Source organism: Centroberyx affinis, unplaced genomic scaffold, assembly GCF_046629955.1.
Source record: "Centroberyx affinis isolate AG114_WGS23_722 - 3 ecotype Tasmania unplaced genomic scaffold, CSIRO-AGI_Caff_v1 ptg002536l_1, whole genome shotgun sequence".
Classification (NCBI taxonomy): domain Eukaryota; kingdom Metazoa; phylum Chordata; class Actinopteri; order Beryciformes; family Berycidae; genus Centroberyx; species Centroberyx affinis.
Genome location: NW_027280754.1, coordinates 1 through 226,131, shown reverse-complemented (window position 1 = coordinate 226,131; position 226,131 = coordinate 1). Strand labels below are relative to the sequence as shown.

The 226,131-nt window shown below is 41.3% G+C and overlaps 8 protein-coding genes and 1 non-coding gene across 12 annotated transcripts; 4 read left to right on the top strand and 5 right to left on the bottom strand.

Moving 5' to 3' along the window:
- Positions 1-980: 980 nt before the first annotated feature.
- crybgx (crystallin beta gamma X) lies at positions 981-4,057 on the bottom strand. The gene is made up of 5 exons (XM_071534408.1): positions 4,014-4,057; positions 3,426-3,474; positions 2,599-2,720; positions 1,751-1,886; positions 981-1,124 (listed from the first exon to the last, which is right to left on the bottom strand). The coding sequence occupies exons 1-5, from the start codon at positions 4,055-4,057 to the stop codon at positions 981-983; spliced, it is 495 nt and encodes a 164-aa protein (XP_071390509.1).
- A 2,384-nt stretch (positions 4,058-6,441) lies between these two features.
- On the top strand, positions 6,442-12,151 carry LOC139656778 (lactase-like protein). Its single transcript, XM_071534400.1, has 13 exons — positions 6,442-6,568; positions 6,696-6,856; positions 7,313-7,400; positions 7,539-7,648; positions 7,764-7,892; positions 8,002-8,097; positions 8,186-8,240; positions 8,371-8,532; positions 9,130-9,404; positions 10,182-10,308; positions 11,001-11,200; positions 11,315-11,378; positions 12,036-12,151. The coding sequence occupies exons 1-13, from the start codon at positions 6,442-6,444 to the stop codon at positions 12,149-12,151; spliced, it is 1,710 nt and encodes a 569-aa protein (XP_071390501.1).
- Positions 12,152-19,353: 7,202 nt separating this feature from the next.
- Positions 19,354-19,426, bottom strand: trnar-acg (transfer RNA arginine (anticodon ACG)). The gene has a single exon. It is a non-coding gene; the product is annotated as a tRNA-Arg (tRNA).
- A 4,364-nt stretch (positions 19,427-23,790) lies between these two features.
- tipin (timeless interacting protein) lies at positions 23,791-29,241 on the top strand. The gene is made up of 8 exons (XM_071534406.1): positions 23,791-23,896; positions 25,559-25,708; positions 25,880-25,973; positions 26,179-26,254; positions 26,371-26,493; positions 26,597-26,660; positions 27,443-27,655; positions 28,406-29,241. The coding sequence occupies exons 2-8, from the start codon at positions 25,573-25,575 to the stop codon at positions 28,669-28,671; spliced, it is 972 nt and encodes a 323-aa protein (XP_071390507.1). The 5' UTR covers positions 23,791-23,896; positions 25,559-25,572; the 3' UTR covers positions 28,672-29,241.
- Positions 29,242-29,325: 84 nt separating this feature from the next.
- dis3l (DIS3 like exosome 3'-5' exoribonuclease) lies at positions 29,326-47,680 on the bottom strand. Of its 2 annotated transcripts, XM_071534402.1 has the most exons (19): positions 47,467-47,680; positions 47,335-47,337; positions 46,125-46,278; positions 44,526-44,654; positions 44,188-44,323; positions 40,415-40,582; positions 39,689-39,767; positions 39,193-39,372; positions 38,612-38,781; positions 37,405-37,566; positions 36,211-36,461; positions 35,676-35,768; positions 35,127-35,415; positions 34,289-34,524; positions 33,126-33,280; positions 32,633-32,811; positions 31,956-32,101; positions 31,564-31,735; positions 29,326-30,966 (listed from the first exon to the last, which is right to left on the bottom strand). In XM_071534402.1, exons 1-19 carry the CDS (start codon positions 47,594-47,596, stop codon positions 30,619-30,621), a joined length of 3,180 nt encoding a protein of 1,059 aa, XP_071390503.1. In that variant the 5' UTR covers positions 47,597-47,680; the 3' UTR covers positions 29,326-30,618. The 2 variants fall into 2 exon arrangements, with proteins under 2 accessions (XP_071390503.1, XP_071390502.1); XM_071534401.1 differs by lacking the exon at positions 47,335-47,337.
- A 28,137-nt stretch (positions 47,681-75,817) lies between these two features.
- Positions 75,818-171,741, top strand: LOC139656776 (multiple epidermal growth factor-like domains protein 11). 2 transcript variants are annotated; one of them, XM_071534398.1, is made up of 25 exons: positions 75,818-75,912; positions 76,914-77,015; positions 78,870-78,970; positions 91,734-91,826; positions 129,118-129,364; positions 130,472-130,592; positions 132,543-132,679; positions 135,925-136,137; positions 136,982-137,156; positions 142,651-142,771; positions 145,551-145,714; positions 146,433-146,535; positions 152,319-152,465; positions 154,563-154,697; positions 160,405-160,533; positions 161,094-161,222; positions 161,842-161,970; positions 162,587-162,715; positions 164,590-164,823; positions 165,351-165,502; positions 166,078-166,147; positions 166,991-167,044; positions 170,144-170,371; positions 171,524-171,656; positions 171,696-171,741. In XM_071534398.1, the coding sequence occupies exons 3-25, from the start codon at positions 78,910-78,912 to the stop codon at positions 171,739-171,741; spliced, it is 3,150 nt and encodes a 1,049-aa protein (XP_071390499.1). In that variant the 5' UTR covers positions 75,818-75,912; positions 76,914-77,015; positions 78,870-78,909. The 2 variants fall into 2 exon arrangements, with proteins under 2 accessions (XP_071390499.1, XP_071390498.1); XM_071534397.1 differs by having other exon boundaries at positions 164,590-164,859; positions 165,348-165,502; positions 171,524-171,741.
- Positions 171,742-173,916: 2,175 nt separating this feature from the next.
- rab11a (RAB11a, member RAS oncogene family) lies at positions 173,917-186,600 on the bottom strand. 2 transcript variants are annotated; one of them, XM_071534405.1, is made up of 6 exons: positions 186,592-186,600; positions 182,597-182,639; positions 181,575-181,770; positions 179,772-179,965; positions 178,714-178,794; positions 173,917-176,789 (listed from the first exon to the last, which is right to left on the bottom strand). In XM_071534405.1, exons 2-6 carry the CDS (start codon positions 182,634-182,636, stop codon positions 176,653-176,655), a joined length of 648 nt encoding a protein of 215 aa, XP_071390506.1. In that variant the 5' UTR covers positions 182,637-182,639; positions 186,592-186,600; the 3' UTR covers positions 173,917-176,652. The 2 variants fall into 2 exon arrangements, with proteins under 2 accessions (XP_071390506.1, XP_071390505.1); XM_071534404.1 differs by lacking the exon at positions 186,592-186,600 and having other exon boundaries at positions 182,597-182,732.
- Positions 185,790-191,684, bottom strand: LOC139656777 (SH2 domain-containing protein 7-like). The gene is made up of 6 exons (XM_071534399.1): positions 191,533-191,684; positions 190,335-190,424; positions 190,028-190,193; positions 188,930-189,184; positions 186,918-187,613; positions 185,790-186,235 (listed from the first exon to the last, which is right to left on the bottom strand). Exons 1-6 carry the CDS (start codon positions 191,682-191,684, stop codon positions 186,191-186,193), a joined length of 1,404 nt encoding a protein of 467 aa, XP_071390500.1. The 3' UTR covers positions 185,790-186,190.
- Positions 191,685-194,554: 2,870 nt separating this feature from the next.
- Positions 194,555-202,172, top strand: dapk2a (death-associated protein kinase 2a). Its single transcript, XM_071534403.1, has 8 exons — positions 194,555-194,637; positions 197,627-197,848; positions 198,694-198,832; positions 200,028-200,157; positions 200,258-200,333; positions 200,451-200,603; positions 200,763-200,808; positions 201,510-202,172. Exons 1-8 carry the CDS (start codon positions 194,576-194,578, stop codon positions 202,170-202,172), a joined length of 1,491 nt encoding a protein of 496 aa, XP_071390504.1. The 5' UTR covers positions 194,555-194,575.
- The last annotated feature ends 23,959 nt before the right edge of the window (positions 202,173-226,131 follow it).

Sequence of the window (226,131 nt, the reverse complement as noted above, 5' to 3'; positions counted from 1 at the left end):
GTCACTGGTCTGCGCACTTAACAAGAGTTCAGTTTGGGGAGACAGAGTGGAAAGTTCATGGAGGAGACCCATAAACCGAATTTGAATGAGTGCTGTTTGAATGGCCAACAATGTAGAGAATCCCTTGGAATGTAGTAATATTGGTATAAAAATATACTCATAAGGTAAATAAGCATATTATGAGCAATCACCAACTATTTTCCATTGCTCATTCACTCTCATAACCTTTATCAACACAGATCTGCAAAGATGAAATCTAGATATATGGACATAAATTAGTAAGGTTGGTTCAATATGGTAAATTTGTAAAGAAAAATGTTGCTATGACATTACACGACTTAATGTGAATTGGTGAATAAACACATCAAATTTTGACCAAACTATTTATTTATTTATTTTATCGTTTATTGTATCTTTTAATTTTATTTATTTTATTTTTTGTATTTCACCTACGATTCTTGTCACATTGACTTTATTTATATGTACATGTAATTGTTTGTGAAATCTATTCCATTTGATTACTAAATGGTACAATAGGGATGGGGCTCTGTTGGAGCAGAAACATGGGGGGGGGGGGTATATTGTGTTTATCCAACTGTATCTGTTATTTATTGCATTTTGTATGACTTTAAATACCAATAAAAAGACCTCGAACCGAAAAAATAAAAAATCTTGACCAAACTAATGTTTTTTTGACAGCTTACTGGGAATTAGCGCTGCATGTTCTGTAGCTTAATAGTTCTGAATTTTAACTGTAGCTGTAGTACGCTGCTAAGTTATCATTTCTGCCCTTTCAGACCTGTAACTTGGTTGGTTCTAACCAGATCCAAGCTCTCCTGTGATCCCAAGCTGGATTCTAAGAAATGCTCATTTTCCACATCCTCCTGTTTTCCCGTGTTCCTCTGTCCCACCTGTTCCTCTGAAACAGGTGGATTGACACAAGACAGAAGGAGAGAAAGTGGGAGAGTGACGCGGTGCACTTACGCTCCTCCCAGGACGCGGATGGAGGCGGCTCTGTTGAGGCTGTAGCGGTTCATCAGGTTGGGGATGTCGTCCTGGATCTCCATCTTCTTACCAGAGAAGCCGGCTCTCTCGAACAGCTGGGCTCTGGGGGGGTTGTTGTCCTACAGGCGGCATCATATAGAGATACACTGAGTGGGTGTGTTTGTGTACATGACGTTTTCCCTTTCAAAACTGGTCATTCTTTGTAATCAGAGACCTCCAGCAGGATTGGTGTCACTGCACACACATCAGACTGTCTCAAGGGTTTATGGCGAAAAGGGCTTAAGGGACCTCTTTGTTATAGCAGAGCAAAACTTTAAATGATTGCATCTTTCACCATCAAAACATAAAAACTGTCCCTACTTTTATGTGAGTTTAATATTCAGAAAATTGCTATTCTACATAAAGCTATTAACTGCTGTTACTCCCTTTTTCCACCAAATCTAATCTAGGGTTTTCGCTAGATTCTTTTGGATTTGTCCTCCGTTTATTTTCATTTTGATCTTGTTTACAAATGTTTTCTTTTGACCATCAGATGAAGCTCAACACGAGCTTTCCAATGAAATATAACACACATTTTACACCCTTTTGCACCAAACTCTTGATCTGATTGTCTCTTATGAACCAAGGACAAAAGAAATTATGCTCACATCCAGTCCAATCAATTTGTCTCTTGATTGATGCATATTTGTGAGTTTCTGAGCGCCTGATGTGACCTGATGTGTGTGTGTGTGTGTGTGTGCCTCACCTGCTTGACAGCACGGACGGAGGAGACATGGTCCATCTGGGCGCACCACTTGTCGTAGCAGTTGTACTCTCCTCTGTCGGCCATGTCCCACAGGTACTGACGTCCCCGGAAGTTGTCATGCTCGTAACCGATCCATCTGCAAGGGACAGAAGGAGGAGAGAGGAGAGAGGAGAGTCAATGAGAAACACAGAGGAGCAGGGGAAACTAGAAAGCACCTGGAGAGCGCAAACCTACGCCAGTGCTGGACAATTCTCTAACTTGATGTTACACCCCAAAACATCTTTCCTATCACTTCAAATTGAAAGTTAAATTGATTTCTTGATCCTGCAAACATACTCTAAGGATTTGGAATCAAGACTCTATCCCTGTGAGTCTCATAGTTAGGGCTAAAAAGCGATAATCATCCAGTGGTGGAAATCCCAGATCTGGATCACCACAAAAATGTTCTTGACCCAAGGCCGATCTGTCCACCAATTTTCATGGAATCCATTCATAGGTTTTTGAGATATTCTGCTGAAAGACGGATAAACAAACTAACTATCAGATGAAAACATAACCTCCTGGGCAGAGGTAATAGCAGGGTAGATACTTGTGGATTCTCATCCTATCAAGGTGTTTTTAGATGGTTGGCCTACGGTATCTATGTCCACTTTTATACACTTGGAGCTCTCTTCTGTGACCGGGTGAAACAAGTGAAAGGCTTAGTGTGATGAAAGAATGACGTAATTGTGCTGAAGTCCACTGAAAGGTCATGTCAAGAGAACTTCAATAGGCCTCTACTTTTCATGTGAGTGAGAGTGTGTGTTGCAGTGACATGTAGTGTGCTTTAGGTGGTGGTGTGTACTTACGCTCCACTCTCCACTTGCACAGAGTTGCATCTCTCAGGGAAACTCTTGTCACTGAGTTTCTGGCAGTCTGAACTCAGGTCCAGCCGTCTTCCGGCGAAGTTCCTCTGCTCGAAAAGGGTCACCTGAGAGAGACACGAGAGGGAAACTGTAAAGACTCCCTGCTCTCATTTTACTGTCACACATCCCAGTGGTTCTCAACATTTTTGGCTTGTGACCCCTTAAAATGAAGCGATCTTTGCTCACAACCCCCCAACACAGGCTTCATATGCAGAGTGGTGAACAGTTCAACCACAGAATGATTTTCCCTTCTCAGGTTCTTTCATCTGATTAATTATCAGAGGAGGCCGAGAGGCTGAAAACTATTCAGTATTCCACAAGAAGCAAGCTAAATTTAGGAAACATCAGAAAAAATAGACATGATAATGAATTTGTATAGTAGAAATATGCTTTTTTCCTATCCTATAAAACATCTTGCACCCCCAAAATTATCTTCCCCCAGGTTGAGAACCACTGACAAACTTTAACACTCAAATGTCTCAAATAAAAGAACATCACTTTACATTTATTTGCCTTATACCTCTTATGAAAAACAACTATAATCACACAATACAAAATACAAATATATGTCCCTAGAAGTCCCTATAGGATTGGAGCGATAAGAGTGATAACACAGGAGATAAAAAGTACCATAAAGTACAATAAAGTTACTATAAACACACTATTCAGTACCACAGATACACAATAAGTGCCTACAGGGACACTGTAGCAATTTTTCATTAGGGACCCCATCCTTTGTCTAAATAATCCCACACAGTCATATGACTCACCCTCCCACTGGACCCGTAGAAGGCACGTTGGAGCACAGACCCCAGCTTGCTGTGGACACAGAAACATCTTTCATGAGGAATTATATCCTACACACGTCATTCAATATGAAGGAAGAAGATATGTCAGACAGTCAGAGAAACTTTTGAAGCGAACACTAGAGTTGTTGATAGTTTTCATGAGGAACTGTGGAAGTGTTTGCATATCAGATCTGAGTCCCTGAGAATTGCAATATTGGTGGAATTTTGTCAATGAATTTGAATTTTCAACTGAAATTTCAATTTCAATTTCCAGTTCTGTTATAGATTATGAATGTTAGTTTTCCCCAGTAGGAAGTGTTGCCGTGTTTTAGTCTGTTTTAGTTTCAGTCGTGTTTTAGTCGGATTGCACCTCAGATGTATGTGTGTACATCTCCACTGCCATCATCAAAACTGTAATGATTTGGGCAACTGGTGTTGGAGGCGTCAGAGAGAGAAGAGTGTGAAAACGAGCTGGAGGTGGGATGTCCAACCATGACCCCAGCCCCCCCCTCCCTCCACCACACACACCTCAGCTCGGGGCCCGGCTGCTGCACGGCGCTCTCAACATACCTGGTTTGTTGGGCTAATCCTGGGACCTTAGTAAAGATGTTCATGTCAGCTCTGCGAGGCCAGAAGAAAGCCCCTTAAATACAGCAAGGTGAGCTGGCCCAACAGGTACTAGAAAGCTCATAGTGGTTCTGCAACAGTCGCCGGGGCCCTGGAAGGCATTGATATGCTAAACACAGTCCCACGCTCATGTTGTCTTCTCTCTGCAAAACCTGAACACACACACACACACACAAATGAACTACAAACACCCGCACACAGAATAGCACGTGCGCACAAAAAACACTCCCACACATGGCAAGCAATAGAAATACATGTGTGCACACAAATATACAAACACAGAAAGTACACAGGCAGCGAGTACACAAGCATTATGTTTCTGTACACACACACACACACACACACAAACACTACACACTTACATGTAAACGTGTGGACAGGGAGTGCAGTGCCAACAGTTTTGGCTTTGAACAATTCAGCGTTTTCTGCAACAATGCTTTGCCCCTGATGATAATAGTTGTATTCATGCTTTGTGCAGGGCCAGCTCTAACACACTGTATTGACTGAATAGGCTGGTGACCCTGAAGGCTGTACTGATGGTGGAGGTCTCTGCCATGAAAATGTATGGCTATGTCACCTCTATGAAAATCAACGCATAGTTTAGAGTTTACTGCACCAACTGTTCAAAACCAAAACCTGTTCCATCGCTGGACAGTTGGGAAATCGGCATTTGACCGCTGAAAGTTCATGTCTAGTTTAAATTACAATCTTGTAATTTATGTAGAGATCTTCGTTGACATATCTGACATATTGTGTATTGAAAAAGGTAGAGAGTAGAATTTCTGCCTAATAAAGGATTTATAAAACTGATTTTATGAACTGAACAATGTTTACATCCATGGCTCTATAGCTTGTGGTATTTTCTGTTATTTCTGTAGTGTGAGTATAATTTCTATTTATATCTAGGCTTATGTTTAGACTATATTTTCTCTTCCCCCCCCCAAATGAATTCAGTGTAGCATACATTGTTTTTTTGATTAACATTTAGTCTAACAAGGGATTGACGGGATCAATAATTTGGTGTTGTGTTTTTCACATTTTTTTAATCAGAATAATCTAATATAAGGTAGATATGTATGCAGTTTGCACAGATGTGGAGGGTGTCATTTCATTTGACAAAAATATAGGGGGACGAGGGAATTGGCTATGAGCAGTGAAAGATTTATGCACTATTTTCTAGAGTGGTTCCTGTTGTAGCTTTCTACTTGACTAATTAGCCGTATATACCATCAAGCTCTCAGTGAGAATATATATTTTGCTACACTAAATATGAATGTGCTGAATGAAAGCCTTGCAAAAAGCTGCAAATGGATCAGACTCTCTAACATTAACTTTGCTTACAGTGTCAAAATCCCTCCTTGTTCCAAAAGATCTGTTTGCCCCAGCAAATTACGCTCACACTCCATTGACTTCAAATGGCGGGGTATTTGGGGGAAGGGGAGGGGGGAGGGGGGGGGGCATGGTTTTGCGCTATGTGGGCCACTGAATAGCGGAAAATGTACTGGATGCTTCACTGTGTTTTGTTTTGGTGACATTGGCTCTGAACCCACCGGTGACATTTGTGAGCATTAACGAGGTCCAGAAGCTTGGGGACGTTTCTTGCATTTTGGAGTTGTTTCCAGTGGAGACAAATGCAGGACGTGCTACAGGTAGACATCTATATGTGGTTCTGAGTGAGGCGGCTGGCTGAGAAACAGACTGGGCAAGGGGACAGACACAGGGATAGACGTGGGGAGAGAAGCAGCATAGGCTTTGGCAGGAGGCAACTTTACATTTTTACCCACTTTTTTTCAAAGGAAGAAGAATTTGGTTATCTTTTGCACCACTAAAGATATAGACTGGTTTGAAATGTCGCTCATCCTGACGGTGCTGGACAAGCTGGCTTATTTTCTGTCTCTTATAGCGTTTTGTGTCAGTGTGTCTTATAGCTGGCTGAAATGAAACTAGATTCTTCCAAATATCCACAAAGTCTGAAAATGGCAGAGTGGAATAAATGATCCTTAAGATTTAGGATTTGTGTTAGGATGGTTTTGCTCGAAACCTTTGGACACCTGACACCTCTGCGTAAGTTTCTTAATCTTTACCTTATCTTGACATTTCTGTATATTTCACGCGTGTGGCTGACCTGTGATCTGTCATCAACAAAATATATCTGATTTAGGGTAGACTCGACGATGGGGATTCGCTTCAGATTGAGAGGAGATGCAGCCTTGTAGCCTTTTTTTTTTTACAGGTTTTGACAGTCTGCAAATTCCTGTGTTACCATCTGAACCACCATATCTATGAAATCAGTGTTCAAACTGGGATGTGTGGGTAACTGCTCTTTGTGTAGGTGTAACCGAAGACAGAGCGCTCCTTGCCAAAGATCACTATGCTGCCACGGTGGATCCTGAGGCCGTGCCATGTGCTTGTGTTGGTGCTGTGTGTGTCAGCCAGCGAGGACTTTGACTGGACAAAGAATGAGAGATCGTCTTTCTACTATGGCACCTTCCCAACTGGTATGACTAGTAACAAAACACAAACGGTCCAAAGGCCCAACGGTGATTGAATGCCAACGCCTGTGCCAAAGTGAACTCACAAAACACCTGCAAAGCACATGACTGTTCGCTTTCTGTTCCTCTGCAGGCTTCTCATGGGGGGCTGGAAGTTCTGCATATCAGACAGAAGGAGCTTGGAACATAGACGGCAAAGGAATGAGTATCTGGGATGCATTTGCCCACAAAAAAGGCCGAATCAGCCTAAATGACACTGGAGACGCCTCGTGTGAAGGCTACTACAAATTCAAGGTGATATGCAGTAAAGTGTGTTTGATATCTGTCCAGAAAAGCCAAGGAATTACACAGATAAACTGGAACAATGCTCCGACTTGCTTTTACACCCACAGACATCATTCATGTAACTTAGATTTTAAGTTAAATTGATTTCTTCACCCAGCAAACGTAACCTTAGGATTTGGAATCAAGTCTCTATCTCTACTAGTTTCATATGGCTAAAATCGTCTAATGGTGGAAATCCCAGATCACCGCCAAAATCTAATCAATTGTCCACCAAATTCCATGGAAATCTGTTCATAAGTTTTTAACATATCCTGCTGACAGACGGACAGACAAATCAACTATCGGGGGTGAAAAAATTACTTCCTTGGAGGAACTTAAGTAAAAACGGGAATAAATTACACTGTCTGGCTTAGTCATAAATATTAAATGATCACATGTTTTTGAAATATGTTTTCTGTTTTGAAGGATGACATCTCCTTGATGAAGGACATGAAGTTGAATCATTATCGTTTCTCCATCTCCTGGCCAAGGATTTTACCCAATGGACTGAAAAGTAACCACATGCCTCCCCTTTTATCTATAATAGTATATCAGAGATTCTACAAATATTTACTTGTATGCTGATGACTGTGTTTATGCTATGATAGTGAATGCTGACGTTAATTTTAGTATTCACTGGCAACTGTTTCAGGTGAATACATCAATGAGAAAGGAATCAAATATTATGATGATCTGATTAGCATGCTGCTGGATAATAAGATCACGCCCGTTGTTACTCTGTATCACTGGGATTTACCCCAGGTGAGCACTACACTTGCTAACATTTGTTTTGAGTTTCCATTTGCTCATTGAAAGCCACACAAGTTAGATGCAGGTGAAAGCCTTTCTCTGCACTGTGCATGCTGTGACTCCCCAGGTCTTAGAGGAGAAGTATGGCGGCTGGCAGAACAGTAGCATGGTGAACTACTTCAACGACTTTGCCAACATATGCTTTGAACGATTTGGAAGCAGAGTGAAGCACTGGATCACTTTCAACAATCCATGGGTACAGTATGTCATGGCAATATCAAATTGAAATGTGAGATTGAGAAAGACTCTGTAAATACAAATGTAATGGTAGATTGTATGTCTTTCTGTCTGTATTGTGGTTTCAGTCCATTGCGGTAGAAGGCTATGAAACAGGAGAACATGCACCCGGGCTGAAGCTAAGGGGAACGGGGGCTTACAAAGCTGCCCACCATATCATCAAGGTAATAATGAAGTCATGGTTCAGTACTCTAGGCTATATACGCATACAACACACATCAAGGTAATACTGCCTTTCTTTCTTTGCAATAGGCACATGCTAAAGTCTGGCACACTTATGACACTCAGTGGCGAAGCAAACAGAAAGGTAATAGAAAAATCGATATACAGTACCTTCACTGGCATACCAATTTACCTTCAATTTTGTCTGTGAAACCGATCCTTGGCCTTTTTACTGGTTGCAAAACTGCAGTAACTGAGTGTGTCTGTCTGTCCAGGTTTGATTGGGATCTCCCTGTCTGCGGACTGGGGCGAGCCGGTGGATATCTCCAACCAGAGGGACATTGAAGCAGCAGAGAGATACGTCCAGTTCTACATGGGATGGTTTGCTACTCCCCTCTTCAACGGAGACTATCCCCAGGTTATGAAAGATTACGTTGGTACGTAAGGGTCACAAATAAACACAACGTGTTCTCATACAACCTTTTGTATGATATCTTAGGAAAAGTCATGCACCCTTGATTCATACTATACCTACACATGTTAGGGTTAAGGTTAAAGTTAAGGTTATGGTAAGCAACTAAAACAATTTGGTTAAGGTTAGGGCAGTGGATCTCAACCTGGGGGCTGGAACCCCTCAGAAATTTTGTGAAATACTCTTGGCCTCTTCTGATAATCAAATGAAACAACCTGAAAAGGGAACATCATTCTTTGGGTGAAATGTTCACTCTGGATATTGTAGCCTGCAAGAAGCTTTGTTGTAAGAGGTCACAAGCCAAAAAGGTTGAGAACCACTGCGTTAGGTTTAGGTCAAAACTTTTGCTGAATAGGAAAAATTGTCAGAAAATTAAACGAGTAGGGAATTGAACCCGGGTCGTTGGAGTTTAAGTTTACAAAGTTGGCATGTACCTGCATGCTGCGTTATTATCCACTTTTTTCTATTACAGTAAAAAGCAGCTACATCAAACCAGGAAGCCACCATCTTTATGCACTTTGTTTTTTAACTGCCTGGTCATTCCCCCCCCCCCCCCCCCCAGGCAGGAAGAGCGCCCAGCAGGGCCTGGGAGCGTCGCGGCTGCCCGTCTTCTCGCCTCAGGAGAAGAGCTACATTAAAGGCACCTGTGACTTCCTGGGCATCGGCCACTTCACCACCCGTTACATCACCCAGAAGAATTACCCATCAGGCCGAGGGAGCAGCTACTTTGCAGATCGTGACCTGGCTGAGCTGGTTGACCCCCGCTGGCCCGACCCCGGCTCAGAGTGGCTCTATTCAGTTCCATGGGGATTCCGCCGCCTGCTGAACTTTGTCAAGGTACGCAAAGGCAATTTTGAGTAAAACCTTCCAAATCTGAAGCTATATTAGATCTATTATAATGGAAGGTGAAGCTATATTGATAACTGTTAGGGAACTGGGTCGTTACAGCAGCAAAAGTAACAGGATAGCAGGTAAAAATGTTAATATAAAAATAGAACATAAACAGTGAAAACAGGGTTCCAGCAGGCATTGACAAGCCTTTGAGACAAAGGGATCCGAGTCAAATAAAATAAGGTCTTAAAAGTTTTTGAAAATGAATTGATGGCCTTGAAAGTATTTGACGTTTTATTAAAACATAGCACCCAAATTCCTCAATATGCCTCAGCTCTCTCCCTCCTCAGCATCAACACTTCACAAACCCAAGAAAAACCCTGTGATGGAGATTTGTTAAAAGAATTAAGGATTTCATCAGGATTTCTTGACTTGACAAGAGTAAAACATGAGGCTTCTATGATGTCTAATTTTGGCCAATGTCATGTCCCTAAAACATGGCAATTTTGAGTTATTCAATTTCACCAAACAAGACCTTGAAAGTCATTGAAACACGCTTGAATTTGATGTCCACGTTTTTGATGTCCAAACATTTGTGGGATATAAACCTATGCAGCTGACAATACCAACACGTTAAGTAGACTGTAAGAGTGAGAAGTATGGGAAAGCGTATGGTATTAAGCGCATTAGCATTTGTTATAGTATCAGTGAACATTATGAAAACATAAAAATATCAAAGTACACACAGTATAACATGAATGTAATGACACGTCTTCCCAACAGACTCAGTATGGAAACCCCATGATCTATGTGACAGAGAACGGCGTCTCGGAGAAGATGATGTGCACCGACCTGTGTGACGACTGGAGGATGCAGTTCTTCAGAGACTACATCAACGAAATGCTCAAAGGTCAGAAACAAAACTCCATACATCGCTAACACAGAGTCTATCGCAAATGAAAGCTTTTAGTGCTTGGGTCCAGAGGTCCCAAGTCCCAAGTCGGTCTCAAGTCTTGAGGCACAAGTTTTTCAAGTCCCAAGTCTAAATGTAGAAAACCAAGTCAAGTCAGAACAAATCAAGAGTCCAGTATCAATTTAATATCTTAAAGAAAACTAAATATCCAGGACTTTTCAATGCAACATGGTTTTAATAGGATAAAAACTTGGTAAGAGCATCATGAGTTTGATTTCTATAATCAGTTTCAACTTCAATAAATTCAATCATTCCATACAAATTCAGAAAACAGAATTTAAATTCAGTCGTCTGCTGGAACAAATCTCATCACTTTCAATCTAGTTCATTTACACAAACACAAGATCTTTTGTCGAGACTTTAGAAACCTTTTCAAGTCATCAAAGTACAAGTCAAAGTCAAGTCCCAAGTCACCAGAGCCCAAGTCAAGTCTCAAGTATTCTCTTCATGCATCAAGTCAAGTCTCAAGCAATTAAAATTGTGACTCGAGTCTGGAGACTGGTTCATGTTTGAGTCTTTTAGCTTGTTTCTAATCTCATTTTACTGAGAAACTTACATGTTACTGGCAAAAAAACAAACGTTTCCTTGTTTTTTTTTTGTTTTCTTTCTTCTCCTGGTCCATATTATAGCAATCAAGGACGGGGTGAATGTGAAGGGCTACACAGCTTGGTCACTGCTGGACAAGTTTGAGTGGGACGAAGGCTACTCCGAGAGGTTTGGACTCTACTATGTGGACTTCAGGAACAAAAACAAACCACGCTACCCAAAAGCCTCCGTTCAGTACTACAAACGCATCATCAGCTCCAACGGCTTTCCCAACCAGAGAGAGGTAAAGTCTCCTTCTAGTGAACTACAAACACATTTCACCTTAAAATAATATATTGTATGAAAATAGAAAAGTTAGATTATATGCCCACTGTAAGAGTTTGTTGTATCTTTCCAGGTGGAGAGTTGGAAGAGGAAAGCCATAGAGACTTGCTCCTCCAGCAACCAGCTCCTAGCTGCAGGTGAGTGCCACACAGCATTACAACAAGGTGTGATAAGCTAGGTGGGGCCAAACAAAGGAAAATTCTGTCTCGAGTTCCTTTTTCCAATATCTAACAGGGTTTTTCTTTGTTTTGCCCCTCCAGCTAGAAGAAAATCCCAGGAAAATAAGGAACATGCAGGGATGCCAAAGGCTTGGCCAGTGCATGATGAAGTTTAGGTACAGAGTGTCAAATGTTGCTGTGAGAGATAAGATGACGCTGCAGTCAGGGTTCCCACACTCACTTGGACATCAAATTTAAGGACTGTTCAATGAATTTCAGGCTTGCTTTGTGAAATTCAAGGCCTCAAAATTGGCCTTTTTGGGCTAAGACATGACATTGGTCAGAATTAGACACCATCGAGGCCTCATTTTGTACTCATGATCTTGTTATGTGAAGAAATCCTGTTGAAATCCATAATTTTAAACAGAAAGCTGAGGCATATTGATGAGTTTGGATACTATATTTTATTTGATTTTTTTTAAAGCCCATCCATTCATTTTCAAAAAAACATTTAAGGGCTTAATTTATTTTTCTCAAATCCACAAACCTTCAAGGATTCCCGAGGCCTGTGGGAACCCTGTCCAGAGGGTTTTTAATTAAAAATTGGATTGGAAATGTCTCTGCTGTCTGTTTCAGATCCCTTGATAGGCCACATGGAAATGGTAACAGAGATTGTGGTTCCCACTGTGTGTACGCTCTGCATTCTCCTCAGTGCAGTCTTCCTCATGTTCCTGCTGCGTGGACGCTTCTGAAACACACACACACACACACACACATACACACATACACACACGTTTTCTGTTTTCACTATGCAAGACCTCATAGCGGCCTTGAAGCTGAAGAAATCAAGCTGAGAGTGATTTCAAAGCAGTGAAGCTATTTTCTGTCAAGAGCATTTTGTTGATTTAATTGTCATTCTGTTCCATTTTGAACGAACAGACACTTTTTCAGGCTGACATTATAAAAGCCAATACATGTCATGATTCCGGATGAATGAATTCAAGCTTGGTATTTGATGTGAAATGAGCTAGGCTTTGTTTCAAGATACCTGTTTTATTTTTAACAAACTGGTCTTGTGTGGTTTTTGATAAGCAGTAAAATAATAGCTGTGTCCACTCACCACTTTTATACACATAGGCTGATTGCAGAGAGGAGATGGTTACAATGTCAATCAGTTTGTAAAATGGAGAAATAAGAGAGATGGAGAGATTCCATTATGTGTTATTGTATATTGTATATGATCTGTGGATCATGATAATTGAATTCATCTTCAATAAAGTAAAAATTTAAAAGAGTTGTGAAAATGCATGTAATTCCATTGAACTATGGGCTGAAAATAATGCTAATTATTGAGTGAGAAAACGAAGATGTGTTTTTAGAAAGTGCACAACATTAATAGATCAGGTAATGTAGGTTATAAGTCTATATTTCAATGCAATGATATTCAAATGTCACTGTGTGTGTGTGTGTGTGTGTGTGTGTGTGTGTGTGTGTGTGTGTGTGTGTGCCCAAACGGTGATACACGAGGAGCTGCGCCAAGTCAGCTGAATTTCCCAGAAACCCATTTTCCTGTTTTTGTCCTTCAAATTAAAAGCCCGGAAAATTAGCCTTGAGTAATCAGAGAGTAGCAAAACTAACGTAAATACACGTTAACATACAAATTAAAAATGGACACAAACACATGCACACACGCACACACACTGACACACATACCAAACAACATACCAAATACCTTGGAAGAACTTCCGACATTCAAGAGACATACCAACAAGTTATCACACAAGATATATGCAAATATACAGACCGTTTCAGAGATCAGCAGTTAGGCCATGTAGGGATTAAAGAATCAACAAGCACAGATCCTGTACAGACCCACAGTGCATGTGTTCAATTCTATGCACTGAAGCACTGCAACAGTTAAATGACCTAATTCCACTAACGTTACTGAAATACCTCAAGATAATACCATTACCTACCGTTAAAGTTTGTAGGGCAGCAGAAGATGAGTTACTGTTTACAAATCCCATTACCAACACAGGCAATTTTGGAGCAAATTGTTTCACTTTTGTTTTCACACCGGCAGACTGTGGATTGAGTACAATTCTGCTGGTCTGCTGTCTGTACATCTCCAAATTACAGACATGACGTGCACATCAGACATCAATTTCTACACACTGACCAACTTGATTTTCTGTCTCTGTATGGGAAACACTGCATCTCACAGTCAAAGACGCCCTCTAGAGGCCATCTGACGAAGTGCATCATTTCACTAAAGGGGGGGCGAACACCGGATGCATCTGGCGGATGACATACAATGTCCAAAAATTCAGTGTCTACAATGAAGGTGCACATGATCAAAATATACAGTCTGCATTCTTTGTCCATTTATGCCAAATGGTGTGCTACCAGTTCCACGTGAAAAAAAAACACACACACAAAAAGGGATAGAAATGCACCTGGCAGCTGCAAGCTTTTCATGGGTCATTACAGCACACCAAGCACACACGCGCACCTGATCTCCTCCTCGACATCTCCTGAGAGGTAGTTGGCTCTGGTCTGGTCACTGGAGTAGCTGCGGTTATTGTAGATCTGATCTCCATCCATAGAGAAGGCCCGGGCACAGTTCTTAGGGGGTTTCTGCCCATCATCAGTCTCCGAGCCTCTGTTCGATTCTGCACAAAAAAACAAGATTCACGTCAATGCACATGCAAAGCACATCTTCTGAACAATTACTAAATATCATGTTTTGCAATTAAGATAGTGGTTGTTATACATGGTGCCCTTCATCTGCAAATACATGACTATAATGTCCCTATTATGTTACTGAGTCCTTTCCCAGTGGAGCAATTGCTTGTTACCTTGAAGAGCAGAATGCACTCTATTCCCCTCTGATCAATCAGGCAGATGGTCACAACTGGATCCTTCTAGAGCTTGCAGCACTAAGGGGCATTCAGGATGGTTCACAGCCCTGACACAAAAACAGACACACAAAATGACACAAGACCACTTAAGGCTGGGTATTGGCAAGGACCTCACGATACGATACGTATCACGATACATGGGTCATGATGCGATTGTATCACGATACACTGTGATACGATAGATATTGCGATACATTGCAATACTCTACATAATTTACAGAAAATTTAAAAACAGAGCTGAAAATACAACTTGCTGTGTACCACCTGGGTAGTCTAATAATGTACATCACATTATATTGATAACTCAGCGGACAAATTTCCTATTTCACTGCTGTGAATATGATGATTTATTAAAACTAGGTCACCAATGTAGTAGAAATGTGCAATTATTTTTTTAAATTGGAGCCCTATAACCAGAGAAAACTGAGAAAACGGCTGTAGATTCCCCATATCGCAACCGCAATCGGAATCCTACAACAACCAGAATGCATTGCGCGTGTCACTGACAGTGTGTTCATGGCCAATGTAGCACCAAAGACAAAGTTAGCAGAGACAAAGCAGCATTATATCTCTTTACTGAGGCTTATTTTCATTTACAAAACGTTTTTCCTCATCGAGTCTGGATAAATCGCACCCGTTTTCAAAGGATCATAAAACAAAGCAGCGCGCTGGAGTCAGTTACGTTCTGTGGATCAACTCACCGAGTGCTGAACGGTGCCGCTGGATGTAGCCGCAAGTTACAGGTAAAGTTAACACAGTCGCTGTTCGCTCTTCTGTATTCAGAGTCGGCAAAGTCCGATATAATATTCTGTCAGAAAACAAAGTCAGGTTCACCAAAGCATCGTGAAGTTTGTTTCAGCGCGGAGTTTTCTGTCTGTCCCCCTGACGATCATCACCGGGCGTTCACAGGTGTTCAGCCCCCGGCTTCAGGCGCGTCTCTCTCGGCTGATGCTCTTCCAGCTCCCGTGGTCGCCCTCTCCTCCACACTCTGTTTTGTCTGATTCCACAGCTCTATATTCGGCCTCATAAGTTGTAATAGTGGCGCCACATCTCTGCTCATCTCTGCGACATTATATTGTAAAGCTAGTTGTTTTTTTGTTAGATTCAGCTCTTCTGGATGAATCACGGAGAAACTTAGCAGTTTAGCTTAGCTGCGGCTGAAACGTCGCTCCGCCGCATTTTAAATCTGTTTAAAACATGAATATTTTTTTTAATGTATCGATACAAGGGGCTGGAAAATCAATACAGTATCGTGGAAAAAAATATCGCAATACTCAGCTGTATCGATTTTTTTGCACAGCCCTAAGACCACTGTGGTATATCATATTTATCATATCATCAATATGTGATATTCAATGCATTGCAGGGCTTATTTTGAGATGAAGTGTTGTAATTGACCTTTTTGTTGTACCCACTGTCCCTAAACCTGGCTTGTCTATTTTTATGTCAGTTAGTGGTTTCCTACAACCCCCAGAGAGCCGGCCTGGAATTTCGAAAAAAAGTGAGAGTTGCTTACTCAAACCACGTCCTGTGGCTGCTGCACTGCAAGATGGACTACTGAGGCTACTGTTGGTGGAGAAATTGGTATCATACAGAGGATTTCTACCTGTATGGTTTTTGAACGTCGGTGCAAAATGATGAGAAATGCTTTCTCTTCAACTCTCAGGGACTGACACCAACACCTGACATTTACCATTGATGTTTTAGATCATTGAAAATGTTTCTCTTATTAAACTCCATTGTAGCTGTGCCGGAAATATCTCGATGTGACGTTACACTGTCTATGTTTGGCCCGTTATCCACGGGAATAAGAAAAATACATCACCAAACAATAAAACAGACCATGGAATGCAAAGTACATCAACAGCTGTTTTTAACAGGGTTCAAGTGTTTCAGCGTGGATTTTTCCTTACTTACTTAGTTACTTTCCTAACTTAAAGGAATAGTTTGGTATTTTGAACCCTGGGCCCAAATAACATGTTTTCCGTCATGATCCCTATGAGTAGAAACCATAACTACGCTAAGCTCTGTTTTTTACAATTCAGGCCAATCAGTAAGGGGTGAGACACTCATATACCTGTGTGCTATCAAATATTGTCAAGGTGTACAGCATTGAGAAAACCATTTTCTACAAACCATGTCTGTTTTTGATTGAGCTGTATGCAGTTAAGGAAGTAAAAGTTGTATTATTGTGAAAATGTAACCTCAGCTCTGAACCTTCATACCTTAGCTGCAAATTTTCCACCCAACTCCCATAATCTTTTGTTTTGCTGACAGTCAGTGTCTGATATCCTGCACCGTTTGTCCTTCTGCTCTGTCTTTATTCTCCTCCTTTTCTATCACTATTACACACACCACAGTTCCAATGTATGTACATCAAGTTTAATGCTTTTCATACATTTCTCGCCAGCGCCCAGACCCCGTTTCCCCACCTCATCTTCCTGAGCTCATCCTCAGCGCGGCTGCAGGCCTGCTCTGCTGGTGCTGGTCGATCTGCTGGTCCAGGGTGGAAACCTGGCATGTCAGATTTTCCAGCTTAGTCCGGATCTGCTCCATACGGTCTGTCATTGCCCGGCTCTCTGCTCTGGTTGTCTGACTGGTGCTGGAGGGATGAGAAAGGTGGTAGCAAAGATTGGAGGAAGGAAGAAAAACACAGGGTAGGGGATATGGATTTAAACAGAACGAATGCAGATTCTGTACAGTCCAGCGGTGCATTTGAAGTTTTGCCAGGTACATAAGATATGCATTTCCAAAATGAATTGCCGTTGAGACAGTGCCATAGGTAAAAGAAAAAAAAAAGCACAACAAATATGCAGCATACTGGACAGAGAGTAGGTAAACACAAGTGACTAATACTGAAAATAGAGAAATACTTGGATATAGAGAAAGAAAATGAAAGGTAAATATGGTAATGTAAGAGCAGATGCAAAGGGAAAGAAAGAGATGCAATGATCGCGTGTGATGCAAAACTAGAGAGAAGAATACATGCTGTTGGGCAATTCATCTTCCAAAGCATATACAATCTTTGGTTATGCTTTGACATGTCATGAATGAGGCACTTATGCAGTCTTGGTTTCCCCGGTGATTAAGGTTACATGAAGGTTCACGTGTGCATTGGCTGAATTAGCTATTAGCTGAACTATCTGGATTTTAGAGTTTGCTTCAGGCTACCTGGACATAATCAGAATCATCATACTATAAAGCAAGGAATCTCTGTCTCTGTCTGTCTGTCTGTCTGTGTGTGTGTCCGTCGCATATCTCGAGAACTGTTCGTCCGATCGACTTCACACTTGGCGGGTGTATTGCTGGGGACCCAAGGAAGTGCAGTGTCAGATTTGGTGCAATTTGGACACGCGACACGTTCAATATTAATAAACTTTGAATAAACAAGCGAACAGCGCTCTGTGCAGCAGCGGCGTGAACGGGCACTGCACTAGTTCCAATAATTCCACAAAAGTGACTGAAACTATTTCAAACAGCAGTTTGCACTTGGTCTAATGTAGTGTCTGAAATCTGACCTCGCTGGATTTAAGAAGGGCATTGCGTTTCTGGGCCTCGGCCTTCAGCTGAGTGCAATGGGGCTGGAGCTCCTGGACGCGCAGGGTGACGCCCTCCAACTGGTCCTGGATCTGCTTGTACTTGTTCTCAGCCTCCTCCACCTTGTTCTGTACAGTGACAGGAACAGATGTCATCACCAAAGACGCTAAGTGATCAGTGGGGGGTAGAGGGGAAGATTAATGATGAAGGGAGCGAAGGATAGGAGAGGGCTACACATGGACAGGTGCACAGTTTTGGTATAGCCCATCAAATAGAATGAGACTCATTTACTGTCTTGTTAATTACTGTATATCCTTTTTGCCTTTTTACCCAAACAGATAGTACTGTAACAAATACAATCATGTTACATCATTAAGTATGGGTGCTTTAACTCTATGATTTCATGATGAATACCCTAGTAGGACCATACCTTCCATTCTTCCACCTTCTCATCATATTTCTCTGTAGACTGTCTGTCTGACTGCAGTTTCTCTCGCATTGGCTGTAACTCCTTCTCCATCTCAATCACCTGTCACAGTTAAGCCATTAGTGTGCTACATTCATGCACTTTCCAGTGATAAAGCAGTGTAGGGGTCTTTCACAAGATCAAATTCCTGCATGATACTCACTAGAATCTTTCTTCTTCATAGATTTCAGTGGTCTATTCATTACACTAGAAGAGCTTGGCTTTGTGCATTTTGATTTGTATCTGCCTTCTTGTCATCTATCCTCACTCTGAAGACATGTCTTCTCAGCATACTTTGGGGCAAATTCAGCAGAAAAACAAATGAACCGTTGTTTCAAGACAGAGCATCCTCCCTGAAGTAAAAAAAATAAAATAAAATAAATAAAAAATAACGATCTAATGTACAACATTAATGTGATGTTTCAGGCCAGAGTACTACGTCTGCTCATTATTTTTTCCATGGGTCAGCTACAGCACAGGCCATGTGTTGCCTAAGGACACTTCGCCAAGAGGGTTGACTGTTCCGTGATTGATTGAATAATTAAGCAATATCACACTCGAGGTCGTGCTGTTGTACTGTATATCAGCACGGCTGTGATTCGCCGAAGATAATCACAGCCGTGCTGATATACAGTACAACAGCACGACCTTGAATGTGATATTGCTTTTATACAACAGTTGTATAAACAAGCTATTCGTCAAGTAATGGTAATTTGTCTGTTATTTGTCTCCGCCATCAAAAACAGTTCCCTCAGGATTCCACTACCAAGTGTTGCCAAGCAACAGGTAAACTGTTTCACGCAATAGCAAGCACCATATCACAAACCACTTGGCCACACGTCAGCCTGGTGTCCAGCCCTATGAATCGCAGTTTTCAGCACTCTTCGAATTTGCATGGCGATTCATTATTCGAAGAGTTGCATGGCGATCCATAATGAATCGCCATGCAACTTCGAAGAGTGCTTAAAACTGCGATGCACAGGGGCTGGACACCAGGCTAGCCACACGTCGTTTCAAAAGGAATTTTCACCGAGCTAGCCAGGAGTCGAACCTAGAATCTTCTGATCCGTAGTCAGACGCGTTATCCATTGCGCCACTAGCCCAGCTATACAAGAGCTATCCATGAAGTGTATTTTAAACCTAGTAATATCAGCATTTCATAGACATTTGAATCGTGACAATCCAACAATTTACTGCAGTGACTTATCCATTCGTCTAGCTCACGGAGTACTGTACACACAATGCAAATGGAGGAGCAAGCATCTCAAACTAGCACCTTATTCGAGCTACTTACTCGACAGACCAAATTTCTCAGTAATATACAAAATACATAGGATGGTAATAATATTCATTTTCTTTTATAATACTGATGGATTTAAACTGGTTGTATGTATCGCCATGTGCCTGATTATTTTATTGTGTTACCTGCAATTTTAAAAGATATTAACGCCATGCCACATGTTTGTTTCACTTTCATGCACAATGCGTGCACCGCCTGGTCACCGCAGACAGATTAAGGGCATGTTGGTTTACAGACCAAACATTCAGACCGCTAAAGCAAATGGTAACTTGTTCTAATTCTCCACGAAGATGTTCCTTACTCCAGTACAAAGCTCTGACAGTTGCTACAGCACTATCTCCTGTATCTAAACATGGAACCTACTCAGTACTAGACTTGATTTAAATCTTTTAGTGTCTAATTTATTCTCTCAAGCCCTCTCAGGATGAAACAAGTTCCACTTCAAGTTGTCAAACAAAACTGTACTTAAGTATTGTACATTAATAAAAAGAAAATAATATTAATAACAAAAATACGTACGTTAGGCACCCCAATATCTCGACAGGACTACGTCAAGTCTCTGTCTTATTTACGTTTGAGACTGCTTGTATGCAGCGTGCAGTCTTTAGCTAGGTAAATTAGTAACTATGTGGAAGCTAGTGTTGTCAGTCTCCATAAATTAGACAAATCTAACGTTAACTTAGCTCAGCTTTTTACGTCATTAGGACAGGGAGGCTAAACTTGCCATGACCTGTAAGTAACTGCAAATGCTTTGCATCTTCACTTGCCTTCAGAGTAATCCATGTTAAGGATCGACCACACTTCTTTGACTACCTTGCTGTCCAGTGAACTCAACCACAGATTCAATAATTCAGATTCATGGGCGGGAGATCGTGTCTTTAAGATTCTGAGTTTTTGGTATTCAGTAATTTAATAAATAAATTGAATATTGTCCTCCCTATCCGTGACGCCTATACCACCTTGTGTAAAAAATAAAAAAAAATTAAAAACCCGAACTATCCCTTATGGCTCCAACCTCACGTCTGCTTGGCTAGCCAAAAGTCTTGCATTAGCTAGCTAGTATGCTTAGCTACATTAGCATGCATTGAGTAGCCTAACCTAAACAGCCAAACCCTAAATCCATATTTCTGTATTCTTTGTATTAACAGAAAATTGTATTTGCCCATAACTATTTTGATATTTCACCATCAAAAACAAGATACGAGTTAACGTTAACTGCTAACGTTAGTAAGCCACAGAGCCTAGCTTAACAGGCAGTGTTATAGCCTCACTAAAGATCTATAACAATCTACAAAGTTTTACATCGAACTAATGTAAACTGAATAATACAACATATAGCTACAGTCTACATTTGCTATAACTTCCTGTTTAATACTAGAACATTTGCTAAACAATTTCACCACACTTACCGAAAACTTGCTGCCCTGCGAACTGCTCCGCTCCTCTGCTCAGCTCAGTCACTCAGCCACTCTCCGCACAGAAATCTGAAATTGAGCGCAGTCTCCCGCCGTTGCGTCGCGAATCTGGCCCATACATATCCTCCGACAACTCCGGTATTCATTTTAGTACAGGTGATATGTGTGCCAAATTTGAGGTGAAATGTTCACTTTTTCATAAAAACATGAAACGTGGTACACTTGTACAGTTTGGGGCCCTGAACATTTTCAGAAATGGAGCCATCGCAAAAACGCCTCGTGGCGGCCATGGCGGCCATTTTACTTTCCGCAATAACCGAATTATGTATTTTGCATCATATCTCCTGAACCACACATGATAACACGGACAAGGTGATGTCTACCCCTATGTTTTCATGGTCAAGGATTACAATGATACCATACAACATCATAAACTGTTAACGTGAATAGTTAATGGTGAATTCAGTGACGTTGTGAGAAGGAAATCACAGTATCTGAGAACCTAGGCTAGACTTTATAATATCATGTCTGTTGCATGCTTGTTGTGTAGAGTTTTAAAAGCTTAATCCATTTGTTCATTAACCCTGACAATACAGTGACTGTAAAGAGTAGAACAATATTCAATATGACCTTAGCAACTTAGCTTAAAAAGACTGTCAAACACAGAGATGTACTTGAAAAAATTTATTTCAGAAACACGTTTGTTTGATTGTTTTGTTGTTGTTGTTGAACCTATTCTTCACTGTCTCCTTCACAGTCTCCTCCACATTGACACAGAGCTGTGCACTTTAAGGAGGCTTTTTTTGCATTTGCTATGCCCCCGGCAGCCTTCCTCACAGCACTTGTTTTAGCAAGGATTTTTTTAAACAATACGATCAGAAAAAACATTGGCATTTGGATGCCAATATTTTTTCGCCAAGAAAAAGAGGAGCAGACAATCAAATTTAAGGCCTGCGAGGCAGAGAAGTGTGACCTCCGCCAAGAACTGGAGGAGCAGACGATCAAGGCCTGCGAAGCTGAGAATGAAGTTCTCCGCAAAAAAGTGGAGGAGCTCCACAGCCCCTACAAGCTGGCAAAGATGATCAAGGCCATGCACCAAGAAAAAGAGGAGCAGATGATCAAGTTTAAGGCCTGCACAGCTGAGAATGAAGTCCTCCACAAAAAAGTGGTCCTCCACCAAGAACTGGAGGAGCAGGCCGCCAAGCTTGCACCTGCGAGGCAGAAAAGGGTGACCTCCAACAAGAACTGGAGGAGCAGGCCTTCAAGCTTGATGCCTGCGAGGTCATGAAGGAGACCCTTCGTAAGGAGAAGGAGGAGCAGGCCTTCAACCTTGAGGCCTGCGTGGTCATGAAGGAGACCCTTCGTAAGGAGAAGGAGGAGCAGGCCATCAAGCTGGAGGCCTGCAACGTCATGAAGGAGGCCCTTCGTAAGGATAAGGTGGAGCAGGCCTTCAAGCTTGAGGCCTGCGAAGCAGAGAGGGGTGACCTCCGCCAAGAACTGGAGGAGCAGGCCATCAAGCTACCAATTGCTGTACATTATGTGTGCAATTGGTAGCTTGCTTGCTGAAAGTAAGTAGGAGAAGTTCTCTTGCATGTGCTTGTGTCAGAAGAAGTAGTTCTGTGTGTTTGTTTGGTGGGAGACTTGTGATTTCAGATATGGATTTACCAAGAGTAAATATACAGCTCCTGAACAGTCATCCTTCAACCAAAGACACACAGGATGTATTGTAATGAATCGCCATGCAAATTCGAAGAGTGCTGAAGACTGCGATTCATAGGGGCTGGACACCAAGCTAAATTAAGTCTAGACTACAGACACAAACATCACATAGCAGACAGGATATTTTAAATGAAGGCTTACACATTCATACACAAATAATTCGATTAGGGATTAAGATCAAGTTCATTTGGGCTCTGTTTGGGATAGAGGGGAAGGAGAGTGCTGGCACTTCATGAAGCAAGAAAGGGTGGAGATTGAGGCCCTAAGTCAGAAACTAAAGCTTTTATATTGACAGAAATGATCAAGAGATGGCAGCAGTTGGGAGTTGGGAGAGAGAAAAGAAGGGAGGGCACCTGTACAATATCCAGAGGAAGGCTGGATCCAGTAAAACAAGAGGGCAAAATACAAGGGAAGAAGTTGTAAATACAATTATGAATAGTTTAAACTCAACATTATACTGGATAGAGAAACATAATACAGGGAGATGAGGTGAATGTCAAGTTTATGTGTTATTGCATTGTAATCAGTATCAGAATCAGAGGGACTGACTGAAGGAAAATCTGAGAAAGATGGGAATTGAGCTAATTAATTTGCAGAATCTGTTAGGGGTGGGCACACTAATTAGCAGCACAGCACTTTAAACAGGATTAACTAGAAAAACAGTTCCTGGAGAAACTGTGGGCAGCTGGAAGAATACAGTAATACATACAAGTTAAGCAGGTCACTTAATTAGACAGGTCTGTTAGACAGCTTATTTAGACAGACAATTAGTATCTGAAGTAGTTTAAGTAATGTGTAGTAGTTGTAGCAGCAGCAGCAGTATTAGCAGAAATGGCACTAATAATAGCGGTAGCAGTAGTAGCACAGGTGGCAGCGTTAGGGGCAATAGCACAAGTAATAGTAAATTTAGAAGTAGGTAGTAGGTAGTTGTAGCACTTTTAGCAGCAGTAGTAGTAGTCAGTTAGTAGGACGTGTAGGTAATATACAGTGGTTGCTAGAGCCCAGTAGGTGGCGGTAATGCACCTTTCAGTTGAATGTCAACCGCCTCAAAACTAAGGAAGAAGAAGAAGAAAACAGGGATTCAGCGGCACTTTACAGAGCCCGCGTCCTCGCTGCAATCGCCCCTCAGCTCGCTACAGGTATGACACTTTAATCGTAACTACCTCATTTTAATAACAGTGTCGTGTCTTGTCAGCTACTATCATGTTGGAGACTTGTGGTTTTGAGTTGAATCTTTCGTCAAGTCTTCGTTTCAAGCCGTCACCAGCTTCTAGTTTAGCTTCAGTGTTGGCTAAACTATCTTCTGTCAGTCATCTGGTAGCAGCCTAGCTTAGCTGGAAGCCCAGTGTTTACACTTCGATAAAGTTAGTGAAGGCAAATACTCATCAGACAAAGACGTGAGCCTGCTATTCATTGTATATTGTAGCTAACGTTACTCAGCTTACCGTGGCTTCTCTGGTGCAGGTGGAATAGGAGGAATGGCTGATAGTTTTGAGCTTTCCATTTTGGCAGCAACTTTGTTGAGTTTAGCGCCTTCATGTGTTTCAAGTCTCTCGGATAACGTGGTCAGTTTTGAGATTTGAAAATAACTAACTAGTTCATTACCGAGGATGAAACCTTCTTTGTGGACCAGTTATTGGATTTCGATTCAAGAATCAATAAGAATCAACGCCAATGAATGAGAATCCTCTTTATGTAAAAGGCTTTAGGCTTTTGTTGTGATGAGGTGACAGTCACAATAGTCAGTAGGAGGGGTAAGTCCCTAAAGGTTAAATCTCTAATGGAAACAGGCCCAGATTTACTGAAACGTTTAAAGGGTACAAACACCTTTACAGTGTTCAAAGTCAGCACTAAGACTTGTGATTGGTGCAAGTCAGTTTGCTTGACCAGTCAGGAGTTATGTCTTTGGCTTTGCACTCATGAAAGGCTTCAATAAATCAGGGCCTAGGTCTCCAGTTTTTGTCCTGTGACCCCAAACCAGTGGTCACTGTATTGAATTTAATGGAAAATGGAGACATAGTTACAGTGTTGGGCAATACACCATGTTTATTGCTTGCAGTCAGTGCAGTTTGTTGAGTAGAGTTTTTGTTATTTTATTAAGTTGGCACATTTTCTGGTTGCGCAGATACTCCCACAATCTATTGCATATTGTTCAGTAAAAATAAATTGAAACAAAATAAACTTTTTCATTCACCAGCCACAGTGGCCAGCGTTTTCAAATGTCGCTTGTACTATTTTACCTGCCAAATGTAGGCTATTTAAAAAGAACCTTAAAATGTTGGTTAGTTACCTGTCAGTGTGTCTGGCAGAGAAACATACCAGCATTATTTAGACAAACTTATCAAGCATTTGGCTGGTGGGTAGAGTTTGTGTTCAGTCCTGAAAATGTGTTGGTTCTTGATATCTGTCAGTGCATAAAGTTGAGAACTTGAAAATCACATTTCTACTTTTAATTAAGTTAACATTACCACAGACCTGCTGTAGCTTCCCAGACTACTGTTCACAACTGATTAGGCTAGTTGATAACTTAACCGTTTTCAACCTGGATCTTAATTCATACTGATCAATTCTGACCAAAATCTCGTCACAGAGCTACTTAATATCTTGTTTGCCTGGGTGTGGCTTTCCAATACAGTCCTAATGGGCCAGAGGACTCTCCAGAAACCAAGCCCAAAAGCATGTCTTTTACAACATATTGGCACTCACGCTGTAATGAGACATGTATATATTTATGATGGAAAGAAAAAAGATGGGGAAAACAGGTCGAAAATGTTCAGTTTGCTGTTCCCTCTCCTCTCCAGAAGCCCTCCGCGCCATGTTCGATCCACTGGAAAACGGCCTGTTTGACATTCCTGACTACGACCAGATAGAAGATGAAACCTTCCCTCCCCTCCCACCACCTCACTCCCCGGGCCAGGGGGCAGGAGAGGAGGCCGACCCTTTTGCAAACGGTGAGGAGGATGCTGAGAATTCATTGCGTGTGTTAAACGGTTACAATACAGTGTCTCCTCTAAGTCAGTCTGTTATTGGCCTGTAGAAGGGTGTGTGTCTGGTGTCTGTCTGGTGTTAATTGTGAACAAAATGATGCTGACAGCCTGTATTATCTGGTTTGGCTGATGCAGGCGAGGAAGATGGGGAGCAGTCCAAGCTGGCTGATGTTCCCACTGCTAAAAGGAAAGGAGTGAAGAGACCACAGCCCAAGCTGGACTCTCAGAGGTACTTTGACCCTCTTTATATCATGAATCGATGCAGCTAAAAAAAGTACATTGTGCTATTTACGACTGTGAGTACATGGGATCTGCAGTAGAAGGTTGAGCCACTCCTAACTGATTTCAAGGATGTACTTTTACATTTGTGATCAGTTGATGGTCACAGAGTTACAGCTCAAACATTTGACACTGAGAGAGTCTTTTCTTTCCAGGCTAATCTCAGAAAGAGGACTTCCAGCTCTGCGCACACTGTTTGATAATGTGCGTTTTAAAGGCAAAGGGCACGAGGTAAGAGCTGACAACGGATCTCTGAGTGCAGTCAACAGAAACGGGCAACTTTTGAGTAGTTGGTTATTGTAGTTATTCTGAATGTCATGAAAATATGGCCGTCTGTGTCCAATCAGGCTGAGGACCTGCGGCTCCTGATGCAGAAGATGGAGAACTGGGCCCACAGATTGTACCCCAAGCTGCAGTTTGATGATTTCATTGACAAAATTGAGAAGTTAGGTGCCAAAAAAGAAGTCCAGGTGAGATGAAGATGCGTTTCTCTTTGTACACCTCTTGTCAATATTCAGCAGGTCAGATTTCTAACAGTGCAGTGTTTGAAATTCTTTGCCTTTCCCACCTCAGACTTGTCTCAAGCGAATACGACTGGACATGCCACTGACGCATGAGGATTTCATCGGTAAAGATGGTAAGAGATAAAAAAAAATGCTAGTAATATCCACTGTATCAAGAATCAAAATCAAAAGCAAAATACTTACTGTAGTCTTGGTCTTGGTCCTAGTCGAGTCCGTGCAAATCCTATCCAGTTAAATTTTCATGTTTCTAAGGGAGTATAGGTTGATTTCATAAGCTGTTTAATTCATCCAAACCAGAGCAAGTTTGTTTAAAATATATTTCGCAATCAAAATCGTCTGAAACGCAAAGTACATAATCTAGGTAGGGTTCTGAAATTAACACCCGCCAAATGCTAGTAAAATTTGACTATGCGGTGAAATCGAAGTGCCACCCACCACCCTGGCTGGTAATTTCTTGAGACAGTAACATGTCAATTCCTTGGTTATACACAGTCTTTGGTCTTCTCTCTGACTGCAAGCCAAGCAAATCAATGGCTCTGTATCAAAGAGGCTGTTGATTGGCTGACAAAGCGGTAGCGTCTAAACTTCTGTTTCTCTGCTGTCTTGATGATTAACTAGTCTAACATTAGTTGACACTTTAATGTTATTCCCATGTGACGACACATAGCAGATATAAGGCCAAAGTAAATAATAAAGGCTATGAGTGAGTAAACTAAAACTCTGCGCTTGTCTCTATCTCTATGTCTTCACACAGTACCTGATTTTAGACACAACATAGCATCGTAAACAGGTGTATAATTATTTTGTTCAGTGAGAATTATTCTTGTCAAGTAGTTTTTAGTTTACTAGCTCCTGGAAAGTGAGCCAAAAGGTTAATTTCAGACATTTAATCTAGGTGAGGAAGAGGCGGCTCCTGAGGCGCACATCTTCGGAGACCCAGACCCGTTTGGCGGAGGCGGTTTCCCTGAAGTCCCCGAACCTCCGGTCCACTCCACCCCGGCTCCACCCGCCCCCTCCATGTCCGAGGAGCAGAAGAAACGCATGGAGCTGAACAGACAGATGGCTCTTGAGAGGAGGCTGGCCCGCAAGCAGCAGCAGCAGCAGACAGGTTAGAAACACACTGTTCGTTCTGCTCCTCCCATAGTGATCAGGATATACAAGATGAGGTTCTGCAAGAGCACACAGCTGTGTTCAAGACTTTTTGTACATCAAAAAGGACGGAAATCTGTTAAAGAAATGGGATGACAATTGGCACACAATAAAAAAAACCGACCAAAAACAAGTAAACGGGTCGTCCCAAATGATGCAGGCACCCCTTGGACCAATCAACAAGATGCATCATCCTTTCTAGTTCGGGCCAATGGTGTAGCCGTTCCGGCCTTTTTACAGTTTGCTTCTTCTTTAATTATAGCGCCCCCATCAGGACAATCAGTGTAACTTGTTAAACACCAGAACACACCAAAACACATCATCCCTCCAAGTTTCATCAAAATTGGGCCAGTGGTGTCTGAGATATCACCTTTCAGTGTAAATAATTTTTTACCTTTCAATTTTTTTTATCATTTGTAAGGATAGCTGGATTCAAAGTTTAAGAGTTGAGGCATTTCAGAGCTAGAAATTTTGACCTTTAACTATAGTACCCCCATCAGGCCAATCAGTGTAATATTTTTAAATGCTAGAACCCAGTCATCCCTCCAAGTTTCATAAAAATCAGTGGTGTCTGAGATTTGAACGTGTGGGGGAAAGCTTGCAAATATCAGTGCATGTTCTTTAATCAAAACAAAACAAGCTTCACTGCTTGTACAACACATAACTTTTTTTGCTAACGCCACTGTGCACATCCTTTCCCCCCTTCTAGATCCATCGGACTCCCAGCCTGTCTCCTCATCCCTGTCAGAGGAACAGCCCTCTACCAGCTCCTCCTCACACCCCCTCTGCCCGTCCAAAAACCAGGAGGAGGATGAGGAGGATTTAGATCAGGCGCGAGGCAGCAGTGCGGACCAACCCAATCAGGTTCCACTCAAAGACTCTGTGTGTTCCCCGGACTCACCTCCGTGTGAGAAAGGAGAGACCAGCCTCGGCTCTGTGCCGCCACTCGGCAACGGCTGCGAGGATAGCGAGTAACGCAGATGTGCAATACACACACACAACAGTCTTCGTCAGCAGCGGTCGACTCCTTTGAGTTGAAGACCGCCAACTGTTCCCAATAAGCTTTTTGACAGTGAACCATATTCGTATGTGGACCACGTTTTTGTAGTCTTCAAAAAGCCAAACCAACTTCTTTAAATTTAAGGTTTTCTATTCTCTTCCTTTCATGGCAGCTAGCTTGTGGGTAAAGATGAAAACCTGTTCCATGGTGTTTTATAAAGGAATAGATCTCCCTGCCTTTTCTGTTGTGTTTTGGTACGCACGTGGCTTTAGACTTCAGCTGTCAGTCGACAAGTACAGGAAGTGGAGCCTGTCTTTTTGCCATGTCCCTCAGGCTGAAGGAGTGTTTCAAAATTGAGTCAGTTACTTCACGGGCCCTCAGTGAAGAGACACACAATGTAATCGTACAATTCACTACTGTTACCTGACCTTGTTCAAATTTCTGTCTCAGTGTTTTTCCATTCAGTATTTTTTTTTTTTTTTGATAAAATCTTTTTAGTCACCAATTGAAACTGTCTATAAAGGAAAAGTCTTTAATAAAATAATCCAAACATTTTCCTTGTATGTGTTGGAGATTGTGATCAGTATCCTCCGTCATACCTAACTTCAAATCAACATAAAGTTCTTCAGTCCTTAGGCTCAGGTTTGGGCCTAAAATAAAATGTTGAAGATTCAAGACTGTAAGGTGTTAAAAGCTTATGACACAGCCAAGTTTGATATTGGCCATCGTTGCTATGCATGTTTCAAAATGTTCCTTACATGTATTCCAAGGTTTTTAGTGATTGTGTAAACACATTCTGTCATAAGTCCTCATTTGATAGGCCACAAACTTTATTTGACTGTTACTTACCTAGAACATGTTCACCAAATAGTTGGCATCATGTGGCACCACAGATGGTTCAAATGTCTTTACACTCATTTATCTGTCCCTCTTGAGCATGTTTACCAAAGTTTATGACAATTAAACTAAAATGTAGTTATAACCAGATTTACTAAAGTCCAAGCCCACTTGCAAATTCATTGGGGAAAAAAACAATGTTAATCTGATTTGGGCAGGTTTAATATTTGTGTATTTTAGTCAGCAAATGCTATATCTACCCTTCTAACAAAATTAGGGATTGGTATTCAGTCATACAGTTTCAATTGCAAGCAAAACAACTGCAATGTAGATCATATTGTTCATATTCATGCACCATATTACCAAGCATGTTACAAAAATAGATTTTGTTAAAATAATACAATAATGTCATCAGTGCTTCATCTCATTTAATACCTCAGTGTCTACACTATCCTTTGATCAATTGGTTTCATCAATAGGAGTTTATTTCTTTTGGAGATCATCTGGTCACAGCATGAATGGACTAGATGAACGAATTCCATTATCACCACACCTTTATCCTTCAGTTCTTCTTTGACCATTTTCATAATAACCAAAGTCTTGGTCCTAATCCTTGGACCGGCTGCAAAAATATGTTCAGAGTGTGGAAGAGTATCACTCTCCTCTCCAGTAATGTCACTGATGTGAGCGTGTGCTTCAGTAAAGCTTCACACTCACCTGCTCCAGTGTAGTTACTCTGTGGCCAACAGTATCAGACTGTTTGTCCTGGGCCGATCCCAGGAGTCAGTATGTTTGGGTGTAGCAGGGCCATGCTGAAAAAGAGCATGCTAGCTAAAGGGTACAGATGATGATAATATTGTAAACTCGCCACCATGATTTTAAAAACGTTGCTGTAGTATTTTAAAAGGACTGGGCTTCTGTACAGGACTGCTCTAATACAAGTTAATGTGCTTGATTCTTCATGGATATTTACTGATATTTCCATGGGATTCCACAGCAGTATCCATGACACACAAAGACCAGACGGGCTTTGCTGAAGGAGCATCCTGTACTTGATCTAACCCTCAACCCATCTTGGATCCGCTCTACGCTGATGTAGCACAGACCTGCGCAGCCATCCCCAGGCCGCTCCCCCCGCAGGAGGAGAGGTCCATCAAGGCCAGCTCTCTAACTTCCTCCAGGAGCGAGTACAGATTGGGGCTTTTGCTCTGGCGAAACTCCCTCTCCTCTCTGGAGAGTTTGGGGCCGCGGGCCGCCTTCTCCTGGGCCTGCTGGGACGCCTCCTCGGCCAGCCGCACCACCTCTTGGACCAGCTGGCAGCGGCCCTGCTGCTGGGGGGGCCGGGGCTCGGCGCTCTGGTGCGGCTTGTTGCTGATCACATCCAGGTGGAGGCCGTCTGAGTGGCAGCGGGACGGCTGGACAGAAATACGAACCTGTGGAGAGCAGAGGACTCCACTGTCATGCAATACGCTTCCATGTTAGCACTGAAATTAATACGACCAGAAACATCAAAATATTTCCATCCTTAGTAAACAAAGTTTTCTGACACAGGTAATAGACCCTTTTCTTTCAATTACTTCCACTTCTTCTTAGTAGGGTATAGATATAGTGTTAAACACAATACAGATGTTGTCATTGACATATCTTTCTGTTTCTGTTGTCAGATGACTGTACGACTACAAAAAAAGTGATTTTATCAAGGGTCACAAAATGCTAACTGGCTAACAGTAATTTCTGGCCTGTTAACATATTGTGACCCTTGATCAAATCACGTTTTTATAGTGGTGCAGTGGTCTGACAACATGAAACAGAAAGATACAGTATGTCAATGACAACACCTGTATTGTGTTATAGACTACTGTATGTTGATGATCGGAGGCTTCTTAACATTACTGGCAATGATGAGAACCGATCGGAAGTACGTCAGCCATGTTTGTGAAAAGGGTCTGTTGCATGTTGCTGATAAAATAAAAGTCCCTGCTGACATGAAGGATCATGTCCATGTGTCCAGAGTGAAGTGTGTGACTCACGGTGATGTGGTCAAACAGGCTGAAGGTGGAGGTGCCGGAGCTGCAGCTGGTGCTGATGTGGTCCAGGTATCTCTGGATGGAGCCGCTCTGCCACTCACAGCTTCCGTCCTGTCCCACATTCAGCACCTGGCCCTCCCGGTTCCTCATGTACACCGCCCCCTTCAGGCCGTACCTGGGGACGACACAGGTGTGGTCAGTATTGTTAACATGCGATGCCGTACGGTACCATCATCCATAACAGTGGTTCTGTTGCAGGAGTAGAGCAGAATTTTTTATTTTTCCTTTTTCAGGCCATTTCACCCGATTCGATTTTTGATCATTACTTCTCAAACATTATGCATTTATCACAAAGAACTGCAACAGACCACAGGTCAAAGTTTTCAAATTCTTACTGCGGGACAAAGACCAACACGCCGTTGGCCCGGATGGCGTAGATGACGGCGTCAGCCACGCAGCGCTGGTCTGTCTGAGGGTCTTTTTCTTTAAAGTAGAGGCACTGAAACAACTCAGTGGATAACCGCTGGGCCTGCTGGGCCGCCTGCAAAGATCACACAGGAGGTTAGAGGTTAAAGGTTAGAACACACTGAGACTGCACCAGGGCTGCATTCAGATCCACATTACCATGTTGTGTTCCCTTGATGTCTTCCCTGTCTGTTGTAAAACAAGTAAACCCTTCTGGTTCTCAGCAAGGGAAGAAAGGCGAGGGATCAACACAAGTCAGAACTCAACAGCCCTCACTACTTTACATAAGAAGGAAGTCCTGTACATTTAGCCTCAGAAACAAAATTAAAAAAAGTTTTACTCTCATGTTTGAAACCAAATAAAACCGCAGGTAAAATAGTTTAGTCTGTTTAACCTGCTCACATTTGAATGGTGCAGTATTATGAAAAACAAACGTAGAAACTAAACCAAAGAGGAAGTTGCCAAATCAGCTTATATTTACAGGATATACTCTATTAGTTTAATTAGTTAGAATTTGGACCAAGTGTTTTCCCTGGCCATAAATTGTTGTGATAAACTGACCCATTTTATCTAATAAGAGGTGAATCACACAGCCTTCAGTACTAACCCTGTTCTTATTGTTGATATGCTGAGCCATTTCTTCCAGGTCTTTGTTACTGGCTAATGCTTTGCTAGGTCCCGCCCCCTTTTCCAGGTTGATGGCCGCGGTAAGAAGGCGGTGAACCACCATATCGGCATAGCGACGGATAGGTGAGGTGAAGTGTGTGTAGCGGTCCAGAGCCAGACCTGACAGAGAGACACAGACATCAGCACAGTGCTTCCTGTACAAATCTGGATCATACTCCTCCCTACACATTAGCAATGTATTCATCTTGGCATTCATCTTTAATCTTAATTTAGTCTGAAAATCGTATTTTTAGGAAATCAAGAGAAAAATATTTCATTTCTTTCAAAGGCAGTTTACATTTTTTAAAGAATTCTGTTGAATAGTATATCAAATCCACATCCTTCATTTGCACTAAAAATCGAAGATACATACAAATGCAATTCCACTGAATAATATGATAATAACAACAGATGATGAGGATAGTCTGGTGTACCGTAGTGGTAGTACTGGTCTTGGGCGCAGGCCCCGGTGGAGAAGTAGAGAGCGTTGGACATGGCCTGGGTGGCCATCACTCTGAGCAGCCTGTTCACCAGCGGGTCCTGAGGGTCCACTGCCCGGTCCAGAGAGTCAGCTAAAGCTTTGTTGGACCTGGTGCAAAAGAGTAACACTGTTCAAACACATGCTTCTCTGAATTACACTCTTACCAAGTGTGTGCTGACAACTACAACTCTGTCACAGGTTTACAGATCGTGATGCAGGGACTCAGCAAAGCTCCAAAAACTGAGATTATTTGACAAACACAGAGAAACAAGGTATTTCAGTTGGTAATGCAACATAGTGTAATAGCAATTGCCTCTCTGAGAGCATCTCCCTCCCTTCGTCAAAAATTTAATAACTCTATTGACTCTAGTGTTTTATCTTTCCTTTGTCACATCTTAACCTGCCATCTGAACCATTGTAGATCCACTGCTGTGAAGTTAGTTTGGTATCTCGATATTCAGTTTTTACAAGTGATCCATCAACCTATTGATCCATCCATCTTCCAATAAAAATGGGGAATGTCAAACTTATGTATTTATAATTATGGTAGGATGTAGAATAGGCTATAACCTATTACTTGAAAATTAAAAAAACAGTTTTTAAATTACAGCAGTAAAATAGCTTCCCAGTGTTTATGCTCTCTGCCACTGTGGTTCATATTCCCTGTGTAGCTCCTCATCGTCCGCACCTGGCTCTACTGCGATTAACTTTGTGTTTACTGTGATGGATTATTTAGCTTGGGCAATTTTCAGATCTGTGGAAGTCGTTTTTCAGACTGTACAAAAAATAATGGCAGCAAATGGCTTCTTCTGAAGGGAGGAAAATGAGCCCAATATCTCCAACTATGCTGACTGTGTAGAAACACCACCAAGAATAATGTAAAGAGGGGAACCTAGATGAGTGGCACAAACTTAAATAAAAATCGGTAATATCCTTTAATATCCTTTAATACATAGGAAACTCCTCTACTTAGGCCAGTTTGAGACCTTTGTTCAATCGGCCTGCATGCGTACCGTGGGAGTGGGAGATGAGAGATTATAAAAACACACAATACGATGCATCTCCTTGGTTGCCATACAAAGAACTGGTAAACTCCTGCCAGCTGCTGCCGGTCACCTGGTATCGATGCTGAAGCCCCGGGCCTTGGCGCTGTCCACCAGCTGGCAGAAGAACTCCTGGCGTGGCGGCGGGTGGTGGCGCAGCAGTGCCTGCTGGGGGAAGCTCTCCTGGATCTTGCGCGCCACCCAGTGGTTGGCGTAAATCATGCACTCAGCCACCGTCTCATGGACCTCCAGGGGCTGCCGGGGGACCAGGGCCGTGATGTTCCTCTCCTCATCCAGCTGGGCGCGCACCTAACGAGGGACGGCAACACAGTCGGATTCAGTCAGCTTTTTAAAATAATTCCTCACCAGAATTATGTAATGTTCCCTCAAAAGTAGCAAGCATTTTTAACTGCATCTAAACTGGTCTAAATTGAGCTTTCCAACTGGTAATTGCAGGGCATGAAAATCTGATGGTAAACTGGAGAAAGTGTGTTACATGACAGTCAGTGGGATTGACCTGTGTCGTTTGCACAGAAGTGATATTTGGAGTGCCTGACTGAATTATCTAATTTAGGCAAAGGATGAAGGGAACTGGATGTAAATTGGAACCTTGCGGGCTGCTTTGCCAATTATGAGTCAGTCATTATGAAACTGTAATCCGAGATCTGTGGCTGGCAATAATGGTACATGGTTTTAAATTCAAATAGATTACATAATTTGTGATAACTCAGGAATTATCACATGTATGACAACCTGTTGTTTATGAACGGATACACACTGTCTGGGCGAACATGATTCATGCCGGTTATAAAGCTGAAATCTTTCACCACGGCTGCTTCATCACAAATAAAAATCTATCTGCATTTCTGTTTTAGTTGATGTCTTTACAGACCAGGAGGAAACAACCCTACCTCCACCCCCTCCAGCTCCAGCGCTCCCCCTCGGTCCCTCTGCGCCCGGAGGTGTCTGGCGATGTGTGTCAGCGTCTCCAGAGCCTGGGTGAGCTGGGCTAGCTTAGCGTCCTTCTCCTCAGCGCCGAGCTGGGCCAGCTCCGGTACCTCGGCCTCCTCTCCATTGAGCAGGGCCTGGGCCAGCTCATAGTGGAGCTGGTAGGAGGAGCGGATGAGGGTGCGGCCGTACCACACCTTGTTGACAGCCAGGGTGCGAGCATCCAGCTCCCACAGCACACTCATGGCGTACCTGGGATTAAGATAAGATAAGATAAGATAAGGTAAGATAAGATTGCACTTTACTGATCCCCTGTGCAATAAATAAACTCCTGTGCAAGACTGGGTTCAAGATATAATCCAGAATTGAATTGATTGAATGCATATGCACACAAACAGACACGTAGATAGCATGTTTAGATGCGTGCACAAATACATGCTAATTAATGCATGACACCCTCCAAAACACATGCACACACCCACATACTGTAGAGACATGTGGAGTCCACTGACCTGTCGACTCCTCCCAGCAGAGAGCAAAGGTCGGCGCTGAGGACAGCAGGCAACATGTCGTACCTGCGGTCTGCCAGGTAGTAGGTAGTCGACCTTAGAGGATAGAGACAGAATAATATGAAGAGAGAAAAGACAGCAACGGCAAGAATGCAAGATTCCATGGAATAGCCAAGTTTTAACATGGAGTATTTGGAGAAACAAATACAATTTGGTGTCTTGAATAAAAGGAAACTGATAAATCATAATAACAAAATGCCATGGCCAGAAATCAGCACAGTGTAACTGGATGTTACGCAAAGTTTGGTTCCATGGTTTGCTTTTGTCCATCTCATCTATATCATTTTCATCACCATGCTCCTGTCTTTATTCATCCATATGGCTTCTGTGATGTATGCAAGTTGTAGATTGTCGCATTGATGTTTTTGTTTTATTGATGTGATGTACATGGCTGTGATGTTGTGTTTTAATTGGTGAGACCAAAGATGATTTTCTTGCCTTGGCTGGACAATAAAGTTGTATTCTATTCTATTCTCACCGAGCTCGTGCCTCCAAGTCGGTCAGTGAGCCCTCAGTGACAAAGTGTGTGACATCAGCGATGTGGACCCCCAGCTCCAGCACCTCGCCGCCCGGCAGGCTGCGCACCGACAGCGTGTCGTCCACATCCTCGCAGCCCCGCGGGTCGATGCTGAACACCAGGTGGCTGTTCCTGAGGTCCCGCCGCACCGCCGCCTGGCCGGGGTCCACCCTCCACGGCTTCTCAGGGGAGTTCACCGGCATCTCTCTCAGCTGAATGTGGACAGACACAGTCATGGATGCACACAGACACATGAGGTTACATTTGGGTTCAGAAGACACAATTAGATATTCTGTGCTGTGACTCCGGTCCAACTGGAGGCCATTGATTACAAAGAAAAAAGAACCAACATTTAGTGGAAAATATAAATTTGATTGGATGGATAATGTCAAATAATTCTATCAAGTCAGGAGGACAAATTAATAACCTTTTTATGGCATGTGTACAAGCTGAACTGATTTATAGCTCATTTAATTTTGTTTCATTTGAAGAAAGTAAACCAGTAAAAACTGTGCTGTGTAACTTACAGTACAAACTATTCAACCAGTCTGGTATGCTTGAGAAGGATGGAGAATAAAAAGGATCTTAAAAGTCTCATGGCCTCTCTATAATACTGCCGAGACACTGACTGTGTCCTTGAAGGCTTGAAAAATGTTCCTCTGGGTGGCAGTGTCGTCACACTATTCGGCCAAGTAGCCAAAATTAATGATATTTGGAATTACAACAAACTTACCACATAAATACATTTTCAGTCACATACATAATGTCTTTTTTAAGAACAAAATACTCAAAAGGGAGGAAATCTATGCTTTTTGTTTCTAAGTACTGTCATTCCTAGTATTTAGGAATTATGCGTGCCCTCCCCCAAGGAACAAGTAAATCTAAATCACTCAAAATCACTCATGTCTATCTCATTTGGGTTTTTTTTTTACACATTATCAGCATTATCCCTCTGTATCAACTTTATTATGTTCTGCCCACTCCAACCTGGCCATTTTGCTTTTATAATCAATGGTTTCCAGTCAGTCTTGTCTTCCAGCATGTACTTTAGTATTTCAGAAGGTGAAATAGTGAGGATGAACATCAATTAGTTTCATAGAATTCAGAACATTTTTTTTTTTTTGTATGACTAAAATCAGAAGCTTCCCCACAGACCTGGGCCTCTGAGAAGGGTGGCACGTGGATGCAGTTCTCTATGAGGATGGTCTGCACCTCCGTCTCCAGCTCCCCGGCCCGACCCAGCACCCGCACACTGTGGCCGTTTGGGTAGAGCGACGTGCTTTCCCATGAGTCAAGGCGCACCACCACTCTGTGGTCCTGGGGGAGGAAGGTAGGGGAGGGGGGCAAGATTTTGAATTAGCCAACACTGCTCAGTGCTCACTGTGATTATTCAAATAAATACAAACTAGATCTTATGACCAGGGCTAGAGGGTGCGATCACATTACTTCCTTCCTGTTCACTCTTTATTGGGTTTTGGGCTTCTAGAGACTCATAAGGCATTACATGGCCCTGCTCACTGTTTCATTTTGGTGATTTTAAACCTCATGTGCCTCCTCGTATCTTCTGCCCTCCAGAAACTGTGTATCTTGCCGGACCTACGGAGACTCATAGTTGAACTCCCTTTCTCCCATCTTTTTTTTTTATCACTTTATTTTTGTAGTTTTTGTTTTAGCGGAACACAAATACACAGGAGAACTGAACAAACAGGTCCCCTTTCTCCCATCTTAATGTCCGGAGCCTGTATGTATGGATCAATCTCCCTGTCTGCACCATGTGAAGTGAATATTTACACATTAAAAAACTCTCTACAGAGGTTTTTCTTAGTTTTGTGTTGCAGTTACATTCTAGTTGAAATAAATGTCAACAATTTTACCTAGAAATTCCAAATCTGTTGTGCCACTTTCTAAAGAATTTTTTTCATGTTGATACAATAGACATTACACTACTTAGGCCACAAAGTCTTGTTTTATGTGGTTTTTGCCCTTCAATTAGATTATCTTTATAGTTCATTGGGCTTTTCTCCATATGCTTGATCCTAATATCAAAATGATTACCAAGCTTATATTATTTATAGTTTAAGCTGTATTTTGATTTTAGGTCAGATATAATTATGCAGCTCAGAAAATGTATGACCCACTATGAGACACTGGCGCCACTGCATCATTGGCCTAAATGACAGTGACTCAACCTTAATGACAGTCCACCCAAATTATAAAATAACCAGGATATCAAGTAACAAGAGCTGCTTAACATGTTGGGAAGTCTTAAATTAATTAGTTTCCTTCAAAGTAGGTAAGTGAGTGGCTGGAAGAGTAAGCAAGTGAGTGAATAAATCAGTAGCCAGAGGAAAGTGGACCGGACCTGCAGAGCATCGGCCTGCTGAGTGCTGATTCGGATCTTGGGGATGCGCTGGTCCCAGGGCATCACCAGGATCCGCTGGGAGTTCCTGCTCTGGGACTGAGTCTCCTCCCTGGGGGGAAAGGTCACCACATAGTCCCTCCAGTTCCTCTGCAGGATCCCCACAACACGGCCTGCAGGCAGGGAACTGCTTTAGTCCCAGGGCTAATAAATACTGTTGTCATCAGATGAGAGCAAGTGAGTAATAATATAGTCTAGTGTCATGTTCTGCCATCGCCACCGGAGGGGATTTTGTCCTAAAATATCTACCCTTTAGATCTATAAAAGTACACTTTATACTACCAAAACAGTGGTATTCAGTAATATTCATTCTGACATTATAGCATCAAAAATTGTCTTAATTAACAGTCTAGGGCACTTTGGTCAATTGGAACAGGTTCCAAAACAGAGTTGTGTCTTGGGACCCATACCTAAGCGTTAATATGTTAATGTTAATATGTGTGTGTGTGTGTGTGTGTGTGTGTACAAAACCCACAGAACTGACTCCACTGGCTCAATATTTGGGTCACTGCTTACTGTCCCACCTGTAGGCATGGGCTGGCTCTGGGGGTCCTCTCCAGTCTTTTCCTCCGCCTGTCCCTCAGTCAGTGCTGTGATCTTTCCTCTCCACTCACTCTTTGGCAGCAACTCCACTACAACCACGTCTCCATGCACGGCTCTGTTACGATTCTTACTACCGCACACCAACACGTCGCTGTTCAGAGCTGAGATGAGAGGGGACAAGGGGAGAGCAAGCCAGAAGGTGGGAGAAGAAAGAGAAACAACAAAGAAAAAAGAGGGAGAGAGAGATAGAGGAGGGGAAAGAGTGGGGGTCTTGAAAGGAGAGTGGGTCAAAAAGACAGACAAACAGAAACAGCGAGTTACAAAACCAAGATGCGGTCACCAGAGCTGCGAAATTATTTAGATTTAATAATGGTTTGCAGGGCTTGATAAATGGAACGGCCTAATCTGTCTGCGGTCAGCGGTCCTTAATCATCATGAACGGTAGAAAATGTCGTGCTGGTCCCTGCTGTTTTGCACCTGTGTTCTTGTTAGTGGAACCCTCCATCCTGATGAAAGCCTCATACTGTGCCCGGTGCCTGTTGACATTCAGAGTTCCCTGATAATGGAGAGAGAAAAAAAGAATCTATTTTGATTACAGGGCCGTTAACGGGCAGGTGACATTTCCCTGTCCGGTAGGAAAACTCTGGTCAAGGGAGGAGAATGAGTATCACTGTCCTGTCCCTTTGAGCCTTTGAGGAAGCCCTTTCCACTGGGATGCCCTTAATCTGTCCCAGTGTTTTGGAGTTAAAAGCTACATTTTTTAGCTAAATCTCTTTCTTCTAACACCTCCATGACCTTAAAATGCACATATCCGACACCATTTCATTTGTTGTGCCAACAGAAGAGACAAGCTTAGCATGAGGTCCTCATTAGTTGGAAGTCTAACCAATGATCCTTTAGTGCAGAAAGAAACTGATTTTTTTCCCCCTCTCCTCCATCTCATCTCATCTCCTCTATTCTCTGGTTTTCCTCCCACTACTTACTATGCATATAAGTAAAACTGGTTTCAATTGTGACTGATTTTAGAAGTCAGAAAACTTATCTACATTAGTCTTTGCTCTTAAACTCAGTGACAAAAATGGATTTCAAGTGTGTATTTTTTCCAACATTTCAAAAAGCCTGGTTTTTTCTTCAACTTCATAACCGGCTGTGCTTCCCTAAGGAGAGCCTCACTGGACACAAACCAGATTGGTGGATTTGTACCTGAATGTATCGTCCCGACTTGATACCGGCCTCCAGGACTTCGGCAGGAAGATGTTCGGCGTACTCTCTCTCTGTGCTCTCGCTCTCCTTCTCTTGTAGCGCCTGGGAAATGGAGCCGTACAGCTCATGGGCTGCCTGCAGCTCTGGCCAGAAGTTCTGCAAATAATCCTGGCCAAAACAGGGACACACAGGCGAAGAAATGTCAGAAGCAGATAACACAAGAAGTGGGATTATGGGTCATGGGCTTAGCTTTATAGTGAGGCAGTTAAGCAGGTACCTATGCAGAATTATGCTACAAAAGCACCACAGATTTAACAGGAAAGTCGTTTTACATGCAAGGTTCAAATTTTAGGTAAATTTGAGTGGATTTAGCTTTCCTAGTTTCACTTCTGTGTTACTTTTTTACTGTATTTCAAATCAATCATAATGAATTACAAAGCCTTAATTGTAAAATGCAAGCTATTGTGGAAGCCACAGTGAAGTCCTCCATCATGCACCTGCCATCGTACTACAACAACCACTCTAGACAGTTCTTTCTTGAATGTTATATAATTGAAAATCATCTGTACATTGTAACACAATACTCAGTTCACTCAATTAATTTGCTGCTAGATCAATCCTAGTGCCTCCTCATTTCCAAATATTTCCTCTTGGATGTTGAGTAACAGTGTTAGTGTGGTGGTGCAGCAAAACTGCAGTGAAAAGTAGAACCTGACCTCTGTGATAGATACATCTGTATTAGGGCTGAACAATTAATCGAAATTTTATCGAAATAGCAATATGGCCTACTGCAATTTTCAAATCGCAGGAGGCGCAATATTTGTTAAAGGCGAAATGTGTGTCAAAATACCATTTTAAATTAAATATTGTGGTGCTGCAGAGATGTCCTGGCCAACACATCATATTCTACAGACTTAAGAAAACATCTTTGTTTGGTATAGATCCCCGCAAAAATCACACCATAATCATTTTAATAGGTTTTTCAATGAAAATGAGAATAATGATGTAAAAAATCATTCCCTGTAATATCGCAAATCATATCGCAATTGCAATATCAGTCAAAATAATTGCAATTAGATATTTTTTCAAAATCGTTCAGCCCTAATCTGTATGTATTTGTATCTATATCAATAAGGCTAGATAATAAACCTACCTAACACTATATCAGCATTCAGTAATACCATTATAATAATAGTAATACATATTTGTATAACGCTTTTCAAGATACTCAAAGACACTCTACATTAAATAGTATTTACATAAAAACATTATTCTACACTAGAGTCTCCCTCTGCTTCCTTGATCTCCCAGTATGTTTCAAGGTGTTACTGACAGCAGCTGCTGCATGTTTGCCCATCAGCTGTGTTCATTTACATGCCTACAGTATGGCTCTTTTTCAATATGTGTTCTTGTGCGTTCTTGTGTCCTCCATGATGCCTTTTATGTAACAGCTAACCGCCGAAGCACGATTCCAAAACAAAAGAACGAACGGACAGAGGACAGATAAAGATCCTGGAAGTTTCCTTGCCAGTAGAGGATGAATTGGATGGTGACTTGGCCGACGAGAACGAGTGGAAAGCCCCGAGATTCATTGAGAGAACGCATCACATCTGAACAGCACTGTAGTCTACAGCAGTGGTTCTTAACGTGGGGTCCAGGGACCACCAGGGATCCTTGAGGTGGTTCCAGGGGGTCCCCAGCAAATTGATGAATTGTTAAACTTCAGCATTATTTCATTTACAAGAAGTTAACACAATTAGAGAATGTAGAAGAATGACTGTTTTGATCATAGTTTCACTGTTTTTTCTCTACCTACAATACAGATAGTCATGGAATTCTGGACTAAATCATTTCTAACAATAAAAATATTCTCAGATTTGGGTCTGAGAGACAAAATCTCATCAAATCTAACGCTCTAACGTGGACTAGATTAGGGGTCCTTGATATGAAAAAGGTTGAGAATCACTGGTCTACAGTACAGAGCCGGTTAACAGGTGGGAAAATTAACAGCTGTGCGTCTTAATTAATTATGCGCGCGATGTGAAGCACACAGTCCATCTCAAACTGTAAGGAAGCTTCTCTGTTCACTTTCATGAGAATTTCGTTCTCTCTCAGACAACTTGAGAAGAACTTTCTCCACAAGGACACAACATCGACTTGGCAATCTTGGATTTGACAATCAGCTTATGCATCTCAGTGGTCGTGCACCATTGTGAACAGGTAGACTAGACAGATAAATTACTGCTCTCCTTTTAGAATAAATTGGTTGCAGGGTTGCAGAGTTTGTCAGGCTATGCTTTAATTTTTGGTGAATCATCATGGTTTCTCATCTGTTAAAATAACTCTCAGTGAGTCATTTTGCAGCCACTTCATCAAAACTGAGAGTAAACTTTTTTTCTGGTAAGTTTTTCCTTAACTATCTCAATAGCATATTAGTTGTCAAACAGCTCAATGCTGCGTTATGAATGGATGGAGCACATACAAGGCATGGCAATGCAAGACAATTACGTATTAACCAATCACTACGCCACTCAAAGCAATCCATGCTACTGTAGCGTGAATAAGATTTAGGATTTAGGGGGTGAACAATTATGTAAGGCCAGTTGGAGCTATACAAATTGTGACTAAATAGATTAATGATGTAAATTTATAGATGTTTTGCAATCTTTTGTACTTGCTTTGTAGAACTAAGCCTTTGATAATACCCTTTTAATATGAAAATTCGCTCTAACGTTCGTACATTTAGTAATTTAGTTTGTCCTCTGTAGTACACACGCTCTGTGATATCTTGGTGACTGTGCTTGCAAATATGCATTGCATGGGTTTGAATAAGGTAATGTTAGGCTGTTACATCCCTCTATTCACTCTGTGTTTCGTCATTGGAACTGTCACAAAAATTAATAATTAAATGCTTCTGGTGAAGGGAGAAAAAACAGTAGAGTAGATTTTTCTTACTATTGGTTTGCTTATTATTGGGTCAGAAAGCGTATTAGGTCAATACGAGAGAAGAGAAGTGATGTAGGCCAGTGATTCTCAACCTTTTTCATATCAAGGACCCCTGATTTAGTCCACATCAGAACCACGGACCCCCATTTGATGAGATTTCATCTCTAAGACCCAAATCTGAGAATATTTTTTATTGTTAGATATGATTTTGTCCAGAATTCCATGACTGTCTGTATTGTAGGTAGAGAGATAACAGTGAAACTATGATCAAAACAGTCTTTTCTTCTACATTCTCTAATTGTGTTAACTTCTTGTAAATGAAATAATGCTGAAGTTTAACAATTCATCAATTTGCTGGGGACCCCCTGGAATCCCCTCAAGGACCCCTGGTGGTCCCCGGACCCCACGTTGAGAACCACTGATCAAAAGTGGCAGTCAAAAGTACCAGTCAGTCAAAAAGACACACCTGATTGAATGTACAATGTTTTTCATTATTGCCATTTTGATCTAGAGGCTTATGCTTAAATACTTGAAATGTGTTTCTTAGACAAATATAAATAGTGAAGTTGATCCTATGTATGAATTTCTTTCCAAATCCTTTGCCGTTATATCAAGGCAAAGGGCGGCTACTAAGATAGTTTTGATTAGTTAAACACTTTTTTGGTCACTGCATAATTCCATTTGTGTTATTTCACAGTTTTGATGTCTTTACTATTATTCTAAAATGTGGAAAATAGTAAAAATAAAGAAAAATGTGGTGTGTCCAAACTTTTGACTGGTAGTGTAGAAAGATGCTTGGCATGGTTGAAGTCAAGTGTGAAATGTACCTGGATGGAGATGACGTACACTCCAGAGTTGAGGCTGCTGTACTGAGCCACCGCAGCCTGGTCCTCTGTGATCATCACTACAGGCTTCATACCTGCCAGGTGGTCATGGTACCACACTGCTGCGTAGTACACACACCTAAGGTACACACACACACACACAAACAAAGGTAATTCACAATTTACAGTTCAAGGTACATACAGACAGCTTGCCTGTTAAAGCTTGGATATTTTGTATTCAATTAGTCTTGCATATAAATTATGACTACCGACGCATAGATCTTAAAAAGGTAAACCTAAGAAAAAAGTTTGAGTGATGTTGGGGGAGAATGAGCACTGACCTGGTCTGCCACTTGTCCTGGCTCTCTCCCTTCTCACGCGGACAGTAGGAATACTCCTGGAATTCATTGGCAAACAGCACACAGTCGTGACGGGGGTCTTTCAGCAGGCTGCGCAGACGGTTGTACTGCCTATCCAGAAATACACACATCCATTAAAAGTAAAAATCCACCCATTGATACTCTTTACAGTGTTAGATGTCATCAATTTGTGATGTTCAATGCATTCCGGGGGGTTTTTTGTGATGAAGAGTTGTAATTTACGTTTTTGGTGAACCCACTCTCCCTCAACCTGCATTGCCTACTTCTACTGCAGTTAGAAGTAGACTTTCCCAGAACCAGACTGCTTTTGACAACCGTCAGAGTAGAGGCTAGTTCAGGAACACTGGGGCATCTGTCAAAACACAACCTGTCTTGTGGCTGCATTGCATAGGTGGAGAAATTGGTCTCTCTCCTCTTCTACGATGGATTTCTCCCTGTATGATTATTGAACGTCTCTTGGTGCAAAATGGCGGCTCTAGAAAGAAGCCCTCACTCTTTGATTCTGAGGGACTGACACCAAAACCTGACGTTTACCGCTGATGTTTTAAATCGCTGAAACATTTTCTGCTATCAAACATTTTCTGCTATCAAACTGCTGGAAATATCTGGACATGTCATATTGTCTATGTTTGGCCAGTTATCCACAGGAATTAAAAAAAACAATACACCAAACAACAAAATGGACCCAGAAATTAAAGGTACATTGCCAAAAGGTGTTTTTTTTTACAGTGATAAAGTGTTTTAGGGTGGACTTTTTTCTGGTAATATATAAGATTAGCATTTAATGCACAATATTTTGCCATAGATGGTAAAGATAGTTATAGGTAGATATAAAATTTTGACTTATAGAAAAGCCAAGGCTGTAAAGAAGACTTATAGTCTATAGTCTATAGTGGCCATCACACACACACACACACACACACACACACACCCGCACACACACACACACACCCTGACTCAGTGCTTCTTCCTGCGGGCGCCCAGTGAGTTGAAGTGAATGGAGCTCTGCAATTACTAACACAGTATGGCATCAGCATATGTCCTACCAGCCACATCTACCTAACATTATCAAAAGTGAAGCCTCATCATATTAATGATGCAACATTTTAGAATGGCAGCATAAGCAGAAATAAAAAATACACTGGAAGGCTACCGAAGGTCATGTGGGACTCCTTATTTACACTATTCATCAAGTTTGTCAAAAACACTCATTGTGAGGTATTTAAATTCACAGGCTGGATCTCGTTTAGCTTGATCAGCATAGCTTTGATATAATGAGGTTGACCTCACTGCACTCTTCACCCACTTGTGCAGGTAAGTTTTTATTAAAGGTTAAATGCAAAAGAAGCTTTCAGAGAGAAAGGTCTTGGCCACAGGAGAATAGACAGTGTTGCCTTTACGGTGCCTGTAGCCAACAGTTTTGTCTTTGTTGGTAGAAGTATGTTTGTTTGAACATATCATAATCTGGGCTGAAGGACTGTCTGTGGACCTCCTACACAGCAACAGACCTGGGTTAAACAGTATATTGTGTGACTGTCCGGCCTGTAGATGCTCCTGTACCTGCGTCCCTTGCTGTGCTGCACGGACTGGCAGGCGGTCTGGGTGAAAACGACGCCCTGCAGCTCTCTGAACTCCAGGATCTCCAGGTAGTCGGCCGCCACCCCGACATCCGGCACCACATAGTGGGTCGCCTCTCCTGACAGCACCTTGCCACCTGATCGGGAAGCCAGGAACAGACTGTCAAGAGCGCTTTTAACTAGGGCTGGGCGATATGGTGGCAATCAATATCACGATAATCATACGGATGTTTTTCAGTACCGATATACTGTATATCATGATGTGGCTCATGTATGCAAAACCAGATGTTAAATAATCTAACTGATGTTCATCCCATTGAACTGAATGGTAATGTTAGGTGTGATGTGTGAAATATTCCTTAAAATGTTTCATATGTAATTTTGTCAGCATTTTTACATAAAATGTGCATGTTATCATCAATTTAGACAACAGAACTGTGTCTCAGTGTATCCCAAAATCACCATATCATGACAATATGATTCCACTGAAAGACAATAAACGATAATATTGAATCATCATCCAGCCCTAGTTTTGACTGCCGCAAGGAACTGGATATGGGAGAGTGAATACACTGTGACAGAAGAGGAAAACTTGGTATTTATCCAAGTAACAAGTGTAGAGATTCATCTGCATCCTGGTTTAAAGAGGATCTGAGTGGATATCAGCACATAATCTACTGTTTATCACCAAGTTGCTTTTATCTGTCTGAGCACAAGATTGGTCCAAGCATCATCATCTCCAATACATGAGTGACTCCAAATTCAAGTCAATATTATGTCATGTAAATCATTTACACGTGTAGTGTCTGTCTGTGTGGTTCAATATCATGTCTTCTTAATCTGTCTGCACTGTTTTGCATGTTATTCTGTGTCAACTTCAACTTCATGCCAGGGCACAGCAGTTTAACACTGGTACATTTACTGTAATGTTGATTAAAGGTGTATTGTCGCTGTAAAAATAAGATATGAAATACAAATTACTATGCAATTTCATTTACAATGTCACCGAAATTCAAAGTTACCCTAGTTAGAGAAGTAATATGTAACGTTAACGTAATTCCTCCTACATTTACCCACACTTCAGTGTATTTCAGCAGTGTGTGCTATCGAATTTCAGTTGAACCTGCCTTTTTTGTTTTGATGTCTAATTCCGTGGTGCAGTTGCCATCGTATCTAACGTTACTGCTAACAACTAGCTAGTTTTCAGTAACCTCATCTTAACAGTTCTGCTTATTGTCATGCTCTTAGTTACACGGTAGATATTTCGCCAGGTAAGCAACAGTGAGCGCCTGAATGGGTTTTCGGTCTTTGTTTAGAGGAGTTACCGTTGGCACAGTCCGCCTGACAGAGAGAGCTGTAGCAGGGAACTTGCTCTCTCAGATAATGTTCCCGGACAACACGAACCTTCCGCCCGCGGGAACTCTTCAGGTGTAAAATCTTCTCCGTCTTAATCATTTTCGGGACTTATAACCGAGCCATGTGGCTAGCTGTTGTTGTTTCCCTGTCTGGATTATGATAAAGCGGGAAGCGACAGTTGTAAACATGAATATTGTTTCGCTCAACTTCAGGGAAGTGCGGTGCACGCAACTGCCGGTGACGTCTCCTCTTGCTGCGTTCATGGACTGTCGGAAATTTCGTAATCTGTATGTGAACGAGTTTACAACGTGGGAAAGAGGGAATTTTCTATGCCGATATCTAAGCTTTATTTATATAGACCAAATTACACCCAAGCTGAAAGTACTGCTACCATGTAGAACTAAAATGGAGTATTAGCTGTTTGTCAATGGTTGGAGTACACCTATTACTCATCACAAAAAGCCAAAATTCACAGACTTTGAATTAATTATTATTATTATTATTATTATTATTATTATTATACGTATTCCCCCTCTTCATTCTGTCGCTGCAGTGCAAACTAGCTCTGTGCCACATTTCTAAAATAAAACCACCAAATTTTGATTACAGTTCCATTTTTTTTAAAGAAGTATGATAATTAGGAGCTTCCGAGGAACCATTGAAGGTAGCATCTCTCCGACTGAACCACCAGCATCTCATCTGAGACACAATATTTATACAGAGAATAACGACCCGACCCCATTATGTTTTGTTGGTGGGTAGTTTATGACGAAGAGTCACATTTCTTTCTTTCTCTCATATTTGAAGAGCAAGTGGACTAGCATGAGACTGCAAGCAAAAACAATTAAACTGTATATGTCCCAATATTGGGGTATACACAATTTGCATGTATTTTGTTTTTTCTTGTCAGTTGCAGTAAAGTGAAAACACATCCTGCAACAACATTCACATATGCAATTCCTATGATCATGTGCAGTATTGATTTGTAAGTCACACTCCCACTGCTAAGAGAAAAAGAAACCAATAGCCGACTCTCATGTTTGACGTCATCAGGTGTCACTTCATGGAGATGCTCCAGAGGGAATGGATGGGAGAGCAACTTTATGGACATTTGGACATAATAAAAATAATTTCTGGATTATGGTCTCTGGACAGCAGAGCAGATGAATCATCATCATCAGCACAAACCTCATTCCCCAAATGTTTCTTTTCTTCTGCATCTAGTAGCTGAGATTGTCTCCCTTGTGTTTATATATTTTTTAATATCTCTGTGATCAAGCCAAACCAATTGTGATTCTGTTTATTCTGTCTATTTTGTTTATGTTCCTTTTTTTTGTGATCAATATTTAATCATTGTTTTCCCACTCTCTGCACCCATTGTTTTACATTTCTGTAAAGCACTTTGTGAACTGCTTTGATCCTTGCATTTCTTACCATGTGTATTGTTGTTATTGTTTTATGTTTTTTTATGTAAAGCACTTTGTAAATTCAGCTTTTTGAAAAGTGCCTTAGAAATAAAGTTTAACATTATTATTATTATATATTTAATGAGGTTTTCACATGAGTTTATCCTTGTTCTCAGTGAGGATCTAAGGTTGGGGGTTGTTGCTATTTTGGTTATTGTGTTAAAAGTTGGGCATGTGCAGCCCTTTGAGACTGTATAACTGTGATTAAGGGACATACAACTAAACTTGACTTAATGCCTATAATGTCAAAAAGACAGCCGCATCAGTGAGAATATCAGATGTTGTTTTTGTCCAAGATTAAGGAATAATTTCTGAATTCTCTCTTCTGTATTAACCAGCTACTTGCAGTTTCAGGTTCTTAATTGTTTCTTCTGAACAAAAGTTTTACTAATCAAGATTTGAGACTTCCACTGAGTCTCATACTGGCAGCTGATCCCGGCCTGCTGCTGTGAGTAGGCTAATGGGAAAGAAATAAAAACTTCTTGAGTGTTTTTCCCTTTCTACAAGCCTCTTGAAAGCAAACAGTGCAATTTTCCTGTATTGTTTTTGTTTTTTCTCCTTTTTAGTCTCTCTCTCTCTCTCTCTCTCTCTCTCTCTCTCTCTGTGGGATGGGTGTGTGAGCAGAGGGTGTGCAATTATATTTTAAAAAAACAACAACTGGAAAATGTGAATGTCTGGTATCTTTTTTTGTATTTCTAATTGCTTCATGGTTTCCAGATGAAAATACAATTTTGAAAAACATAAAAGCTTCCTGGAATCAGTCATCCTCAAAAGTAATGTAGCCTACTGTTAGGAGCCTACATAGTTATGTAACTATCCAACCAGTGGTCAAGGTAACCCATGACTACAGCGTGTAACCATGACAACTATATGACCTCCCACCACCACACAGACACACACACTCATCCTCCCCATAGAAAGTGAGACAAAAAATAAGATAAAACAAAAGGAGAAGAATTAAAATACATGAGAAGAAGACAAAAGACACACAAAAAAGAATACTAGAAAAGGAAGTCACTGGCTAGATTTTCTATTGATTCCATAATGAATGTTCTGGTCAAATTCATGCAGTTAGGCCTAATTAATAGTTCATGAGAAATTATTTTGTATTTTGGAATGGAAAATGTTCTCTCAGGATTTAAACTCAGCCAGCAGGGGTGTGAAGTGTTTAACGTTCCCCCTTCGAGATGAAACAAAGAGAACATAAACGGGAAGATGGAAATCCGTCTGTTCCAGTTGATAGAATCTGTGTCTGTTAGAACGGAGGCTCAACCTGGACAGAGGGTTTCATATTTTCTTTTGGAAAATGGAAAAAAAAATATACACACACTGAATTAAAGCTCCCAGTAAATTCAATACAAAAACAACGTTTTGACCAGTAAGGTCTTGGTCAAACAATAACATAGGCTAATAACATTTTGATTGCATATTGTACAGAATTCTTATTTCTCTTATTTCTGTATTATTATTATTATTTTTATTCTCATTGTTATATATTGTAGTATAATGCACATATTTTACATATTTCTTACTTTCGTATTTCTATTTTTCTTATAATTTCTTATAATTTCTCTACGCTTGTATATATTCACTTCTACAATGTGAGCAGCTGCAATGTAACCCAATTTCCCCTCGGGGATCAATAAAGTATTTCTGATTCTGATTCTGATTCTGATTCTGATTGACATCTTTTAGCATTGGAGCGTTGTTTCCATGATAATGTGCAGACAAAATTTATCTTAGTTTGTGTTTAGCAAGGCAGCTAATAAAAAACCTCCACAATAATTCCAGTGCTTTATTTTCTTTCTGTCTTTATTTTATTTGTTTCTGTCTCCTCCTCAAATGCTCTGCAAAAACTCACATCATTTTTAGCTAAATATTTTCTTTTTTTATTTACATGTCATGAACTGAGCTCGTGAACCTAATGCAAAAAGAACAAGTGAAGCGCATCATCTCTCCAAGTTGATGTAGCAGTTAATTATAGCGCCCTCAAGAGGCCGATCAATGAAGATCGCAGCCTAAGGACAGCTGATGTGTACAGCGAGTTTCTTTCAAAGTTAGAAATTTTGACCTTTAATTATAGCAGGTCAAGTAGTGTAATTTTCGTAAACACCAGAATACAACAAAATGCGCCATCCCTTAAAGTTTTGTCAAAATTGGACCAGTAGTTTCTGATATCGCATTTGAGTTAAAATCAGGCCAATTAGCATAATTTTTGTAAACGCCAGAATACTATACAGCGGTAAATCACACCGTTCCTCCAAGTTTTGACAAAATCAGACCAGCGGTGTGAGATTATGATTATAACTTTTGAGTTTAAATTTTTTACCTTTAATTATAGCGCCCCCATCAGGCCACTCAGTGTATTTTTTTTTATTTTTTTAAAAGCTGGAACAAAGTGTAGCAGGGACAAAAACACCAGCTCGGCCTCAGGGGTTTTTTAAGCGAACCCGGTAGTGGTGTGCGGGTGTCGCTCTCGCCGCCTCTCTTCCTCTTTGGCCGCTCTGTGGAAACGGAGAACAGCAGCAGCCGCAGAGCAAAGAGGAGATGAGAGCGGAGACTGAGGCCAAGTTGGAAACTAGCGCGGATGCTGCATGAGGACTTTACTGATGTTTCCATCTCGAGATTTGTTTTCATGTTTTATTTGATTATCACAGTTAGAACTCTCACTCTTTCCACAAGAATAAGCCGCTTTACTCTTCACAGACAGTCCATGACGCTGTTTAGTGTCTGAGAATGAACTTTATTTAGGACGCGTCCTTTCTGCAGACGGCAAAAGGTAAGATCTACTGCTGGTTTGATGCTTAGGACTTATTTTTGACACACACACACACACAGTTGGTGATGGACACTGAGATGTTATGCACTTAAACACAGAGGAATCCCTAACGAAAAATCTGAATGTAACGATATGGACTTACAGTGTGCCTTCTCATTATGAGTTTATAAAGACCTTATCGTACTCAGTAGTATTTTTTTTTATTTTATTTCCTGTATCATTATAATATCCCATTAGTATTCCTGTAGAGACTTACAGTTGTGTTGTGACATGTGCACAACATCCTTCTGAAATGTATTACAGGATTACTATAGTTATTTTCTGCAGGGAATGTGGTCTCCAGTCATTTGCACTGTGATCGACTTCGCTGTCTAAATCGTGTCTTTCCTGCTAGTCTTTATGCATTTCTGACTTTCACAATAAGCTTCTGCCTATGTTCAAAATCCAGTAGTTTGCAGGCTGTAGGCTATTTGCTTTAGTAGCCTATTGTGCTATGGTCAACATTTTTAACAAGTTCACAGGAAAATAGCAGGACTTTAGGAAGGAATCATGGCTTTTAGTGTTGACGTACCAGTATGAGGCAGGCTACCTAGTCTAAAAAGTTTGGCATTAAATCATAATGTCTTTATGGAATTGTTAAAAGCTAACCAGTCGTCACTATGTGGTTTATCAATCTTATAGTTATGCCCCATCCTCTGTCTCTTCACTTTCGCTTACTTAATCTAGTGTTTCTCAGTCCGGGACCTCAGGATCCAGAGTCCTGCTGTCTAATCAGGGGCTAATTTACACCTGGGACGCCAGGTGAATGCAATTAACTGCAATTAACTGAGCTGGTAGGACAGAGAAGCAGCAGTGCTGAGGAGCAGGACGGGGAACTGTTTAGACAGTTTTCCAGCTAGACTCTGGACTATACAGTAAATAAAAGGTTTTGATGTTTTGATGTTGACTATACGGGATGTTTATATGGGACAGTATTTCTATTGATTCCCCAGTGGCATCACAGGAGACAGTTTGTGGCGAGTACAGCGAGTAAAACACACTCTCACCGCTAGATGGCGACCTTGAGCAAGGCACGTGTAGGCCTCCAGCTGTTTGAGTGAACCAGACCTTGGGTTACTGCTACATGAAATGAGAGTGCAGTCGATCCAGGTCATGCCTCTGTTGGTAGAGTATACTTAAACTGTCAAATAAATTCAATATTCAAATATATTTGCTTTCAATGGCCCACGCTGGCAAAGCTCAAAGAGTAAGCAAGCCGGCGGGGGCAGAATGAAGCAAAGCAATACCGAGAGACCTGGCAAGTGCTTCAGTGAAGTGCTATTCAATTTCTGTTTTGTGTTCTCTCCTCAAGTGGCTCCATTTACCGTGCTGCGGTTTGAAACTGTGTTGTGCCATACGTCACGGAGACATCTGTCACAAATGTGCTCCAGCAATAATAGTAATGCAGCTTTCGACGACTGCTGAGCTCTTACTTTAATTAAATGTCTTTTACTTTTGGGGATGATGCTGTGGTGGTGATGGGTGTGTGTGTGAGGGGGGGGGGGGGAGTTCATGTGACTTTATTTTGCTGTGAGTTTGAGCAGAGAAGGGCTGCTGCGTTCTCCAAAAGTACTGACACCCTTAGTAAAGATGAGACACAAGGCTGTAGAAAACAAACACACCAGTGGAAAGCTCCATTCTGACTCAGAAAACGGAGGAGATGAGATTCATGGCAGCCGCTGCAGCAGATGATGGATCATCTGCAAGGAGGAGACACAAGAGCCTCGTGATCAGCAGCCTGGACGGACGGCCACTGAAGCAACTTGAAGCAAAGCTTGACCAGAAACACAGCTGTTTGATATGTAAAGTCAGTTGTCTTGCTATGGGAATATAACTGAGTTCCATTTGTTAATACTGAAAATATGCCACTTTTAAGTATAAGGTTCATAACATTGATAATCGATTAATCGTTTTAGTCATTTATCAAGTAAAAACACCAAGCATTTCCTGGTTGCAGCTTCTCAAATGCTCAGATTTGCTGCTTTTCTCCATTTCATATCATTATAAAGTGAATATTTTGGCTTTTTTGGCTGTTGGTCAGACTAAGTAAGCAATTTGAAGAATCTCTTTGGGCTCTGGTAACTTGTGATGGGCATTTGTCATTATTTTTGACATTTTATAGACTAAAAGATTAATCGATTAATCCAAGAAATAATCAATAGATTCATCGATAATGAAAAGAATTATTAATTGCAGCCCTTAAACGCCTTAACATTTAATATTTGTGTCCATTATATGAACATTTCTGCTCTGGCAATTTAAAGGAGCGCTATCCAGCTGATATAAGGATCAATAAAAGATTAAAGTGGAAGTTCTGGTGAAGAAAAATAAAACTAAAATTCTAAATGTTAAGTTATTCCTTTGAAAAAGTTTCATATTAATGAATCCAAATGAAGTCAGCTTCCAACTTTTTAGCTATTAATTCTTATTTACAGCTGCAGTAGCCTTTCCTTAACAAGCAGTCATTAATTGAGAATTCATTTTCAGGCCAATATGAAAGTAACACTTAGCTGGCTCTGTGGGCCACATCTTAATGACACACTCCGGCATGTGTGATATTGTCTTTTAATGGTAAACATAATTACAATCACCTTTAAAGAATAGCAGGTTGTTGAGTAGTGAAGTGTGTCGCTGGCTGTAATAGTTCCTCCAGGCCAGCTGCCCTCTGTGCATATAAACACCGCTCCACCGCTCACTGCCATCACCCAGCTAGTAAACACCTTGGGACCTGATACAACACACAGTGGTGCAGCGTCCCTAAACCACTGAGCTGTCTCTGGGGCATCGGGAAGCATTTTCATCCCTAAAACCTCTATATGTTCAAGTGCAGAGAGATGGAAGGACCGATCATCGAATCTGTTGTGTCAGTCTGCAAACACATTAAGCTGAAATTTTGTTTCATTCCAAAATGCTCTATATCCATTTTTCAAAAATTTTGCTAGCTGAAATTCTTCAAGCAATAGCTGAAAAACATAAATAATTCTATTTTATAAACTATTTTATAAGCAAATGTCTCAAGATGACTCCTAACTTCAGTGCTTACTCATAATGTGCTTCACTTTAATGCCAACAGTCAATATGGCAGCGTGAGTGTTTTTTTTTTAAATGGTGGATATCTCATTTTGGAAGGAAACTCTTAATGTCTACATTGAGATTTTATTTTGTTTATTAAATATGTGTAATGAAGCCGTTACAAATGTCAATTGGTTATTCATGAATGTGTCATGAAATATGTCACAAGCTTGCCGTGCAAAACCCCCTTAGGAAGACAGCGTTGCCAATATCTCACCAAATTATTATAGTGTTTTTACAGTCTGTCATACGTTGTGAAACTTCCACCACATCGAAAGACTTGATTGTGCCGCATGAAAGTCATCTTTCATTTCAGGCTGGACAGAACGAGATGCTCAGCAGCTGCAGCAGCCTGTTTCCAGTCTGGTGAACCCTTTCAACTGGGGATCCTCCATGTTCTGTTAGATCAATACATGTAATCAGTGTTGATTAATGGGAGATCGCTGGCTGTTGTTTCTCAAGGACAACTTGTGTTGGAGTTCCAGTGTCTATGGCTGCCCTTGCATAGCATAGCTTTGTATGAGTCTATTATGTTGTATTATCACACATAAATGTAAAAAAAAAAAAAAAGTCATAGCAAGTATCATAATGCAAGGAGTGGAATGTAATAATCTGTTATAATCTTTGGGAATTTATTGTCTCGAAGGTGTTTCTTGCATTCTGAGGTTTGTTTTTCTCCCCCTACTATCTTCCTCTGTGCAATATTCTTTCATTGTGTAACGGTTGTTTATCATATCAGAAATAGAGATGAAAATCTAGCGCTTTATTTATGGTGTTCCAGAGCATAACCGGCCGGTCGCTGAGAGGGGAGAAGTTATGAATTATGGAAAGACTTCGTCAAGAAGTTCGAGCCCTATTCTCTCATTCTCAAGCTGAGGCAATAGCAAAACATCAGTCATGAAATTCAAATAGCTCATAAGGTGGAGGTAAAAGGGAGAGACCATTAAGGCCAGCAGCCCATCGGCTCTCAGCATCTTATTCATCCTGCAACAAAGGCAAAAAAAGAAAAAAAGGAAAAAGAAAGGGAGTGAAAAGCAACATGAAAGAGTTTTAAGTGGTTCTGCCTGGTGGGCACTTTGAGGGGACAGGATGGAGGGTTATGGAGCTGACCATTACAGAACATCATGAATGCTCTCCTCGGGGCAAATGGTACAGAAACACGCAGCGGCTTCAGCGCGTTGTTGCCAAGCAGAGGCAGGCCGGCGGTTTCAAAGTTAATGACGGAGCGATGCATGATGGGTTTGGCTGTTAAGCTTTCGGGGGCACCGTGACCCGGCTGGTTGACACACACTGAGAGAGTGAGGTGGCTGTATGTTTTGTACTTGCTTGGGGGAACATAATTAGTCATGTTAAGGCTTTGTTGTGGAGGAGGGTATTCACTTAGGGCCGCTTGGTTCTTTTCAATAAGTAAGTGCAGCGCTCTGTTACAGCCGATGGACTCTCCAAAAACCAACCCCAAAAACACCCAAAGCATATCTGTTTCAACATACTGATCACTCGCTCTGTAATGAGACATTTTGGTAAAAAGATGTAACTGAAAATGATCTTAAATCCGGCCTTTCTTGTACAGTTTTGATTGGCTGCTTGGCTGCTGCTTTAGCACTTCCTTGTTTCTTCTTTGCCGGCCGGCTGCAGCTGCCTGTCTACTTTACGTGTAAAGTAGAGCAAAATAAATAGTGAAAGTTGTCAGGTCATGGATGAAAATTAAATCCATGCATGTCTCCTTACAGAGGGAGCGTCAATATGTTGAAAAATACATGCTTTGGGGGCTTTTGGGGTTGATTTTTGGGGAGTCCATTGGTCTGTTCGGACTGGAATGGAGAGCTGCACCGAGGCAAGCGAGACATAAGCAGCTCTATAGTGAAGCAACTGATGAGATTTGGGTCAGAATCGATCGGTGTGGTGGGAAATGATGGGAGAATAGGCTCCAGGTGGAAAACGGTCGGAGTTGTACTTTAATATATAATGGAATCACAACCTGACATTGGCTGATATGTCACTGATCATGCTGCTGAATATGATAACAAGAAATATCCTCAACAGGCATTGCACAAATATCCTAAAGAATAGCCTGATTGTTGGTTTTTAATGTGTTTTGATTTTACAAATCAACTTAAGCAGCAATGGAAGGAAAAAGATGTGATATGATGTGGAGTTTATTGCCATGGCAGGTTGAACCCGGTTCTATCAACAGGCAGCCACATCTAGTGATTGAATAAAGTATTTCAGTTTTAAATCACTCATTTGCCTCTTTTTCCACAAAAGACAAGCCAACATTATGTCCAGTAAAGATTTGGGTGGTACTCTATTGATTAGGGATGCATTTCCTGGTGTGGTTTATGGCTATGCAATTATTAAATTATTACCATAATTTAATACAAAAATAAAATTGCAAAAGGCTACATGGTTTCAGACAGCGTCATAAACATGAGTCTGCTGCTGTTTAGGGTCCTTGGCCTACAAATCAAGTTGCATGTCTGAGAAAATCTTCTTTATTCAAACTGAATCCTAATCATTAGCATCTCATTTTTTGTCTAATCAGTTTTTGTTTGTTGTTTGTTTTAAGCTCAATTATAATATCATTTTTTAATCTCAATCAACACATATTTTTGTCAGTATGATTTGAGTCTAATCACTCAATTCTAACCGCTACAAATTATTCTGAATGATCTCCATCCCATGATGCATTTCCCTGCCAGTGGTTTGAACAGCAGAGTAACCACATGCCAAGGTGTTTTTACTAGCCAGACGTGATCCCAGCTGGGAATCTGTGGGATTTTGAAACCATATTTTGTTTGGCATTTCCCACTGCCTTCATTAAAAGCGAAGGTCTAGCTGAACAATCAGAATCATTATGTTCCTCGTAATAAGCAGTGACCTTGCCTCGGAGACAAGTGGCACCAAATTATAGCAGAAAGCAGCCTGTAACCCTGCGGAGCCGCCGGCACCGAGGGAGGAATTTAATTCTGCTGCTGCGTTTATTTTGACCGCAGCCTCTACATGTGGAGAGCTCTCTCTCGCCAGCCTCCTCTTAAAGACAGCACAGCTCAGATTAGAGGAGGGCTTGCTGGCTGAGTAGCCTCTCCATCCTCGGTATTCAGTATTTAGTTACTTCTCAGACTTTTTTTCCCTCCTCGGACTCGGGCGTGAGATGAAGTTGTCGACTCCAAGTTAACCAGCTTTGACAGCTTCCCCCCGTAAAAGACCCTGAGAGCTGGAGGCATTATCGTGGATTATACTAAGTCCAGCAGAGCACAGCAAGACTCGCTCATAGCAAAGCCATCCTCCTTCATTTCTGACAATCAACAGTCTGTAAAGGGTCTCAGAGGGGTTAGTGACTGACAGCCGCCATGACGGCTGCTAATCAAACATAACGAGATGCATTAACATTGTGTCTTGTTATAAAGGTTTGGCTACAGCAATGCAAATCATATCAAACAAAATGACACTACCTCAGCTCACCGGTCTTTTCAAAACACTCATCTGAAACTCAGGGTGGAAAATCCCTTTTTTCTGGCTTTTGAATTTTTTTTTTATCCATTACTGAGCCACCAGGTAGACTGAAAGTGACGAAACCTTTGAAGTCCTTGGGGGGAAAATGATGTTGGAGGCAGGACACACACTCCCAGTGCTACTGCAGTCTTGTGCTGTTGGCTAGTTTAGGGGTTTAGTGTCTTTCTCAAGCACATGTCAGCAGCACAGAACAACATCATCAACTCCCCAGTCACTGATTTCACTCTTTTTCCTTGTTAATTTCGCCCAGAATCTTCACCATTGCAAACTTTTCCCCTTTAACCTCAAGGCTGCTGCCGCTGCTGTTTATTTCCACCGACGCATTTTCATATTAGATAAAATATTACAGATGACCTTCAGTCTGCTAATGAAGGGAGGGATTTTTGAAAGTGCTGATTGTCATGTGCTGCCGTGCATCGGAAACACCTTCATGCACTCTGATGTGAATTCTAAAGTGAATATCTGAAGAAACCTTAGAGATAAAATTGCTTTCTTTCGCTTTAATGTTACCCGCAGGACTGCAACAACATACTAATTATGACTGACAATCCTCAGAGATTTTAAATGCTTGTGGATCTGATACATTGATGTGTTTGCTTTTTATAAGAAGACAGCTGATACAGCCCCACTAGCTTGAGCATTAAAGGTTTATGCTGAGATTTGGTTTAGGATTACTGCTTTTATTAAAGTTAAGAAGTAATTTATGCAATTGGCTTATTTACTATAGAAAAGGACATTTTTTAACGGAGTGTAGTGGATCTTGTGTTCTCAACGCAAGTGTTGATGGCAACACACGTGTCATCTACCTCATCTTTAAATGGTGTGTTCAAAAATAAATGCACTCACTGCTGTGTTGAAGAAGTCACATTCTTTTTAAAAGCGTAGTAGTCCCACAGTGAAAGTGTCAAAGAACTTGAAGCGATGCGGCTTCACTTTTTGGGGAAGTTTGGTGACTTTCTTTGAGGCCTGGAGAATGGAAGATGAATTCTGTTTGTTGCTTTTCTATGCAGCTATTCTTTGGGAAATTAAATGGCTTTGACCTGAAAATATGCACTTCGGGAATCGATTTTTTCCCCCCATAAGATATCCGGGTAGTTGTTTAGGATGAGAACAGTCTCAATGGTCTCAGGCTACACAAACATAATGCTAAATTAATGAGAGTCAAAAGGACATTGTGTCTCATAATTCTCGCTAAATGAGTGTGATAAACACTGAAACATGCAGTTGGTGTTCAATTAAAATAAACAGTGGCTGAAAGGATGTTTGTGTCAATATTAACAAAAATGCAAAACATGCCTTCCAGTTTCACTTTGAGACCGAGGAACCATCTGAATACCACATGAATTAGCAGCAGATGCATTCAGCAAGTTTTAACGCTAGATAGAATGGAAAAGCCTGCAGCAGCCCTAAGAGTAAATTTTGAGATATGGCCATTATTATTCAGCAAGTGCATTTCCCATTAAACAAATCCCACAATCTAGCCAAGCTAAATCCAACTCCTTGCCTTTCCAACACAGGACACACACACACACACACGCACACACACAAAATAACTTAAGGGCTTTCTCTAACCCCGCCGCCCTCTCTTCATTTATGTGACGATCAATTATTAGCCAGTTTATCTCAATGACAAGTGGACTGTCCTCTGCGGGGCTGTGTGTGACTTTTTACAAATAGTGCTGATATGTCTTCTTATGTCTGCCAGCTCTCCCAGGGGAATATAACCGCTAACCCACAGCCTCCTGGCTTAACTCCTCTTACTGTCTGTCAATAGGCACAGAAGACTGGGCCGCCTTCTGAGGAGGGACAGGACTGCAGCTCTCTCAAATCAATGTACAATTATATACAAAAATAGATGCACTAATATATGTATTGCCACTGTTGGGTTAAAACCTTGTATTGGTGAGTTTCATGTTGGAAGGATTGCATGCTCCTCTATGGGCTGAGAAAATTCTACAACGCTTGGGTTTATCAAACCTTTTCAAAACCAATTAGATAAACTCAAAAGTGTATGGTGGTCAAGCTAAACACAAGGCTGTTTTTCCTAGTTCCTGAAAAGTTGACATTTTGGACATGGATGGAGGTTTTTGCCCAACAACAGCGAAAGCGTGCACATTTACCAGCGGGGCGGTAATGTAAACATTTCCCATGGTACTGCGGGTAAATGTGCACAGTCGGAAGCACTGGTCACAGCAGCGTCTCTCGCAGTTGTGTCACTACATTTTATTGTGTATATGAAAACTTGTAGCTTGTAGCTTCAGTTATCTACATCCTCGGCAAATAAAGATGAAAAAGAGAGGCGTGTATACATTTATCATTTTCCCACATTTACTGTAACAAATGTATAGTATGTAGGGAGTAGGGAGACTATTTTTCAACCGGAGCACCTTGCTTTCTATGTCGACAAGCGTCCACCCTGCTGAAGTGTCCTTGAGCAAGAGGCTGACTCCCTACAGCTCCAGAAGCTCTGCTCTGTAGTTTTCCTTGACTTCTGACCTCCCTGTGTAGATAGGCAAGAGAAAAGAGAATATCATCTTGGATCAATAAAGTTCCACTGCAGAGTTGGCAGAATAGATTCACACATATTAAAACGCATGTAAACCTTAATAGGAAGAATTACAAAAAGGTCAAGTAAACACGTCGTCCCCTGTTAATGATGCAGGCACCCACTGGGCCAATCAGCAACACGGTGCATCATCCCTCCAAGTTTCATCAAAATCAGGCCAGTGGTGTAGCAGTTATGGCCTTTCAAAGTTTGAAATTTTTACCTCTAATTATATCGTTCCCATCAGGCCAATTAGTGTAATTTTTAAAAGCCAGAACACAGTGCCAAAATGCGTCATCCCTCTGAATTTTGCCAAAATCGGACCAGTTGTGTCTGAGATATTACCTGAGATATCTTGTTTGACAGATCCGAAATATAAAGAGAATATTTGTTATAAGACAAGTCTTAAAGAGCTGTCTTGTGCATTGGTTTTGCTCAGGGAAGATATGGATTGTATATTGTATGGGGATGATAACATAATCCCCATGACACATGAGAAAACAACATTTTCGATGATACTGTCGCTGCATTTCTCCCCCTTCTCCTCAGCACTTAAAATCTGTGCTGACTGTGACCAACATGATTATGTGTGCATATCCGCCCCCATGAGTGTGTGTGTGTGTGTGTGTGTGTGTGTGTGTGTTTGTGTGTGTGTTTGTGTGTGTGTGCATCAAGCTACGAAACCACCATCTACATCAATCACTCCCAAATAACACAGCCCGTTTACACCACAGATTCCCCTGGGCACGGATAAAAGATTAATGCCATTGGAAAAATATTGAGACGAGTTGTACAATTTGTTATTTGTACTGGGTCAGCACAGGCGATGCATGTTCTGACAAATAAGCTTTCCTCAAACAGAGAACAGAAAAGTGTATAGAAAACTAACTTTGAAATGCAGAAGAAAACCCAAGCCCACAACAGGAGAAAACCTACAACCATAACAGAAGAAAACTTTCACATATAAAAGAGGAAAACCTACCCCCATAACAGAAGAAAACTTTCACATATAAAAGAGGAAAACCTACCCCCATAACAGAAGAAAACTTTCACATATAAGAGGAAAACCTACACCCATAAAAGAGGCAAGCCTACACTCATTATAGAGGAAAACCTACACCCATAATAAAGGAAAACCTATCCATAAAAGAGGAAAACCTAGACCCATAAAAGATGAAAACCTCCACCCATAATGGAGGAAATCCTACAGCCATAACAGAGGAAAACCTAGACCTGTCAAAGAATTAACTTACACCCATAAAAAAGGAAAACCTACACTCATAAAACAGGAAAACCCATAACAGAAGAAATCCTCCATCCATAAAAGAAGAAAACCTACACCCAAAACAGAGGGAAACCTACAGCCATAAAAGAAGAAAAACTACAGCCATAAAAGAAGAAAAACTACACCCATAACAAGGGAAAACCTACACTCATTATAGAGGAAAACCTACACCCATAATAAAGGAAAACCTACATCCATAATAAAGAAAACCTACACCCAAAACAGAAGAAAACCTACACCCATAAAAGAGGAAAACCTTCAGGAATAACAGAAGGAAACCTACAGCCATAAAAGAAGAAAACCTACACCCAAAATGAGGGAAACCTACTCTCATAAGGGGAAAAAAAAATCTACAGCTGTAACAGGGGAAAACTATCTTCTACAGCCTATTAATCCCAGGTAATTCCTTGTATGTGCAAATACACTTGGCCAATAAAGGGATTCTGATTCTGATATTTATTATCATGGTCTGAGCAGCTGTCAGTTAGAGAACAAATTGCAACTCAGTCTTTTTCGAGAACTCCTCCTTTTTGTTTTTTGCTCAAGCCCCCCTGTCCATTGTGTCAGACAGATTCAATGATTCTCAGAAAAGTGTTAAATTGTTTCCAATATGTGTTCACTTGTTTCTATACAAAGCTGTACTCTTGGGATAGAGACCTTCATTGTATTTGCCTTTGCTGCTACTCTCTCAAGGTAGACCCGGTGGCTCAAGGCCTCGACATTGTTTGCTCAGAAACATTTAGCCTTTTGAAAAGTGGAACAGCAATTGAGGTCTATTATTGGTCTTTGTAAAGCCCAATGAGTGATAGCGGTATGGCATTTTTTTTTCACTGTGAAATTTATTGTCTGCACATTGGAAGCAAAGCCTGATAGTATTTGACAATGCAACTGCGTTTCTGAGGCTATAAATGGTTTGTTGTCCCCCATGCCATGGAATTGTCAGATGAATACGTCCATCTGTCCGTCAAATGTAATATCTCAGGTGACATCTCAGATACCACTGGTCTAATATGGAGGAAATTTGGAAAGATGATGCATCTTCACACTGTGTTCCAGCATTTGAGAAATTACACTGATTGGACTAATGGAAGCGCTATAATTAAAGGTCAAAATTTTATACCCAAGTTGGTATCTCATACACCACGGTCCGTTTTTAATTAAATTTGGAGGAATGATGCATCTTGTTACTGATTGGCCCAATGGGTGCTTGTGTCATTCGAGGGGGATGGCATGTTTACTTGTTTACATTTGTGATATTTGCAAATTGGACTGAAGCTGTGCTAAATCTGACCTGTACTTTAAGTTATGATGGGTTTAGAACCAAAAATAGTATTTTCCATCAACAGGTCAAATTCTTCAATTCTTATGTGTGTATACCCCAAATCTAGATGGTCAAGTAAATTCCTGATTGGACCTTTTAAAGCCCTGTGCTTAATCAGCACCATACTCAGGCTTCTAATCAATGTAATCAGTGTAAGGTGGGAGAGGGGGCAGGGGGCCGTCTGGCTGACAAATTACATGGTTTGACTTGTGTCTGGGCTTCACAGATACCTTGCGGTGGCTCGGCTGCCTGACAGGCTTCACTCATGAATTGCACAGCTGACAACGTGGCGCTCTCTGGAGAAAAGTTCCTGCTGGGATGTCTGGAGTTTGCATCAGTTGTTTGTTCCTACAGACCTTGATAAGAGCTCATCGCTTTCACCTCATTCTCAAACATAAATGGCTTTCAAGTCTGGGGTGTGTTTGCATTTAAATAAGGGAGTTTAACAGAAGGAAGCACAGTTTGTAGTGTGTGTATACTACGCTGAGCGATTGTGTTGGTTCCCTTGCGCCCTGTCCTTTGCTCATCGGAGATTTCATCACTGCTTTGATTAGGTTTTGCGTGCCATGGCAACATTTACAGGATGGTGTGATTGAAGCCGGCAACGTACATGGAAACACTGTCGACTGTCTCAGTCCATTGTCAAGATCCCTCATTATGGGTCAGCCCGCCCATCCCTCATTCAGGATTTCTAGTCCACTCCAGTGTCTTTGGTCCTTAGAGAGGATCCATAATACAAAAGCAGAAACTGGGGCACCCGTGCTTCAGAAACCCATGGTGTGTGTGTGTGTGTGTGTGTGTGTGTGTGTTTGAGACTCAGGCCACATCAACTATTTATGCTGTGCAGACCGCAACCTCATTCAGGCATACGTTCAAAGGGAAAGTAACCAGCAGTGATTATACAGCTTGTACTCATTATGCAGTATTGTACATTGATCCTTCCTTCATTTGCAGGATGTGTACTAGTTTGTATATTAATTAACACTGCAGGATGCTTGGAAAGATTGGGGATTTTTAGTAATGCATCACACTGTGCATGCTCAATATGTCATTTGGAAAAGCAGGTCAATTATTGAAGGGATTATTTTTCCAATCATAGTAGATAAATTTGTGGTATAAATTGGAATTAGTAGAGCTGTCTGCTGGCAAGAATTCTGTTTTCAGGTTAAATATGCTCATTTCCCTCCTGTGTGATGGTTTGCACATTTCTGAACTGCTTGCGACTTTTAATTACAGACAATTTATATTTTTGTTTTAAAGTAACTAAGTACTTGAGTGCATTTCTGGTGAGCTATTCTGTTTATTTGAGTATTTTTTTTGGCAATTATTCTTGAAGTGCAAAGTGCCTCTACAGGCTATTTTTACAGACATGTATTTTCTACCAGAGTGTTTACTGGAGTCTGGACTGTAAACACACATCACCTTTCAAAGTTTGGTGTGTGTAATACCAAGGGCATGTGTGACACCCAGGACATGTGTCACCAGTGTTATGCTTCCCGCAGGCTGGAGCTGTTTTAACAGCAGTGGGCCTTTATTCCCCGTTCACTTACTGATCGGAGACTGCAACAGGTTAATTGGCCGTATAAGGGATTAAATCAGCAGGGATACAGGAGCAGTGCTGGGCTAAAACACAATAAAACATCCTCATAAAGTCAGTACTACACACAGCACCCCAAGACCCCCCCCCCCCGCACACACACACACGCACACACACACACACACACACACACACACACACCACCACCACGCACACGCACACGCACACACACACACCACCACACACACGTTCTCTCTCTCTCTCGATCTCTCTCCCATTTGTTCTTGTTTTCTGGTCTGTAGATCAGTGAGTGGAGCATGGCATTTAAACCTATTTAACCTTTTAACACTGTTAAAAAACAGCTATTGGCAATGTACTTTGCATTTCTGGGTCCATTTTGTTGTTTGGTAGTGTATTTTTTTTATTCCCATGGATAACTGGCCAAACGTAGACAACGTGTCGTCACAGTGAGATTTTTCCAGCGCAACTACAAAAGAATTTGATTGCAAAAAAAATGTTTCAATGATCTAAAACATCAACAGTAAACGTCAGGTGCCTCAGAATCAAAGAGCGAGGGTTTCTTTCTACAGCCGCCATTTTGCACTGACATCCAACAATCACACAGAGAGAAATCCATCGTAGAAGAGGCAGAGAGATCAATATCTCCACCCACAGTAGCCTCAATAGACCAGAATGCAATGCAGCCACAAGATGGATTGTGTTTTGAGAGACCCTCACTCTTTCTCGACTGGAAAAACTCTCCCTTTCTTGCTCTCTATGCTATTGCTATTGCTCTCTCCGCCTACATGTATAATCCACAATTGAATGCAACAAGTTCACACCCATTCTCTGGGCATTGTCGAAAGGCATTCTGGGAAATGTAGGACATCACTGTAGGAAGTAGAAGTAGGTGAGGCAGGTTGAGGGAAAGTGGGCACACCAAAAATCACAAAATAACTCCTGGAATGCATTGAACATCACACTACCCATGCTAAAAATGTATGAAATCATAGTATTGTAAATCACTTTGGATAAAGCATCCACCAAATGGCACATGAAAATTGTTAGAATCAAACCATGGAGAGACAGAATTACTACACACTAACAGACTGGATTCCCACTAGGCTTTAAGGTGTTTCCTTAATCTCCATGGTTGGTCTGAGGTATTCAGCCATGGAGTAGTTTTGAGATAAAATCAAGAGCACATCTAACCACCCAGCTCTAATGTGCATGAATTTACTTATTGGATTAGAAACTTTGTCCTTCTCCCACATGAATCATCACACAATTGTTGAATAGCTGCAAGGATAAGGGGGGAGAGGTGGTGACACGGCATACTGTTTGATTGAGGAGTACAAGGAAGCAAATTAATGACAGTAATTTGTTTGAATGGAGCCATCTGAGAATTGGTGAATCATGAGCACATCCGAGGCCACGCAGGCTGATGAACATGCTATTCAAAACTGGAAGGGTCTGTGTCGCCTTTCAATTCAAAACATCAATTCAAAAAATGCATTGCTTTGAAAAGTAATGTGTTGCTGTATTCACATTACTTTCCCCAGTAACTGAGTAAAGTATAGGACATTACTGTTCCAATTTCCGTAATCACATTACAGTTAACAGATCGGTCGTTTAAATTCACATTACATTCTTTCTTTAAGTCTTGTCAGAGATATCAGAATTAGAGTAGAGCGCGCATGAACAAGACAGCAAAGCCGTAAATACGACTCAGAAAGTCTGAATTTAATGCTGTAGGCTCTGTCTTTATTAAAAACCTTAATAGAAAGATTTTGTGTATGTCATTATTCAGATTCTTCTGGAAATGTGGGTTTAGCTCGACAATATTATCGGTCCAATGAACGCAAGTAAGCCTGGCACAATCATTTTAGGGTGTAACGCAAAAAGTAATGTAACGAGTGGCATAATTAATTACTTTTCTCAGGGAGTAATAAGTAAAGTAATGTGTAATTTATTACTTTATTCCAATAACAACCCCAACAAAACAGGAAACAGCAGGGATAAACAAAATTTTAGAGAGGAGAAAGTCCATTTATCTTGAAGTGCTTCTACTTTCGGGCAGAGGACTTGATCTGTGATTCACATGGTGAAATCTGGTTTTTGTACAGCCACTGGCTTATGTTCTTGACAATAGTTTATGTGGATAAGACAGTGAAAAATGGTGCTGTCGATGCGCAGACATTTCCCTTTAGCCACACAGTCTCTCAGCCCTTTCAGCTTCCTCAGGAGAACCCGGAGCAGGATTTTTCAGTGTGAGGTTAAATAGCTGCACTTGCAAAAATCCATTTCTTTTTGAATGTCATTAGCTCGATAATACAGCAGTGGGGGTCCAGGCTTTGGGTTTAGATGTTGTTGTAATTTCAGAGACTGTGCTGTTCTGTAATACAGGGCTACTCCGCTCTGTATTACAGCATGTTTACATGGATGATGGATGCTTTTCCCTCGCCCACTGTCCTCATCACGATCCTCTGTCCTGCGAGGCAGAAATGCTTTCTCAGCTCTCTCTCTCTCTCTCTCTCTCCCTCTCTGTGTTCTCCCTAAAAAGCTATTACTTCATTGTCCTTGATTCCAAGGGGGAGCTGCAAAACAGGCAATGCTTGGGTTTTCCTGGGGCTAATTATATATTAAGTTCAAGTTAAATGGCCCCAGGGACTAAAGACATTATGGAGTATGAGGGGTTATTAGGGGCAGGGAGGGCTACATTCCGCCTCTAGATAGACTTTAATGTTGGATCTTGAAATATAGTTTTTTGTCTTCACACGTAAGTTGCAAGCATAACTTTCTCTGGCTAGTCTTCCTTTGCTATCAAGAAGTCAAGGTTGTCCAAGTGAGAGATGCAAGGAGAACTGTGCTTCCACTGCTGGCTGATCTGATCGTCAGCACAATAATGTACAGTAGAATAATGCGATGCTTCGATTTATAATTACTTTGACCACCATGTAGCGCAGTATTAATTAATCATGTGGCTAGTCCAGTGTCAAGGTAGAAACCCTCTAATGTCTCTTATCACTGCAGCCGCGGAAAAAAACCTGCTACCTGAAAATCATTATGTGAACCGGTGTATCGACTGGCTAGTAGACAAGCCTAGACATTGATGTTATAACATCTGAAAAATAATACCATACTTGGCATATTTACTTGATAATGGCATACTTGGCTGTCATAGAAAATGAGGACTTTTAAGACCAAGACAATGTGATGACCCTCGTCTAAAGTGCTGATTTCATTTAAGTCACTCAGCACATTACAGATTCAGTAGGGCCATGCATAATTATTCTGAAGTTCCCACTTTATCGTTAGTATAATAATATATTTTTTGGACCTGTAGAGATTTCTGGGCTAGTGTTCAGCCCACTTTGCAAGTTTAATAAGATCTAATATTTGAAACTCATCCGCAGTAACATGCAAGAACCCTTTAATCAACATGAGTAGCATGTATTTAAGATAGAAGGGGCTAAACTGATCAATTTATTGACTGGGCTCCATGACCATCAATACCATCATCCCTCCATCCTCCAGGGGAGGATGGAGGGATGGTATTGGCCCATGGATGACCATTGATCAAGGCAAGATGAAGGATGAATGGGCGGATTAGGGTGATTTCACAGATTGGTGCATTGCCAATTTAGCACCAGTCTTAAAGACACAGCGCTGAGAGAGAGGCCACCTCATCTGGGGCGCCGAGGTCACGGTCCACTAACTCGCCCGTCATAATGAACGCCACTCAGTACAGAAGCTCACGACTGTCAAGGTTTTTAACTGAAACCTTGCACTTATGTGGTGGTGTGACATGCCAACATATGGGTAAAGTGAAGACCAAGCAATGTTTAGTTCATTGTTAGAAAATACTCAATCATTAAATAAATGACTGTATTATCCACAAACACATGATTTGTTTTCTCTCTCTGCCGCGGTCGTCAGCTGGTTCTGAGATATTTCCCCAGCTTGTGAGTCTCATTTCAGCTCCATGTCTGTCGGAGTGAAGGCACTCAAGACACGAACCAGGTATTCTGACAAACCTCATGCATGATTTGTTTATGTGTTTGAAGAGAACAGGAGCCTGTCCCCAAGAGATCCAAGGCTGTGTAATATTTCTTTGATGAATCATTTAATTCATTCATCATTCATTCATTAGTTCAATTGAATACACCACATAAAGGATAGGTTATATCTGTTGCACTGCTATGGCATGTAGATCTATCACCCCAAACATACCCCACCCTCTTGGGATCGAAGACATTAGAAACATATCTTTCCTGTTGGTGCTTTAACACATTTTATATGGTTTTATGTATTTTATTTTGCCTTTATTTTGCCAGGAAGTCCCATTGAGATTCAAAATCTCTTTTCCAAGGGAGACCTGGCCAAGAATAGCAGCAGTGGTTACACAATAAAACATACTGTACAATACAGTTGAAAATACAAAAATAGTGAAATACGTGCAATAACAGAAGAAACAGATCAGAAACAGGGGCACACATCTTGCATAAGACTGTGGATAATTTGTTTGAACAGATTTAGGAGAATAAAATGGTCAAGCTAGCTGGAGCTTTGACTGGAGGTTGTTCCAGGTCCCGAGTGCAAAACAATCAAATGCCTTTTCACCAAAAACACTTCTGATTCTGGGGACTTTAAGAAGAATGCAGGACTGTGATCTTACACTAAAGGCATTGGTGGGTGTTTGGAGTGTGGTCAGATAAGAGGGCAGTTTACCATGAGGTTCATCAAAAATCATTCAGTTAACTATCTGAGATGTCATAGAACAAATATTTGGTTGCATCTGAGCGTGTTTGACTGAAGTAACCCTGTCTCAGCAACACTGACCTATAACTTTGCCTTCACTGTAAAATATATGAGTTGAGATTACCAAAGAGTCCCAGGAGGCTGTGGAGGAGATTGACTGGTCTGTTTCTACTGTCAGCAAAGTGTAACTATCCATCAGGGTTCAGCTGAGTATTGGCCACAGGGGAGTGTGCTGGTCAATGGAGCTTTGAGTCACATATTGAAGGTCTGTAAGGTTGCAGGGTTGCAGATGGCTTTACTAGTCTTTTGGCAGTCAAAAGGCCAGAGGCGCATCGGGCCCGGCTGAGGATGTGCATATGCATGCGACCGTTTGGCGGCTCATAGCGTAGGCGAAAATCAGGATCGACATCATTAATTAGACTATGGGGGATGATGACCTTTGCTAAGTGTTCATTACTGGAAGCAGCCCATGGGATGGAGATATCCATCATGTCGTGTAGTGAGTTAGATACTGTAGTCCAAAACAATGACACATATGGAGTTGTCTAAATTACACCGGAACTGGAAGACCATGTGCTCTTTTGTTCAGCTTCTACTCTCCAAGCAGCAATAAAAGAATCGTTTTCATCATTTCCATCACATAACTTAGAATTTCATACTTAGGGGCACTCCAGTGGCTCACGTACCATAAGGCTCAGTCCTTATATAAAGCATAAAAAAAAAACTTGTAAGGATAGAGGGAACTGATGAATGGAGTCAAATTGTTGAGGAGAACCTGCTTCAGGGTGCCAAGGATCTTAGGCTGGAGTGAATATTTATTTTTCAACAGGACAATGACCCTGAGTATAGAGCCAGATCAAGACTGAAATGGCTTCAGAACATGAATGTGAAAGTCCTTCGGTGGCTCAGCCAAACTTGAATCCCATAGAAAATTTGTGAATTGGATTTCTGTAAAGAATGTGTAGCTTCTACAAAGTAAGACAAGTTTAAATTAGTTTAAATTTAAATGAGAGAACTTCTGTATTTCATTTTCGATAAAGTTGATAAAATTCCAAAAACATGCTTTCATCAATTAATTTTTCCATTGTGGGATGTTTTGTGTAGATTGCTGACAAAAAAAATCCCAATTTAACCCATTTTGAACTCCAACATCACAAAATGCAGTGGTTGAATACTTCCTGAAGGCACTGTATCTAATCATTTGTGTCCAGACAGTCCGTTCTAATGCAGTTATTTTAGTTAGAGTGTCCATCCGGCTTTCCGGCCATATTACACATTACACCCCCCTCTTTTTAAACGTGTAACACCAAAATGCTGTAGAACATGCAGGCTTCTCTGTCCCTGCTCATGCTCTGACAGCACTACACCACCAAACCCTGACGCTGAGACATTCAACAGGGCAGAGAAAATATTGTTTGACTAACAATAACAGTATTTGTATTGATTTTCTGTCCGTGTGAGTGGCCGCTTATGAGAAACAGCACCCGGTGAACACGCACACACACACACACACACTTACACAAACGCGCACACAGGCACACATTTGCACGCACACGCACATACACACACACACACGCAACGCTGCTCAGCTTACAGCTCTCCAGTGTTTCGGTTGTAAAGCCGGTTTTCTACTTTTCATGAACTGCAGTAATAAAACAAATCCTAGCTCAGGGATTCCCAATGCTGACTGAATGAGGAAGAGGCCGTGTGAGTCTAGAGTTTGGCACATCCTCTACATAGTGCAGAATTAAGGTAATGGTTCTTCTTCGGGGGGCTTTCAATGATCTCTCTGAGTTTAATTCCAGGGAATATCAGATGGAGGCTTCTAAGTGCTGAAGATGAACTTAATTTGAGGGACTGGGGTGAAGATGGGGTGAAAATTTACACAGTTTCACCCATGAGACAGTAGCAAGAAGAGCAAAAGAACCGATTTTTGATGCAATGTGTTTCAAGTTAACGGGGCATTATATAATCTATAATTTCAATTTCTTGTGGTGACTAGAACTGCAGCAACATGGACAGTTCTGCACCCCCCGCATCCCTCCTTTCCTCTTGAGTTACGGTTGCCTGGAATCGGCACCTGGTGAAGTAATTGTTGACACTGGTATCGATCAACAACCCCATCAACCCCCCGACAGATATATTACGCTCATTTTGTGCTATGGGCCAGTAAAACCCTTACTTATTGCCCCATTAATGTAATAGCCAAAACTATTTATATGATTTTATCTGAACCCCTAAAAGATAAGTGTGTGAAGTGTGTGTGTGGAGAGTGTGTGTTTGTGTTCAAGGCTGGTCATGTGAGTGAGTGAGCGTTTGTTCTCAATGCATTCCTCTCTGTCTTACACACAGGTGTCCTGCAGTCCAGTCCGGCCCGCCACTGTATCCACTGTGGGATCCTTCACCTGTGATACTGTTCAGTTTCAGTTCAGATCACCGCTCACCACACAGGTTCTCCTGCCAGGTAAGCTCTACTTTGTCTCTCTAGATAACATTGGATTTGGCTCCGGAATGATGTAGATTTTAATTGTGAGGATAAGAACCGATCCATAGTTGTTCAATAGAAATGTTTATTTGACTCTTGGGTCTGTTCAATAGATAAACTGCAGCGGATTTTTTGCATCAATGATTGAAATTGCAAAATCTCTTCTAAGTGCAGAGTGACTAATGGTAGATGCAATTTCACAGTTTGCCTCCATTCACTGTCTATGAGAAGTGAGTAACAATGTGTGCATGGCATGATGGGACAGGTGGCGACGCATACCGGGCGTGCAACATGACGAGAAAAGTTGAAAAACTTTAACGTTATGCAAATGAGCATAACAGTCGTGGCAGGAGAAGCAATCGGGGATAACTACGGTTCATTAAGTTTTTGTCGCTAGATTCACTTCAGCTTTCAATGGAAGATGGAAGACAGTTGGGCCGGGATTTCCCAAATTATGACCCGTCTCTGTCAATTTATATCTTGACAAACAAATTTATACATAGAGGAAAGTGACCGAAATCGTTTGCCTTCCTGGTGTGTAAAGCCTCAAATATTTTAGCTGGTATCTTTAACGTTAGCTCTTCTAGACTAAAATGAATGTTAGCTTGCTAGCCAACACACTCTCATAAAATTTTGTGAGTTGAGAACAAACTCTGAAACACAGATTACGTGTTGCAGATTACATTATGTTAATCCACAAACTGGATCGCAAATTTTCACCTGTTCGTGAGCTGACAAAGGTTAGCTAACCGTTTGGGCAAGTAAAACAACTTCGGTTAAGGTTAGGGTTAGGCTTTGGTCATGGTTAAAAAAGAAAAACTTCAACTAAAAATGAAAATTTGTGAGTTTGTGAGTTGGGAATTGAACCCAGGTCAACGGAGTTGAAGGCAAAAGGTTATTCCTGACCTCCACATCCTTAAGGCTCATTTATGCTCCTTTTACGTACAAAAATAAATACATCCGTTTCAAACGATGTAACCGTCACTGCCCACATACTTCCATGCGTCCTTTACGTTGGCATGGATGTTAAGCAGTGCATCCACTAGAGGGCAGTAGAGAGTCAAAGGTTTCTGTCCACCGTCGCCATGTTTGTTGTGAACAACAAACAACATGTCTTCGTCGTGTCTCACTGGTCTCGCTTGAACTATTGGCTACACTGTCCCCACGATTTCCGGTGGTACTGCTCCGTTTCGTCCATATCCGTAAGCTTTCAGAAAACGTGCACAAATACGGACGAAATGAACGCAGAGTACGGACAGAAGGCTCCGTCCGTATCCGTATACGTATTTAACGTGGAGCATAATTGAGCCTTTACTGTTTTAGTGTCTCCTTCATGTAATCCTTTCATGGTGGGGAAACATTTCTCTCAGTTTTCGTGCACTGAGCATTTATTTGCATTTTAACACAAAGTGCTCATTTCACAAACTTTTGGGAGACAAGGCTCTGCTAGCTTAGCTACAGTATCCCATCACATCCAAATAGCTGTATAGCCACTTAGCTAATTAGCTCGTTAGAGTAAAGCATCATTTTAGGATTATGTATTCCAGACATGTGATTTTGGATTATGGCAAAATGAAATAAAGAAAAAGATAAAATACAAAATATGTTTACATTAACAAATAACGTTAAACAAACATGCCTGACCACAGAACATCCAGTGAAACGCCCACAAACGTCTACTATTGATTGATTTACTATTGACTATTGAGTGATCGTAAACAAGTTCTTGACATTTAAATCACACATGTACACCTCGCTCCACACACACACACACACACACACACGCACACACACACACACGCACACGTAACATACACACAGGCATGCATACACACATACCTCTTTCTCTCTCTCTCTCTCTCTCTCTCTGTCTCTCCCTCTCTCTCTCTCTCTCTCTCACACATTCAAACACAGACACAAACACAAGTTTTCATCATTATCATCATTATGGCCCATTTGCCGGTGACGCAGTTGTCCATGTCAAACTTCATTCATCATCACAGTTGAGCCGTCTCACTGAGGCTGACTCACCGCTTCACCTGACTTATAACTGTCCACAACACGTGTCAACACAGCAGACACCGGTGAGAGAAAACATCCAGCCTGTCTGCCTCTCTCACACTGTCTCCTCGCGGCTTCACTCGTTTTACACCTAATGAGAACACTCCACCAATAGTCCCACAAATGAACATCATAGTGTCATTCCTTTACGGCTCAGTGTGGGTGGGAGAGTTTGGCTTGTGTCACGTCTGTCACTCAGGGGTTTATTCATCATGTCCCGATTCTCCGGCGCTGTCAGTGTGAAGCCGCCGAAATGGCCCCGACGGGCATGAGGAATGTGTCCGCCGCCGAGTCTTGTGTCACTGTCATGCCCACAGCTGCTGACAACAACACTCTCCGGCAACAATCCACAGGCAACATTTTGAGGCAAAATGCCGGGGCCTCAATGGAGCCGCTGGGGCTATCGGGCTGTTTGGAATTGGGATTGGCATGAAAAATGATATTTTTTTTCTTGGTAATAATTTTGGCCGAAATTTCCATCTGCATTGCCTTAAATATTGCCCTTGCATCATCGCCTTAAAGGTGGTGATATGTAGCAATAACAACAATATCCACCTAGGTTAACATCAACGCTACCTAAGATATTTGCATTGAGAGTCGGCAATTTTGCCAATCTAGAAAAAAACATATACCAGCTCCAGTAAAGGCTGATGTTTCTCTGCTGCAGCTCACCTTCAGACGCTTATGCTAACCGTTATGTAAAGCAGAGAGTGATTTCTGTGAAAAGATGATTGGTTGTGTCGGGCACACAACCCCACATTGAGTTTTTTGCGAGCGGAGCTCTTGTTTGTTGATCGTCATTCGCAGCGGTGCGCACAAACCCTGCTATTTTATTTGCATAAGGTACAGGAGATTTCAACTTTTCACCGCTCTTTTCCCCTGACGTGCGTCCAGCCGCCCCTCCTCTCCCCTCCGCGCCACAGAAAATGACAGAGGATCGCCCCAAAGCAAAACATCCACTGTAATGTGAATCTGGTGTTATATCATCCACATTTTATGAAATCTCCATATTTACACCCTAGTTGCATTGCTTCTCCTATTGCTCTTTAAATTATGACATTGTCCACTGACAGTGACATTTCCTGTTGATGTTTTTGAAATTGCTGCATATATCTACTTTCTGTCAACAACTCCACTGATGGATTTTTACCACTGGTCATCTTCATAGTCTTGTGGATTATAATAATTACTATTCTTCCCTTCCAGACTTGTTCACATTGTTTTTCTTTTAAATTGTGCATCTTATTGACTTATCGCCTTATGAAGAGATGAAAAGTAACAGCAGTGTCTCCCAATCTTTCTTTTCAGAGATTCTTCTCTTTAAGCATGTGACAACAACCATATAACCCTCTCTCTCTCTCTCTCTCTTTCTCTCTCTCTATCTATCTCTCTCTCTCTCTCTCTCTCTCTCTCCCAGGACGGAGGCAGGTGGACGATGGGGGCAGGCGGGGTTTCCCCCCAGGCCCTGCTGTGGCTCTGTCTTTTCGGCCTGATCCCACTGGCGTCGCCCCTCAACCCGGATGACCCCAACGTGTGCAGCCACTGGGAGAGGTCAGTTTCCCCGTTTCTGTCGCTTCTCCAATATCCACAATGAAATAACACCACTCAAAATGCCGCAGCAAACTAATGGACTCCCCTCCACAAATCAAGGCTGAGAGTTTGCCAATAATCAAAAGCAAAAGGGAAAAGGTTTACTCCTGGGGACATTCTGCGGCTGTAAATTCAGAGCGATGTTAATGTGCCTGCTTGAGTGGTCTCACCACTCAGGGCCGCGCTGAGTAAAAGCACAATGTCATTTCTGATGAGAGAGAGTGCAGGTGCCCTGATCAATAATCTCTCTGTGTAATCAGTAGGAATTGTGGAAGTGGATGTTAGCTCTGATCACTATTCCGCTTTTTCACTTCTTCCTTAAGGTTAGACTTAGTTCACTAACCTTTATTCAAAATAAGTGAAAACACACTGAGAACACCTCTCATTTTCAGGTGTGCCTTGTAAAACGAGAGAAAAATCAGTACAAAACAGTCAAAAAAATATATAAATAAAGTTTGTGAGGGTTCCCACAGACCTTGAAACCCTTGAAAGTTTGTGGATTTGAGAAAAATGAAATTAGACCTTAGAGGTCTTTAAAAATGAATGGATGGCCTTGAAAGATTTTTTAAATTAAAACACAGCAAGCACCCAAATTCATCAACATGCCTCAGCTCTCTGTCAGCTCAGCAACACTTTGCATTCATTTGAGTTTTAAAAAGATTCCACTAGGATCTCTTGACTTGGCGAGGTTATTAAAAATGAGTAAACAAAGATGGTGATGACTGTCTAATTTTGACCAATGTCATGTCTTACTCCAAAACTGCCAATTCTGAGTCCTTGATGTTCACCAAACACGAATTGAATCATTGAAAAATCCTTGTATTTAATATCCAAGTGTGTATGGGAACCCTGGTTTATTCATTTGATAATTAAAAGAAATGTTTCTAGATGACAAATTGAACTGTGCATGTCTTCTTATCAAGTGTCTCAGCTGAACTGTGGTTGTATGCTCTCTCCTTCAGCTATGCGGTGACTGTCCAGGAGTCTTATGCCCATCCGTTTGATCAAGTCTACTACACCCGCTGCACCGACATCCTCAATTGGTTCAAATGCACCAGACACAGGTACGAGCACGGACTGCAGCGCTTCAGATCCCTCAGCAACAAGTCTTCTGCCAAGTCTGTGCTGTGGGACATTAAATTAGTGTGGAAAAGTCTACTTTATCACACCTAACCAGATTCCTTTTTCTTTGCCTCAGTGACAATATTAGTCTCCAGCCAGTTCACCATGCTACATGTGTCATCCCCTGTACATCTTGTATATAGCTCTCTCGCCGAGGCTCACAGGCAGTCAGTCACTCGTCTCTACTGCCTGGCACTGGCAGTTCAGATGGAGATACATCTGCCTGATGTGGTCATTTTGATGAGCCACCGTCGGCGTATCGGCTTTAATGACCACATTAAGCTTTATAGCCAACAGTTCAGCTCTTCCAGCTAAGAGCTGAGTCATTGATGTTCGACTGAAATGTTAGAAAACATCGGCGTCCTTGGCTGAGTGAAAGAAACTCTCCCTTAAAGTATTAAGGCTAGTTTGTCTGGAATATAGTGATCTGAATCGATTTCCAATATCTTTCCATGAAGGCCCATTCCCTGTAACGCCGTAACAGGTGAAATGCTGGCTTATTGTTTAGCAAATATAGTTGAAATGTTTTAGTGAAGAGAAGACCTGAACATTTTAGATTGGATCAGTCTGCTAATAGACTCAAAGGTTAGTGAGCTCAGTCAAATTGCAGCCTGGTCTAATTGACATTTTGTGAATGAGCACTATGTCTTCAAATGCAAATACATGGTCTGTGCACGAGTGAGAGAAAATGTTTCCCCACCAGGAGAGGATTACAGGGAGGAGAGACGACTAGAAACAAGAAATACTTTGACATTAAAATAGTGCGTGAAAAGTAAGGGTATGGAGGTCAAGGAGGAGGGTGGGGGGTGCGTGGTGGGGTGCGGATACATTTGCAATGAAGCTATAAGTCACATGCACATCACTTCTAGGTGCCGGGCTGAAGTAGAATGCAAAGAAATGGTAAGTAGCACTCTGCTCACATGGAGCCTTTATTGTTCCTCCAGTTAAAAGACTCTCTGGGCCTTCATCAGGTCTGTCAAGGAACAATAAAGGCTCCATGTGAGCAGAGTGCGGGCTCTACTCACCATTTCTTTGTGCGGATACATTTACTGTACCTTCAGCTCCGACATCCAGGCTCAATTCTCAACTCGTGCCGAGGAGTGAGTGAAGTTTTCATTTATAGCAAAGGTTTTCCTTATTTAACCATGATCAAAACCTTACCCTAACCTTAAACAAAGTTGTTTTACTTGACCGTTAACAAACGTTTTTATGTGATGTACAGGGTGAAACTGGTGTGTCCAATTTCTGCTATTCTCACATAATCGTTTTATTTATTTTATAATCGTCTTTAAGTTTTAGTATTTACAAGTGGTAATTTTCAGTGTGATTTGGATTTGATTTATTTTTGATTCTTGATTTTAGTGCTACAAAGAATTATGTAGATTAATAGTGATATGATGTAATGTGTAGTTTGGATTAGTAGTTACCTTACTAGGTTATCATTTTCATAATGTGTGATGTGCCAATAAATTTACATTCGGTATGCAATGTTTTTTTGCAATGTTCTCCTTTTAATAAATGTATATTCAAACACCATACACCATATTGCTTGAAACCTATTAGCACTGAGGCACAGGGTCACCAGAACAATGTTTTAGAAGAAGCCATTGGAAAGAGTTGTATAATCTGGAGTGAAGGGCAGAGTGGATGGGTTTCCCATCTGCTCCAGTACTGCAGACAACAGAAGACCATCTAACATGAGCACTACTCCAGCCCTTCAAGGACAAACCCTCACTCTCTCTCTCTCTCTCTCTCTCTCTCTCTCTGTGTATGTGTGTGTGTGTGTGTGTGTGCAGGATCAGCTATAAGACAGCGTACAGGAGGGGTGTGAGGACGATGTACCGCCGACGCTCACAGTGCTGCCCAGGCTTCTACGAAAGTGGAGATCTGTGTGTTCGTAAGTTGTGTTGATTCTTTGGGTTACTGTTATTCTCAGTACCACAGCAAATACTACTGCTACTACTACTACTACTACTACTACTACTACTACTACTACTATTATTATTAATATCCAATGAAAAGCTATTGGACTTCCTGGTGGCTCACTCTACTATTGAGAATGGGGAAAAAAATCTTATATTTTTGTTGCAATCAGTTCATGAACAATTAATAGATATTATTTTAGAAATTATAGCTATAGAAATAATTTCAGTAGCACCAACCAATCAGAGGCACAGAATTTTGAAACACATATTGATACAGAACATAAGATAAGATCAGATAATATAAGATAAGATAAGATAAGATAAGATAAGATAAGATAAGATAAGATATGATAACACTTTATTAATCCCCTAGGGGAAATTCAGGTGCCACAGCAGCAACAGTACCAAGGAAAACAAGTATAGGAAGATAATAAAAAAGAAGAGGTAATAAGATAAAATAAAGGTAATGTACATAATGTAAAACTATAGAGACAGTGCAAATAATGCAAATGAACGCAAATAATAATAATAATAAATGCGTATACATATATATATATATATATATACACACACACATAAATATATATAATTATATATATATATATACTGTACATATACACATAGTCAATGGACAAGGCGATACAATTATGTTGGCCTAATTTTAGATCTAGACATCTGTCTAGAGGAGGTAATTAGCCAAATTAAAAGCCAGCATAACAAATTTATCTTATGAACACTTCAATATATATTGTAATCCTGTTAATTGCTTGATTCTCAATTTCTGGAGGGTGTAAAGCTTTTCTCTGAATAACTGGACACCTCCAGCAAAGATTTGATCATTCCACATCTGACACAACACTGGTGTCCAGGTTGAATAAATGAATCTTTTCCAAAACACGCTAAACACCAAATTTCACTTTGTTCTTTTAATTAACATTCACTGGCCCCTTCATAGATGTGTTAAATATGGCTGTTCTTATTATATTGCAAATATTGCTTCAGCTGTGATCAAACAGCAAAACACCATATCCAACATGCTGTTAGTCTTCAGACGGCTCTGGATATGGAAAATTCACACCAGGGTGGAGCGGGAGCTTCGCATTACATCTGTACATCAAGCAAAATCATTTCCCTGTAATTTATTTTGTTATTTTCAAACTTGTTCCACTTTATACACAGGAAATAGCTATAGGCCTATTAAAATTGCAATGGATCTCCTGGAGCGGCGATTCAATCTTCTAGTGGTCGTTATCTTTTCACTTGTGTCGGGCAGCTATCTATATCTGCTGTTAGAGCTGTCAAAGTTAGATCAATCCAGCTCTGTTACAAAGTGGGTCCACTTCTTTTAAATTTTGTGCACGGAGAGCTTTGAAATCAACGTAAACAGAAGCAAAGCGAAGGCCACATGAGAGAGCAGGCGAAGATGAAGCAACACTCGAGATGGGAAACAACCTCAAATACGCAGCAAGCACAAAAATCACAAAAAAATGGAGCTTGATATTGTCAGATATCTTTTTAACTGAGAAATCTGAGATATTTATTATTACGATATGTTGTTTGAACGATCTTGTTTGGGTATTGAGGATTTCATAGGGCAAAGACGCCTATGGCTTTGTCCTTCCCAGTTGTGATATACTGTATGTTAACATTGTGTAAAGAAATTAACTATTCGTCTGTTAATAATTCATCATAGGCAAATTTGTAACTTATATTAAGCTTACCGTACCTGTAGTTGAAGTCCTGCTGTGTGAGGTGGATATATTGCATTTTGTCCAAAAAGTTCGTTAGACAGATAAAACACCCACATTTCTCAAAATGGATACAAAGTGTTTTGGAATGAAGCTCCTAAATTTTATTTTTTCCAGTCAAAGGAAAACAAGATTCTTACATCAAACAGAAAGTCAGACGATCAAACAGAGCGGACCGGACAACAGACACGCTCACTCCAAACAGATTTAACATTTAGAGGCAAACCTCTGTTCCCAAACACACAACAACTGTTTTCTCTTCTTTTACCAAGCAGCTCTCCATATTTTAATGTTACTCTAATGTTAATTGAACAAAACAGAAGAATCTTTTCAAGGCTCATGAAAACTGGAAGTCCTTGAACTTTCTATTGTGTCCTAATGTCACGCTGACTGTGCTGAACCTTGATGCTCTCTCTCTTTTGTGTGAACCAGCCAACCTGTATTGGGAAAAAATTGACAGTTGATAATGAAATTCCCCAGTTACACGACAATAACATGAGCAATGCAGCCTTGTGCATGTGTGTTTTGCTGATACTGGCATTATATCTTGGCTGAAAAGAAGTTGCTGGCTGTAGAAACAGGTAAAGGTTGCCAGGTATTAGCAACAGTTGCAAAGATGCTAAGTTGCTGAGCATTAGAGGTGTTAACAAAGCACAATAATACGAAAAGATACAGTAAAAGAATAGTCCTTTTTCATTGTATAAGAAGGATAGAACCCAAAAAATTCAATTTCAACTAAATATTCTTCAATAGACACATCAAGTACTCCTGTAGCTTTTATTCTAGCTGTCATTTTAATTTGTTCTGCAAGTGATAAATGGGACTTACTTTATTCTACAGTCCGTCTCTATAACTTGCACTCAAGCTGTTTCCTGGGCTCTCCACAGTCAAACACTAATCGCCAGTATTTAGCGTTCACCTCTGTGAAAATGTGGTCATATTTTGAAAGCTCACACAAGATCAGCTGTCCGTCATATAGCCGCTAGCCAGCTGGAATATGGGGACATGGGCTGTTTACCGAAGTGTCTGCAGATTCCTGTGAAAATGAATCCACTTATAGACCGCCAGGAGCGAGCGGGACATGCAGTCGCCGTTCAGATGCAAAGGGCAGAGTATGGTTTGGAGGCTGCGAGGGCGTCCTGCAAAGCATTAAACACACTGAATATGTTTTTTTTGTCAAAATGTTCTTGAGAAAAATAATAAAAAAAATCTATTCAGGTGTGTCTCTGTGTCTCTGTGAGACTCTGCATTGTGATGATGAAACGCTCAGAACCAGGAATATCTTTGGTCAGCCAGACCGTTTATTCTGACATCAAAAATAAAGGAAAGGAAACACGATCCCATCAATAGTTCTGTACAGCGGCAGCTCCAACATGAGTAGTATCAAAGTTAGCTTAAAGAGTAACAAACAAACTTGAACTATGAAAACCAGCTAAAACTAACACTACCTACAACTAAAGCTGGAAAAATCTAACAACCTAACAGTGGTCTAAAATCGCTAACTAACCTACTAAATACTGTACACAAAAAACAATAAAATGTACACTAAAACAATCTAACTGTTCAATCGAACTACTCTGCAATCGTTATACTCAATCCACTCAATTCACTCAATCTGGTCTTGGCTAATACTCCTCTCCACAGTCTGCTGAGTCGAGACGTTTTTTTTTTTTTCTTTTCCTGAAGACGTTGGTTTTATATGGGGGGGGGCGGGTTTGCTTGGGGCAGTCGCTATGCATTTCTATAACACAATATGTCGAATCTAAATACTTTGCACTAAAATGTCAGGATTTGGACCTGAATTCATCAACAACACTACTAAATACCCAAATACAGCAGTTTGGAAGTACAGAAGTGGTTTTGGGGTTTAGTTACTCTTTAACCGTACATACTGCATATTAGCTTAATTACTTAACTAGTGAAGTGATGAAAGAAAATATAATTCTATCATAATAAAATAATTAATGCACAAATAAAGTAAATATTCAGACGTATTACTAACAGAAAATGGACAAATAAATGAACATAAAGAACAACACATTAAGATGATTAACTGACACACTTCATCCCGGGTCAGCAGGGCAGACAGGGGGAGGTGAGGAGAGAGAGCAGTTTTAAGGGGAACCAACAGGGGGACAGGAGGGAAGGCTATGCAATCCAATGGGATAAATTCAATTAAGTAAATTAAATAAATATTAAAAAAAAAATAAAATCACAATCACAGATTTTGTGTAATTGTATACAATTTTTAACAACATTCCACCTCCTCCAGCCCATCCACCCACCTGCCTGCCCAGACGCACACAGAAAAACCGGTGGAAAACGGTAAAAATATACCGCTGAAGATTAATCATAAAAAAACAAAACAACATTAACATTCAAACCCGTCAAAGACAATATCAATGTTGTGTAAGAAAAGAAAAAAAAAAGAAGAAGTGCGAACGAAAAACATCAGCGTGAATAAAAACCGTCTCACCGCTCGGCCTTTATCTAACGCTGCTCCCTCTTCTTGATCCAGCCGCTCTGCTAAAGAAATCAATTATCCACCCTAGATGGTAAATTCTATAGGACAGTGTTGCCTCTCCTTATTTAAGAGAGGAAGTGAATGGGTTTGCCTGGGGGAGGAGGGGTGGGGGGGGTGGGTGGGGGTGGGGGGGCAAGGAGAGGAGTGTATTGTGTGTCTTTATTCAAGATCTGCTTGTAAACAACTTTATTAGATTCTCCTGCAGCCCCCAGGGGCCGTAGACAAATGCCCCTTGACTCTATTGTGTGACACTGCTTCCTCCCCAAAACACACACACTCTCACACACACACACACACACGCACACACACACACACACACACACACACACACGCACACACTAGCTTGAAAGCTGGAAGCTAATTCTCCAATGTTAACTACGGATAGACGCCTGCCTGCCTGGTTCGCTCATGTTAACTGCATCGGACAGGTTTTGTTGTGCAATATTCAGAGCGTGGGGGAGCTGAAGGGGTGGAGGAGGAGGAGGAGGAGGAGGAGGAGGGGCTGCTAATTCACTTAGTGGGTTTCCCCGTTTCTGTCCTTCCTGGCTGTTTTGTGCGATATATAGAAATTTTGGAAAATAATTGCTCCCTACATTTCCTAGAGTCAATATTTCAAAATCACGGACGATTCTATCCTCAAAAACTTAATTATTTTGTACGTTAACGTCTTAAGATGACTCCTAACTTTAGCATTTATTCATAATGGACTAATGCCAGCCATCATTTTGTGAGAGTAGGTGTCAATGTTTTCAAACGGTGGATATCTCCTTTTGGAATGAAACTCCTCATATGGAATTATTTGCAGGATGTCCTACATGTTTTCCTTTTGAGCGCTCCTATGGAATTGCTGTTTTTAGCTATAAGCATCCCAAATTGAAAAGATCTTCTGCTGGAGCTCCCTGTCTTCCAGTGTTATGAATCCCTTTGTTATTTTCCGTCTCTGCTGGACACCGTTTCATCTCCGCCAGTCAGATTTCTCCTTCAGTTTCCTCCTTCCTCATTCTCTTTCCTGCTCCTTCTATCCTCTTTTTTTGGGTCCTGCATGCTGTTTGCTTCACCTCCCTGGCTGTTGAACCTGAGCAGCTTGGCCATCTGTGTCGTTAACCTGCTTTAACCTTTGACCCCCCCCCCCCCCCCCCCCGCCCCTCGACCCGCCTCCCTCCACCCATCACCTCTGCCACTCGCCACATCTCCACCGTAGATATAAATCATGGGAATGCGATTTATAATCATGTCCTAAAACAGCAGTTCTCAACGTGGGGTCCGGGGACCGCCAGAGGTCCTTGAGGGGGTTCCAGGGGGTCCCAACCTGTGGTGAATCGGTGAATTGTTAAATTTTACCATTATTTAATTTTACCATCATTTAATTTAACAAGAAGTTAACACAGTTAGAGAATGTAGAAGAATGACTGTTTTGATCATATAGTTTCATTGTTATCTCTCTACCTACAATACAGATAGTCATGGGATTCTGGACAAAATCATATCTAACAATACAAATGTTCTCATGGTCCAAGAGACAAAATCTCCTCAAATGGCTCTAAACGTGGACTAAATTTGGGGTCCTTGATATGAAAAAGTTTGAGAAGAAAAACATGCCAAATAGCCCAATACTGCATGGCAAATTATTTGACAGTGGATGCATCTAATTTTTCAACTCGTTTTTATTTGTCAGCCATGCAAATTGGCATCATAACATCGGCAGGCTCTCCATAAGCCATTCATCATTCATAAACACATTCCTAGTCTCTCAGTGGGAAGCAGTGTGGAAAGATTTTATGCACACTACTCGCTCTCACTTCAAGGATAGCTCAGGAATGTTATTTTGTGGCCCGAGCGCGAGAGCGGAAATATTAAATATTCTGTTTCTGTTCACAACAAAACTGATTTCATTTCCGAGCGCCCGGCGACCGGCGGGGGCCTCGATCCGCCCGGTCCACAGGTTTACATGGAGATCAGGTGCCCGGGGGGGGGGGGGGGGGGGGGGGGGGGGGTCAGGTGTGCACTTCCTGTTGTTCCTGCTGCTCATGCCTCTGCTCTCATCCACCGCAGCAGATCAAGAGATTCAAGGGCATCGAACACTGCCTCAGCATGCCGAGACAATAGCAGGAATTAGGTAGCGATCATTTAATTTGATTTAATCTATTAATCTTGCTGCGCCCGCTGCTGATGTAATCCCCCTTGTAGCTGTTTCTGCTCCAATCCAGAGGATGAAAGGATTAGGCGCCAGTTTAATGATTCATCAACTCTTCCTGTAGGATTAGGGGAGCATGTGTCTTTGGCTCCCTTATTAAAATCTGGGCCTGTATTCACGAAACATTTTATCTCACTCTCTAAAAATTCTCTGGATAGCACTGAGATTCTAACCAGGACTTTCATGAAGCGACGGTATTTTTTTTAAATTTAGGAATGCAGCAATCCTTGTAGTTGGTTGATGAGGTTTGTAATATTTCAAACATAACTTGGTGACCAAAATGAGAAATGTAATTGTTTTGTTTTTTTTCAGACTTGAACATTATGACCTCCAAAAAATTGCTAGATTTGAAAGAATATGCTTGTCTTTGCTGCTTCAAGATGAAAAGTATAGTGAAAGGTTGGAATAGCAGTGAATAATGATCGATATAAGCTCAAGTATTTTCACTTCAAACTACAATTTAAAAAAATGTTTTCCACCAGAACATTTATTGATGAAATAAAATGCTGGGAGAGGAACTTTCTGCAAAATTTAGGAGGGAATTAGGAGTGAAATTAGGAGTGAACAGCCCTTTATTTTCTACACATAGGCACAAATAAGGCCCAAAGGGGGCATTGGCTGCTACCCCTTTGCCACATTACTCATGAAGAGCCCTCCTAGAAACCATTTATTCACTTATTTTATGTGATGGGTTTTACCAAGTGCAAACTGTTTTGAGTGCAGAGGTGCCCCCATCCCATCGCTTTTTTCTTCTACAGTGAAACTACACAAAACACATTTTGCCGCAGGTGAAATACATCAATCCTGCTCATAATTATCTCTATTTCTGAGCAAATGTTCTCTGTATTTCAGGCAGTAAGTCTAGCTCATTCTCCCCTTTAATAGATTAAATCTTTTCTCAGTGTGCAGTACCAAGCACATGTGGCTGCTAGGATTCCTGTCCTAATACATGTCAATGTATTTTATGTTAACACTCCCCCACTATAGATTTAGATCAGAGAGGACGAGCCCTCTGTTGTACCCAGGCCGGTCCTGTGCCTGTATCAGACACCCCCCCTCCCTGCTCACATATAGGCCTAATGTACTTCTTCACACCTTCAAATCTACACACTTCAAAATTGTGTGCACAGTGTTGATTTTAATAGTTACTCCTAAACTTATGCCAGTTTGGAGTAACCACAGAACTTGAATGGATAGAACGGTTCTTCTACTGTTTGTCATAATTTGACATACAGCATAAAATGGCGACTATGGAATTTTAAGGGTTAGTTTCTATGGTGACAACACAAGTCTGGGCATTAAGGCTGTAAAGTGTGTCACTTGAGAAGTGTGCACGTGTCTGAGTGCTTTAAACTGACAAAACACAACTGGAAGTTGCTGTCTGTGACAAGGTTAACGTAGCTTTATCACAGATTGTGTTTCTCTCGCTAGCTCTTGTCAAAATCAGCATATTAGCAAACCTATAGTTAGCAAACAGGTAGGTTGGCATTCGCTAACTTTAAACAGCTAACAGACATCGGCTGAAACAGGTTAACTATGTTACAAACCGGCTCAAGGATGTAACAGAGGGGAGAAATACGCCAAAGTTAAAACAATGATTTATTAACTAAAATAAGGGGTAAACAAACACAAACTACATCAAATGAAAACAGAACAAAGTTAAAACAATGATTTATTAACTAAAACTAAGGGGTAAACAAACACAAACTACATCAAACAAAAACAGAACAAAAGGTGTGCATAAGTGAGGAGGGAGAGAACAACTGATGGTCAGATGGCTTTTTAAGCCCAAGGAGTTCACCAGGCCCAGGTGCACTCCATTGGCACTGATGACGACCCCGCCCACCAGACCACTAACTGTGTACAGATGTCAAAACTTTTGACCGACTTCAAAAGACAGGAGCAACCGGTAAAAGGCCATGTGGAGGCATGAGTGACAACTTCATTCAGTTGCAAAGCCAGTTTTCCACTGCTTTGGTCCTTGCTGCAAAGCCTCACACCTCAGCGACTTGCTGTAGGCTAAGTCGGTTTGGAAGCTAGCCCAACGGTTCACATAAAGATGGCCGCCACTCCGACCATTCAGGAACGTTGATTTGAATGGGAAAGACCGTTTTATCCATTCTAGTTCTGTGGGAGTAACTCTTACCCTTAAAACACAGCTATAGGTTTTCATTGGTTGTCTCTGTGTGCATACAGTATGTTCTCTTATGTGGATACTGAAAGAAAGAGTGTTTCATTGTATGGATTCTTTTTCATACATGTGTAATGTGCATTTGGTTGTGCACATTTATATTTATGTGATCGCTGCCTGTCTCTGAGAGAGGAATCAGTTGTACAAATAGTGAGCCAGAACATCGTATCTCTATGATGGAGGAGCTGAAGTCTCCAAGCTGTCGGCCTGTCTTCTCCCAACACAATGCCCACCTGATGTATGATGCAATATTCATACTCTGATACACAGGTGATCCTCGCCAAATGAGTTGGAAGGGATCTTTGATAAAGTGCAGAATTTCACTCTGAACTTTTATTTGTTCTTTCTCCCAACACTGATAAAAAGGGTGAGCTGGGTGGTAGACCAACCAGGCCTTTGCTGTTTGATTTGGTGATTAGAGTCATATGGGGGTTTTATGGTAATGGATTTAGGATTTGAGTTACTCTTTTTTGCCATCACTGCTAATAATGGCTAATTATTGGTCAAGAAAAAGATACCTGAAAAAGAATGTTGTGGTGTGGGTGTATGTCAATTCTAAAAGGGAATAGTGTGATAAGCTAGATTTGTTTTACTGTGACACAGTAAACTGTCTTAGTAAACTGTCTAGTCTCTACTCCAAAACACTCGAGTTGTAGCTTGAGAAGAGTCAGCTCACCCTGAACAAACTGTTAGCTAGCGAACTAGCCAGCAGGCTAATTTAACAAATAAGCCACCAGCATTAATGTTAACGTGTGCCACTACTGACGATAGCTTCTACTAGAAAAGTAGCTAGTGTGCTAATCAGATGTGTTAACAACAAGAGAGTGATGGTTAGCTATCTTATGGTTAGCAAGCTAACAAGCTGACATAATCTAACACTAAACACAAAATCAATCAGATGTATCAGTGGCAAAATCAATTCCCAGTCAAAATAACAGAAATTAACAATGTCTATTGAATTCTATTGAGACTGAGTTGTCAGTTTAGAAATGCAGTCAGCTGTTTGCATATTGGCCAAGAGCTGAGGACCTCCAATATGGCCGCCAGACAGTCTGTTACCTATGTTTCCTGAAAGCCCTCTATTAAACAAAGATGCTATTATTATTTCTGCTTCCTTCTTTGATGTGAATGCAAAGAGCTTTAGACTATAATGTGGAAACACTAGAGACTTACTGCATTACAAAGACATTTTCACACATAAATGTGTGTAAATAAATGCTTTATTTTAATGCTTTTACATTTATAATTCACTGTAAAAGTGCTTTATATAAATGGTTATACAGTAGATCCAAATGCTGTAAGGCATTATACATTATAGATTACATTATATGTTACCATATATTAGACAGTTTCACATAGCCTAAAGAATTGCTCAAAACGCACTATGCTTGTAATGATTGGAAGTGAAAAACTTTCAGTCCAAGTTATATAATTAAATATTATTTTGATGTTGGTTTTAAAGTTTTTCATAGTACTCTTTGAAGTCAGTGGAAATGACATTTTCTGATTTCTTTTACTTTTTAAGATGTTTGAGATGATATGCAGAGACTGTGTGTGTGTGTGTGTGTGTGTGCGCACGTGTGTGCGTGTGTGCCTTTAAACTATTCTCTATCGCTGTTTTTCTGTCTCTTTCTCTCTTACTTTCTCTCTCTCTCTCTCTTTGATTCACCCTGTCTCTCTGTCTGCCCGTCTCTCTCCCCCTCCTCTCTATTTTTATTTTCCCCCTTCATTCCCTTCTTTCTCTCTTTACTTTATTTCCCTTCCTCTTCATCCTAGCGCTCTCTCATGGCCACCTTTGTCCTCTCGCCTCTGTGTTAATCTCTGCACAAGATAATGACAAAGCGAGACACGGCAGCCCTGTGAAACACTGCATCATTTATTATACCACGATAGAGTCGTTTGTTTTGAACCTTCAGATAGTGTATGACAGCTCTCAGCTGTAAGGTCATGTCATAATGAAATATTACAGCAGTAGAAAAGCTTAAGGTGAAAATGAAGATGTCAGTGTTCCCTTATCTGTTTGCTGTACGACTCAGATAATATGCATTACACTCTATCAGGGGACTTGCTTACAGCATCTAACCATATCAAAATAAAGGGTTTTTTTTAAGGTTGGTGAATATATACATAATAACAGCCAGTCACAATTTGTACTGCTGATAGATTCATCTATGGATCATTGATATATTAATCTGTCAACCCCAAACAACTGTATGAAACTACACAGAATTAATGAGCTGATTTGGATCCAAATTGCGTCTGTACCCTACAACACATCAATTCTATTGAGTATCTTAGTGTTTTATTATGTAGTTCTCCTCACGTTTATTTGCTCCCAGCATGCATTACTGATTAAAATAAACTCCACTGTGCTTTCTGTCTCTGTCTCCCTGCCTGTGAGCTTAAGTCTCTCTTTCCTCTGGATGTGGCGATGGTAAAAACCAGTGTCTATCTTTCAGGTCTGTAAACAGTTAGTGTCACATTGATGTAAGTGGACAACTGGCTGTGCAATTTCTAATTGTAATTCTTCCTTCGCCCGCTTATTGAGTGTTGCCACTATTACAATAACGGCAACAGGTAATTTGCTTCAGGTATCCTGTCTCCCTGTCATGTCTTATCTCTCTCGCTCATTGAACACTGTGTTAGCTTTCTCATTGCCAGTATAATACAGGTAATTTTAAAAGCTGCTTCTGTATCTGGTGTTAAATTGTCTGCTACTGTCACCTGTTGTAGCATATTCTTTACTACATTGGATTCCTAGTCAGTTTTTTTGCAAGTCCAACGAATTGTCTGTTGGCATAGACAAAGTCTTTCATTTCTTATTAGGCTTAAACTTCATAACATTATCTCTTCAAATATGTAATCCAGAAGTGTCCATACTTTGTATTTAAATCTTCAGGTGCAATTTGTTTTGGTCAAATACGTTAAAGTTAAACTTTAGCAAGAAAGAACAATCAAATAACATACAATAAAAGAGGCACAACAAGAAAAGAAATACACACAAATACATGTACAATGATGCAAAGCTTCCCTGAGAAAAGCTGCCAGGTGCCCAAGGAAACAAAGTACTAACCAAAGTGTCAACAGATAGTTTGCTATACCTCTTCTTCTTACATGACGGTGTGTAAAACCTGGTTTTCTGTTACACTGGGTGGGTTGTGCCACACACAGAAATGCAGAGAGTGTCATAAAGTTTAGGCAATCACAGGAAAGTATTTGACAGTCAATTTAGTTTTTATTTCTGCGACAACTTGCAATTTGTCCCGATGCAATAAACCCCACCCAACACGTACTCCATGCAGGTTAAAACAAACTGCTGCTGAATTGCATGAGCATAGCAGACGCTCGTGCAAATATTTCTCTAACAGACACAAAAAAAGATGATTGAGCTTATATGAATTGTGCATGGCAGGCTGATATTTTAGAATCAGAGAGCATCATTTTAGGCCGTTTATAACTCCTAGTTGTAAATGTATCTTTTGTTATTTGATACATTAAGAACCCACACCATTTTTAAAAAGTTATCAATGGGGCATTGACAGACCAGCTTCATAACACCAAACTACAAAAGGTCTGTTCTCTCTTTTAGAGAACCAACCTACTAAATGTTTAAAGTTTGCAAAAAAAAAAAAAAAAAGCCTTGGTCTAGTAGATTTGAATAGCCCTCATAGAAATTATATTTTGTTTGGGCACTCATGAAGGTGAGGTGCTATATTCTAACCCCACTGCTACCTATGAAACTGACACACACATCATGATAAATAGCCTTGCTTTCACTTGAATTTTGTAAGGTTTTGTTGCTAGATCAGCACACAGATAATGTTAAATGTCCAGATAACGCTGATCCATGTTTATCTTATAGATTAGATTGTCCCTCCAGCACGCTACTGTACATCTTACATGATTTAGGCACTCATACTGATTAGTTAGTTTCAGAGCAACCTGTGATGGACAGGGTCATAGTACTTTATCATAGTCAGGAATAGAGCCATAGAGACTGCACCATCTGATCCAGAAGTATTTAAAAGTAGTGTTTGACGTTGATCTAGCGATGTTCACATTGTCCTCCTCTCCTCAGCGCTGTGTACTGAAGAGTGTGCCCACGGACGCTGTGTGTCTCCTGATACCTGCCAGTGTGAGCCAGGCTGGGGAGGAGTGGACTGCTCCAGCGGTGAGTACACATTACCTGGTCTCAACTACAAAAAAAAGACACTGCGAAAGAAGTTAAGATGTTGAAATGTTCACATGGCTGTAATCAAATCATATAGGACTGAAGTATAGATGGCTACGGGTATGGGTGCAAAGTAAAGCTTGGTTCATGCTTTCTGTGTGACTAGATGCGCGGAAGCTCTGTATAAAGGCAGCAGCCTGATCTCCTGAAATCATGTGAAATAAGCACAATAAGCTCTTAAAATGCAAATACATGAAAAGTGAGAGAAAATTGAGAGAATTACGTGTTCCCACCATGAAAGGGTTGCGTGAAGGAGGCACGACTATAAACAGGAAGTAGTCTGACATTGAAATAGCGCAGTGGAAAGGAAGGACAAGTAAGTAAGTATGTAAGTATGTGTTATGAACACAGGTGGGACCCAAATGCAGGACACGGACAAGGTGGTGTGGGTAAGGAAAAGGTTTTATTGTAAAGGAGGAGCGTGGGATGAGGGGAAGCGTGGCAGGCAGGGGGAGCTTGGAGGCTAGGAGGTGGCTGGCAGGCAGGCAGGGAGACAAGCAGGAAGACAGGCAGGCGGGTGAGGATCCTGGGGCACAAGAGAGACTGGTTAGTCACAGGAAACACGAAGAGACAAAGTCACTGGGAGCTCTAACTAGATTGGCCTTGAAGGGTAACCAGCGTACCACTGAGGCTGAAACAACAATCTGTCGAAGAATGGTTGAAGAGCCGGGGTAGATATACTGCAGGCAGATGAGCTGATGAGAGGCAGGTGAGCAGACTGGGAGAGGTGATGAGCCGATTGCAGACAGGTGCCAATACACACACAAACAAAACATAGACAGAGAGAGAGACAGACAGGGGAGGGAGCATTGGGAACACAGTGGAGGGGAAACACAAAGAAACACTAGGGAATCTTCTGGGGGTACAGCCATGGCCGTAACAGTATGTGTTTGCCTTCAGTTCTGACAACCTCGGTTCAATTCCCAGCTTCTACCAAGAAGATTTTGGATTTCCACTGTGAGTTTTAATTTAATCAAATCTTATTTGACCTTATTATTTTGACCTTTCCCTTACCTTAACCAAGTTGTTTTAGTTGCCTAAACCTAACCATTAGCCAATCTTTAGGTGAGAATGCCGTGTCCAACTCATGGTGGAGGAACGTAATCTTCACTTAACATGTAATCTGTGTTTCAGACTTCGCACTCATTTCACAAAATCTTACGAGATCACATTGGAACACAGACATGCCGTCAGTGTGCCTTCACATTCATAGTTCTCGTACTTGTCATGGCGGCTGTGCACCTGAAAACTTCAGCACTTTAGCAGCGCTGTGGGACAATTCAGCTCTTCACATCCCCCAACAAGAAAAAAGAAGAACACTAGAACCTGCCACTAGTTCTGGTTCCTCTTCAGCCAAACCTGGTATACGGTGATGTAACATCGCACTGTTCTGCGCAACCTCGCTCCGTCATTTTGGCCGCAATTATGTCCTTTTCTGCTTCCCTGTGGAGCATGAACCAGCGGTAACAGACGAGTACTGTATGAATTGAATACTGTAAGAATTATGACATGCCATAATGGCTGATATGGCTAAGGTTTAGTATTGATTTCCACTGTCATTCCAACAATACGACTGTGAACATTTCTAATCTATGACTTTTATCGACTTGTATTGGCAATGTAGGAACACTGGAGATGAATAAGCAAGCAATTAGAGCAGAGATGTAACAGAAATGTTTAATGGATATGTAAAATTTCATAATGTAATTTGCTTTTGTTTGACTTGAGAACAAGGTAACACTTTACAATAAGGGTCACTAAGTTAAGGGTTAGTTAATGCTTAATAAGCATTAACTAACCCTTAATTAACAGTTAACTAATGTGTCTGGTAATCATTTACTAATGGTGTTCATGTTAACTAAGGTATTCATTTATACATTATTTAATAGTCATCTTTATAAACGATTAAATAATGTATGAATTAATACCTTAGTTAACATGAACACCATTAGTAAATTACTCATTAGTTAACTGTTAATTAAGGGTTAGTCAATGCTTATACAGCATTAACTAAGCCTTATTAAGCATTAAGCATTAACTAACCCTTATTAAGCATTAACTAACCCTTAACTTAGTGACCCTTATTGTAAAGTGTTACCGAGAACAAATGTGTTCCAACAGTGGTTGCTCACTTGTAGCAGTGTGTTTCATCGCAAGTAGGTGGGGAGGAGATTGGGAGTGTCTTGAAACTCCACTGGGCAGAAAGTTTTTGTTCCAAAACAGAGTACGGGCCACAAAAAGTGAGTTTTGAAAGCCAGAAGTCTCAGCACCTGGTGGTGTGTCAGTAATCGTTGAGTCATTGGTATTGATCAGCAGATATATCATGGTCATTTTGTGCTATGGGGCAGAAAAAATCGTACTTATTGCGCCATTAAGCTGGAAATGAAGCCGTCGCATCTCAATATCAATCTCATTTCAATTCTTTGGTTTCACTCTTCAGCTCTTCTGACTAACTCTGTTGCTGCGCTGGTGCTTTGAGAGAGTCCAATTCAGTATAAGCTGAATGTGTGTGTGTGTGTGGTGGGGAGTAGGGGGGTGGGGGGGTTGCGAGCTGGGGGAGAGGGTGGGGGGGTATTGACTCTCATTGAGTCACACAGCCCCTTTGACCCCTCTTGTTATTGGTGCGCTCCAGCCTCCCCATTGTTTACCTGTTTTTATTGCTGCTCTGGGGCCGGGGGAGTGAGGCCAAGCCAAGACAGGGGTTAGGTAAATCTACCAGCAGTTAGACTTAGGGGAAGGGAAGGATGAGGTATTGACTGTCCAATAATGTCCCTGTTTAAGGAAAGGAGTGGAGGTAAACACCAACTCGATCTAGTATGTTGGTTTCACTCTGGAAGTTTGGTTGGCTTTATCTCCATTTGTCTAATATAGGCGGCTGTCCATCTTTGTGTCTGTCTCCGTGTTTGTCTTTCTGTCTGACTATCCATCATTCCCTCTGTTTCCCTCTTCCCTTTATTAGTGATGAAGTAAAACCTTTGCCTCGGCACCCCCTGCTGTATGTATCATCCTCACGCCTCGCTTTGCAGACAGTGCAGCGGTATGACAGGTGAATCTGAAGACTGAAAAACAAATCCTTTGCAGTGTCTCGTGTTAGATTAATACACCACAGCATGAAGATTCTGCCTCCCCAGCGCCCTACAATAGAATTTGTCATTTGCTCATTACCTGAGGAAAAAAGTTATTTGCTATAAAGTTGCCACAATGAGAGTGAGTCCTCCCTCCCACGGGGATATTGAATTTGTTCTTACAGCGGCTGCATTTAATTTATGCGTGCTCTTACCTGATTGGTCTGAGGAAATTGGTCCTCTGATCAATAACAGATTTAAAAGTCTCATATTATTCAGTCTTCATGATTTTGTTTTCAAATCTACTGTGGCTCAGGATGAGAATAATGTTCTTCATGATGTTTTGCAAATAAATGTAGTTTGGCTAAAACGGTATTTATTGAATTAATGTGAAGTCGTAACAATACCGGACCCTGATTGGCCAGCAGCAGCAGCTCCTCTAATTCTAATGAGATAATCCTGCTGAGTGGAAGTTTTCCAGGTCAAATGTTGCACGCTGACCTGATTGGATGGATTTAGCAGTTGTTTACTAAGGGGAGCCAATCAGGACCAGATCCACTTGTGATGCATTAACTAGTTACTCAAACCATAGACTGTGAAAAAAATGTGGACGTAGTGAGTGTGATGTCACCCATACGTTTCTGAAGGGCCGTTTTGAAGCCAAAAGTTGGGGTTTACAAGCGCCGCCATGTTGACAGTTTTTGGAGCCGGAGCAGCCAGAGCGAGACTGGGGGTTTCCCACAGAGCCGCAGCGCCGCCTGCTATTGGTCCATGATCGGCGAGCTGCGTGATCACTGGACAGGCAACTTGTCAGTCACACACTGTTATATCCCGTTAATGACGCAGTTATTTTGAAAATCGCCATATGGACACATATTAGAAGTAGTGAAATGAGCTACTGGGACCATAACCTCTTGTCAAAAAAAAATTATTGACTTGAAGTTGTGCCGTGGTCCCATAGACATGAATGGAGTTGGGCGGGATTTAGAGTCTTTTTGGAGCCGCTTGACTCAAACCTGCCTGTAAAAATGGATGGGTTTTTTAAAAATACAATACATTTAAATTTAACCACTGAAACAAAATCAATTTTTAAGTTTTTATGTCTACATCTATGATCACATATACATATAAATAGAGGGGAATTTGAATTCCTATAATAGGGTCCTTTAACATCATGGGTATGTCAAGATAACTGAAGAAGCAATGGCTCTCTGTGACTCAAATGCCACATTATTTCCAGTGAGTAAGGACACTGACGCAAAGAAGAATGGATGGCCACAGGATTGTCCTCTGTGTTGTCTTCTAGCTAACCGGATTAGCCGGTAAAGCAGAGTGTGAGCCTCAGCTGTCTTCCCTCTCCAAACTCCAGTCCAGTTGAAGGACTTTGTTGGTGTGCCAAGCAACATAAATACCTTGGAGAGAAGTGGGGTGAAGCAGTGAGAGGAAGACAACAGAGAGAAGGAAAAGATAACGGAAATGAAGAAGAAGGAGAAATAGGAAGAGGCAGAGGAGAAGAAGTAGAGGAAGGAGAAGACAAGAAAATGAACATGGCGATAAATGATCGCATGAAGATTGTGATATGATGAGAAAGCAGATAATCAAGAACAATAAGCAGAAGATAAAGGAAAAGTACATTGCATAGACGCAGCATAAGATGGTAATATAAGATAAAGATGCTTTACATAATTAAGGAGAAGAAAAGAAAATTACCTCATAAGCGATCTCTGAAGAAGTGAATAATTTTGTTCGAGAATGACTGATCTTGACTGTCAGTGCCCCCAAACAGCCAAACGGTCTATTTCTACAGATTTCAGAGGTGACAGAGATGTGTGTGTTTAGGTCTACTTGTATTTGTCCTTGCCATTTTCTCATTGAGACTGAATGACATAAATGAGAAATGAAAAGCAGAACAGATGAATATGGAGTGTAGGGAGTTGACAGGTTGCTGACACACCCCGTTGTTAACGTGCACACAATTTCAATGTGATAGTGATTTATAATGAGAAACAGGCACACTAATTTAGCATTTTGTAGATCTGAGAAAAACTTCAGTCCTTCAGTATCAAACTCCTTGTCCACTTTGTAATTATAGTAGTAGTTCCTTCTCAGCCGCACACCCACTCTGCTGACTTCCATCACTCATCAAGAGCAGGTTTGTTGTCCACCTATAACAACAATAACAACAACAACAATAATAATAATAATAAAGTGAACAAATAATAACGAGTATAAAGAGTTTTCTAACACAAAGTACTTAATAATCAAGACAAACAAAAGACAGAAACAAGATTACACAAGCAAAGAAGACAGAAACAAAAACAAAGACTATGTGGACTATGGTGCGTTTGGATCGGTTTATTCTGGAGCATTTCCTCCTTTACTTTGGTTCACTTGGCCAGGTGACAACAAGGCCATTCATACTCAGGTGGCACCAAATAACGGCACTGAGACGCCTGAAAATGTGATTCTCAGTCCTCTAACAACTGAACTGCGGTCTGGTTCGCTAGGAGTGAGAACTTAATTCAAACCAACTACAGGAAACAACCCTGAAATGCAAGGGTTTATGGGTAGAAGGAGCTGGACGTTGGCATCTGATAGACAGCAATTACTCATGCATGGAAAGCCTAGCAGAACAAAATGAACTGAGCGCAAACTGCAGTCTAGACTGATGCTCCTATTCAGCTATTTCTTCATGTATTAACTGGTATGGTAAATTCCAGTAAAGAACACAGATCCTGCTTAGCTAAATTTACAGGGACTGGAACCCCCCGCCAAAATATTTAACCTGAACAGGTGAATATGGAGTGCATGGCTAATTGTCCAATAATATAAGGTTAATAAACTCCATCAAGCTATTTGAAAGTTTGTTGTTTGTTTACAAGCCCTGGTTCACTTGTGTGAACCGTAACAAACAAAATACAAAAACAGCAACAACAACAAAACACTTTTAAAAACTTTAAAAACTTTTTAAAACTTTTGCACTTTTGGTTCGGACCAAACCAAACAAACTGTAGGTGTGATCTCAGTCTGTGGCCTCTTCTCAACACACTCCTATGGGGGCTTGGCAGGCTGTGTTGGTTAACTCCAGTGGTGCTTCATATGAAGACACACAAAGGAAGCTGATGAAGAGTTTTTTGTTGTATCTGGATAGCTGGTGCAGTAAAGAGTGAATCAGAGGACATTATTGGGTTTATATCTCTTTTAGTGGGCAAGATAAGTATGTTTTTTTTATTGGATATACTAAATTTATCCCACAAGGAAATTCTCTTTTCTCGCCACATTGGTGATCAAACCTGTGACCTCTGACCTCACTAAATCACCTCACTACTGTTTGTTTCCTCTCTTCAGACAAAGCTCAAAACCCTGATGAGAGCGTGTGGTTTTCATTGTGAATCCCATCCTCTATCCTCTCCTCTGTATTTCATTTGGACTCCACTGCATAATTTGGCCACTCTGAGAACTGATGAATGCGGCACAAGCCTCCATTTGTTGTCATGGAAACTGACAATGCCATAGTACAGTACATTAATGTGTCAATTACTGATGAACCATTTGGAGCTTTTGAGATATCAAAGAATACCTTTTTAGTTGTGTCCTTTGTAATGGAAGAACTTTTATTGAGAGACAGAGAGAAAAACTTTCTCACATCAAATGAACATTATTGGGCGGTACATCGCATCCCATTTACTGCCCTGGATAAAATCCCAGTATTGCAGCACAAATGTGATTAATTTGCTGTTTTTGAGATCACAGCTTTTGTGAACAATGTATCGTCATAGCAATGAGACGCATCACTCTTCCTTTAGCCGCTGTCTCCCCCTCCTGCCAAACCTGCACTGCATCTTCAACATGATCTCATAAAAAGTTGTGAAATGAGCTCGAACTCGTGACTTGTGGACGTGCTGTGGACGCGAATTATGTGAAAATTACATTCCTCCACAATGAATTGAATTCTGTGGCAATAACACGACTGGAATTGGACACGGCGTTTTCCCAAAAATAATAAAATTCCACTCACTGTAGGCATTTTCTTTGTCGAAGCTGGGTATTGAACTCCGGTCGCCGGCATTGAAGCCAAACTCATCCGCCCATCCGCCACCCGACCACAACACCTTTACTTTTCCACTGTGCTGCTTCAATGTGACACTAAACGGAATTTGAACCCAACACATAATTTTGTCTTAACAAGTCGTGTTCCTGTCACGTTTTTGCGTGAGATCAGGTTGTGCGTCTTTGAAAATAGCAAAAGGTGGCAGAGAACAGCCAAACCTGAGGGAACGCGGCTGTGTTTTAATCCCGGTGCTTGTGCCATGCTTTACCTATTGGGCTTTTACCTTCTGTTTTTTTTTAATTTATTTTTTTACTTCCTATAAACACGATAATGTGTCAAGGTCGAATTGTCCAGTGTAGATTGCTGAGACAACAGCGTGGCTGTCAGCGGCCAGCGTGGGAGCCCAATCTCTACTGTGCCTAGACATGCCATTTATCAGAGCTGGACTCATGCAGATGGAGGCAACACACACACACACACACACACACACACACACATACATACACACATGCACAAGCAGCCAAGAAAGCATGCATACAAGCAGGGAGGCAGGTGAGCAGGCAGGCAGGCGCACACACACACACACACACACACACACACACACACACACACACACACACACACACACACACACACACCTTGCCTACGGTGATGTATTTGCCTCTCTTTGCTCCTTCCTGGTGGAGCCTAAGTCCCCATAAGAGCCCGGTTTCACATGATCTTCCCTGCTGGCGTCCATGTTGGGAAAAGCCTGTCAAGGTGTACAACAACAACAACAAAATGCACTCTTTGCTTTTTCGCTCAACTGTTGTTCTCTCTTTCCATTCCTCTGTCTGCCTGTCTCTTGTGCCTCTCTCTCCTTATCTCTTGGTGCCACTCTTCAGCTCCAAAAACCCCCAAACAGATCCATCGCAGTGTGACTCCGTCACGGCTTCTGCCTTTGATTTGTGTGTGTATGTGTGTGTGTGTGTGTGTGTGTGTGTTTGTGTCATTCAGCCACTCCATATGAAGCCTTCTTTACCACCATCTTTTTTAAATAGTAGCTCATTTATTATGGTACATTCACAGACTTTACATGTTAGTCATTTAGCTGATGCTCTTTTCCAATGCATGCAAAAGAATAAACTTAAATGTCTAGATTACCAACAGAGTAAAGCCATTGTATTCTTTGCATGTAGGACTACAGGGGTCAAAGCCGCAGCGTCCCGACAATAGATTTAACAAATATTCCTCTGCCCCTAAAATATTCATCAGTGCTTTCCACAAGCGCCAGCTGCCAGTCTGAGAGCCAGTTACTGATTTCTTTCCTTTCCAGTTTTTAACAGTAATTTTTCTTTTTAATGCAGGATATTCTCCTAAATCTAGCTGCGTTCAAGGCCGTATTGATGTTAAGAGCCTTGAAGTCACGCAGCAGACTGATCTATCGCCACACTGTCTCACTCGGTGTTAGTGCTGTGCCAGTGCAGAAGCAATTTTCTGTAACTGAGCTTTCTGTTGTGAAAGCAAAAGTGACACTTAAACCTCTACAGTATGCTCCAAAAGGCTCACATGTGTTTGTATCATTGTGTACTGGATGTTTTTTTTTTACTTGTTAGTGATGTGTAAAAGTGCCCAACACACCTACATGTGAGGTGCAAATGAGTGCAATGCCTCCCATAGCCACTCACCTGTTTGATTCCTGTGAGACATGTGAGATCACTGTCAAACAAATCATTTATCTGTCAAGATTTTATTGTGTCCCAAAATCTAAACTGTTTCTTCATCACTGAGTCATGGCTCACCCCTGATGACCTCTCCCCTCTCATTGAAGCCACTCCTTCAGGCTACTCTCACTTTCATCAACCCAGGTCACATGCACGAGGTGGTGGGGTTGCCGTAATTCACAAAAATACCCTCAAGTGCTCCATCATCTCTATAGGCCCCTTTTCATCTCTTGAATTTCTGGCTTTTGTGATAGATAGCACCCCGCCGGTTTTCTGCCTACTAGTATAGACCCCCTAAGCCCAATATTGATTTTATCAGTGAATTCTCTGATCTCCTCTCCCTCATTGCTCCGAAATACGACAATATTCTCATTCTCGGAGATTTCAACATCCACATTTGCTGTCCCTCTGAAGCCATGACTCGTGATTTTATAAATCTACTTGAATCCTTTGGTCTCCAACAATCTGTGAATGGCCCAACCCATGTTAAAGGCCATACCCTAGATTTAGTTCTGTCCTCAGGTCTCTCTATCTCCAACCCTGTGATAGAAGCTTTTCACCTATCTGATCACAGGGCAATCCTTTTTGACTTCGATCTGCCACACGCTTCTTCTGTCCGCCCTGCTCTTCTCCGCTCCCGCATCCTAAACTCTTCCACTGCCACTAGGTTTGCAGAAGCCTATAGAGAGGCTTCCACCACTACCAGAATCGAGGCTGCACCATCTCATGTGAGCACAGAGAAACTTGTCTCACTATTCAACAATACTGTTTCGGCCACCCTTGATTCTGTTGCACCAGTCAAAACTAAAAAACGTAAGCCTTTGGGCTCACCATGGCTTAATAACAGTAATATTAGAGAAATAAGGAGAGCATGCAGAAGGGCAGAGCGGAGGTGGAAGCGAGATAAATTGCAGATCTCATTTCAAATTCTGAAGGATCTCTTGAATGAATACCAGCTGGCTGTCAAAAATGCCAGGGCTCAATACTTTTCCAATCTTATTGACAAAAACTGCCATAATCCCAGGGTACTTTTTAGTGTCTTAAACTCTGTCTCCTCCTCCACTCCCACCGCCTGCTTAGAAGTGTCTGTCTCTAAATGTGAGGATTTTCTAAACTTCTTTAGAGACAAAGTACTAGATATCAGAGCTAGTATTAGTCCATCAGTAAATAGCCTAACCATCTCATCTGAGAACACTGCAGTCCTAAATTCCTTGAATTCCATCACTTTACCAGAACTTCATCATATTATCTCCTCTATGAAGACCTCCACCTGTTCTCTCGACATTATTCCAACAAAACTCTTCAAAGAAGTTATTGACACCATCGGCCCCAGCATTCTCTCAATTATCAATAGCTCTCTGGAAACCAGCCATGTTCCCCAATCTTTCAAACATGCAGTGGTCCAGCCACTTTTAAAAAAACAGAATCTAGATCCTTTAGTCCTCAATAATTACAGACCAATCTCCAAACTCCCCTTTCTTTCTAAAATCCTTGAGAAAGTAGTATTTAACCAACTGTTGTCCCACCTGGCTCAAAACTGCATTTTTGAAAAATTCCAATCTGGTTTCAGAGCTCTTCACAGTACTGAATCTGCATTACTGAAAATAACGAATGACCTGCTTCTAGCTGCTGACTCAGGTAACTGCTCTGTCCTCTTGCTCCTAGATCTAACTGCAGCCTTTGATACAGTAGATCATTCCATTCTCATTCACAGATTAAGCCATTGGGTGGGGGTCTCCGGTTCTGCCTTAAACTGGTTTTATTCATACTTATCTAACAGATCTTTCAGTGTCTCTATTAGCGACTCATCTTCTTCCTCTGCCCCCATGTCCTGTGGTGTCCCCCAAGGTTCCATACTTGGTCCAATCCTGTTCTCCATCTATTTGCTACCGCTAGGCCACATTATTCAGAAACACAACATTTCCTTTCACTGTTATGCAGATGATACACAGATCTACCTCCCCCTAGAGCCTAATAACTACAACAAATTAACTGACCTCAATAACTGTCTTCATGACATCAAAACCTGGATGGTTGCAAACTTTCTTCAGCTCAATGAGAATAAAACTGAAGTTATCTTATTTGGACCACAGCATTTGACCAGCAGTATTTCTCCTCATCTTGGCCCATTGGCCCCCTCTGTTAAACCGCATGCAAAAAATCAGTCATATTTGACTCAGGTTTAAAGTTTGACAAACAAATCAATCAGGTAGTAAAAACAAGCTTCATGCAGCTCTGCATCATCTCCAAACTCAGATCAATTCTCTCTACTTCTGACCTGGAGAAAGTCATCCATGCTTTCATATCATCCCGCCTTGATTACTGCAACTCATTATATTTTGGTACCACTCAGTCTTGTTTATCCCGTCTTCAATTAGTCCAAAATGCAGCAGCAAGAGTCTTGACAAGGTCAAAAAAGAGGGAGCACATTACTCCCATTCTTGCCTCCCTACACTGGCTGCCTGTTAGCTACAGAATTCATTTTAAAATCCTGTTGTTTGTTTACAAGGTGTTAAATGGTCTCGCCCCCTCTTACATTACAGAACTCCTGTCCCCATATCACACTGTCAGAGTACTGAGATCGTCTGACCAAAGACTTCTGTCTGTCCCGAGATCCAGGACTAAGTGTTATGGGGACAGGGCCTTCTCTATTGCTGCCCCTAAACTTTGGAATTCTCTTCCTCCCACCATCCGATTCTCCCCCACTATTGAGATCTTCAAGAGTCATCTTAAAACACACTTCTACTCACTAGCTTTTAACTGTGCCTAACTTGGCTTAACTACCTCGGGTATTCCCCCTTAAGTCTCTATTGCCACTTTGGGCTCTGTGTGACCATGTGCCTTTACTATTATTATTATTATTATTATTATTTATCATCACTCTGATTTTTCTCCTCTATTATTGTGTTTGTTCTTCTTTTGTTTTTATTTTTCCTCTGTGTGTGTTGTAAAGCACTTTGGATCAACTGTGTTGTGTGTAAAGTGCTATATAAATAAAGTTGAATTGAATGGAATTGATTCCAATTTGATTTTAGACACTGAGCTGAAAATTGTGATATATTGATATTTAATCACAGTTATTCTGTGTTGTCTGCCCAACACAGATAATCAGCTTTTTGTTTATTCTGTTACATATTGCGTTCCAGTTTCAGTTGAGTGGTAAAATTAGTGTAGTTTACATTTGTAACTCCAACTCCCATTCATCTACGCGATACCTATTGTTGCTTATATATACTATATACTTGTGTGTGTGTGTGTGTGTGTGTGTGTGGGGGGGGGGTGGGGGGTGGAGGATGCATTTTTACTGTGTGATAGCTTACATAAGGAGGTATGAAAAAGAACAAGCACAGATCCTGTACAGACCAAACCAGATTCAATTAAATTCAAGTTCAATGAGATGAGGAGCAAATTGTGAAATTTTAAGTTTCACTTTAGTTTTCACAGTGGGAGGCTCTGAGGGGGAAAAAGCGTGTCTCCACTGGCGATTAAATTTAATGATCAGAGGTAGACAAATCCCCCCCCCGGCAAATCACACTTATACCAGCTTATACCAATGCTCATACCAATGCTTATACCAGTGCTCAGTGCTCAACACCCCAACTCCTATTTAAACTGGAAAAGTAACCATAAAGCTTTTGAGGTACAATTCTCAGTATTTAAGATGTGTATTTTGAAAGGAATCAAGGTGTCAACATGCATGAAAAGACACCAAAGTAAAGCTTGTTCATCGAAAACTTTTGCCTGGAGGAGTTTGACCCTGGCCTGCCCTCGCTGGCTACTTTCACTCTTTGACCGGCTACTCTTGTGTGCTGTGGAAAACACCGGTTCGTGTAAGACAGAGACGTGCTAGGTAGAGAAACAAAGAGCCAGGTGTAGGAGGTTAAGTTCTTCGTAACAAGACAGGAGCAAGATGAGGTGCAAGTAGAGGAGAAACGTGGGGGAGAGGGAGATGTGATTTGGGGGAGGGAGAGGAAGGACGTGACATGTTTCTTGACGAGATGAGTTTTCAATTCCCACCGGCAGAAAGGCAGTGACTCTGCAGTCCTGAATGGGATGGGAAGGTCATTCCTCCGTTGGGAGCCGGGAAACAGAAAAGTCAAGGCCGCCTGGAGCCAATTCACCGTAGGGACGGAAGGACTGACCTCCCAGTGGAGGCTGATAGTCTGCGATAGACTCAATGAAACACAAAACCCCCTGAGGATAAAGAGCAGCGTGGCCTTTCATGGAGATCGTTTTTATTACAATTAGGCATCAGCGACCACTCATCCTTGTTATTTAGTTAGTGTTTATGTCTGAAAGCGCACTACCTTCAAGGTCACATGTTTCCAGTGAGATGTTAAAGCCTATATTACATATAGGATTTACTTAAAGTGATGTTGAACTTTGGTAGTACCTTGGCTTGTGTAACTGCCTGGCCATGATATAACCCAAAAAATCAGCAATTCTCCATTATCTGTTGCGGCGTTGTCCTTGTTTTTTTAATATTTTGGCAGAATCTGCTTTGTCTAAGTCCTGTGTCCCACCTTTTTTCGCCAATTTACAATTATTGATAAACGTACTAATTTCTTCGTTCCATCAGCATAAGTTTCCTTCATCCGTATTTCGGTGTTACACTTGTTCAAACTTGTTCAAAAGGTTTAATAAACAAAGATATTTTTTTATATATTGTCATTATCTGCTTTGTCTATGTTCGTTTATGTGCTAGTGTGATTTTCAGACCTGTTCTTCCATACAATGGCAGTGAATGGAGAGAGAAAAAAACACAATTCTCCAGTCTCCTCTACCGGAGCAACAGATAGCAGAGAATCAATGATTTTAGGGTTATATCATGTCCAGGAAGCTACACAACCCAAGATACTACCAAAGTTCAACATCACTATAAAGCAAAGTGTTTGCTAGTCATCCTTCCCTTCAGTTGGTGAAGTTGCCACCCAACACCCAACACTTCTCACATCTTGATGAGCTGTCTACCTTGAAAGAGCGTCCAGCCTGTAAAACCTCCACGGGTGTTGAAGAAGCAGACGGCGAACGCAGCCAGACTGCAGTTTAAAAAGCAATGCCGATGTCCACCTGTGCTTTTGAACAGGCGTTGTCCACCGCATGTTTAGCTCCGCTGTTCTTACTGTTTTACGCCATTGTTGCTGTTGCTATAACTTCCCTGTATTGTGGTTGCTAGCCTCACCTTGATAGCCACCACCCAGCTCACCACAGGCCGCGCCCACAGCGTACAAAAAGTTTACAGCCAAAAATGTCCTGAACATAATTGAAAAGTCAATTACATCCAAACAGGCCGGTGTTGGCATGTACACACAGGGTCACAGACAGACAAAGACTGATCATTTATTGTTATTTTAAAGCTGCAGTAGGTAACCTTTATAGACATAGCATTCATTTAGAAGTAATAAAAAAAAATCGTCATGTTCGGTGGCCAAAGACAAGCAGGATAATACAGAAATAATAAAGAAACAGCGGTTCACCCGTTCATCTGCTATTCAAGTCAAATGTGTGGAAACCCATCCGACCAATGAGGAGAAGTCTGAGGCAGAAGGCGGGACTCCGTCCTGTCAATCATCCTCCTGTCACTCACTAGGAGGAGTGGGAGACTGTTGTTCCTTGTGTTGGTTTGAAATTCCAGAGATTTGATCTTTTTCCTCCCAAACTTACCTAGAGCAGCTTTAATGTCAAAAAAGTTGCGTAATGCAGCTTTAATGGCAGAGGTTGGGAGCAGCTTCCTGTGGGGTCATCATGACTTTAAAATACTCCATAAGTAAAGATTATTTTACGGTTCTTCTGCACCACACTACATTACGAGATCCCAGCTTGGTGAATCATTCTCTCACCATTGTGTGGTGAAATGTCATGTTTACTAGCTTCACAATTGGGCCAAGTTACCTATTAAAGACATCAGCTTCATTCACCCATACTCAATACCGTAAACCGTTGCAGCTCCTGGCTTGTGGTTAATGAGATGTCACTGAAGACCTCCTCAGCCACCACTCAACCCAAGGTGGAGACGCTGCAATACGGCCTCAGAGGACAGGAAAAATCCAGCCATGCCTGAAAAGGGATTAGTTATGAAGAACTATGAAGTGTTTATGTCTTTTCTTCAAAACATGCTACCCTTATGAGGTTAATATGGGCTGTAACTAATCCTTCATATTTACAGTGAAGCGAAGAAGCTAAGCTAAAGAGGTAGCTGGAGTATCGGTAATATTTCCCAGTGCTCCAAAAGAAACAGAGGCAATGCTGCTAAAAGAAAGGTTATATTTTGTAAAAATGTGCTGAACAAGTCAATAAACAGAGGGAGAGGTCTGATAAATTTATAATTTAAAGCAGTTTTTCCCATCTAACTCAGAGTGAGAACTTCAAATCCTGACCTTATCTCACTGTTCCTCTGCTTCTTGTTTTTTTTGTTTTTTTTTCATCCCTGCCTGTCTGATCTGTAAGCCTGCCAGTCAGCATCATGTTTCTGCCTCTGTAAACCAAACCAGAGGAGAAGGTTTCCTAGATCCGTGGTTCTCAACGTGGGATCCGGGGACCACGAGGGGTCCTTAAGGTGGTTCCATTTACAAGAAGTTAAGGTTAACACATTAGAGAATGTAGAAGAATGACTATTTTGGTCATAGTTTCACTGTTATCTCTCTGCCTACAATACAGAGAGACATGGAATTCTGGACAAAATCATATCTAATAATAAAAATATTCTCAGATTTGGGTCCGAGAGACAAAATCTCAGGCCCTAATGTGGACTAAATTAGGGTCCTTGATATGAAAAAGGTTGAGAATCACTGTCTTAGATGTTGTTTGACGCCTGGCGATAAATGGCGCTGAATTCCCGCTGCTCTTCATTAGCATCAAGTTCATTAGGCGGCTCGTACCTGTTGCCCAAGCTGGAGAGGTGATACTGCGGGGTCACTGGCCATTAGCCAGTGGGTCCTCCGGGCTTTGTCCTGCTCTGAACCCCATTCAAGAGAAGGCTGGAATTTTATGACCGAGTGTATCTTTCATTACCCAATAGATTGAGTTCAGGAAGTCATTAAGTAGAGCGTTGCAGGAATGATTCAGTGGATTTCTGTGCAGTGGCAAAGGAAAGTTATATGAGGAACTGAGGAGAGGATCACTGATGTTACGAATACAGAGAAAGAGTAAGACAATGTAGTATACTGACAGGCACAGCGATGGAGATGGAGATTAAGAGAATGCATGAGAGGAGGTGTGTGTGTGTGTGTGTGTGTGTGTGTGTTAGCCAAGGCTGCACCTCCTCCTGCAGTCCTCTGGATGTTTAACCTCGCACTTCATTTAGGTCCTCAGTGATTATGCACACAGTCTAAGGGGACACTGATTGTCCTGCTTGACACGAACACAGGTGCACGTACTTACACACACACACACACACACACACACACACACACACACACACACACACACACACACCCACACACAAAGCTGACGAATGGACTTAGCGCTGCCCCACTGCCAAGTCCAATTAACGGCTACAGCCGCATCAGCATACCCCTTGTGTTTGGTCAAAATTAAGTTACCAACAAACTTTTAATCAAATTTCGCTACAACCCCTAAGGGGCGACCGGCTTTATGCACTCCACTGTTCGGTGCTGTGATGTCTGTCTTCCACAATAGGGAAATGTGGTTCAGCTTGAGGCTATGAGGCGTGGGGTTTTTGTTGCTTGTCGTCACGGTAAGAAAAATGATCCTTCAGCATTTCCTGCAGTTTGTTATATTACAGCGTACCACACAATCAAAGCCCGAGTCTGGGTGTGTCCACTGAGAAGCAAAATGCTGAAATGTCACTGCTTGGTTTGAGGTTTGTTTTTTTTCACTTTGAGGTGTTAAATAATATCGCTGCACAGTTGTTTACTAGTGTGCTTGCCAGAAAATGTCAGAAGCTTGCTATTGATAGGCTATGTGTTCAGGTACTGAAATATCCAAGCAACCCATTCCACCAGAGTTTCAGGGAGGATTGACACAATACATCTAAATCATCTGAAGAAAGTTTTGAAGAAAACGTTCTTGCAACATCATTAGAATGGCAACTGAGCATTGCTCTGTGAATCTCTAATGATGTGCACAGTGTCTCAGAAGCACCATTCAAAATAATTTTGGCACAAATCTCAGTGCAGTTCTTAATGATAATATCACAGTTAATACTCCAATGCCATTATTACAAAACTGCTTAAGTCATTGAAACTGCATCCATATGCATGCATAACAAAAGATCCCTACCTGCCCGATCTGTGAGGCTGCCAGCCCATCACTACTATATAACAGTAGCACTTGGCTGTAGTGTTATTCAAAAGCCCCACATCCTTCTATTCACATTTGTGAGTGAGCAGCCGCAAATTTTCTTTAAAGTCAAAGAAAAAAAACAAAAAAACAAAAGCTGCACTTGGCAAGATTTATATGTAAAAATACACTCTAAATCACAAATTGGGGCTGTAACATGGAAGATCATCCCATCCCTTCTAAGTGAAACACTGTAGATTCGCTATATTTGCCCAAATTAAATTTGTCAAAGGAAGTGATGAATCGAAACTTCAGAGCAAAATACAAAGCATCCTAAACAGCAGTGAGCAGCGAGAGCAATCTATCGACAGAAAGCCGGACTCACCAACGATGGCTGAACAACATTAGGTCCGAGGAGTGTGCAGTTTACTGACGTCACGTTACATGATTTCTGGGTAATGACGTTCTTGAAACTTTTCAAAATAAAACAAAAATTATAACTTGCTGCCATTTGGGGCTGCCTAAGTGCGGAGTGGCCTAGTTCAGCTTTAAATGCTTGTTATTATATGATCACAGATGACTATCTTGTTAACTGTCCACCAAGATTTGATTGACAAAAAACATCATTTACTATAATAAAGCAGTATCTTTCCAGTAAAAAAGACATCAGATTTAATCAGCTTTGTCATGCCTATACAATGTGATTTGTTTGCATGCCATAAAAAGTGAGGCTTGTCACACTAAACTAAACTGGCTGAAACAAGTCAGGCAGCAGGGAACAACACAATGGTCTATGATGGGATAAATGGCAACTGACAAAGCACAAAGGAGACAAGGCAGTTTCATTTCTGCACTCATGTAAGATGTAATGAGGTTTAACTTTTTACAGGTCGTAACAGCAAGCTTTCGTTACTCCTGTTTTTAGTCCTGCCTGGTAAAAACCCAGAACTGGGGTCTAAGGGAAAAGACAGGACTATATTTTACAAGGATTTTCCTGATATTGCAGTATGCATTTTATCCCTCACTTAAGGCAGATTTCTTTTGCCCGCCAAGGTCATAAGAGAACAGACAAGTAATCACAAATCTAATTACAGAAAACGTCCATAGGAGCAGTAGCCACGTATATATTTTATAGTCGTTCTCTTGCCCATTATTGATGCCACAAAACACACTTTGAAGTCAAGACTGTGTTTGGCACCACAAGAGATGCGTGAGAGCTGGCGAGATGCAGAGGGAGAGAGACGTGTGTGTGTGTGTGCATATGTGTGCATGTGTGTGTGTGCGTGCGTGCTTCCTCTCAGGCCAGAATCTGCTTTGTGAGAAAACATGCCTAAAAACTGCATGTATATATATATACACAATACACACAATGGAGTTTTGCTTCAGATCAGTGAAAAGGAAAACGTTGAATTAAAGATGACGTAATCTTTCTTTTTCCATGTTTTTTCAGGATTATAGATTCATTAGTCATTTAATTCTTCATATGCTGAGTGAAAGACACATTAGGAAAATAACAAATAAACAAAAGGGCTAATTGAGCTACTGATATGTGCATAATTAGATAGATAGAAAATGATCATAACAGAAAATTTCCTAGTGTCTGTCTTTTTTTTTTCCATTTTGTCCAGCATGGGACACTGGTTTAGTCCAATGGGGGTTTGGTAGATATGTTAAAATGTAGCAAATTTGCAGTTTATTTCACAAAGTAAATAAATATTTGGATTTAGCTGCTCTATTATAAAGATTCGGGCAATATATACTCCATCAACACAGCAAACAAATTTCAAGGTGCTGTTTTCCCACCGAATATCCACTCTCTCCCCCTTCTCTGCCATCAATCTTCCGTGGCGGGAAGTGAGAGGGGAAATGGACTGGCACCTCACCTCGGAAACCTCTTGATTACCCATTTTCCTCCTAATGCCACGTGAGCCCACGCCTGGACCCGGCCAAACCTCATGACAAATAACCCATTAAGAATATAGCGACTTGCCCACTCCGCTCCCTCCCTCCGCCACAGACTCAACATCTCTCTCTCTCTCTCTCTCTCTTTGTCTCTCTCTCTCTCTCTCCCCCCGCGCTCTGATTAATTTCCAACTAACTTGTTTATCGTCCGCCGCCGCCGCCTTTCAGCCGGAGTGGCCGGCACAATGGATTCTTTTCCTCCCCACACGACTGACTTCGCTTTGACTTTGAAAATGGCCAGGAATTATTCATTGGCTGTCTCTTCCTCCACTTTACATTTGCTCAGAGAAGAAGAGCACAATCGCAGCCTCCCCGGTCTCTTTATTTCTTCATCCACTTCTTTCTCAGTCATTTTGCACTTCAAGCCGTCTTGACCTTTCTCAAAGGGGCTCGGAGTGCAGAGGAGGACGTCGGTGCGACCTCCGAGTGCGAGGGAAGGTTGATCTGCTGATTCCTGAAGGATTCCCCAAAGCCACTCTGCTCTTTAGGACGGCTTATGGACCGGCACAAAGCATACTCAAGGTTTAAGATAATATGACACTTGAGTGATCCCCATGGAGAAATCGTTTCCGGAGCAAATAGTAATAGGATACAGCAAAGAGGAATAGAATAAAAACAGAAAAATGTATTATAAAATGGAATATAGCAGTTGGATTATATAAACATATGCAACTGACTGATTCCAATACTAGAGTGTGTTACGTATGTGTAAATAAAAAATATGGGGGAAAAAATTAGGGTGTGCAAATTTTCAGCAGACAAAGAAAAGAATGAATGCAAAAATGAAAATATACAAACATTATGAAATATATGCAGGTGGAAGCATTGTAAAACTAATATACAATATGTAAAAAGGAGAAGGAAATGGAAATATGAAGAAAAGATGTGAATTTACAGCAACTGTTAGATACCACATTCACTCACAGTACAATCTGACCAAACTCTTTCTTTCAATGACTCATGTTATATTGATCCCAGGTCTGCTCTATTATAAATGTTTATTTGATCATCACAGCCATTATGAAACCAGAGACTGCTATAATTTGATTTGCCCTTGTAATCATATTCTAGTGGATGTTTCCTCACAAGCGACCAGAATTGCCAAGAAGTAGCTCATTTTCCAAAGAGTCTCCAGCGCAGTTGCAAGCCAAGAACTTGACAGTATGAACTCAGAAGCCAGATGCTGTCTCAATCTGAGAGCAAGATCATCGTCTTTAATACTGTAGATCAAGTGAGTAGGCTTTGCAAACTGAAATAATCTTACATTTTGGGATTTTCTGCATGAAAAAGAAAAGGTCTGGAGTGGGAGAGTCTGATCTTGGTCATTTTTTTTTTTATCTCACTGGGAGACTTACAGAATCGTACAGATAAGAATCAGTATGAGAGAGTCTGGAGAATAAAAAGTGGAAAAATTCTCACATTTTAAATTCTGATTTTGTTGGCCACTTGGGCAGCATTTCTCAAACTCGGTGAGTCATTGTTCTGGACAGTAGGAGTCATCGTCTTTGTCTCCCATCATGCTTGTGCCCTGCACCCTTTATAATCTTCGAAGATCTGGACAATCATGAGTTAAAACTTGTTCATTTATGGGTAGCTGGCTGCTAAAAAAAAGGGAACAATTCCTCCCCAACAAGGAAGCTACAGAGAAACACACACACAGTAAAAGTGGTACAATTGATTACAATCTGTGGTCGCACTGGATACTCCAGTATTGATACTCAACTTCCTATCAAGTGACTATAATGTGTCACAAAAAAGTGATACTCACAGTATATACTCACACTCACAGTCGTCTATACTGTAGATGGGTTACATAGTCTGTGGTGATGCACCATTTAGGCAAGTGGCACTTTGTTGAACATCTACATTTTGTCACCTGATAGTTAGTTATATCGAAATAAAGTGTTAAAGTGTTTTCACGAGGGATGGGATGATATGATTATCTCACGATATGATTCGATATGCGATGTGGAGTTCACAATTCAATACAACCGTGATACGATGTAATAAACTAGAAGGGCACTCGGAGAGCGCAGACCTCCACCAAGGTTCGTGCTATTATTGCTTGTGCATGAGTCGGATCCGGATCCGCTCCAAAATTTAATGGGTTCTTCCTTGGTCCATGCTACACCCTTCCACGAAGTTTCATGAAAATCAGGCCAGTAGTTTTTCCGTAATCCTGCTAACAGACAAACAAACAAACGGCACCGAAAACATAACCTCCTTGGCAGAGGTAATAAAAGTTCAGTGACAACAAAGTCTGTGCAGAATTATGTTTATTTGTGAGTCACAAATCTCTCTAGCGATGGCACTGGCTTGCTAGAATGTAAACAACAATTTAAAAATGTCATTACAGAGTGTAAATAATAGAATTTGGATGGAGAGGTTGTGAAATTGTGACGGTCAAGCGTCTCATTTGTGATTACTACAGCAGAACAAAATGGAGCTAATATCACGATTCATTTTTCTGACCCACGATACGTATGGTCACATTTTTGTATTGCGATATATTGAATTTCGATATATTGTCCCATCTCTAGTTTTCACAGGCAGTAGTTGGATATGGATAGTTTCTCTCTGCGTCCGGTCCGGTGGATGACTCCTAGGAGGTAACATGCTAGGACGAAGGTCTGACCTCTGACCTCTGACTTTGGCCAAATGGAGCCATCAGCTGTCTGATGTGCACCTCACACCCCTGGATATTAGTCCGTGCATCTGTGGGAGGACAGCCACCTGCTGAGAGCCATTAGACCTGAACTCAGATTTATGCCCCAAGTTTGCATAAAACGAGATCATTAAAAGGCAATTACCACACGACAAAGCAAGGCAGGGTATGCCTGAATGAGTCCAACACACACACACACACACACACACACACAAAAAAACATCAAGTGAAAGGTTGCCAAATCTCATGCATCATTCTACAACAAACATGTTGACGACCGCTAATGACAGCAATTATTTAGTCTTCAAAAACAGTGTGAAAAGTGCAGTGCATGGGAGTCGGTGAGTAAGTATAGGCCTGACATGTTTTCCCCATTGTCTTAAAATGACTGTTTCTAGCATTGATTAACTCAATGTTGACTTTCCCGGCCCATTATCTAGACATGAAAATGGCCTCATTAAAAGGAGGATCTGTAAACACACACACATAGACACACAAACACACACACAGTCATTGAGTCAGTCAGTGTCACAATAAACTGCCGCTTTATCCCGGTCCTGTGAGCAGTAAACTGTGTCATCCATCTGGGTTGTCCTCTAGCCTCATCCACTCCGCCCCCCCCTCATCGACCCACGTCCCATACAGCCTGAAATATGCCGCCGCTAATTACAATTATTAATTGAAAATAGGAAATCAATGACTTTGAATTAAACCTACGCGTGCATGTTTGTATATGGGTCAACTGTCTCCTAATAATTCAGCTTTGCTTGTTCTTAGTTATCTACTGACAGGGTGTTTCAAAGTATGAAAACTTAATTTACACTCAGTTTGCAACACAACTACGCACAGAGCACACACACATACCAAACATCCAAACTTCCTTTATCGGCCGCTTTCATCAGTTTGTTTTGGAGGTGAGAGTGGCTTACTACTCAGAAACACCACCTCCACCGCTTCTTTTATAAAGTATTGTTTACTCATTTGTCAAGGGAGTGCAGAGGCACTGGGCTGTCTGACAGTCTGCTGATGAAAATAGTTTTACTCATGCAAGCAGTGTGGCCTTGAATAAACTGGTGCTGTGCCGGGCTCCGGCCGAGTGCTGCTGGAAATATGTCTGTATTGTACTTTTGGTTGACTGTACTTTCCACAGGTAAACAACTCATGCCCACTGTTGACCTTCCTCTATGAGGCTGGGGGTGTCTGGGCATAATTTACTCCGCTTTAAAGTCATAATTTGCAACATTTTCATATAAAATGTTTGCTACTCTCTATCGCCGATTGAAGGTCCCATATTGTGGAAAACGGGATTTTCCTTGCCTCTTTGATTATAAAGGAGTTGGATGGTCTATCTAAACATGGTGAAAGTCTCAAAACGCACGGTCGCCAACTAAATCCACACAATCCATATTAGAAAAGCGAGCCTCTAAACGAGCCGTTTGGACTTCCGTAGCTTTGTGGCGTCACAAAGGTTCGCTCATTATCATTTTTGTAAGAAATAATAGACTAACAAAGTGTTTTTTTCAAAGCGGTTGAGCGGTTGTCATTTGTTTATTTACTGGAGAGTTTTCCCTACCTGTAGCTGCTGGTCTGTGATGTCTCACGTTTCACTCTTGAAATGGTTAGCCAATCAGAACAGAGGGGTCGTTAATATTAATGAGCCTTAAAGACACAGCAACAGAAACAGCCTGTTTTTGGTAAGGCTGTAAAAATGGATTGAGAGTGTTTTTGGTACATGACACCACACAAACAGATTTAAATGGACCTCAAGACATAAAATACAACACTGGAAAGTGTAAAATATGGGACCTTTAATACCATACAGTAGTAATTCAGCCTATATCCAGTTCATGAAAGCTTTTACATTTGCTGTTCTAAACACCGAGGGGAAAAATCCTCAGCTGCACACGAAGTGACGTGTTTTGTGTTTACAGAAGCAACAATAGTGGTTTGTTTGGAATAAATATAAGAAGGCAGAAGAAATATAAGACGCTGCATTCTACACTGAGTGTCTGTATTATTACTGTATGTTGAGCCAATGCCGACGTTGAATACAAAACAGCAATGATTGCTTATCACCAGAGGTGTCGCCAAAATCAAGAAAAGCAAGAATCTTACCGATTATCACTTTAAAGCTCACTTTGTACATTCCTCCACATGCCTTCCTCCAAGCCAATTTCCCTCTGTTCCACAAGTTTTTGACGAAGATGCCACTGAATTAAGAATGAATGAAATAAGCTGGAAGCAGTGTGTCTGTGTGTGTGTGTGTGTGTGTGTGTGTCTACTGACAGCTGGATAGTCCATTGGCATTTGCCTGACAGAAGCTGTGAGTACAGCTGAGAAGGCGTTCATTGGCTGACAGCAGCATCGATCCCCAGCCTCTTGACAGGATGAAATCTTGAAGGCGAGCTAGACGACACATACAGCACAACTTTATAATCATTTATTCATCCCTGCAACAATCCATTTAGTGTCTCTCAGTTCAGAGAATATGGAGCTGTTTCTCTGTCTGGAGTTATTGGGTTTGTGAGATCAGACCAGACTACAAAATAGTTTCTTTACATTTCTGTTGCTTTTATGATTTTGATCCATTACAGGTTAGTGTCTGGTGTAGTGAACACAGATTTGCCCTGATGTTGCAAATCACATCCTGTGTGTGTGTGTGTGTGTGTGTGCGTGTGCGTGTGGGTTGGTGGGTGGGAGGGTGGAGACGTGTGTGGGTGGAGTTATTGAATAAACTATTGAACAAACATTTTTTAATGAAAAGTGTGTGTGAGTGCGTGTATCATTGGGACAAAGTCAAACTATATGCAAACATACACCCTTGTTTCTGTGTACGTGTGTGTGTGTGTGTGTGTGTGTGTGTGTGTGTGCACTAGGGATTGCACGCATGCGTTCACATATGTGTATGTATACTTGCTTCTGATCAAGACATTTGTATCCATGCTATCCATATGCTTCCAGCAAACACCCTGTGCACAGCCTGATTTTCTACAATTGCTCACAAATAAAAACCAATAAAAACCAATAAAATCACAGCTCAGTCCAGCCTTCTCCCCTCCACAAACCCAGAATGTGATCAGCGGGGCAGAGCCAAGACAAATGAGCGCTGGAGCCGCTCCATAGATCAACAGATGTCCCAGCAGCAGTCGGAGCGGCGCTGCGTTTTCAGCCACTCAGCACTATCCCTCCGCCTCGCTATTGGCAGGGCTTCCCCCCCCGGCTTCCTGTCCCATCACAGCGCTCGTCCATCACACTCTCGCTGGGACACGTGCATCGTCTTTATGTGGCAACATTTTCTCAGCATATTAAGAATGAAGTCATCAAGGAGGGTTAAGTCGAGCCACAGAGGTTAAGGTCACCACACTGCACCTTACCATGTCTTTTTGCAGTGACGTTTTTGATCTGATCGTTGTTTTGAGATGATGAAAGTGATATCTTTACTTTGTTTTGGGGGTAAAGACACCATATCTGCATGCATAATCAAAATTATCTCCAGATAATTAAAAAATAAATAAATCCAGTAACTAAACTTTTTGTCTGAAATGCCCTCTAGTGGGTATTTGGAAATCCAAAATCAATTGTCTCCAGTGAGTATTGTATTTTTACTTGTTCACCACTCTGACTAATTCCAGTTCAATCAACCGAAAAATAAAGGCCGGTCAAGAGCCACACAAAGCAACTAATTCAATTGCAGATTTTTTTTTCCTGCTCTTGTGAAGAAACACTTTTGAGAGCTGAGCTTTCGCTGAATCTCACCCAGTTAATCACCAAGACTTTGTGTCCCACCCTGTGACTTAACTGACTGGTGAACACGGGCAGGTTTCATAAAAAGAAAAACAACAAAAAAACACACACATCATGCAGATGTTAGTGGTTGGTCAGGGTAGAAGCGGAGAGAGACATTTAATGCTGGGGGTTGTAATTGATTACCGTAGTCCTTAGTTTGTGTTCGTAGACTCTGTGTTCTCTGTCTTTGACTGATAAGATGGCAGAAGTTTGCTTTCCATTGAATAGAACTCACTCTTTAATTGAAGACATGTTGGCCACAGCAAAACAGAAGTGGGATCACAAGGCGGCGGTGTCTTAAGTCGGCTTGTGACTGGAAGGTTGCTGGTTAGAATCCCTAGACTGTCTGGGAATAACAGGGTGGGGAAATGCTCCCAACCCATCAACAATGACTGTTGAGCTGCCTTTGAGCAAGGCACTAAGCCACCCACTGCTCCAGTGTAGCTCAGTGGCCAGCAGTAGAAGACTGTAGTTGTACTGGAGTGAATGTGTTGATCTGTGTGAATGTGAAGCAGGTTGTTACAGGTGTTTGTTTTTTCCAGATTCAGATTCAGAAAAGGCTTTATTGACAGGAATCAAGTAGTATTGAGTGATGCCAAAGCATATTTCAATAGTGCAGGATAAAATAAGGCATAATATACATGAATATAGGAATTACAAATTAAAATAAAAGTAATAAAAGAAATTCCTAATTATATGAACTCTACTGTTCATGTAATAAATATGCAATGCATCCTAGACAATTTATTCACAAATTGTGTTGCTAAAAAGAGCATGCACACTACATGGATATTTTTGTCAAGCAAAACAACTCAACCAACTGACTTTCACTTGACTTCAACACAAAACCCACAGCTCGCCACCTGTAGCCACTGGTCTATAGGGAGATTAAACCTACCTGACTTACTCTGCCAACCAAGTTAGCCCAGCGTTTTGACCTAAGCCTCACCCTGCATGCGTGTATTAGACATGGACTTCAGCCTAACTAAACCCATTGAGTGAAACTGAAGAAACGGAGCGTTACCGGGGCAGGGTGTCAGTCGCAGGGGAGCTGCTAGGAATCTTGGGTGCAAAAGTACAAAATCTACAATCCCTGGCGTGTTATACAGGGCTCCTGCATTTCTGGGGGCCTCCTGAATCATTCATGGTACCCCACTCCCCTTGTCCTTAAATACTGTATGTGGCAGTAGAAATAATAGGGAAAACCAGACTCTCATGTAGGCTGCGGGTTCGTTCTGTCGTTGTGTTCGGCCCCGCAGCTTCCACACATTGTGCATCAAAAACCCTCAAGTGAGGCCCGCCGCTCACAGCTGAAACCAATTAGCTGCTGATTGGCGAGTCTCCGCCTCCCTTCAATCCGCATCAGTGTCTTTCCCTGCACCAAAACCAAGCCCTGCCTCTATATAAAGAAACTCCTCAACATCCTGTCATAACACTTGATAATGATAGATGATTAATGAATCATTATTACATTTGCATAACTTTTGCTTGTGTCATGAGAAACAATAAGGAGGGTGCAGCTCTTAAGTTTTTATGAATGGTTGGAGAGAGAGGAGAGAACAGCATCTAAAGTAGGTGCAGCAGACAATTTAATGATGACATCAATCAGCCGAGCACAGCATGTGTGCAAACATTACCAAACGCCTTTCACTGGCTTACAGAGTTAAGATAGTTTATGAAAAGTGATTTACAAATAGCAGATTGATAAAACGGGACTGGACTCTATTTGTTTGATTATTTGTTGGAAAAAAGAAGCAATTTCCCTACATGATTTGGCTCACATTATGCAGTCAACACATATTATAACTTTAATATGCTGAAATTGCCATTGTGGCTCTGTGTTAACATTACAGCAGCAAATACAAACGTTCTTCTTCAGGACTCAGGATTCTTTATTGCCATTTGCAACAAGTGCACTGGCAATCTTACACGCTTCCTTTCACAGTATCAAACAAAGTATAAATACATATTACACTATACACCGTCAGTTACAGTATACACAATCGACACCTATACAGTGTGCAATATTCACACTAGAGAGTAGACACAATACTCAATATAACCAGTCAATATAGTGCACAGGATAGAATTGAATATACCATGAATGTAAAAAAGTACACAGTAGTTCCTGTGCAACTGATAGAAACATACAGAGAAACATTACATGTGTATAGTTAAATGTTCAAGTAGCGTTTCTCTGGGTGTTTGCCCTGACTCGGTGCTTTTTGGCCATCAGGGGTGAGAAGGCACTTGCAGACTCGCAGATACAGGCGTGGTGATGAAGTTGTTTTTCTCTGTTAGTCAAAATGCCTGCCTTGGTCTCCTCCTTTGGAAACATTACACTTTGCCCTAGAATTTGCCACTGCAGAATTTAAATATGGAAAGTAACAACTACACTGGTCAACTAGCCAGCCACTCTCTTATTCCAAAACAATCCATCTGATTTCCTTCCTGCTGAATGCCTTGACTGATTACCCATTTGCTCCATCAAACAGTAATGATAGCTAATAGTGGGCTTGACGTGTACAATTAAATGTGTAATTAGACATTGTGTTAATGGAGAGCAATCTGGAAAATCGCTGAGCCTCCACCTTGTGAGTCAGAAAAAGAGTTAGAGCAGTTCCTAAGTTACTATTCTAAGAGTGAATAATAGTTATTTAATTCACTGGCCTGGTCATTACTGATATAGGCTTATGTAGGGATAAATGACTGCTTTGTGTTTCAAGTGTGTGTGTGTGTGGGGGGGGGGGGTTGTAATATAATAATAATAATAATAACCTTTTGTATGGAGCACTTATAAAAAAAATGGCAAAGTGCTTTACAAGATGGATAAAAATGTGATTAATGAAAACATGAGAGAATAAAAAGAATAAAATATAAAGGGCAAATGCACAGAATAATTAAACAATAAAAACAGAATAAAAACCATAAAAAAGCTAAAACCAAGTAAAAGCAAGAAAGTGCAGATATACTCTGGTAATACTTTGCTGAGTAAAACAGCAGTTCCGGGAGTTACATTAGTTCTATTTCTAGTTCTTAGGAACATTAGCTGTTAGCATTACTTTTCAATAACGTGTACTATACTGCTGATACAGTACCATTGCCACTTGCCAGGTTTTAAAAAGGTCAGTGCTGTTAATCTTTAATGCTCCTATGTGTAGAATATTTACCTCAACATATCATTCTCAAATTAATTTTGATAGCATAGTTTAATGGCTGGAAGAAAATGAGACCATCGCCGTGAGAATTGGTTTATTCCAAGTGTTGCTCTCTGTGTGTTTATTCTGTGTGTCCCTGGGTACGATTTCCTGCTAATTGTGCAGAACCGACTCACAGCACCGAGGAGGAGCCTCAACCAAACCAGGAAGAGGACTGTCTCACTCTACTTGTTTGTAGGTGAAACACACAGAGAAATACACAGACGAATGCAGATGTTGTCCAGTCCCACAGCACCTAGCTAGGTGTGCAGCATCACCCGCTGCTGTTGTTGAAGTTACTGCAGTCCTGAAATATTCAGGATAACCACACCATTCACTGAATGTATTGTCAAGAAGAAGAGATCCACTCCACTATACAGCTTTGGTCCCATAGGTTAGCTGTCTTTTAGTATCATAACAATAGTAGACTGTTAGGCAAAAGTTTCATCAGCATTTGCCAAACTCAATTCCACACAGTCAGTCTAACAAGCTAGCAAAACTGCTTTGCGAGAAAGTGGCGAGTTGTTTTTGTGACAGTGATGTAAAACACTAAGGGATTCAAGGGGTTGCCACCTTTCAAATTGTACAGGTAGCATAATATAGTAATATAATATGGTTGCACACTGCGGACTTTCAGAAAGACAGTTCACCACTGTACAAACTAACCTGTTGCTTGACTGGTTCCATCTCATGCCACTGTAGGTATGTGCTGTTTAAATACTTAATGGTTATGCTGGACTGAATGAATTCTTCATTGCTAACCACCACACTGCTTTGCTAGCTCTAAATACGATATTCACTCAAGAGAATACTTTTTATCTTCATAAATTTAGCTACAGCGAGTTCATGCAGTGCTCAGCTGCCAGCTTACTATATGAAGCCTCAATGGAGGGCTTACACCTTGAAATTGAGTTAATTTTGAATGGTGAGTAAACTAAAACGTCAAAGCCATGCAGGTGGCAGAAGAAAAAATCAAGTTTTCTCCCAGGTCATGGTATAACAAAGGGATAATATAGCCTACACCGAGCCATTATCGAATCATTATCACAAAATATTCACTCCGACTGAATCAAGACCTTGAATCAAAGTGGAGCTTATTATACGGCTATAAGACATTAAACATTTGACATGAAATATTGACTTCAAATGACTTTAGTGCAAGCTAAATTTATTTACAAGCTTCCACCAAAAAAGAGATCAGCAGGACTGCAACCATATTAACGTATGTAGCTAGCATCCATGGCTACGCTGTAGCAGCAGAACTGTAACCATAGAAACGTAGAGAAAAATGTAAAGTAATATAACTTAAAAAATAATCTTGTTTAGCAGTAACCAAGGCGTAATATAAGCTACTTGCTACAAGGTGTCACCAGTTAATTATTATAGTAACAAAAGACTTCTTGACTGCGGAGTGATATGAAGAGATGTGAATGCACTTATTGGCCAATTGAGTATTCCGCAAAGCCATGTAATAATGTAGCCTATAATAATGTATTTTTCTAGTGTAACATTGTTTGTCTAGATATTGGTGACAATTTCCTGAAACCACCATTAGACGATGAATGATGAATGTTGTTAGGGTTATTAACTTTTTAATTTGTTTTTACACTCTCACCGTGATTTGTGACTTCCTGTGTGTGCCATCTGATGCTTCCAAAAACCTGTTTTGCTGCTTTATGTCTAAAAACTGAACTAATCTGAAAAGCTCCTTAGAGCATCGCAGCAATTTGCAGTAGAAAAACATGGTGTTTGTTGTGTCTTTACTGAGAAAACCTAACTAAGTCATAAGCCATGATACAGTATACAGTAGTATTGACTTAAAGACATTATGGCCTGCATATTGTCAGAGTTTAAGCAGTGTGTGTGGCAAAAAAAAGCTGAAGTGTTCCCTGTGTTTCCTGTGTTGACTCATGATGGCGTCCTGTGGCTTGTGCAACAGATCAGCATGGCTTCCACTGAGCCTTAAAAGCTGTGGCGTCCTTCATGGAGATAGACATAGTTCTCCCTGCTGGAGTAGATTATACCAGCGGATTGCTCCTCTTTCCTTGTTAACTTTTTTTTTTTAACTCAGTTTTTGTACATGTCTCTCTCTCTTTCTCTCTCTCTCTCTGTCTCTCCTTCAGGTTCAGACCTCTCTTCAGTCTCCTCTCATGTTAAATCTTGGCCAGTTAATGCAGATAGCAAGTCAGGTTTCATGTGCTGTTGGGTTCCTCTGTAATGAGGAAATCTCATGACGTCAGGAACGCTCGTCTTCCTGCGTAGGAGGGCTGTCTATGGATTTTCGAATTAGTTGTCGCGTTAAAAATAGCAAATTTTAAACATCAATATTTCAGTGAATGTATGTGAATGTGAAAACTTATAAATTATACTGGACAGCTTCTAACTGCTGCTCCATCAACTACGCTGTTACCGGGTTACGGTTGTTCTTTATTGAATTCCTTTAAAGATCCCAAGAATCACAATTGCAGCTATAATCTTCACTAAGAAAGAAAACAAATACCTAATTATTCAAGCAATCATCATCACCGGTATATGTCAATGGATTTATCAACATCATCTATAATGATTTATCATCACACACCCTCCTCCCCTGTTCCTGGCATCTCTTCACAAGGTTACATTTATGTTAAATATTACATTAAAGCCTCACTCTTGATGCCATCTTGTGCTTAGCAACCATGTCACTTGTCCACAAACATACAGCAAAACCATCTGAAAACCACTGCTTTTTTTTGTGAAGCTAGATTTTCATTTGACCATGCCAACAATGCAACATGACCTTTTTTTAAACAGGATAAGACCTTCTTTGTTAAGGCTTTACATAGAATATAGATCATAGGTTCATGGCATGTTTTGTCCTCATTCATGAATGAACAGACAGCTGCAGTAATTGCTTTACATGTAGGTGAAGAGGTACAATAGGGATAGCATAGTAGGAGCAAGAGAGACCAAGTTTCTCCAGTCAAAAAAAAGTGTCTTGTGGCTGTGTTGCATTCTGGTCTCTCTCCTGCTCCTGTGGGTGGAGAAATTGGTCTCTCTCCTCTTCTACGATGGATTTCTCCCTGTATGATTGTTGAACGTCTCTTGGTGCAAAATGTCTAGAAAGAAGCCCTCGCTGAGGGACTGACACCAAAACCTGATGTTTCCCGCTGAGGTTTTTAGATCGCTGAAACATTTTCTGATATCAAACTACATTGTAGCTGCTGGAAATATCTGGAGGTGACGTCACATCATCTGTGTCTAGCCAGTTGTTCACACAGGAAAAAGAAAAATACACCACCAAACAACTAAATGGACCCAGGGATGCATCACCGATAGCTTTAACAGTGGTAAAGTGTTTTCGGGTGGATTTTTCATTTACAATCATGGTCAGCTATTGCCGTATGATTTTGACAACCTTTGAAGCTCATTGGCCTGAGTTCAAGAAACTACGACTGAAAGAAATTGCAAGCTTGAGAACGCAACCTAGGGGTATTTTTTTTTTTTTGAGACATGAGAGAGAAAAGAGCAAAACCTCTTGAGCAAGCTCAGATTAGATTATTGGCAAAGAGTGACTATACCATTAACAAACCTAGAAATGTTCCTAAAAGAGTTAGCCGATGCCAAAGTATATTATTCAGCTCTTAATTTAGTGCAGAAAGTTCTGCTCGGTGCCAGCAAGCAGCTCTTGATCAAAGTCATTAGTCACTTGATTTGGGCTCTTTGCTGCTGAATAATTGAGGCTGTGAGAGGATAAAGGATTTGACTATGCTGGCTCACTAGTTAAGAGAAATAAAGAGAACTCCCCTCTGAGAGAGAGAACGAGAGAGAGAGAGAGAGAGAGAGAGAGAGGAGGGAGAGAGGGGAAGGGCGGAATTGAAAGATGGATAGAAAACAGAGGGAAGGAGAGATGGTAAATTAGAGAGAGAGAGAGAGAGGAAGAGAGGTAAGGTGGAAAAGTCTGATTTATGCTTTGTCTGCTCATGCCTCTGTCCACCACTGTGCTCAGTATTGATGAAACATTTAACACTGTAGTATCTGTGAAACTACCACCCACGTCAGGGAAGAAAAGTTCCATAAGTCTGGACAACTTTGCTCGTCTCTCTCTCTCTCTTTCTCTCTCTCTCTCTCCGGCTCCTTCCTCCGCCATTTCCAGGGTTTCTTCCTTTTATCTTTGGGTCATTCATTCAGAGCTCTTGGCACACAGAGACTCTGCGCTTTACTTCCCTTCTGGGGAGTGCAGTACCCCTGGCGAGCATATATCAAAAAGATAATAGTGCTTTGATTTATGTTATCTGAGATGATGTAATATACAATAAAATGTCCCGTCTTTTGTACTTGTTTTCATCTAATGTCTTCAGGTCCTGATTTATACCAGCAATTCATCTACTAACAGACTTGTGATATATTTCTGAATCCAGATCCCGTATTGAATTGCTGTTAAATCCACTCTAATCAGTGTAGATAAAGAGGAGGAGGCAGGTTAAAGAAAGAGTCCGCTGAAATACCAAAGTACAACCAGCCAAGGGAGGGCCAGTGCCGGAAAAGGCTCATTGATGAAAGATGCCAAAGAAAGCTGAAACAAAAACACAGGCTATACAATATTGGCCGAATAACAATCCACCACTTCTTCCAGCAAGCAGTGGCCTACAGAATTAAAATGCTGAATTTGATGACACAGTTTCTGCTGTTTTGACGCTGATGGGAAGACCGTGAATCCATGCATCCTTCATGCTGCATGTCAACACTGCAGGCTGATGTTTGTGGTGTGATGATCTGAGGTGTTTTCATTTCACATCTTTGGATAGAAGTGGAGCAACGTCTGTAGAGCTATATTTTCCCCCAAAACAAATCGTACGTACAAAAAAAAAAAACGAGATTGTGAAACGGTTCAGTCGTAAAAATTTGACAACCCAAAGGCAGTTCTGTAAATCTATACATAGGATTGTAACCCATGTTTTACAAATGAAATCCTTAATTTATGACTACGAATGACTATTTATGCCTTCAGTTCTCATTTTGCATCGCCGTTTATACATTTGCAGATGTTATATACCTCCATACATTTGAATGCTACAGCATATCTGAACATCACTGCCAATCAGGTGCATCCATTCATGGCAGCAGTGTGAGTAGATGGATTTTTACTGCAGGATAATGCCATATGCCATAAAACTACTTTCAAATAATAACAGTGAATTTAGCTTATCCACAATCCAACGGAGCATCTGTGGGATGAGATGAAACAAGCTATTCAGAATAAAGATCCACTATAAGGCATCTTGACACTGTGGGAAGCACTGGAGTCAAAATGGCCCAACATCCCGTGGAAACCTTTCAACACATTAACAGTCTGTGCCTCTGCCAACAGCAGTGCAACTCAATATTGGAAAGGTGTTGTGAATGTTTTGTATTCTTGCTGTAGCCTATTGTGTAGAGTGAAAGAGAGATTGTGAGAGATTTTAATCCATGACATTGTAAATAAACTGAAGGTACATTATTTTAGCCTGCTGAATCAGATGCAATTAATTTAAAAGTCCAAGGAGTTGGATGTGCTATCTAAACATTATGAAAGTATCAAAACGCACAGTCGGCAACTAAATCCACACAATCCATATTGGAAAAGCGAGCCTCTAAACGAGCCCTTTGGACTTCTGTAACTTTGTGGCGTCACAAAGGTTCGCTCATTATCATTTTTGTAAGAAATAGTAGGCTAACAAAGTGTTTTTTTCTACGGAAGCTGAGAACGGCCGTGCTTGCAATTATTTTTTTAATGCCGTTACCTCGAGATCACAAGTTCATTATTTCGTTATCTTGAGATAACAAAGCTAATAATTTATCTCTTTATCTCGAGAAAACAAAAGGCCGATTTCTCGAGATAATGAGATAATTTATCACGAGAAAGCGACTTTTGTTTTCAACTCAACTTCAACTCGTGATCTCGAGATAACGGCATTAAAAAAAATAATTGCAAGCATGGATGTTCTCGGCTTCCGTATTTTTCAAAGCGGTTGAGCGGTTGTCATTGTTTATTACCGGACAGTTTTCCCTACCTGTCGCTGTCTGTCGCTGTCTGTAGCTGCCATGTCTGCGGTGTCTCACGTTTCACTCTTGAAACGGTTAGCCAATCAGAACAGAGGGGTCATTAATATCAATGAGCCTTAAAGACACAGCAACGGAAACAGCCTGTTCTTGGTAAGGCTCAGAGAGAGGCTGGAAAATGAATGTGTAAAAATGACAGTGACTGTGTTTCTGGTACACGACACCACACAAACAGCTTTTAATGGACCTCAAGACATAAAATAAAACACTGGAAAGCTGCAATAGGCAAGATTTTCATGTAAAAATACACTTGTCTTACCAGCCTAAATCACAAAGTGCAGCTGCAATAGAGAAGATCGCCCCATCCCACTAATTGAGATGCTTGTCCTATGACTTTCTGGTGTCAGGTATGGGCACTTCTCCAACCACAAGAAGTGCTGAATCGAAACTTAAAGCCAAAATCCAAACTGTCTTCTAAACAGCAGTGAGTGAGCGCTCCGTCCAGAGAAAGCTGGACTCACCAACGTTAGATCCTCTGCCTCCCTCGTCCCTTTGATGAGAATGGGACTTCAAAATCCTTCAGAAGACTTGCAGAATCGACTTCTAAAATCTTTCTGTTTGTTTTTGGAGCTGCACACGGTGTTGCTCCTGGGTGTATCTCTGATCTTTTGACCCCACACAATATTGCCAGGTCCCCCGGCTCCTCTGATCTGGGGCTCCTGACGGTCTCGAGGTCCCGTTTAAGACTTCCCCAAAGCATCAGAACAGCCGAATCAGTCGAAAAACTCTTCTTAAAGCTTATTTTTATTCATTGGCTTTTCACACTGTCTGACATCTTCTTTTATGCTCTATTGCTCTTACTTTATGCTTTTAACCAACCTCTTATTTCCCTTACGTCTTAATTTTGCTGATGATGTTCCATGGTCTGCCTCCCTTTTCTCTGTTTTGTAACCCCTCTATTCTGTAAAGCACTTTGGTACACACTGGTTTTGTGTTTTTATAGCGTTATATAAATTAGTGCCAGTAATCCATTAAGGCCCAGGGTAATACTCAAGTTGTACATGTCTGGACTGTCTCAGTTTGATGTCTGTCTGTCTATATCTGTTAAAGCCTGTTTTGATGTTTCTTGTGACAGCAGCAGCAATACGTCCAAGACAAAATTCCAAACACAAACAAAGCTGGGGTGGAAAGAGTACTAAAACATCCTACTCAAGTAGAGGCGCTGTTGCCTTGCTGAAATTTTACTTAAGTAGAAGTAAAATTAGTGGTGTAAAGCAAAAGTAAAAAGCAGATCATTTAAAATGTCCTCAGAGTAAAAGTTAAAAAGCAAAAAGTGACTTTTTAGAAAAGAGAACATTGTTAGATGTGATCTTTTCCATGCAATTCTAACATAATAAGAGGACAGAGTTCAAACTAGATGCTTTTAATTTGAAAAATTAGACATTACAAAATAAAGTGTACAAGCACAGTATAAAGTGTACAGTAAACTTCACATAAAACTGAAAAAGAAAAATAGCAAAAAATAAAACCAGTAGACAGAATAAAACGCATGATAAAACAAAGCTTGACATGAATTAAATATAAGTGCAATGAGAAGTAAAACAATAAGGGAATAAAACAATAAAAAAACTTTAAATTAATGAAAGGCAAGTAAAGACAGATTATTCTTCTCTTCTTTGCTGACTGATCGTTCACTATCAATGGCTCCACAATTGGCCAATATACGTCGGTCCAGTTTCTGATGTTTATGGAGAGCTACAAAATGTGTTCTCAGTAATGGATGATTTAAAATGTAGTTATGCAATACTTCAGCGAAAATAAAAGTAAAAGTAAAATTACTGACGTTAAAAAATACTAAAGTATGAGTACACAAAAAAGCTCCTCGGTTAGAAGCGTAAATGTAATTAGTTACCCTTGATATAAAGCTTCTCTTCTCTTCTCTCCCCTTCTCTCCTATTTTCTCCTCTCCTCCTCTCTCCTCTCCCCTTCTCTTCTCTCCTCTCCCCTTCTCTTCTCTCCTCTTTTCTCCTCTCCTCTCCTCCCCCTTCTCTTCTCTCCTCTCCTGTCCTCTTCTCTTCTCTCCTCTCCTGTCCTCTTCTCTTCTCCTCTCCCCTTCTCTTCTCTCCTCTCCCCTTCTCTCCTCTCCTGTCCTCTTCTCTTCTCTTCTCTCCTCCCCTTCTCTCCTCTCCTGTCCTCTTCTCTTGCCCTCTCTTCTCTTCGCTTCTCTTCTCTCCTGTCCTCTTCTCTTGCCTTATCTTCTCTTCTCTTCTCTTCTCTCCCCTTCTCTCCTCTCCTGTCCTCTTCTCTTGCCTTTCTTCTCTTCTCTTCTCTCCTCTCCTCTCCTCCTCTCTATCTTAAAGTTGCCTCATGCATCTTTAATAAAAGCTCTGGCATTAAATGTTGATACTCTCATGTGCTGCTTTATTTCATTTTCAGATATCCATACACCCTCCACGGTCTCAGACCTCAACAGGCAGACAGATATCGACGCATTATGCGATGCTGAATTATCTATTTACTGTAGTCGTTCTTCTGTCCAGGCTGTGAGAGCGACTTCTGGGGTCCCCACTGCAGCAACCGCTGTCAGTGCCAGAACGGGGCCAAGTGTAACCCGATCACCGGCGCGTGCGTGTGCACCGACGGGTACCAGGGCTGGCGCTGCGAGGAGCCGTGCGAGCCCGACTTCTACGGCAAGGGCTGCCTGCTGGAGTGCCAGTGCCTCAACGGCGCCACCTGTCACCACCAGACCGGAGAGTGCCTCTGCGCGCCGGGATACACCGGGGCCTTGTGAGTGGCTGTTTGGTCTGTCTGTCTGGTCTGCATGTATGTCTGTCTATCTGTCTGTCTTCCTGTGTGAGTCATGTTATAAGGTGTTTAGTCAGAAATGTGGTGATGGGTTGCTGGATTATTGAGTACAGATACACAAAAGCACGCACATCCAAACTAATACTAGGTGCTGGACAGAAAAACAGTCAATTATTACAAGATTAGATAGAGTCCGCACACTAGAAATGGCTCCCATGGCGTTTATGCCCGCCGCATGTGACGTGAGTGCATACAGAGATACACCTTACAAATACCTATCAGAAGACGTCACCTGATACTACAGGTAGATAGAGAGTTAAGTAAAATCCCAAACATTGCAAAGATAGTACACACAAGATATAAATGGCAGAAATAAACAGTACATGAAAAGTTACCCAACAAATCCAACAGTAGTAAATTGGACAAAATTTACACAATTATATCGGTATCCTATAAAGTACAATCTGCACCACTCAGATCAGTAAAACCGTCATAATGTCATGGCATCATTGCTGGATTATTGAGAAATACAGTAATTTGAATAGGATTTGAATGTACATGTGTGTCCTTGTTTCTGTTTTTTGCATTTTGCTGTCCCTGTCACTATTATTTTCCCTGTTTATGGTTAACGTCTAATCAATCAGCCTTTATTTAGTTCTCGGAAGACACACTGAGGGCTGAGACCCTCTTTTCCAGTGGTGCTGAGATTACAAGTAGAGAAAATCACAAATAACACGAAAGAGGAAATTGATGAATAAATGAATAAATAAACAACTAAATAAACAAACAACAAAGACAATTCAAAAAGAGAATCACACAAATCAGTCCATCCTCACAAGTACATCATTTAAAACAGGTGCAATTAAGGTTAACCAGAGTTGATATCTTTGACTGAAAATGTCCCAGGGGAACAAGGGAATCGTATTTCAACAAACCCTGTAAAATTAGTATCTCTTGCTCTAGAAAATAACATATATTTGGTCTTGTCAGCATTTAACACCAATTTAAGATTTAACAGTGATGCAATCAGTAGTTTACCTTGACGGTTCAAAGAGATTAGAGTTTGTCTGTCCTCTTCGTTCCCTCCAGCTGTGAGGAGCCCTGTCCGCCCGGCAGCCACGGCTCGCTGTGTGAGCACCGCTGTCCCTGTCAGAACGGAGGGACGTGTCACCACGTCACGGGGGACTGCTCCTGTCCCGCCGGCTGGGTGGTACGACCTGCACCACACCCACACCACACCCATAACCTCCACTAACCTGTATTTCTGTTGGGGTTCGACCAGTGTGGAATTTCTAAGGCCAATGGCGTTAACGACATTTTTGCATTGAAGTTGCCAACAGCTGATATTTTGCGCTGATATTCAATAGTTTTTAAGGTAACACTTTACAATAAGGGTACACTAAGTTAAGGGTTAGTTAATGCTTAATAATAATTAACTAAACCTTAATTAACAGTTAACTAATGTGCAATTTACTAATGGTGTTCATGTTAACTAAGGTATTAATTTATACATTATTTAATAGTTTGTAAAGATGACTATTAAATACCGGTAATGTATAAATTAATACCTTAGTTAACATGAACACCATTAGTAAATGATTACCAGACACATTAGTTAACTGTTAATTAAGGTTAATTATTATTAAGCATTAACTAACCGTTAATTAATGTACCCTTATTGTAAAGTGTTACCGTTTTTAATGTTTCAATTTCTGTGTAAAAAAAACCAAAACTTTTCAGTGTTTCCCCTCCAAAATGATATTCTTGTCAGTGTGGAAAAGCCTCTGGAACAGCATTTAGACCGTCATGGGACACTAAAACTCTCCATTGAAACCCAGACTCTCTTCACCTATTCAGTGGCAGGGAGACTCTTGGATAGATTACCACTTTTGAATGAAGAATGAATTCACAAAAAGCATTTAAAATATTAAATGAATAAATAAAACCTGCAAAGAAAAAAAATGTCATTGCAGATTTTATAGACTGTTTTTATGCAGCTGTGGTCAGGGAGGAACCTCCATCTTATCGAAGGTGGATGACATCTACTGACTGATATCCGATATCCAATATCGCCCCGATATATCGGCACAACGATGTCAGTCTAACCCTAATTTCCTAATCTTCCACTCAGACCCTGCTGCTTCATGCTAGTTGATTTTCTTTACAAATTCCTCCTTTAGTTTTTCTGACACTGTCACTAAAAATGTGACCATTATGGTGGTTACGCCCGCATAAAAGCCGTATGATATCCGTGTGCTGCAACACGCGTCACACTCTGTCTCTTCAAAGTGTCGACTCCTGCCGCCCGCCATCTTGTTGTAGCCCAGTACAGACCGCACTTCCTTTTCACCTCCACACAACACAAGTTGACCACAGTTCAAGAAATAAGACTAAGTTGTTTACATGTCCTGACTGGTGTCTATTAATGTGAGTGAAATCAGAGTACTCATACATAACTTTAGTCTTGGTGATTTTCATGTTTTAACTTCAGTTGAGGGAGTACATTTTCCTCTATGAGATGAGAACATTTTACCACCCTTGGTCTTATTTTAAACCCTTTCAAATCCCACTGGATACACTGAAAAATCCAATGATCAAGCTAAAAACAAGGCGGTTTTTCTTAGATCTTGAGAAGTTGACATTTTAGAGATACACGGTTTTCACTCGATGTGTTACTGCGATTACGCTTACTTCAACTAAGAGCATAATCACGGTAACACTTTACAGTAAGGGTACACTAACCCTTAATTAACAATTAACTAATGTGTCTGGTAATCATTTGCTAATGGTGTTCATGTTAACGAAGGTATTCATTTATACATGATTTAATAGTAATCTTTATAAAGTATTAAATAATATATAAATTAATACCTTCGTTAACATGAACACCATCAGGAAATTACACATTAGTTAACTGTTAATTAAGTTAACTAATGCTAATGTTAATTAAGCATTAACTAATCCTCATTAAGCATTAACTAACCCTTATTAAGCATTAACTAACCCTTAACTTAGTGTACCCTTATTGTAAAGTGTTACCATAATCACATTAATATAATCAGACTATGGTGTTTACACGGGCTCTGTCTTACTCTCATCACTGTCTCGATCGCATTCTACTCACATGTTTGATGCATGTAACCGCTGTGCTCGTCCTCAGGGCTCGGTGTGTGCACAGCCGTGTCCGTTCGGATCCTACGGCATTAATTGCTCCCAGGAGTGCACGTGTCGCAACGGCGGCCTGTGCGACCACATCAGCGGTCAGTGCCAGTGCACCGCCGGCTACACCGGAGAGAGGTACGGTATGAAAGAGGGACTCTCATGAGATAAGACACGATGAAACCTTATTGATCCCTGTGGGGAAATTTGCTCGCTGCAGCAGCAAATATCAATAGGATTCAGTAGGGAAAAAGACAAATATAAGCACACACTAGATATACTGTGTAATGAGTAATAAATACAGCAGAAAACTAATAATAAAGCAATAAAATAGACTGTAAACAAATGTGGGGTTGCACAAGCGTAAGCAGTGTTTTGTACACTGGATTGGGAAATATGAGGAGAGAAGTATGGATTACTAACATGTATGGATTGAGTTACAGTTGTTCATGCATTTACTTTACAGATGTTAACTTAAAATATGGATTACTGAATTAGAAATATGTGCTATACATATAAAATATAAGTATATATAAACATAATGTTATAAAGTATAAAAGTATCAGTATGTATACAGTATGAAATAGTGGAATCATTATGAAAATACTATTAATATATGCAGAATATAACAATATGAGAGATATGTGAAAACTGAAGAGGCTAATATGTGAATTTACAGCACTTTACTGACGGACCTGGAGATGTGGACACAGGTTGTGTGTGTGAACAGAATATGAACGCTTTGGTTGCATGCTGAAGAGAAATGAAATAAAAAAAAATAAAATAATAATGTTTGCTTGAACTTGTCTTTGAACGCAGGTATGAACCCGGCGGTGGTTTTCAGGAGTTAAAGTTATTATTAATGCTCTCTCCTCCTGTTCCCTCCTCCTCCTTAATGATTACATATTTCTGTCGCGCTCTTTGCTCTTTCCTTGTCCATTTCACTCATGCCCCCCCCCGCCGCCATGTGACAAGTATAATTCCCCTCATAAAAAAACCAGTGGGAGATTTTTAGTCAAGAGTCAATTGAAATCTTTCGTTCTCCTTTATTACCTTCATCTCAGACATTGTGTATTAGTTGGAAACGATTTTCTCCAACCCCGGTCTCTCCGTTCAACTCTTTTTCTGATTCCTCTCCCTCCCTCTCTCCCTTTCTCACTCCCACTCTCTCTCTCTCCATCGTTATTCTCAGTTGAGCCAAATTACCTCCATTCATTTAGGCCCCAGACAGGTGAATTAGCCTACATGGAATAATTCCTAGATTGAGTTCTCTCCAACCCCTTCCACGTTCTAATGGAATTAGCCGAGATAAGGGTCCAGAGGAAGTCGGCATGATTTAAACGTGACACAAAACAGAAGTCCACACTGGGCCATTTTAATTGAGTGATTTGTCTATTTCTTAATGGCTTCGGTTGCGGACGTGTTGAGAATGATGCGGAGACGTCAGCTTAACTCAGGCTTTAACTCGTCTTAACCAATTTTTCTTTATTCTATTCAACGCCCGTACTTCGGCTTCAAATTGTGCTCATTATAATTCATATAGCCACTTTGTAAGCTTTAACCTTGAGCACCACTCAGGGTCTCAGCATAATGTCTCGCCTGCTGACCTTATAATGGTGTGCCTGAACGTGATGATGGAGCACATGTCATCCGAGAAGAAAACGGAGTCCTCTTTGTTAGTGTGTAATAAGCTAGCAGTATTTACTGGCAGGTAACAGAAACATAATCAATCATTCTTTTGAGTGTAAATGTGTGCTTAAAGTATAATTCCACCATTGTGATTGGTGAATGTTAAGCCCTCTCTGCCTTATGAAATTCCTCTTATTTTCTAGTAACCTGTAGTTAGAGTGATTTTGTTGATGTCTGACATTTGACCAATATTTTGTAAAGGTTCTCTTAAAGCAGATAAGAACCAAGCTTTTTATTATCATTAGGTCTGGCTGATTTGTGCATCTACACAAAGAATAAAACTAGCCTCTAAGCAGCTTATTCTAATCCGTTTCATAGGAACAACAGTACTTTGAGGCAGAAAAACTCTCTTCCCCAGCTGAGAGGCTTGAAATGAGGCGGGATGTAACCAGGCATTGAGGATGTTACTGATTGGTCAGAAGTGCCGTCTAAGGCGGGACTTCCCATTTAAACAAAGACCGTGGAAGCAAAGATCGTGGTGCGATTTGTGGGTGAAACTGACTGAGCTACGTTAGCATTTGGAGAGGGTTTTTTTTTTCAGAATAGACATCCCCATCTCTGTTGCCCCGTTCAACAATGAGGGCTTTCTGAATGCACATGTTAATTCAAAAATGTTCAAATTAATTTGGATAGGAATTACTTTTCAAAAACAATGTTTTTTTTAATGCTTCAGGCCTGGAAAAGATTTGGTAGACGCACACATGTCCTCCATGGATTACGTTACTACACTTAGTTTGCCACCTCAGATATTTGGATTTGATATCGTTTGGAGGTGAATGACAGTGAATCGGGTCTAGAGGTCAGGAAATAAGTGACATGATAATAGTTTCTTTGATAATAACATGTAAAAATCCACAGCAAGTTGTAGAAGGGAGAGAGGGAGCGCTGTGTGGAAAATGGGCTCAACATTCACAATGCTTAAATCTTTGCTAGTACTTTTGAGGAGCTAACACTCAGAAGATGACTAATTTACTGCTCAACATAGTTATTAGCCCTATCCAGCAGCTTTCTTATCAGAGGTGTGACTGAGTCAACTTTGCTTAAGTCCCAAGTCAGTCTCAAGCCTTGAGGCACAAGTCTCAAGTTAAGTCCCAAGTCTAAATGTAGACTACCAAGTCAAGTCCAAGTCAAGTCCATGTCATTAATGTCAAGTCTCAAGTCTAAATGTAGAACACCAAGTCAAGTCAGAACAAATCAAGAGTCCAGTATCAATTTAATATCTTAAAGAAAACTAAACTATCTAGGACTTTTCAATGCAATATGGTTTTAATAGGATAAAAACCTGGTAAGAGCATCATGAGTTTGATTTCTATAATCAGTTTCAACTTCAATAAATTCAATCATTCCATACAAATTCAGAAAACAGAATTTAAATTCAGTCGTCTGGTGGAACAAATCTCATCACTTTCAATCTAAGTCATTTACACAAACACAAGATCTTTTGTCAAGACTTTACAAACCTTTTCAAGTCATCAAAGTACAGTCAAGTCAAGTCTCAAGTATTCTCTTCATGCATCAACTCAAGTCTCATGCAATTCAAATTGTGACTCGAGTCCAAGTCATGTGACTTGAGTCCCCACCTCTGTTTCTTATTCAGCTACTGTCTAGCCGGAAACACTCATCCAAACACCTCACACCCCCCTCACTCCTCTTCTCACTGTCTTACCTCCTTCACTCTCTTTATTCCACCCCAGGTGCCAGGATGAGTGTCCGGTCGGCTCTTACGGGCCGCAGTGCGCCCACAAGTGTGATTGCCAGAACGGGGCCAAGTGTTACCACATCAACGGGGCCTGCCTGTGTGACGAGGGCTTCAAGGGCCCCAGCTGCCAGGACCGCTTCTGTCCTGCCGGCCTCTACGGCCTCATCTGTGACAAATACTGTCCCTGCAACGCCTCAAACACACTCAGGTAGAGAAGACTGTCGCTCGAGTCCTGCGGCTTCAGAAACAGTATGTTGCTGGAAAGGAAAGAGAGAGAAAGAGAGAGAGTCTGATACTGCATGAATAGGAGGAGGGTCATGGTCAAGAATTCTCTTGTTTGAGTGTAAATGTCTGGTGGAAAAGAGCTGAAGTGCAGTTATAGACAGTACTGGATGTATTTGCCCTGCAGTGTCATGCAATTTGTGTGAAACTCTTTCTCCCCTATTTCAATCATAAAAAATTTGCTATTAGAGATACATACATCATTGAACTTGAACCTGAGAAGGACTCTCTCTAATGTGATTTCATGAGTTTTCATGAGTTAGGTGTCCTTGTTCAAGCCATTCAATCAAAATGTAGTCAGGAGTTAGAGATGGATAGCGAATTAGAGATAGATTCTTAGATAGATGGATAGATTGATAGATAGATAGGTAGATAGATAGATAGATAGATACGTAGATAGAGAGAGAGAGAGAGAGAGAGAGAGTGAGATAGATAGGAATGTCATCCTTTACCTGACATCTACTATTTTGACTTTTCTTTACTGTGATTGACAACTAGTGCTGCCCCATGCTTCATGACCCTTGACCCTTGACAGAGACTAAACTAACCCATTGAAAATGCAGTTCAGATTGTGAATAATGCATGGACATCAGTGTGAATACCAACGACTTTTTCCAAAAATCTATAAAGGTGACATTTTGTAGAGGGAAGGTTTTCTGAGGACAGGAACAATAGTGTTCAGTCTCCATATAAGAAGTCCTAATAGATTTAGACATTGTACTGTATAATCTTGACTGTCCTACCGACTTCTAATCTCTCTGCCCTCTCAGCTGTCACCCTCTGTCGGGAGAGTGTACCTGTGCAGCGGGATGGGCGGGGCTTTACTGCAACGAGACCTGTCCGTCTGGTTACTATGGCGAGGGCTGCAAGGAGCCGTGTGCCTGCGCTAACGGAGCCGACTGTGACGGCATCACTGGAGCTTGTATGTGTGCTCCGGGATATATAGTAAGTAATAGACACAGGCACATACACAGACCCACTTCTGCAGCAAGAAGTATCATACGGGGCCAACCTATTTCAAAATGAATGTTGAGAAACCATGAAAACCATCCCTCAGGAAAACAGAAGTAACATATCTGATGGTGTAATCAGTTGCATTTTTAAATATTCAGCAGTGACCATTAGGAAACATTTTTCCCAAAAGAGACAGGCTTACAGCTTTGCACGTTTTGAAGGGATTGGGAGTTTGATTCAACTCGCTGCCACTGGAGCAAGTGATGGCTGCAGCTTGACTAGCATCTATGGATAGAAATTAAGAGAGATTAAAAACTGCCACGGGCAAGAAGCCGCCTTGCAATTTCCTGTGTTTCCCCAAGTTCACACTGTTGAACTCATTTATTTTGATAAGGCATGTTTCCTTCACTGGACGAGGACAAAATAGTATTTTGCGGAATCACATCAGCAGCAGAAACTTTGCTCAACCAGTCAAAAACACTGCACTGCTTCACATTTATACCATGCTGGAGTTGCAAGTCTTTCATAAGATTGCTCCTATTTCCCTTTGCACACATCTTTTTTTTTTACATAAATTGCTTCTAGCTGTTTCTCCATCTGCTTTAGCAAAGCTGGTCCACACTTGGCACACTTTCAAACGCTTTAACCTCTCTGCCACGTTTGATGCACAGAACATAAACAGACGATCACTAGCCTATATGTCATTGCTAGGAAGCATCATTATGCTGGGCTATGAAGGAAATGCCCGAGAAGTTATGTGTGAATGAATTAAAATGAATTAGACAGTTAAGAACCGATTGCAGCACCGTTTGTCGAGGATGTTATCGGTATTTCAGTTCCGATCGATCAGGAACCGGGGCCTGATTCAGCAGCGGTTCTCGATACTCGACCCCAGTCAGCATGCGGCCCCTTCGGACAAGACAGAAAGACAGCAGCACTGTGACAGCTGAACCTACAGTGTGAACGAGAGAGGAATCCTCTCCGGCCAACATGTGAAGACAGTGTGTGTAGGCTTCGCAACAGCAGGTGCAAAACACGCGCCGTGGCGGATAACACGCTGAAGTTAATTTATCAGGGGCTGTTGACTCTGCAGGTTTAGTCGTACAGAACGCAGCTCGTATCGGAGAGAGGCTACTGCAGGTGCACAGCCTATGATATAGGTCAATGTAAAGGAGAAGCGCAGGGTGCAGATGTCAGGCAGTTCTTAAACACAAGGTAAAACAGTGTATGTGGGAGTGATTTCGGCACTTTGTATGGATCTGTGCAAGCATGTTCCACTATCACTTCAATTTCAACGTACATGTGTAGCACGGCCAGTCTGTGTGCATGCATGCTTGTGTTTTTGTGTGTGTGTACAGTATATCGGCATGTAAATCCCTGTATGTGCGTGTGAGTGTGTGTACTTGTTTGGCTATCTTTGCGAGAGCCAGTTTGAGTTTTAGACCCTCGGGGTGAGGACATTTTTGCGGAGAGGTCATTTTGGGCTAGTTTGTGTTTAAGACTTGGGTTTAGGGGTAAGATTAGAATTAAAGACCATATGAAATGGCATCTTTACTTCCTGGATTTGATGCATTTCCAGTTGAAACAGGATGTTGGGGCAGCAGGACATAATGCAGTGTGGGATCATTCAAAAGTCCAAACCAATGGAAAAAGAGTCAAAGAGTGAAAGGCAATTTTATTTGATGGGAGGGCTGTGGAGGGTTAAAAATCTGATGGTTTTGTTGGTTAGAAATTTACACCTTCTATTGCAGCATGAGGTCACCATTAAACATACTCTGTTTTCCAGGAAGTAATTAGTAAGTAATGGGAGTTCATTCTATGGGGACTTTAAGATTGGATTTAGGTGAGGTAAGGTTAATGTTAAGGTTAGTTTAGGGTTGTGGCTTGGGTTTAGTGTTAAGGTTTAAATTACAGGATTAGCTTTAGGTTAGGTAAAGGTTAAGGTTGAGGTCAGTTTAGGGTTAGGTCTTGGTTTTAGGTTTAAAATTTGGATTTGGATCAGGTTTAGGTTAGGTAACGGTTAAGGTTAGGGGTTACGGTTTGAATGGAGCCAGTGAAGGTCCTCACAAGTACAGTAATACTGTGTGTGTGTGTGTGTGTGTGTGTAAAGTAATGACCAATGAGCCTCAGCCCCCCTGGTGTGTTGACTGGTCTCACAGTGCCTGAGAGATGAGAGACACGACAGTAAGAAAGGGCAAACGACAGGATAATTGATAACTGATAATTGGACCAGTTGGAACAGAACAGACACCGTCATTGTACCCACAGCATCGCTCATAAGTCATTATCAGTGGAACGGCTCAGGAAGTTTTCTCTTTAGTTCCTAGACTGGAGTCCTGGCTCTCTGGTTTCTAGTTTAGTTTGGTGTCGTTTATTTTATTCATTGCACACTGGTAAAACTTTGAAGCAAGGTGATAAAGTCAAAGTGATAAAATACAGTGATAAAAAAAAATGCAGAAAGAAGACAAAAAAAAATTACAAATATGTGCACGTAACATAAAAAAAAGACAAGGTGCTTATAAAAACACCTCACTTCAAAAGGAAAGAAAGAAAGAAAGAAAGAAAGAAACTGATAGCAAGTATAGAGGAATGTTGCAGAGTTTCAGTCTGTCTGCTCATTGTGGCTAATCTGACACATTTCTTTAATATAGTATGGATTTCGAGAAACACCCGGCTTTGCGTGTCCATCCATTTGCAAGTGACATGAATAACATCAGTTCTGTTATAGTGAGGATTTTTTCTTCAAGTCTGTGCTCAGGGTAACGCTCTCGTCAGTCTCCTGCTGAAACTACACTGCAGTGGTGGAGTCTCTCACTTATAATATCATGATCCATCAATCCACACAGGATCAGTGCTGGGGTTGTTACTGGAAAAAAGTAATACAACATTACTTGTTACTTTTCGTAGAAGTAACAAGAATAATAATAAGAGAATAATAAGAGGAGTAATTAGTTACACTCCTCATTACATTACTTTTGCGTTGCACCCTAAAACAGTTGTGCTACTTGCATTCATTGGGCCAATAAATATTGTCAAACTAAGCCCACACTACCAGCAGAAGTAGTCTAAATATAATGACAGACACAAAATCTTTCTTTTAAAAGAACCATAGGCTGCCGGATTTTTTTCCATCTTTTAGCGTGCATGCATACTGTACATTACTGTTGACTATTTTCCAAAGCTTACAGTACTTTTTTAGATTTTTGAAAGCGTTTTTTCCTCCCAGGCAGCCATTTGTTTCCTTTCATTTCCTTACGGTACAAAAATCAACTTGAAGAGACTTGAAACTTCCTTGAGACAGGTAAATCCATCAGTAAAGATCCTGCTTGGGTTTATTTTTGTCAGTTATTTTGCGTGGTAATTTAGTAAGATTTGAAAAGTCCGACATTCAGGACATTCATGTGCTTTCTGCTTGTAATTCCGATTATTTTTTACATGTCTTGAAAGCAGCATAAGACGAGGAGAATCTTTCATAGATATTACGCCAATAAAGAGGTTAAAATATGACATAAGTAACGACCGATCTGTTAGATCATTACAGAAGAAAGTAATGTAATTACAGTAACATGTTAGCCCCAATACTGCACAGAATATTCCATTCAGGAAATCCTGATGGTTTCCCAGATCCAGCCCCACACACTTTATGTATTAACAAAGTAAAAAATTCCTTAATCCACCAACTTTTTAATAAGGCTTCTCCTCTCCTACCTTTGCACGTTTGGCTCACTTTATGAATATTAGATGAACAGAAATGTAAAGGCAGCAGGTTGGCAGCAGGCTGCTTTCATTAGCACAGCTTGTACAGTATGTTGAAAGTCCTGATCAATGCAGCAGTGAGCTGGAGGATCAGGCTGTATGGAGCCGGCTAACACAGCATGCTAACAACGCTGGGCAAAGTGGGCCATTCTGCTAATGTCAAGCTGTCTGTCTGGCCGCTCAGACCATGTCGTCTATTGATTGGACAAGTGCAGACATCATGTTTCTCTACAGGGACGCCATCAGTGATGCTTGTCTTTCTCCTCCATTATGTATGTGCGTGGTGCTGCGTCTCCAGCGTCACATTTAATGCAGTCTTGTGCTTATAGTGAATTTAAAGGGGAACTCCGAGCAACGCCCGTTTCCCAGGAGTTGAGTTTGGGGAAGGAGAGATAGAGGTGACTACTTTCTGTCTGAAAAGTTATCCCGAAACTCCAAATCTGTGCTGTACACAGACAAGTCCTCATCCGATACAGACGGTGTAACGGAGCCAATCAGCTCGTTAAGAATGACAGAGTCGCTGACAGTGAATGAGAAGAGCAGACTTCACAAATTCACGTCGCTCGTTTGAGTGCTCTGGGTTGCACGTCGGCACACGATACATAAATCATCAACACGTTCAATCAACAATCACAAGCTGATGCATTATATATACTTCCTTTCATACACAAAGAGGAGAGGGGAGGGTGGATTAGATTTGGTTGCTCTTTGCAATGAAACTAAGCTCAAAGCTAACAGAGATATCTATACAGTAATGTGTAGTTAGCTGTCTTTTAGCTGTTGGTAGTGAGATGGTTAGTCTAATAGAGAAAATATGATGTGATGGTATAATTCTTCATCTGTCTTCCCTCTCTCCTTTGCAAACTGTACATTAATTGTATATACAATGACAAATAATTAGCCTGTAGAATTATCTATTCGGTTCACTCAAATCACTTTATTATGTACAACAAGCAACTACAGCAAGAGTCAATAAATGATTGCAATGGTAAATTTAGTTTGATTGAAAAACCATATTGGTTGTGACATGGAAATATTTTCTGTATGCCTTGTAAATCATCTTCAAGTCATCTTCATAAAACTATTGTAGCCACTATTGTAACTATTGTGTTTTTGTCAATGAGCAGCATCTCACCTGCACACAATGCTGCGGGACTGTTGCTAAGTTAACTATCTTATGTTAGCTATTCACTTTTTTTTTTATTTGTGCTGACAAAAATGAATGAGTCCTCTAACACAGTGGTTCTCAACGTGGGGTCCGGGGACCACCAGGGGTCCTTGAGGAAGTTCCAGGGGGTCCCCAGCAAAGTGATGACTTATTAAACTTCACCATTGCTTCATGTACAAGAAGTTAAGACAATTAGAGAATGTAGAAGAATGACTGTTTTGATCATATTTTCTCTGTTATCTCTCTCCCTACAATACAGATAGTCATGGAATTCTGGACAAAATCATATCTAGCAATACAAATATTCTCATATTTGGGTCAGAGAGACAAAATCTCATCAAATGGGGGTCTGTGGCCCTAATGTGGACTAAATTAGGGGCCCTTGATATGAAAAAAGTTGAGAATCACTGCTCTAACACATCAGAAAGTAACGTGTCACACCCAACGCTGCTCCGCGGTGTTCTCTAGTGTGTGAGCATTTCCACTGTGTTCAGTGTCTCTCTCTCTCTCTCTCTCTCTCTCTCTCTCTCTCTCTCTCTCTCTCTCTGTCTGTCTGTCCAGGGTGACGACTGCTCCCTCAGCTGTCCTGCCGGCCTGTACGGGACCAACTGCACCTCGTCCTGCTCCTGCCACAACGAGATCTCCTGCACCCACGTCGACGGCTCCTGCATCTGCAAAGAAGGTGCTCAGGCTTTTCTGCTGCCGCTCTGTGTCTTTCTTTCTCTTAGAGGACAGATCCACTCTTACTGTTAGATATCATCATCTGTGATGTTCACTGAATTACAGGAGTTATTTTGTGATGAAGTGTTGGAATTTAATGTTTCAGTGAACCCACTTTCCCTCAACCTGCCTTGTCTACTTGTAGTTCAGTTAGTGATTTGCTACACTTCCCTGAATGCCTTTCAACAAAGCCAAAAGAATGAGTGTGAACTTGTTGCTGACACCAAAACCTGACGTTTACCACTGATGCTTTAGATCGCTGAAACGTTTTCTGCTATCAAACTCCATTGTAGCTGCTGGAAATATCTGGAGGTGACAGGGTTCAAGTGTTTCACGGTGGATTTTCCTTTTCCTTTAAAGACATTGAGAACTCCACTCCCCTTAGTATTTTCCGGCAGGATTTCGATTCTGGGCCAGCGAGGGTACATGTGGTTCCTGAGACAGCGGTTTTAACAACTACACCATCTCTGCACCTCTCTCTCACAGTTCACTTTGCTCTCAGTTCCAGTAACAACTCACAGTCACATACCTGCAGTTCCACCGTTCTTGTCTCCTCTCTGAAGGAGTGAGTGACTTTTTCTTGTGTTGCTTCTATTACTTGTCTTCTTTTTCTTACCTTCGTATTTCTTTACTGTTTCCTCCTCTCTTTCTCTCTTTGTCCCTGTATGTCTTCTCAAAACAAGCTTGTTTGGTTTCCGTCCCTGCCAGCAAGCCGAAACATTCTCTAAACTCACTTTTGAAACACCTGGCACTGTACAAAAAGTACAATACCTAATTTGGCCTCCGACCAAACAGAACAGTTCCAGAACTTTTTCTTTTTTTGGTATTTTGTTCTGCACTTCACTCCCTAATATCTCTCAATATCAGCATGTTTAAATATTTATGCGCCACTGAACCTCCTGGGGAACATGGGTAATTAAAGTGGAGAGACATCTGAGGCGAAGCTCACGGCCAGCGGCTCGGGAGCTTTGGCTGAAAGGAGTGGGTGTCTGTCTTCACCCTTTAAACCCTTATTTATTTTTTTCCCTTTAAAGCTACTGAAGGGAAAACTTAGCGGGGGGGAAAGTTCAGGCAGATTGTAAAGGGTTATCAGAGACGTGTCGGCTATGTTACAAGACAAGTATATGGGAGATGCTGTAGAGCGAACTGCAAGAAATCTATAAGTAGATCTGTTATAGGCCTCGAACACCAAGAGTTATTGTGCCCCGCAAGATGAAAACGGTGGGGAGGGGAGGGGGATATCGACCCGCCTGTGTCTGTCTGTCGGTCAAGCGTTATATCTCAGGTGAAATCTCAGACACCACTGCTCTGATTTGGACGAAAACTTGGAGGGATGATGCAGCTTCATACTGCGTTCCTGAGTTTAAAAACGTTACAGTAATTGGCCTAATGGGGCCGCTTTAATTAAAGGTAAAAAGTTTTAACTCAAACGTGAAATCTCAGTCTGATTTTGAAGAAATTCGGAAGGATGACACATTTTGGCGCTGTGTTCTGGCGTTTCAGACAGTTACACCGATTGGCCTGATGGGGGCGCTATAATCAAAGGCCAAACTTCTAACGTTGAAATGCCCTAACTCCTACACCGTTAAAGACCCCATGAAATGAAAAATAACTATTTTTTTTTACCTTTTTGCCGATGTTGCTGTTCACCTATTCACCAATGCAGGCAAAAAAAAAGACAAAAAATGTTGATTTCTAGAAATTTTATATCAAAATGACCAGAGCGTCTCTTTCCGGTAAACGGCACATTTCTGTTGATGACTCATCCTGCACTCGGGGGTGGATACAAAATTTTTTATAACAGTTGGAATTATTCCCCCCACCCCTGCTGTTTTTTCTAGCATGTAGCTCAGTTCAGCTGCAACATGGACAAAGAATATTTTTGACTGTGCTTAACCTAAAACTCTTTTCCCAGACGGACAACAGAGTGTAGACCGCTGTCCATGTTTGATCTGAGTGGGTTTGACGCTGATGCATCCACTTCCGCAATATTCAAATAAGCCCCTCCCACTGACTTCCCACCCTAATTTTCTGTTTCATTCAGAAATACATCAATACACGGAAGCAAATCACGCTCTCCATGCCACGTGGGATCTTTAAGTCTGATCAATGCAAAACGTGCTACACACATCCAGCTATCCTTACAAAGTACCCTGATTGGCCTCATGGAAGTGCTCTAACTGAAGGTCAAAATTTCAAACTTTGAAAAGCCATATCTGCTATATCTTGTTACTGACTGGCCCAAGGTCTGCCTGCATCATTCATGGGGGAGTTAGACACGTTTGCTTGTTTCAAATTTAAATTTCAACGGACCATAACACATCCCAGTCATTTATTTTTCCAAATTGATATTCCTGACCAACATCCCATTCTAGACTCAAATAAACTTTTACTCAAATAAATGTTTAGCACTCTGACGAAGACCAGTTGTTGGTTGATATGTGTTGATCGCTGTTTATATTATGTAGCAACTATAATAAAGGCCCTTTACATTTTTGTACCTGTAGATGGAGTGTCATGGGTTTTTTGGGGGGAATTCATGCTTTTACTTCCTCATATGTATCTTACGTTACTGGCAAGGAATATCTCCAGTATTTTTAATTTTTGTATTGTTGTACCCGCCAACCATAGAGCAGCTGTTTTTGCTGTCCTCTACTACCTCAGATCCAAGAAGCGCTCCTTTCTTCTTCTTTCCTCAAATAAACTGTCAGTGCTGACCGTCCAACTCTGTCTCTCTCCAGGCTGGCAGGGTGTCGACTGCTCCATCCCCTGCTCCAGCGGCACCTGGGGACTGAGCTGTAATCAGACCTGTCAGTGTGCCAACGGGGCGGCCTGCGACCCCGTTAACGGGACCTGTACCTGCTCCCCGGGCTGGAGGGACGACTACTGTGAAGCACCGTGTCCCGTGAGTGGCCGCGCCAATAACCGACCGTACATCTCCATCTAACAGAGCGGCCGTTATTTTTCTTTCATTTGTTTATTCACCCACTCGGACACGCCCGCACCCGCTCACTTATTCACTCATTCATTCACACAGAAAAGGAATGGTTACAGAATGGATTTGCAGAGTGAATGAAGATGTAAGATGATTTATATTTGTTTGTAGTCCCCTTGGGTATAAACCACTTCAGTAGCTACACTACCAGTCAAAAGTTTGGACACACACACTTTTCTTAATTATTTTTACTATTTTTCACATTTTAGAATAATAGCAAAGCCATCAAAACTATGCAATAACACAAATGGAATTATGCAGTGAACCAGAAAAGTGTTAAACAAATCAAAACTATCTTATAATTTCGATTCTTTAAAGTAGTCACCCTTTGCCTTGATGGAAAGGCAAAGTCTTTGGAAAGAGATTCATACATAGGATCAACTTCACTATTTATATTTGTCTAAGAAACAAATTTCGAGCATTTAAGCAGAGGCCTTTAGATCAAAATGGCTTTAAAGAGAATGAAAAACATAGAACACTCAATCAGGTGTGTCCAAACATTTGACTGGTACAGTATATCATATGATAACATTCTCAGCCCCACAGAGAGAGCACCGTTTAGACAGTGGGTTTTGTGTGTGAAAATGTTTGCACTTAGTCGTCGGTCGTATGTTTTTGCTCCTGTCAGGAGGGAACATATGGGCTGGACTGCAGGGAGGAGTGTGACTGTGTCAACGCTGATGGCTGTGATCCAGTGACTGGCTACTGTCGCTGTCTCGCCGGATGGACAGGTGAGTGACGCCTCCAGGGTCTGGGGCTGATAAATATTTCAATGGAGACAACAAATCAACATCACAGGCGCTGACATCAAACCTTTTCTTGCTAAAATTGCTGGAGATTCAGGCTTGGATGAGTAGGACAGTCCGGCTCTCCTCAAAAGTTCAACTTCAAAAGCCGTTCCCTATAGGTAAAAAGCCTTTGAGGTTTACCCCAGCTTGGCTCTCGAGAGTCATGTGTGTTGTGTGTTTGTTATGGGAGACATTTTATGTTGCGACATCCTCAGCATGGAAGATTAGTCGTCAGTTGCACCTCTTTGAAACGTGGCAATTTATTAATAATTGCCATGTTTGGGTTGTAGCACTGCATATTTTACCCGCTAATTGTCAATCAGTGGAGCTGTGATGAGCAATGATCAATATGAGAGCTGATGAATATGGAAAGGGCTTTTTAATTCACTGCCAGAGGGAGAGCTGGTAATGATTTGACATTGGGAGGAACTTCAATATATTGATGAATTTTTAGATCAAAGGTCAAAGCAAAAGTTGGAATAAGTTTGGTTTGAAGAAGTAAACAAACATCATATACTTGTGTTATTCTGAAACAGGTATGTCTATATAATTCCAATTAAGGTGATTACTGTGCAAGATAATTATCTTTATGAGATAATTAGGATTTTCATGCAGTTGAAACATAATATCCGTTGTCTTAAACCTCTCAAATGCGGTGCTGTAGTCCTCTTGAAGGTTTTTGCTGTGAGCCTTTTTTCTCCCATTGGGTGAGAAAACTCAATAAAGCTGCATTCTACAGTTTGCACAGAGTGTAATTGCTTTTAATCTCACCCTACCTTTAGCAGTATTTCCAAAGAACCATTATGAATATTCCTTTTAGACTTAATCGAGCCTGTCTCTCTCCTCCTCCCCTCGCCCAGCGCCGCAGTAAAACTGAGTTACTCCTCAGCCTTTCTCAGCTCCATAAAGAGGAAAACATAATAGTCCTAGTGGCTCATCAGCCAACATCTCATACATGTGTTTAGATATAAGATCCACTTCTACATCCACTCTCTGTTTAAGCCTTTATGCACCGTTTTCCTGCTTAAAGTAAAGAGAAAGAGAGAAGATGGAGAGAAACATTCACGCCACGGCCCAAAGTCAAAACCCCGGTGCAGGAGGATCGTTAGGGGCCTTCTAGTCTGGATTGTCCACTGAATGACTAATGGTACGTTCACATTATGGGCTGCAAAAGCCACAACACGGCCTGGTGTACCAAGCTACATTGTCGACAATGGAGAAGACTGTTGCCTGGATGGTTGTTGATGGTTCGTGTCGTCATGTCGTCACGTTGGGTGCAGCAACTAATAATGTCATACTGTCATAGTTTTGTTTTGTCTCGTTTTTATTTTATTTGGCAAATAATCATTCTTTTTAGAAAAAAAGGTAACAGGAGCACTTTGGGCATTCAAAAACCTCAGGTGCTCTTGGATAGAGGTAAAGTACTTCAATGACCCCTGACATCACTGACACACTTGTCAGTGTGTCAGTGATGAATATGATGAATATGCGTTGCCGTTTTTTAAAATGTTCTAGCCCATTCTAATAAAGGCTTTTTAAAGTTAAGACCTTCACAAGTGCCTGATCTGGGATCAATTTCCCATTTTTTTCATTGAAATCATTCTTATTTGAAATAATAAGTACATAATAATAAAGTAAATACAACTGACCTACCCTTGCCTGATATCAGACAGAATTGTTAACTCGTTCCACTCCATTTCCATCTTCAGTCTGACACTGGAGGGGGATTCGATTTTCCCTAACCAATCACTAGAGACCAACGGATCCGCCTGAATCTAACGTCATTTTAAGTCGACACTGATGTGAAAAAAACATCTCGTTTGAATAACTGCCTTCAAAGCAGAGTGGATTTCAAAGTAATTGGTACTTTTAATGGATTTAGAACAGCCTCGATAGCAGCGTCTATCTTGTCTATAGCAGTCGCCATTGTTGTTATTACTCCTCCTTGGTTCCGGCGCACAGCTTGACAACAGCTTGACAACAGCGTTAGTCCCGCCCGTGGCGCTGATTGGCTAATCGTTAGCCCCACCCCCCACCCCCCCCGGCGCTCATTAGACCGATCATTTTTCAACCGAGAAACCGCTGTTTCATGTCACAATGCCAGACCAGAATCAGTCAACTGGTGGCGTGGGCAGATTCAAAGGTCTGGACCCAGGCAAGACCTACCCTACTTTCCCTCTACTCCGATCGGTTCACCAACACAACTACAGTCATGGTCTTGACTTGGACTTGGAATCGTTCTGGTCTCGGTCTCGCCTTAGGTGGTCTAGACTAAAGCACTAGTTCTGACTCCTGAGTGCCTTGACATTGACAGCAGAAATAGTGATTTCAAAAGAAGCGACAGATATTGAATTAATAGGATTTATTATAAACTACAGTATAGATTAAGCGTGAGTCTATACATGCAGAGGGCAATTAGTGAGACAGGAGAACGCCAACGGCTAAAGCTGCTTATTTTGAGCTGGTTCTCAACTGGTCTCTCTCACTTGAAGTAGCTGCCTATTAAACTTTTATAGTTGGCATCGGCTTTCGGTGAGCCATGGTCAGAGCCAGTCTATTTTTTGAGCAATTTTGACATCTCTAAATATACTTGTGGGCAGCACATTGGCTCACTGGTTAGCACTGTCGACTCACAGCGAGAACAACCGGGTTTGATTCACGATCCTCTATATGGAGTCTGCATGTTCTGCCTGTGTTCAGGTGGGTTTCCTCCCACAGTCCAAACAAATGCAGCTCAGGTGGATGGGAGACTCTAGATTGCTCATAGGTGTGAATGTGAGTGTCTCTCTGTCTGTGATGGACTGGCGATCTGTCCAGGGTGTCTCCCTCCCTTCTGCCCAGTGCATTCTGGGATAGGTTCCAGCCCCCTCTTGACCCTGAATAGGAATAAGCAGGTAAAGACAATGAATGAATGAATATACTTGTCGGGTTTGCAGACAAAAATCATCGTGCTCAACCAAGATATGAAGAAATGGTGTGCGTACAACAATCACAGAAGTCCAGTAGATGTAAAGTAGTTCCCAGCTTCTTTTAACAAACAATAAACAGCACAGGGGGGCAAACAGCGCAAACATTTGCCATCATGCCTTCATCAGTGTGCAATACATATACTGTATATACTGTGTATACACTACCAGTCAAAAGTTTGGACACACAACATTTTTCTTTATTTTACTATTTTCCACATTTTAAGCAGTGACCAAAAAAGTGTTAAACAAATCAAAACGATCTTATATTTTAGATTCTTTAAAGTAGCCGCCCTTTGATGGAAAGGAAAAGGGTTTGGAAAGAAATTCATACATAGGCATCAACTTCACTATTTATATTTGTCTACGAAACAAATTTCAAGCATTTAAGGATAAGCCTTTAGATCAAAATGGCTTTAAGAGAATGGAAAAACATAGTACAGTTAATCAGGTGTGTCCAAACTTTTGACTGGTGTATAGCAATATATACTACCAAAACAAAATGTGGTCTATGAGAGAAAACTAATGTCAAGAGTTAGTTCTTTTATACCTTCCCTTACATTCACCACCATGTATTGTGAGTTTGTCCCATGAAGTTACCTAGAGTTGAATTGGGTCAGAAGCGGTCGCATTATGTGTGTCAAATCTGATTAATTTTTTTCTTTGTGTCAGCGGTGCTAGCTGTTCACAAGGGAAACAGTTACTAGGTGTTAGCTTTACGCCGTGCTGTGTCAAAATTTTGGGGGCAGACTGAAGTGACAAAGGGATTTAAGTTTGGCCTTTCTTCATTCTCTCCCCACCTTTTCATCCTCCACCTCTCCTTCCCTCCCGTTGTTTTACGAGCCCGGGTCCTCTGATTTCCACCCAGTTTTTGGCTCAGAGGTAGTTTATTAATTGAGTTATAATGGCTGCCTGTGCCCCACTCTCATATTCTCTCATATTCGATGTCAAAGGAAGTTTCTAATGAGCTGTAGATGGGCCAGGCAGAGAGAGAGAGAGAGAGAGAGAGAGAGAGAGAGACGTACTGTGAGTATTTTCACACACGCAATCCTTAGTCAGTCTGTGCGTCTGCCTGTCCCTATGTCTGTCTGTTTCTATATTTAGATATGGTGGTGAGCTTGTTCCTGTGTGTGTGTGTGTGTGTGTGTGTGTGCGTGTGTGTGTGTACGTGTCTGAGCGAGTGTGGCTGAGCGTAGCTGAAAATGAATGTAACGCGAGTCTCTTGGGCACGGCGGTCTCCAGACTGTCGAGGGCTCTGATCCGTTCTTTAAGCCAGCTTTTGTGGAGACAGACTCCTGCCTCTTAGGACACACACACACACACACATGCAAGACTGATGAAAGACCGAGACACTTCAACAAATGATTAAAGGGCAAAAAGTCTCCGGCAGAATTTGGGGAATATAGATTTTTGCCTAAAATGTTTGCGCATACCAACTGACATTTATTGGCTAGAGTAAGCGCACCATGGCTGGGGAGTACTGAGACTGTATTCCTTATTTTGCACATTTTTCTATGTTGATTTTAATGATTAGTACGCGCAGTTATTGGGAAATGCGTAAGAGTTCTCCACATGCGATACTGACCTGATCTATTACACTTCAACCTGAGCAGTTTGTAAGGAGTAAATTGATAAAATCCAGTTTATAATGCAACACAATAGAGCAGTGGTTCTCAACATGGGGTCCGGGGACCACCAGGGGTCCTTGAGGGAGTTCCAGGGGGTCCCCAGCAAATTGATGAATTGTTAAACTTCACCATTTCATTTACAAGAAGTTAGAGAATGTAGAAGAATGACTATTTTGATCATAGTTTCACTGTTATCTCTCTACCTGCAATACAGATAGTCATGGAATTCTGGACAAAATCATATCTAACAATAAAAATATTCTCAGATTTGGGTCCGAGAGACAAAATCTCATCAAAAAGGGGTCTGTGGCCCTAATGTGGACTAAACTAGGGGTCCTTGATATGAAAAAGGTTGAGAATCACTGCAATAGAGAACGCTTGGTGTGGAAACTATTATCCTGTGTATAAGACGATCTGGATGGAGGAAAAGACCTAACGCCTCTAGGCGGAAACACACTCTACCCTCTGGCAGATATTAGACACAAGTTTGAGGATGCCGCCGGGGATTTTGGGAACCAGGAAGAGCAACGCCTCTCCAGCACGCTGCACTGATGGACACGCAACAAACAACAAGAGGCCACTTTAAAAAGTTTAAACTCAATCTTCATTACGTGGGAGAAGGTTCAGAGATGTTGCCACCTACTCCAGCCCTCGCTGCCAAAGTCTACAGTTCCTCTGCTGTGCGATTTAGATCTGTGTGTGTGTGTGTGTGCGTGTGTGTGTGTGTGTGTGACAGCGAGATGAGTACAGAGAGGAGATGCAGAATGAAGAAGAAGCTCGCTATCTTTGGCTCTTGTCGTCTGCGCGTGTCTCTTATCTGTCACATCCCCTCTCTCTATACCTCTCCCTCACACACTTTCTTCCCCTGCCACCTCCGTCTCTGGCTAGGTGCTGAAAATGCCTTCAGCTTAACGTCCCGGCATGATCCCCCCCACCCCCCCACCCCCACCCCCCCAAGTCAAAAGCAACACATCTGCAAATTTTGTGAGCGGCGTTAGAGAAATGGGTTTGACTTCACTTGGAAGCCTGCAACTAAGAGCAAAGCCGTTTCGCTTTATAAGATAGACTAAAAAGCGTGTGTTTGTGTCGGTGTGTGTGTGTGTGTGTGTGTGTGTGTGTGTGTTTTGCGCAGGTGTCCGTTGCGACAGTGTGTGTGAGGAGGGCCGCTGGGGGCCCGACTGCTCCTACAGCTGCACCTGTGAGAACGGAGGCTCCTGCTCCCCGGAGGACGGCACCTGTGCGTGCGCTCCCGGCTACCGAGGCACCAACTGCAGACGAAGTAAGAATGCAACATACACACACAGATACACACACACACACACACACACACACACACGGGCGCACGCATCTACTGATACATCTGCGCTGTAGTGTGTGTATCCTAGTGCCCTTTCTGTTTTCTGGTCAGCCAGAGAAGAATAATGGTGTGTCTGCTCCCATGTTCACACTGCTCTATTCCAGCCTGCGCTCCTGAGATTTTGTGAAATAAGCATGAAGTCTTGAATTAAATAAGTCTTAAATACGTTTTAATTTGTAGCTTACATTTTTTTTTTTATATTTAACCATGACCAAAGCCTTTCCCTAACCTTAACCAAGTTGTTTTAGTTTCCAAACCTTAACTATAACCTTAACCCAGACCTTAACCAAGGTTGTTTTACTTGCCTGAACCTAACCGATTAGGTGAAAATGGCTCGTCCAATTCGTGCCAATATCACAGAATCCAATTGGTGGTGGAGGAATGTAATCTTCACATAGTTTGTGTCCATAACACGTAATGTGCGTTTCAGACTTTGTGCTCATTTCACAAAATGTTATGAGATCACGTTGCTCTGTTCTGGGCGGAGCAAGAGGCTCCGATTGTATCTATGTCGTGATCTGCTGCTACCACGTTTTTAAGAGGCCAATTGTGTATTTTTTGTTGCTTTGGTACGGCCTTTCATAATATTACATAGTTTTGATAGCAAGCGCTAATTAGGTAGCATTAATCCAAAATAAATAAAAGTCAATGAAATTACTTCAAAGCTTAATCGACCCCAACGATGGATGCAGCTGTTCTCCAACCATCGCGTTTGAGACGTTTATTTCTGTAGTCTTTCAAATAAAAGTCATAGAGAACTGTGAAGCTTTGAATGGCTGGAATCAACTTCCCGTCCATTTTGCACTTGCCAGACGGAACTATTGTTCTTGAAACGATGTAAATCACAGCGGTAGGGAAACGGCTGTTAATGAAAAGTTCAGTCTCTCTCAGCCGACAAGCTGGTTGAGCGTCTGTACTTAAGCTGAGTTTCCCTGATCGCTCTGCTCAATAGGAAATGAATGGACTTCCGGTGGATTGATGATGGTGTTGCTCGCAGTGTGAACGCGGTGTGTGTGTGTGTGTGTGTGTGTGTGTGTGTGTGTGTGTCAGCCTGACTGTGCCTGACTGTGTATATGCCTACATACCATGCACCAGGTTTCCTCTGCTTCTGCTTACATCAGGGTGATAAATTTGAGGGCTCCCGGTTCACAGTTTAAGCAATTATCTTAATTACAAAAATCCTGTAGCGAGAGAGAAACATCAGGACAGTCTGCACAAGCCTGTCTTCCCACTTAGAGAAGCATCAATTAAAGCGAATTAAAGGCCTAAGGAAGACGTATGGGCTTGGACCTGCGGTGAAAGGAAAACAAAGCAGAGCTAACAGGGCGACCCTGGGGGCAGACGGATGCATGGACACACGTGCACACACACACACACACACACACACACACACACAACCATATAGAGCAGTGGTTCTCAACGTGGGGTCCGGGGACCACTAGGGGTCCTTGAGGGGGTTCCAGGGGGTCCCCAGCAAATTGATGAATTGTTAAACTTCAGCATTATTTAATTTACAAGAGGTTAACACAATTAGAGAATGTAGAAGAATTATTGTTCTGATCATAGTTTATCTGTTATCTCTCTACCTACAATACAGATTCTGGACAAAATCATATCTAACAATAAAAACATTCTCAGATGTGGGTTTGAGAAACAAACTCTCATCAAATGGGGGTCCGGGGCCCAAATGTGGACTAAATTAGGGGTCCTTCATATGAAAAGGTTGAGAACCACTGATATAGAGATGGTCGACATAGCTTACATTAAGCTTTCATCTATGTGGGTTTTGTAAACATGGCTTACATCAGGACTAAGTGGACCATGAAATCCATTATTAAACTGATCAAAGACTAATCAGAGGACTAATCAAAAGTTTCCTCCAAACTCTGAAATCGACTTTCGGAGCAGACTCTCTCAATCTCTCTCTCTCTCTCTCTCTCTCTTTCTCACACACTGTTCACCCACATCCTCCTGTCCTGTGTGTGTGTGTGTGTGTGTGTGTGTGTGTGTGCTTTCCAGCCTGCTCCCCTGGGTTCTTCGGCCAGCGCTGCAGCCAGTCCTGTCCTCAGTGTATCCACAGTGACGGAGCGTGCCACCATGTGACCGGCCACTGTGAGTGTCTGTCTGGCTTCTTCGGCTCGCTCTGCAACCAAGGTCAGTCCTGGCTTTTCCTTCATTTCTTCAGTGCTTTGTCTCAAAAAGGTTCGCATATCCAGTGTGTGTGTGTGTGTGTGTGTGTGTGTGTGTGGGTGGGTGGCATTTAAGGCTAAACAGTTAAAGTCACAGTGAAATGAAAAATGTTCACTTTGCTGGCTGATTCTACATATCATCATGTACACCTACTTTACAATAAATGCCAAAAAAAAGTCACTTTCCATGTTTGTTCTTTTCCAACCCGCCAATTTTTGAACAGTCCTTCCCCCCCCATTATGTCCCGCCCCAACATCCTGTTTAAACCAGAAAGCATGTCAAATTACAGAAGCAAGACACCATCGAAATGCCTTTTCATTGCGACTTTAACTGTAAGCTGTAGGTAAACTTTATCTTCTGTTGCTAAATCATTTTGTTATATCTTTGTACTGCCTTTCAAAGTCTACATTCTGTCCACCACACATGGAAAAAGATCAGACTGATCAGTTGTCCAAATGTTATCTTGTTCATCGTAGCAAGATAACCAGCATAACGTCCAGGGGTGGTAGTCTCACCTGATGGACTGTGTAATTACTAAAAAAAAAAAAAAAATCTTCATCTGCCTCTATGCACTGCCTCTTGGCACCTATGTCCTGTCAGACTGGAACTTAGCTTTATGGCACTTACTCTCGTTGTTCTCTCCTGACTAGATCCTTGCTTGTGTTGTATGAAAATCTCATGTGTATGTTGCTTTGGATAAAAGCGTCTGCCAAATGGGAAATTGTAATCGTAATTGTAGTAGCAGGGGGAGCTTAGTATTAACATATATTCACACAACCACAGTTTACTACTGTTGGCGCTGGGGAGCTTCACTGGAGCTTTTACGAGTTAAAGCACTGCACCGACTTTTTGGAAATTTGGCCCATTGGTTACCTTACCCAATATGTCATGAGAGGATCGGCACCAAAATCATCTCTGTCTCCTGTAGATATTTCTGTTCAGTGCACATGCTAACGGTTTAGCATACAGTATGTTATGTAATCACGCCGTTATCCTGCTGGCGTTATCCTAAAAGTGAGAAAAGTAGACCCTCTAGCAGCAAAGGTGAATGGTTAGATAATTTTAATAATATTTCTGGCTTGTTAAATATTAACGGGATAAACAAAACAGAAACAAAAAAGACAAAAAAGAAAGCACTCTTTGGACTTTCAATGCCAGAAAATCTCTCTACCTGCAAAATCTTGAGCATAACTTGTTTTGTTTACACAGGATGAGAGTTAAATTAGCTAGACAGCTAAAGTTTTTGACTGTTGATTCGTAATGGACTTTGGATAATGCTAGTTCCCTATGATTACTTAACTTGCTAAAGTGTTAGCATGCACTCAAAGAAGATTTCGGTGCCAATGTTCTTGTCAGATATTAGGTAGGGTGACCATTAGGCAAAACTCCCAAAAAATCAGTGTAGTCCTTTAAGTGCCTTGTTCAGTGCCACCTCGCACTCACCTCCCCCCACCCAGATGCTCCCAGACATTCAAGGTATTTGAACCAGCAGCATTCAGAAGATCTGTTTTCTAACAACCAGCCAGTTCGTTTAGGAATGGCACAGAGCAGAGCTGGCGATCAATTTATCGGTCACATCAGCCTCTCGACAGCTCGTCTGCTCTTCATTTGTAGAATTGGTCTGGTCAGCAGAGTTCTTTAACTCTATTAACCTTTTTTGGTAAAAATTAAATTAACTTTGGGTTTGAAACTAAAGTCCATCACACACGTTAATCCAGCAGCGACTTTTCGGCGGCTTGAAAAATATCGTTGAAGCAGAGTCTTGGTTGAAGGAGATTCAGTGGAAATGGAATTAACTATTAAAGGAAAAAATCTAAACCTTGAGCTCATTCTCTGCCTCTCTCTCTCTCTTCTACAACTTCTTCATCCTCATCATGAGACGTCTGATTTGAATAATTTTTTCGTGTTCCTCCTGTACATCAGTATTTCACTCAGCCCGTAGACTGTATGGTTTAGCTCCTCTGCAGGTTAAACGGGTGCTAATTCTCATACTAAGACAGTTGGCCCAAGGTTCCTTGCCAAGTGGAATTTTAAATAAAGAGACAGTGGAGGAGTGTGCTGTGAAATATTCATCATCATTAAAGATGAAGACAGTCTTAGTTATGCCCTGTCCTACATTAGCCATTCTGCTGGCCGCTGCATCTTTGAGCAGGCCCATAGATAACTGGGTGAGCCTTGATAAATCAGATGTCCGGCATGGGGGGCTTTTTAACCGCCTGGAGAGTCAGCAGCGCTCTCTCCCTGTTCTCTCAATGCGGGATACGCTTTTGTACAAGCTAATGATGCTATTGACTGGCTGACTCTCAAAGGGTGTGTTGCAGCTCGGCAGAAAACAACTCATTGTGTGTTAGATTAAGATGGGATAAAGATGATAAAGATGAGCCGTGAACTGAGACCAAAGGGTTCCCGCAACTTTGATCTCTTCATGTAATACCTGCCTGAGGTGGAAACAGCCATAAATGAATTGAATTCCTAATGCTTTAGGATTACTGTCAGTGTTAATGTAACTTTTGCTTGTTTTGAACAGCCACCCCAGAGCAAAAACTTGGCAACTTCCAATAACTGTCACTGAAAATGAACACTGGGAAATTTGCTGTGTAGCGTGGATTCAGTCCGATCGTGAAAATCAGTCGGGATGGCAAATTGTAGTCGTAATCAGCCTTAAAGTCATATACACAGCAAATTTCTGAGTACTTATAAGTGTTGATTTTAGGTAATTATTTGGAATTGCCAAGTGCTGATTGGAGATTTGTTTGTCCACTCATAGAGCTGATATGGCTAAAGTGCGGCTGTTCAAAACTGTGAAGTGTTAAATTAACTCAAATGTTGTGGATTTCTATAAACTCTGCCATAGTGTTGATTTTCAACACTGACGACTTTGCTGTGTATAAGTTACCTAAACAGTATATGTGATGGAAAAAGGCTGCTGTTTGTGTTTAAATAAATAAAGAGGCTTAACCTTGTATACTGAGCGCTCGCTGCACACACTCGGCCTCTGATGTGTCTCCTTCGGGAATCCTAAACTGGACCGAGGAGCATCTGACGTTTTTGTAGCAGTAGATCACACTTAAAGTACGGTAATAACATCTGAAATCAAACTCACAACCAAAGTTTCTTATTTGCATTTTGGTATTGTAAACAAGCTGCATTACAAACTGACATATACAGTATTTTGGTTGATTAAAAGTAAAATTAGGACATGCCCAATTGCAGTGTGCCACAATCGTGATTAACTTGCGTATGAGATTAAAAGGGTTGGGAAAAGGACAAAGATGTTTAAAATAGTAGGAATTTGAAAACATTCATTATTATACTGTCCAAAGTTTTGAAATGAGACACTATCAGGCATGTCAGTAATATTTCATGGCTATAATACCGATACTAACAAAGCATTGATTAAACATTAGACAATGCCTAGATCCAGCCAAGGTAAAAGAGGCATCTGATGGATAAATCGTCTGCTAGCTAAATTCTCCTGGTTTTATTCTTACATACTGTACGTACGCAGCTTTGATCAAAACTTTACAGACCGTGGTCACACACTGTCAGCTGTTGTAAAACAAAATGCAGAAGACACTCAATGCAGGTATCTTATGCCAAGCTGCAGCGCCGCCGTACCCATATTCACTGTGAGGAATGACCTCTTGGGTATTATTCTTATAGTGAAACATGATGTATGGCTATTACAAGCACAGACAGGCAAAACTGATTAATGAAGAGAGTGCATTACATGAAATTACATTACATGGCAAAAAATTATAGAGGAAAACCCCGGAAAAATCTATGGAAAAATGCAACTAAGTAATCTAAAAATGGACAAATAACAAATAGGCACATAGCTCACATATATATATATATATATATATATATATATATATATCTTATCAAATTCCTGCCGAAACATTAAGTGGAATATTCTCAGTGTAACACATTCCAGAAAGGCCAGGTTGCGTAATAAAGGAAATGCAAAGAAATAGCATGCATTCACAAAAAAAGAATTGCAGTCATAATGTTTTATGAAGCTGATAATAAACACATACAGTATCTTATAATGTATTATGCAATGCCGATAGTCATGCAACATTTTAAAGTTTGCTATCATGGGGTCAAGAGAGACATCAGCTCATAATATTCATAAAATGTACACTTTGAGCACTGTTTAAAATGCAATATAACGGTACCTCAGCTGCACTTCTTTTTCCCCCAGGGAATTACAGTGGGATTATTTGACGCTAGATGAAATTTTATAAGCACTCTTTTAACTTGATCAATTTTCAGTTGAGACTGAAAACTACCATAAAATATTGCCCACAGTAGTAGTGAAGTGAATGCCCCCTCATGTTAATTGGCAATGATCAAAACCCCCCAAGGGCACATAAACATATTATCGAGCTTGCCAGGAACGATCAGTGTCTCTGTGTTTTTATTACTCTTAACTAAATTCAGTGGAATTTAAAATGTAAATATTCCATCCTAAAGCTTCTGTATACACATTACCATGAAATGATTCACTGGCAAAAAAAACAACAACTTTGTAGAAAGCTTCCTGCTGCCCTTTTTTAGGTGCTCTGGATAAGAAACTTGGTACCGGGTTTGTCCTGAGCTGAATACATCGCTCTCCTCATTCCTCAGGCTGAGCAGAGGCGCAGTGGCTTATCGCACCAAAAACAATCAGCAGTAATGATTTATTTCAGGCAGTTTGATATGAGTAGGTATGTTTTAAAGGGAAAAAAAGAAAAACTGATATTAATGTGATAAAAGAACTCATTTCTCATCAAATTAAAGATAAATAGACCACAGAGATAATGCTGTGATTCAAATGAATTCTGTGCTGAACATTACGCTGAAAGAGAAGGTCACTGTGTCCCAATTTAGATCAGGAATACTTCTCCTTCATGTTGAAACCGGCTGTTAAGTTGCTGCTGCTGAGGAGACTCTTAACTCTCATTGAAGCACATTTTTTCAGACGGGTTAGTAGTGACGGGAATAGTTTTGTTTTTTACCCATTTTTCTTATTTTATTCTGGATGTGTTTGCCGGTTTTATTCTTCTCAACCCTTTTTAAAAGATTCTTGTTTATAGTTTTATTGTGCTCAGAGATAGTGGAGTCCACCAAGCTCCTGTGACTCTCCCACTCTCTGACTAAATAAAAAAAATACTATTATGGACACACACACATGCACACACACGCGCACACACACACATTCATTCAGGGCTTCCTCTCCAGCTGAGCATTACCGCCTCAGTTCATATTTATCTTCACTATGCAACGTGAGGCATGACACAAAAATTCATTCATTCATTGTTTCATTATGAAGTATCATATAATTTGTGATTATTGACACTAATCTCCTTCCATAATGAAGCATTATGCAATGATATAACAACAACAATATAACATTATTCATTTTTAAATCCCATTTTGCTATGAAAGTTTTCATAGCAACTTTTCACATTTTGCTGCCAGCTTCCATTTTCATCATAGCTGTGACCATTCCATTATGTTTTATAAGCCATAATAACAATGATATATAAGCTATGAATTAGCATTAGTATAGTGCCTGACAATGATGATGATGTTCCTAAAGCAATACGACTTCATTATAACATTATAATGCCCTCATTTGTGTGTGTGTGTGTGTGTATGTGTGTACATGCATCAATCCCCGCAGTGTGTCCCAGTGGAAAGTATGGTAAAGGCTGTGCTGAGTCGTGTGTATGCACCAACAACGGGACTTGTAATCCCATCGATGGCTCCTGTCAGTGCTTCCCAGGCTGGATAGGAGACGACTGCTCCAAAGGTAAGACGCAAGTATTCTCTCCTTCTCCTTAACTCTCTCTCTCTCTCTCTCTCTCTCTTACACGCTCACACACACTCTCCTTTTTCTTCCTCTCTCCGCTCTTATCGACCTCAATTCTTTGCTTTCCAAAGAAGAACTGACTGAAATTCATCGCCTTTGCTTTTTTTTTGTGGTTATTTTACTATCGTTTCTGGTTCATCCTGCACTCGGAAACACCACCACATCCCATGTTGGGGAGACGATGGATCAATCAGAAAAAAACAACAACAAAAAAAAACAACAACAACCTTAAGGCAATTACCCGATTGGATCTGGCACTAATCATCCATCAGAAGCTCACATTGAACGCAGCAACCGCAATCACTCAGTCACTTGTGTGTTATGAGAGCTAATGAACACAGAGCGACCTGATCCGTGTTACGTCTGGCCCTCAGGCTGCTGACATTTGTTGGCCTGTCTGGGACCGTGTGCACATGCTTTCATCTTTGCATTTATCTTGCCCTAATTTAATGACATATATATATGTGTGTGTGTGTGTGTGTGTGTGTGTGTATTGACAGCGTGCCCTCAGGGCTCATGGGGCCCAGACTGCATCCATACATGTAACTGTCACAACGGAGCCCAGTGCAGCGCTATAGATGGAGAGTGTAACTGCAGCCCTGGATGGACGGGACTCTACTGCACTCAACGTGGGTCAAACACACACACAGACATTCACACACGCATGCACACACACACACACACACACACACACACACACACACACACACGCGCATGTTTACCGTATTCCCATAATACAGACCAGGAAGACAGACATTGATACACTTCCAGGCTGTTGTGAGAGTATGTTTCCGTTGCAGCCTCACTTTTTTACAGTGGAATCACGAGTCTACTCTGTTCAACTCAAACCTGCAGCTCCATCAAGTGGCAGGTGATGGAGCTGCATGCTGGAGGGTAATGCAGGTCTCTGGCAGAGCCGGGTTGTTTCTTACCCTGAATCCCTTCAGCCACTCTGAGCGATTGTTCAAATCTGCCTGAAGTGCAAAAAACGGGCTCGGTTCAATCTTTCGAGGTAATCCATGTTGGGTCCACTGTGCCAGACGAGATTAGCCGATCCCAGAAAAGCTGTTTCAAAAAGTATTTCCAGCCAGTTCAGATTTGTGGAGCCTCTCTCGGGTACGAAGTTTGAAGTGAGTTTGAAGTGAAGAGTTGATGCATTTGTTCTGTTTTAGGAAATAAATAAATAATGTTCACAATGTATGGATATAAAGTACATTGCTGATCTGTTCGTCTGTCTGCTGCTCCCAGGCTGTCCCACAGGCTTCTACGGCTCAGAGTGTGCTGAGGTTTGTCGCTGCCAGAACGGAGCGGACTGCGACCACATCACTGGACAGTGTTCCTGCAGGACCGGCTTCATAGGACACAGCTGTGAACTCAGTGAGTGTGTGTGTGTGTGTGTTTGTAATTAGATGTCTACGTGTGTGCACATGCATATCTGCATATTGTTGCTGTCAGGTGAAAACTTGCATCTTCAAAATGTTGACTTTTCAGGAACTAAGAAAAACAGCCTTGTTTCCAGCTTGACCACCATGCATTTTTTTTTACTTTAACCAATGGGTTTTGAGAGGGTTTCAATTTTTCAATATTATCATTTATCATTTCTGTGATATATTGCCCAGCCTAGTTTCATATATAAGACCAAGAGTGGTAGAATTTTCTCAACCCATAGAGGACCATGTAATCCTACAACTGAAGTTAAAACATGAGAACTTTGATGAAAATTTGAGATATGAGGGTTTTCACATGATAACAGCTATATGTGTGATTACAGTATGATTTTGGATATAGTAATAGATATCGTAATTTCTCATGATTATTGTGATATATCGCCTCGCCTAGTTTCATATATTGAAGGGAGGTAGAACTGAAATGAATGAAAAATTTAACCAAGATTGGAGTTATGAGGTTTTCACATGGTAACAGCAATATGTGTGTGTATCCAGCAGTAGAGTTTCACAGTGCACTAAACCTCTCCACCTGCTCCCCTGTCCAGAGTGTCCTGCAGGGACGTTTGGCTACGGCTGCCAGCAGCTGTGTGAGTGTATGAACAACGCCACCTGTGACTACGTGACAGGAACCTGCTACTGCAGCATCGGCTTCAAAGGCATACGCTGTGACCAGGGTGAGCGGACAGCTAATGGCTCAGTGTCATGTGTGTGATAAGTTGCTGGATGTGAGTGTTTGATGCTGCGCTTGTCTTGCCAAAGTAGTTTTTGGTTCAGATGAATCGTACGACAACACTGGACAAGAGAGGAAGCCTCACACTGGTTTGCAAGGGCGTAAAAAAGCCTCTCAAAAGGAAATCAGGGAGTTGAGACGGCAAAATGAGTTTGTTAATAATACATAATAATAATAATACATTTTATTTGTAGAGCGCTTTTCAGGGTACTCAAAGACACTTTACATAAGTTAAAAACAACACAATAAAATCATATGACACAAGATTAATCACACGTTAAAAGCAGTTCTGAAAAGGTGAGTTTTGACTAGTGATTTGAACATGAGCAGATCGGTACAGTCTCGGATGTGTTTGGGGAGAGAGTTCCAGAGGGTGGGGGCAGATATGGAGAAGGCTCTGTCGCCCCAGGTCCGGTGCTTGGTCCTGAGAGGTGGAGACAGAAGGTTGGCATCAGAGGAGCGGAGGCTGCGGGAAGGAGTGTGGTGGTGGAGCAGGTCGGTGAGGTAGGAGGGGGCCTGGTTGTGGAGGGCTTTGTGAGTGAGGAGAAGGACTTTGAAATGGATCCGTTGTGGGACAGGGAGCCAGTGGAGGTTCTGGAGGACAGGGGTGATGTGGTCTCGGGAACAGGAGCGGGTGAGCAGGCGAGCAGCAGAGTTCTGGATATACTGGAGTTTATTTAGGACTTTGGATGTTGTGCCATAAAGAATGCTGTTGCAGTAAATAAGTTAATAAGAGATTCTTCACCATTTAGCACTTTTTGAACAGTTTTTTGCACCATGTCTTATTCAAGAACGCTTTTTGCTATCTCATCTCCCTGGTTGCCTTTTCATGTCCTAGCAAATCACTGAGCGGGTCCCTCTGTCGTATAAATATATATTACATAATATATTATTAGCACTGTGTTTAATGTAAAATGCAAAATATGGTCTGTTTGAGACAAAGTCAGGCCATATGTATTTTCACTCTCTAGTCACCAGGTGAACAGATGGCATGAATCTTTCAGAAGACAAAATAATGGAATGGGACAGAATGGAGACCAACAGCAACAATAGATGAGGAAATACAGTTAGATGTGGGGACTTTTATTTTGAAATTTCCACTCAGTAAATTGACACACTCTTCCACTCATGTCACACCTGTGACAGCTGTGATATGTACACCTACTGAACACTGATATAAGAATTGTATATATACTGTATGTACCATATGGTTGTTATAATATAAACTAGAGTTCATGTAAAATGTTACCTATGTGCCTGTGTGGAGTTTGCCTTTCATGCATATGGGTGCAAGATACAGTTATGATCTGTGTCTACCCAACCATGTTAAAGGTCTAAAAGGGCAGAAATAATGACTTATCAGCATACTAAAATTACAGTTAAAATTCACAACTACTACAGAAAATGCAGCAGAGTCCCAGTGATCTGTCAAAACAACATGAGCATTTAGCCAAAAGTTGGTGTATTTATTTCCCAATTCACTTTATGTCTTGTTATTTGCTATTTGCCTTGATATCACAGCAGCAGTTTTTATTTCCAAATCTTCCATATTGCACCAATCCTACAAATTAATTTTTCTACATTTCATACTTGAAAATTTGTCAGTGACAGTGTTGATAAAGATAAGAGGGAATTAGTGATGGAAAACAGTTGATGATTGCTGATTTACCTTGTACTTTTTACCAATATAACGACATTCAAGGGATTCTCTACATTTTTGGCCATGGGTGCCAGACACCCACAGCACCCATTCAAATTCAGAATAGTTTATGTGTTTATCTGTTTGACTGTCTCCAACAATGTATCCCCCTTTCTCAGCTGCACTGATGATGGAGGAACTGAACCCCTACACCAAGATCAGCCCGGCGCTGGCGTCCGAGCGCCAGTCGGCGGGCGCCGTCCTGGGCATCATCTTCCTGCTGCTGCTCATCATGGCCATGCTGGGCCTGGTGGTCTGGTTCCGCTACCGGCAGAGAGAGAAAGGCCACCACGTCCCCAACGTCACCTACACCCCCGCCATGCGCATCAACACCACCGACTACTCCCTCTCAGGTAAGACAAACCTACTACACCTGTTTCGCTTCACGTGTTCTGTGACGGGGCGGCGTGTGCACGTTCTCCTCGTGTTCGCCTGAGTTTCCTCCCACAGGCCAAAGACATGCAGGTGGATTGGAGACTCTAGTCTGTAAGAGAATATGAAGGAGAGTGTCTGTCTATCTGTGTTCGCACTGTGATGGACTGGCGACCCGTCCCCAGTGCATGCTGGGATAGACTCCAGCCCTCTTTTGACCCTGAACAGGAATAAGTGGGTAAAGAAAAGGTGAATGAATGAATAATTGAATGAATGTTCTATGACACTGAATGCCAAGTTCCTCCTCTAGGTTCCAGCTGGAGTCCCTTCGTTTTAATCTGCTGCTTATGACAATGTTTGATACGTTCAACGCCCAGATGCCTTGTCGGTTTGTCAGGTGCACTGAGTGTGTGCACATGCGTACATATTAGCACGTACAGGGTGGTGTGAATACCTGTGTGTGTGAGTGTGTGTGTTGAGCCGCCGGTGTCTCGTGTGGCGACAGCAGGGCTGCAGTGCACAGGCCTGCTCTCCTCCCCGGAGTCGTCTCCCAGCAGCGGCTCTGTGGGCCACTGCTTCTCCAACCCCAGCTACCGCACCCTGGGGCCCTGCACCTACGCTGCGCACTACGCCAAGCCTGACAAGAGGACCGCTGCCAAGGTGGGCCTCAGCTGAAAAGGTCAAGGCTGAAAGTTGCTTAGTGTTCACTCTTTTAAAATAGCAGCATTTGGATTACGCTTTGTTGACAAAAAGTGAGGACAGCCTGGCAGCACTTTGGCTAAGATATTTTCTCCACAGAGACAAACTATTGTTAGTCACAGTGGAATAAAAAATGACTTTTTCACCTTGTTAGCAGATTTTCCATGTCATAATATACCCCTATTTAACAATAAACGTCAATAAATTTACAACATTTTTATTTTATTTTGATATCAAAACCCCATTACTTCTACTTTCTGGAAAACAGCATATTTTTAGTGGTTACTTCATGGAATAACAGTAAGCATATATAATATTTCCAACCAATAATGACCCCAACATTCTGTTCCAACCACAAATACGTCAAATTACGGAAATGTTTTCGAAATGCCATTTCATTGTCACTTTAAGCATTTTTTCTATTATCATAGTTGAAAGTGTAGTGTCCCAAGTAATAATTAAATTAACTGTTTTTCTAATGTAATGTTTGTAGTGTGTGTGTTCTGATGTCTTAGTGGTCTCTGTGTATTTCCCAGATGAAGAGAAAGAAGCGTCACAGGAACAGCGCTCCAGAGTGGGGGGCCTACTGCAACCTCAATGAGCTGGGTCAGTCTGGACTCCTGCCTCTCCCAGCCTCGCTCTGAGGCTCTACCTCCTAAGACAATTGTACACTAACACTATGTAGGGTTGGAAGAATAGAATGATGCCCCCTACAGGCCACAGTATATTTGCCGCAGAAACAAATGTCAGAAATTTTGCACAAACAAAACGACATGTTTGCAGAAAAAACACAAATATGTGCATTGGCTTCAGACTTCAGACTCAGTGTAAAAGGCTTGGTGGCTGAACTAGTCGAACTCTCGCACACCAGCCTCCACTGTGTGATCTTCTAAAATGTCACGTGATTGGTTGTATTGCCTCGTGGAAAAGCTTCTCAATTTCCTTTTCTGTCCCATTGCCTTAGTTTCCATCTCGTGAGCACCTCTTTCAAAATGAATGTTTTAGAGGCTCGGCTTGCAGGGCTGAAAGATATTGACAAATAATCTAATTTGCGATTATTTAAAGAAACGTGATTTTGTTAAAAAAAAGTATGCAGGATTTACTGAGTTTGAGTATGATGAAAGGTTACCAGTATTGTACTTGATTCATGGACCAAAGATTACCTGCAGCTCTAAAAAAGCTTGTTCAGAAATCCATTTTGGATGCTCCTCTCTCTTAAGCAATTAACTGCAGCCTCTGCGATTTGGACCTGCACCTTAATGACCGATCAGACGGTTTCTAAATCCTCATATTCCCTGCGCCGCGTTTGTCGCTCTTTCACCGGAGCCATTACTGTTCTTATTCTATGAGTTCTATGAGTTAGTAGACTGTTTACTCTCAAGACCAGTCCTTTCTTTCTTAATTGTTCTTAATATTTCAGGAACATTTCTTTCTGGCTTCCCTCTGTAGGTGTTTACTGCCTGGACCGACGTTTCAGTTACCATCTGGAGCCGCGCTACAGAGGTACAGTGTGAGGCTGACTGTGACCTCATCACCTCTGACCCCCCCCAGCCAATCCTCTTGCTCGAACAGTTTCCCTCAGCCAATGACTGGCCTCTCTTGCATCTTGAGCCTTGACACCTCAGCTTCATACTGTTGCAATTCCCTGCGTTGAAAGTCACAGTGAATGTGGAGGGCTGCATGTCCCGTGTAACACGACACTCTCTTGTTTGAGGTGCAGGACGTGTCAAGCTGCAAGCATGAGTGGGTGGACAATCGATACTGCTGCTGGACCGTGCTGACAGACACAGAGCCTAATTAAATGTGAAAGCATAGGTTTCAAAAGTCTATAGAGCCGAGTGTAGGTAGCCTATGGATCATTAGTGGGAAAGAGTGACATGTCCACCTCATGCAGTTTATCTAATGAGGCATGAAGGACATACCGTTGTGGTCAAGATTTTATCTTTCACTCTCTGCTCGTCAATCAGGCACATTCAAAACAAGGAAATCATTTAGTCTAATTGCATTTACACTACCAGTCAAAAGTTTGGACACACGCATTTTTCTTTATTTTTTACTATTTTTCACATTTTAGAATAATAGTAAAGACATCAAAACTATGAAGTAAAACAACTGGATTTATGTACTGACCAAAAGCAAATCAAAACTATCTTATATTTTAGATTCTTTAAAGTAGCCGCCCTTTGCCTTGATGGAAAGGCAAAGGCTTTGGAAAGAAATTCATTCATAGGATCAACTTCACTATTTATATTTGTCTAAGAAACAAATTTCAAGCATTTAAGCGTAAGCCTTTAGATCAAAATGACTGGTAGTGTGTCTATAGCCTGTTCTACTCTATCTATCCATTAGTAAGCTACATGTTTTATACCAGAGCAGGTTTGCAAACGCAGCTTTGCTGTTTTGCATGAAAATCAGGTAGAACTGAATAGTATCAGCTTAAACTCAAGTTTTTTTCTAGTTTGTGGGAATTCATCATGAGAAAATCAATTTAGCGTGGTTATACCAGCAAATCAATACAGAGGAACAATAGTGGAAAGAACCATCATTACATAAAAGCATCTCTGTAGGAAAAGAGCTTCAGAAGTGATTTAAAGGAAAAATCCACCCTAAAACAGCTATTGGCGGTGTATCTTGCATTTCTGAGTCCGCTGTATTTTACTTATTAACCAGCCAACCACACACAGGTGTCAGTCCCTCAGAATCAAAGAGCGAGGGCTTCTTTCTAGAGCCGCCATTTTGCACCAAGAGACATTCAACAATCATACAGGGAGAAATCCATCATAGAAGAGGCAGAGAGACCAATTTCTCCACCCACAGGAGCAGGAGAGAGACCAGAATGCAATGCAGCCACAAGACAGGTTGTGTTTTGAGTTAGGGTGACTGTCTTGATGTAGGAAATCTGAAGTAGAAGTAGACGAGGCAGGTTGAGGGAAAGCGGGTACACCAAAACGCAAATGACAACACTTCGTCACACAATAACTCCTGGAATGAGTTGAACATCACAGATTGATGATACATACAGTATGTGAGAGTATCTGAGAATGGATTTTTCCTTTAAAAGACGACACTGATTTTGCCAGTTTGTGCGCTAGTGGATGCAGCAGAGATAGTGATGTGTGTGCAGGAAATGAGCCGCTAGGAGCAGACAGGTGCAGGAGGAAAAACCCCCGGGCCACACAGATCTCCAGCTATATGCTTAATGTCACTGTAAAGACGAAATCTGATCTGTAATTCATTTGAACGACCGTGTTGATGTGTGCCTGCCTGTGTTCACCGGTGTGTTTGTCTCTCTGCAGGACAAGAGTCTGCCTCCTCTCTCCTCTGTGTGTTTTCCCTCTGCTGGGGTCCTGCTCCTCCTCTGACCCCCCGTCACTCACTGACACACTCCCTGACTGACCCAGAGACTCCCTCACTCTATCTGAATGCTGTGTATTTCACTTGCTCTTTTCACGGTGTATTCCCTTTTAAATGCATTGTTTCACAGATTTATTTTTGCTTTTAAATACTGATGTTGTTGCAATGTAATGTTTTGGTTTACAGCGATGCAAAGTTGACTCAGCATGTTTGTTTGTTCAAAGCAGAATTCACATTAGTATATAATTCAGATTCACACAATGGGTAGTTTCTGATAGGAAATCTGATTGCTCAAAGGCCAGTCGTGCTGATAATCCCTATTATGAGAAATGGAGTTGGTTGCTATGCAAACGCTTGTGGTAACCAAGGAGCCAGTTATCAGTCTGTCTTGCTTTGTCCTGTTATTGTGTCTTGTGGCTTTTATCTTATCTTGTGTCTTACAGCTTTTATACAGCAGGTAACAATGCATGTATCACTGTTGTCAGGTGAAAACCTTGCATCTCCAAAATTTCAACTCAAAGAAAAACAGCCTTGTTAGCTTGACCATCGTGCATTTGACTTTATCTTGTTGATTTTGAAAAGGGGTAACACTTTACAATAAGAGTACATTAATTAATTAACAGTTAATTAATATGTCTGGTAATAATTTACTAATGGTGTTCATGTTAACTAAGGTATTAATTCATACATTATTTAATAGTTTATAAAGATGACTATTAAATAATGTATAAATTAATACCTTAGTTAACATGAACACCATTAGTAAATGCTTACCAGACACATTAGTTAACTGTTAATTAAGGGTTAGTTAATGCTTATTAAGCATTAACTAACCCTTAATTAATGTACCCTTATTGTAAAGCGCTACCTGAAAAGGTTTCATAAGCCCAAGCTTCGTAGAATTTTCTCATTTCATGGGGGAGGATGCAATCCTTTAATCAAAGTTAAAACATGAAAATCACCAAAATTAGAGTTACAAGGTTTTCACCCAACAGCAACGATGCTAGAGAGCGTTTGTTTACAGCAAATACGGAGATACTGCATCACTGTCAGGCCCATAATCACAGATAATAACAGCTTCTTGTGTATTACTGCTGTGTTCAACAGGAGTTTAGCCTCGGCGGTATTTCATCTAACTCTCTGACACTTCTGCCACAGCTTACAGTACCTATCTGAGTTATATAGCAGTATCTCTCAACACACTAAATAAATACCAGTGGTGTGTGTGTGTGTCTCCTCTGCCCTCAGACTATATGAAGGGCTCCCTGTCCAGCACCTGCTCCCTCAACAGTGAAAACCCGTACGCCACCATCAACGACCCGCCGGGCCTGGCCTGTAAGCACTCGGAGAGCAGCTACGTGGAGATGAAGTCCCCGGCTCACCATGAACACATGGCCTACTGCTGCTCCACCGCCATCGTCACCACCACCAGCACCACCAGCGCCCCCGCCGCCGCCAAGAACGTCTACGACATGGGTACGTTTGAGGAGAGGGGAGGGGCAAAGCATGCTGGTTGAGTAAAGGGGTTCGTTTGTCAGGATGTTGCTTCCTTTATCTGTATTTCTCAATTTCAGTTGTCATTCTCCCTTTTTTTTTTTATCTTGGATCTTTCTATCTATTCCACCACTGGGGATGTCCATGACAAGACAGGAGTGAACATAATAAACTGAGAAATTAGCAGTTTGTCATTGTTGTTAATAGTTGTGTTTTCCTCTATTTTTCTATTTCATATTTCTATTTTTGCCTGTCTCTGCATTTCAAAGACTATCTACTTAAATCTGCTACATGTAGAATTTGTAAACATCAATATATACTGTAATTGTCGAATGAATTTTGATACCTTTGTATTATTACCCTAAACAAATGAGACCATGATTGAGGCGACTGGTATCTTCTACCTCAAACCAATACCAATGTTATGGTTTCTCAAAATTAAAACTACATTTCCCATAAACTGCATTGCTTCCTGTCCCCCCTCCCCCTCCTCCTCCCTCTCCCTGGTTTCTTTGTCTTTACTGAAGAAGATAAACATGTTGGAAGTGATTTTTTTGCCGTTGCGGCGAGAAACTGAAAGCTTTAGCTCCGTTTGCTCTGGAAGAACAGCGCCCTCTTCCTGTTTTGTGCTGTAAAGCAATCCAGCAAATTTTCCGCCTCACAGTGTAAAATTCAGTTCAGATGTTAAAATGCTTACATGTAGCACCTTAAAAGTAAATTGGAGGGAAAATAGCTTTTTGTCATTGTTAACAGTCATATCTTTCCATTTGCCTGTCTCTCCACTGCCTGATATTCAGGCTGAATGGCCCTTTCGTTTTCAACTCCATCATTCAGTTACTCCAAGGTCAACTGATTTAAAAGAGGGTCGTTGCCAAGCGCAGAGTCCTCTGGGATTGGTTTATCTAACCAATCACAAAATTGCTTCTTCCAAATCCTGCCTAGCAACGGATGCTGATTGTTCTGAACAGATTTTTATTCAGTGAAACCACCGTTAACGGAAGCAATTCCAGACCTGAATCTAGCAAAATCGATTCAGGGGCTGGTGCCAGGAAAGTGTCTCCATATCACAGACTACCAAATGATACTTAAAGAGGAAAAAAATTAAATCTCTAATTCTTCTTTTCTCCCTCCCAGAGCCAACCATCAGTATCCTGCAGGGTGCCAACGGTGTGGTGGTGCCCAGCTACCCCCAGAACCCCTACGACCTGCCCAGGAACAGCCACATCCCCAGCCACTACGACCTGCTGCCGGTGCGCCCCAGCCCCTCGCACAGCCACAGCCTGAGCCACAGCCTGAGCCACCACAGCCACAGCCCGCCGCTGCCCGGGAGCCCCACCAGCTCCCTGCTCTAGGCCCACCAGCACCCACCAGCACCCGACCGGGACACTTTAGGGGAGAGGCTGTAGCCAGTTCCTTTTGGGGCTGCAACCAGGAAACTGAACCGGGACAAATGTGCAAAGGGTTTTTCATTTGCTTTGTGTTTTTGTTTGGTGGACATTCAGCGGGCAAAGGAAGCTGCACAGGACATGTTTTGTTTTGGTGAGACTGTACTGTTGAACGAACTGCAGCGCCCAGACCATTGTGCTGCTGTTTGATACTGGGACTTACTGTATCGTTGTATTATATCCAAGCTGTTTGAGCTGTCTCATGCCGGTTAATACTGCATTTTAGCGTTGTGTTGTAAATTCCCCTCGTTTAACAAAACGTCAATAGAGGGGATATACATGTATACACACACATGGACACATGCAACCATACCTTTTGGCTGGTATTCTGTTCTCGCGTCATTTTTAATACTTCCTAGGTCAGAGGATGGAAAGACAAGGACAATAGAGAAAGAAAAACAAATCAAGCTGTGTCGCTATAGCCTGAATTACAAACTGTCATGAACTTACTCGTGCAAAGCTGATTGGGCGAGACTCTGTCTTGACCTGGATAACCAGCTGTAAATGTGCTGGCCAAAGAGAAGGGTGAGGCCCAACCAAACACTCATGAATTGCTTGCAGTACAATCAGACATGTACAGGGCAAGTCAGTGGACAGTGGTGATAACAAAAGGGAGAAATCAGACAGACAACTATGGAACAAATTGCTTTCATTGGTCCAAAACTCTCACACGAAGGAAGAAAGAAAAGGATATGAAGCATTATTACACCATGTGATGTACCCAACCTCAAAGCTGGACAGATTTACACTACCTGTATAGTTCTGGTATTTTTACACATCGTTTCTTATGTCATGTTTACATATTTAAAGAGCCTGACTGGGTCCATATTTTCTCTCTGAAAAAGTTATCTTTTTGTATGTACTGTATAAAAAGTGATGTATTCAATGTACACTTTACACTAGTGATTATTGTGATTTTTTTTGTTGAGTAAAAATACACATGCATGCCAATGATTAATCAACATATAATAGTTAGCCAGAAATACCCTCATGTCATTCGGTGCAAATCATTTTTATCATTATCTCAATGTTTTGACATGGGAATGGCTCCAATCTGAAACATGCTTTTTTTTTTTTTTTTAAAGAATATGCAATGATATATTGTGGCAAGGTTGACAGTGAAAGCATTTCCTATTACAAAGACCAATGTCTGTAAGAAATTTCTATTCAGAAATGAACTTAGGTTTTGACTCTTCCTCCTCACCTCTCAGTCCATTACAGAATCATTAGGTTTTCTTTCCTAAACACAGTGAAATGTGTTTGTCATCCCGCTGTGCTAAAACAATTTCATACATTACTGCTTGTACCCAGTTAAAAAAAAAAATCCCTGCTTACATTTTCAAATGACACAGAGGTCAGTTTTGTTGAATATGCTCAACGAAATCTAAATATAAAACCTTGGCAAATAGCAATAACATACCGACAATCACATGTAGAAAGCTAATTTTCCCGGTGTTTGGGTTCCTACTTTGATACATTTTCTCAATTCCACTAGTTATCTTGATTGGACGTTTTTCCCCCTCATCTTTTGTCCAAATAATAGTTTCCACTAGATGTATCCAGTACTGCTTGTTGGTTTCTGTTTCATGCCCTAAACTCAATAAAGTTGTCATAGCTCAGGATAGTGGTGTCATATCTCATGTTGCAGAGCAGCTGATTTCTCTGCCAGGACTTTCTGTTCCTCAGTATTTTAAGAGTTTCATACATTCATTCCCTGTCGAATGGTCAAAGTAAACTACAATTTAGTCAATTTTATGGTCAACTAGCTATTGTAACACTACCATAATTGAAAGAATAGATCATGTAAAGGTTTATGACTGGTGCGCTTTATTAAGATGAACTGATAACTTAAGATATAGACACAATTGTACAATTTATCAATCTGTACAAAACATAAACCCGTTCATTTTGACTCCCCCCTCACATTTATCCCTCCAAATTCATTGAAATGACATCTTTTCACTCTTACACGTTTACACTGGAATTACAGTCAGTTATAGTGATAGCGTATTTCAATATAGTTCAAAATGAAAAAAAAAACAAACGAAAAAACAAAAAGAAAAATTAAAACACACTTCTTAAAAAAAAACATAGAACAATGGAGGTATATGAGAAAGGATCATAAATCATTTTTCAGAAGAAAGGAATCACTTCTCTACACGTCCACAGATTGCTAGCTAGTGTGTCTGGAGAGGCCGGGCTGGCAGTGCCGTCTGTTCAGAGAAACGCCATTGGCACTGCCAGCCAGGCTCACACACTCCAGAGCTACCGACCTAACCTCTGCCTCTAAACATACATACACACACACCATGTTCAGGCATTGTATATGTCCGCCAAACACCATCACACACTGATACAGCTATAACCTGGAAAGTCAACAGAACACACACTCTTGAATATTAGCAAGTAGTTTGTTAGCGAGGCTTCTGTCATAGTTCAACGACTGGACTGGTCACAAGAATTAGCTCAAGACAATTGTTAGCATGTCATCCTAGCTAGCTAAGCCTAACCCTAACCCTCAGCAGATTGCATGAACAGTAATGACAATGTTAGCTACATAAGGCATTATGACATGGAGTTGGAGTTGTACAAAAAGCCATGCATTGTGTTGAAGTCAGAGGCAGCTCGGTGTACATAGGCTTTATGTGATAGTGACACAGGACAACATGGCTACCTGTCTTCTCACGCCCCATGGGACAGACAGAAGCCAGGTTGTTGGTTAGATAGTTAAGGAGAAGGCGAATATAAGGGCATGTTAGCAGGTTAGTGGATGAGGTTTTGGACTGGGATGCGTGGTGGAGTAGGCACTGTGAAGAGAAGCTAGCGAGACTGTCTGAGGTTGAATCACTAAAATAATTCCTTGATTCCTTGAGTTCTGCCTTTACCACTCTCAAAGCTCAACACTGGAGACAAAGAGAGGAGGAACTTCACCTGACATCAACCACCGTCTCCAGAACGTCAGTGGAGAGCACTAAGGATCTAAGGAAGGACTTTGAGACTCAGCCTGGCAGAGCCAGAGGGAGGAAACAGAGTGGTGTGAGAGACACTCAGACGTGCTGCATTCTGCAGTGTTAAAACATATTTTGGTTTTTGAACAGTGGCACTGTTAATGCTTTACTAATGTTTAACTGTTTACTAATGGTATATCCAATCTAACGAAAAAAGGTCCAGTTTTTCCATATGCAGATGAAACCTAATCCTAGACAAGAAAGCATGTTTTTATAGACATCCATTAAGGTTCAGTGCAAGATTTTGCTAAATTCACGCTCATGAAATCCAAACTACCAAGTGAAAGACATTCTCCATTTGCTTGCTTTCTCATGTGCAGTCCCAGCTGTAGTTCTGTGGTTACATGTGAAGCACGATTGCTTAACTAAAGGAGATTTTTGATTGTAATATTGAATGTATCATAGGAATGTCACGCTGGAATACTACCTCAATTACTCATTAACTTTTGCTCCTTAAATCCTTCATTTGCTATAGGAGGTACACAAAAAAAGAAAAGAAAAAAAAAACAATAAATCCAAACAGCCATTTGCTATTTTCTGCATAGTCATAGTCAAATATATGTTGTTTGCTATAAAACAAAAATGTATGCATACTAATTGCCTAATGTTGAACCAGGAAAGCCCAATGGACCAAAGTGCCTTCAATTAGAAAATCCTTCTAAGCACAAGCACCACTAGAGGACAGCATCCCTGTGTGTGAAGCTGCACTGAGAATGGAAGTGGGACAAAGTTATTTAAATGGATATCCAAATGTACAGGAGTCGTGTTCAGTTTTCATTGGCATGGTGACAGCCTAAAATTACACACCCTCAAGGCAATGACAGTGTTCCATATTCAGTCCAGATTGAGTCTTTCACCTGATAAAAACATGCAACACAGCAGAGTGCCATCTTTAAAAAAAAACATGCAAAGCTGGCCTGAACTTGTCACCTACTGTAAACAAAGTGACAACGCTTACAAAGCTGCTCGCTACATGCTAGTTTACATCTGGCCTTTCCATGGCGCAATTTGAAGCTCAGCTAATGCAAAGGTTCTATGTTTCACTAGCATTATATTCACAGCAATCAGATCAATCGTATTACACTACCGCAAGGGAGCACACATTTCTACACTGTGCTCGATACATCCAAATGGTTTCCAAACAGTACATTGCACTAAAGAGGAGGGGGGAGGGGCTAGCCTAAAAATGACAGGAGAAGAGAAGCTTGTATATAGGAATACACTTCAGAGCAACTTTGATGTGCTTTAAATTCATATATACCCATTAGTAAATATATGATACAATATAGAGAAAGATCAATTAAAAAAAAACAGTGGAAATCAACAGGAGCACAAAATGGAAGAAAAAGGAATAAACGAGAACAGGAAAAACAAATCACATTCATATATTAAGACATTTTTGTGACATGTCAGCGCATCTACAGTAATGAAATCTAAAGTGATAAGAAATGCCTGCTGCCTGCCGCCCTGCAGTAGCCTAAAGACGGAGGGGCTCAGCTTGTGGGCCGCCCCACAGGGTGACTTCCTAGACTGGGATATTTTACCTGGGGGGGAGGGGGGGGCGGGGGGAGGAGGGGCAGGTACGGGATGGTGCAGAGTTAAGAGTCAGAGCCTTGAAGCTACAGCTCCATCCCTTCCACACCACACAGTATACCAAGGCAGTCTATTTTTTATTTATTTTTTTTGAGGGCGGGGGGTTGAAAAGTTGTGAGACGGGGCAGCTAGGGATGAGGAGAGGGGAAGGAGGCGAGGGCTGTGGATCTAAGAGGAGGAGGAGGGAGGGGGGGGTAGTAGCAGAAACATGGCTGGGCTAGATGTTCTGACAGCACTGCATCTTTGGTTTGTTCTCAGTGGGCTGCACCTGGATGTTGACCACGTTGTTGCTGGGGGACATGTCGCTCTCCTGACGCTCCGACATCTGCTTCTGGGAGACGATACGGTAGATCTCTGATGGGGGGGAGGGGAGGGGAGGGGGGGGGGGGGGGGGATAAGGTCAAATTAAAGGAGAATACTGGTGTCATTTTGAGTTGCAGCCCATTTACTCTTATGTTATTAGATTTTTGTCCCCCACCAAAGCGGGGACTATGGATCAGTCTCTGTCCGTTAGTTCGTTCGTTCGTTAGTGTATGTCAATGTCAATGTAACGCTGACTTTGTGCCGCTAGGGGGCGGCATTGACAATGAATGGTGACTCAGTGGTAAAGCAGGTCATACAGTTAAACTTATCATACAATGTGGGGGACAATGAATGGGGACTCAGTGGTAAAGCAATACAGTTAAAGTTATCATAGGTAACATAATAGTCTACACACGCTACACGCTACACACACACGACATCAGACTGGGTTGATGTGTTGAAGTGAGAGTCAATGGAGAATTTTTGGGCAAACCTCTAACCACAAGACACTGTAGTTATTGTACAGCTGTTGGACTGTTGTACTGTTATTGCACTCATCACTGCACTGCCACTGTGCCGTCAGTGTTGACTACTTATATCATATTACCACTTACCTACTGTGCAATACCATATGTCACTTATCATTTAGCATTCATATTATTCATAACACTCACGCTCCTGGTGTTGTATGTTATACTGTATATTGTATTATAAATTGTATTCTAGTGTACATTGTGTAATGTACGGGTTGTATTTATTGCGTATTGTAGTTATATTTTGTACTGTATTGAGTAAAAACAGGACAATTACAGTTACTACATTTCAAGATATAACTTGTAAGCCTAATTCTGAGGAGAGTAGGCAACAGAAATATATGGTCAATCTGTCCTTTCATTGTCCATACGAAAATGCTTATACAATTTCACTCATATTTCAAGTACACTCAGCAATCACTGACTGACCCAAGGGTGGAACTACATCACTGGTGGGGGACAACATGTTTACTGTTTGCTTGTTACATTTACTTGTTTTTCGTCATTTCTAAAACACCGACTTTACCGTTTCAAACCTAGCTTGAAATTAACTGCTGTTCCAGCTAACAAAGACGACCAAATAAAAATTCATGGATGTGACAGTAAAGTTTATATGGCGGCATGTTTTTGAGGGATTATTTCCTGGTAGAGACTTCCACTTCATCCCGTGGGTGTCAGCTGATTGACTGGAGGCAGAGCGGAACGTTACAGCACTGGTATGAAAACACTCAACTCAGCACTAAATAAGGATAAAACACAAAGTTTGACCAAACCAAATGAAGGCTTCATGTGGAAGTTGTTTTTCATACTGGACAAGAATGAATGGCAGCAAATGGCTTCTTCTAAAGGGAGGAAAACGAGCCTGATATCTGCAACTATACTGACTGTATGCAGACACCGGAGAGGAAGAACGGAGAGGAGAGGGGAATCTAGACCATCAGCACAAACTTAAGAAACACCAGCATTATCTTATTATCTAAGTTGGTCAGGCCGCTCATGATAGCAAAAGGTTTGAAGTTCCTAAAAAGATAAGACAGTCAAACTACACTATGTGATGACGTTAATCCATTATGACTCTGTTGTATTGATGTGTTTGTGTGTGTGTTCCACTCCCCGGCAAGAGAAGTCCACCAGACACCTGACTTCCCTATTATCGTTATCACAGTCATAAAAAGGACAGTTATGAGCAGTGATGCAAAAGATATGTGTTGCACAAATAACTATTCAATTGTCTGTCATTTCCTCAATAAAGTTTGTTTGGCCTGCGTCTCATATGTCGTTTTTAACTGTGTTTTTAAGCCAAGTGAGACAATTCTTTTCTAGACCAGCGGATTCCCTGCTTGTCAGGACTATTTCGGGGATGAATGTGGACATCGGAATGGGATGGGACAGGTATTTTTGGAGTAAGGATCCTCCTGAAGGCTGAAGGCGCACACACACACCTGTAAGAATGGTCTGGAAGGCTGTCTCAACGTTAGTTGAATCCAGGGCCGACGTCTCGAGGAAAGATAGACCATTCTTCTCTGCAGGGCAAAGACAGAACCAGGGAACGTTATCAGTATATCAAATATGTAACATTCCACGGATGGCAGGGGAGTTTGACTCATGAAACACAAATATGCAATTGTGCAACTTGCACCAACCAGAGTTGCACATAGAGATGTTCCGATACCATTTTTTCCTTCCCAATACCGATTCCGATACCTGAACTTGCGTATCGGCCGATACCTAGTAGGCTACCAATCCGATACCAGTGCATTAAAAAAATAAATATATTATTATTATTTTTGAACAGCTGTATACTACTAACCCTGTATGGATGTGATATGATTGCTATCATTGTTGTATGGCCTGGCTCAGGTTAAACCCTTTGTAAAACATGAACAAATACATACAGAGAATGAATGCCACAGAACTTTATTATCTAGTTTGACAGTCAGTCATAACTGAAAAAGAATCTAAGGAATCTAGGAATAAATCTAGGAATAAATAACAATTCCTTTAAAAAACTGTTAAAGTGCAGCCACAATTTAGTGAAATAAAAGACATTTAAAATTTTAAATAGTTCAGTAACAGTATAAATTTAGTATATAAGTATACATTTCTGGGAAAATGGCCGTTCTATCCGGGTGAAACTACTTTAAAGTTGATTTTTTTCAGGGCTAATAAATTACGTGATATTGGATCGGTGCATATACTCCCCGTACTCGATACCCGATCCAGCATTTTAGGTTGTATCAGAGGCATTTCTGATACTGGTATCGGTATCGGAACAACTCTAGTTGCACACAGTTTCAGACTCTTCACTGCATTACACAAAAACTACAGCTGTATGCATTTTATCTCTATTATTATTTTCACTGTATAATTCCCAATAATTCAAAAATGTCCCACTTTGTATAAGATACTTAACCTCTGAGCAATTAATAATTAAATGTGATTCACATCTGCAAAGGTAGCCCAATTCATTTCTCTACAATAAAACACGTGACAAGCTCACCAGCGAATGCCCGGGCCTCGTCGGTGGGCACGGCCCGCAGGTGGCGCAGGTCGCTCTTGTTGCCTACCAGCATGATGACGATGTTGCTGTCAGCGTGATCTCTCAGCTCCTTCAACCAGCGCTCCACATTCTCATAGGTCAGGTGCTTGGCGATGTCATAGACCAGCAGAGCTCCCACCGCCCCGCGGTAATACCTGGATGGGTGGCAGAGGCACGGGGAGGGGAAGAGGATGAGGCTTTAGAATGGTGGTCGTCGTCATATTTAGGGCTGGGCGGTATGGTTGTAATCAATATCGCGATAATCCTTAATAATAATAATGAGGATTTGTTTTTGATATCGATAATTATCACGATATGGCTCACGTATGCAAATTCATATGTTAAATAATCAAATGAATTTTCATCCCGTTGAACCGAATGGTAATGTTAGGTGTGATGTCAAACAAAACGGAAATTTTCAAATAATATTCCTTAAAATGTTTCATACCTCATTTTGACAGAATTTTTAAATAAAATTAGCTTGTTATCATCGATTTAGACAGCAGAATTGTGCGTCACGATAACCCAAAATCACCATATCATCATGATACGATTCCACTGAAAGACGATAAACACTTATATTGAATTATCACCTAGCCCTAATCATACTAATATCATCACAGCAAATGCACTGGAACAGATTATAGACCGACTATATTGGTAATCTGATTTCATCCTCTCCAATCGTTATTCAGGCAATTTTATTAGTCACACTCAGTATAAGGGCAGGTCATCTGTGCTTTACCTGCCTGTCTTATGTTGAACAGCTAGGCATTATTAAGGCATCTCTGCTTTACTGGAGAGTTTAGTGTGGGTTGGCAGGAAAGGAGAGCGAAAAACAAGATGCTATGCAATGAGGTTGTGAGCTGGGTGCAGAATCACAACATCATGAGTACATGGTATGTGCCTTGAGGTTACTAACATCTTTGTGTTTTGTATAGGAAAACAGGTCTGCTGTGGGAATTCGCATTCTGTACATTGTAGAGGTGATCTGCACAGAAAACATGTACCACCCATGACAAAAAACGTTACATTGGTCTGGTAGAAAACATACCAAAACACACAAGAGGTCACCGGTGGCAAAATGAAGTGATACAGCTGGATATGTTGTACATGTGTTCTGTACCACTAACCACAGGACTAAAAAAGCTTTGCACATTCAGATGTGCTGTGCTCAAAAGATATCATGGATCATGCAGAGTATAAATCAAGCCTTTGTCCACTGATCCACATGGTGTCCTATTACTGTCCTCTTCTATGTGCAAGGAATCTTGGGATGCGTCTGCAAGCTGCTGTTTCAAAGGGCAATATCTGATAATCAATAGCTGTGTAGCTAAGCATCTCTAAATTACCTTTCAAATACATCAACTTGCACCGGAAATCAATGAAGGGAGTGGGTGAAAAAAATGATTCATTTCCTGTGATAGTAATTTTTCAATAACTATAAAGTCGTCCATTAATACATCGATACTGATGAAAGCAACTGTCATATTAACACTGGATACTACTGTTAATGAACGTCAGTAGGGCCCAAATGTCCACACGCATCTTCTAAAAAGGATTTCAGCAAAATGACCCCTCATACAAGTGGATATGGATTGTAAGAGACATAATTCCGTTGTTCTGCATGGCCATGTTGATTGGGCTTTTTGCTTGATACAATAATGGTTGAGGGTTACATGACCAAGGTACTGTCCTATGAAGTATGATACAAATCAGCTGAATAGAGCAAAGGTGGATGCTATCCTCCGACTCTGTACTCACGCAGATGTGATGGCACGGTAGCGCTCCTGGCCAGCTGTGTCCCAGATCTGTGCCTTCACTGTCTTGCCATCCACCTGGATGCTGCGTGTGGCAAACTCCACGCCGATGGTGCTTTTACTCTCCAGGTTGAACTCATTGCGTGTAAAACGGGACAGCAGGTTACTCTTCCCCACACCCGAATCACCAATCAAGACCACTGAAACACAGAATGGTGACAAGCTACCTTAAACTACTTAACAACTACAATTATTTACCTGTTATCTCCACTGTTATTACATTAGTGACTCTGCGGAACCTAGCAGTAACACCTATCACATGTACATTACCAGTAGTGTCTACTTTTGTAGCGTAACTGCTTGCCAAAGAAAGCTTGTTAGTGCAGTTTTTAATGTAACACAACTAGCTCGTTAGCTATAACATCACCCACCAATCTTATTCGTTGACGCTTGATTCACTGTTAATTAAGGCTCGGTTTTGTCATTGTGGGTTTCTGTAAGATTGATTATCCAAATCGGACGGTAATGTCAGTTGGGCTAGCTGGATCTTACAGAAACGTTTCGATAACCGTTAACGTTAGGTGTGTCCAACGTTAGCTAGTCCGTTAACGTTAGGTGTGTCCGATGTTAGCTACTCTGCGGCCACTGATGTTCGAGCAAGCTAACTACTGTTCATCAGCTAATTGTTAGCTACAATTAGCTAACGTATAGCCAATGGTCAAAACGCTCTATCGCTCAAATAAGATGTTAGCGGTTTATTTGTGTTTGTCAGTTGTAAGATATAATTGCTTCGTTTTCGTGTGAATTAATTCAGATAGTTGACATTAGTAAGCAAGCTAGGTGAAAACCCATCAGAGCACAAAGGTTGACGATGGCTAGCATAATCATGACAGCTAGCCAGTGGGCCTGGTTAGCTAGCTAGCTAACGTGAACTAGCAAACAAACTAGCCAGCCAGCTAACTCGGCTAACACAACAGGACTGAAGGCAGACAGCAGCAGTAACGAACAAATATATTTTTTTTTTACCTTTGAACAAATAATCATATTCGTCATCTCTAGTGCCCATCGTCTTATGGGGTAACGACTATTCCACGTTTTAGTTCGAAGTAATTTAAAAAACGCGAACTACTGTCTTTTATTCTTACAACCAGCTAACGGGAATCTGTTTGGAAGCCGTACTTCCGTAATTTCTTCTTCTTCTTCTCTGGCTGCATACAGAGAGAAGTAGGACATCCAGTGGACATCCGAAGGAACTGCGCTGAATTCAATAACTTCCTCCCTCACCTCCAGTCATCCAGTATTTGGTACAGAGCTGGAGATGTTTGAGATGTCGCTACTAGATGTTTATTACACAGAAGTTGCTGAAGCTCTTTAGAACAGGATGTGTTGCATTTTCCATTTAATTCTTGTCTAGATCACACTTACTTTGTATATTTGTATTATTTGTATCATTGTTCACCATAAAGAGTATCTCGGAGTGTCTGCTGTCTCTTCCAACTCCTCAACCTCTTTTCCATTTCCTCCATTTCCCATCACTCACTGTTCCCACTACTACTATTACTACTAGATGATGACGATGATGGTGCTGCTGCTGCTGCTGATCATTATTATTATTATGTATTATTATTTACATTTATGTTCAAGAAAGTTCAAAGAAGGTTCAAATCACAAGGAAAGCATCCACTCATTGCATGAAAAAGTGTTAATAAAGCTGTAAGCTGCAGTCCTGAGCCACTGGTCTATAAATGAAATAATAATAATAATAATATAATAATAAACTTTATTTGTGTAGCATTTTATTCAAATAAATGTTATAAGGTGATTTACAGCACAAAAGAGACAAAATGTCACAAAGTGCAAGTGAATAAATAAATTCAATGTAGATAAAAATTTAAGACAGGTAAATAAAATAGAAAAAAAATGCAATACAGAGGTGCAAGAAAGTAAAACAGCATACAATAAAGACACAGTAAAGATGAAATAAAGTAATGAAATTATGAGCCTGTACATAAAAATGCTTTTTAAGAAAGGATTTAAAAGGTAAAACAAATCCAAAACACGGCAGCTGTCAGTAAAACCCTGGTCACCTTTCAACGGATAAAGGCACATTGTCCACTCATTGAAATTCAGCTTGTGTGTGTATGTGCAATTAGTTGCCATGCTACATGGCATATCAGCTGCAGTTGTGTTTTTATGCTTCTAGATAGAGATGGAAATACTTTGGTGAATGAAAGCAGAGGCTGGAAACAACAACGCACCAGCTGAACAGAGAAAACATCCAGGCCAGAGACACGGACTGACTGTCCACCTGCTCAGAGAGAACAAAGAGGTGGAGAGGAGAGAGAGAGAGTTTGAGCAGAGATAGAGGACCACTGGCTTGCAAGGTGTCACATTATAGACAACCTACTGTATTAGCTATCATCAAATGTTGCCGTTATAGAGCAGGGATAGGCAACGTGGCATGGAGAGCCGAGAGTCTGCAGGTTTTCATTCCAACAAAAGACTACTGCAGGTGATTTCACTGATTAGTTCCTCCTCTCTGCGTGAAGGTGAGCTAATCAGTGACATCACCAGCTGTAGTGTTTGGTCAGGATGAAAATCTGCAGACTCTCGGCCCTCCATGGTGACACGGTTGCCCGTCCCTGTTCTAGAGGGTCAACTGTGTCAATGAATTATTGAAGAAGATTGCCACAAAGCAGGAGCTGGAGCACAGCTGAAGAGAGAAGAGGTGTCGGCATGCGAGAGAGAGCGTCTCATCCTGAAGGAAGAGTGGCTAGAGAAGGAAAGATGAGATTAATAACAGATTCTCATGGGGAGGAGGAGGTAGCGATAATAGGAAGAGATGCCCTTTTGAAAGAGGAGACAGAGCTTAAGAAAATGAGAAAGGCCTTTCAGATGGAGAGGAAAATCCTCAAGAGACGAAGACCCTTCAGAGAGAGGTGACAGAGATGAATATAACGAGGGAGGCCTTTCAGACGGAGAAAGAAAACATCAAGAAGGAGAGGGAAACAATTCAGAAACAGCTGACAGGAGAGTGTGTGATGATGAAGGCATTTCAGAAGGAGAAAGAGCGCTTCACTGAGAGGAGGGAGGTGGCAGAGACGGCCTCATGAGGAAGACCCGCACAAAAGACAAGCTGGGGATGGAGGAGATGGGGCATTCGATTCGCAAAGAGAAGGGATGATAGAGAATGAGACAGAAAAAAATGAAAGGGAAAGTAAGGGAAGAAAGAAAAAAACTACTGGCCACAAAGACTCACACAGGAGGCTGTGAAGTCATGAGCAGCAGTGAGCCGGAGCTCAGCCTGGACCTGCAGAGACGACTCATGGTTATCTATTAACTAACTGAATACAGTAATAATACTAATAATAAGCCAGCAGCACTACAAAAATAGAAGTCTTTTCAAGTGATTTACTGTGTTTTGTGTTTGACTGTGTTGTTATGAGCGGTTTGCATGGAATCTTTTTTTGATTGACTTTTTTTGAGTCACCTTCATCAAAGGTGTTGACAACTCTGGAGGGATGTGATTGTTTAAACTGGAATGCTTCTTAGTTTCTGATGTTAAAGACTGTGTTGTTGTGTACTCTTTGGATAAAAAGGTTCCTCTGGTAATCGTGGACAAAAGAGAGATCCAAAGAACTCAAAAATCTGTTAAAAAAAACCTTTATTCTATTTGGCATTTTTGTAAGTTAAAAACTGTGTCCAGTCTCTTTCCACATATTCACCAGAGGGTTTTAAACCCATGTGTTTGTTAAAGTCCAAGTCCTTCCAAGTAGTTCATTATATGTTTTGTGTGCAATTTTTATGCCCGTACAGTATGGCTGTACAAACAAGCCATTAAGTCAGTCATTAGTATTTTTTTATTAATAATAATAATAATAATAATAATAATAATAATAATAATAACAATTTTCACCATAAATATTATCTTTCTTTCCTTCCTTGCAGCACAGGTTTGTAATAAAGATTTTTATTTGACAAAATTCATATAATTTCAGATTTTGTGAAAATGTGAAAATTTACTTCATGTTAATTACCTCACATATGCACAGTTTGGTCTTGTAGCATATGGAAAAATCATAAATATGCAAAAGTAAAATGATTATGCAGCAACATGGAATGCAAAGAGACAAATTGAAAGAGATCGGAAACCTTTTAACATTTTTACAGTGAGGATTATTAATAATAGAATACTACTGCTACTACAACTACTGCTATAGTAAGTTATAGATTTATTAAAAGATTTTCAAAATGCTCCACAGGATACATAAAAATATGAACAATAAATAAACAAGGAAAAATAATGAAATACTATGTCACATAATGGTGTCCAGAGACGCCATTATTGCTGGATGATTTATGTACAGAGGGAATAATGTAGGGCTTAAAACTTTGAACAAGAAATTAATTGGCATCACACACAGCTTGCTTACTTGATAAAATACCTTAGTGAAAGCTTTCATTCGTTTATTTGTAATACTCATTTCTTTTGTTTACTTTCTTTCTTACTTCAGTATGCAATCAACAAATATCAGTCAGTAACAAATAATAGTTGATTCTATATTTGACCAAAAAATTAGCTCCATCCTGATCTTTTTATGTATGTTTCTCACGTTGCTCTTATTTCTTCTTGTACTCGGGAAGGAATTTCCTCCATTTGATATTCTGCAAACATAAAACAGAGTGTAATATAATTTGTATAAAAAAAACTTTTCTACTGTCAGCAACATTAAAGGATTAGTTTGCTGATTTTGCACCTTTATATAATTTGTCTCTTACGTAGTACTTGGACCCACAGACAATATTGGCTCCAGAGTCAGCTGTCAGTTGAAACAGCGAGCTCTGTTGCCTCTTGCTGCTAACAATGAGTCCAAAGTGTTTGACAAAATATCTCCAAAAAGTCTGTGAAAACGATATGGAGACTGACCGACGTATTTCTATCCGAACCGGAAAGCAGCAGCACCGCACCGTTTCCACTCAGTGGATCGTCTTCCAACAAACCCTACTGTTTATAATCTGACCTGACCGTCCAAAACTAGATCACTCCGCCAGGAACCACCTTTCACCCCACAGCAGTCTGTGCAGGAGAGAAAAATAGTTCTGTGATTTCCTGATTAGTGAAAGCTGGTGGAACTGAGTCATGTTTCCTCTCAACTCCTCTGTGGAGCCCCATACGGCTTTTTTGGAGATATTTTGACAAACTCTGTTTGGACTGTTTCAACTGACAGCTGACTCCGGAGCCAATATTCTCTGGGGGTCCAAGTACTACAGGTATGTAAGAGACAAATTATATAAAGGTGCAAAATTGCTGAACTTATCCATTAATAACTCACTCTGTTTGACTTACATTTTTCCCCCAGGTGGATTTGGACTTCTTGGTCTTCATGTCCTCCAGCGTCTCGTAGGTGTTTCCCTGGACGGCTGTGCTCTCCCCTGGGATCTGCTCGTAGGTGTCATCAGGGAGCCGGCGACTGGGAGGCTTCGGGCCCTCGGACAGCTCAGCGTACTCGTCGTCTGCTGAACCCGCTCTGGGCCCAGCAGACTCCTGGTAAAGCGGGTTGGACTTCAGCAGCTCCTGCATGTCAGCTTGGAGCTCTGACCTGCTGTATCTCGCGCTGTCCCTGGGGTCGTGGAGGGAGTAGGTGTGGCAGGTGAGCCTCTTGGGTGTAGCGGGTGAATGTGCGGGGGTGCCGAGCTGATTGGAGTACTCCTCCTCCTCCATGCTTTTATCCAGCCGAGGCAGAGACTTGCTCCTGTTCTCCACCCGAGTCAGCACAGAGTACGTGGCCCCGGGGTCGACGCTGTGATTCAGATCCGCATGATGGCTCGTGTCGGCGGGGCTAAACGATAACGAGTCTTCCCCTGTGTTGGAGCAGACCCTGTCATCCATCTGCAGCGGGTTTGAATCCCTTCTCAATCTCTCCGCTCTGTTCGGGTCGATGTGGGCGTGCTGGGTGTCGTCGGGATGTGAGGTCTTGTCAGGGAAAGATTCGCTCCTGGAGTGGCTCAGAGGGATACCTCTTTTTGGGACTGGAGGGACGGCCTACCAGAGGAAACACAGAAAGAAAGAGAATATATTGTTCCATTTACCCTGTGAATGTTGAAGGGATTAAAGGGACAATCCATGCTGAACAGAATTCATGTTATTCCTCTTCTCTAGGGCAGTTCAGCATCGTTTCTCCTGAAGCTAGAAACAAGAGTCAACGCTCTGTTGAAGATGTCATCAAGTAACCTACTGACAGAACAGAAGACCTAGAATAGGGTTCAACTGATATGGGTTTTTGAGGCTTTAGAGCTGTCATTCATTATCTTTAAATTTGATCATTTTCATGCCAAAAAAATCTTGTAATTTTCTTCTTTGCAGGATGTAAAAGCCTCTGAAACAGAATTTAGACCATCATGGGACACTAAAACTCTCCATTGAAACCCAGACTAATGAAGGGGGAACTCAGGGATACATTAGGCCTTTAAATGAAGAATGAATTTACACAAAACATTACTGAACAATTAACTGAATAAATAAAGTGCAAAGAAAATAACATTTGACTGCAGATGGGTTTTATATGGGAGGAACCTCCATCAGATCGGCTCTGGACGACATAGCAGATATCAGCCAATATTGGCCTAATATACTGTATCAGCAAATTGATATATTGGTCTAACCTTGCTCCAGACTAAACTTTATTGGGACAGTCCCGAGGCTGGTTTTACAGCTTCAGTATAAAGGCACATATTCTGGTTCATGTAAGTTAGCTCTCCAATTAAATGTAATCTAAATGTAAATGATTAACCCATTAATAATATTTAACTAAAATTTGGTACAATAGGAAAACTCCGCAGAGATCCCGTTCTGTGAGGCTTGGAGTGATGCAATTTGGTGAGAGTGTGGTTCTTGATTAGGCTACACATATCTATGGCCCACATCTGTCAAACAAAGTTGATGTTTTAAAAAATGTCTTGTTTAGAGCTTAGTTTCTCCAGTCTGAGATCTGTCTGAGATCACAAGAACAACATGTGATTTCTGGCTTTGGGACGATTTGTGCTTTAAGGTTTAAGCAAGGTTAAATGTCTATTAAATCAGGAATTACAAAAAGACTTTCATAAGAATTAACTTTTTAAGAAGGATAAGAGTTTGGTTGCAAATGTCATCACTTAAAATATTGGAGTTATTGGAACAGTTTTGTATTAGGTTGTGAGTTGCACCTTGCACTAAATAGAATATTTCGATGAAGCGTAAACTTTTTTCTCTACATGATGTGCTGCATGGTTCTCCTGCTCATAAACACTAGTACTTAACACTGATATGCTTCAACTATCTCGTCCAGTTTTCAAGAGGAAATCATATACTTCTCATAATACCTGTGAGGGAGACATGGTTCCCACAGACATGGATTCCCTCAGCTTTCTGGTTTTAGATTTAGGCGGCAGTGCAGGTGGCTGGACAACAGGAAGCTCATTTTGCTGCTGAATCCTGTGATTATTCCCTCGCTCGCTCCTCTGCTCACAGCTGTGGTCGCTCTTCTGGTCCCACAGAGTCCGCAGAGCTTGGACACTCACCCCAGACTTCTGTTTGGCCTCATACTTCACCACATCGTACAGCTCAACTGCATTTTTCTGAAATACAAACAACGGGCAATATTATTTTCACTGTATCAATCTTTGAAGTCCCAGTTCAAAATTAATTTGTCCATATAATAGGTACAGATATAGCCACAAAATGTATCAGGGAATTTGACTTGAACAAGGAAAAGAAGTGAAACATGCCGTCCCCCATGAGTGATGCAGGCACTCCTTGGGGCAGTCATTAACAAAATGCATCATCCCTCCCAGTTTCATCAAAATCAGCCCAGTGCTGTCTGAGATATCACGTTTGACCTTTAAATTTTGGCCTTAAATTATAGTGCTCCCATTAGGCTGACCAGTGTCATTTTTTTAAATGCCAGAACCAGTGTCAAAATGCATCATCCCTCCCAATTTTGTCAAAATCTGACCTGATTTTCTGACCAGACAATAAGCTTTTTTGCCATAACGTATTAAGTAAAATTCCAGGCCTGTTCGGCTTTGCCAGTGTAAATAATTCTTTTACAGCATCCAAATACATGTAAAAATGTATAATGTCTGTCTTTATATCAAAAACTCAGTGAATCAATTTGAGAGAGAAAAATATCTTTACTCAAATTAATCAAAATATAGATAAAGCTAGTAGTGGGGCAACAGTGCTTCAACAGACTGACACCAAACTGCATTTACAGTTTGGGGCTTTAAACTTAGTCTTGGATCTCTGTTTGAGGAAAACCTAAATATTGAACGTTCAAAATTGTCAGTTTCCACAATTTCACTGACACTTGACCTTTTAGGTGATGTATCAATTGAAGTAGCATATCAATCAGTCAAACTTAAGGTCAGTGTTGTGTACAGGACGGTCCTGTTGGGTTCAGGTTCAGGTCCTGTCCTTACGTCATCACAGCAGGAGGTGAGGTATTCTCCAAAGGGCTGGATGGGGCTGACTCTGTAGTGCTCTATCAGGTCCGGGAGACTGCGGTGAGTCTGGCAGTCTCCTGAAATGACGAACAGTCCAGCTTGGTTCTGGGTGATAACAAAATGGCGGCATCTGTCTTGTCCCCTTTGGAGGAAATGCACAGGCAGTGAGATGAGGCACAAAGGCAGTAAAGAGACATTTTCTCAACTTTCAACAATGGAGCACACACTCAATTTATGTTAAGCACTGTTTAATATACTGTTTATTTGTATTAGTTTGCCTCACTTGTAGGAGAGGATGTAGCCAATGGCTTTATCACTGAGGCGAATGAGAAAACAGCCCAGAGTCTTATCTCTCAATAGATCTTCCGCATCCCTGGGGCAGAGAGGTAGACAGAACCGATTAAACACCGTCACAGGCAAATTAGGTTTAAAAATAACACTGCCATATTCTCACAACCTCCCTCTCTCTCTCAGCTCTCTTTATCTTTCACTCTCACACACACCAACTAGGAGGCACTCAGAGAGCGCAAACATCCACCAACACTGAACAATTCTCCACCTTGCTGTTACAGCCAAAGACATCATTCCTATCACTTAGATTTTAAGTTAAATTGATTTCTTGGCAAACATTCCCTTAGGATTTGGAATCAAGTCTCTATTTCTGTTAGTTTCATAGTTATGGTTACAAAAGATTATTGGAAATCCCAGATCTGGATCATCACCAAAATCAGATCTTGGCCCAAGGCCGATCTGTCCACCAAATTTCATGGATCATATTTTTTTGGCATATCCTGCTGACAGACAGATAAACAAACTAACGGTGAAAACATATCTTCCTTGGCAGAGGTAACTGTGTAATGTTACAGAACATCAAGGCAAGATGTAAGATGTTCAGGTTTCAGTAACACAGTTTTAACTCTGCTGAAGCGTACTGAAACCCACGAGACCTGAACGAATACAACCTTTATGTGCCAAGGCATTGGAAAGTTTAAAGCTACAACAAGCAGTGATGGAAAAAGTACTCAAATCCTAAGTAAAAGTAGCAATACCATAATGGAAAAATACTTAATTAAAAGTAAACGTTCTGTATTCAAAAGTTTACTTAAGTAAAAGTATAGAAGTATTAGCAGTAAAATGTACTTAAGTATCAAAAGTAAAAGTATATATTCATATACTGTTGGGGAGTTTAAACTCTAACTATGCAACATATTTTATGAGCTTTGTATGTTTTGCAGGTAAAACCTTATTCTGCAGAGTAACTAGTAACTGCAGCCATCAGATAAATGTAATGGAGTAAAAAGTACAATATTTCCCTCACTAAATGGAAATACTCAAGTGAAGTGTCAGTACCTCAAAAGTACAGTACTTGAGTAACTCTACTTAGTTACTTTCAACCTCTGACACCAAGTAAGATCACATTTCTCTTCACTTACACACTGCTCTCTTCCTGTGGTAGAGAGCTCTTTACTTTCTTTACTTACTTTCTGGCAGTGAAGCCTTGAAACCAGTCGGGGAAGTTGCCGTTGTGCAGGATGAGCGGCTCCTGCGTCTCAGTGAACCAGCGCAGCACCAGCTCCTTCAGGCCTCCGTCTGAAGCCTCCGTCTGCAGGTCGACGCCCTGCTTCCTCTCCATCCTCACACCTTAATGGCAGCGTGCAAAACAGTAGTAGCACACCGTACGCCCTGCACTGTTTGTTAGTTCACCGTGCCTCTGCTCTGATGACGTTTATCTCTCCTGGTGCCTCATTTGACTATTTCCGTTGTGCGTCTCTCAGCTGAACAGTGGCATTGTCTGAGTTTATCTGCCTGTGACTTTTCCACCGCTGCTGGAGCTGCCAACTTCATTTTACTACCACTGTTCCTTGTCCCAGATTCAACTGCGACCACTTGGTCTCATTATAAAGGGGATATTTCATTTGTTTTATTTTCCCCTTGGTGTAAGTTTCTCGTTCTTCTGGTACTTGAAGATGTGAAGGGAGCAGCTGAGGTAGGGAGTGGCATTGATATGTGTTTGAGAGGGTGAAGAAACAGTAAAGCTTATGTCTGTATAATGCCTCTGTGTTACTGGATGGGTTTATCTTGGTATCATCTTGATTCTGTATGTGATGGATTTGGGATGGAACTGATGTATGATTTACCACCAATTATCACCAACAAATTTCAATAAATACATTGTTCAGAAAAGGGGGATATTGAGCAAACTATGAATTACTAAACACTGAGGCACATTGACAAATAACAGACAAATCATAAGAAGACAAATGTTGATTATGTCAAGCGACGGCTCACAAAAGCAACAAGAAAAAGGTACTTTTGCACACCTGTAGAGGTACACAGCAGGAGGAAAACGTACCAACAATGTGGAGAGGAGAAACTTTTAACTGCAAGTCTGAAGCAGTGCGCAAGAGTCTCTTCTACACAAAAGCAACGTTACCAATTGTATACTGACTCTGATTGGGAAAAGTGCCCATAATGCATCTGTGTTCTTTACATGAATAAGCACAGTGAGTGTTTATCTTGTCTTGAACCGCCTGTACACACACACAAAATCCCGTCACATGCATAATATTAAAGCACACCAGACCTATTTGCAATAAAAAATTGTTTCTTTACCAAAGCTAATGCAGAATTCTTTGAATGTGGTTATTACTACAAATGATGATAACCTGAGTCCCAACCTTTCGCTCTTTACATCAAGTTTATGGTAGGTACTTCTAGTTTATTGTAAATATTAGCAGTTTGACTATTTTAAGTCTCACCCCTCACTGGTCACTGGTCATAAGCATGCTGGTTATCAGACAGAGCTGAGGGGAGAGACAAATGTCAACACATGCAGAAAGAGTCTGGTTTGTTACCTATAATAAAGCATTTTCACCAATTCTACTCTTTCCAATAATCGACTGGCCACTGTCAGCAAATAGTACTTAGAAACTTACTTTGCAACAGACCCAGAGTTCTCTGACTTTACTGAACTCTGACGTCACCAATTCAGAATTAAATGAAAAAAGTGCATACCGTAATAAAGCTAATTTAATTTATTAAAATTAAAATTAAATTAAATGTCTTCTAATGGCATATTTTGATATAGTTGATATTTGAGATTTTTAGGCTATTATTCACGCTATATTGTTTTCCACAATATCTTTCAGAAGAATGTAGCCCATGTATTAAATGTGTTAAAAGGCTGAGGCCAGTTATATGAGCAAAAATCAAAATCTATGGAAAAACTGTTCAGAAGTGCAACCGAGTTAGAGCGCGCGCGAAGTTGTTGCTCTTCTACCGTGAAACCTACATAATGCCATAACGTGAATGCAGCGTTACCGGTTAATTTTAAAACTTGGCAGCCGGAGGGCGCGTGCTTTAAAGACGCCAGGTGCCAGAGGTTCACGCGCGGGCTGAACAGGTGGCCAAGTACTACTAGAGTGCGCCCTGGGAACTGGAGAGCCCAGCACCCATACACACCGTTTCTCCAACGTGACGCCACACTGCATCCAAAAGTCTGACTCGTAAATGTTGCCTTGCTTATTGGAAAAGGTGCGTGCTTGACACAACGTGACTTAAGATATATTCTGAATTGTTAAGATCTAATGTTTGATTCGGCATATATTCAATATACCAAACAACTCTTATTTAAATAAAATTTCACCTTTTACATTAGGTCCGCCTGTTCCCAGGATTCCTTCACAAAAGTACATTATGAGGGTGGTGTGAACTAATTATAAAAGTTGAAATTTTGTTGAAATGGCGTGCTGCTTGATGGATCACCTCTATGCCGAATTGAACAGCGGGTCCTAATAATGTAGGAAAGATAATACGTTATACTTTACTATGTTTGACATTTTGCTGATAGGCTAAGCAGGGCCACTTTGAGCTCTCAGATTTTTTAACAGAGTTTAACAGAGCTCTCTCCTGACAAGAGAACGGCATGTATCGGGGCTAAAAAGAGCCCTCGTGGTCTGTGCTTGTAACACCAGAGTTACTGCTGTCAGGTCTGACCAGGACGAGGACAGGCCGCTCATGAAAAAGACTTGGAAAAATAATTTTAACACGGTAAGACCCTTTACTGTTCAATATCTACTTTGCTCTGCTATAGTGTTATGACAGTAGGTTCATAATTAGTTTGTCACTCCCGGCAGGGGCGAGCAAGCCAGTTGGTAGGCCACAACTCAGGCAACTGCAATAACATTTTGCACACAGATAAAGAATCTCTTTACTGCGCACATTCCCCTGAATTAACAAGGGAAACACAGGCCTGCCGCTTTCTATTGTGCTCTAGAATAAGCATTAAACTGAGTTGCATAGCTATTTTTGTTGCGGTTCCTTTCTTTGTAAAACTCATGATAATATTGTCTTTAGCATGAAATATTTAACGTCTGTCTCTTCACGTGTTGCAGGTATGCAAATCAAGATGTGAAAACTTTTTTTATAGATGTGTAATTAACTGTGCTCTGTTGTTACAGGGTCTGAGATGAGAAGTGAAACAGCACATTATCATAACTGTCAACATCAGTGAGGACTGCAGGCATGGCCTTATTCAAGCAACAGAAAGTGGAAGATTTCTATGAGATTGGTGAAGAGCTGGGAAGGTACAGACCAGTATCTCTTCTCCTTTTCCTCTTTAAGCTGTGCAAATAAGCTGTTTCACTTATTTACTGGTTTAAGTTTAAGTGCAGTTTTGTACAAAATGTGTGAAAACATCATTTGCATCTGTTTTTCATTAAATTTAATGAAGAATTGAGGTAGATTTAAACCAGCATCTAAAACAACTGACTAAATAAGATGGTTTGAATACAGATTTTTAGGGCTTGGAGCCAGAAGGGCATATAACATTTATAGGCCTATATCAAGTAAAAGCTGTTGAGAATATCTGTTTAGTAGTGTAAGTATCTCTTTATTTGTGTATGTATCATATGAAAAGATATTTACAACAATTGATCAAAGTTCAGTCCACTTTTTTTTGTTTTGCCTCTCCTGTATAGTTTGCTAAAAACCTACTTATGTCCCTCTGGCTCCAAGCCCTCGTTAACTTTTATGTCTTGTTTTCCTGTGGATTTCCTGTCAGTATTGCACATAATTATTTAATGAATGCCAAGTGATGATTATCTTCAGTATCTGATGTAGTAAAGCCACTTGCAGCTGTCGGTTGGTGTTTCATCATTGGTGCTTTAGAAGTGCTTGGCAGTAATTGTTGGTGTCACAGGGCTGGATATTGAAAGATTGTACCATACTGTTCCAGTTTTGGTATCATAAGATTTTTAAGGCATCAAATGGAAAAGCCTCTGCTGAAAAATAATGGATTCTTAAATGAGAACTCAAGTTTTCTTCTTATTTATGGGAATTTACACTAAGTAAATCACCTGAGCATGGTCTGATAGTGTTTAGAAAAGCCGATGACAGCCCTAGTTGGAACAACACACACGCACACACACCCACACACACACACACTCACGCGCACACACACACACACACACACACACACACACACACACACACACACACACATTCCCATGGCACCCTAGCAGTATTGAAGAGTCAACAAACATCACTGTCCTGTTCTTTATTAATAAAGAATACAGTTATAGTTCTTGATGCATTATTACAGTAATGATACAATATTAGAGTAATTGATATATGAGCTACACTTTTTGGTGCAAAATTAATTATAATATTAACTTATATCATCTGTTTGGTATCTGTTTTCATCAAACCTAGTTGCTTACAAGAAAAACAACTGTGAAGTCCTTGTAGGATAATTTATGAGGGTTATTTGTCAAAATGGTTCTTATAGACCCTTTTGTACAATTACTTGGAACATACATGGACTCCTTTAGTGGCATCGATCAGACTGGAGATTTGAAAACAAGGGGTAGAGCTCTAGCTTGCATGCAGACAGCTGCACCAAGCAATTGCTGCTGTGCTGCTGCAGCACTGAAGTTAAACTGCATCATTAATTGCATGCTGTGCCATGTGTTTGTGTCCCAATGCTTGTGACAGATGTTAATTGTTCTCTTAAACCAGTGAAAACAGTGGGGAAGTGTGTGCTAGTGCTTCTTCTTTGGCTTATTGTTGTCGGCACGTAACCATGCACAACTTCAAGAAACTGCAAAAATGTTTCTATCTTAAACCATCGATTACACAGAACACTTAATGGTACTCCTACTGGAACAAAATGGTGCTAGATTAAAAAAAAAATCTGCATTTAGCTCTATTATTATTAAAACCAATGCTTTCCACTACATAGTGCAGCACTTTGTAGTGAAAGGTGCTAGGTGTTATTAGATGGAGACAACTGTTAGATACACATCACGTTGCTATTTAAAGGAGACTTCTATCTTTAGCTGTGGCTAGATCTGTTCCCAGACCAGCTATGAATGAGGAAGTGGAGTGTTAGCTTACGAACCACTCCACTGAACTCTACAGGAGAAAACAGAGCAGCTGTAAAGCTACAGTCATCTAACCTTTGACTCTCAGACACTGTGAGCTGGGTCTCTGTCTGCTTATATTGCTAGCAGTATCGAACCCAGTGATTTACCTGTGGTATTTGATGTTTTTGTATGTATGTGAGTGTGAGGATCTGTGACATAGGGTCATGGCAGAGTCGTCAGGCTTACCACATGCAGACGCAGCTGCAGAATTAGCACTGCGCTATGAATAGACTCATCGGCCAGTGGTGGAAATATTTGAGGGACAAAATTGAATTAGAAGCCCGCCATATGACTTTGGCACAAGTGCATGTGGGGTGTACAATATTTAGTGAGCAATATAAATCATCATGCATGATAAGCATATCTCCATCCCCACCACAAGATGAAACATGCTGCGTGCCATGAATGATGCAGGCAGCCCTTGAGCCAATAAGCAGCGAGATGCATCATCCCTCCAAGTTTCATCAAAATTTGGACCAGTGGTGTAGCAGTTATGGCTTTTCAAAGTTTGAAATTTTCCCCTTTAATTGTAGCGCCCCCATCAGGCCAATCAGTATATTTTTTGCCAAGAATATTCTATGTCATGGAATGGATTGCACTGAGTCTACTATATGTGTAGATTCAGAGCCATATTTTCTGCCACAGCAGCTGTTTTAGGGCACATAGCAACATAACAGCCTGAAAATGTTGCCCTACCTCTCATTGACTGTCAAAAGGGGTGGGGGGGGGTCGGTATCTTCTGGAACCTACATGAAAAGAGGGTCCAGTACCATTTATGGATAAAATCACAGGTCAAATGCTTTAGTTCCTGACAGACAATGATGTACCCAACAGGCTGCATTTGCGGTCCGGCTAAACTAAGCTTGCGTAGTCTTGTTAAACCACTAGAATCCAGTGCCAAGATGCATCATTCCTCCAGGTTTTGTCAAAATAAGACTAGTGGTGTCTGAGATATCACCTGAGACGGACAGATGGAGTTCTTCACATGGTGGACAAATTAAATACCAGTAATTAATCTATGCCTTTATGTTTGTCAGTTAACACAAAAGTACATTGTTCTGACCCAACCTATCGCACTTCCTCTACATATTCCCAAGACTTCTCTCAGGGGTTTTCTTTGCGTCTCTGTGATTCTGCCTGTGTGTTCCAGTGGGCAGTTTGCCATCGTGAAGCAGTGCAGGGAGAAGCGCTCGGGGCTGGAGTTCGCTGCCAAGTTCATCAAGAAGCGGCAGAGCGTGGCCAGCTTACGAGGCGTGCGGCGGGAGGAGATCGAGCGGGAGGTGAACATCCTGCAGCAGATTCAGCACCCCAACATCGTCACGCTGCACGACGTCTATGAGAACCGCACCGATGTGGTGCTCATCCTCGAGCTGTGAGTGGCGGAGGAGAAGGTGCCCCAGAAACATAGAGCCATGAGCATATTCTGTCCAACAAGGAGACAAGTTTTACTGTGACAAAGTTGTCAACAGTACAGGAAAAATCTGTGATGTTCAATGAGATGTTTAGTGATGAAGTGATTTAATTTACTTTTTTGGTGAACCTCAAACCTTTCCCTCAACCTGCCTCATCTACTTCTACATCAGTTAGTGATTTCCTACATTTCCCAGAATGCCTTGACAATGCCCAGACCACAGGTGTGAACTTCCATTGAGCTGCATTCAGCTGTGGGTTGTAGGTGTAAGTGGAGATGGCAACAGCATTGCAAGAGCAAGAGAACTTAACTCAAAGTGCAACATGTCTTGCGGCTGCATTGCATTCTGGTCTATTTTCTGCTACTGACAGTGGAGAAATTGGTCTCTCTGTCTCTTCTACAATGGATTTCTCCATGGCGGCTCTAGAAAGAAGCCCTAGCTCTTTGATTCTGGGGACTGACAACAAAATCTGACAATACAGTTGATTTATCAGATAGCTGAAATGTTTTCTGTTATTTAACTCTGTTGAAGCGGTGCTCGAAATGTCTCAATGTGATGCCACGTCGTCTACAACAAAATTGGCCCAGAAATGCAAGGCACATCACCAATAGCAGTTATTTAACATTGTTAAAGTGTTTTAGGGTGGATTTTTCCTTTAAGTTCAGTGGGTTTATAAGAGTCTAGTAACCGAGAAACTTGGATGGAAAGCATAACGTCAACATATTTGTATGCTGACTGAAAAACATGGCTGCTATGATACTTGTAGTGGCGGCAGGCAGCTAGATGATAAGTGTCTGTGTTCCAGGGTTTCTGGAGGAGAGCTGTTCGACTTCCTGGCCCAGAAGGAGTCTCTGAGTGAGGAGGAGGCCACCCAGTTCATCAAGCAAATCCTTGAGGGGGTGAACTACCTCCACTCCAGAAAGATAGCCCACTTTGATCTCAAGGTCTGTGCAGAAAATGCATGCTACTCAGCTTTATTAGCATATGTGATGCTAGGAGCAGTTGTGTAACATTGTTGAGCCATATCAAAGTCAAATGATGATTCTTGTTTTTTCATGTGGTATTTGGATATTTTTTGAAAGTAGCTAAGAATGACGTGAAACTGAAATGCATGGTGTCCACGTGAACATCAGTCAAATTTAGTCGTGACAGTCACAGTACTCAGCTTCAAGTCGACAACAAAATGTTGTTTCATGCTAAAAGAGGATGTTTTAGAGAATGATTCAGCATTATGTTTGTATGACTTTTACCAGAACTACAACATTATCACAGTTTCACCTGGTTCTCATGCTAAGGAATTCTATGAATATCAAATGAAAAACAGGAACAGGAATTATCCTTTAGAAGGACCACATTAAGGACCCCTATTTTTGGATTTCTGCCTATTTTAGTACACCTCTAACAAGCATATTAAAGACTCATAAACCAAAGGGACCATATGGAAAAAGTTATTTTGCTGACTAACAAAATCAAACAGAATATGGACCTAAAATCTTCAGAAAGTCCTAGCTGACATTTGACCATTATTCCTTATTGTTTAAAAAAAAAAAAAAAAAGCAGCTTTGCAGCATTTTGAAAGATTCAGTGGTGCAGGAGGGGGGAGCAGGGAGCTTGTTAGCAGAATCTGTTGCACAACCATTATGATGTTAACTCCCACATCTGTACAGAAAATACACAATCACATCAATATACTTAAGGGAGATTTGATCCACAAGGCTGAGCAACTAGCTATGATTTGTAAAATATAAAGTTTTATATAATATATATATAAGATATTATATAGTATAAATTTCTACTATCAAAGTATCAAAAGCTAGAAAATGTTGCAACGAGACCATGAAGGTCTCTTTTACTGTGTACTATCAATCGGAATTTTGGGCAAAAAAGTCCATAAGGAGGTTGCACTGCAGAGACCAAATTGGAAACCCTCACCTTAGCCTAGAAACACTCCCTTTGCAAAACACAAAGGACACTTCAGCAGGGTGGATGCTTGCCGGGGGCTTCAACCCAGTTCCTTCGGTTGACTGGCAGTCTCCTGACTCATTATGCCACCTTGCTGCTGTTCGTCTCCTACTCTGTAGGCACAGCAGTTCTCAAAATATTCTCTCACTAAACCATCTCTCTCTCTCTGACCCGCAGCCTGAAAACATAATGCTCCTGGACAAGAATGTGCCGTTGCCGAGAATCAAACTCATCGATTTCGGTCTCGCCCACAAGATTGAAGCTGGGGTTGAGTTCAAGAACATCTTTGGAACTCCTGAGTTTGTAGGTAAGAAAAGTTTATTTGTTACTATTTTTTTTTACTTTCAATCATTAATTAATCCACTGCTTTAACTTTGATGAATTTCCTTTGCGATCTGCGATCCCAGCACCAGAAATCGTCAACTACGAGCCACTGGGATTAGAGGCAGACATGTGGAGCATAGGTGTCATCACCTACATCCTGTAAGTGAACCATGAAAAACAGTCCCATAATCTCACCCTATTCTGTACATAAGTGAGATAATGTAAGTGCCCTAAAACAAGGTGATGAACTATACTTTCTGTAATGTTGTGTTTCAGGCTGAGCGGTGCTTCGCCCTTCCTGGGGGAGACCAAGCAGGACACGCTGGGGAACATCTCAGCCATAAATTATGAGTTTGATGAGGAGTTCTTCTGCCGCACCAGTGAGCTGGCCAAGAAATTCATCAGGCAGCTCCTGGAGAGGGATAAGATGTAAGAGTGGATGGCAGATTCCTCAGGGCAACTTTGTCCCAGTGCAATATAAGAAAGTTAATATGTGTGTTTTAATATTTTAATAACTGCCAGAATCACATAACCCATTGGTGATGATTATAGTTTAGTGACTTAATTGTGAACACTGTTGTCTTACAGGAAAAGGCTAACAATCCAAGATGCTCTTAATCACCCATGGATCAAGGTATTTAGAATGCTTCATTTCATATTCATGCTAACTAAATTAGCATGAGTCTGTATGTATGTACAGTGCAATTAGAAAGTGTTCAACCGCCTTAACTTTTCTGCATTTTGTGGTGCTACAGCCTGAATTCAGAATGGATTAAATCTGATTTTTTTAAATTACTGATCTACACACAATAACCCATATAGCAAAGTGCTTTCTTATTTTTAGTTTAATCCATTTTGAATTCAGACTGCAGCACCACAAAATGTGAAAAAGTCAAGGAGGTTGAACACTTCCTGAAGGCACTTTACTGTGGATTGCCTCACAGTTACGGTTGTCCAAATTATGTCCCAATTATGTTTGCAAAGCATAGTACTAATGAATGACCCACTGTTACTCAACTCCTGAAATGCAAAGATAGTAATTGCTCATTGACATCGGAAACCATGGGAAAGATCAGGTGGAGGGAGTTGAGTATGTCCCTTTGTGGACTGTTTTCATCACATCAAGTAGTTCATGTAACTTCCTTCCTGTCTCAGTTAAATGTGCACAAATTACACATAATCTGGAGTGCCTTGTTTGTGGTTTGCAATGGATACAACGCACCTTTAAACAAACGTCTCACTAATGCACCTGCATGATAGCATGATCCCCCTGTATCAATGCATGCTCATCCCTCTATGGACATCACCTAACTATCCCTTCTTCTAACTTTAAAGTCCAATGAGCACAAGGAGGAAAACAAAGCCCAGGAGCCCAAGAAACGCGAGCGGCGCCAGCTGAAGACCAAGCGCCTGAGGGAGTACACTATCAAGTCCCACTCCAGCATGCCACCCAACAACACCTATGTAAACTTTGAGCGCTTCGCCCAGGTGGTGGAGGACATTGGCCAGATGGAGAGCTCCTTCAGCAGCCTGGCGGCGGCCCATGACTCTCTGCAGGAGGACATTGACGCCATGGTCTCCATATACAACGAAAAGGAGGCCTGGTACAAGGAGGAGAGCGAAGGTGTGCGCCATGAGCTCTCGCAAATCCGCTACGAGTTCCGCAAGGTGGAGGCCATGAAGAGGAGCGTGCAGGATGACATGCAGGGAGTCAGCGCCGGCATCAGCGCCGTCAGCAACCGCTACCAGGAGAGGAAGAACCACTTTGACGCGCTGCGGCTGGAGCTCAGCAATGAGCTGAAGTGGGTGCAGGAGGTGGTGGGCTCATTTCCCCTGGATGAAGGTGGTGGCGGGGGGGGCTACCCCAACTGCAACTTCTCCACCGTCTTCAACAACGACGTGAACGAGGCGCTGAAGGAGCTGCTGAACCGCTCCTGTGGAGGAGAGCTGCTCTCTGGGATCAACCTGGACTTCACTGAAACTGGACAGCAAAGATAGTGCTCACTAGTGCACAAATAATCAGAAAACAATCAAAATGACACTACTGACTACTGCATATGTTGTTCATTATATTCAGTGTAAGCCTCAAGCATTACTATCTCATACTTTTTGCCACCAAATTATATTGTGTTATGCTCAAAATTATATGTAGAAATAGCTGTGTCCACACATATCACAATTCACAAGATTCAGTTAAAGAAGTATGCAGTATGATTGTTTGTCATTAGTGCCACTCTGCTGTACCTACTGTCTGCGTCAATGAGACAAAGACAAGGAAAGAGGCAGCACCTGCAGTCAGCCATGTCTTTTTATGTAATGATGTGTTAATGTAAAATAAATATAAACTTTTCTTTTGGTGTATGGAGATTTTCCTATGAGCTGTTTTGTCAGATACTTAACAGCAATTCTCACTGTCTCATGTAAAATTGCACATGGACTATTGGAAAAATCACATTAATTTACAGTATATATCTGCCTTTAATGAATGGAGATTCATTGTAATACTGAGAACCAGATAACGTGAGTTGACATCACAGTGTGGTCAAGTTCAGACTGATGGAGATTGGTGACAGAGAGCCTCAGCTGACATGTAAAAGGTAATATTTGATTTGAAGTGCATGTACACAGTATTGTTTGCTCTGTAAATTTGGATTAGATTGTAGCTGCCGTAACATTTTTGTGTTTATTTGAGAAGTTTGTACATCATGAATGTGTATCTGTGTATCAGCACGTACAGAAGAGCAAAACAGTGTTGACTTGAGTCCAGTTGAACTTCATTCTTGTGGACTTGGTTGGGGTTTTGATTTGATTGGTACCTTGGAACACACACTACTAAGTCAAGGGTATTTATTTCTGGATGTACTGATGGGAAAGGTTACTGGAGCAAAGTCAATGTTGGCAGCATTTCATACTGATAAGATTAAGTCCTGACAGAAAAAACATGAAACCTGGTTTTAAACTTGTAGACAAAGTTTACTATGATTGTACATTACATAACAGAACCATAGCAATTGGATTAAGGAACATGAATTCAAGTCCTTGTCAGTCCCATTTTTTTTTTTTTTTTTTTTTATCCCTCAACAGATGAAACCACAACAGGTGTTGGTATGTAAACTCTGTAAACAACTTAGAAAAACTTCAAGAGAAACACAAATGGAAGGTACCATCCTGCACACTTTCTTTCTACAGGATTTATATTATTGTGAGTGTGTTTGTTTTCATGGGAAGTGTGTACAAGAGCAAGAGCATCTGACCTCATCTGAGCCCTCATTTCAGGATGTCTCTTCACATGGACATCAATCAGGATTGCAGGAGCAGTGAGTATGATCAGCAAGGAAATGACCAGGAGAACCTAAACCAGGAAGAGAAGCAGCACCTCCTGAAATCAACACCCTGATGCTCAGTTCCTCTCCATATGTAGATAGTCACTGCTATTTTGAGAGAGCATATGAATTTTAATGAGTCTCAGTACAAACAGACTGGATCCAACAGAATGGACAAACACTTATTGCGAAAGTCAGTATAAATAACATCTGTACAACTTTTAAATTTAACCACCACCTGCAGTTTCTTCCAAGGGTGGAAGTAACTAATTACATTTACTCATGTTACTGTAATTGAGTAGCTTTTTTGTGTAGGCTACTTGTACTTTTTTGAGTATTGTTTTAACGTCAGTAATTTTACTTTTACTTAAGTACATTTTTAATTAAGTATTAAGTACTTAGCTACATTTTAAATCACATCCATTACAGAGGACAAATTTTGTGGCTCTCTGTAAGCATCAGAAACTGGACCAAGGTAAATTGACAAATTGTCCAAATTGTGGAGCCGTTCACAGTGGGAAGAGTAATCTGGCTTTACTTTGTTTGTGCACTTTATTGTGTCATTTCCAACTTTCCAATTAACAGAATTTGAACTCTGTCCTCTTGTCCTTTTAGAATCACATGGAAAAGATCACAGCTAACAAACAATGTGCTCTTTTCTAAAAAGTAACTCAGAGGACATTTTAAATGAGATACTTTTTACTTTTACTTAAGTAGATTTATCTACTTTTTTTTTTAACTTGCTTAACAGTGAGGTGAAAGCATCAAAGATGGTACGCTTTCAAGTCATAAAATTCAAGGGCATTTTATTAAACACATCCTGGCACGACTCTTCACACGGTTGTGAGAGAGCGCAGCTCAGCACTGAATATGAATGACATGGGACTGTTGAGTGGGTTCCTCTTTCCATCATGTGGGCCATAACCTCATTAGAGAATGTTTTCCTGCACAAATTATCTCTTCCTTGTAAACCTTCCCTATCACAAGGTTAAAATTTAAATTCAATTTTGAGTGATGTTTGTTTGACTAGCCAAGCCAAAAAAGGATCTCTGACAACAGAATCCACCCATCACACTTTCACCAGTAGTCATCTGTTGGTATGGAAAAGTGGATTTTGATAATATACATTTGCATTGTAATAAGCATTTTCTTCCACAAATATTGTATATTAACTGCATCACCATTAGAGTGGTATGTAGAAAACAACTTCTCTGCTGTTATCTTGGGGAAGTGGAAATTGACAGAGTTGATCCTACAGACTTCATATACAGCATTAACAGTGAGACGTCATGTTTCCTTTCTCCTTAAGAGGGCAGCACACACTGTGAATCAGGTTTGGATCATATAGCATGTGTGAATACTTCCTATGGTTTGTTTTTGTTTACATTGGCGTCAGTTTGGTGGGATTTGTATATTTGTATATATTTGAGCACACTTATCTGTGGTTGACAACTGGGCTGACATTGTCTGAATTGCTCTGATTCTGTAAACCCTTTGAGGATAAAATAAACCCTCAGAATTAGCAGCTACTACTTGATCCAGGTCTGGTGTCAGCTCGACTGTGGATACAGTAAAGTACAGATAGCTTAGTATTGTACCTGCAGCCTATGGACCTGTTTATAAAAAAAAAAATCCTGTTGTGAACGCAAATGTTAATCCTCAGTATACAATGAATTTAAATATTTCTTTAGTCCATTTCATAACTTCTTAGGACAACACTGTAGTACTATGACAAACATCCTATTGCAGGCTAAATGGAGCTCTCAACCTGTGTGTATGTGTGTATGAGAGAGAGAGAGAGAGAGAGAGAGAGAGAGAGAGAGAGAGACAAAGAAAATAAATATATGACCAATAAAAAGAAGATTTTTTTTGAAACAGTGTTACAAAGGGCTTTACAAAGAACAAAGCAGAGATGAATAACAGCCAGCATGATAAACAACAACAGAAATGCCTGAGCAAAATGAGCGATTACAGCAAGAAATAGGTAGAAAAAAAATCATTTATAGGTATAGGAAAATAAAAGCATGGCAGTAACACTGCCACAGTCAGAGGATTGACTCCTATTTGGGTCCTGCATACTAAAATGTAAACACTCTTAACAAGAGGATGAATGCAGGAGGATTAAAGCCTCCACAAAATGGTGACTCTTTAACTTAAAGGTCCAATCCATAATAATCTGCACCTGTGCCACCACTTTCATCCCACCACTGGCTCATGTTTATTTAATTAGACTGAAGACATTTTTCCATCTTCAAACTGACTGTCTGAGCTCATGAGACTAATGATACTCTGATGGTATGATACTATGTGATGGCTAAACATGGGGTTTAAATGCATTCATTTTGAAACTGTAAATACTTCAATTTCTTCTGTGTTGTTTGTAAACATGATAACCAGTAAAACAGGAACTGCGTTTTGAGATATGGAGGAAACTGCAGAGTTCTTAGGCAGGGCCTCCCATACTGTCTGTATGACTAAGATAACCACAAAACCCACCATGTAGACCATATTAAGACACAGCACTATGTCTTTTCAGCTGCTGTAGGACTACCTCTCTAGAAATTGTATTAAAGTAATACAGTAAAAGCAACAGAATTAGACAGTTTGTTTATTTCACATAGAATATTATAGTATGTTATATCTTTCTGAGAGATATTTACTGTTGGACCAATACAAGCTATATAGAGTAGGTCAGCCTTTGATTCCACAGACCCACAATCCAAGCAATAAGTCATTAATTCATTGATAATACATCATGAATAGCCTACATGAAATGACAAGCATGAAACTGACGGGAAATATACTACAACAAACAACATTCAGAAAAAAGAAGATGGCAGGGCTCGTCACCTATTCCTGAAACCATTGACCATGCAAAAAATGCAGTGTGTTTTGCCCATACACCGGTTTTGCCTCTTTGTCTTGGCGGACATGACTGTGTGGGTGAACCCGGTCAGGGCGCACATACACACACACACACACACATGGACGGGCGCGCGGCCGGGTCGGTCTCACGTCACAGCGCTGGGCTGGGGCTCGGTAAGGGGTTGGGAGGAAACACTGCTGCCAAGACCCATTGCAGTGGAAGATGGAGAGGCGGGCGGGGGCATGAAATCTAGGCTTGACTCTGTCCCCTTTCACAGTAACGCTATAAAAGCGTGCGGATATTGATTTAACGTTAACTGCTTGTGTTTGTGCAATGAAGTACAGTTACGTTGTTGTTTAGGAACCAAGCCAACAAGAGGAGGCCTTTGACAGTTGCTGGTAAGCGAAGCTTTTATCCTAGTCAAAGCTGGATAGCTAGCAAGCTAACGTTAACCTGCTTGATGCTATGATACAGCAGATAAGCTAACCTAACGTTTCGTTAGCTAGCTAACATGATATAGACGGGGCCTTTTTGAACAGGTAAGGGTAAGCTAGCTATGACTAGGTCCTATAATAGCCCACTTGCAATACCTGTACATATGGGTGTAACGTCAACGTTTAGGTATTTTCTGCTTTGCTAACTAGGTAGCTAACGTTAGCCAACGATAACAGTAGTTGACAGTCATATTTTTTGCTTGTTTCAAAACAAACAGTAGATGTCAGATTCATAACGTTGACGCTGGCTATTGTAGCCAGTTAGGACTACTTATTTAACGTCTGGCTAAAATGTTTACTCGTCTCTTCGTTAGCGGTGTCAGTGATTTGTAGTGCTTATCATCTTTGCAGGAAAACTGTCTTGCATACAACCTGACACATCAAGCAGGTTAGCAGCTTGCAAGCCAGCTGTGTCATGGTAGCAGCTAACGTTATCTGCCGGCTAATGCTAGCTAACAACCTCAGCCAGTCCAATACTAAACCAATGCTGGCAAGGTCCAGTTCTGCAGAAACGTTGCCCAAGTTAGCGAGGTGCTACCTTTTTATGACAGCCGTGCCGAAGCAACTGTTACTTAACTATTAATAAAGCTGATTCTCAACACTGAAGAGGTGGGGGAGTGTCTGAAGAAAGTTGCCCACCTCTAGAATGAGCTAGAGGAGAGCAGGTGGTACTAAGGGAAACACCTCAAAATCTTAGTACATATTTACTTATGCAACAGGATAATAAACTACAGCCTACAGCCAGTTTAGTCTAGGCTGTATTGGATATTCACAAGTGCTCCAGATTGACAAGTGTGTCCTGCCTCAAGTCTATGTCACACTGGTGCACCAAACTCGGATTGGAAAAGGTGACTTTGATAACGTCCATGGAGATTTTCTGGGAATATGGCTACATTTTGGTTCAAATTAGATTTCAGTCTAAAACAAAGTTAATTTAAGTGAGAAAGCTCAAGCAGACATTATACGTAGTCGGTTTCCCTGTCACTGCTGAAGCAGCTCCAGGTAGCAAATCTTGATGACACTAGATTCTTCAGGGAGTGAGGAATGGTTTCTGCCCGTTGGGTAGAGAGGTTTGTGTTCAGAAATTAGCCCTTGACAGCTAAAAGCTGCTACATTAACTTGGATACTGTTACATATAATCGATTTTTGATGTTCAATGCATTCCAGGAGTCATTTTGTGAACTTGTGAATGAAAGATTGGGCATATAACTATAGAGCTAGCTGACCAGTTTGTGACCATGGGGCATCTTGATGATTGTGGCTCCAAACACAACATGTCTTATGGCTGCATTGCATTCTGGTCTATTGAGGCAACTGTTGGTGCAGAAACTGGTCCCTCTGCCTCTTCTATGATGGATTTCTCCCTGTATGATTGTTGAGCGTCGGTGCAAAATGGCGGCTCGAGAAAGAAACCCTTGCTTTTTGATTCTGAGAGGCTGACAAAACCTGATGTTTACCGTTGATGTTTTAGATCGCTGAAACATTTTCTGCTGTCAAATTCCATTGTAGCTGTGCTGGAAATATATATGTGATGTCATATCATATCTACATTTGGCCAGTTAGCTGACAGAATTAAGAAGAAAAATACACCACCGAAAAACAAAATGATCCAGAAAAGTGTTTCAGGGTATTTTTCTTTTAATACAGCGTATTGCATTGGTCCTTAATAATACTAATACAGGAGCAGTAGGTTCTACACTTCATAGTGACTGGGTTGTCGAAAGGCAGCTGAGAAATACAATGGTTTAGGGGCAGCTGATTACATTATCTGGCTGATCTTCTTAAGCTATAAACAGTCCTGCACAACTTTGTTTGGTTTATGAAGTTACAGAGAGCTTTTGAGTTTGACATTGTCATCACTGAGTGTCATCTGGAGGACATTGAACCCTTATTAAGTGATGCAGCTGAAAATGAAGGATGTTACAAAGCAGAAGGGAGGGATGCTATTTGACAAATCTCACTCCCACTACTAGTCTATATTATCATGTTTCTAATATTATGATTCTTAGTGTTCTGTGACACCGTTTTGTGATTTGATACTGTGACACATAACTTATGTTGTATTTTCAATTTACCACCTTAAAAAGGTATAATTTCCCTTTGGGTAATAATAAACTGTCTAAAGCAATTACACCTGCCATCAAAAGCCATGATTTGATGACTAGATAAAAAGTTTTTTCCATTATCCAAAACATGATTTTTGAGAAGATGATTATTTGATCTTTCATTTAAAATCCTGAAATGTGAACTAAAATATCATGATACTGTGATGACTTGATCCAATATTGTGAGTGAAAGAATTGACATATTACACTGTATGGATGACCCCACCCTTCAGTATTTAGTACAAAGAAAAATGTTTTATGGGAATTCAAGTTAGAATGAACTACAGTGTACAGTAGAAGCCTTTATAGGCAGACCAGTTACACCCGAGGTAAGGTCAAATTAGAGTAGACCAATTATTAAGGAAGTTGTCCTTCAGAGACTAGTTGAAAAATTTCTTAGAAATAACATATTGGAACTAGCCCAACTGCTGCAGGCTCTCCCTTTGAACTTCAGAAGAGAAACTTTCTTTGGTTCATTCTGATGACAAGTGGGTGTGGCTGTGATACTTATTGCATGGAGCTTGTTAGTGTAAGTATGAGATGTATTCCTTGATTTGAATATTAAATGTGCTCAATACTGTTTTAACTGTACCTAATACTTCAAGTGGCCCATGTGACTGTCCTTACTTTGTTCTTGTGACTTTTATTTTTGTTATTTACTCTGCTTAATTTTGCATAACTTGACAGACCAATTAGTTCTGATAATATGCAACAACAAGAGACGGGGACAGCAGCAGTTATGTCATTTCCAGGCTAAAAAAGTGTTACATGTATTTAGTCATTTGTGAAGTCAGTTTTTCACCCATTGAATGCATATGCACATTTAGGTGGTTAGTTAGGGAATATAGGCTCAGTCTATACCTGAACTATGTTATTCACATAGATGAAGTACATTTTGTTGCTTCAATGTTCAGTTTGAGAGGACTCCCTTAGTCAGTGTCCCTTTAGATAACATGAAATTGATCATTAACTTTCCTATGTTCAAAGGCTCTTCAAATGACCCCCTGCTGTATGTTTTGTACACCAGACTAAGCATGTGGTTGTCTCATCAATGACTAGATCATGCCTTCTTGTTTTTTGTTGAAGACCCATGGCTTAGGGTAAGGCCAAGTCCACCAACAGCAGTCTAATTAAATGAGAAACCTATGACTAGCCAGTCTTGAGGCTACTCCAGTTTGCGAGGCCGTGAAATTCAAACCTCTCTTTGCTAAATCATTTTTCAACCTGTAAGCTATGGAAAATCGGCAAAAATGCAGTGTCATCCTCAAGGCTTCAGGCTGTTTCCAGTGTGTTCTACAAGGATATATAGCCTAGTAGCCAGTTGAGTGGGAAGAGTAGCCACCCTGGGTGTACTGGGACGTGTTCATCTGGGAAATCTTGCAGCACAAGTAAAATTTTTGTGGTGTCTTTTTATCATGAGCTTCATTCTTCTTGATAACTGAAGGAACATTAGGCTAAACAGTACAACCCAGGTAAAGAGTTGCTCTCTAGTCATGGTTGTATAATAAGCATCATCATTTTAGTTGATGCTGAAATTCACTTTTGAATCCATATTGATAGATGACGGTGTTTTCAAAATGCAAAAGATAGTATCCAGTCAACAATGACTTCTGGTTAGCAATATTATTCGAATTTGCACCTGTGCATGCAGCGTCCCTTCTTCAACAATACTAAGAGTCTAACCGCCCCGCAACGTTGAATTTTGTGGAAGTGTCTCTGCCGGCAGTCAAACTCGGGTCTCCCACTTGAGAGACTGCAGTCTAACTCCCTGCGGGCCACGTGAGCCATAAAGTGGCGAACAGACCGACCGACAATACCATCCATAGAGCCCCTGCTGTCACGGGGCTAAAAAATAAAATTCCAGCAGTCTAATGATACATTTTCTCAAAAACAAGCAAAAACACACCACTCATATAGAGCCACAGGATACTGAGATACAATACCTGTAAGTTTCATGCGCGGCTCCCAGGTTCTAATCCCAGGTTTGGCAAATGATTCAAACAGTTTGACAGCAAGCACAGAATGTTTGCATTATGCTATTTGACATTTTGTATTTGACAGTTCAGAAAAGCTTTTTTACACCCAGATGCTAAGAAAAATGTACGCCCCACACCAAAATTCATCTTTTTAGTTTGATAACATTGATTGATGCTGCACACAGTCAAGAATAGGCCTAAATAACATCATTGATTAGGCCTATTCATCAACATCCTTATTAGTGATGACAGAATCTAAGGCTGACTTTAGGTTACCACTTGTCACCACAGTCTCAATAAGGTGATCTGCACCAATCTGGTCACAACATATCACCAATTATGTAGACCTACTTGTTTATGTGCCTGGAGTTTTATATTAACTTGTAATATTGTAATTGATAATTAAATATTTTTGCGTTGTAGTAAACAGGTTTTGATTTTCTTTCTTTGAAAACTTTTCTACCTGGCTCTTTTTTCTTTTCCTGGCACATCTCTATTACTATTCCGGCACATTTTGGGGACAAAGGATTTGGTTACATCTATTGTCTAGGCACTGTTGTTTTGACCCTTGTACTCCTATCTCTCTCTCTCTCTCTTTCTTTCTCTCTGTTGTTAGCCCAAATGTTTACGAAATATCTAATATTTATTTTGGTAATTCAATAGCAGGCTCAGTTTGTGATATTTCAAAATCAGATATGACACAGTAACTCTCTTGCTTTTAAAGTTTACATTGGTGCACATGTATTAATCAACAACAGTAAAGACAGTAGATTGATCATCAAACATATGTGTCTCCAGTGATATGATGCAAAAATGACCTACCATGTATTTTGACTGTAGGCTATTTCTGTGAAAGTGACTTTTGACCGTCAGGAATCTCAGCACCTGGTGAAGTAATCGTTGAGTCAGTGGCTATGATCAACAACCCTGTAAAACCCTCACAGATATATTATGATCATTTTGTGCTATGGGGCAATAAAAATCTCACTTAATGCACCTTAAAGTTGTGATTAGCCAGTTGATGATAGTCTTGATTAACCTACTTTTGTAGGTTAAGAAGAGCTGAAGTAGTCACTCAGAATGGAGTCCTAGCCTCAAATTAAAGATCATGATTTGTTTAGCTCATCTTTTTGAAAGGCATTTTTCTATGTCCTGTTGGGGAAAGGCAGGACATGGGTATGAATTTTATGTAGCTCACTTGTTTTGCAAATCACAAGGCTTTTGATCAGCTTGATGATGTCGACATGTGTCGTGTCCACTCTATGTTGTCAGGACTGATGGCTCCAGAGTGACATGCCATGGCTTTGATGATCCCCCCGGTGAAACTCAAGTGGCTGGAGCACCTGAACAGCTCATGGATCACGGAGGACAGCGAGTCCATAGCCACACGGGAGGGAGTTTCGGTGCTCTACTCCAAGCTGCTGGCCAACAAAGAGGTTGTGCTGCTGCCTCAACAGGTGCTGTGTCTGAAGGGCCCCCAGCTGCCAGACTTTGAGCGTGAATCCCTCTCCAGTGATGAGCAGGAACACTACTTGGATGCTCTGCTCAGCAGCCAACTGGCCCTGGCCAAGATGGTCTGCTCAGACTCGCCATTTGCTGCCGCCCTGCGCAAACGTCTACTGGTGCTCCAACGCATCTTCTACGCGCTCTCCAACAAGTACCACGACAAGGGCAAGGTCAAGCAGCAGCAGCACTCCCCGGAGAACAACTCTGGTTCGACTGACCTGCACTCTGTCAGCGAGCGGCCACGCTCCAGCACTGATGCCCTCATTGAGATGGGTGTTCGCACGGGCCTCAGCCTGCTCTTTGCTCTGCTGCGCCAGAGCTGGATGATGCCTCCTCTGCCCAACCCTGGTGGAGGCCCTGGGGGCAACATAAACTTGTGCAATGATGTCATCCACACAGCCATTGACGTGGTTAGCTCCCTGCCACCCCTCTCTCTGGCCAACGAGAGCAAGATCCCGCCAATGGGCCTGGACTGCCTGGCCCAGGTCACCACCTTTCTCAAGGGAGTGACCATGCCAAACTCCGGGGCGGACATTCTGGGGCGGCGGCTTGCCTCAGAGCTGCTGCTGGGCCTGGCTTCCCAGAGGGGTTCCCTGCGCTACTTGCTGGAGTGGATTGAGATGGCTTTGGCCGCCTCAGCTGTGGTCAGCACCATGGAGAAGAGCAAGGTGCTACAGAACCAAGAGGGGCTCATCGGCTATGATTGCTTTATGAACATCCTCATGCAGATGAGACGCTCCTTGGTAAGTTTTCACCAAGTATACATTAACAAACCTGGGCAGATCTGAAATTTGTTCAGTGGGTCCAAGACATAATTGTGTGTGATCTTTTCAGTCCGCAGCATGTCTTACCTTATCCTTACTTCAAATACACAACAGCCTAGATTATGTTTTCCACTGCTCTCAGTTGTCAAATCAGCTTCAAATCGTCATGCTCTTTCTATTGAGCTTCAAATTAGACATGAATCATTTAAACATTCTCCTTTCTGTTCAAACTGTAGGAAAGTGGTTAGGACAAACAACAACAAAAGTCATTCATCTTTACGCTTTTTAACTATAGCATGGTGATTTCAAGGTTTTATAACTTATGTCATATGGTCTAATCATGTTGTTTGTGTATCTGATTATCTCAGGGCTCCTCAGCAGATCGCAGCCAGTGGCGAGAACCCACACGGACATCTGATGGCCTATGCTCCTTGTATGAGGCAGCACTCTGTCTTTTTGAAGAAGTGAGACACTTGAGCATTATTTTACATTTTGGACATTGTGTATCATCTTAAATAACAGCGTAATATGGTTAGCCTTAGATTCTTTGTAGATCCTTGTACACTCTAGAAAACCATGATGCAAACCATGATGGGTATTATGTAATGCACCAATTGCTCTAGCCATCAACTGCAACCTGAAGACACATGACAAAGGTTTAGAGAGGCCTTTTCCAACAACATAAAACATTTCCATATTCATCTCCTTTTCTTCCAGGTATGCCGGATGGCATCAGACTACTCTCGCACCTGTGTCAGCCCAGACAGCATACAGACTGGTGAGGCACCCATGGTGTCGGAGACGTGTGAGGTTTATGTGTGGGGCAGTAACAGCAGTCACCAACTGGTGGAGGGCACCCAGGAGAAGATCTTGCAACCCAAGTTGGCTCCCAGCTTTGCTGATGCACAGACAGTAAGAGAAAACAGTCCATTGGTCTGCAGCAGCGCTGTGTGTGTGCATGTGTTGAGAAACTGAGAAAAATTGTCACGAGTTTCAAAAGTGAAAATGAACTTTGCAAGGTCATTCAATACTTAATTCTGCATATTGATATGTTGAATGGAGGTTTAATCTCATGAAAGTGTCAAAGTGACATTCAACTTGATACAAGCTGATGGGTGACATTCATGTTTATGTGTCCAGAAAAGGAGGAGAAACCTTACTTAACATTACTTAAGATATTGCTTTATTGTGGTGATGCGATCCCAGAAATCTGACATGGGCTTTGGCCCCATTCTCTGCAGATTGAGGCAGGCCAATACTGCACTTTCGTAATCTCTTCCGATGGCTCTGTGCGGGCCTGTGGGAAGGGAAGCTACGGCCGTTTGGGCCTAGGGGACTCCAACAACCAATCAACGCTCAAGAAGCTGACCTTTGAACCCCACCGCGCCATCAAGAAGGTGTCATCTTCCAAGGGCTCAGACGGCCACACGCTGGCCTTCACTACGGAGGGCGAGGTGTTCAGCTGGGGTGACGGTGATTATGGCAAACTGGGTCACGGGAACAGCTCGACACAGAAGTACCCTAAACTTATCCAGGGACCGCTCCAAGGAAAGGTAGGGTTTCAACCAGCATTTGGATGCAATTTGACACGGCATTTGTTTCATATACTATGTATTCCAACTTTTTAATTTTTTTTATTACAAGAATCAATTGGAAATGGAAATGGACTGCATTTATATAGCGCTTTTATCCAAAGCGCTTTACAATGCCTACATTCACCCATTCACACACACATTCATACACCGATGGCGGCAAGCTACCACGCAGGGTGCTGGTGTAACCATCGGGAGCAATTTGGGGTTCAGTATCTTGCCCAAGGACACTTCGACATGCGGACTGGAGGAGCCGGGGATCGAACCACCGACCTTATGATTAGTGGACGACCCGCTCTACCTCCTGAGCCACAGCCGCCCCAATTCAATTCAGCCTACTTACTCAATTTTGTGCTGAAGAAAGAGGATTGCACCAATAGATTGATTAATGAGCTGTGATTTGCTACAGATTTTAAAATATCAATTTAAAATTTTTGTGAGTTTCCTTGCCTGATTTCTCTTTTGCTTTGTGTCAGGTGGTGGTATGTGTGTCTGCTGGCTACAGACACAGTGCTGCGGTCAGCGAGGATGGAGAGTTGTACACGTGGGGTGAAGGAGATTTTGGAAGATTAGGTAACTTTGCTGAACTATTTGATATTCATACTGAGCATTTTCTGCTCTTTTATTCATACCTGTAACTTCACATAGTTCCCAAACCTTTCAGTGGAGATTCTTCGTCCTACTCTATACAGTGTTTGCAGACTTCTGAAAAACCTGTAAAAGTCATAAAAATTAAAATTAAAATATTGTTTTTTTTATTTCCCAGGCCTGAAGAAGTTATGAAAATGTATAAAAGGGAGAAAAAATTTGGAATAGTCATGAAAGTTGATTTGTGAAGTTAATGCTTTTTTTTCTTGAATACTGTCAAATGTCACAAAAAGCTGTGGCTGGCTCCGAAACAGTCTAGAGTTCCCTGTTGGAGGAAAATATTATTGGTTGCTGACTGTTTTTTATTAGCAAAGTCAAAATCAAAGTAATGCTTAAAGTTATTGTAGTTGATGATCACTTTTTAATTCAGTCTAATAAAAATTTTCATCATGGAAATATGAAAAGGGGTCTCGGAGAATTCATGGAAAAGTTTGGGAATTTCCTCAGTGAAAAGGGGAACCCTGTCTACTTAATTTTCTTTGTGACTCTGGGTCTGACAGTAGGACAGACCCAGAGTACCATGTCATCAACACACTGGTTAGGGGTTCACTTCCCACAAGGGCTCACCATGCTATAAATGTATGCACTCATCTTACTTTAAGGTTCCTTGGATAAGTATCCACCTAATGGTAGGTACACTGTATGTTATATAAGTGCCATGTGTAGGCGGCCTGGCTATTGCTCATTGTTTGTATGAATGCAGGTCACGGCGACAGCAACAGCCGCAACATTCCTACCCTGGTGAAAGACATCAGCAACGTGGGCGAGGTGTCATGTGGGAGCTCCCATACTATTGCACTGTCCAAGGATGGACGCACTGTGTGGTCTTTTGGAGGAGGGGACAATGGTGGGGAAAAAACCTTCCTAACCATCACTTATTTTGTTGTTAATGCATGTATATCACATTTTTCATACTGACATCAACACTATATCTTTAGATATTTAGAAAATGTATGGGCAATACCATAGAACTGTTTTTACAGCACTGCATTTCTAGAATGTGTGTGCATACTCCCTTGATATTTTGGATATGCTTTGGAACCTTCTCTCAGATTTTTTAACATTTAATTTTCCTCAACAACTTCCATCCCAGATTTTACTGTATTCAGTGCTTACTTCAGTATTTACTATTTTCAGCGTCTTGTCTCTCTGAATGACTTAACAATTGCACATCACTATAATGTCTGTGTGTACATACTGTACATTTTTTCTGCAGGAAAACTAGGCCATGGCGACACCAACCGGGTATACAAGCCCAAAGTAGTGGAGGCCCTGCAAGGGATGTTCATCAGGAAAGTGTGTGCAGGAAGCCAGTCATCTCTCGCCTTGACCTCTACTGGACAGGTAGGGCCACATTACTGGAATATTAACCCTGACACAAGAGTAGCTGTGGTCTTGGTTGCGGGAATGTGGACGCCTGAAGTCGTGTTTAAGGTCACAACTTGTTAAACAACATAGTTCTTCTTACTTGGCTTGGTGTGAAAGTCAGTTTTCTCATCAACATCGTTTCTGTCTTGGGAAAGAACAAAAGTAAAAATGTTTGCAATTTAGGTGGAATAGCAGGAATTGTGTGCTGATGTCCACTGATGTCGCTGGTTGTGTTTGCCAGGTGTACGCATGGGGCTGTGGTGCCTGTCTGGGCTGTGGTTCATCGGAGGCCACGGCACTCAGACCCAAGCTGATTGAGGAGCTGGCTACCACCAGGGTGGTAGACATCTCTATTGGGGACAGTCACTGCCTGGCCCTGTCACATGGTAGTTGTCTCTTTCTTTTTCATGCACTTTGTAATGGTTTGGGCCCTACACACAAGTTTTGAGGGTACTGTGCAACGTGGCGATGGGTCCAAGCCTAGTTGTCACAGCTGACTTACTTCCACTCTGTCTCTGTTTTTTTCTTTGTATTGCTTATCTGTTGTTGGTTAAATATGACCAGCCAGTGCTGTATTGACTTACACACATTTGCATGTCTGGCCTGCGGTCCATAGCTGCTAAATGTGGAGCTTTTGGTCAGTCAGAGTATGAATGTTATTTTGCTGACACAGAGGTTTTGTGTACATGTGTAAAACATGTAACTGGGCTGTCACAACTAGCATGACATAACAGCAAAGATATAGACCAAATTTGTTTAGGCTAATGTGTAACCTCTGTTGTTTGAGGACTTTTTTGATACACTTAATAAATACGATTGTAAGTATTATTCAATCGTAGAGTATTATTGAATGTTATATCATGTATAGCCTTAAATCTGTTATCCTCATAGTGTTATCTAATATCTAATTACTTACCCTCTACTCCACTTACCATCCAGATAATGAAGTATATGCATGGGGCAACAACTCCATGGGCCAGTGTGGCCAGGGAAACTCCACAGGGCCAATCACCAAGCCTAAGAAGGTGGTCGGCCTGGATGGAGTCGCCATCCAGCAGATCTCAGCCGGCACCTCCCACAGCCTGGCCTGGACAGCCCTGCCCAGAGACAGGTCAGCTATCGGCACGCTAAATACACTGACGACACTGGCGGTAGCATTGACCCTAACCTGGGTTTTACACGTGATATTCACAAAGGGGGAGGGAGGGTGGAGGTGAGCGCTGATGTCACAGCATCACCAGGCTTCTGTGCAGAATGGGGGTTGCATAACACAAGTCAAAGTTTAGGAAGTGCATGTGATAGATGAAGGTTTTTTCCTTTCTGTGTTGAAGGGTAATCGTGCAAGACTGCAACATTGACATGGGTAGTGTCATGGTGTCTATGTATTGATTTTCAATACAAACACTGATATTTGGATTCAGATAAAAGCAGAAGTTGATCGTGAGCGAAGTATTTACATACACGTGCATCTACATTTATTGTCACAAGGTTAGATTTAGATACACAACACAATTTATTTTCAGATAAATAAGAATACCTTGGTGATTTTCTAACTGTAGTTGCTAAGTGAGCGCATCAATTAAATATTTTGTTACAACACTGTGCTGCCACTGCTCTTTGGTGTTCACAGTTGGAGTTTTTCAAGTCAACGTAGTTTCACTCACTCATCATGTTTTATCATGTATACCCCTCCCCCTCGACCCCACTTCTCCACCCAAGCACCTATGACGCGGTAGTGCACTTATTAATATTTGTTCACTGTTTGTTCTGTAGGCAAGTGGTGGCATGGCACAGGCCCTACTGTGTCGACCTAGAAGAAAGCACCTTCTCTCACCTGCGCTCCTTCCTTGAGCGCTACTGTGATGGCATCAACAGTGAGGTTCCTCCCCTCCCCTTCCCCTCCTCCAGGTAAGTACTTTTGGCCTAGAAGCCTCACTACTAGTGAGAGCCATGTAAAGCAGAGTGATAAAGTATGTGGAGATATGTCTTTTCTTTTCTTTTTTTTAATTTTTAATCTTGTGTGTGTTAAATTATAAATATGACTAAATAGGAATAGAGACATACAAAGTTGACTTTAGGCACTCCTGCACAGAGAAAGAGGATAAAGTTGCAAAGCCTTTATTTTGAATTGGGGCCTATCTAGGGAAATAAAAACGCAGATCGCTTTTGACTGCATAGTCTTCCTCAGGATACAGTTGGCGTTACTTCAGGCTTACTTCAAGAGTGCCGGAAGTAAGCCTTGTATGGTTCTCTTCCTATTTTGGCAATTTCAGTATTTTCTTCAATAGCACTTTGTGGTACCCAGAGTTTACTATGTTTGTGATAATTTTGGCCTAGTTATAGGCTAAATCAGAGTTTAGCTCCCACGGTTTCTGAATTATGTATTTTGTATAATTCACAGGGAGCATCATAACTTCCTCAAACTCTGTCTGCGGCTTTTGTCCAATCATCTGGCTCTGGCCCTGGCTGGGGGCGTGGCCACCAGTATCCTGGGTCGACAGGCCCGGCCCCTGAGGAACTTGCTCTTCAGGCTGATGGACTCCTCTGTGCCAGATGAGATTCAAGAGGTCAGAGAGATAAATGGCTCTGTTGATCCTGGGGGGAAATGAGGGAATCATCATCAGTAAACACGATCAGTAAGACCGTAATAGACAGTGGAGCACTACAAGCAACAGAAAAACAGTAAGGTTTGTTAAAGATCTGTATAAAAACAGTGCGGATAAAGAACAATAAAGGTATCTACGCAAATGATAAGGTATAAGATAAAGAATGTAGTTTCTAGTAGGGCTGGGCGATAATTCAATATTATCATTTATCGTCTTTCAGTGGAATCATATCGTGATGATATGAAGATATTTTGATATCGTGACACACATTTCTGCTGTCTAAATTGATGATGACAAGCAAATTTTACTTTTACTTTCTCATAAAATGAGGTATGGTAGGAATATTATTTGAGTATTTCAGTTTTGTTTGACATCACACTTAACATCACCATTCGGTTCAATGAGATGAACATTAATTTGATTATTTAACGTGATTTTGCATACATGAACCATATCGTGATATATATCGATATCGAGAAGAATCCTTATGATTATCGTGATATTGATTTCAACCATATCGCCCAGCCCTAGTTTCTAGTGGTGATTATGGGATTCAAATCCTCATGACAGTGTCAATGATTTAATGCCATCAGGGGTCTAGAGCTGTATGGGAATGATCACAGGACAGACTATGGCAGCCACAATTGCATGCACATCCATCCAGAGATACTGTGACAGTTTTAACATACAGTGTGAATTCATCATCAGATCCACATTGCTGCCAAACTTGTATTATTGTGAAAATTGAACTTGAACTATGAATCATCACACCTTAGTTGTGAATTTTTCGCACAATTCCCACAATCCTCTTGTTGTATTCTGAAAGAACTATATTTGTCATCACTGTGGGACTGCACTGAATTGTTTTTGTTTCTTAATATTTTTAGCTTTTCTTTTCATCTTGCTTTGAACAACTTCTAGTCCTTGTTTTGATTAGTGTGGAAGGCATCGAGACAGTCATCTCCTGAAATGTCAACAAGTTCCAAGTCTGTAGGCGGCTATCTCATTAGGTCAGGCAGTGACAGTATGTGGGTGTGTTTGTCTTGTCAGGCGGTGATTGAGACTCTGTCTGTGGGAGCCACCATGCTGCTGCCTCCGCTGAGAGAGAGGATGGAGCTTCTTCACTCCCTGTTGCCCCAGGGCCCTGACAGATGGGAGAGCCTCTCCAAAGGACAGGTACCCTATGCTGCCTACTGCTCAGCTAGAGCTGCCTGCCTGCCTGTTGGGATGTGGTTTAAATGATGAACATAAGGAGGAGTGCATACGTAAATTTACTTATACCAATTGTTATGGTTTAGACACAGAAAGATTTTTTTTTTTACCAAGGCAAGTTGTGGGTGACTTTAACTTTGAGCAACTTGTTTGATGGGTTGCTCTATTCTGATCAATTGTGTGCGGTGTGAGAGGCTCCAAGTGCATCAGTGTAGTGGTCTGCAGGTACAAAGTTTTGACCAAGAAAAATTAGCTATGTATTTATACAATTCACATAACATGACTAGCCAGCAAACGCTAATTAGGAAGCATTGATTGAAAATATACAGGGGAAAAAAAATCAATAAAACTTCTTTCAAGCTTTCCATCAACCAGCACCTTGATGCAGCGTACTGTAAGAATTGCTTTTGAGACATTCGTTTCTGTGATAAAAGTTGCAGAGAAATGGGAAGCTTTGAATGGCTGGAATCAACTTACTGTACACTTAGTTGCCAGGCGAAACTATTGTTCATGAAACAAAATCACATCGGTAGGGAAACAAGGAAGTGCACAAATCTGATCAGCTGTTGACGGCCATGACTGACTTTCCTCGGCTGACAAGCTTGTTGACTGTCCATACATTGGCCGATTTTCTCTGGTCACTCAGCTCCTGAGGAAATGAATGGACTTTTGGTGACTTGTTGAACGCGTTGCTCGCAGTGTGAATGCACAGTACCAGCAAACTGTCTATCAAGTGTGGCTCACTTCCATAAAGGGGTCATGTCTCATCAAGTCTGGTCAACAGTCTTATTGAAAAGTGTGTGTCTGTGCCACAGAGGATGCAGCTGGACATCATCCTGACCAGTCTGCAGGACCACACCCACGTGGCCTCGCTGCTGGGTTACAGCTCCCCCGCTGACGGCCCAGAGGTGCTCTCCTCCAGCCTGGGCTTCACAGCTTCCCCGGACCCCACCTACAGCACCCCGGCCAGCCACCCTGACACCCACCTGGCTGAGATCCTCATGAAGACCCTGCTCAGGAACCTGGGCTTTTACACTGTAAGTAGATGCTGGAGAGTTGCTGGGGTACTTGATATAACCTCTGTTCTGGAAAATAAGCGGTTAATAGCTATTTGATCCACAGAATCTTTGTTTGGTACAACTCTTTCAGAGAGCAACTGCGTAGAGTTTGCTCTTACCAATTTCATGGTGTCCTCAGCACACTATTGATCGTGGTTTCATTATGATCAATTTAGAATTCAGAGGCAGACATTACTCAGGGAGATAAGCATCTCATCAGTACATGTATAGAAGTGGTAAAGTCAACATATAGAACACCACAATCACTCTATTTCTTTCTTTCCATCCCCCATACTTCTCCTGATATTGGAGCACTGGTGGCAGCAGAGCATGAGTCATACATAATCCTTGGTTATTATCTCCTCCTTTCCTGGTGCAGCACTGGCTCACTGGTGTGCCTCATTCTCTCAAGATTGTCTTTTATTGATTGTAACACACACGTTGATGACAGGGGCTTACTAATTGTAATGCTGCCCTTATAATGCTAAGGAAGTTTAACACCAACGCTGATCCAGTAAGACTGTTTTCCGGTGTATAAGATTATTATGCAGACCTGAATGATGGAGAATGATTGGACTGTAAGGTTGTCTGCATTTGAGTCATTCCTTTTGGATTCATCTTCTTTTGCCCTTTTCTTTCTGCTTTACTCAAGACTCTGGTAGAGAATGGGACCTTTTGCCAGTTCCTCCTATGATGATGATTATGGTTGAATAAATTACCCAATGTAGCAGTAGAACTCTGTTTTCTGTTTTGGGAAGCATTTGAAAATGCCTTCCCCTTTCTATACTAAATTCTAATGAGAAATTGAGCACTGATGGAGGAAAAAAAGCTGAAAGATATACAGAAATATCATAAAATGTAAAAATAAATCACTACTTCACTGTTATTCATATTGGAAATCTGTATAGGCTAACAAACATGGAAAGCATGCCTCACATCATATATTTGTCTGCTGTCCAATCAAAGCACAAGATATCAAGCATGCAGATTATTAAACATTTTATCATGTCGTGTCAAAAATGAATTAATAGCCCAGAGCAAAACCTGGGTTGCTGAAAATTGTCTAGTATGAAATCTTTGTTGATACATGCAGAAATTTCCATGGCACACACCTTGCCCGGACCCATTTCATATTGGTTACAACACAATCATTTTCTTTTTCTAGTCAACATGTTTAGTTTGTAGATGAAATCTGAACACAAGAAAAAAGGCTCTAGATCTACAAAAGTGCTACTTAATGGATCTTTAAAATAATTAAGCTAAAAAACAAAGGTAAATAAATTTGTTCGCATGTATTATATGTGTTCTTCTCCAATGGTGTACCTGTGTGTGCATATCTGATTGTGTGTGTGTGTGTATGTGTGTGTGTGTGTTGTGTCCAGGATCAGGCATTTGGTGAGCTGGAGAAGAACAGTGATAAGTTGCAGCAGGGCACATCGTCCTCTGACAGCAGCCAACCAGCCCACCTCCACCAACTCCTCTGCTCCCTGCAGAAACAGCTGCTGGCATACTGCCACATTAACTCTGTCACCGAGGTATGGACACTAAACACCTCAGCAACATTTACTCTTCCACCCATAGATAAGAACTTTTATGATAGGAAAAATAGCATTTAGACAACCAAAAAGCCCTTGTGCAGCTATGTAAACTTCTTGATGCTGTGACAGTAGCCTGATGAGACTACTGCCAGTTCATATCATAACATCTCTGTTTGGACTACATGTATAGTAATTATGCACCAAGCCAACTTGAAGGGCAGATGGTCCATGATGTCCTGTTTGAAGAATGTCATCTACTTTCTACTGCATATCTAATCTCAGGACCAACATGATCTCCTTTTTTACTAAGGTGTTCAGGTTTAAAAACTTGAATCCGAAAATCTAAAAATGAGGTTAAACTGCATATATCCCGTAGAATAGACACATGACAGTTTACATAACTTCTAGTCGCACACCTTTTGCCTTGCAGCAATATCTTGAGAAACAGGGTGGGATTTTGTTTGCTCATGGATGTGTATCATTCACCGTTTCAAAGATGTATTTTCAGGATCTTAAAAACACAGAACACCTGTCTTTTCATCTAACGGTGATAAACGGTCTAAGCACCAGAGAGTTCAAAGTTTAGGGTGGCCACTTCATTGTTCTCTCCAAGTCACGTGTTATTATGTTTTAAATGGCGTAAGTATACAAATACATTACGATCTGTATATTTTCCCCAGAACTCGAGCAGTGTGGCTCTGCTCCACAAGCACCTGCAGCTCCTGCTGCCCCATGCCACAGATATCTTCTCCCGCTCAGCCACGCTGATTAAAGAGAGCTCCTGGAACGGCAGCATACGAGAGAAGCTGCAAGGTGAAGAGGAGTAATTTATCATTCTCATGACAAGGCTGAAATGGTCGCCTCTCACTCCCTTGCCATCTTGACCTCAACCTGTTTAGCCTCTTTACCTCTGCTTGTTTACTTCTTTCTTTTTCTTTGTGCAACTCTTGTCTCTCTCTGTTTCTCTACCACTCTTTCTCTGAGTCTTTCTTCTATATCCGGTTTCCGATTTTACATTTTATCTTATGTTTCTCTATCAATGTCAAAGATGCTTTGGGAGCTTGACTGTCAAAAAGTAGCAATATTGCCAAAGCAGTTTACAATACACACAGTTTACAGTACATGGTAGTGTGTAACAACCACATAAAAACAATACAGATAATTTATTAATTTTGGCAGACAAACTATAGAGGATCATTTCATTATACAAAATCAATTAATCCTCTTCAGGCATTTGGCCATCAGGCTCTCTCTTTTTCTATCCCTTTAGTGTTGATTGTTCTGTTAAATCACACTCCAGGCGCTAATAATAAACGAAGCCTTTCTCTTTTATAAATGTGTAGGACTTTCACCAAATGTCACAGATTACTGTGATGGTGAACATTGGCACCATATGCTGTAAGCAGCTTTCTATCTTGAAGATAATTTCAGCTGCTTTTGTTTTTCATTTTTACAGAAAATCTGATCCAAAAATTCCCAATCATCCCAAATCAAGTTTTTGGTTATATGGGTCGATAGTTTTTTTCTCTCCAAAAATTAGAATATGTAATTAACACAAATAGAAAGTATAACATGGCACCATCAGTGACCATCTTTACCAGTTCTCTTTTATCACATCATGCCATTCATAACGTGATCAGAGAGCTATTGATTATCTGATCACCTCTGCTCCCGTCGTCTCCAGATGTGATCTACGTGTCGGCGGCAGGCAGTATGTTGTGCCAGATCATCAACTCCTTGCTGCTGCTGCCTGTGTCGGTGGCGAGGCCTCTGCTGAGCAACCTGCTGGACCTGCTGCCTCCTCTGGACCGCCTCAACAGACTGCTGCCCGCTGCCTCCCCGCTGGAGGACCAGGAGCTGCAGTGGCCTCTTCATGGTGAGCAGGACACAAACGAAGCCTTTACATGCATCAAACGATCAAAACCTGTGGTCATATTACGCCAGGGTTGGTGTTATTGTTTTTCAGCTATTATATCTCTTTATGGATTGAAAACACATTTTATTATACAATAATGTACACGATTTTCTGTGTATACCATGTACAGTATACCATCTCTCTTTTTGAATGGAAACAATTGAGTTTGATTGATTCTGTGCAGTCTTTGGTTTTAGCTGATAAATCAATAAGAGTCACCCACCACACACTGACTGATAACGTTTTGAAATGATAACATTTGAATGCCTGGTTATATGCAGTTTTTAATCTTTGCCTGTTTTAAAACTTTGTCCCTGCTGGCCACTGTACACTCTCTCTGATTGTGAGAAAATCAATCTAAAGCAAACAATGGCTCTGTAGCAAACAGGCTTTTGATTGGTTGCCTGTTACACTGGATCTACACAAAGCGGTAGCATCTAAATGTATGCATCTGCAAACTTTTCCTCCTGTTTCTCTGCTTCCTGAATGTTAATTAGCCAAATGTTGTAACTTAACTTATGCCCATCTGGCGACACATAGCAAGCACATGAGTGAGCAAGTGTTAAATTAAAGCTGTAAATCTTGTTTCTTTATTGAATGTTTCACACACTACCTGGTCCTTTTTTATGTTATGTTACATATTTTAAAAATGCTCTTATGCTAGTTGAAATCCTGAGATTCCACTGTATGAATCAAAGATTGTAGAGCTTTTCAATACCTTTCAGTATCTTTTTATGGTTCAAAATCGATACTTGACAGTCAATATGGAAGTATTATTTATCAATACCAGCCCTAGTTGATATGTATGTTTTGGAAATCCTACATATCAGCAAGTGTATCTTTATGGCCAGTGGAATTTATGCTATCCTTCTTCTTTTATCCCAAACCGTGTCTGTCTCCTCAGGCACCCCAGACTTTGTGGAGCCGGCCTCAGGAGTGTCTCTGACACAGCCGGCCCTGTCCTGGGTGTGGCTGGTGGACCTGGA

Bases quoted from the DNA above. Each gene is read 5' to 3' on its own strand.
- crybgx (XM_071534408.1), bottom strand. From the start codon at position 4,057: ATGAACATCTTTACTAAGGTCCCAGGATTAGCCCAACAAACCAG. The intron at 3,475-4,013 runs GTATGTTGAGAG...CTGTGTCCACAG, and splicing joins GGATTAGCCCAACAAACCAG to CAAGCTGGGGTCTGTGCTCC. The intron at 1,887-2,598 runs GTAAGTACACAC...TGTCCCTTGCAG, and splicing joins GTGCAAGTGGAGAGTGGAGC to ATGGATCGGTTACGAGCATG.
- LOC139656778 (XM_071534400.1), top strand. From the start codon at position 6,442: ATGCTGCCACGGTGGATCCTGAGGCCGTGCCATGTGCTTGTGTTGGTG. The intron at 6,857-7,312 runs GTGATATGCAGT...TCTGTTTTGAAG, and splicing joins AAGGCTACTACAAATTCAAG to GATGACATCTCCTTGATGAA. The intron at 11,379-12,035 runs GTGAGTGCCACA...TGTCTGTTTCAG, and splicing joins CAACCAGCTCCTAGCTGCAG to ATCCCTTGATAGGCCACATG.
- tipin (XM_071534406.1), top strand. From the start codon at position 25,573: ATGTTCGATCCACTGGAAAACGGCCTGTTTGACATTCCTGACTACGAC. The intron at 26,255-26,370 runs GTAAGAGCTGAC...GTGTCCAATCAG, and splicing joins TTAAAGGCAAAGGGCACGAG to GCTGAGGACCTGCGGCTCCT. The intron at 26,661-27,442 runs GTAAGAGATAAA...CATTTAATCTAG, and splicing joins GGATTTCATCGGTAAAGATG to GTGAGGAAGAGGCGGCTCCT.
- dis3l (XM_071534402.1), bottom strand. From the start codon at position 47,596: ATGATTAAGACGGAGAAGATTTTACACCTGAAGAGTTCCCGCGGGCGG. The intron at 44,655-46,124 runs GTACAGGAGCAT...ATTTCTGGATAG, and splicing joins CAGCACAGCAAGGGACGCAG to GCAGTACAACCGTCTGCGCA. The intron at 37,567-38,611 runs GTCCGGTCCACT...TTCCTCCCCCAG, and splicing joins AGCAGGCCGATGCTCTGCAG to GACCACAGAGTGGTGGTGCG.
- LOC139656776 (XM_071534397.1), top strand. From the start codon at position 78,910: ATGTACCGCCGACGCTCACAGTGCTGCCCAGGCTTCTACGAAAGTGGA. The intron at 130,593-132,542 runs GTACGACCTGCA...GCTCGTCCTCAG, and splicing joins CCTGTCCCGCCGGCTGGGTG to GGCTCGGTGTGTGCACAGCC. The intron at 145,715-146,432 runs GTGAGTGGCCGC...TGCTCCTGTCAG, and splicing joins ACTGTGAAGCACCGTGTCCC to GAGGGAACATATGGGCTGGA.
- rab11a (XM_071534405.1), bottom strand. From the start codon at position 182,636: ATGGGCACTAGAGATGACGAATATGATTATTTGTTCAAAG. The intron at 181,771-182,596 runs GTAAAAAAAAAA...TCTGTGTTTCAG, and splicing joins ATATGATTATTTGTTCAAAG to TGGTCTTGATTGGTGATTCG. The intron at 176,790-178,713 runs GTGTGTGTGTGC...CCCCCCCATCAG, and splicing joins CTTCCAGACCATTCTTACAG to AGATCTACCGTATCGTCTCC.
- LOC139656777 (XM_071534399.1), bottom strand. From the start codon at position 191,684: ATGGAGAGGAAGCAGGGCGTCGACCTGCAGACGGAGGCTTCAGACGGA. The intron at 190,425-191,532 runs GTAAGTAAAGAA...TCTCTGCCCCAG, and splicing joins CAAGGCTTCACTGCCAGAAA to GGATGCGGAAGATCTATTGA. The intron at 187,614-188,929 runs GTATTATGAGAA...TTCCTCTGGTAG, and splicing joins GAACCATGTCTCCCTCACAG to GCCGTCCCTCCAGTCCCAAA.
- dapk2a (XM_071534403.1), top strand. From the start codon at position 194,576: ATGGCCTTATTCAAGCAACAGAAAGTGGAAGATTTCTATGAGATTGGT. The intron at 194,638-197,626 runs GTACAGACCAGT...TGTGTGTTCCAG, and splicing joins ATTGGTGAAGAGCTGGGAAG to TGGGCAGTTTGCCATCGTGA. The intron at 197,849-198,693 runs GTGAGTGGCGGA...TCTGTGTTCCAG, and splicing joins GTGGTGCTCATCCTCGAGCT to GGTTTCTGGAGGAGAGCTGT.